The sequence below is a fragment of the Tetrao urogallus genome (assembly GCF_951394365.1).
Source record: "Tetrao urogallus genome assembly, chromosome: 20".
Classification (NCBI taxonomy): domain Eukaryota; kingdom Metazoa; phylum Chordata; class Aves; order Galliformes; family Phasianidae; genus Tetrao; species Tetrao urogallus.
The window spans coordinates 6,852,432-7,090,160 of record NC_136833.1 but is presented as its reverse complement, the minus strand read 5'-3'; the positions used below and the strand labels follow the sequence as shown (position 1 = coordinate 7,090,160).

Genomic DNA, 237,729 nt, shown 5'->3' with positions numbered 1-237,729 from the left:
TCGTGCTGCCATCCTGCTTCCTCCTTGCTGGGAGCACTTGTCCAAATCATTTGCTAATGGCAGAGGCCCAGACTGCCTGCTCACTGTGGTCCCTTGCACACCAGCACCTCAAGGTGTTGAAATCCACTGCTGTGCAAGGGCCACTGTGTTGGAAAAGGGCTGACTGCTCTGCCAGGGCACTGGGCGCCGGCCCTGCATGACAGGCACAGGGCCTAGAGCAACTCTTCTTTGCACTTTTGTAAGGTGGAATTTTGATACAATAAAAGTTTTCTGAGTAAATGTTGTGCTGTTAACAGGGTGTGAACATGACCCCGGTCATTGGCACAACCGAACTGGGTGAGGGGAGGCGTGTGCTGGTTTGTGTAGATGACCAAGCCTCATAGGAATAACCTTAAACATGGCCTCTAACTCCTGGCCTTAGGGTTGGAGGCTGCAGAAGCAGTCAGGGATCTGTGCACCTCAGCTGCTGCTGGTTCTCACTGGGGAGGGTGCTGTGGTGCTGCCAAGGGGATGCCACGTGTGCTAACAGCACTGCCTGCCCCCTGTACGAGCTCTCCTACCTCCAGCAGTGTGGCAGCAGTGATGCTGCAGGCTGTGTGCTCAGCCCTCAGACGCAATTATCACCTCCAGTGGTGCAAGGCATCTCCTGGCATGTAGCAATGGGTGCCTGTGGGTGAGATGGTTCCTACAGGAGCTAACAGCAGGCATTAAGCACAGCCCCAGCGGGCCGTCCCCAGGCGTGGGAGGACACGACAGGCTGTGCCCTGCTTGCAGTCACTGTTGTTTTGGCACCACAGCCCAGGAAGAGTAGGACAGGCATGGAGCCACTGTCTGCTCTGTGCAAAACAGGGGCTGCTCCCAGGGCAGCAGCTCCCAGCCGTTGCCAGCACCTTGTGCTGGGCCCAGGAGGGATGCTATATTTGGCCTGGCACAGCAGTGCTGCTGAAACCCGACGCGGCCGCGCTGTGCGGGGCAGACAGCTGGAGCCAATGGGGCTGGCTTGTGTTGGCCAACACCGCACTGAGATGAGAACGGCCCAGAACACTCACAGCCAGCTGCCAGCAGCAGACGGACCCACGGACGCTCCATCTCTGCTGGAAGAGGAGGACGACCTTCTTGCCCACCGGACACAGCAGAGCAGGGTATGAGGGCTCACAGGGACGATTTGGGAAGGCTCAGCTCCTCCATCACTTTGCGCTGAGCTCCTGGGCTCCTCTGCAGTGGGACGCAGGATCTGCGCCGCCCAAAACCCCGCTCCCTGCCCTGCCCATCGCTGCTGGCCGCACGCAGCCAAGACAGCCAGGCTGAAGTTCAGCCCCAGGTTACACATTGCTCACCCTATCGGGGCTGTGGCACCCGGCAGCTTTAACAGAGCGCGGAGAAAAGGGAACGTTTCACTCCTGGCAGAGCGGCAGAATGAAGCGGCCCGAGGAGAATGGCATCAGCGAGGGGGCAGCTGATGGCCGCAGCAAGAAACCTCGCTGGATGCAGCGCCTGATCCCAGACAGCTTCTGGGAGGATGCTAAGAAGCTGCTGGTGCTGGCAGGGCCGCTGGTAAGGACCCAGAGAGGGGAGCAACCAAGGGCTGCCAAACATGCTGCCCTCCTGTCCGAACCCGGAGGTGTCCCTCACACCCATCTCCAACCTCTGCATCTCCTCTCCTCATGCTCAGATCCTGATCCAGCTGCTGATTTTCCTGATACACCTGGTCAGCTCCATCTTCTGCGGCCACCTGGGCAAGGTCGAGCTGGCTTCTGTCACGCTGGCCATCGCGGTGAGCATGCTGTGGGGCTGGGATATGGGGATGGGTGGCTGAGACCTGCAGGCAGAGGGGACAGAGGAGACTTCAGCCTCCTTTGAACTGTTTTCACTTAAAAGCCTTAAGTACTCACTTCTCTCAGTTTGTATTCCCATTTCCAGGTTATAAATGTCACTGCCATCTCTGTAGGATACGGTCTGTCTTCAGCATGTGATACCTTGATATCGCAGGTGGGTGACATTGCCCTGGGGCCACCCACCAGGGTTTCAAGCATCACCCGGTGCTGCCGAGCTCCAGCAGCCATCCCATAACCAGGAGCACTAAAGTCCAGAGGAAACACCGAGCCCTCCCCAGGAGCAGAGCTCATGCCGTGCTCTCGCCCTCAGACTTACGGCAGCAGGAACCTGCTGCGCGTGGGGGTGATCCTGCAGCGTGCCATCATCATCCTCCTGCTCTGCTGCTTCCCCTGCTGCGCTGTGCTCATCAACATCGAGCAGCTCCTGCTGCTCATCCGCCAGGACCCCGAAGTCTCCAGGTTGGGTGGTCTGCTTTGGTGGGGTGCTGGTGGCCGTGTCCCTCGCTGACCGTGCCTCTCGTGTCCCCCAGGTTAACCCAGCTCTATGTGATGGCATTTGTCCCTGCTCTGCCGGTAAGCCCTGGCTGCTGGCCATGTGTTTTGCACCTTTCCGTCCCAGCACTGGCCCCAGCTCACGCACTTGTTTGCTTTCCAGGCGGTGTTTCTGTATAACTTGGAGACCAGGTACCTGCAGAACCAGGTGGGTCCCACACCCCATAACCACCCAGGCTCCTCTCAGCTCAGGGCTCCCCCAACCCCACACCCATACAACATCATGGAGAGCTCTTCCAGAGAGATAAATCCCTCTACCCAGTGGACTTCCATCCAATGTCCCCATCTCAGAGCTATACCTCCAATGCCAGAAGTTTCCTCTGTTGTTCTTAAAGCTGTGGGGAGGTGGGGGCTGGTGGGGTCTTCCCACGGCCATGGCAGATGGCAGCCCCCGTTCACCCCTTGTTGCAGATGATCATGTGGCCCGTGGTGCTGAGCGGGCTTATTGGCAACATTGTCAATGTGATCGCCAACTCCGTCTTCCTCTATGTGTTCCACCTGGGAATTGTGTGAGTAATGCCTGCAGAGGGAAAAATGAAACCCAAAAGTCATTTTTGGGGACACCACACCAGCAGCCACAGCCGGTGCTCCCAGGAACATCAGGTTCCAGCACCCCAAACCCGGGGAGATGTGAGCACGATGCCAACAGCCTTTCTCATTTCCTTTGCAGGGGTTCTGCCTGGGCCAACACCATTGCTCAGTATTCTCAAACCATTTTCTTGTTCCTGTACATTGTAGGCAAGAAGCTCCACGTGAAGACGTGGGGAGGTAAGGCATCTCCCTCCAGTTCCTGCTTGACGCATGCATTCGTCAATCTTCTACTGCTTCTTCTGAGTGAGCTCTGTTAGTGCTGGAGGGGAAACATTAACCCCAGCCTGGGGATGCTGTGCTGCTCCAGTGGCAGCCTGGCATGCAGGCGTTGGCAGAGCGCCGCGCAGTAACCATTAATTGGGGAGGAAGGAAGCCCTTTGTCAAGGCGTTTTAGGGTTTGGCCCCGAAGCCGGATGAGCGCAGGCGTAGGCATGAGGTTGTCCTCAGGTGCACTCATCTGGGAAGGATGAGCTGAGCGTTGCAGCTCAGCTTGTATGTGCATGCTTCGCAGCTAGAGGTCACATGGAGCCCATGAGAATTATGCCGGGGGCTCTGCTAATAGCTCCTGGGGTGATATTTGGCCAGTCTGGCTTCCATCAGGACGGACCATCTCCTCCATAGAATCATTAAGGTTGGAAAGACCAACAAGATCACATCCAACTACCAACCCATGCCTGTGACTGCTCTAGACCACGTCACTCAGTGTGACATCTTTTCTTGAACACCTCTACAGACAGTGACTCCATCACTTCCCTGGGCAGCCCGTTCCAAAGGCATCAACACACCTTCCAAGAAGAAACCTTTCCTAATATCCAACCTAATATCCAACCTCCAAACCCTCTCCTCTCTATAGGCTGGTCCAGAGAGTGCCTGCTGGAGTGGGACAGCTTCACCTCCCTAGCCATCCCCAGCATGCTCATGATGTGCATCGAGTGGTGGACCTATGAAATCGGCAGCTTCTTGATAGGTCAGCAGAAGGAGGGGGACTGCCAGGGTGAGATGGGGGCACTGTGGTTATCACAGGGGCTGAGCACCTGAACCTCCTGCCCCCAGGGCTGCTGAGTGTCGTGGAGCTGTCAGCACAGTCTGTGATCTATGAGGTGTCTGTCGTTGCCTTCATGGTAAGTGATGTGGGTTTTGGGTTCAGATCGGGCTCCCTAGAGTCAGTCCCAGCTCAGATACAGCCAAAGCTCAGCTTCACTCAGTTCCATTCTCTACATCTCCCCTCTCCGTGCTCAAGTCCTTCCTTGCTTCTCCCTCCCCTTCCTACGGAGTAGATGACCAAAATTAAGCTGATGCTCCATTGTCCCTCCTGCCACTGTCTTTACCCCCTGTTGCTGCAGATCCCCCTGGGGCTCGGCACAGCGGCCAGTGTGCAGGTGGGGAACGCTCTGGGCGCCGGTGACATCGAGGTGGCCAAGAGGTCCTCCTCCACCAGCATGCTCTGCACAGGTCAGCAGCAGTGCTCTGCCCCATTCTCTCTCTGCCCCAGGCCCCCCATTGCCATCAGGATGCACTCACCTCCTTGCTTTCCTTTCCAGGGGGTTTTTGCGTTGCTGTAGGGGCCATTTTAGCTGCCACAAAGGATGTGCTGGGATACATCTTCACCAATGAAAAGTGAGCGCCCCCAGCTCCCGCCATGGATGCTTGTTCCCAAAAAGAGACTGCTGGCTCTTTGTCTGCAGGGAGATCATCGACTTGGTGGCCTGGGTCATGCCTGTCTACGTCGTCTTCCACTTGTTTGAAGCCATGTGTGTAAGTCCCTGGGAGTGCTGCTACTTTTAGGAGGGGATCTTGGTGTTGAATGCACAAGAAGCGCTGAACCTGCAGGATGGGGCAAAGAGAAATGAGCACTGGGACATGATTTGGTGGGCATGGTGAATGGCTAACGGTTGGAGTGGATGACCTTAGAGGTGTATTCCAACCTTAATGATTCTATGAAGGGAGGCAGAGCAAGTCTTGTATTCAGAGCTGGTTCACAGCCCCAAATTCGGCCCCATCCTGCTCCCTCTCCCCGCAGTGTGCCTGTGGTGGGGTGCTCAGAGGCACAGGCAAGCAGAAATTCGGTGCCATCCTCAACGCTGTGAGCTACTATGGTGTGGGACTGCCCTTGGGAGCCGTGCTGCTCTTTGTGGCCAGGATTGGCGTCATAGGTACTGCCTCCCCCAGCCCCCATAGATGGATGCAGCTCCCTACTGCTTCTTCTGCCTGGCTCTGCAGTGCTGCTGGGGACTGCAAGCACTGGGGCACACTGGAACAGTCAGTGCACTGCTGAGTGCCCTAAATCACCCTGGGAAAGCCACTGCTGCAGCTCTGCTGGGCAGCCCCATTCCCACTTCCCTGCTGATGTCCCCATTCTTGGCTCGCTGGCCCTTCTCAGTTGGGTCTGCCTGGTGATGTTGCCCAGCTGACACCAGCACACCCCCGGCAGGGCTGTGGCTCAGCATGCTCGTCTGCGTCTCCATGCTCTGCACCTGCTTCCTCATCTACATCTGCCGCATGGACTGGAGGAAGGCAGCTGAGGAGGTAACCGTGTGTGCACCCATCCACTGGGATGGGATGGCAAAACCCAGGGCTCCGTGTTTGGGACCACGATGCTCCTTTGTGTTCTGCTTCCTCCCAGCACCTCGAGGTGCCCCTCCGTGCTAACAGCTCTGAGGTTCCCACTAGCTTTGGGGAACTGGGGGCATCCTTCACTGCGCCATTTCTGGACGCACAAAACACACATAGGCACTGCAGGTGGGGATCCCCCTCCCTGGCTGAGTCTCATTGCTCCCCCAGGCTCAGCGCCGCGCAGGAGTGACCCCGCAGCCGCCGGAGGAGGAACAGCAGCAGCAGAACGCCGCACCCCACAGCAAGGGGCCAACCCTGATGCCCCACACCGACCTCCCTGCTGCAGCGGTGCGGGGCTGCGTAGGTACGGCCGGGGCTGGGGATGACGGCTACGTGCCTGCAGCGCGCAGATCTCTGGCAGAGGCTCACGGCGACCTCTCCTCATCTCATTGCAGCGGGAGTGGATGCTCAGAACGGCGTGGTGCTCACGGGCATCACCAGGACGGATGGTGCCAACTTCCAGGAGGAGCCGCGCGGTGCGCTGCCGGGCGCTGCGCCCACCTGGGGGCTGATCCTGCGGCGGGGATTGGCGGCGGCCGCGGCCATCGCAGTGCTCGCACTCGGCGTTGTGATAAAGCTCGTGACCGGCAAACACTGACCTGCGGCGGGGCTCAGGGACTTGCTTTGGGGACCGAGGCCCCTCCTGGCGGATGGATGCGCAAAGTACAGACCGGGCTGCACCTGGACGTCCCGTAGAGTTCAAGCCTTTGGCAGCATCTCATCGGCTTCTGCTTGGGAACGGCCCCGCAGCTGCTCCGACTCCAGGAGCACGGTTCTGGGCTGCTGCACCGAGCAATGCAGGCGTCCCCTTCCTGCCCTGCTGCAGCTCTCAGCCGCCGATCGGAGCTGAGCTCACATCACTGCTCTGACAATGCCAAATAAAGAATGAACTCAACCGGGCTCGTCCTTTAGGCACTGCCCTTGGGACACCCAGATGGCTTCTGCGGTGAAACAAGGCTTTATCCAGCAAGGGTCAGGCTCCCCGTTCAGCACTATGAGGTGAAAGACGACCAGTGCACCAACAGAACATAGAAACCCCATTACAGGTGAGATTGCCAGCTGCTCAGCCCAGGCTCCCATCCATAGCACACGCTGTTGGGCTCACTGCTGGCATGAGGCAGCTTTATGCAGGGATCACGCGAGACGTGTTACACAGCCAGGCTCAGCAATGAGTGACCTTCCTCCAGCATGATTCCCCCAAGCCCAATAGCTGCTCCATGGGCTCCTCTCTGCAGTGTGGAGCAGGGACTGCTCCTTTCTGCCTGGGACGTGGCCAAAGGTTTGAGGCTGCAACAGCTCAGCAGCAGACTGAGTTTTCTGGGACTCCTTTGCTTTTACTGGGTCAGTCGGTAGAGAAGAAATTGTAGCAAAGAAGTTCAGCAATAGGAATTCAGGATGAAAATGATGGGTTATGGCTCTGCTGGGTGCAGGGAATCCTTATCATAGGGCCACTACCTGCAGAAGGACAGACAGGCTGGGTGTCCCCAGGGGGAGCAGAGCCCCACAAAGCAATGGGGTGATGGTGGGGAGTCAGGTGGGGCTCAGGAAACACAGAGCACCACTCAGCTGTATCACCACCGCCACCGCAACGCCCAACACAGCCAACACCATCAGCCCAGTGCAAAGCAAGTTACCTCAAGGCAGTTGTCTGCCAGCTGTCTCCCAGGCAGAGCAAGCAAGCACAAGCCCTGCTCCTACACAGCGCTCTCCTCCCACGAGAGGATGTTTGGCCCTGGCCCAATGCAACCTGCCCTTCACCCAGCCATTCCCTGGTGCTGTGAGCTCACAAGCATCAGATCCCAGCTTGCTGCTCTGTGTGACGGGAGGGAAGTGCTGCTCCTTCACTGCAGTGCTGCTCAGGCACTGGGGACCCTCCAACACCATTCACAGCCGAACCACTACTTGCTGCTGAAGGCGTGAAAGTGATCCCACTTGTCCCAGGAGGGCAGACCGAGTGCAGGTGGGACACACTTATGGGATGGATTGGCACAGAATAGGGGCAGAAGCAACCCAGCCACTCAGTGATCCTCCCCTGACAGCAGATCACCGCGCTGTGATCTGTGCTGCTGTGCTGGGGTGGAGGCACACGTGAAGCAGCTGCCACCTGCACACATGTGCCAAGTTCAGCCAGAGCTGGGGTGGCACAGGACAGGCAGGATTCCACAGGAGATTGCAGTGACTTACCACACCTGCTTTCTTATGTAAATTCTTAGTATTTATTTTATATTTGCAAAATAATTCATTACAAAGCCTTAGCATGTGGATTTTCACCAGACGCGAAGAAATCCCCGCTACTGCGTAGTGATCACAATTTGCTAAGAAATGCAGCCAGTCATCACTTCCAGATTTCCTTTGAAGAACATTTACAGGGCCCTCCCACCTTCAATTTCCCCACCACCATCTCCCCTGATTAGAACAGGTCCCATGTCATAACCCAGTGCAAGACCATAGCAGACCCAGAAGCTCGAACACATTGGGGTACACAGTCCCAGTAATTGCTTTCTCCTGTTCAGGGGTCTCTTGTCATTGTAAAATACAGACATGGCACTTATCTTCTTTGTAGTCTATCACATAACTGCTACAATGTGCCCCACTGCCCCCAAAAGGAGTCAGCCTGCACCACCCAACAGCTGTGGATGATTCTGGCTCACAGGGATCCAGGAATATTCCACCCCAAGTAGATGGCAAGTGGGAATCTCACCCCATTTATTCATAACCGACACTGTCAGAACAAAGCATGAGCCAGCACAGCAGCAGCACAGCCTGTCTCATACCTGTCACCAAGAATAATGCTGGCTGGAGCACAACAGAAGAGACTGACCCCAGAACTGCAGGGAAAACACTGCCAGGCCAATTACAGCCGAAACACGAGCTCCTGTTTATCAGTGGATGAAGCCAGGCAGTTTGGTGTAAGACGGGGTGTTCCTGTGTTCCTGGAAGCAGTGCTCTGGCAGGGCACAGGGTGGTGTCAGGTGCTGTATTTCTTGCTCTTCAGTTCTCCTTTTGAGAGCTCGTATCCACTGGTCCCTCTGTTTCAGTGTGGTTTGTTAGTAAGCAGGAGTCCAGGCCTCCTCATGATTAGTGCCTTCCCAAGGCTGCTCTGCGTGCTCAACAGCTCACAGAAATAACCCAGCTCAAAAGAAAAACAGGACTGAAGTAAAGAATCAGACATGAAGTGAGCGCCCAAAATATGACTTGCACACAGGTTATGGCACCTTCTCCTCTTTTCAGCAGAAAGCCATCTGTGAAAGCAAAACACAACACCACCCTCCTGTAAGGGTTTTGCTGAAATGAGACCAACTTCCTTCCTAGACCAATCTGAAGCAACTCTCCTTGCTTCCCTTGATGTCCCCAGGGTGCCACCACATCCAGCTCGTCTGCCTCCACCCCTGGGCATGCTGGTTATCTCAGACACTGTGTGAGCTGCAGGGGAAGGCGCTGCTTCCCAGTGCCAGGAGCCCCCCACGCCCCACGTCCACTGCTCTAACAATGCTTCACCCAACCTCAACCAGGTCTGCACACAGGAAAAGAGAAAGGCTCCTACCTCACTGTAACAGCAACAGCAGTGCTCTGAAACCTGCTCCTCCTTAACACACACTGAGCCAGCCCAGCCTCTGAACAGCCAGCACAACCAAGAGAGCTTTTCTCTTCAGCACAGACTGGTGATTCTGAGAAAACCCAAATGATTTCGAGATGCTGTGAGCTCCCCCCTTCACTCAGGTGTTCACCTAAACAGGGCTTGCTTCCCTAGCTGTTACTTCAAGGCCAGTCATTGGCTTTTCTACCTCCTCCTGGACTCAGCTATGCAGGCTGATTATTTCCTCCTGCTTGTTGGGCTCCTGTGCTTCTGATCACAGCTGTCTGAAAAAATGGACCACCCCCATCTGCCTCTGCAGGGAGCTTCACACAGGTGTCACCATCCAGGACAGAGAAAGAAACAGTACAGAAGGCAGGGAGATTTCTCTGAGGATATTTCTGTTCTAGGTGTCATTGGCAAGAGTGAGAAATAGATGCTGATCATTTGAGGTGGGCCAAGCATAAGTGTCAGGAGACAAAAAAAGCAGACCAGGCTCTAAGAAAGGTCTGAAATTGCAAAGAGAGGACGTGCAGAAGGTAAAACAAATTGCTCATGCACTCAAGTAGAAAGCAAAGAGCCACAGCTCACCTTTATCACCAATGCTGCCACAACACCCAACAGGGCCAACACGATCAGTCCCACACGGCCCTTGTTAAATCGCTTCAGAATAAAGAATTTGGCCCAATCCAACTTCTTCTGGCTGCTGGGAGGGTACCGGACCCTGTTTGTGCCCTCCATCTTCAGATCCTTGATCAAGCAGGAGCGGTGGTGGGAGAAGGTGTCAAAGCTGTGTTTGCCGTGGTAGGCGCCCATCCCGCTGTTCCCTGAGACACAGAGCATGGCCAGACCACACTGTGACCTCAGCTGGTCACACTTGTGGCCAACAGCAAACCAGCCACTGCTGTTCTAACAAGCAGCAAGTCAAAGTGCTTAAAGAGGAGCTCAGGTAACTTACCAACACCACCAAAGGGCAAGGTGGCGAGGAAGAAATGCATGATGACATCATTTCCAGTAACGCCCCCGCTGGAGGTTTCTGAGATAACTCTCTTGATTAACTGAAAGAAGAGAAAACAACAGCAAAAAATTACAAAGGCCCAGAAGAGACAAGCAGGACTGAGAGGGGAGCATGGGCTGCCAGGCCATAATATTAATCTTCTCTCGCTGACAACCAAGCCCTCTCCATGCAATGCTAACTGAAAAGTTGAAAAGACTAGAGCTCTTCTCTACAGCAAGATACTAAAAATACCAAAATCACGAACAGCTACATGACATGCTAATCACCAAACAGGAAATTCAGCTGTTATCCTTCTGCTTCATAATGTCATGCAAATCCAGAGCCCTTTGGCATGCACCAGGCAGCTCTGGGAACGTGAGACAAATATTGCAATCCACACAAAACAGGAGCCAATGCAGGTCCTGTGGGGAGCTGTGCCTGGGGCTGCTGCACAAAGAACCCAAGTGTGCAGAGCCAGCATTGCGGAGGAGCAGGGCCCCAATCCACCTTCTTGTCATTGGAGAAGACATAGAGGGCAAGCGGCTTCTCCCGACGGTTGATGAACTCAATGGCTTCGTCTACGTTCTTCACAGACACAATGGGCAGGACCGGCCCAAAGATCTCCTCTTCCATCACCTTGGACTCCGCAGAAACGTCCGTGAGGATGGTGGGTGCTGAGGAGGGCAGGAAATGTGCTGAGCACAGATGGGGCCAACACGGGACTGGGGGCTGCTGCCCGCTTGCCAGCCCCCCACCCTCCCCTGCCCAACACCTGGCACAGGTACCTATGAAGCAGGAGGCCTCATCGGTCTCTCCCCCATGAGCAATCTTCTGCCCTTCCAGCAGGCCCATGATCCTCTTGAAGTGATGCTTGTTGATGATCCTTTCATAATCTGGACACTTCTTCACATCCTCCCCATAGAACTCCTGCCATAGCACACAGCACAACCAGCTTAGCAGCAACATCGGGGCTGCCAGGATAGGAAATGACACCTCTGTGGTGAGAGGAACAACTGCCACAGCACGAGAGCTGCCACGCTCACCTGCAGCGTCGCCTTAATGTTCTCCACCACCTGGCTCTGGATGGACGGGTGGCACAGGATGTAGTCTGGGGCAATGCAGGTTTGCCCACAGTTCATGTACTTCCCCCACGTAATCCGCCTGCAAAAAAACAGAGAGGGGTTCTCTGCATCGTCTTTTCTACTCCCACCGCCCTGTCAGCAGCACCACTCGGGAACCTGCGGTCCCTCAGACCCCACACACATCCCTCCACCCCACTGCTCAGCCCCACAGCAGGCTGACCTGCAGGCGACGGCCAGGTCGCAGTCCGTGTCGATGTAGCAGGGGCTCTTCCCACCCAGCTCCAGGGTGACAGGTGTCAGGTGCTTGGCAGCCGCTGCCATCACGATTTTGCCCACAGCAGAGTTCCCGGTGTAAAGGATGTGATCAAACCTCTGTGTCAGCAGTTCTGTGGTCTCAGGCACTCCCCCGGTGACCACCGGGTACAGCTCCTGTACATACAAACAAGAGCCCTGCATGTACCTCGATTTAAAGCAATTAAATCAAGTGAGCAGCTGTCCATAAGGCCATGCCCTCCGCTTCTTCCAATTAAATGAAATTTTATTTACTACACTGTCCCAAAGAAACGAGAAAAAAAAAAACAGAGCTCAAGACCAGGGCTGAGTGAGGCTGAGGAGCTGCTTCCACACTTTAAGACTTGGAGCATAAATGACCAGCAGGCACTCCCTTTCCTCAGCTCTCACTCCCCACCTAGAGAAAACGCTCACTGCCTAGAAAAAACACACATGCTGGAGCTGTGCTGTCAAGAGGAAAACTCTGGGTGAAACAGTGCAACAGATACCAAACAAGAAGAAGGGAAAACACATCGGACTACCAGCACAGCAGGACATGAATGCTAAGTAAGCAGTCCGATTCACAGGAACAGCACAAACCCGTGCCTACAGGCCAGGTCCCAAAAAGAAGGTATTGCAGAGAGAAACACCTGCACAGCCCTTAATGCTATGATGAGCATCAAAAAGAGGGCCATATTGTAGCACGACTGTGAAGGCACAATAAGTTACATGAAAGCAGGAAGAATATAGCAGTGTGCTGCCTGCATCCTCTACAACCAGTTCAAATATTCCTCTCTCTCCTACCTATGTCCTTTTGGTGATAAGAGGCAAATAATTCAACTCTAACCCACAGCAGCCACATGAAACCAAGGCAGATATTTCCTCGAGGCATACAAACACCAGGCACCAAGTGTACTCACCGGGTCCAGGTACTGAGGGAGGATGTCGGCGATCAGCTGGGACGTGTGCTCACTGATCTCCGACGGCTTCACCACCACCGCATTGCCTAGGAGACACACACAGCCCTCGTGCTCCTCTCGTGCCCCCACGCAGACCCCCGTGAGGGATGCGGGCCGCGGCGGTTCCCACCTGCGGCGATGGCCCCGATCAGCGGCTGCATGATCAGCACGAAGGGGTAATTCCAGGCTCCGATCACCAGCACCACCCCCAGCGGCTCGGGGTTGACATACGCCTCGTCCCGGAGCGTCAGGAGGTTCTTTTTCACCGGTCGAGGAGCCGCCCACGACGGCAGCTTCTCCACAGTCAGGGCCAGCTCCCCCAGCACCCCCATGATCTCGTGGCTGTAGGCGTTGTGACCGCACTGCAACGGCACGGAACGGGGACGGCTGGAAAGGCGCCCAGCTCCCTCCCCCGATGGGGGAAACCTGGGTCGGAGGGAACCTTAAAGCCCGCCCGGCCCCAACCCTGCCCCCAGCACGAGCTCCGTGTCCCTCGGGGCTCGCACAGCTCTGGGCCTCCCCGCCCCGTGAGGGACAAGCGACGGTCCCGAACCCCAAACCTTGTGCAGATCCGCCCCGATGGCCGCCAGGATCTCCCGCTCCTTCTCCTGCACCATCCGCTGCAGGTTCCTCAGCTGCTGCAGCCTGAACTCCAGCGGCCGGCTCCGACCCGAGCTGAAGGCGGCTCTCGCCCGGCCCACGACCTCCGCCATCCTCCCCATCACCGCTCAGCGCTCAGTCAGGAGTCTTGGCGAAAGTTTAGAGAATTTGCCACGCTCGATATACGGAAAAGTTCCGAAGAGAAACGCGCGGCGCACAGCGGGGAGCAGCGGGCCGTGCAGGGCCCGGACGGCCCCTCAGGACCGGGGGGTTTCCCGCCCCACCGACCCCGGCCCGTCCGCGCCCCGCTCACCTCAGCGCGGCCGCTTCCGCCTTCCGGTCACGTGACAGCGCCACGCACCACCTCCCAGCTGATGGAGCGGGGGGCGCGCGGGGGAAAGGAGAAAGAAGAGCGAAAATAGGAACGAACCGGACCCGAAAAAGACGAACGGAGCAGAGCGATGCCGGCGCCGTACCTCGGGTCTCACCGTGAGGGTTTGCTGCCTTCGCTTCTGTCCGGCAGCAGCAGCGCAGCCGGCTGTGCTTGGGGTGCGGACTGAGCTCTCGGTGCGCCGGACCGGGGGGCAAATTCCAACCGCGCTCCCTTATCGGAGCAGGGCAGCGCCGCGGGGCGGCCTTCACCTCCCTGCTCTGCTGCCCTGGTGTAGAACAGCGCACGGTGACGCGGACAGCCAGGTTAAGCCCAGTACAGCACTCGTGTGGGAAACGCGAGGCAGAAAGGGAAGGGAATTGAGACGAGGCTGGGTTTATTCCAGTTAATTGGTCCTGCCTCAACTTGTTCCTCTGAGAAACGCAAGGGGATTTATTTGGAAATGATGTTCCCATTTCAGACCCAGCAGCTCCACAAGCCGCGTATCTGACACGCCTACAGGGGCCACAGTGCAAATGCTGCTCAGCCAAACCCATGCCCAGCTGAACCCGCAGCCGCTCCCTTCTGCAGCCTCCCCCGATGCCGGTTGGCTCCGCAAACAGCGCTGCTGTAGCCCATCCAGCACGGGGACGTTGCACAAGCTATTGCACAAATCTCAGCTGTAAACAGTCTGCCGGGGAAAGGAATGACAAGAGCATCTGGCAATACTTGCGTGCAGGAGGCATTATGTGGGAGAAAAACAGGCTGAGCTCCATGGAGCCCTCGCACTGATACATGTAAAGGAGCTGGGTTTGCACTCACAAGGACACAAGCAGGGAAAGTGGGAACTTTCCCTATAGGAGAATCACCTGATGGAAACATGCTTGCCTTGCTCCTGTTAGCATCCCTGCACAGAGGTGAGACAAACTCTGCCACATGCCACACTGTCTGAAAGTCCAACAAAAATGAGATAAGGAGTTAATGCTGCTGCAACTCGGGTAAAAGTCTTTGAACTCTCAGAGTGGGGTAATACATTGTGCCCTGGGAAGCACTGACGCAACTCACCCTCTGCAATCAGCACACCCCCAGGGGGATGCTTGCAAGATCAGGGAGGCTGTTACCTACCTCTCTTTTCCACCATGGCCGTATTCCAGTCTGCTCTTCTGCATGTAGAATTCTCACCCTCCAGCCTGAGCATTTCCATTCCACTTGGCATCAGCCGTAGCAGGCAAACGTCCCTCTTCTCATCTCATCCAGGTTTGTCTTGTGCCATGCTTTTGCAGAAACTTGGTCTTAAGGCTCCTCTGTATTGGCAGGAAAGAGCAGAAGTGTGATGCCATTCTTTAGTCCTTGCCAGGGCCATCATTTAGCCAGTTATGGTCAGAAGACAAGCTGAGAGCGTTCTCTCAGCGTTGCAAAATATCAGTCGAGCCTCCCTGGAGCAGCTGGGTGAGATGCATGGATTTCAGAGAAGCCTGAGGTCTGGAGCGAGATGGAAGAAACCCTGCAGGCAGCACCCAGCGCAACGCGTGGTCTGCAGCGCGCTCCTCACGCCTTGGAGCTGACAGCATCTTCTATTTTTATTCAGTCACTAAGAAACAATAAAGGAGGGAACTATTTATGGAGAAAGTAATTAACTCCAGAAGAATCAGAAGGTAAGCAGTGCTGGGGGCTGTCTAATCCGTAGGGCTTTATGTAAAGCAGCAGAAGACATTTTACTGAGAAACCGAAGCTTCAGACCCTCCCCCCCTCCCCTTCCTCCCTGCACTGCAGCAGCCTCCTGCTCCTTCTTCTCTCCTGGAGTCAATTATAGCAAGGCACCACGGTGATAGACTTCTACCCGCACTAGGCTTGGACAACATGTCTTTGTGCTGCTCCTTGCCCTGCTCACAAAGCACTCAGCGGAGCCTGGTGAAGAAGGAATTTCGTTTAGAAGATAAGCTATGCAGTATCTCGTTTCAAGAGTCCACAGAATGACACAGCTAATCAATAAACGTTTCATTAGCTCATGCAAGCGTGCTGACACAACCAAGCAAAGCTGGCAATGCTCAACTTCTGCTCAAATATCTGCCTAGTCCACGCACAGCTCCAAGTGTTGTACAGAAAGTGACAAAATCCTCAGCCAGAGGCACAAGACAGGCAGACATAGAAACCCAAACAGCACTCCATCAGAAAAAGCAGCTACAGAAGATTAACAACAGGGAGTAGCTTTAAGCAACCTACGAGAATAAACGCAGCTCAGTTCATTTATGGCATTGCTTGTTTGTGTAAGCTGTTGCTGATCTCACAGTTGCAAGAACAAGATACTTTCTAGTACAAAGCCATGGTCTGTGGGCTGCATTGTAGACATAGCTGGGGCGTGGAAAATGTGAAAGGGACACAAAGAAACAATGAAACTGATTGGCACAAAGACTGCAACAGGACTCAACACCACTGGCATTTAGTTTGCTTTCAGCCGGAGAGGAGGGGGGAGCCAGCAACATACAAAAGGCTTTTCAAAAGGTGTTTGTCCAAAGCAGCATTGCCAATAGTTCGTCAGACTGGGCTCCAAGTGATTCCAAGGTGTTACTAAGATATACTTCACTGATCTGCAGAAAGGAGGAGCTAAGAGTGCACCTATTAAAGAGCCAGAGTCAAGGCTGTGGCTCGAGTTGGGCAGGGAAGTGCAGGGCATCATGGGCAGTGAAAAAAGGCAGCAGCAAGCAGGGTTCAGAGCAGATGAAAGAAAAAGTCAAAGGATCACAGTTAAGAAAAAACAAACAAACAAACAAACAAAAACAGGAGAGGAAGCAGGAGTCAAAAAAGACAAGTCACAGGCCAGCCTGGCTGAATTTTAAAGCCACAGCATGATGCAAGCAGCTGCAATCAGCTTTCCTTGATCTACTTCTCCTTTCAGTGCAGTTGGGCTGCACACTGCACAGTGTTGTGACATCAGGATCACAACAATGACTGACTCTGGGCCCATAGGTGACAATGGAAATACCTTGATGATGCTGTACAAGAGCAGCAAGAGCAATGTGAGCCTCAGGACCAACAGCTCACATGAAAAACATTTCTTAAAGTAATGTATTAGCTGCAAGTTAAATTAACTGGATTTTATCCTCTCTCTCAGAAGAAGGGCTGAGAAATTCAACTGCTTCCATATGAAAAGCAGTAAATGTCAGAATCCAAATACATTTTAGATCCCTAAGTTGACATTATACACTATGGAGAAAGTGAATATGTGGAAGTACAGAAGAATATGGTGCTCCTGTGTAGATGCTAAGGTTGAACAAGGAAGGCACTGCACCAAGTATCTCCTTTCTAATTCTAGCTTCCAAGAGGCTGAAAGAAAAATACTTGGTAGAAAAAAAAGCACTTGCTGTTCAGTATGGAGAGCTGAAGACAGAGGGCAGCTTCAGGATCTTGGTGGAATGAGTTTATGCAGAAAGACAGGCTGTGAGCATTGGTCTCCCCATGAAGGCAGCAAGAGAACACAGCCCTTCTCATCCTGTAGTCTCATCCTGTGCACCTGTAGTCTTACTGGCAGGAATGGAAGAACGAAGCTTGAATCCTGAGGGTAGAAAGAACACCAACAGAAGACTGAGTTTTTGGGACAAGCAGCCTATCTCCCAGGCATGACTTTGCTTTGTTCCTCAATTCACGTTCAGACATATCATTAGCATTCCCTGCTGTTTTCCTAAAGCAACCGAAAACAGAACTGGGGACACCTTGTCCCAGAGCTCTCCAGACATAATGAAACACATTGCTCCATCCAGCCCCGATGGTACATCCAACTGCTGAGGCAAGAGAAGATTCAGTGATTGATTTAACACCACTGATCTTTGTCACAGAGAAACACAAACTCATTTTTACCATAGAAACACTTCTAGTGTCAGTATTTATTTTACCTTAATATACATTTATACAGGCCATAATAAAAAGGCTATTACACAACAGTTCAGTGAGTTATTACCTAATTTCAAGAATAATGCATGCAATTACAAAGGAGAGGTAGAAACACTGTATTAAAGACCTAAAAATACAAACATTATATAAACAAACACTTTCAAATTAACTGTTGGAATTTCATACAGATAAATAAGGTAAAAAGTACATTACTCTGTCAAAGAAAAGGAAACACATGGTTATCCGAACACTGAAAGAATATTTTGATGTGTAAGCCCTGTACAACTTTGTCAAATAGTTCAGACCACTGTATTTAAGAGGATTAAAATGATTTTGTCCTGGAGAATGGTTTATTCAAGTATTCGAGCAGTTGAGTAACAAAAAAGTCCCAGAAATGAATTACAGGAACCATTTCCAGAGAAGCTGATCTGCCTAAATGCTTTGCAAATCACTGTCCTGATAATCTCATGGGATGCTTGAAATGATAATGCCTATAAGGCTAAATGAAGCTTCCCACCTCTCCCTCAAAATGCACACAAAGTAATCCTGATTTTTCACACACACACACAATGTAGATACTCTACATCAATTAATCAGCATCTCAAACTCCAACATTACTTTGTTTTCGTGTGGTTCCTCGCAGAACCTCCCAGTTTACAGTATTTATTGTAATACTGCCCAAGAAACAAAACTAGAGAGTCGTTACACCCCTAGAGACTGCAGGCATTAATGCACATAATTGCATGCACAAAAGATGCAACCAAATCTATATAAAAAGCAAACAACCAGCAACTCAACATTGCTATTACTGTAAAAGTTCAGAGCAGTAGTTACTCAAGTATTAGACAAATAGGTATAAAATGGAAAGGTTCACATGAATACAAGTTTTTACAGTTTGTTTGAAAGTCTTCTAGAAGCTACATTTGAAATTCTGAAAAGAATTTTATGTACACGAAATTCAGCCAAGTCCATTGTGCCTTCTCTCTTTTATTTTTTTTTAGTATAGTTCTTCAAAAATGAATATACAGTTGCTTTAGTAAATTAGTGCAAAATAAAGTGTTTTGGAAGAAGATCTTCAAATCGTATCCACATCAGCTGAAAACCCACTGGGGATTTTGCACAGATGGAGCTCAGTTTCTTCCATTACCGTTTTCCCCCATGTAAAAGAGCTTTCTCATCATCCCTTCATATGACAAGCTGAGCCAACACGCCAGCTCAGCTACAAGCCAGCTCAGCCCCAAAAGCTTCAACCAGCTCTTGCACATGGTTAAGGTTTCCCAAATTCACTTGGCCACATCATACTGACAACTTAAAAACATTTTGACAAACGTTTGCTGGAGCCTTCTGAGGGAAACATCTGTATGTACCTGATGCAGAAGGATCCACTCTCTGCAGACCTCATGAGGAAAAAAAAACCCTGATCATTCAAGTCAAAGCACGTGTACAAGGATCAGTTTGAAATGTGAAGATGGATTCTTTTTCATCCTGTTGCTAGGAAGAAAAAAGGAGCTGCTGGATCTGTAAGGCAGGTTTTCTACAAATGTACTTTTGGAATTTCTCCTCTTTGAATAAGCTGCTGCTTCTTTGGTAGTCACCACAGAAATGTAAGAATCACTTTCCACGTGGGGCAGAACGAGGACAACAATTAAACCGTAGTGAAAAAAGTGCATTATCACTGATGTGGTCCCTTATGCTCACACCATCTGGTCCTTGGGATATTTCTACTGCTCGTATACAGCCACTGTGCTGTAGCAGAGAGCAGAAAGCCTTCGCTCAATGCTAGATTTATCTGAAAACAGAATGATAAAAAAAATAAATCACAAATTCAGTGTTATTTCATAATTCCATTTCATTTTCAATAATTCAGCTTAAACTTACACTTGTGCACATTTTCTATATCTGCAGGGTCTTGCAGTATTTTAGTCAGTCCTTCCAGCAGCAAGGCTGCCTTGTGGTATCGATATGTGATATCTTCAGTTTGCTGAAACATCTCATCTAGAGCTGCCGACTGAACCTAGAATCATTCAGAAGATTGTTACATAAATTGCTTTAGGCAAATACTGAAATGATAAATTCAAAACGGATCACATTACAGTGTCATCACAGACTATTTTTAAGCCTTAAATAAGATGATCTGCTTTTATGACAGTAAGACAACAAAACCTGAGAGAACAGAGCCCACATGCAGTATTAGCAAAGGAGATTCTGCAAAGTTGTGAAAGTACTTCTTGATCTTGTGGTTTATATGTTAGAACATACTTTGAAATTGTGACAGCATATGAATAGCTGTGCTTGTTGTATTACCTACATTCTCTTGTAAAGAAGACAAATTGTGCAAGATCACACCATTGTCAGGGTTAAGCACAACATTTGCCAGTACTTTTTGTGTGATGTCTGTATTAAAAAAAGACTTAACTCCTTTTTTAGATGAAGTATTCTCTAAACTCACTGCATCTGCTTCATGGCAGGTAGAAAGTTTCTTGATCACAAACACACACACACACACACACACACACACACACACACACAAATCCTTTTACATGTTTGCTACTGTTTTTGCTTTGTAGGGACAAGACAAACGTTCCTTAAACTGACTTGGTAGATTGAGGAAGCTACTCCTGTTGTTTCTGTGCTTCAGTAAGCCTCACTGGATGATGCATCCACAGAGGGTACGCTTTTAGGGACTGCGTGGCTTTGTTTCCTAGTGTTTATGTACCAAATGTGCTGATGTAGAGGAAAGGTCCCTGAGGAACAGAATCTGCCAGGAACTTTAGCCACAGTTAAGGGGAGGGCAAGAAGGAAAGTGAAAGACTAACAAAAATAACCACAAAGAGCAATCTGGAAACATGCATTCTATTTTCTGATTACGTCAGAGCAGCATGTGAGAAAAGGAAGCAATGCACTATTAATCTCAACATCCTATTCTTTAGGTAAAAGGAGTCACTTACCATTTCTACAGCACAACTGTAGATGAGTTTCTCTGCAGTTACACTGTTGATTTCATCAATGAACCTTTGCTTGTCCGAAAAGAAACGATTCAGCTTTTCAGTCAGTTTCTTGCACATACCAATACAGAATTTGTATCTCTCATTGAGGCTTTTCACAACTGGGAAAAAAAAATTGAAAGAAATTAATAAAAGAAATGCCCAAGCCAAAAGCATAGTTTGAGTTCAGCTCGTTTAAGCACTAGGCAAAGTTCATCTGTTTAAACTTATCACAATATTTATTTAGTCTGCCATTTCTATTAATGAAGAATATATCAAACCATTTCCTTTTCAAGTTAATAACTGTCCATTTCTTAACAGTTGCAAGCTGTGTCTTTGTTTACTACCAGAATTGTGCAACTGTACATATCCCACAGTTCTCTTGTATAGAAGAAAAACAGAAATGATGCAACTTAAGCTTTTTGAGTGATGTATCACTGAAGAAAATTCTCAAGCAAAGCACACGAGGTTATGCTGCACCAACCTTGCTTAACAGCAGTGGATGGGTTCAGTTTCCCCGATTTGACCTGTGCTTTGGCAAGATGCAGAGAAGATGCCAGTAACTGGGCTGCTTTCATATATAACACAAGCTGCTCTACTTGTCTGGAGGGAAATAAGAATAATTATGTATTAAAAAAACCCTTCCTTGAACACATTCAAACTTCAGGCAGTCTCCATTCTTTATCTTTATCCTACACAGGACTCAGCAGCAGCAGAAAAGGAAGACGTTGAAAATGCATCTCCACCTCTCCTTCCCCTCCACAAACCCCCTGTCACTGGTTGAGAGTACATCTGCTTTAATGTAGGCATTTTTAAAAGGAACACTTCTCTGCAGTGGCCGACTGCTTGAAGTCAATGCTGTACCACAAACAACTGGGTATATTTTTCTTGCAGTGTCATTTCCTATGCCCATGGAATTCTCACAGCTGTGAAAAGCAAACACACTTTGCAGGGTGTACATACTACATACCTTTTTTATTTTTCCAGGAAGAAGGCAGGAAGTGGAACTGCCCTTTCTGACCACTTCAAATTTCTCCTGTCTCTCCTTGTTTTTGAGTTTGCTTTAGGGCTGACTGGCTACACTGATTTAAGGTCAAGGTTGAACACGACTTTCCTCTTTTCAGCCTTCACTTCAGTGCAGCTGTTTCAGCCTGGTCAGCAGGACCACAGAGGGCTCAGATCTTCAAATGAGATGGTACTTGTATTTCCAGATTCAGAAGTGAACTACACTGCACCACAAACCTGCAAATCCTCATCACTTCCCCCAGCTTTGTGGTAGATCAGAAAACAGAGTTTTCTTAATTATATGCTAGCAAATGTATCCTTTGCTATATACTTCTAATGTGCTTTCAGTTGCTAAAAGTGCATTCCTACAAAATCAATAGCTCCAATGAAAAAGAAGGCACAGTTTGTCCAAATGCATTTTTTGTCTATCTGATATTCACTAATTCTTCTGCTACTTTTTGATCACACACTTACCCCCACTCTTTGCTTAGCTGGCTGATCTGATCAACAACTACGCTCTCTTGGATTTGGTACAGTGACACTGCAGAAGTACACAGGTCTGGGTTTCCTCCCCGTAACGCTGTCAGATCCAGAACACATTCTGTGAATGTCAGCATCATGTTTAGATGACGCAGGGTATCTGTATGTTCTCTCTGTCAAAAGGAAACAAGACAGCAGTTTAACCATTCTAAGTCATAAGGCAAGTAAGTACACTTAGAACTCTTTTTAACCACTTGTGGTTCTTTTGGTATGTTAATTCTATGCAGAAATAACAGTCAGCAGTAGAGATTTCAGAATCAAATGAGTCCAAAACAGATACTAATTTGTTCTTTCTTTGTTAATGATTTCAAGACACTGGAGCTTATACTTCAGAGTCTTTCAAAAAAAGCCAGAGAAACTGGGACGTGGAGTTCTGTGTTTCTTGAAACTTGAGCAACTAAGAAAATCACAAGTGGGATGTATTACTTGTTATTATATTATCAGCAGCCCAGAAGTATGCTCAGCATTTGTGTGAGAAGCCAGAAGGAACATTTGGCTTTTATTAAACAACAGACTTGATACCTATAAGAGAACTGAGCTGCAGCTTCTTACTTATCTGCTTCACTCTACAGTTAGATCTAGAATTATATTGTACTGAAAAGTGTCTGTTGCCAAATTTTCCACTTAAACCAAACAAATTGGAGCCAACAGCTCACTGTTTACTGACATCTAAAACAGAAACTACATTGTTTAAAAAAAAATCAACCTGCAAAACAAAACAAACGCATCTCGGCAATATTTATCATCTTTTCATGAGCAGTGCAGCTCTAAATACATTTTAAACTCAGTCTGTGGGAAGAATACAGTGCATTGTCAAACATTCATATTATAAAATACGGATGTGGTAAGAACCCAAACACTTTCCAGCAAGATGTGAATGAGAAAATAGAACAGCGACCTGCCCTAAGAAATTTATAGATCAAGGAGAGCATCCTGGTGAAACACCACACCAAAGTGTGTTTTCAAAGCAACATTCCACCACTCATAAAAAAAATAAAAATGAAAAACAGAACACTCTTCCCACAAGTAGGATGCAACGTCATCTACTGACTGTGAGGAAGCAGTTAGGAACAACGCCCAGAGGGACATTGCTTCTGTCAGCACCCACATCCAGAGACTTGGCATTAAAACAGAGCTCTGCCTCTTTGGAAGGCTCTGGTGAACAAAAGCAGTCATGTTCCTTTGGTTACCTATTAAAATACAAGAAATGTCAGGAATAACTACCAAAGAGAAATAGTCACAATTGACACAGGAGTATTTTCCAGATTTTAAAGAGGAGTATCTGAGATAGAGAAGCAGCAGCTACCAAGCACACTGAGCAGTCGTGTTTTTACCACGTCTCTGTTTTATCAGCATTTTATATTATAAAACATTAAATTGTTTTTCTATACCTCCATTAAAGTTTCCTCAGGCAATTCAGGAGCTTCAAAAGTGATAAAGCCCTCTAAGCTGGGAGGCGAAGTACCATAAGGCATGTACTTCAGACTTGGAGCTGCCTCGGCTCCCGGAGGAGAAGAACCCATATAAATACCAGGAGGCGAGCCCATATATACACGGCCACTAGTAGAGCAGAGAGACCCTCCAGAACTGTTTGATCCAACTACAAGGAAAAATAACACACACACATTCAGTCCAATAGGTTGCTCCACCTTGCAGCTCTGAGGCTGCAGATGATAGCAAATGACAAATCAGTAGGCATCACAGATTCGCTCTTCGGAGGCTCTCTTCGTTGTTCCTCGCATCACTCTGTAGAGAATGCAAGGGCTACGCTTTATAACGTACAGCGATGATTTATAAAATGGATTCTGGAATATCAGCTGTCAAGGATTCCAAGGCAGGCAGTCCGATAGTACAAAGGTTTTCTTACAATTTATGAAAGCACACTGCTGCAAATATAGAGTCCTGCTCATCCTGAGCGGATTCTGGCCTCTACCTTGAGATCTTTGCTATTTGACAATATAGCCAACATGCTGAGATGAAGTCAGCTCACACATCTTTCACCTTGCTTCTACTATAACATACTGCAGCAGGCAAAATGCAGAATCAGAAGTCTAATAATTTCTCTCCACTTTTGCCATAAATGCGGTTAAAACCCCTATAGGGGAGCAAAACAGCGCACTCAAGACGTTACGCACTGCTGCATGGTAAACTGGTGCCTCTGGCCCTCTTTTTAGGAGACAAAAGGCAGAAGAAATCTAAGGTGCATCTCAGCTTTTGCAGAGTGCTTTTTGTTTTTTTGCCTGGCCCAGAGGACCCACTGCACAAGGCAGTAAGCAGGTTACTGCCCCCAGGGGATGGGCAAGTCTGAACACTGTTTGACAACAGCCATCAGCAGGAGGACTTACCTGAGGTGGTTCTTGTTCTGAGGACCATATGGGTGCAGGTAGGAGGGGTGGCACTGCTTGGAGGGGACCCAACAGTAAACATGACAGCCCGAGAACTTGCCCCACTTCCCATGGAAGGAGGTGCCACTGCGATGCCATAGGCCCCTGCTGGGGCTGGAAGAGAAAATTTCCAGAAATTAGCCCCTATTGTATGCAATCACATAGGTTAGCAATTATATACAGAAAACTGGAGTTCTGCAAGACAACATATGTTGATGTACCAAGACTTGTACTAGTAAGGAGTTCTGACAGCAAATAAAACAAGCTGAGTGACATCAGTCCTGCAGCAAAAGCTGCAACAGAAAAATTCTAAAGACAGGTTTGGCTGGCCTAAAGACTAGCCCTGTCCGCAGAACTTCTCACATCAAACCCAGATCTCCTGTTGGCCATTTGTGACAAGGTATTAGCTGTTTGTGGGGAGAAAGAAGAAGGTAAAAAAAGTAAAGAAAAAAGAACCAGAATTACATAAGCTGACTTTCAGATGAAAACAAGTTGGAATTAGGAAGTGAAACAGCCACAAATGTACTGAAAAAACAAAACCTCTAGCCACTCCAGGAAGCAGCAGTATTTCTTATTTATCACAGAAATTGATGCTTTTTTGTCTTACTTATTTTAAAAGTTATATTAAAGAACATATCTCCTTAAGGAAAATAATAATAAAAAAAGCTTAAGTGTCTCAACCAACAACTGAAGTTGGAAGCAGAACTCTATCTGGTTGGCTGAAAAAAGCTATAGTATATATGGACCACTTAAACACATCCATCTGTTCCTTACCTGTATCCATTGGTCGCTCTGTATTCAGGCTGTCTGTACTGCCTTGGTATAACTGGCCACCGAGGGCAGTCTTTACCTGTTGATCTGAGAGCTTCCCAGTACTAACAGATCTAGACAGAAAAAAAACACACACATTCAATAAAAATTTAGGGTAAAATGTTCCTAATTTGCAGCAGATTCTTAATATTTGTTACAGAGAAGCTTTCAACACAAGTACAAAATGACTGGAAACCTCACTGTTCATCATGGACATATTGAGACAGAGCTAACTATAGATGAACCCTTTCATCTTAAAAATGAATACTGCCAATTTTGCCATCTAGATGTTCGAAGCAAAATCAAACAGGCTTCAGAGAGTCAGTGAGACTGCACAGTCAGATAATCAAAACAAAAAGGAACTAGATAACAACACCAGACAACAACACAAAGTGCTTCAGGAAGTCTCTGCAACGTTTATACGCAGTACAAAAAGCTTGTTGTATATACTAAACATCAGCATCTCCTCACAGCTCATTTTTTGCATGCTCCACCCCTCCAAATGGCTGTGTGCAACATACATTCTTCTATCATATTATTTACTCAACTTTCCAGGTCATAAATACTGCAATGCCTACCTGCCAAACGTAGCTTTACTGTGCTGCTCTCCTGCATGCTTGTCACTTCCTTGTGTCGAGTGAAAGTGTGCAAAGTCCCTTGGTTCAGTGATGTCTTTAGGCTGCAAAGGAGCATCTACAGATCCCTGGCGATTTGCCAGGGCCAGCAAATTTGAGGATGCTTGTGTTTTAGGTATTTTGAAGGGAGCTGTTGCCTTAAAGAATAAAAAAAAAAAAAAAAAAAGAAAAGAATATATTAGAAATAAACAAAACCAACAACAAGAAACACAAGATTCGCACCTCAAGATATTCTTGGGAATGGTTTCAGACAACGTGTTACCACTTCATATTTTGCAAACAGTGGTAAACTCAACCTACCTTAGTAGGAGAACCAATGATTGTTGGTAAAGGAGTTTTGAACAGCCAGTCTGAACTCCTCGGTGATGACCCCATGTGCTTGGTGGGTGATGTTCCCAGGCTACCTGGCCTACTTGGTTGTGGAGAATGACTGTATCCATACCCAGCATAGGATGGGCACACTGGGTCTGAATGTTGCTTTCTGAGCTTCTGCTTGTTCTGGTAAATATCCGTGAGAGTAGGTGCACTTTGCAACCTAGCTCCCATCAGAAGTGACTGTGGAGACTGAGATGGTGGTATTGGAGAACCTGTAGGGATGAAAAGCAGTGAAAAAGATTTCTACGTGCAGTGCTTGGAAATGTATCAACGAAACTCAAAACACTAGAGAGCATCATTAATCTGAAAGGAGATAAGGATGCACTACTGAGATACGTGTTTGATTATCAGCTCACTAAATGGCAAACAGGATGGATTTATCCTGTTGACTATACGGGCTGAGGCTACATACACTTGATGAGATGACACTCACATTCAAGCTGCCAAAGAGGCAAGATTGCAGGGTGACAGCTGTACTGGCAGCTGCATTACTTCTGGCAACCTACTCCAAGACATATAAAGTGGTTGGATTCAGCAGGAATGGCATAACCAATGCTAAAATTTCAAGCACAGCCACCAGGACTCTAAACTGAAAAGAGGTTTCCAAGTATTGGAATTGCATTCTTGTAAACAGCACGTGAATACAAAGTTGTGTGTTAATGACTTTTTTTGTTTGTAATAATTTCATCTGCAGACACAAAAGGCTGCTCCCCTCACATTTTCTGTGAGAAAAGTAGGTATTAAAAAACAAAAACCTTAATAAACAAGTTATTCAAATGAAACATTTTAGGATCATTATTAGGGCAGCCATTTATTTTTAGGTTGTCAGATGTTTTTCAAAAGCTCACCATGTACAAAGAAAGTCCACACTTCAGTATGAATGCAAAGTTTCTCGTAAAGCAAATTGAAATGGAAGAGCTGTAATCTGCAAGCAGAGGACTGTAAGGAAACACTCCTATGAACATCTCACCTACCCAAAAGGTTCTCTTCCACTTTCAATATAAAAAAATCCAATATTTGATTAAAATTGCATCTTCCATGTGGTATTTTTAAGCTTCAAGAAGAGGAACGGTGCAGTTTCAAACAATACATAAGACTTCAGCCCTGTGGCCACAGCTTTCCAGATAAAATGTATACCACTGTAACCCCAAAGAACAAAGTGATAAAAATCCCATTTGCCTTAAAAAGAAATGGCAAAGCTTACACTATTCTAACTATTTGTTCCTAGGCTGTACCATGTCTTAGTATGCAAAATTCTCAGCAGCTGGCCAAGGCAATTTTCCAAGATTGTTCTTCAAGCATATATTTGTGAAGTGGAGCCAATGTCCAGCTTCTTGCAGTTTGCTCAGTAAAGTGCCCAGCTGCTAAGCCACATTCTGCAACCTTCTTAAGCTTATGCTCTTGGTAGTTAGATTTTGAATATAAGCCATTTCATTTTGATTCCATTCCTCTCCATTTAAACAATGTGCTTTAGAACAGACCTTCTGCCTGAAGCTCCAGCAGAGTATTCCAGTCTACTCCTCACTAAATCCCCTAAATTCTATACTCATGAAATTTCAACTCCATTGAAATCAGCCTGCTTGTCTGTCCCACAGCACTAAATTCAGCTTTATCTCAAAAAGCAGCCTTAAATTTCCCTGGTTGCTGTTCTAGTGTCATTCCCACCACTGGGCAGGCTTCTGAATTCAAACTCTCCTCTGCTGCCACTGGCAGCAGCAAAGGGTAACTCAATTAGTTCAGAAGCTGCATTAAGACAGACATCTTCAGTCCCTAGAAAATCTCTGTACAGATGATCTCACTTCACCCTGAAGCAAAGTCAATTTACCCATTTAAATGCTGAAAAGCAGACATGCTGCCATTTGTGGTATTTTACAAGCAGAAATAACACTGCAGTCACTGGAAATTAAGAAACAATAAAATCAAATAGGAATAGATTGCAGGAAACAGACAGAGAAATGAAACATTAAATACTCCTAGAGCCACAAAACAGTGCTATCCCAAAAAGATGGAACAAAAGAGGAGCTCACACAGCTTTGTTTTCCCTTCATTTTCTCCTCAGCTTTTTTATTTTTCTTTTAAAATACAAGAGACTATTTCAAATCTGAGGCTTTACTCATTCCTAGTCTTTTGTTGAGATTGCCAGCAGCGTAACACTTATGAGGGACATTTTTAAGACCTCATAAAACTTATTTAATGTCCAGATATCTGAAATATAAACTCCAAGAAATGAAGGTTATTACCTCCAGAGAATTTTGGGAAGCATTAAAGCAGGAAAAATAACACACATTGTAGTTTAAACACTTCCCTAAAAGGTCAAAATAAAGAGTGTAGCTGGTATTCTGGACAAAGAAGAGCTTGCATCTAAGTTGTGTGTACAGTAAAAAACACTCTCCCACCCCTGCTGCCGCCTCCTGGTGCACTGGAACAATTTATGACTTGCAAAGCTTACTGAAAGCTTAGCAATATTAACATCAGATTCCTGGCAATTCCCTAAGAGAGTGATGAGAACATGCCACACACTGCACACTGGTAGTTCTTCCCTTTTTTGAGTGCTGGCATGAAAATGCTGGTCTGTCAAAGTCAGATTCTGAGAAACGTGTTCAGACCATTCATTATAATCTCATCTATCCCATTTCATCCCTTGTTAAAGACAGGTGTTAGAGTTGCTGTTCAACTTGGGTAAAAAACAAAACAACAAACTTCTGATTGTGTAGGCAATTAAATACAGAGAAACGAGTCCTGACACAGCCAAACCCAGGCTAAGTTTCTACAGAATTTCAGTGCACAGCTTACCAAATGCTTCCCATTAACCCACACTAATGTAATGCTGCCCCTCCTCTTTCATGAAACTCTGTGGAAGGTTTAATCAAAACTGTACTGGTTGTGTTATTGTCCAAAGTCTCTCACCTGAGAAGTTTCTGCTCCTGGACTCATGACCTTGAAGCTGTCCGCAACAACAGTGGCTGAGCTGCTCAGGTATAGTTCCAACTAAGTAAATAAAATCAAAATGTGAATTTATGCTTTACTCTTCACCTACTTATTTCTTCAAGGAGTGGGTGATCAAACATGGGAATGGGCTGCATAGGGAAGTGGCAGAGCCCCAGCCGTGGAGATGTTTAAGAGACGTGGATGTGAACGTAAGGGATGTGATCTGGTAGGTCAGGCCGATGTTGGATTCTACTATCATGAAAGTCTTTCCCAATCTACGTGATTCTATGATCTATTTGGACAAATTTCAGTTGAAGTTTTAAACAGGAATTTGTTTTCTGAATTACTGCTTCAGCTAAATCCTTGCTAATTACTGAGAATGAGTAAGAATTAGAACTGGAGCTTACCTAGTGGTGAAGGAGAATATGGCCTCGAAGATCCCGTGGATAACCTGCGCCCAACACCCTGCACAGCATCAGCTGGTATTGGAGAACAGGAGCCCATCTTCATGAAGCCCATTGGGCTGGTATTTGAGCGTCTGACAACCCCAGCTCTGGAAAAAGAAAAAGAAAAAAAAAGAGAAAGAAAAGAAAATAGTTGTTTAACACACTACAGTTACCAGTTACAGTAACCATGCAACTGTGGTTTCTTGAGTTAAGATTCTGAATTCCCATAGGAGTACAATGATCAATTAAAAAAAACAAAAACCAACAAACAACTCTGATATTTAAACAGAATTGTGAAGTTGAGGCTTATTAAACTAAAAAGTCTCTCATTTTGAAAACAAGATACAATTCCCTTTGTCCACACTGAGGGTTTTGGAACCTAAGGAAACTTAAGTCACAGCAGCCTGTCTGTTAACTGTAGAAATTTTAAATAGTTCTTAGTAAATGGATTCCTGCTGTTCAGACATTACATGAATTTTACTACTGAGTGAAACACATTGACATACACGTTTGTTTTTATGGTAGGAAAAGGAAGGAATTTAGAATAAAAATTACCATAATGTTTAAGTATTAGACTTGGAATAAAGCTCAGCCACTGACAACAAATATTTTACAGAAAGGCACTTTTTCAAGTGCAGAAACAACTGCAAAATCAGATCTTGAAGACAAAAATTAATAAAAGGAAGGAACTGTGTTTTTGTAAAGAACTCCAGAGTTCTAAGCAGTCTGTTTCTGAGTCTTTGACCTTTACCACCCCAATCCTGTTGATTGCAAGGCACAGAATAAATCCAGCACACTGGAGCTTTGTATTAAGACAAGCTAGTTAATTAGCATGCAAAAAAAATTGATTCCTTGATATTTGACAAAACAATGCATCCAACTCATCACTGCATGTGTGAAAACAGAACCTAACTTATTACTGACTTTCTAGTTTATGATGTAACACTGCATATTACACAAAGAGAAATCAAAAAGAGCAAAGCTTCATCTTTTTATTCTCCTGCATTGCATTTGAGCAAAGGAACAAGATCATCTTGTTTTACTGAAAAATGTCAACTGCCCATTCAACAATCTTGAGATTGTGAAGGACTATTATTTCTCATTAAAATGCCTCTCTATTATGGGGCTGTGTCAAAAAAGTAAAAAGACATCAATAAGAAAGCACAGATATCTGTTAGGGTACAAATACTACCAGAACCAAGAAAAAGGAGTCTGAAAACTCACCTTGGTGATCCGTGGGGGTTTGACACGGGGCTGGCAGTAGAGGAGAGGTTCTGTTCTATACGCTGGTAATTCCGTAGCTGAGTAGGAACTGGGATAGGTGCTGTTTCGCTGCGAGGGGATACAGAAGGCTGGCAATGCCTGAAGTTGGAAGGTGCAAAGAGAGGAGATGAACAGAGGTAGGCAGATCTTTCACTGAATTGTACCATCCTCAAAATTTCAAGAAAATCTGGGAAGTGGAAAATCTGAGCCCATGCTCCGTGCACGCAGCATATCTTCGCCTGTCCTGGTCTAGCTCTGGCACTCTGCAGAAGGCTGAGATCTGTTTGTTACTAACTGCCTCTCTTACACAGGCTGAAGTGCTGTACACTTCGTTATGCATCACAGCAATCTACAGATCCCTTCACCTTCCTGCCAATCCTCCTGCTCTGTTTACAACGCTTCAAAATAGCGTTCTAGGAAAACCCACTGCACTAAGAACAGGAAGTTCAGCAGCAGGGCTGGAATGTGTATAAAAGCCACTAAAGCGCCGAGATATCCCATGAGACAGAGTGAACTTGCAAAAGGAAAACATGTTATGTAACCAACCCCTGACAAAACGACCAAAACCACACACCTGAACATTAATCCACAGACGCAAACTGCAGATTAGCATTACCCAAGTTCAACTATGTGTCAGTGACCTGGCTCACCTCAGTGTACTGCCAGATAAGGGAATGAAACCACCACAGTGTAATCAGTTACCAACACTTTTAAAAGAGCTAGACAAAAAGGATTTCAAACTCAAGGACTTTTTGGAAGATAATCAGCTTGGTGTCTGGCCCTTTATTGATCAACACTTCAGAGAAGAGAAAGGCAAAGATTAGAGATTCTCAGAGGAGATGTGAAAAAAGTTCTACCACGAGCTTTAGAAAACAAGCAGTTACACCACTACATGGATACAGCTGAACAGAACTGTGGATTTATGACTCCGTCACACTCCCTTTGCAACCTCTGAAAATGAAATACAACTTCCTCATACACACAGCTCTCCCTTAGCAAAAGAACACAATTTGTCCTTTTATTGCCACCCAGTTCCCAGGTATTGAGTTATCTGAAAGTCAGATCTGAATAAATCTGTACCAACATTTTTTGCAGCCTCACAAGTATCACTGATTTTAAATCCATGCTCACTGAGTGTCTCAGCATAGAGAATAAAAGTAGGAATTAACCACAGAGGAATGAACAGCCTCCACTTATCCTGCCTGGAGCCTGAGAAGCATCACAGCTTCCTCCACTTGCCACAAAGCAGCTTAATTATGGGTGCAATTCATATAGTTTGATCAGCTAATCAGAAAAATTCACTGTTTCACAGGGCATAACAACATTCTGAAAACAATGACACACTAAGAAAGAACGTTTCACAGCAAAAAATAACCAAAACCCAAAGCATCTGGTAGATACAAGATGCACACACTGCTGCCTTGAGATGACGCCCCAAGCAGTCAGTCTGCATTTATTCAACCAATAACTCAATCAAACTGTTGTAGTACAACCACTGAAAATGTGACCAGTAGGCACCTGTTCTCTAACCACAAACCATTTAGCTCTTTACTTAGTAACATACAGAAAATAAAACTTGCATATTTTCATAAAAGCTGTAATTCTAGAAACTGTGATGAGTAACAACTTAAAATAAAAAATTACAATGCATTTTTTGTAAACGGTCAATCCAGAGCAAACAGATCTTCACAACCAAACAGTTCAGACTTTTTGCCCTTAAACACACAACGCAAGACCACAGCTTCATTGACAACCCCTGTCAGCAGCTTTTTCACAAACTGCAAAAAGATCAGCACAAAGTAGCAAACTTTTCTTGTGACAAGCATTTCTAAACAAATAATGCTGACTTGCAGCTCCGTAGTTCCAGTGTAAGCCAAAAATACACCCAGCATAAGAGCTTTATTCCCCATTTAGTCACTCACTCTCTATTTTATACTGAAAACATGAAATTTATTACCTGGTCAAATGACAAATCTACACCTTCAGTTTATTGTTTACCTTTACGTAAATAGCTAAAGATCAGAATCAAGTTTCCAATATAATCCATGAAAGATATCAAGCACTACTGATAAAATTCATTTTGAACTATTAGAAACTTGGTCTGCAGTGAGGCAGAAAAGGCCCTTGTTAATAGCCCTGCTGATTAAAAAGCTGCAATACATGTTACATGTAGCTTCTTTGGTATCTTGCAAGCCACAAATGTGAAATTCACAATAACTGCTTTCACAGAAGCCATATCTCTGTAAGCAATTAGAAGACACAAGACAGTCTATGCAGGAGACACAAACCCATTGCAAAATGGGCTTTAAATTCCTCTTTTCTCACAACTACTTCTCGAAAAGGAAACTACATTGAACATCGTGACTCAGTAAACAAGGAACATGTCGTGCTTCATCACACAAAAAGAACAAATTAATTCTGTTTCTGAAGTTTCTCTTTAGACAGTTCAAGCTACAATCAGCCAGAATAAAGCTCACTTTCCTCAAGGAAATCTTTTTGGGGTGAATCTGAACCAGAAGTCAGCTTTGCAGCCATCAGCCACTACATTGCATTAAGTGTAGCCATTTCAATTCAGTTTCCTATAGTAATCCACAATAAAAACAAACTAATCAAACAAAAATACAACAAAGAACCTTTTTTTTAAAAAAGGAAATACTAAGCCTCCATCACACACCTGTTAGTTGTACCAGAAGCAGTACTTCGAGAAGAGGTTGAGGATGGTTTCTGTACAGTTCCTGAGCTTCCAGAAATAGTTAATGGTGACTGCCTGTGAAAACAAGAAACGCTGTCAAACAGGCTGTTCTTCACATCAGAGAAACTACCTGCTTTGCAGCAAAGCTTTCTGGATTTAAGCTGTTGACACATTCATATTAAATTCAACTTGCTGTATTAATCTTCAAGAAAGTTCACTCACAGCTATGTAAATCCATCAAATGCCAAAAAGCCCAGCAACATCTTCTACAGCTACAGTACCCGTTTTAGAACATGAGACTTTTTTTGGATGAAGCTCAGCACACCTACCCTCCACACATCAAGAACTCGCTCGAAGCCCGCCTGCCAGCTGCTCCCAATGGCATATCATCTACAGCAAAAAGAAGAACACACTGAAAACCCACATCATGAGGCAGAATCTTAAAAAAAAAAAACCAACAAAACTCTCCAGTATTACTGATATAAGAATAAAAACCTCTGACAAACTTCTGTGAACACATACAAGTTTTCTACAAGTTGCTTTGCATAAGAAAATGCCTCAGATGTGACCTATAACAAATGCTCTACTGCCGAAGTCCAACACTGCCCATGACTTAAAACGGCCACAACTTAAAATCTTGGCATATCTGGTCACTCAGTTGCAGATAAAAATGTCCCATATGGACATGGACAAATACCAAATAGCCTTCCTTCAAAAAGTAAACAAAAGTGAATAAATTAGATCCAATGTGAACTGAGACATATTTAGAGAAAAGAGAGACAAACAATAGCAAGACGAAGATATGTTATCAGTGAAAAACGTTTTAAAATGTAAAAATAGGGAAGGTTCTTACATGAGTGGTCTGAAGAGATGTTGTGTGGGACAAGAACAAAGTCATCTGTGTCACAGGAAGAGTTCTTGCTACTGGTACTGGCAGAGTCCTTAGACACTTGAAGGTAGTTTGGAGGACCCAATGGAGGGGAAGACAAGTTTTCTTCTTGAATATGCTGCATGTCTGGAAGAGACTGAAGCAGGGAGGGAGGAGTAAGAAACCTCTGCTACAAATCTATTGATTCATAAGGTAAAATTGCTCTTTTCGGAATAAAGCCTCTGAAGTAGGAATTATCACCACCATAGGCCAAATAAACAAAAGAAGTTCACATTCTGGATCACGTTTTAAGTCTTTAGAACAACAAACAACAAAAAAAACCCACCCATAAAGTACAACACAAGAAACAAGACAGAACCAAAACATTAACAATTTTTCTAGAAAAAGGTAGTGGCTTACTTGAGAGCTATTCTGTGTCCAAGAATTTACAGAGCTAATTCTTGGCCAAACATTACAGAAAATATTTTCTAGAGATTGTTTTGTAAAAGGGGGAACTTACTGGAGGAGAAGCAAAACGGCAGGAAGGTGAGCTGCCACAGGAACTGCCGGAGACTGAGCCTGCATATGTGGGCACTGGTACGGGACAGGCTAAAAGAGGAAAACCCAAACAAAAATGTGGGTTTAGCATTCTGAAAGCCTGAATTGCAAACAAACTCATTTCCTCACTACTTTTCATCCATAAACTTTTATATGAATGTATAAACACCACGTATCCTTAAACACACATGGGCTTTAAGTTAAGTTGAAATGTGAAAGGAATGAGAGTCGTGTGTCAGCACAGCACAGTACTGAAAAAGATTCAACTCTGAGGCTCACAGTAGAACGTAAAAGTCAGACTTGAGAAAACATCTCAGGAATATGGCAGATTTTAACTCCCCTCTAGGCCCCAACATTCATTTACAAAAATAAATGAAAAACCAAAACTACTTACATTTTTTGACTGTTGAAATCTGATCTAGGAAAGGGTGGTTGAAAAATGCTTCTGTAGAACAAGAAACAACCACCATTGAGAATTCATGTACAAATGACACAATTTTTAGACTGTAATGCGGATAGTGGTAAATGGTTGCCTTCCCAGAATCAATATTTCATAGCCAGAGGATGAAAAGCTTGCAACAGATTAAAGCCTTCCATGTTACATGTTGGTATAGCATTTGGAAAGGAAATGAAATTAATTTAATAACTTCCAATAACAGCCAGCAGGACAAATCAGATACAATCACTAAAGGACATTTTGTAACTGAACGTAAGGTTCATGTACACAAGAGGAATTCCAACACTCATAACAAATTATGTTTGCTATGTACAATATGGCACAAATTTGGTTTTGATTTGCTCTTCAAAATGAAGACCATCTTTCACATCAAACATTGAAAGTATTTTCACTTCTGCCTTTCCCAAAAAATGATGCTTATTTTTGAAATTATTTAATGCTACTCCTTCAATGGCTGAAGATCACAACAGACCAGCAGCCATTCTCCTTCCAAATTCCCTATGGAAGAACAGAAACCTGTGCAGTTGGCTCATTTTAAAGCAGAGGTAAACACCATTTTCTTGAACAATTTCATTAGCTAACTTGTTATTGTTCTAACAATAGAAATGCTTGCTTTTGCTGTAAATGGATACTCTGAGATGGATGAGTTAGCATAACCAGTTGACCAACAGTTCACACGGAAACTTCTAAAACATGAGACCTTAGTGAGGGAGAATTGATGGTGAGCGGAACCTAACTGCTGATCTTTGTGAGCTTTAATGTTCTAAAAGCTGAGGAAAAACAACACTGTTCATTAGACCTAAGCAAATAACAAGGGAGAGAAAGAAAGAAAGAAAAAAAACAAGCCAACACCTCAAAGAAAACCCTTTGGTCTGCACTCTCCTCCCTTCAGCAACACTTTCTTCCACAAACTGATAGAGGAGAGAGGCTAGCAGTAACACCAGAACAGTGTAATGATTAACACGAGGATCAGGTGTTCTGAGCTTTTCTACAACACCTGCTGTTCTTCTTGATATCACTAAAAGATAAGCAAGATTTCCAATGCTATTTTTCACTTGAACAAGAGGCAACAGGGCTCAGTTATACGCTCTCCCTTTCACTCCCCTTGCTAAGCACATTCCAGAGCAGCCCCTTTGAGGCCCTTCAAGCGACTCAGCCAAGGGAAACACGACTTTCCTCACTACCATTCTGCTTTCTGTTTTTCTTTCTTAGCACAAACACGTTCTCATACTGCCATAATGTTACAGTGAATTTCCCAGGTTTGAAGAAACTGTGGAGATCAGCACGCCGAGAGCGCAGGTGGAATCCATCACTCAAAATCCACATTTGTGACATATTAATTCTTCTTTCCAAATTTAAAAGTTGACATCTGAATACTGTCAGAGTCATCCGGGATATCTTGACCAAATACTCTTGAGTTTTTTTCCTATACCTAATTTCTAACATACAGCATTTATATCATGTTACTTAAGTTACATCTACACAAAAAACCACGCCTGATTATCAAAAAGCAGCAACATCTTCATTACTCCAGAATCGGTGCTTTTAATTTCAAATTATTTGTCAAAGTTTGACATTTTTAGAGCAAAACATATCAGCAATTGGCAAGTTTAAAACAATGCAATCAGGAAAGGCTTGAAGTAGACATCCCAGATACCTTTCAAACCCTCCTTTCTCCTCAGCCTATTGAACATAGTCTTCTCACAACTACACAAGGATCACGAGTGAACGAGACACTTTGTGCATTTCAGCACTGCAACAAAACTAAGCTTGCATGCTTAACTAAACAGCAATGTGAACCTCTGTGAGCAGAAATGAAACTGAGCACGTCTCAGGGTTGTAATTCACCCAAGGATCTCAGCATCATGAGACCTAATAGTAAAGGGAAGGAGAGAAGTCTGCCTCATCTACAAAGAGCCTGAAGAGATTTGAAGTTTAGGCTCCCTCTCACCATCCCACGGATTAAATGTGAAGCATCTTCTACCTTGTTGCTAAAACAAATCTTCATACAAAACACATTGTTTTATATCAAGTTAATTTTATTCAGCTAAATGTTTAAGATTAACATTTCCTGGGATTTGGGATAAAACTGCAATTAAAAAGTTGTGCAAATTAAACAATTACCATGAAAAACATAACATATAGCACCTGTCTGATTTTGGATAAAATAATAAAAGCAGCAAAAATGACTGACACCAAAATTTAAGATATATCAGTAAACGGAAGGAAGGGAGGCCACAACTGTAATTCACTTCTCAACAACAAAGTAATAATTTATATGCTTCATTTAATACTGACAGTCGTTAACTAACAATGTTTATTTGTTGTTGTTGAGGCTTTTTATTTGTTTCTTTTATTACAGCCCCCTTTTACGGTAACACGGAAGAAAAATACACTTCATTTTTTCATGTTACAGCCTGTAGACAAAAGGTGAGGACAATTGCTTTGGTCACATGTATACAACTAACATGTCAAAACAAGAGGGCAAAAGGAAAAGTTACATACCAAAGTCCATCCTGTCTTTTTGGTTTCTCTGAAGCAAACCCAACAGCAGGTCAGCCAAGTAAGTTGATGTTTCTCGAGGTATGCTGCATACAAAAGGAATTTAACCATGCATTAACTTTCACACATATATTACATAATGTATAATGCATTAAAAACGTCTGGAAGCATTCTACCACGTCCCCAAATTTTCACTACATAACCTTAGTACAGGATACTCAACTCAGCAATGTAGTGAAGGTAAGACACAATGAGAGTCACTGCTATCATACTGCTTCCTTATCAAGACAGCAACACAGCATATTTGTATGCATCCCAGGCATTCTCAAAGAGGAAAAAGTGTTCAATCAACAAACATAAGCGACAGGAAAGATCAGGGTGACATACCTAGGAATCAAATTCCTGTTCTTTTCATAAAACATTCTCAGATCTTGAGGACTATTGGCCTGTCAAATAAAAATGCATATTAGTTATAGTTCAGTTTAGCAGAGAAAGTAGCTTCTGTACCTATGCACACATACACCAAGCACAGCACTGACTTCAGTACTGAGTGTCCTGCATTTGCCCTAGATTGAACACAAAATACAAGTACAAGCAATTTCTCCCTTTGGTATCCTCAGGCTATCTGGCCTTTCAAGCATCAGCATTCAAACATCCCTATTTAACTCTGTTTTCCTTTCATGCCTGGAAGGAAAAGCTCTGGGAATTTCCATGATACTGTAAAGAGTAATAGAAAGAGGGAAACAGAAATAAAAGTGTTACCTGAAAAGGTGGTTTTCCAACAAGACACTGATAAATCACAGTCCCTATACTCCACAGATCTGCTTTAGCATCGTAGTGTTGAGACATAATCACTTCAGGGGCCTGGAAAGTACAGGAAGATCTCAGAAGGCAAAGCAAAAGACAAAACCACAATATGAATTACACAATACTTCTGTCAGAGTGGTATTAAGAGATCAGCTTTTTGTAAAGAGTAAAATATTTAATTTAAAATATTTAATAGGAAATGAAAGGATTTTAGTCTGCATCATTACTTGAAAGGTAATTATATTACACTACCTAAGATGAAAGTTACGTATCAGAAACATAAAACTAGGAACGCTGATGTTCTAAAGAAAGAAGCTAATGATCTGCATGTATGGGAACACAAAGTAAGCAGTATTTACTTGGTTGATGCAGTCCTTCTTGTAGATAAATAAGCAAGGATTTCACAAGGAATACCATCATCACCATTTCACACATAAAAAACAAGACAAGCGAAAACAAAGTGATTTTCCCGTGACCACATAATATAGGAGTGGCAGTGCAAAGACAGATATCTTAGTGCTGAAATAAATACCACCACTTAGCAAAAAATAATGGCAAGCAACTCCAAATTGTTTATTAGAAAGGAAAAAGGGGGTGGGAGAAGCATAGAGAACACATTAAGAGAAAAGGGAACAGCACTAAAAACACTCAGTGTCTCCCTCATTTCTTTTCATTTTAACAATCATGATCTCTAAACCACAGGAAAAAGGGGAACTAGTAAAAGTATGGAATGGAAAGCTACAATGCTGTCCTTAACGATTCCAAGTAACCTCAGGCATTTGCCAATCTGCCAGCAGTCAACTATTTTGTTCTGGTAGTAGAAGGCTTAAGCTTCAAATTGAGAAATGCAGTCGCTCACCATATACATTGGGGAACCACACAGAGTTGCAGCCATCATGTTGCTGTGCAGATAACGAGCAAAACCAAAGTCAGCTGTGGAAAGAAACACATTTGTCAACAAAAAGAAAGACAATTTTCAAATTTTTGTAATCTAGAGATCATCTTTTATTGAAATCTGCTACAATTATCAGTGAGAGGGCTAAAAACAGGTACAATCCATCTTCATGGAACAGCAAAAGCTATGTTAAACACTGAAAGAATAACGTACTATCTTCCAAATAGCAAGAGAAGAAAGCAGCAGTGGCATCATTTGTAGAAATTACTGCTCAGCCATCTCCCCAGCTGCAGAACATGCTGTCTGGCATCAGTAAGAAAGGATTAAAGTCAGTTTCTAAAGATAAATGGTTCATTAAGACTGATGAGCATACTGTATGCTTCAGTGACATCACAGCAGGAAGAAGTTCTAGAAATTAAGCTTCAGATGCCTGAATTTTCTACATAGAGAACAGTATCTGAAGTTATTAAGTAAGAGCAGTAAAATAAATTCTGTTTCTTTTGTGGTGTTCAGAAGATGGACTGAGTTGGAACAGACCTCAGACTTTGGTTAAAAAAAAAAGAAGCATAAGAAGAAACATGCCAAAACCAAAGTCTTTTTATATGGACACATAACAGAGAGAGCAATGAGAGACTGAAACTCCCAAGTTCCTCATAAATTGCAGCTTGGCAGCATCTTTAAAACTAACAGCTCTCAGTTACAATGCTGAACCTCCTCCTGTCACAAAATAGTTTATAAGCTACATGTCTAAAACTTCTCAAAAACTCTTGGGAAGGTCTACAACAGGAAAGCCCAGGTAGAACTGTGCTTAGAGCCTTGCAAGCAGTTTTGAAATGGACTAAAGGCTACTCCTACTCAGCATTTCAAAGTTGACAAATGTGCCTAGTTAATACAGTTAGTACCAGAAACATCAGCTTTTCAGCAACAGCCTTTTTCTGCTGATCCAGAAGGACTTTATGACTCAAGATTATTTTTTTTTTTTACACTGGAAATCCACATCACAGCATTAAGCTGATCGTTCTGGGCTATGTCCTGATTAACATCAATTTAACATACAACACAGCCAATACAGCCTCTGTGTTTTAAGCACAAAGAGGCTCTCTGAGCAAGGAAACCACCAAATAGTGATGATTTACCTTCACACCAGAGTAAAGTGTACTTACCTATTTTGATGCGTATGCCACTGACACTTGACTTCCTACGGCTGGCATAAGACAATAAAATGTTCTGTGGTTTAAGATCCCTGTGAATGATTCCTTTACTGTGCAGGATACGCATAGCAGCTGCAATCTGCTGGAGGAACACTCGGATGGTGTCTTCACTGAGAGTTCCTTTAGCTGAAAAGAGCAGAAACAAGAGCAAATGACAAAAGAAGTATTTGGTCAATAAAAAAACAAACTTCATAGTGATCAGCTGTGAAAACAATTCAGATGATCACATTACAGTGGATTTTATTCAAAATAATCCAATTTCCAGTATTTTTCTACAAAGACTTGTGTTCTACATAACACATCCATCTCCATAGTTTCACATCAGTTACTGTACTCTGGATTACCTGCTTTTACAGTAGTTTATTCAACCCAGTAGCATAATAGTTCTACAATATCTTCACCACTATTAAATCCTAAACTCTCTAGAAGGCAAAGAACCAAAGGAGTCAGGAACATTAAAGAACTCTTCCAGTTTGCAACATTAAGTTTATCTGAAATCACATCACAGCCTGAAGCTGAAAACCCAGTTTTTCCTTCAACAAATTGTTATGGGGATGCAGAAAGCAGTCCACTCACAAATTTAATCCATGACAAAATTTGTTTTGAGGGGAAAAGCTAGGATGCACTTTTCAAAGTAAGTCTCTTCAGAAGGTTTTAGCTCAAGCTGCAGTATGAGAAAGCACTGGATGCAGGAGCTGGATGAGTCTTTCCAAGGATTTTAATGGGAAGTGAATTAAGCTTTTAATATACACAGTTACCATAACAATGGCTGTTCACAAAAAGATTCCTTCACCATACTGCAGATATGAGGCAAGCAGAAGAATATTTTTGTCAGAAAAAAATCTGGAGATTAACATAGCTGCTTAAAATTTTCTTTGTAATAAGGATTAGTTTGAAGGGTGAGAAAGAAAGCAGGTGGAACCAAACGCAGGGACCAGTCTCCAAAATGTGATTCCAGAAACAGACTCGTCACATTTTCTCAGCATGTTGCTTATATGGATCTCTCTCATTTACAAATATGGGAATGTCACATTCAGTTCATAAATAGCAGCAAGAAGCATTTTTTGTTTGTGCATTATTTTACTCGCTTTCATTGCAAGTTTAATGGTGTTTATTTTAAATTATGAGTGACAAAAAGGACAAAGCAACCGCAGTTTGCAATTCTGGTTTAACACGCATGATTGGAGCTTTGCTATTCTGAAGCACTTGTCTTCCTACCTCCATAAGAGCTAAGACCAAGCAGGCATCACAAAATGCGTTCAAGTACCTTGAAGATCAACCAGAAAGTTGTAATATACAGGAGCTGTACTTTCTTTCCAATTATGTTTCTGAGGAGAGAGGAAAAGCAGGAAGGACAGCCCCAAAATTTCTAGAAATCCACATTCTATCTTAAAAAAAAATAATCTCTGAATGCAACATTCCCAGCATTGGTTCCAAACCAGTCCTACAAGCAGCTAATATGGAACTGATTAGTGCATTCAGTTAATCTAATAAAGAGGGTACTCTAAAAAAAATAATAAATCACAGTAGGGAGAACAGGCATTGTGGAATTACAGACATTTCATAAACAGGAAAATATTGAAATCACAAGCAAAGAACTCAGAGAAGTATCAGCAGATCACACAAATACAGAATGTAAACACGTAATGCAAGAGCTTCCTAATAAGGTAACACAGAAAACAATTACCTTGTAAGTAATCTGCCAGATCCCCACCATTGCAGTACTGTTAAAAAGAAAGATTTTTACTCAAAACACAAGCTCTGAAATCCTCTGTGTTAATTTCTACTTTGTAATCTTTCCTCTGCAGTTAGAAGACCCTTCCCAGCCATTTAATTTTGTTTTCTCAACTATTTGTAATTACCAGTTTGAGGCGTAAGCCTTCATCAATGCTTACAGTATCATAGAACATAAAAGAATAATTTATGGTACAAACACTGCTGATAAGCTCAGCACTGCCCAGAAAATTAATAAGCTTGTTTTCAGAATTACCTGTTATTTTGAAGCTGTGCAAAGGATTATTATTTTTTCTTCCCCCCAAAAATATTTAAAAATTAACCAGAAAGAACCACGTATACAAACACATACCTCCATTACCAAAAAGACAGAGCTGGGCATTTCCTAAAACAGAAGAAAGGCCATTTAAGAACGTGACAAGACAGAGCCCTCAATGCCTGCATTAACCAAGCATAAGAGCATCATAAAGTAAAATAACCTTTCACATTTCCCTTCGATTTCATCTGCTTTGTGCTTTCTCTATCAAGGCGTCTTCTATATGAAAAGCCCCAACAAGTGAGTATACCTTTATTGTCATACATCACTGAAACCAATCCGTAACGGGGCAGTAATATTTCTGAATATGTTTGTGATGCAGTGTGAGCAAGACAAACAGCTGCAAAAACCGCTTTTCTACAGGAGGACTTCCAGGGTTACGTCCCCTCCTTCTGGGTAAAACAAGCTCTGCCATCTGAACAGCTGAAGGTCATGCAGAAATCACAGCACAGTTGTGCCTGGCATAGAGTGATTCCCAATTGCTATTCTGTAGGATGCTTCTACCAGGATTCATGCATGCTCTGTAAAATATCTCCCTCGATGAGTCACAGGCAGAAGCATGCCCATGTCACAGACCTAAATGCTTTATGGAAAGCTGTGATTTGATATAGCAGTCCTATTGAGATTTTCCAAAGCACTGACCTCCTTTGACCCATCTGCAACCTGAATTCCCTCTCATAACTGAGGAAGAGTTACTAAAAGACAAAGGAACTAACTTCTATTGCAAATTACACACTCCACAGAACGCAGTAAGATTCTCTGTATCGAGGTCTGACTGTAACTAGAATAATCCTTTTCTTAAACAAGCATTATTTTGTGTGAAAAGCTTTTGTCAATAATAAACATGATGGTTTCCAGTTTCTCATGTCATTTCGTTGTGCCTACAAAGCTGGAGACGTTCAGAGATCTTAGATAAAGTAAAACCATTTCTCCCCTCTTCGGAGCTAACGAGTTTAAGCAGTTTGAGATGAATCAGACATTTTAAGGTTAATTTGAGATTATAGGAGACTGCCTCATTTCTGGAAGCATTTAGTTCAGCCATTCTCATCTGCGTTGGAGAAAGCCTCTGGAGGATTTTCCCAGCTCAGAACATTCAAGCACTTTGCAGATTTGTTTACATTTTGAAATTAGCTTCAAAGAAAGCAAGTTTCTAGGAATGTTAGGCAAATCTGGTGGGAATGAAGGGTGAGCTCCAACTAATATAGAATACTAAAGCAGCAGCAGATCACATTTCATCAATTCCTAATTTTTCAATGTTTCTCTAACAGCCGTGGCCAACATGAACTATAATTTGAAATCCTATAAAAGCCTCAAAACCTAAGTGCATTTTGTCAGGAAGGTCATATTTTAGTGGGAAAAAAAAAACCAAAAGCCAACACCCACCACAAAAAACCCTACCCACCCTGTAAATTACTGAAAATACATTCATCCTATGCAACAATTTCTTCCAAGACAGAAGCCCACAATCTTTCAGGAACTCCAAGGATTCCAAAAAGCAATCCACATCTGGAATCGCAGCTTCCAAATTGTCTGCTAGCATTACTAGCATTATTTAAACCAATTCCAAATGATTTTCATTACTTTGTCCAGCAAAGGCTGGTCTTGAGTTGAAGAAAAAAGGAAGAAGCCAGGACACCTGCATGCACTGCCATCTCCAACATACTGCTACTGCTCTAAGCTTGACACACAGACATCATGAGAAGAAATTCACCATTTGCAGATGCTCTGAAATCTCTGACACAGAGCTGATACCAAGAAAACAGAAGGCCATCACCACTCATTAACCTCCCTCCTAACTGATCACTGCTGATACTCTGAGATCCTAATTCACCAAACCAAAAATTCTGGCAAGCTGAGGACCACTTCACTTAAAGGGCAACTGTGATGTGTAAAAGAATAACACGGCTAAGAAGCATGGAAATTGTCTGCTCTCCAGTGACAAGAAGAAAGCTCAGCTATTGGATTTCCACCCAAACATAGCAATGCCATGAATCAGAAATAGATGTTCCACAGCGTCAGTGCTTCAGCTACACAACACACTGCACAAAACCAACAGCTTAAAGCAGTATGTAATGCTCAGCTCATGACAGACGTTTATTCATCTCAGAACTAAGAGAATGTGTTTTCTGGACTCTCTTGGAAACAAAGTCCTTTCAGACAAAGCTGCTCCCTTAAGAAACAAGGAGCTGATGAGCTGTCACAGCAGCCCTCACCTCCCCTTCCTCTCCAGCACTAACTCTTACCCACACATACTTTTCAATATCCCACCAATGAAGCTTTTGTTCAAAATGGCTGAAGTTGTTTATCCCTTCACAGTTGCTCCCATTTCAGATTACTGCTGCTGGCCAGCCTGACTGGGAACGTGGTCTCCATTCTCACAGGGCAATTCTGCAGATGCATTTTTCTCCTCTGAATTACTTTGCTGAAAAATAAAGCTCACACTATCATCATTCTCCAGAAGAACAATTTCTGTTGACTTGCTAAGCAAAGAAAAGTGCTCAAAAAGGAAAAGATTTGCAAACCACCACATTTCAGATGTAACATTCAGGAATAGAGCTGACCTAGCAAGCTATTTTAAACTGTTTCTTGAAACAGATAGCAAAGCTTTCAAAAATTTACATTTATATACAGATCATAAAATTACTGCAACTGGAGCTGCTCTGGCCAATACTTCTACCTAGAAAAATAATCAAGTAAAACAAACGTATGTTGTGTTGAAACAATGATGGAACATTTTTTTCCTCAGCATATCTTGCTTTATTTATTTAAATTTTTCATGACAAAAAACTACTTTTGCTCCCTCTTATTCTGAATCCAGATTTTATTTCAACTTGCAAGTAAAAGATAGAGAAGCTTAATAGGAAACAACAGGTAAGCCTACTAGAAAAAAAATGAAGAGGCAACATATTTGCCAAAAGTTGCTGTGTTTTAATCCCACACTTCCCACAGTTCTCTCAGGGGATGTGAAGTTCCAACCCAAATCACAGGTTCAGTGCAGTAGTTCCACTTAAAAGACATTAATTGAAAGAGAAGTCAAAACATTCATGGTTACTTGTGACAGCTGCTGCTAGAACTCCAGCACACTGGCAGAAACATACCCTCAATTGCTTTTTGGTTAGAAAGCCCTCCTCTAGAAGAAGATAAAAGTCTGCAATGAGCGTTTAGTGAGCTGCAGGAGGAGCTGTGCTAGGACAGTTACTGTGGTTTTGCTCCAAGGTTGTGGATTCCATTTAATTGCAGTTTATGATCCCAGTCCCAAGGGAGCGAGAGTTCACCTGACAGCTCGTGCACTGCTGCTACCTGATTTCCTGACATTATCTTGTGCTGTAGTTGCTTTATTTATTTATTGGTCAGGGAGACACTCCTCATTTTTTGGAGCATTAGATACAATTGGCAAAGGTTCTAATGATTTAGTGAAAATGGACTGGTCCAGATCCTTAAGACTATTTCACTGTGTTACAGATACTCTCATGCTGCTCTGCAAGTACGCTGCAGCAGCAGCTTCTAACATGTTCTGCTCCTACAACTGAACATGTTGTTGCTTCTGACTAAATGTGTAATCTCAGACTACATGACGTGCACCTGTAGGATTCACACAGTTTGCATGCTGCCAATTGTTCACATAAAAGAGCAATCAGCCACAGGAAATGTACCACAATGGCAGTGTCACTCATTTCCTGGTATGTGAAATGCTGTACCTCACTAACAAGTAAGGGAGATGGTGAAAGTAAATCGTGTTTGGTCAAAGCAAATGCTGATGGCTATCCCTAACCTTCAGCACCCGTGCTACTGTTGTTCCTGGCCACCCAATGATCTTATTGTCAGCCTATCACTTTGCACCACTTGCTAAGTGAAAGGTATGGAAAAGTATTTCAAAACCTTTACATTTTCTAAAGGACATATTTGGCCTTTAAGTCTGAAAACATTTGTCACCTGGCAGGGAAGAATAAACACAGAAAAATGGTTGGGATAACATTTTGTATTTTTTTTTCATATGCAGTTAAGGATGGATACTGATAAATAAAAAAAAAACTAAGAAAAAAAAATAAAATTGAGGCATAAGTAATGATAGTTCAGAACCAGCTCTGCTGACAGGCAATACGAGTTGTGGCACACCAAGATCAAGAAGATGCTCCACAACATTTGAAGCAGCTGCCTCAGGAACCACGCAATGATACCACCAGATCAGCTGGAGCCGTTGAGCAAACAGGAGTCCTTAACAACACCGATAAAGAGCAGGTGGAGATCGGCACCGTTCCATCCACCAGCATCCCTGGTAAGAAATTGTGGGCACCTGTATGTGGGGAAAGGCTGAGCTATAGGTACCAAGGCATTGCTGGCTTGGCTCCCACTTGCTTTCACTGCCTTCAGAGACAGAAGCAGCTGCAGCTGTTTTGTCCGCTCTGCGCCAACAAACTGAGACAAGAAACAATCTCTGTTCAGACACTGTTTCCAATAACAAACCAGAAATTAGCTCTTGCTACACTACTGTTCAAATAGCAAACTTCAGACTCCATACAGTGAAGATTAATTCATTCTTCTAAAAAACTATCCCTGAGATACATCACAGGCTTTCACTCTGATGGCTGACATTCTAAAGAGTTCTGAATTAAATTATTTGCTAAAACAGGCACTGTCTGGCACCATGTGAGATTAGCTCTACTCAGCATGCACTCGGGATCATGAACTGCAAAAAAAGCCCATAAATTCATGGCTAAATATAGCACATTCCAAATAACTTACTGACACCTTCCTGCTGCTGTATAATACTTTATCCATGGATCTCAATGCACTTCATACCGGTGAGTTAAAGGTTATTTTAGACTCTTTTTGTTTTTGAGAAACAGGGCTCCATTTCCCCAATTAATATGATCCAATGTTCTTTGTTCTTCTTCTGCAGGATGAATGAATTTCTCATAGGAAAAAGAACTTCATTTTAATGCCATTTTTATACCACTTCAGCAATTCTGGAGGTTTTTTCTTCAAAGAAAGAATACCAACTCTTGCCCAAAAAGATAAGTAAAAAATGTCTCAAGAGCTTCTGTCTTGCAATGCATTTACTGCATGAGCACTGCGCTTCACAAAAGAAGTAATTCCACCTTTAGCGGTGAGCTGCATGTGTTTATTTTTCAAAGATCTACTACAGCAACATATCTGCCTCTCATAAGTGGAAAGCTCATACTTAAGTATCTGCACCAACACTCTCAGCCTTAGAACCACGCATCTCCAGACTGCCTCGTGCAGATCCCCAGATTTCTGCCATGGCACGAACTGCAATATGCTCTGCTTACATAAAATGCTTAACTGCAGGTCAAACCTATCAGCACTGCATGTACCCACCTTAGGGAAATCAAGGACAATTACTGTGCTGGCACCAGAACAAAAGATTTTAATGCTGACCAATATATATACAACACTAATGGTGTACTAATTCATCTGGGGGTGGCTCCAGATGAATGGTTATTTCCAGTAATGGAAATGGCTCCATACATACTAAGGGATGTATCAGAGTGGTGTTCATACCTAGGATGAAGCAACAGCAGCATAAAATGTTCACGTGCTGTTGTCTGAAAGACTGTAACAGTTGCCTGAATACCTCAAGTCTTACCTTATTGTATTTTGTCCACGTTCACAACACTACGACAAACAAAAAGGGCAGCACATGCTAGGACATGGAACACTGAGGAAAATTTGTAGGTGTAACAACCCACCAGCCATGTGAATGCCTTGCACAGTGCTCGTTCTTGCTGTGTTATAAGTCAATGTAATCATATAAGTTAACGATGTATAATATTTCACAAACCAAGCCTCGTGCAGAAAGACTTATTTGTGCAAGCGTCACACTCTCTTGACCATGTTTTGCAAAGTAATTTCTTCTATAGAAGTAGCATCATACTGCTTTATGTTTGCCATGAATCTATTCAAAATATATCCAAGATACGAGAGTTCTTCCTTTCATTTTGCTGTAACTGTTGTTTTTATTGAAGTGCAATGGTCAGTGACAAGCAGGAACATCCCCTTCTCAACAGGAGAATGCAGGGCCAAACACTCACAAGGGAGTGTCACTCTGAGGGCATCGTTTCCTGTGGCAGAGCAGTAGAAGCATGAAAGTTGTTTCTAAAACACTTTTAGGTAAATAAACAAAAACATAGATTTATCTTCTCTTCCCTTGTGGGTGTCGTGTATGGAAATCAAAATTAGCAAGAGCTTCTGCAGAGCTAGAAGATGAACAATGTTAAATCATCAAAACACAATGTATCTAACCAACTACCTTCAGATTGAGCTGCAAAGCTTAATAAGCATTCTTCACATATAAACAACCATAAATGATAAATCCAAAATTCAGCTGCTTACTCACACACCACCACTCTCAGTCAACAATTCCAGTTTCTTTGAAGATGTTCAGATGTACTAAATTTAGGGTGCTGAGACACTGTTTCCATTTAGCATTACTCAGGAAGGCCGGGTCTCTTCAAGAGCCACTTTCCCCTCAGCTGTGTCATTCCAAAGGCAGAGTTCTGAAGTCAAGACTCAGAAAAGAGTCCAAATGGGAAGTTCTGAAGCAGTCTGCAACCACGTGAATCCACTTCTTTGAATCACAGGTCAGCAGAAGTTAATTCATGTCCTACAGCACTGTGCACAGTAAAACCTGACAATGCCAAGCATATATCCCACAAACACAGTTTTCTGCAGCTACACAAGACACTTATCTACATATAAGCTGAAAATCTTTTAGGATGCAAACATGTAAGGACAGAAAATGGTGAAGAATATGGAAGTGTCTATTTTGCATTGCTTTAACTGTGCAGTGCCCCGAGGGTGGTTCTTAATAATTTTATTCATAAATGTATTTCTGTATTTAAGATGAGAATCAAGCCCAGGAGATAAACGTATGGTTCAAACAGAACAAAGAGCTGCACACCTCACATCATCTCATATTTAGCTTTACTCAGCGCTCGCAAGCCTCACAATATGAGAAATGTACTTCCTGCTAATAGAATACACTGCCCTGTGCAGGCTAGAAAAGTAACTCCTTCACCTCGTCAGACAGAACCTGGGAATAAAAAGATGGTGCAAAGTCATAGAATCATAGAATCACCAAGGTTGGAAAAGACCTAAAAGATCATCCAGTCCAACCATTCACCTATTCCCAATAGCTCCCACTAAACCATGTCCCTCAACACAACATCCAGCAGTCACCTCATTCTTATTTCACCTACTTGAAAAGATTCAAATATCTGCTTGACTTTTACACTTTGTGCCATCCATTTGAACACAGTTTCAGTAACAGCAATGTATACGTGCATAGTAATGATCTCCTGCTTCCTTAAGCTTCCCCTCACCATGACAAAGGGCTATAAAATACATCTCTTTATCTTTGAGACATCTCCACAGCAGTAGAGATGGTTTTCTACAACAGTCTCATAAGCTATGTTGACTTCTCAATGTCACTTGCCTCATCTTTTCAGATCAGCTCCTACTAGCACACTTTCCTTCGGGTGCGTTCAGTCGCCAGCCATGAACACCTCCTTCCCAGTTAAGTTATAGAACCAAGCAAACAATGCTAATTCAGGAGAACAGCCACAGCCACTGATCCAGCTCCCTGCCCAGGCAGCTGATGCTTTTTCTCTGCACACAGGACCAGACTACACAAACAGCCCTCTGCAGAGATAAGCAGGCTCCCACTTGCCCCTGCTGCCTGGAAGCAAACCAGATTTCTCACAGCTATCCCAATGGATAAGCAGAGTCAATATAAAACAAGCATGTAATGTGCCCAATACGACAGAGCCCCCCCTGCCACTGCTAGGGAACTGGATTTCCTTTTCTAAATATCAAAGTGACAACAGTCACAAGAAAATACATGACCACTTAAAAATATCTTACTATATACATGCTTTGTATTTGCATAAATAAAATTAATGAAGAAAAAAACATCAAGACGTATTTTACCTGGACATCATAGAGAGCTACAATGTTCTCGTGCTGAAGTTCCTGTAGAAAAAAGTATTTGTATTATGGAAATAGCCTGCTCTTGTTTTAAACGTAAGATGCCAGGTAATGCTCAAAGACTTTTACATCTGATGATCGAAATCTTTAGACTGTACTCACAGCAATAGGAAGTCACACTATATATTCACAGGTCAAATACCATTTTCTTTACCAAATTCATTTTCTCTGTGTTGTTATAGAAAGTAATACAGCACTAAATCCTTCAATGACTGCTGAATTTATAGTCTAACACATTTCTTCCCTATGGGAGTAACCAACTATGTTATTTTCAAGCCAACCTCTTATTTTACAATAAAATGAAATTCAAGCCCAATAACACTGAATACAACTTGCATGTGATTATTTGAAACTGCTTAAAACAAAAGTATGTCTCCTTGCTAAGCACTTGCAGCATATGAATACACCCAACTACTATTTCTAGCATATAACATATGAACTAGAACATACATACTAGCATATAGAACAGAATGAACCTCAAGAAGCTTAGAAACAGCACAAACGTTGAAATCAGCACTGATTATTGCTGCAAAGCTATGTAAAATGAGATGTAGTGAAGTTCAGAGAATGAAAAATGACAGAAGAACACCTAAGGAGATGTTTCCATGAAACAGAATTTTAGAACTAAGTGATGTTCTGTTTTATTTTCTTCATTAGTGCCACACTGAACTTTTAAGTCAGTTAACTCAGAATGGGAAGGCTGCCCCAGGAATCACATTCAGTACACCGCTTTCAGTTCTCAAGGCATCTCTAATTGTAAATAAAAGATAAAGAATGATAGAAGACCTCAGCTATAACGTTTGTTACAGGGAAAGATGTGACACTACCCATCCTGAAGGACAAACCTTTCTGTATGTGCAATAAGTGGAGCACAGATGCTGATTGTACAGCAATCTTCCCCTTGTAATAAAAACATGCCCTCAACGTGAGGCCATTTCCAAAACTAAAGAACTTTTTTTCTTGGCCCTTTTAATTCTGGATTTTGTCTGAAGCAAATAAAAGATGCAAAAGGTAAAGCAGCAATTACAGTGATACCACTCCTGACCCAAAATGAACTGCATCAGAAGTCTCTTTTCCTTTTCAAGCAAAGCGGCTTTAAAAATCACTGCAATTAACATACCTTTAAGATTTTAATTTCTTTTCCAAGTAGGATTTGTGATTTTGACAAGTTCTTTTTGTTAATGCTCTTTATGGCTACTTCCCAATCAGTTTTCTGCAAGTAAACAAACAGAAAAGTATTATCAGCTTTCATTTTTTACTTTATCCACTAACAAGAAGCTAGCAAAGCACTCAAGAAACAGCAAGATCATCCCTACCCTACCCACCACTGATCACTCCATCACATGACATCACCAAGAACTATTTCATTCCACAGTAGTTCAGGCAGCTATTAAGATCCAGCTGCTGCCAGACTGCATTTTCATGAGTTCAAAAGCACTTATAAAAAAAAAAAAGATTACAATATAAATAATCACATCCCGTTTGTCCTTCAGTCCCCTCCCAATGACGAAGTTTCTTCTATTCTTTAAGGACTTCCCAGCTTCATCCTTCTTGATCTCCACAGCTGAAAACTACACAAGCACTTGGTTTTTGAGCAGAAATACTGCCTGCTTACTGCCTATTAACAGAATCATTAAGGTTAGAAAAGACCTCTAAGATCCACTCCAACTGTCAGGGCACCAAAATTGTGCCCTGAACCATGCTGCCATGTACCACATCTACACATCTCATGACCACCCGCAGGGACAGCGAGTTCTCCACCTCTCTGGGCAGCACATTCCAGTGCCTGACCACTCTTTCTAAGTAGAAATGTTTCCTAATATCCAACCTGAACTTATTTGTAATGCTTATTTATGTGTAAGGTATAACCATCTCTGTTAAGCTTCGAAGTTTCTCATGTTTTCTGTTCATGCTGTGTCCATAGGAGCTGCAAGCACTCTCCCAATGCTCCCAAAGGCTCCAAGTGGAGGTTTGCTTTGTGGAAGCACAGCGTTTGAGGCGCCAAGCCCAGCGTAAACTCACACAGCACCAAGAAACCACCACCTATCTATGAATATCCAGCAGGAAACCGGACCCATCTGAATTCCAGGGATCCTCAGCCCAACCCAAAGGAGACACTTTCCCATCAGATCCCTTCCTTATATAAACACGACCTCCTGACAAACAAAGGGCTCAGCCTCCCCGCAGCTGCACCTCTCTGCTCGTCCGAGGAGCGGCCCAACAGCTGAGCACACAGCCAGGCTGCCCTATCTCCTTATGAATACACATAACCGTGCTCACAGAGCAGCTCTCCGCAGGCCCGGCCCCACCGCATCCCCCAGCAGCACACCGAGGCCCGTGACTGCTCCCACAGGGTTGTGTAACCGCCCCATCGCCGTTTACCTTACGGTGGCGACCTTTGAAGACCACAGCGAAGGCTCCGTGTCCTATCAGGTCCTTCTTGCTGTACTCAAAATCCCCCACCACCTCCATCCTCCCTCGGGGGTGGGCATGAAGCCCCGGGATGGGAAGGGGAAACAAAAGGGATCGGCTTTTTCCTCCGGCAGAGGCACTACGGCCGCCTCCTCAGGGCAGCGGGCGAAGCGGTGGGAGCCCGCCCGGCTCCTGGCGGCCCCCGGACAGCGGGGCAGCTCCTCTCATCGCGCGGGGGCGGCCGCGCACCCCCGTGCCGAAGGGGCCGCTGCGGGGCGTCTCCGAGGCGAGGGGCTCCGTCTGGCATGGGGAGGGCGGAGATGAAGGGAGGGAGGCTCTCGGGGCCGCGAGGTGAGGCACGCCTGCCGTCTCAGGGCCCGCTCAGCCGCCCCGCGCCCTGCCGCCGCCCGCCCCCATCGCCCCGATCAGGGCTGCGGGTCCCCTCAGGGAGCGAGCCCGGCAGCATGCAGCGGGGCGGGGGCAGGCGCGGCTCGCGGCTCCGGGGCTGTCGCCGCCTCGCCCCCGCGGAAGGGAAGCTGCCGATCGGAGTCTCTCAGGCCGCCGTCTCCTTCTCGCGGCGCCTAGAGGCCCCGACTCCGACTGCCCGCACCTCCGCGCCGCCGCGCGCCTTTTCTAGACCGCATCGCGCAGGCTCGGGCGCTTGGCTCCTTCCGCCGACGGCAAAGAGTGCCTCACCCCGCGTAACCCGGCGGGAAGCTTTCCGCCGCCATCGCCTCACGGCTCCGGGGGATCGCGCACCTCTATCCTTACACCGGCTCCTGCGGTAGCCCGGGTGGAGGCCAAACTCGAGTTCCAACCCCCTCCCCGAGCACGGAAACGGCTTTTAATACCGCTTACGTTTTCCTTCGGCCGCTTCAGCCCCACCTGCGGCAGGATGAAGCTGAGGGGCCGGCGGGAGAGGAGCGGGGTTCTGTGAGGGAGGACAGCAGTTAGGAGCACGGCCCTGCTGCCTCGGGCCAGGCCTAACCCAGGGAGCTTAAACGGAGAGGGAACGTGCAGGAAAAATGCTAATAAACGTAAATGCTGTCAGGCAGAGATACTCCTCAGGTTGCTTGCTCCTTTTACAGCCGCAGGTTTTCCTCACAGCACTTTTAGCCTTGGGCCGCTTAGAGAAACACGTTCAAATATTAAAAACCACCACCAGCACACACCAGTCACACGGAACCTTTGACCTTCACCTCCATCTCCATGTAACTATGCTCCTTTGCTTCCATTCCTCTCTGCTTTCACTTCCTTTCCCTCTGTTGTCCTCTGTGCCACCTCAGCATCCAGCTTTCACAAGTATGAGCCGTTTCAGGCCTCCCAGATATCCCCACCTGCCCCGATCCTGCTGGCACTCTGGTCTCTATGCAATGATTAACCCTCCTGGCCACATGCAGTGCCTTGGGTTTTGCTGTGGTACATTTGGCTGCACTCGGTTACAGGCACCGCACAGTGCACTTTGTGATCCTGCAGGGTCAGAGCTCAGCATTCCCATGACATAAAGTCCATGCTCAGTGCTGCTAGATGGAAATAGTGACCGAGCAGAGTTATGCAGTTATTTCATAGAATCATAGAATGGCCTATTTTGAAAAGGACCGCAGTGATCATCTGGTTTCAACCCCCTGCTATGTGCAGGATTGCCGACCACCAGACCAGGCTGCCCAGAGCCACATCCAGCCTGGCCTTGAATGCCTCCAGGGATGGGGCATCCATTTCTCTCATTATTCTTTGTATCTGACTTTGCTTACTGTAACTCAAAACCAAGAACTATGGGAGTGGTGTCAAAATCTCCACAGTTAAAGACTTCTTTAGACGCAACGGACCTGAATAAAAAAAATATTGAGCAAAAGATACTTAAGGGAATATTGACAGCTTTATGAAGGACATTTTGAGCTCTAAATGTTATATAGAGGCATCAGAGGGATCATAAGACTCTATTTTTGCCATAGAGAAGTAAAGGGCTTTAACAAACCCTCAAGACCAAATCCCACTTTAATTTTCTGAAGTTCTCAGCAAGATTCCTTTGTGGCACTAACCTAACAAACAAATAAACAAAAAGTGAAGCTGACCAAGTAATTTCAGCTGCTCAGAACATCACTGTGGAAGGAATAAATGAGATGTAAAAATATTCCAAGTTAATCATAAATTAAGTTGTTGGTAGTAACACAAACGCTTTCTAGCATGTATTCACAATTCCCCTTTAAAACCAGTAAAAAAAACCCCCACAAGTCTCAATGTGTTAAATATCCTGACTCAGAAAATGATTTCCTTCAGAACTGGCTGTTCTCTGCCATTCACTGATTCTCACATTCAGTATCAGTTCTCCCAGTATCAGCACACGTCTTCACCTGCGTTTTTTATGAAATATTACAAAAATTTTAGAAAGACCCCTTTTGACCTGAGAAAGCCACTGTAGGAATTTCTAAGCCACCCACTCTGCATTACATTTCAAAAATGAGGCACATCTCCCTTTGATAGCAGCATGTCTGCCATCCTTTTGTCCTCATAATCAGGCTGGAGCCCTGGAGCAGGTTTGTTTTAGCACAGCAAGGACAAAACAGCGAGGAGCAGCAAGGAGGTTTGACTGGAATAACTAACTACATTGGCGTAGCATTGAGATTTGAACAGGATCTGAAGGGCTGTGAGATTTGCATACAGGTCACTCATTTGAACTGGATCTTCGATTAGTCTCTGGGAGAGTTTCTAGGTGTCAACATCTCTGGTGCTATCAGACTACAGCAAACCTATTTACAAACAGCACCTTCACTTGCTTTTGCTGCTGAAAGAGGACGTGGAGCCAACTGTAGTTGCTCACCTCTCCTAAAGGGAGCTTAATTACTGGAGATGCTGGGAGAGCAGTGCACAATAACCCGCAGGGATCGCACTGCTCCTCCCTCCCCCATGGAATACACACAGATATTCACCATTTAGCACTAACAGGCGGCAGCAGCCCTGCAGCACTCAGAGGGATGCACTGTTCTGCTCTGACAAGCCATGCAGCAGGACAATAAATTATCCGCTGCGCTCAAAAAGCATGGCCAGGCAATGGGCACCAGCACTGTGGTCAGACAGACCACAGCGATTCTTCAAAAGCACAAAGAGCTGCATGCTGAGTTTATTTCTTTAATATCGTACTGTGTGATAGCAGGAGCACAATTATACAGCCCACCAGCTTGCTGCAGCTCAGCAAGGACAACCAGCTTACAGGGTCAAGGAAAAGAAAATATTAAATAACATTGCTGGACATGCATTTGCAGCTCTTCCCTGGCTGCAATACATTGATTTGACCAAATTAGCCCCTCAGATGTGGGCTGGGACTTCACAAGTGGCAAAGATCTGGGAGGGAGATAGCACCTTCCAAGTTGCTTGCCTGAATACACAAGGGAAACGTGAGGAACTCCTGCCAGATGAAAGCACTATCCAGAAATCACTGTTCTGAGTTTCCATACCTCCTTTTACCTTTAAAAGCACTTATGATCTTTACTGTAAGCCCTTTTCTGACACACATCAAAAACAGCCATTTCTGAGAGAGAAACACTACCTGAATGGTGCCCAGGCTGTCCCAACAAGAAGCAGAGGACTGCCTTTCCTAACATATGATAAAGATGATGCTGATTTTCTTCCTGTTCAAAAGATTATTTATTTATTTTGCATCTCTCCCCAGGCAATCATTATGCACATGATGCCACATGGAAATTAAATTACTGATCTGGAACAATAATCAAGATATCAGCTGAGTCGAGGAGAACATGAACATGTAGTCGGGAGGAACCAGGAACTGAGGAGCACAACTTGCACACCAGCGTTCCTGCCTGGGTAAGCAGAACACACTGCCCTGAAAACAACTTTCAGAAGGATGTTCAAGGCCCCACTTATCTAAATCTACATCCAAGAGATAGGATCCCATTGCCCATCCTGCTCCACACAGCTCTAACCCAGGCAGCCTACTTCACTCCAGGTGCCTCGCTGTTTTCTTCTCTCCTTCCTTCCCTCCAACACACGTAGGACGTCAATCAAAACAGGTAAATCTTTCTCAGAGGACTGGCATGCTTCCCACTCCTTATCACCACTGTCCTCCTGTTGGGGATTTCAAACAATATTAACGGTGGCATAAGCTGAGCTATCACAGCTTTTAAAGGAGAAAGTGTCAGAGGGCTCTGTGGGAAGAAGCACTGTGTCAGCTAGATGTGCTTGAAACTATTCTTACAGTATCAGTGAAAAATAATGTCCTTCTGGTAAGCACATGTGGGTGGTACAATTAACAAGAAACCTGGGCAAAACTGCAGCGAAGTACAGGAAATTCAGTATGTGCCACTATCATACGGTGTTTGAAAGCTTCAGGTATTACAGTATGTTTTTTCTAAGTGTAACGAGGTGGATCTCTGAGCAGATACAAAGCAAAGAGCTCAAGCCTACATTCTAGATTTGTCCTTCAACAAAAAGTAACGTCTTCCCCATTAACAACACTGCCAACACAAACCTGCAACTGCAATTCTAAAAATTAGCTAATTAAAGCTCTAGTCATCAAAGGAGCAAGAGTGACCAAGTGCTACTTTGTGACCTGCCAGAAAGGAGCTGCCCTGAAGGGAAAGGCAGCAGCTGTTTCCCAGCACGTAAGAGAAGTCAGTAAACTGCAGAGCAAAGGCCAGGAAATCTTGCTTTCAAACAAAACTGGGAGGAGTGTTATGGGATTGCTTGGGAATGCAGCTGGAAATGGGCCAGCACTTAGAATGCATGAAGGCTGGTACTGTATAAATGATAGAAATAGGAGCAGCTGCTTAGATAGGAAAATACCGTTTGGTCTACATGTGAATTCATCACATGGTATTATTCAAAATCTACCCACTATTAGGTCAAAAAACAGTTTAGATATAGCATATTTTGGTGTAAACTTGCAGGCCCTCTCTTTTTTCAAGAGTTCTCATTTTGCTTTGGAAAAGCTTTTTGCGGTACCACTGAGGAGGTGAATTTTAGTCAGGCTCTGTTTTGTGCCAAATATCATAGAACTGGACTCTGAAAGGATGGCAGGAACTAACCTAGGTCAGGAGCATGGCCAGGGGGCAAAGCAATGGCTTTGGTTTGGAAGGGAGGACAAGGGAGCAGTCAAACACAACCAAGCCTCTCCCTGCAGGCAGAAACATCTTCCCCAAGTTGGATAAATCACCACTTCTAACACAAAACACATTGTGGATCTGTGGGGCATAGCAACCTTGTACAGCTCCTTGCAAGAGGAGGCAGAGAACAATGCTCTTTCCACAGAATGAGTAGCAGAAGGTACCACTTTCAGCAAGTCAACACAGGGGACAAAGACAGAGCTGACCTCAAAAAGAAGAGTTGTTTCCCCTATGAAACTGCATAACAGACTTCTTGGCAGTGATAGGAGCTCTGCCAGCCACAAGCATGCTCCCCTCCTTCCAAAGGGCACATTAGGTCCGGATGGGGCAGAGTTGTCAGCTACAGTTTTACATCACCCTCTGCCTTAACCTTTACCTTAGCAAGTTCTGAAGGGTTTTGTTTACACAGATGGACACAACATGGCCTTCATTTCCAGTGAGAATCTGCTAGAGGAAGCATGAGTGAAAGAACAGGTACAGAATATTGAGTTCTTCCATAAGATAGAGCCAAATGATACAACAAAAGGAACCACAACTCATGTTTTCACTCATACTAAAGATGTAGCATTTTGTTCCAGCCTTTTGCTGACCTGAACACTTGCAGAGATGTAAACAGTCATGACTGCAAAATCCTCTCTTAATTATCCAAAGCAATCCTGTCAGCAGGAATAAAGTTCTAAAATGCATTTTCTACAACTGGGAAACAAACTCCTGAGCCGCATAATCGCTGGGTATCAACCACAGTATGAGAGCTATGCAGAATGTTTTGGTCTTCACGCTAACTTGCTGCAATGAAATCTGACAGTATATTCTCTAATATATTCTCTACTCTCTATTAATCATATCCCAATTTTCACTGAATTGACTTATAAAAAGGCTCACAAACAAGCTTACAAATATATTACCGATAGTGTGAATTCCTTTCACCCATTGGGCAAATAAATACACTTGAGAAATTCCAGAGAGCCAACTCCGTGCAACATAAGTTTTGTCATTTACTGAGACAGCCCCAGCCCTGCCATCAAGCTCGTATCCAGGACAAGGGCCATACAAAACTCAACATGCTGCTCCACCTTTCCCACTCCCCTCCCCTTCTTTACTTCCTCAAATCAGAAGTGGAAGGGAAATGAGCGCCCTATTCAAAAGCACAAGCGATTCATTTTTGCATTTTCAGGAGCCATTGAGACCTGAAAACTCTATGCAGCTCTTGTAGCAGTTTGAAGCTGATGCCTGTTGCACTCAGGCCTGAACGGATGGGCAAATGAGTTAGCTGCAGTGGATGTGGAGAATCACTGTCAGATAATGCTTGGCACAGCTCACGAGTAAATGGGCCGTGTGAAAAGGCAAAACCTTACTGGAATAACGAGAAGCCCTGAGACCATGTTCTCAGCAGATCTTTGTCCCAGGCATGCAGCCGAGCACAATTCTGCACTGTAATGATGTGGTGTATTTTTCTCCTCTTCTCCCTCTCCAAAGGTCACACAAGGACAACTCTTTCTGTTCCCACTAAAAGCCTTCTTGCATGCAGGATTCTTCACATGGGAAGGAAGAGCGTGACAAGTCCCCACCCCTATGCTTTTCCTTTTCAAAGGGTGAGGCCACTACAAGGCTGAAATTTCAATAAAAAGGAGGCTGAGATGGAGGCAGATGAGATTTCCTTCTTGTAATGCTCAGAGGAAAAGGATCCTGCAAAGCACAGCTCTTACTAAGAACAGAAATTAAAATTTCCTTAAATAAATATAAGGAAAGAATCCATGAGGGATAGCAGCTGACAGGAACAATCAGACATGCCCAGGTCAGCCCCCAGCGTCCATCGCCTTGCAGATCTCCCAGGCAGATTGAGTGGATGGGCAGGCCAGCTTAGGACAGGACTGGTGGCTTCATGTCGCTGCTATCTGCGCCATCTGCAGACAGAAAGAGTTGTCAAGTCTCTGCAGCTTTGAAGAACACATGGAGTGGCTGTGAGTTCCTCTATAGAGGGACCAAAGGTTACTTACATCCGTAAACACTTATCCTTCCCTCCACTCGCTACCCTCTGTCCGTCTGGGCTCCAATCTGTTGCAAAAACCTAGCGTAAAGAGACACCCAGTTAGTCCTGCTTCCTGGAAAGAACAGCCATCCCCACTTCCAATACCACAGCTTGACTGAACACTCACCTCATCTGCATGGCCGGGAAGATCAATGGCCAGTTTCTTTGTCTCAGCATTCCAGACCTTCAGCGTGCTGTCGCTGCTCCCACTCACCAGCAAGCGGCTGTCGGCTGACCAGGCGATCTGATACACGGCTGAGACGTGTCCTCTCAGTGATGTCAGGTACCTGAGGCAGAGGTGGCACGACCAGGCAGTCAGAGGAGCAGGCACCCACGTTTGTCTCAAACCCACTCTTGTGCTGCCTTTGTGCTTTTTCATCATAGATTCATCGTTTTGTACCTGCAGTCCAGCCCTGCCATAGGATATCTAGCACGCTCCATTCCTGCACACACACAGCAGCCAATACAGAATCCACTCAGTATGTCTTAAATCCCTCCCAGATTGGTTCAGACCCTTCTAGGGGACAGGCTCTTCACTTCAGTTCCTTCACCACCAGCAGGCAATGCTGCAGCCTCACTGTACAGGTGTGTCCTTCCTCTCTCAAGCTCAACAGGAACATGTCTAGGCTTAGAAAGACCACTAAATCACTGACACAAAACCAGAGATCACAGGTACAAAGACAGAACGATGGAAGGACTGCCGCCCCATAAAGCTAACCAATACTCCATCAGGAGCTTAAAAGCTGGATTGCAGGGGCATCCAAACACCAACAGCATCACTCATAGCTACACAAATTTCCATCATCCAGAACAAGCTGTTCCCTGGCACAGGCACTGTTTAAACTGGGTCACTCTACAGTGTGCAATGTGCACATGTCTTCAGGAGAGCAGTCAAGTGGAACATCCCACCCCAATACAGCCATGCCTGCCCCAGAGAACCATCCCTGCAGTACCCTGTGCCACTTGGGTGCAGTGCTGTGGCTGGGTAAAAGCAGCGCCACATACATCCAGCAAGCAAGACCGTGCAAAACATGAGGAGGCAGACAAGGGATCTATCAAAGGCAGAGAGTGATAGCAGTAGAGCAAAGAGGCAGAATATCTTTGACATGCTGAATACACCAGGGAGCTGCTGACAGTGACAATGGGGTGCTGCTGATCTCTGCATAACCTGTGCATCACACACAGACCCAAACACCACCTTTGTAACAGAACAAAAAAAAAACTCACTTTCCTGTCCTGCCCTCCCAGAGCTTTATTGATTTGTCAAAGGAAGCACTGGCTATTATCCGGGTGTCTGGTGAGAAGAGGACTTGGTTAATCAATGCCTGGTGACCTGTCATTCTCTCCAGTGGCTTCTTATCTTCTGCTGGCCTCCAAAGAAACAGTGTGAAATCATCTGAACCTGAGACGAGCCTTTCTGGTCCCTGGCCCTGAGAAAGGGATGAAAGAACTCAAATTTTGTACAAGCCAGCTGTGGAATGTTTAGAAACACACCCAGTGTTGGGGTCAACAGCCAACTGTGCATGTTTACTGCTTCCACCAGCACCAGTGTTATAAACCACAGCAAGGATAAACTTTGTAATGGGACTTACCCTGACTTTATCATACCTCTGCTGTGCCTTGTCCTTCAGTTCTGCCACTGGAAAAGGAAAAGGGAGGAGGGTAAGAAGAGAGACTGGAAACTGTTGGAGGAAAAGCAACTTCAGCTTTCAGGAAAAGCAAGTTCAGCTCATGGCAGCACTAAGAAGAGACATCAGGTTTCCCCGTCATCTCCTCCACATTCCAACACATTCCAAGTAAGGCTGCACTTACAGGAGCCACTCATATCCTGTGGGTTAATGGTGGCTTCAGCAGGTTCAAAGGCACCAGTGCGAAGAACATAATCAGTGCTAAGGGCCATGGTGTTCACCCAATGAGCGTGGCCTTGCAAGGTGCGGCACAGGATGCCCTAGAAACAAAACCACCCCACTTAGAGAGGGAAAGGCAAGACAGACAGACAGACAACTATAAACAGGAAGAGCAGGCAAAGTTGCATCCAGCCCCCTTTGTTGGCAGGTTGTCGGGCTACCTGCCCCACTTACATCCTGGCTTCTCCACACTTTGATAGTTCTGTCCTGGGAGGAGGAATAGAGCAAGCCATCGCCGCCCCACTTCACACAAGTCACCGACTGCGTGTGGCCCGTGAGGATTTTGTCACATCTGCCCATCTGCGTGTCCCAGATGCGGATGCTGCCATCCTTGGAAGCACTGGCCAGGTAGCGGCACTCTGGGTTTCTGAGCAAAAAGAAGACAAAACGCATTCGCACAGTGCACGTATCTCCTCCACAAGATCCCCAGCATCAGCCCCAGAAGTCAATAAAAGACAACTTTCTCTTTTGGGTTAAAACCAGAGGGAGGCCAGGAAGTGGGCTACAGACAGCCAGATTCCACAGGTAGAGGAACAGCAGGCAGATGCATTCTTCCAAACCAACTGTTGGGCTGCACTCAGGAAGCACTGATCCAGTATAAACCCAGCTCCTGTGTCTTGAGTAATTGCTCTGTTATTACAGGAGGCAGCTTTAGCCCATTGACTTATGAGGGAACCACAAACTGGTACCCTTCCTGCGCAAGGAGACTTCCTTCAGCAGCACAGACCACCAGAAACAAAGCCATGTATAACATCCCCTGTCTACCCCATACTTTGTGTCTGGCAGGAGATGTGCTGGCCTGCAATCCAAGTGATGCAGAGCTGAAAAGACCATCCTCACAGTTCAGGAAGAGCAAGCTGGACACTGCTGGGAGCTGCTGGCCAGCACCCAGTGAGAACAGGGGAACAAATGGTCCCCAGTCCTTTGCACAGCATTTTTATCAACACCTTTTTAACGACTCGCTCCAAAACCAGCAACAGTTCCCACACCTCCTTGGGGCAGTGACTCCTATAATCACCGGCACTTTGGCCCCAGTAGGAAAAAGACACTCACTGCCTCCTGCTGCATCACAGCCTCAGGAGTGGGAGCTGCCAGAGCACCAGCTTTGTTTTTCCTTAGCTGGCTGCTGACAACAAACTGTCCCCAAAGCAGAAGCAAAACTGAACAGCACAGCACTATGCCAAGCAGTCAGGAGATGCAGTAACAAGTGATAGCACCACTGCATCAATGGCATGAGGGGCTGAGGAAGGACACAACCCATCCTTTTGTGCAGGAACTGAGCACAGAGTACAGCCAGCTGGAGACAGGGAAGTCAAGCCCCGGCAGGGGCATCTCCTTCATTTCCATTTCCTGATCCTCCTTCATAATCAGTTTTTGCAAATCCAATTGTTTGCTGGAATTTCCTACTGGCAAATTCAATTTACAGGACTCTGCTCTACCAGGACCCTTCTCCCCTTCCTCCCCACCCTTTTTTTTTCCCCCTTCATTGCTATAATTTCTTGGATTATTGGCTACAACTATCCCCCTCCACTCATCCCTCCCAGACAAAGCTTTAGCTGATTGGGATAAGGAGCTTGCACAGTTAATCAGCACCCATGACAAACAGATGAATCAGGATGCAGGACGTCAGAAAGAGAACGCTTTGCAAAAGCTTAGCTCAGGCTCCACGTCCACAGGCTTTCCTGCTTCCAGTGGGCAGTTTCTGTAGCACCATGAAAACATCAAGCAGTTTCCATCAACAGGTCTCACTTTTATAGGAGGGTGAGGAAATCCAAAGCACAACTCAACAGCAAGCAGCAGCTGGGACTCCAGAGCTGGATGCATTTTTCCTGCCCCACCTTGTGAGCCACTTCTTCTGAACACACTCTCTCTGCACACCAAACAGGACAAAGAGGAATGCCCTAAAGATCAAGCTCATCTTTGCCTTAAAAGTAAAGGGGAAGGAAGGAAGGCCGGGCTGGCCCCTCACTTACATGTGGAGCGGCTCCCAGCACAGACACGTGATCCATTTGGAATGGCCAGTGAGAACGCGGCCAATCTGACTGCCTGTGGCTGGGTCCCAGAGAAATATCTGCCCAAGAGAGGAAGCAAGAGGGTTGTGTCAGGCCACGCGTCACGTGAATCCCAGGGATGGTCTGGGCTCCATTTAGAAACGATAGGTATCCTCAGTCTTGTGGGGGTTTACAGAGCAGAAAGGGCGGCGAGCAGGAGAGCTGGATGCCATTGCTGATCCCAGCTGCAATCAGCTGACATCTCAAAGCACGAGACCTGGTTGCCTTCCTCTTCACTTCAGATGCTGCCGCTGCAAAAATATCTGCCCCAGCCCAAAAGCAATCCAGCTCTCCAGAAAGCCAGCCTGAGCCTTACAGCCTGTGCCAGAGAGTCGGTGAATGTTTGCAGAGCATGATGAAAGCCAGAGCGGGCTAAATGCTACTTATTATCGGATTCTGTGGGTGGGACACATGCTGGTTTTCTGGTGCTTTTTCGCTCTCTCTGTAAATGCTCATCAAAAGAGCCAAGGCATTAGTCATATGCTGCAAGAAACTTGGAGAAACAATGAAAACAGAACAAGCAGCTCCCTGGGTTAGATTAAAGCCAGAACCTGCTTGTTTCTTTGGGCTCATATCACAGCGGCCTCACAGGGCAGCTGCTCAGACACGGAGCCCAGGTCAGCAGCACTCAGCAGCTCTGCGGCCGCTGTCCTCGCTCCCAGGCTGTTCAGAAGTCAGAGCAAGCCAACGTCCTGCTGCAGATTAGCAAGTTACTGACTTGCTTTTAATTGTGCCCTCTTGCTCCTGCTTCCCAAGACATTTCTGGAAGCATGTCTAGCACACAAGTTTTGCCCAATAACTGGGGCAGGGCTCCCCCAGCATTCCTGTAAGAGGGAATTTGGCTGTGTCTGAACAGGAGTACTGTGAAACAAGCTGCTGCTGCCTGTCTGGGTCACACACAAAACCATACTGGCTTGACCAAGCGATACCCCTTCTTGCTCCAGACATCTCCCTCGTGATGGAACTGTCTGCCAAGGTCTAGATCCTGGATGCTTTCCTATACAGAGGGAAAAGTGTCTGCCACAAGACAGCAGGGCTCTTGCAGCGAGACTTCTGCAAAGGCAACAGAGTGCTGCCTGGCACAGCTGAGTCACAGGCCAGTTCAAAGACACCACATGCTACCACTGTGACGTGCCAACATGCAAAGCTTCTCCAGGACACTGGGAATCCTGCCCTGAACAACTAGACACCTGCTTGTCCCAGCTGCTAGAGAAAACAAGTCTTCATTGCTAATACCCTGGAGCCCACTTAATAGGTTGTATAGCTGTGGAGGGTCTCCTGAGCTGACCAATCCAGACCCTCTGCCAGGGTACTAACGGACCTACCTGGCTGTTTTTGCAGCCTGAGGCCAGCTTCTTGCCATCAGGTGACCAGGCGATGCTGAGCACCCAGTGCCTGTGACCTGGGAGAAAGAGCACAAGCAAGTGTGAGCAGACAGCTGCACCCACCTGTCCCCAACATCCCGGGATGCAGCAGCCACAGCAGTGGGACGAGAGCGGGGCAAACCCTTTACGTTGCTCCTGGCCAGACCTTCTTCCTCTTTTTCCTCAACTCAGTGCAAAAGAGCTGCTCCATTCCCCAGAAGGCAGTCCCAGCCCACACAGCACATGAGGCCTGTGTTCGAGTGGGATGGGGGGAAGCTGCCCTCCCAGGACACCCTGCACCCACCTTTGGCTGTGAACTGCGGCGTCTCTGTGCTGAGGTCCCAGAAGCGGACTGTTGTATCCCCAGAGCCGCTCGCCAGGTACCTGGGACAGGAGGGACAGCAGGATCAGCACGGGGCCCCGATGGCTGCTCCATGGAGACGTGTCCCACCCACAGCCGGAGCCTCGTACTTTCCCGTGGGGCTGAAGGCGACGGAGATGACGGCCTCGGTGTGTCCCTCCAGGGAGCTGGTGCAGCGTGTCACCGCCCGCACCCTGAACACGGCCTGCGGCTGGTAGATGATGTCGAGAACCTTCTCTGTCTCCACTGCTTGCCCTGCCAAGGTCTTCTCCAGCGAAACGACGATCTCGGCATCGTGGAAGAAGAAAGCCAAAGGCACCGGCTCATCCTGGAGGTGAAATTGCAGGAGAGTGGCAGGGGGCGGCTCCGGGCACCAGGAGCAAAGTTCGCCCCGGACCCGGCAGCCTCACCTGCTGCAGGAGGGCGTTGCACACCAGCTGCAGCTTATCCGGGGTGATGCTGACGGGCACGTCGAATGGGGAGCCCAGCGGCTCGCCGGCCTCATCGCGGAACTGGATCAGGAGCCGCTCCACGTCCTCTGTAGGCTCCATGCTCTGCGGGACAGCGGATTCAGGGCCGGTACGGGGTAGGAGCGGCCCCGCAGCGCTCAGCCCCAGGCAGTGACGGCCCCCGGCGGGGAGGTGAGCCGCTGCGGGGGAGCCTCGCGGTGGAGGCACCGGCAGAGACCCACGCAGGAGGCCGGAGGAGCCCCGCAGGAGACTCCATAGCAGTCAGGAGACCGCGGGACGCCTCAGCCCCTGCCATCCCGTACAGCCCCGCCCCACTCCAGGCTCTGCGCGCGGACGCAGCCCCTCCGACCCAGCTCCGGTCCCGTCCCTCCCCCCGCCGGGTACCGCTGCCGGCCCCGCTCACCGCGGCCATGTGCCCGTGCGACCCACGTGGCCGGAAGCGGCCGCTCTGCGCGGGGCGGGGAGTGCGGGAGGCGCTGGGCGCGGCGCTGCTGCCCCCTCGTGGCTGGCGGTGGGAACCGCGAGTTCGGGACTGCCGGGAGCGTTCCACCGAAATGCTGTTTAGCTGGGCTGGAGAAAGACTCAACCCTGCTATGCAAACCCGTCATGAAGCGAGCAATAAATTCCGCGTTGCTCGTCTCGTCTGCAGTGCAGCTGCTGAAAGAATGCGTGATCAGGGCCCAAACTTGGGGCCTGTAACCTGCTCTGCTAGGAAAGCAAAGTAGCTGCTGAGGTCTGAATGTGGCCAAAGTAGGAAAAAGAAATAACGGTGGTGAACACAAAGCAGGTCGCTGTTCAGGTTTCTGCACAAGCCAGAGCTATGCACGTGTAGTTCAGCGCTGCACGATGTCCATCTGCACCTTTCCCTACATCTGTGATCACACAGCCCAGCCTTGTGAGCAACCTCAGTTCCCGTTGCACAAATCGCACCTTAAGCTAAGGAAGGAATCCTTCAGTACTTCACACTACAGCGGGTGCAGAGCTACCAGTGCTCCCTAAGGCACAGAGCAGCCAGAACTCGGCCTTCCCAGACTTGGGTTTTCTCCATCAGCTCTCCATACATCAGAGATATCAGGCATGGCAGCAGTGAGACACCCAACACAGCCCTCCTCCCCCCTCCTCAATTCAGAAACTTGTTTAAGATTTATAGGCATCATCCCTAATTCGGTGCCATCCATTACAAGATTAAGAAATGTTTGCAAACGTAAAGGGCAAACATGACAACATTTTACCCCTTTGATGAACCTCCACGACCTACATTAAAAAAAAAACAACATCTAAATTCAAATCCCATCAAAACAGAAAATTGACACAAATTTCAATATTTATATATTTTAAATCAAAACACAATTAAATAGAGTATGCTTTAAGTACATGAATACTTGGGCATGAGAGAAATAAGTGGTGGTACATAGTACCAAAAACCTATACACAGCCTTTTTGCCTTTTTTTTTTTTTATATAGACAATACAGTGTCTCTCTATACAATCAAATATTGCAACAGAATAACACTTGCTAGTCAATCAAAATATTTGGAACACTGGAGATGATTTGAGTTCTTTTGCAAAGTGATTTTTTGCACAAGTTCAAAGCAATCATGAGTAAAATAAGAAACCCAAAGTAGAAGTGTTGTATGCTAAAAGTGCAGCGATGTAACAGAGTTACACACAGTGCCTTTGATACTCTGTAAAAATCAATTCGCTGGGAGAAATGGAGGTGCTGCCTCAAGCTGTGGCTTTACTTAAAGGTTTTGTATGTTGCAAGTATTGACAGTGTGAGGAAAAAGGCAGTCGGAGGTCATTGAAGTTATTTTCCTTTGTAAACCAAACATCTGGAATTAGATACTATGTTGTTTGAGGACAACAAGCTATGCAGAATGGCAGTAACACATGGCAGCAATTACTTTTTTCCTCGCTCAGGGGATGGAAAGAAAAAAAAAAAGGAGCAGTCTAGCGGGTAGAATCTCCTCAAAACATGGTGTGCATTCACAGCCGAGGCTCAGAGCAGAAGGGTGCGCAAGCAGGAGATTTAAGTCTGCTCGAGTCTGCTGTGTTAGAAGCAGGAGATGAATGTAAGTGTGCCATTGTCAGAGCTTGACAAGAAGAGTTACACCGTCCAGGCTTTGCTCCTCCTCATTCTACGCTGCCTTCAAAGTTAATGCAGTTATGAAGTAAAATACATTTATCTTACAGTTGAATACTCATCTATTTCAAGTAAGGAAAATTAAAAACTTAGAGATTTTTAGGTCATTCACTGCCAAATGAATTCACCATTTCAGGTTTGCTCCTCCAATGGCCAACGTCAGGGACACTTTCCATGGCCTCTGCAGTTACGTGTCACAAAATCACTGGCTGCAGAACCAGAAACTACAGCAAAACTCTCCCCTCCTTGTTGCGGCTTGTGTCCCCTTCCAGATATTTTGCTTAGGAGTCTTTTTGAGACAGGGTCAAGTAGTTGTGAAGCTGATCACAGTTTTTCAGTGACACGTTCAGCAATGATCTCTTCATCTCTAAAAACCATCATGCTAAATGCCACATACAACAGGAAAAAGTGTTTCTTCACGCTCTACAGTGGAGGTATGGGATTGCTTCTTTTTAATTCTTCCTTATAAACGAGGGAGTTATCAGCAGTTGGAGTAACAGTGCTTTGTTTTTATTGGCTGTGTTAAAGAATCCACCAAATGGGAAAGTTCACTCATTCTCAAAGCAGAAAACCAGATTTCCTGTTCTGGCATTCCTAAAATCATAGCTGGAAAAGGAAGAGCAGGGTTAGAGTTCATCATACCCTAAAACACACACAGCAGTCACTCAATAGAGAGACATTTCGTGCTCACAGATGTTAAAGCCAGGTATGCTTACGAGTTTGGGAAAGAAAGAAAAGCTACTCTCAGTCTTCAGCTTACAGAAACATGCTTAACTGAATCGAGAACATGTGCAGCCACTTGACATTTCCCAGTATTGTGCTGAGTGACCTTTTCATCTGGTCAGACTGGAATTACGTGATTTGTAGCCAAGCTGTCAGGTGAAATTACTGTGGCAAGTCATTTAAACAGAACTGCTGCAGAAAAATCAAAAGTCACATAGTAAAACTATGGGCCAGCGATTGGAGCCCAGTCTGTAGGCACCAACATGCATCAAACACCAACATGCAACACTAAACTGCTTATCAACATGGCTGCACTCACACAGAGCCGCTGAAGATATGTTACAAAACTCCTACAGCACTGTACGCAGGCTGAAAGGAGTCCAGCACTCGGTTCTTCACACCATACAAGTCTGAACTGCTGGCAGCGTGCATTCAGAGGCACCAGGAAAGCAAGCAAGAGCTCTGCTCCTCCCACACCTTGGCTCAGGCCAGTCGGAGGCGTGCATCCTTCCACCTCTTACCTTCGTGCCCTTCTCTGAGCGCTGCTCGCAGTGTGCCTGCTGCATGACATCATTGACTATCATCTTCGCTATCCGCCAGGCCATCTCTTCTTGAGCCTGCCGTGGGAAAAACATCCCCAACACATGGAATTGTTAAATGAGAACGCAGCATTCTCAGCATCATTCCCATTCTCAGCCTCAGACACGCAGTTAACATTCACAACACAGTGACTTGTAAGCAGATCTTCCCTTGATGCAAATGGACTTGGCTTCCACACACTGCATTCAATCCAACTAATAGGAATATTTACTGCTTAATACAATTTGGTGAATTTTTTATACTTCTCCAAACCCCTCCAGAGGGGAGAAATGCAGCCTGTAACCCATGTACAGCGATCACAGCAAAAAGCATAAAACATGAGCGCTGCCACTCTTCATAAAGATACTGTAATAAAACCCTGTTGACTGTAAGCACATTGTTGATGTTATCAGTTAAACCATCAAGCACTGGTGGGGGGGACAAAAAGAACCCCACACCATCTCACAGGTGTGAGGTATTTGGTACACAGCCTGAGAGTTCTGACTGCTGTTATCAGAGACAGAGAAACAGCCAGGATTAAGAACCTGAACACTTCACTTCCCTAATCTGGACTGTGAAGTGTGCCACGAGGAGCAGATAGAAGAGGACACACCTCATCCGTGTTTCCTTGAACCCACTTCTTCATTGCTTGTGAAAACATGGACCCTAGTTGAGACAAAAAAAAGAGCTGTATTAGCAAGCTCTGTGGCACATCCTTATTGGAGCTACTTCCCCCTACATTTCTGAACGGCCTGCGCTGCTGGTGGCAGAGAACACCAGAGAGGCATGAAAGACAGGGGAACAGAGGGAGCCATGGTTCTCTTGGCAGCAAGTCCAAATCATTCCTTTTTACCAGAAAGCAGAGTTGAAAAGCAGAATTAACAGCAGATCCTAAAGTGGAAGGGAAGCACGCGGTGAGCTGAGGCTCTTTTTCATTTTGAGACCAAACCTCTGAAGGTTTGATCAGCTCAGCTGCAAGAGGCTTTCAGCCCTGCCACGTTCCATGGAGAGCTCCAGCTCCACCGGGCTGCTCTACTCCCAGCTGGACGAGAGAAGCAGCACTTGGCTAGAGAACATAGCTGGAGATGGGCTTTGCCTCAGAACAGGACAATTCCCTAAGCATCTCCGTTTGGCACTAAACAGAGCTGGACAGAGTCGAGAATCATCTTGACTGAAGTAAGGAAAAGTTCTGTGGATGTTTACTGACACTGAAAGCAAACCTTTTGATTTTTTGACATCAGGCTCCGGCTCAGATTCTCTGATAAACTGCCCCAGGTCACTGACTCGTCCAAATGTCATCTTCCTGAAGAGAGAAGGAAGAATGGAACCACAGAGTTTCCAAGACAACTTCAGCACAGGGAAAGTCACCCATCAGGAAAACAAGAGATCAGTACTATACAGACCCGTGTCAGAAAATTTGGCATTTTACCAGTTACCATTTCCACCTAAAATTGATACACTGGGGGAAAAAAAAATCTCCCTTCCTGTATATCTGAACATAAGAGTTTATATTTAAAATTATTCTAGAAACTTGAAGTAGGCAAATACTTCTGTGACTCAATCCTATCAGCAGGCAGCACCAGCAAGTGCTCTACAGAATTATAAACCATTACTAAGGAGAAAACAGCTTACAGTACTTAAGGGAACAGAAGAGTGGTAAGGAATAGAAAAGCAAAGTAGCTACAGAAACAAATTTCTGCATGAGACCCACAGGGCAAAAGAGATTTATAATGACAGCTTAAACAGAAAAACAGCAGCGCAACCTACTAATGAAGCACAAGCCTTTCTCCTTTATGGAAGCAGGGAGAAATCAAAGCTCTACATTACAGCATCAAATGCATTTTTTTTTTCTGTTGAAATCCAAATAGGAGCTGCTTTGCTGTATTTTGACTCCAAGAGGAGTAACAGCTGGAGGAAATCCTAATGCAAGTATTTCTGGCTGCCATTCTGGCCAGAGCAATGTTCACTACAACACTGGTGTTCGAACACACTAACTACAGAAATTTACTTTCAGACACTAAGATACACTAAGACTGCAACATTTTGTATCTTTGTGCATTCTCAGTGCAGAAGGACATGGCAAAAATGAGAACAACATGAAACACGTGCTAGGAAGAACGAGACACTGAACCTTACCCTGCATACGTGCGTTGATATAAAGATTCTGGATCCAGACTCGCAGCATCTACAATTATTGCTTCATCAAAATTTTTCAGGATTTTAACATTAGCCTTTTTGACATTGGACTAGAAACAAGAATTCTCAGTATTAGTGCCCAGTGCAAACAACTAGTAGCTTCTTAACACTTAATTACTACTTCAGAGCTTTTACACTGAGGTAAACCTCCAGACATCTCTATACAAGCACAAGAGAATTAGAGAGCATCTCCACTAAGGTGAGCTCCTCATGCAGCACAACACTGTTTATAAACAGAGGATGATAGTTACACAAACAGAGCCACCAGGCACAACGTGCAGGTCAGCACACACATACAGATAGCAGGCTGCTAGCTAAGCATTATCAGCCCAACAGATCTGCGTGTGCATGGCCATTATTTGTTTGCCTCACTCATCCCTCACACGTCCTTGGTGAGCAACTCCCCAACACTGTGCTTCCCCCAGAAACAGAGAACAATATTTATCTTTTGGTCTGGAGCACTTATATGAGATTATGAAAAAAAAAATAAGGAAACATTTGAGCACCAGCAGGGAGAACACAAATGCACAGCAATCTACAAGCACCTCAGCTCAGAACAAACACTACAGCAGCTGCCTGGCAATCTCCTTTCCTGCTGGTCTGTGTAAGTGCTGTTCGTTATGCAGAAACATGCAGAGCACTGGAGATTCTCCTACTCAGATAAGTAAGAACGTACAGCACAAAGCACAGCATTTCCTAAATCCTCCAAGCAAGTCAGTTGCAAGCAGTTTCTCCTCCTCTTTCTATCAGGCAGCAGGATAATTCAAGATGGTCAGAACACAGATTTTGCTCCCATTTCACCAGGAAGGACAAAATTAGTGAAAGCAGAAGTGCTGCTTCCAGGTTGCTGGAAACACAGCATGTCAGGATTGCTGGTCCACATACCAGATTAAGCCCCCTGGTAGCACTGCAGCATTCACTAAAAGCAATTCAGCAGAAGCAGATCCTGCTTGGCTTTTCTGCTCTCAGCTGGGCCTGCACTTGCAAGCTGGCCTGGTTACAGATAAACTAGAATCTGCTCATCTTTTCCCTTGCCCACATTTGAATTACAAAAAGCTAGAATTTTTGGAACAGACAACCCTTGGTTGAAGGGTTTCCCTGATGTTATTTGGATGGTTGCAGAATGGGATGTGCTCCACTGCCTGTGTCTTAAGTCAGGCCCATGGAGGAACATGGTTCTCAGGAAGCAGCACCCAAAAAGGTAATACCAAAAGATGCTGACCCACAACCAGGGCACTGCACAGGGCAGATACCTTTCCTGTGTCACTGAGATGTGCACTGCGTAAAGCCAACAGAAACCAAGTCACATTCTTGTTTCTACACAGTGCTGCAAAGGGAGAAGCACACAGCTCCAGTTAGGGCTGATCAACTATCAGGGTGCCCTGCCCAGCAATGCCAACATGACTGCAGCATTCACCAGAAAGGAATCAAAACAGCTCCTACCTGGGAGGCAGAGCCATCCGAGCCCCCTATGGAATCACTGTCCGGAGAGCCACCAGGCCCTTGAATACTCAGTGCAATGTTTCCTCCTGGAAATTCATCTCCTCGAACTGAATGGATAAGATCATTCAAGTATTTGTAATAAAGGTTGCTGGACAAGAAACCAGGCAAAAAAACCTGAGAGACAGAAGAAGTCCTCTTTAATCAAGGCTGTCCTGCACAATTCCCATAGGTCTCTTGTAGAACAGAAGGGACACACGAACACCTCAGCCCTTGTGTGGGTGGCACACGCGTTCCCACAAGGAATTAAGCTGGATTAGCTATGCATTACTTTCAGTTCTGCTGCAAAATGAAACAAATTGCTAGACAGTAACCAGAGCCCCACAACCAGGAACTGAAACTCAGACTTTTTTTTCCCCCTCAGGAAAGGCCTGAGCACCCAGCAGGCTCACAGCCATTTTGCTACAATGCTCAAAACCACACCATGCCATCTTTTCAAGTCAGGCTGGGGAAAACATGCTAGCGAACTTCACTAATACTGCTGTATTACCTATGCAAACAGGAAGTCATTAAAACAACAGGACGAGGCAAAGATGCTAAAAGAAATGCCTGACACTGCAGAAATCTCCCCATCATCTCTACTAACTGCCAAAACCTGTCTGAAGGAGGTGTCTCACCGTCTCCATGGTAGTCCAGGCCTGCCGTAGGGGAGTAGTGAAACAGTTAGGGAGAGGCCCACCTTCCCTGCAGATGTTGGATTCAATCTCTAACCTCACAGAGTCATCAAACCCAAGAGGATGCGTGGCTTGAAGGGAGAAGTACCTGCAGCACCAGACAGGAGAAGACAACACGAAAGGTTTTGCAAAGTTTTGCCACTGCTGAATACCTGCCCCTTTTCCACCAGAGGCCTTTAACGCCACTGCAGCCACTAGATGGTGCTGGCTTCAAAACGCATGCACAGCTCCTATCAACTAAGGGCAAGGAGGAAAAAAGTCTCCAGTTCATAGAAACAGCTTTGATAAAGCCTTTCCCTGAAGGTAGGGATAGAACAAACAAAGCACAGTGTGATCATCAGTGAGCAGAGCCTGACACACAGCTCTGTAACAGAGAAACAGGAATGAAGCAGAAAATATCCATAACTGTGAAGCAGCATTTGCTCATTAAAAACTGAGTTTGTTAATGAAGGGGGGAGGGGGAAGGGGTGGAACCAACACAAGCAAGTTCTTTCCTTCTTCAACTTTTACTTCATATTAGAATAGGTTGCCAGCAAGCTTCTGATAACAAGCCTCACAATTAGGCTTCCAGAAGCAGTTCTTATGTCCATCCTCCAGCAGCACTAAGCTGAAACCCAAAATAAAGAAGTAACACTACTGAAGTCTGGACATTTCCTTAAAAAAAAAATCTTTTGAAACATTAAAAACAAGCTCTGTGTTGCTTTTACTATGTATGGTGAAAGCACTCGTAGTCCACGTGTAATGGCTAAGAGAATCGGAAAGTTAGATTCTTCTGCACTTACACATCTGCTTTAGCAATCAAGTCCTTAGAATTCTGGTTTTTTGTTTAAAGAACAAAGTCTTTATAAGGATTTTCTCCTTACATGTGAGGAAAACTCTGTGTTTTTGTGCACACGCACAGAGGCCATCTAAATAACATTTCAGCAAAGCAGTGCACAGCTGCAGAGCACCGTCTGCAAATTAAAAGCTCCTCTCTCACTGTGCAACACAGAAGTATAAGGACAAAATCAGAGCTTCAGAAAGGTAACTGTTGAACTCCCTCACTTGTCATATAAAATCATGGCGTCATTCTGTGCTTCTTGCCCATCATACTGGCCTTTTTTGGCAGCAAGTTGAGACTGGAAGTTATCTGCTGCCAACCAGAACTGCAATACATTGACTGCATCTTCCTTCTCCATGTACTAGAAGGGAAAATTAAAAAAACAAAGTTTCAGCAAGCAACTACAATTAACACAAACCCATCCCATCCCACTGCTTATTTGCACTGCATGACAGACAGACAAGAATCTGTTTTCATGCTATGCTGGTGCAGGACCACACAACAATCATTCAACCTACCACTTCAGCCCAGTCTGTATTGGAGCTTTCAAGGAACAAGTTATTCTCTATCAAATAGAAAGGGACAAGAAATACAAGCCCAAAACCTAACACCCACCTCAGAGAAGTAGAACAGAGCTGATTCACAGAAAAGTATGTCAGCCAGATAAACAGTCCCACTGGTCAGCACCTCGATCTGGTATTTACAGAAATGATGACTTCGCAGGAACTCACTAAAGTGCCTGCAGGCAGAGCAACAATTTGTTATTAAGGGTCAACAGCATTAAATGCACTTTGTGAACCAGTTCCCTCTTGCCCCAGAAGCCTTCAGTCAGACAGAAACAGCACAGGGTACACAAACAACGTGAGAACAACACACAGAGTGCAGTAATATCACACAAACACAACTTCAGCAAGCAATCCCAAGAGCAGATTTGCAGGCAGAGATCTGAACACAGTTACAAGTGCAGAAGACACCATACAATGTTTTAAGTCTTCATAAGCATTTTTAATGGGACCACCTTTTGCAAAGGACAACGCACACCACTTACTCTTGTTCCATTGCATTAAACACTATGGACTGTGCTGTAACAAAGCAGTTAGGATCCACTTGTCCATCTTCCCCACAGATTTTTGCTGTAAAGAAAGAACAGCTTAGTTGTAACGCACAGTTGGTTTACTGGCTTGAAAGATGAGCAATGGCTAGTTCATGAAATACTGCACTTCAAACCTGCTGGAATCAGCTGGCCCTGACCATGCAAAAAGGCCTTTCAAGAGACACTGGCTCTACTTTCTGAAGATTCCAGAAATAGATCATTACGTGGAAGCTCTAAAATTAATAAGCAGAATGCAGTCTTACCAACTATGTCATTTCTCATCGCTTCTGTAACAGGTATTGGTTTAGCAGCATCTGGAGAAATATATTTGGTAAAAGTACTAACTGCATCCCGTTCTATACCTACAAGAAAGAAACACAGGATCAAACTCTGCATTACCAGCACACGTCTAAAAAGGAGTGAACGACAAACAAACACCTGCTCTTCAGAAAAGCGAGCATCTGACCAGCAGTGACAGCCTCCTTCCCACGAAGCTTTCAGCTCCTTACTCCACACTTTGCTATCAGCAAGCTGCTGTGGCTGTGCTGTCTCCAGCCAGGCCACAACAAAGCTAGCACAGACTTTCTAGTGAGGAGGACCGCAGCAGCGTAGCTCCAAATTCCCTACCACCAAACAGAAGAGGGCCCTTATCCTCAGCTGCTCCCCTCAGCCCCAGCAGTCACACCTCTGCTTTCTAGAGCATCACTGTTTGCTTAAGATGCTTTGGGGCTGAGGTTATGTATTCTGAAGGGATATGACAAATAACTACGTGAGAATGGCAAACAGTAAGAGAAAGGGATGCAACACAAGGAAACAGTTGAGCAAACAAAAGGAACCACTATGAAGAAAGGAGTGTTTCCTTTTTGACTGCAGACTTGCATAAAATGAAGGAGGACTGAGTAGATGCAGAGTAAAGAAACAGGTTATTGTGCATGTAGCTTACTATGAAAAACAAGTATTTCAAGGGCATCCTTACTTCCAGTAGCCTCTGAAGAGGTGGACTCCAAATGAGAATAATCAGTTACAAGGGAAGGAACTCTATCAAATAAATCCAAGAATAAGAACAGTACGTTCCATACAACATTCCTACAAGTCTTTTCTAACGAACACGTAGGTACTAATGCTTTTGTAACCAATTTTATGTTACACAGGATATTTACCTTCCATGGAAAGTTCATCATCAGTTCTCAGCCCCACTCTCCCAAATTTCCTACAATTCTCTTAAGTCGTGGAGTGGGATGAGTGAGGAAACACCAGACAGTGCAACGTTCATCTTTGTTTCTTATGGCCACACGCAGAGGATCAGAGTATGTAATGACTTTTCATCAGCAGCACATTTATTTTTAAACAACCAGTAAAAATACACAGCGCTTACATTGACTATCAGCTTACACAGCGACTTACTGACATACAAAATGATTTCCCTCCTCACAGCATCACACCACGCTTATTAAGACGAGATGAGCACCCAGACAGCTCATCTTGCACATTCCCCACCTTTTTCAAAACAGAGAACACACACCACTTACTTTTCATTAGTTTTCCTGACAAGTCTTTCAGTGCAGATGAGGGACTGTTTCTATTTGATACTGTAAGCTTGGAAGATTCTTGATGGTCAGCTGGAACAGAATGTGTCCCTGTCTCGGATTTTCTTAGACAAAGGACGCTGGTATCGTCGCTCTCCTGACCTGAGAGCACGTGGTTCCGGCTGTTGCGAGTTCTGTCGTTCTTGTCTGGAGTCACTGATCTGGTCCTGAGCAGATGGACAGTGCTAGCATCCTCCAGTCTCTCCTCAAGCAACCCAGGGGGAGAAGAAGATGCAATTTCCTGCTGCTTTGAGGGCGACACCGGCTCTGCCAGCGAACTCTGCTTAACTGTGTTCAGGCTGTGTGCTCTTATACGGGACCACGTCGTGGAGTGAAAGCTCTCAGCCTCTAACCAAAACTTAACCAAGTGTTCCATCCTGCGCAGTTCCATAAACTGGATAAAATAAGGGAGGGCTACACTGTCCTGCAGAACTTGTTCAAGGGTCTTCGAAAGGCTTGATTTGGTCTCTTGGGCCTGATAATTCAGACACGATCTGCCTAAAGAAAAACAGCACAGGAATGACTCCATACTGTGCCACAGACGTTTGTATTCAATAGAAAAACACAGGCAGCAAAGAGATGATTCTATCTGATGGTCCACAAGGCAAAGGCATCTCTTGTAAGAGAAACCAAACAGTCAATGAACTTACTGCCTGCTCAAAATCCTTCCAGGCTAACACAGACACCACTGAAATGGCAGAGAAATGTTTCAGTTACCTACTCTGCTTGACCAAGAGATAAGGAGCACACCAGTAACGTGCAAAAGGAAAAAGAAAAGAAATTGCTGACAGTCCTGCAGAACAGATGAAGCCTTACCTAAGTCTCCGAAATGAGCAGCTTCCATGTGACTTGGCTGCTTCTTAAGGGCAGCTGTCCGACTGCTAGAAAAAGAGTCCATGTTGGCAGAGATGGCATTGATTGCCACATGGCTTGGTCCTGCAGCCTCCAGCAAGGCATGATTTCTAGTGCTTCTTTGAGGGGAATGTACAGGTACTGGAGCTGGAATTAAGACAGCAGTGATTAAAAGAAAAGGACCCTACCACCATTTCTATGCATCATCCAATGTGAAGCACTCCTGGAACAAACCAGAGGGGCTGCAGGAGTATAGCATCCCTTGGTTCTTTTAAAACATGGCTGCCTACTTGAGCCAAAAGAGCACAAAGAATTCCCTCATACAAAACTCAAACACATTAAAAGCATCAACTAATTATTGCTTGGTGACAGAGATGGAAAAAAGCAGCGTGGCACAGCGAGGCCAGTTTCAAAAGCTCATGGGAAGCTGCATTTCATTAGCATGTCAGGCAAGGACATCTCACACCTCTCCTGTTAAAAATAAGCGAGTCAGATGACACGCTATCTCAGCACTACTTCATCGTGATGCACCTCATCAAGGTGTCAGGGAAGTTGGTGTTCTTGACTTTCATGCTGCATCACTTTATTTTTATTCCCCATTTGGTGACGTGAGATGAGAGGAGCTGACGATTTCACACTTATACAGCACTGTGACAGATCACTTGAAGCAGCAGAACAGGAGGACTAAAACATCCATTACAAACACTTTAGGAGAGGTTGTTCAAAATCTAAGCATCAAAATTGCAAAGGACACAACAAATAAGCAGGGAACTTCACAAGGAATTCAGCTTAGACAAGGAGCAGCCACTCCTTGCAAGGTGACTGAGTTTTGTGATTACTCTGCATTGAAGCTCACATCTGACATAATTTCATATTGCTAGATTCAGCAGATTGGCTGGGAAAGAGTGGAGCTACGAGCACTGAAGAACAGAATCAAGTAGGGTCCATTCTGTGTTTAAGGCTTAGGCCACGTTTTGCTCAGTTGTAAGGAAGTCCTCCCAGCAGTAAAACAAAAGTGGCAAATGACAGTACAGATCTGATGCTATAAATGAAATAAATATTGATCTTACTTTTAATTGCTTTCACATCTGTGGTCTTTTCTTGTTCTTTGCCTTTCACTGTAAAACATGAAGGGAAACGTTACTGCTATTTTGAGTGATAAAAGGCATCCACCAGAGAACGAACGTGACATTTCTAACTTCAGCAAGTATCAAAGGAAGATGCAAGCCATCACCTAGTTCAAACGGATCTTAAATCTGCACATCTCAGAACTGATGGCTTTCCAAAGCTGTTGTGCTGCTTTAATTTCCAAAGCAAACCCTTCTCATTCATAAACTAAGTCTAACGAAACACACGACATTAGGATGATGATCTGGAAAGGTGCTGCCCAAGTGATTGAAGCAAGGCTAGGTTCAAGGTTACTTCAATAAACAGCACTGATGGAAAAGGATGGGACAGATGTGTTTTAAGAGCAGGGCACCAGCAGGTGCTCTCTGAGCCACAAGTCATGCCTGGAAAGAAAAGGAGAGCAGCAGTGTGTGCAGAGCCGGGAAAGGCCAAGTTAACACCCAGCTCATCCCGGAGCACTGATTCTGGACACCTCCCAAACAGATCTGTGAGTACTAACTGACTCCAATCAAACATTTACATTATAAAACATGAGGAGACATTTAAAAAAATGCTTCCAACTTCGACTGAAGTGTTTTAAATATTTTAAAGGGAACCATCAGCTCTGGTTACATAACGGGCCGCACGGCCGCACCACCACTGCCAGCCTGCATGGGGGGCGGGCAGGGCAGGATGGAGCCCTCAGGGAGATTTAAGTCGGTGGTTTCCACATTCCCAGACACAAAAAGGTTTCAGCTGCAGCCTCAAGAGATGGATTCCTTTAAACTGACCTCCTGCAGCCAAATCCAACCTGGACACGAGCAGTGACAACAACCAGCTTTTACATAACCCCGTGTGTACTGATGTGAGGGAGAGACATCACTAAGAAATCCACATTTCACATGTCTGAAATAACACTGAGCCACAACACAGACAAGGCAACCCGCATGCAGCGTTACCAACTTCCTCTCTCTTTAAGGACACAAAGAGTTCACTCATCAAACTGAACCTTAACTTCTGACAATGATTCCCACATTTCAGCAGAGGAGTCCTCCACGTGCCCACCTTCCTCTGCTCATTCCTTCCCACCAGGCACTCGGCTCCTCCCTCATTCCCCACACACTGCTGCTAATACAAAACTCCTGGGTCACACTGCCAACCTCTCTGTGCACACGCTGCTATCATTTCATTCAGAAAAAAAACCACCTGTTTTCATTTATACCCCACACTGTATCCTCTTAAAGAACAGGAGTCCAACACAACGACAGCGGAGCTTTTGTCCAGTTTTGGCCTGCGGGTCTGCAGTTTTATCATAAGCATTTATTTGCTGCTGCTCCCCCAGCTGCAGTTTGAGCTCTTATCTAAAGTACCTTTAATGCAGATAAACAAAACAATATTAATCCACATACAACCTGGATGAAAGCTCAATCATCTCCTGCCTTTAACAGTGCCTCCCTGGGTCATTCAGCTCCTGTTGTGCCTCTGAGGCCAGAGATTCTTCCACTAAAGCACGGCGCAGACACTGTTATGCACTGCAGCGCTTCTTTGGTGAGAAAGTTCTCATGGAAACCGAGGCTGTTTGATGGTTCAGCACAGGAGGAACCTTCAGTCCCTCACATCAGCTCCCCCCACACGGCAGGCGCAGCAGAAGCAGCTTGGAGCAGTTTGCTTACGGACAACACAGACGTTTAGATCTGCAGCTCCACTTCAATACGCAGACAGCCCCAAAAGGATGACGGCACTCACAAAACCCGCAGCGATTCACAACTGCTAAAATGACCCGAAGCGCGTTACTGCAGCCCCGCATTTCTGGAGCCCTGCTCGACCTGCACCGTGTAACACCCGCAAAACGACTCACGGGACCCTCCGGCGCCGATTCCCGTCGTCGTTACAAAGACCTCAGCACAGCTCGGTTCCTCTTTCCGCCGGAGCTTCGGCCGCAACGCGCAGCGCCGCGTCCCCAACAGCGCCGCACGGAGCAGCGAGGCGCCAGCGGCGCTCCGCCCGGCAGCGCCGGGAATGGCGAAGCCGCACCTCGGGGAGCCCCGCGCGGCCCGACCCAACCCCGGCCGCTCCCTCAGCTGTGCGCAGTGCCCGGGCCGCGGCCAGGAGAGCGGCACTCGGGGTTGCCCGCCCGCCTGCCCCCCCGCGGCCCTCCCCTACCTTTCCGCCTGAAGAAGGACATGGTGCCGGGGAGGGGGCAAAGCGGCCGCCGGGAGGGAGGGAGGAAGGGGCGGGGGGACGCGGGCAGCGAGCCGGGCTCCCTATGAATGAGGCGCCTTCCCCCGCCCGCCGCCGCCTCTCCCTCCGCCTCTTCCTCCCGCGGAGGCGCCAGCGGCCGCCATGTTGTCAACAACCGCCCCGCTCCCTCTTCCGGCCGGCGGTGCGCGGAGCCTGTCGGGATGCGGCCGCTCCCCCCGCCCTCGGGCGGCCCGCCAATCCGCGGCGCGGGGCGGCCATCTTAGAAGAGGGCACGGAGCGGGGCGGCCATCTTGGAAGAGGGCAAGGCGCGGGGCGTCGAAGCGCAGCGCCATCTTGGGAGAGGGCGGAGCGCGGCCCGGCCGGGCGGGGAATGCAACCGGGCGACTCGGAAAGGCGGGATCGCCGAAGTGCGGCTTCAGAATGCCCTCTTTGGCCGCGGGGAACGGGGCGGAGGAGCCCGCGTCCTTCATAGAAATCCCGAGTTGTCCGCCATGCGCTGAGCTGAAGGGCTCCGTCTGTGCTCAGCTGCACCGGCGGTTCTAACGCTGGGGGGCGCTGTGCGGCGCTGTGCGGCGCTGCGCTGTGGGTCACGTGGGTCCTGCGGTGCCGCCAGCCCGGCTCTCGCTAATTAACGCTCATTAATTGCATAAGAGCTGTGCGGGGACCTGCGCGGCGCTGCCGGCTCTCAGGCGGGAGGCACAGCTCAGCAGCGCTCTGCAGCTTGTTTGCTTTGAATGTTATTTCTGCTAACTGGTGCTCTTTGATACGGCTCTGTGCGTGCCCAGAGGCCAGCTCGAGGAAGGTGATTTGCATAATGAGCCGAATTATTTAATTGGTGCGTAACCGGAGAGGTTGGTAATAAAGTCAAATATCCAGCAGGTGAACAATCAGAAGGAACGGGGTGAATCGCAGAGGGGAGGTGAGATGAACATCTGTCAGCATTGGAACCCAGAGCTGCGCCCCAGCCTGACCTCCAGCATCCCCAGGGCAACGCACAGCTGCCGGCTCTGCCTGCGCTGCAGTGCTGAGGGGCTCCAGGCCTGCGGGTCACCAGGAGGTTTTCACTGTGTTTGCTGGGGTTGAGGCAGGATGTGCTGCATTGCAGAGTCACGAGATGGCTGAGCTGCCGCTGCTGGTGAACATCCTATGGAAGCCTGATCCTTTTTTTGACACGTCTTCCTCCTATTGCCGGGCCCGTGGGTCACCACTAACACAGCTGAGCGGTGGTGGAAGCGAGCAAGCTTTCTAACAAACAGCTTTGGTTTGGATGTTTCTGTTCAGTCAGCCCGGACCCTTCCATGCTGGGACACGCAGTCCCAGGAGGCTGCGCTGCCAGCTGTGAGGTGGCTGTTTTGCCATCAGGAAGGCAGGGCTGGCAGGGACCCGGCCAGCTGGCACCGTGCTGTTGGGAGGGTAAACTGTAGGCATCCCCCATCACACCTGATGAAGAAGACCTTTTATTTTGCAATTAACTTTCAAGCGGCGGCTCCTTTTCCAACAGACTAATCCAAAATCTGTCAAAGGCCTCGGGATAATTCAATTATCTTTTTATCAGATCCTAGATAATTGATGAAACCTCGAGCTACAAGCATGTTTGGCATGAATTACATTTACTGGACTGAAATTATCTCCCCCTTTTGGGAATGTGCAGAAAGGCTGAAGCTCCAATCCACGGTTCATCTTTCAGCCTCAGACCCTGGAGATTGGAACGGGGAACATGAGAAGCATCAGGTTGTGGAGTTTGTAACAGAACATGACAGATTAATTAACGGAATAATCAGTTGAAATATGACTTCAGGACATAGGTTGGCCAACATCAGAGCGGTTCGAGGACACCTCCCTAAATTAAAGTATTCAAAGGAAAATAGAAAGGTATCGTTGCTTGGTAATTTTTCCCTCTCTATAGCTTGCAAACTAAACAAGCTTTTGTACATGAAAAGATTTACGTGGGATGTGCTTGTTTGGACAGAATTAATAAAGCAGAACAAGACTTTGTTGATAGCTTGGTGTCTTTGACTCACAGATAATTAATCACAGGGAACTGCCCAGCTCAATTACAGCACTCGAAAACCACATGTATAACAAACCGTGTTTTGGGCTTTTTCCAGTTCTCACAAGAGAACAGAATGAATGAGAACCAAACGAACAGAACAGGCACTCGTTTACTTGCACGCATTTACGTGGTGTTGGGATTCCATCTCATACGTCCATTTCTCACTACTTTGGGAACACTGTAACAGAAATGGATATGAATGGATTTCAAAGGAAGGCAATTATCCCACGTAGGAAACCAAAGTGATTCCATTCAAACATTGCAGTCCCTCCTCGTCTCCTGCCGCTGAGCGTGTGGCTGAGCAGGAAGGCCTGCTGCAGGTGGGGGACTGGCACAAGTGAGGGCTGGGGGGCGGCTGTCTGACACGTCAGGGGCAAAACGTGAACGTGGGAGCGCAGTGCAGAACTGTGTGAAACACAACACGGCAGTCCCAGCAGGATGGCTGCACCTGGGGCATCTGAGCTCCGTGTGTTTCTGCCAACCTGGGAACCTGGGAAAAGAACACTTGGTGTGATTTTGTCCCTTGTGAACTTTCCTCGAAGTTACAGGCTTACAAGCGCGCACAGCGCTTTTCAATGCGAGGAAAGGACACATCCCCGTGCAGCAAGACATCCCCAGAAGCAGCGCAGCGCTGCATCCCCGGTGCTCCGTCCAAGGGCTCGGCAGCGAAGCGCGGCTCGTTCCGCGCTCCTCTTCGGGGCGCTGCCAGCGCGCACCGCTAGAGGGAGCGCGGCCCTCGGCTGCTGCGTGCGGTACCGGAGCGCTGCGGGCTGCCCGGCGGGCACCGAACCTACGAGCCCAGATCTGAAGGGAAAGATCTTCTTTTCCTTTTCTTCTCCCTTCCCTTCCCTTCCCTTCCCTTCCCTTCCCTTCCCTTCCCTTCCCTTCCCTTCCCTTCCCTTCCCTTCCCTTCCCTTCCCTTCCCTTCCCTTCCCTTCCCTTCCCTTCCCTTCCCTTCCCTTCCCTTCCCTTCCCTTCCCTTCCCTTCCCATTTCCACAAAAATCTGTCCTGGTACCCTCATCTCTGCTTCATCTCTGTGGGCAATAACTGCCTGAAGCATGTTTGAAGATACTGGGGCAGAATAAACGATTTTATGCCGTGTTTACAAAGGGCTCTGCCCGCTTTGGGGGCAGCTGGGGGCTCCTTTGGGGCGATGAGAGCAGTCAGACCTGCGGGACGCGAGCACTGATGCTCAGCGCGTACTGCGGGGCAGAACCAAACCTGCCCGATCCGTGAAGTTTCAGGTGACTGCTAAAACCAACCCGTCAGCGCTGGGAGGCGCACCGTTTGGATTCAAAGCCCCAATTCCCGGCGATCATTCTGCGTTTCACGCGCTGTAGGGAAAGCCACACGATGCAATGGTAACGCTGTCCCTGCTCCGGGACCCGGACCCGTGCTGGGGACGTCCGGAAGGCTCATCGGGTGTGCGCACCGTGCGTGCGTTCCAGAATCCCTTCACGATGCGCCCCCAGATGAGCTGTGCAGGGTCACGGAGCAGGGACCCCCCCTCCCGCCCCCCGGGAAGGCGCAGCCCAGGAGCCGCAGCGCTTTCGGCGCTGAAAAGAACGCCACAAACGGCAACTCTTTGCGGAGCCGTTCCGCACGCGGAGAGCCGCGAGCTGCGGCGACGAAACGCCGTAACCCCTCCGAACGTGCGCGCAGGTGACGGGGCGCCGCTCCCCCCGCGGGACTCCCCTCCCCACCCCGCCCGCCGCGGGTGTCGCAACCGCGCCCGGCCTCAGCCGCGCCCCGTTCGGGGGGGGGAGCGACGCGCAGACGGCGCGCAGGGGGCGCGGGCAGCGCTGCCGGCCCCGCGCCCGGCCCCGGCGGCCGCTCCGCGCCGCGGCGGCTGCGCGGCCGCGCTGCGGCGCCGCCGATGCTGTCGGTGCCGGTGCCGGTGGCGGGCGCGGGGGCGGCGCGGGGCACGGGCTCCCTGCCCCGCCGACGCACCATGTGCAGCGGCGTCGGCTGCTTCTGGGCGCTGCTCTCCGCGGGGCTCCTGGCCGCCTGCGCCGCCGCCTTCCTCTCCCCGGCCTGGCTGCTGCCGCCCGGGAGAGCCGCCGCCGGCTTCGGCTTGCTGTGGCGGTGCTCCGGCCCGCCCCGCGGCTGCCACGGCTCCGCCGGTCCCGGCGGCTTCGGAGACATCCCCTCCGGCTCCTGGCAGGTGAGCGCCTCCGCCCCGCCGCACCCCGCCGTCCTTCCCCGGGCTCCCCGGTGTTCTCCCGTCACCTCCCCGACACGCTCCCGCCCAACCCCGGGTTCTCCAGCGTCCTCTCCGTCATCCTTTCTGCGTCCCCCCAGACTTGCCCCAGGCTCCCCGGTATCTCTCTTTCCTTCTCCTCGCCGCTTTAATTTCCCCCCCGTCATCATCTGATCATCCTCTGTTCTGACCCAGACTCCCCAGCATCCTGTCCCCCGGACCTGCCTTAGCATCCCAGTGCTGCCACTAGCATCCCGGCATCACCTTCAGACCCTTTGCTTCCCCTGTGCATCCCTGCATCTCCCGTGCTGCTCCCAACCACCCCTCCATCCCCCGCATCCCCGTCTCCTGTCCCCAAGCACGCTCAGGATGCTCTCCGTGGTGGGGATGCTGGGCTGCGCTCGGGGCAGCGCACGGAAATCTGCGGGCGCCTCGGTGCGGGTTGGGGGCAGTGCCGGCGCGGTGCACATCTCGGCCGCGGTCCCGGCGTATCCTGGCTGCCGCGTCCCTCATCTCCCGACCTGCCCGGGTGAGCTGCTGCATCTCGTATGGGAGGGAGTCAGGACACAACAACAGGGTTTGGTGCTTCCAGGGTTTGATGCTTCCTGCTGAGGCTCTGAGCATTGCTTGTTGCTCGAGGTTGCTAACCACAACACGCGGATCCACCAACCAGTTCTGGATGTGGGGACTGCTGCTGTTCCTCTGCCTGTCCAACCCCTTCTGCTGGGTTTGGGAGAAGGAGGCCAAGGTCCCTCCGCTTGCCCCGTTGGCTGTAGGGTCGTGTGGTGTCCTGGTGTGACAAAGAGCTGCCTGCCCCTTTCTGTGTGCACAGGGACCATCAGCACACAAAGCTCAGCGCTGCTGATACAGGCTGCTTGCCCCTCTGCCCTTTCATCCTCTTTTCCCTTCCTTTTATTCCAACCTTCTCACTCAGACGTTTTTGCTGCTGCTGCCCCAAGCACACAACTTTGGTTCACCCCAGTTTGCAGTGCTGTGGAAATCCCACAGTGGGGGTGAAATCCCCATGGTTGTGGCACAATGTGTGTCAGTAGCTGAATTCCTCAGCTGTTGTGAAGCTGTGCTGTTCTGCCTCCAAGGACTCCAGGTCTGCGTGCGATGCTTAAATCCTGTCACAGTCCTTAAAATTGTCATTAAAAACAAATGTTATGAATTGTGAAGAGAAGAACCGGCTGCTTACAATCCCTCCTACTTATATAAAAACATGCAAAAATGCCATTGTTTCCATAAGTTGGCCTTTGTTCAGATGTTTTTGCAAACGTCATTCAGATAAACACTTCCGAGCAATAACAAACTTTCAAGATAAAGGACGGAGCTCAGCAGTGACTCATTGGAATAAGCATCAGCTCCATGCAGCCTCAGCCATCACACGGCCTCACAGCCAGGCTGTGATGGAGCACAGGGCCCCGAGCACCCCAGGTTGGGGCGAGCAATGCTGTGGTACCGAGTGGAATTTGTAGGGGATTTTGGTGATGCATCTTTGTCGCCTTTTATTAATGCCTCCCAAATATCGATGAACTACAAGCAGTGCCGTCTGTTGCAGGGAAAAGTGCTCCCCCTCCAGCTTTGTGGCACGGTGAGGGTGAGAATACCTCCAGTGGTGGCTGCTTGGTGGTGCGTGGTGTAACAAAACATCCCTGGCAGTTTGGCTCAGGCAGGCTGTGGCATTGGCTCCCTCGTGTGAGCGCCTGCGTGTCGGTGCCCAGCAGAGCTGCGAGCTCTGGCTGTGAGATCAAGCAGGAGATTCTTCTTCGGGGAATCTGTGGCTCTCTTTTTCTTTGCTTTCAGAACTTGTGACATCCATTTCCATCCTTTTAAGCAATCCTGCGGGCAGCTCCTTTAAGTGAAAGCCAAGATCCTCATGCGGAGGAGAATCTAGGAGCTTTTGATAGCAACCACCAGCCCTTTGATGGAGTGGCAGAGCCTGGCAGGAAGGGTTTGAAGCTGCGGCTATGGGGAGTGAAGCAAGCAAAGCTGACAGTGGGTTCAGGAGCTTCCAGTGCAGAGCTGGTGGCACGCCTGGGGGGATGCTGAGAGCACACCTGGGAGCATGGCCACCTGCAGTGCATAGGGTGGCAGCAACTCACAGCTGGGATGTGATTCGGTGATGTCCATCTCTGGGCGGTGAGATTCTTTTTGTCTCCTGTGTCACACCATCCCCTGCTCAAATGTGCTGATGTGATGAAGGGGTGGGGGACCGTTCAGCCCTGTGACTGATGGTTGATGCCAGTTGTGTGTTTGCACTTGGGGGATTATGGTAATCATGCTACAAATGATGCTTTGAATCATGTCTAGAGGTTAATTAACATGCCTTTTTTCTCTTAAGAGGGCCTTCATGTCTGCTTAGGGTTGCTGGCTTTTTTCTGCTGCCTTTTATAATTACTTTGCAGCTTTCTAACGTCTTGGGCACCTTTAATTAACCCTCTCAGCGCTCAGGCTGCAGGGCTGTTGCGCCCACTCCAACACCAGAGATGCTGCTGATGACACCGGGGCAGCTCACACAGGATGAGACCTTTCAGGGGCTGATGGAAACCAGAAGGGGGGCCGGTGGGAGCCAGGCAAGGAGGTGGCACAGCGCAGGGACCAATGCTGATGTGCACAAACCATTGATGGAAAGGAGGATCTGTTGTGGGAGCACTCTGAGCTGTTGGACGCTGTGAGGTTCAGCGCTGACTGCTCTCTGCAGCCCAACTGGTAGAGCCAGGGAAAACAGGCAAGCTTTGGAGCCCTGGGCTGCTTCCCCAAATCTCACTGTGTTTCTTTTTTTGTGCCAGATCTGCGCCTGCAGATGTGAGTGTGCAGAGTAGCTTTTTTTTTTTTCTTTCAGTGGGAGCATTTGGCTCATGTGCTCCTTTGTCAGTGCTGCACTTTAGAAGCCAGTGCTGCTTCCTTTCAAATTTCTATTTTTATTTTTCCAGATAGTCTCCAATTATTTTCAGGCTTTGCCAAGCACATAATCTAAAATAACAGGAGCTGATCAGCCCATGATATTCAAGTTGAAAACACATTGACCATTTGTTTATGAAGCCAGCGAGCGCCCTGCTGGAGCACAGTACAAAATAACCCACTTAGGATGAGGTGAAGGCTTTGCACAGCCCAGTGAGTTCTCAGGGTGGGTGTTTCCTGGGTTTTCATCCATAGCAGGGTCCAAAAGATTCAGGGAAGCCCATTGAAAATGCACAGAACAACTGCTTTCCCTTCTATTAGAAGATGCTGAAAGGCTGAACGTGCATTCACATTCTTGTTCAGCTCAGGCACTGGATTCCTCATGTGCTCTTAGGTTGTAGTCAGCTGAAAAATGGCTTCTCATGACAATGATGAGCAGCTCATCTTGGCTCACCTGCCTACAGCCCTTGGGACAAACAAACCCAGGGGGCCCAGGGCCTCACACTTAGGGAAGGGCTTCACCCGGGCACACTGGGTGTGTTTGGGCCAAACATTGCTCTTGGCCTTTGTGAGACACAGAGCAGAGTCAGGTACAGGATGGCAGTGACATGGCAGGACACCGTTGGCATGGCATTCCCTCCATCGCCCTTGAGGCTGCAGTGCCTCTGCCTTTGGGCTCCTCTCCCACAACTTCGTAGGGAGAAGCAGATGGGAGAGCTGGGAGACCTGCAGGGCGTTCCTGGCCCCAGAAAAGGAGCTTGGCTTTGCTGCCAGTGCTGGAAAAGAGCTTATCCCGAGGAAAGATAATGACTGAGTGAGAGTGAGAAGGTCTGATTCAGTACCCAGCAACAGTGCACCGCTTGCTGCCTAATTAAAATTTCATTAAGTTGGTTCACATCCCTTGATAGAGGTCACAGGCACACCATTGATGTGCTAATGTCTTACTTTTCCCCTTTTTTTCCCCTCTTTCACTACTATCCATCATCCTCTTAGATAAAGCAGTGCCATTAGGAGCTACTTTCCAGTGTCCCCAGATGCAATGGCACTGGAAGAGAGAGACAGCCACAATTCATCAGACTTACTATCTGTCTCTTACTCTCTCTAATTAAAATAACGTGCTTTTTTTTTTTTTCTTTTTCCTTTTCGTTTTTCTTCAGTCAGCTTGAGCATTAAACTTTCTGGTGCTTGTGTTGAAAACTCTGGTTAATTTACAAGTGAGAAGGTTACCTGAAAGGCCAGGACTGGCTTAGCTGTAGCTGTCAGGGGTTATTGCTGAATTTTGAGTGCGAGCAGCTGAGTCAGGGTTGGTGAGCAGAATCCCGTGTTCAGACAGCTCCCATCCACCAAATCCTTCAGTCAAAGAGAAAGAAAAGAGGAATGGAGACTCATTGCTTCCTCTGTCCCCGTGCCTCAGCACACCCCCCAGCACAGACCACTCTTAGACACCAGCCACCCCCAGCAGCATTCTGCCCCGAGCCCCATGCGAATGCAGGGCCGGTTTGGGGAGGTTGGACCGGCTCCCACACCCCCATTGGATGACAGCAGGCACTGCCAGTGCTGCTGGGAAGGGAACAGCATCCGCATAGGAGCGGGATGGAGACGGAATATCAAATAGGAAGGAGAAAGCTCTCAGATGGTGCTAAAAGGAAGGTAATTGCTGGGGAGGAGAAGATGAGGACGTGTGGGATCCTCTTCCTGGCCGCCACTTTAATGCCGACCAGATGGCGGATGTTTGTTTCTGTGACTCGTGTGGGGGAAATATGAACAAGCTGTGAGCCTCGATCCTCCCACCTCTGGGCACGCAGCTTCCTGCAGTGACAGATGTCTCTTCCTTGTGCCCAGGTGGACATTCGTGGTTCCCTACCAAGATCTCCTCTCACACCTTTGCCCAAGGTAAAGGCACTGCTGTTTCAGGACAGGGCAGCCTCACCTGCTTTGGTTTGGCTGGAGAGTGGGGATTTCACAGCAAAACTCACAGAAACTTCTGGGAGAAGTGACAAACCTCGTGGCCACGTGGTGCTGATGGCAGTGACTCTTACAGGATGCAGGAGCATGCAGATCCCTCCAGGATGGAGAGAAGGCTGCTTTGCTGCCCCATTGCTGCTGCTGCCCTGCAGAGAGACACCAGCCTGAGCATTTGCAGTGGATTCCCCCAACCTCCTTCCTTTGCTCTCCAACAGCAGTGGTGATGCCTCCTCCACCCAGCAGCACCTCAAGCCCCAGAGTAGAGCTGGGCCCAGCTGCCAACATTTGCAACCACCGCCCAGCATCCTTCTTTCCTTTCCTTGGTTAGCCCCTGCCTTCCTTTCCTAATTATTATCTGTACTTACATTCTGCCCTCCTTTCAAAGATGCTTGAGCACTTCAACAGGACTGTGACCTTACCTTCAGCCTGCTGCTGCAAACTGTGGCCCCATTGGAGATGACAGCTCTCAGGATGGTCAAGCTGCAATTAATAAATAGCATTAATGAACAAACACATGGCACTGCATATCCCAGCACACAGGGCGTGATGGCAGGAGCTCTGCCCAGCTTCCCTCTCAGCAGGAAAGATCCAATGCAAAGGACAGAGCCGTTTATCTCTGTCAAGCCAAAGACTGGATCCCATTTCTCAGCACCAACACACTGGAATTTGTTCTCTCCTTTTGCCCTTTTCACTTTAAGATGCAAAGATCACGGATGCTGGTTTCACAAGATGAGCTAACTGTATTTTAAACTTTTCATTAAGGACATTAAGTGATTCTCCCAGGGTGGCTGTTGTGTGACATTTTAATTTTGACTTTTTTTGGTGAATGAAATGGCGTCCTCAGCAGATTTATCGCTCAGTGAACGGCACAGCTACAGCACGCGTCAGATCTGTAAAATATTAAAATAACGGGTAGGGGATCGCTGTTAATCAGAATTTACTATGCTACATAATGACATATTTACAGTCCCACCAGGGGCCTATTCATTTGTTTGGGGATAAACAATTAATCTCCCTGGGAGTGGGAGCAGAACATCCGACGTGGCTTTATGTATCCCGGCACGGCGCAGGCAGGGCTGCCCTCAGCCCAGGGTGAGGCAGCCGCAGAGCACGAGGCCCTGCTCCTCCACGGCCAGCCCTGTGGTGGGAGCTGAGATTTCTGCTGTGACAAATAGGCTTTTCCTGCTGCTGCCTGCGCTGGCCCTGGTGCACGGTGTTTGTTTTCCCTGCTTCCCATCTATTTTTGGTTTTCAGCCTTCACGTCCTGTTTCCTGCATCCTCTCCTTTCCTCTCAAAACACAGCAGACACGGAGAGCAGAGAGGGCGTGCTGTGCAGCAGGGGGGAGAGGCATTTTAGCTGCTATGCTTTGGTACCTTTGCTCCATGAACTCTTTCCGGCTTAGGGCTGAATTTCCTTAGGAAGCAGCTGTTGATCTGCAGGTGTGATTCCAGCACCACGCAGGAGCACTTGGGTTCCTTTCCCAGACAAGCACCTGCAAAGGGAACAACAAAAGCAGAAATTCTATTTTACAAGAACATATCCGGAATTATGGGTGATAACACCAGCACGTTGGAGAAAGAAGCTCACAGCCTGTGTTTCAGCAGCTCTGAATATCACACACCAGCAACTTGCAGCGGGGCTGCTCACAACCTGCCCTGAAACTCCCTCTGCCTTTCCCTTTTGCCACCCGTTTCGGGCAGCTGCAGCGCTGTGATCACTTGAACCACACTGCAAAACCACTCTGTTCTTTTACACCCTCTGCCCCAAGGAGGTCAGCATCCCTCACCCTTCAGTGTCAGACTGCTCACCATTTACCCGTGCCTCCTGCCCTCTTGAGTTTCAACATGCTCGTTCAAAGCATGACCTTAATCCCTTTTGCAAAGGGATTGGATGGATCGGGTGATTTTTCGGCCACTCACTGGATACACAGGTGATCAACCTGTACAAACCCCAGTGGCAGCACCTGAACCAGACCTGGCTCCTGTTTCAGTACAGCACACCTGCACCGACCCAATTTGTGCCTTTTCTGCCGGCACAGGAAAATACTTTGTGCCTTTGCACCTTTCTGTGCGGATTAGCAGCCACAGCAGCTCGTAGATTGCTTCCAGCAGGAGCTGCAAGTTTTTAGGGGAGCTGTGCCAACATAATTATGAACCTAGATCATTAAAAACAACGTGCTTCACACAGGAGAGAAGCAGGCCTGCTTCACAAGACCCCTTTCTGCTGAAAAATTCATCGCTCTAAATAATTAATGGTCCCTGCAAAGGAGGGTGGTTTGCATGTTATTGGGTGAAGGATGAAATTCAGGCACCGGTCAGAACAGTCCTATTTTGTTGAGTCTGCATTCCCTCACAGCTCTGCTGCCCTCTGGGTGCTCCTGGGGTGAGCGCAGGGCCAGCAGCCAGCTATGGCCACATGTCCCCAAAGCAGCACTTTGTCACTGTGGGTCTCCAAAGGCTCTGGAGAGGAGCAGGTTGCACCGCCGCTGCCTAAACACCCTCCCCATTTCTTTTAGTAGCTCTATCTTGCACTGCTGTGTCATGTGATGGAAATGACAGGAATTAATTTATTGCTGGGACAGCATTTGCATTGCATTTGTGATGTAAAAATAGCTCATAAAGATGATGCTGATTTTTAATCACCACACAGCACCGGGGGAAGTGCGCTCAGTGGGGTGATGCCTGGCAGCATCCTTACCAGAGCCTCCTTGCCTGTGTGGCATGGCACAGCTGATCTAGGCTGTGAAATAACAGGACTTGGTGTCCCAGCAGCAGTGCTAGGAGCCAGTACTACCAGGAGCTGAATGCTGGAGGCACCTGCCATGGATCCTCTCACCCCAACCACACCATGCTGGCACATGTGTCCTTGATGCTACAGGAGCCACCTTGCTGCCAGCACCATCCTGGTGACAGAGGCAGAGATGCCACCTGCAGTGGGGGCAGAAAATGCAGCAGTGCTGCTATCAAGCAACTGTATGCAAGGTTTTTTTTTTTTGTTTGTTTGTTTTTTTGCTGCAATTTAGTGCTTTTCCTAGTTTTAGGTCCTGATGCCACTTGCACGTAACAACCAGAATATGAAATAGCAGAACTGGGCAGTGGCTGGGACAGGCTGTGGGCCATGCTGCCTCCCCTTTCCCATCCAGAGAACACTGCTAACCAGGCGCTCCCCTGGCCATCAGCAACACCACACAGCACAAATGGGGTTGGATACCAGCCCTAAAGATCCAAGTTCTGTTGCAGAAGCAGCTAAATCAAAGTCCATAGAATGTTCTGGTGGGGCCAGCTGCCATTAAACCTTTGCAACAATGGGTTCCCCACTAAGGAGCATCAGCTGGCAAAACACCTTCTCATTGCTGGGCTCACAGGGGCAGGCACCATCATGAGATTTGTTTCAGCTCTCAGTGGAGGCACTGACATGCATTGCAGGCACCTAGTGGCACTTCTGTTAGTGACGTAGCCCTTCATGCATGTAACACAGTTGCCGTTATCACCATCATCTGAATGCTAATAACCACTGGGACCAGGTGATGAGTGAACCACGGGCTCACAATTCAGTGGTGAATTTGAGCAGCAGGAAGGAGGAGAACTGGGAGAAGCACCCACACAGAGCCTCCACTTCTTACTCCGAGATAGGAGAAAGGGAATTGGTGGGGAGGTGTTGTGGGGATGGCAGGGAACCCCCTTGCTGACTGTCCTGTGTGTCCTTCCAGACGAGCGCCGTGCTGTGTGCGGGAGGCTGTGCCCTGCTGGCCCTCAGCTCGCTGCTGGCCATCGTCGCCATCCTGCTGCCCAGTGGAGCCTGTGAGAGGAAAGTCTGCACTCTGGCCGGCTACATGCAGACAGCAGCAGGCAAGTGATGGAGGCTTTGCTCTTTGGGGTGGAAGGACAGGGTTTCCCCAACAGCAAGAGGTGCCTGCAAACACTAGTCAGTGCTGGGAGGGAAGCAAACGGACCTTCTCTTTACCAACTGCCTACTGCATGCGTGCTTATAAAGTCTATTAGAAATTGCCTCTGTGTAAGAGAACCTGGGCTGCAGGTCCTGCTCACTGCCCTCTGTACAGACTCCTGTGTAGGAGTCCATGATGAGCAGCAGAGAGCAGGCTGCCACTGCACCTCCTAGGGTCCCATCGGTGCCTCCTGGGACATCTGCCATCCCACTTGTGCAAATCTTCGTGGTTAAAACTCTGAACAAACTCCTTCCATAAGCCCTTCACCCAAGATGGGCCATGTCCTGCACTACTCACGCCTGCTGAACTGGATGTGACCCGTGCTGGGAATACAAAGCACCCGCCTTATGTCTGTGCCTGAGAATAACTCCTTTCCTTGGAGAATCCTTGGGCCTGCCAGGCTTCGTTATCAGCCCCACAACATTCAAGCTGCTTTTGGAGGAAATCCTGTTAGGCGCCGTCTCTGCCGCGACTCATCCCCCAGCAGCCGATTGGGGAACAGATGGAGGGGCCTTCAGTGATGGCTGCTGGAGCTCAGCCACACTGTGGGCAAGCAGAGGCAGCTGCTCACACCCCTCCCCATCATCCCATCACTGGTGACCAACACATCCCTTAGAGGCCACAGTGTAGGGGTTCCCATCACCTCCCCCTGTCCCCTGGGTGTAGGATGGGGGAGGTCTCAGCCCCAGCCACGATACTGATCGCCTGGCAGCTGGCTCAAGAGGCCCTGCAGGTGATCTCCATGTGGGACAGAGAAGGGGTCATCCTACACCACTTTTGCCCAAAGGAATTGGATCTGCAATGGGAGAGACAAGCAGGGGCAAAACAAGGGATGAGGAAGCAACCCTGAAAAGGAAGCTGACTGTGTCAGATAAATACAGATAAGGCACTCTGGGGGGGGTTTGGTTGTATTGAACAGGCTGTAAATAAATTGTAGGCTCTAAGCATTATTGACAAATGAAAATTTACTGGGTACGTTCGAGCAAGCTAATGGGCTACTTTAAGCCCTGGTGGTGCCTTGCTAAGCATTTTGTATTGTGCTTTTTAATTTTGGTTCACTGCGGATTAATTCCTATTCAGAGTGAGGCAGCCCTGAGTCAACAGAATTAAGTGGTTTAATGTATTTGGATTCAGAAACGCCGTCCCCTTCTCTGCTGTAATTTTTCTCCCTGTTCCCCCCACCTCTCTCCAGGAGGAAGCTCTTCATTAGAAATCAGCTGCAGCCCAGCAAGCAGTTGGGTGACAAGCAAGGGAAGCTCCTCCCCAAAAATCACATTATCTCAGAGCACAGCAGTTATTTGGAGATATATGAATTTGCATGGCAGAGAAGGAAAGCAGAATAAGAGCAGTTTTCTGGTAGCGCTGGCTCTGCTGGAGTAAAATCCCTGTGAGATGCCAAGAGCAGCGGGACTGAGAATGGGGCCATGTTTCTCCCAACTCCCCAGATTTCCCTTCAGCACAATAGGCCCCACAGGTGCCATCCTGTCTGCCTTTAGTTATTCCCCCTGAAATCAGAATTTTGCTCCCGTATCCCCTTCTCAGAGAATTCTGCAGAGCACTAACGGCACAAGCTCCATCCAATTTCCTAAATGCATTGGGCCAGGAACACAGAATCTGCCACAGAGTGCTTGAGCAGAGGCACCAGCAGAGCCAAATCAGTCCCACAGCCTCTGCACTGCATCACACAGAACCCTGAGCCACGCTCACATCAACCCAACTGCAGAGAGCAGCACAAAGCACATCTTGAGAGCAGCCCACAGCACAGGGCAGTGGGGCTCAGGCTTCATTTTCAGTGCTTTCCTGCTAGTTTTAGAGAGCCACGTTTGCCAGCCCCAGATGGAAGGAAGATAGAAACTTCACGCACACAGAGCAGAGCATTAACTGCAGACACAGGCACGCCATCAAGGGTCAAAGTGAGGCTAATTGCCACCATTCACTGAACACATGACTCCTGATGCTTGGTACGCACTCCATGAAAACAAAACAAAATAGAACAACAACAAAAAAATCCACATCCTTGCAAATATTAAGAGGATGAACCTTAATGAAAAAGCAAACGAGGAGCAGAACAACAGAAAGAGGAATATTTGCTCAGCTCTCATCCTTCATGCAAAGACAAAGCTGCCTATGTGAGATTAGAGACATGGCTTACTCACCAAGCATAGTGCCATCTCACTAAAATTAAATTTCTGTTGTAGCACTTCATCTCCAGCCCACATTGCAGCATCCTTAGCAGCTGGGTAGCTACCTGGCCCCATTTATATATGAGGTCAGCAGGGTGGTTCCAACTCCCCAGCTGCAGCCCATCATTGCTGGTAGAGAGGGAGAGCAAATGAGTGCACAGCTGAAATCCTGTCCTGGTCCCTTATCAGCAAAAGCCTCTTTGCTGGTATTTTAAAAGTAGAGGTTAATTCCAGGGGGAAGTGTCTCTTAAGATGAAGTTGTAAGGGAAGGACTGGGGGCTGCCAGCTTCTTTCATCAGCCATGTCCTGGGGAGCTCCCAGTCTGAGAATCCACACAGTTCCCAGCAGCGTTGCCACATCAGGGTTGAAGATTAGAGCCCTGTGCCACTGCACATTGGCTGTGGTTCTCCATTTCTATCTACACCACAAGCAGGTTTTTGCTCTGCTGAACACAGCCCGTTGTCAGTGCCAAAAGTTCAGGTCCTTGAGCTGCAGAGTGGTTCAAGACCCCCTCAGAAATATTCCTACATCATTGCTGGGGGAAAATCCCAAAGCACACCTCCCCAGTGCTGTGGGGAATGAAGCTGGGCCAAATAAACCCTATGAAACAGCAAATCCATCACCTTTCTGCATTTGGGGCTTGTGGGACTAAGGAAAGGATTATGGGTCTGCTGCTGGATTAAGTTCCTGGCAGTCTGCTCTGGGACCAAAGCAGATAGCATCTGCTGCTTAGGAAAAGCAACAGGTTGTTGTAGATGAATGTGGGGACCAGTAGCCTCTACCCAGATCTCATTCTGCTACTCTCTGCCCTAAAAGCTTGATGAGAGCCCGACTGCTGCTGCTTGGGAACTCTTCATCCCATGCTTTCCAAGCAAAGATCTCCTGCTTTGCTAGTGAGCAGAGGCTGATCTGCTGGGGGTTGGTGCCTGGCTGCACCCCCACCTGCTCACCTCTAATATTGCCTGCTGTCACGGGTTGGCCTGGTTTCCATGATGAAGAGCCAAAGGGACCCATGGATCCATGCCCCGGGAAGCAGAGGGGAGCAAAAAAGGGAAAAGGTAGGAAGATGGGCCTCAAACAAGCTAAAGGAAAAAAAGCTTACTGAATGTAGTAGCAGAATGTGAGATAATACAATATAATACAGTAAGATTGAAATAGAAGCAAATCAAATAGAATGTGAAACAGAGAGTTTCTGAAACTGAAGTCCTTACTCTAATGCTGTAGGCTGAGCAGCCAGGGAGCAGAGAGGGCAGTCTTGTGACTCCCAGCCTGTTTTATCTTTCCCTCCAAATGGAAAATGGGAACAGAAAAATGAAGTCTTCTGGGAGCTGTACTTCATTCTTCTCTTCTGAGAACAGGTGACCAGAAATCATTAAGTTCGACAATTAATGCTGCAGTTCCTTGGATTATTGACAATCTATGGAACTGCAGCACGAACTCTTTAACTCCCAGCACACTACAAGATGTTATGATGTGGAGTACTGATGTAAACCCCTGAAGCCACGACACCTGCCCAGCATGGCAGGAGGGGGCTGTAGAGCTCCACACCTCAGTGAGGGCACAGGCATGATTGAGCACGAGCAAAGCCTTTGGGGAGAGTTTTGCTTTCACCCCACGCTGCTCTCTGCCTAATCCCACCACCATCAGCTAACTGCTCAAGACAAGCCAAACGCTGAGGGCAGATGATCCTGACCTGCCTGCGCCTTTCTAAGGCTCTTGTAGTTTCAAAGAGCCATTTCCCAGCATCGCTACGACAGAATCAGGACAGTCATGAGACTCACAAGACAGGCAAAAGCCCCTACTTATGCAATTCCCTTACTTAACCTCATTTAAATCCCAAGTTTTATGGCAGTGCTGAGAGCTTCTTCCTGCAAAATCTGATTGCATTTGCAGCTGAAGTCCCTCTTGCTGATGGAAGCAGAGCAGTGGCACCTTTGGGATCGATGATGCCCTGTTTTTCCCAGCTTGTGCAGAATGGCAAACAGCACCGACCTCCACATCCCTATTGATTTCTCAGATTAGTATCGATCAGCCTGGTGACATATAGGTAATGTGTAATTAGTGACTTAGATAACAATAGCACCAAGGTCCTGTATGGGTACTCCAACCTCTGCTAGCATCTCCAGGGTGGCAGCAAATAGAGAGACATGGCTGCCTGCTAATTGCTGACCTACTATTAAAACCAAAGATCCTTCGTTCCCTGCTGCCCTCAATACCACACAAAGTGTTTTTGGAGCACTGCCTGATGGGGCTACTGGACAGTGGGAACATGCCCACTGCTTCCAGGGTGCCAGCAATGTCACAGCAGCACCTCTTTGAGGAGATATCAAGGGAGCAAGCAGCTGTCCAGGCAGGGGATGGGTTGGGACTGGGGGATCAAAGCGGCAAGCAATGCTAAAAATGCTCAGGGCTAAAAATATTCAAGAAGACAAGAGTCACCAACCACACAGACTTTCCCACCCTGCTCCCACGCAGCCCAGCCCGGGCCTGACGCCTCTGGTTTCCTGATGGACATTTTGGCATCCGTGGCAGCCTGGGAGCCCCATCCTGTTGACACTGAGGGTTGTGTATCAACAGACAGCCCTGGGATTAGGAGGAGGAACTTGGTGGTGGCAGCATAGGGGAGCAGCACCCCAGTGTCCTGGCATCGTCCAGGCAGCAGTTTCAAATCTGAACTGAGAGATCCAGCTCCTGCGTCCCAAGGACAGCACTTCTGTTTTCCCTTGTCTTTCTCTGGAAAGAGCAGTGCTCCCATGACACTGGAAGTAATTAATGGCAGGGTTCTTGCCATTGCTCAGGTCCCCGTTGCCAGTTTCACCCTCTCCACATTTCACATTTTGTCCTTGCGATAGTGACAGTAACCAAAAACACTGGACATGCTGGTTCCTTCCCTGCACAAGGCTTTTCCCCCTGCTTGCTTTAATTACATTAGTGAGGTTGAAGAAATGCCTGTGGCACATTATTATTCAGCCAGCAAGCTCCTGCTGATTCCTGACACAACTGATAAAACCTGTGGGCAGGGCCCCATGCTACTGTGCTGAGCCCCAGTACTGCAATGCAGCCATGTGCTGCTTCACTCTGGTTCCAGTGTCACTCACACCTGACATAGCCCTGCTCATCTATTTTCATTCACACTGATGCAATTCTTCAGTTTACTGTTTTTTGGTGGGTTTTTTTTGCCAAGTCGCTCCAGCATTCAGTTAGCTAAAAGCAGACTATGAAGCCCAGGAACCCCCTGCACAGCAGCGCAGTTGGAACAAGGTGATCCTTGAGGTCCCTTCCAACCCAAGCCATTCTGTCAGCCTAAGACTCCACCTTCTTGCTCATATTCCCACCATCATGGGCCTGAGGATGGCAGGTCCTGGAGCAAGATCAGCACTGAGCCCTGCAGCAGTGCTGGGCACTGGTGCCAAAGCATGGATGATGTAGGTTCATGAATCTGTGTTTTTAAAGATGGGGTGAAGTGCCACATTATAAACTATTGGCTTTTCTTCCATCTCCATTCCAACTGGTGCCACCCAGGAGGACAACCTTGCCAGGTCTCCAGTTCGATGAGCAATGAAAGTGGGACCACAAACATTGACTTGCCTTCGGCTTTTCACTGAAGGAAATTTGTGTCTGCTGTGAGTCCTTTCTCCACGCTCTCTTCGGTGCGTGCACTCAAGTGACAGATCATTTTGGTTTGAGAGCTGTTTCATTATTTTACTTTCAAAACTTGAAATTTCCAGCACAGAGCCAGGCCATTAAACTTGGCAGTAAAAGAGAGAGGGCCCGGCAGCTTTCCTTATGGCCAGGCTCCCTGCCACAGGGTAAGGCTGGGTTGGCCTTCCCCAGGGTGTATGCTCAATTCACACAAGGTGCTGAGCTGCTGAAGGAGAAGGGATCAGATCCTGGCTGTGCTGTACAGCAGTTGGTTCCTATCCCAGCCTTGTGAGGTAAGACAGGGCTTCATTTCCATCTGATGCCTGGACAGCTTCTTTGCTTAGATCTCAAACTCTGGTTTGGTTTTCTGCAAGGTATAGTTTTGCCATTTGGCACACAGATGCTCACACGGTGCCTCTGCCCTCCCTTAGGGTTGGGATACAGCAGCAGCAGTGTGCATGGGCTGGTGCTGGGAGCAGCGTATTTCTCAATAGCCTCATTTAGAGAATAAACCAGCCATGTCCTTTCATTGGTTTCTTGGAGAGGAGCAATACATTTCCAGTGGCATCAGTGACAGAAGCAATATCCTTTCATTGCTATCATTGGAAAAGAGCAGTTTCATGCTGTAAGAAAGACTAGTTCACTTGTACAAGATGTATTTTCTATTCCCATAAACCTGGGGAAATGCTTGTCATATTAATATGTGGTAGAATAGCTTCTCTTTCAATAGATCTCCTAGGGATTTGAGCTTAGACCAGTTATTGCACTTGAATGCAGTAACTGTACTTAAAGTGTATGTTTTGTTAAAAATAACAGTGCTTTGTAATAAATGGAAACAACAAATAACCAGCCCGACGGGCTCCAAAAGTGCTTCTGTGAGCACCGTGCCAGACATGTTTCAGGTGGGAAAATCCATGCTTCAGCTTCTGAGGGAATTTGACTTTTGCTTTTCCCACTGGGTTTGGCTCACATCTGTATCTCCTGTTGCTGGGAAGATGGACACAGACCCTCAGGGCCACCCTAATATCCTTGCTGAATGAATGGAGGTCCTAGCTGAGTTTCCTGCATCTCAAACCAATTGTGTAGAGGCCACATCATTTTTCTTGACTCATTTGCTGGACTGAACATCAAGTGTAAAACAGGAAAAAACCATTCTCATCCTCTCTGAGGCTAACAGGATGCTTGAGAACAGCATGGGCTGTTTGCAGTTTGGTTTGCTCAGGAGAAGAATGCATTAATTTTAGGGAGCCTTTGTCAACCTGGGCATCCAACTCTCCTTTTCTATCCATGTTGAAGTGTTTGGCCTTTCAGTGTGGTGTTCTAAACTGATATTAGCACCACAGAAGACAGTCTCTAGTCTTCGTGTCAGACAAATGTTTGCTGGGCTGGTGGGATTCTGGCTGTAATTTAACAGGAGGGCAGAGATCAGTGTACAGAAGAACAGCGTGTAGCAATGAGAGCAGCACGTACGTGCATTTACCAGCAGCAACATGCTGCCCCAAAACATGAAGGCTGATATCAGATTAGAGTGAAGGCCTCAAATGCTTCAAAATCTGTTTTCCTGAGATTAGATGAAACTCATGCTATCTGTAGATCTGTCTGGGAAGTCATTACCAGCCCTGGTAGCTCTTACTGTACAGCGGAGAAGTGCTGGCTAGACTTGGTGAGAAAGGTGATAAATCTGAGCTGCAGCTGCTCCATGTGCTTTGTATCACAAATTGCCCAGGCAGTTCGAAATGGCCGCGTTAATGCATCAGTCAGTCCTGCTTTGAGAGGAGGCATGCACAGAGATAGGATTTCCCTAAGAAAGGAGCTGGGGAGTACTGGCAAATGGGTATGTCTAATAGCTACAGACCTATCTGGCCTGCAGCACAGTTCTGGCTGTGTGGGTCAGACCCTTTGGTGGGACAAGAGATGTTTCAGTGCTGCCTCGCTTGCTCTAGATGAGCATTTGGCTGCAGCATCCTGAGCTCCGTGACCTGGGCTGCTGGGTGACTGGGCAGCCAGCTCTGAGAGCAAATGTGTGAGTGGTGGCTGTGGGCCAGGTCCAGCTTCCTTTTTGCACAGTGTGATAATGCAGGTAGGTCTGGCAGACGTCTCCATCTGTGCTGGGCACGTAGCGCAGCTCCCAAGTGAGTGATGTTTGGAAGCATTTTGCTCTGCCTTCCAGTCTGAAATGCATAAGCTGTAGGATAGCAGAAGTGTCTGTAGTGGGGGAATTACACAGAAGGCTCCAGCAAGATTACTCTTTTGTATCTTTTAAAGTCTCCTTTATTTTTTTGTGCCCCTCACGAGTTATATACTGGGCATTTTAGATGGAACAAGTCGGTAGATTTTTGCCCTGAACTAATCTCATCTGATCTTCCTAAGGCAGCACGTAAGGGATGCAAGCCTGCAACTCCCCCAGTGGCTGGGATAAGCAGGATTTTGCTCCCAGTTGGGCAGCAATCGCTGAACTGCAGAAGCTGTTATGCGCATTGCCCTGGAGGGGCAAGATTGGCACGCCTGTGCCACTGAGGATCAGCTTCATGTTGATGGTTTAGTCTTGTTTCTTTGATTTTCACCTCCCACCCTGATAACGCCAACTGGAGAGCCAGGCTCTGGCTAGCGATTGGAAAGCGATTGGACTGGCTGTGCTGGTCAGCTCTTCTCATCCCAGCCAGAACATTTGTGATGCTCTGTAGGAAGATTGCTCCTGGACCACAGCCCTGCTCCAGCAAGGCTTTGTTCGTTTGCCTAACCAGAAAGTTAAAACATAAATAAGCCTTGGGGTTTGGGAACTGCAGTTGGCCCAGGGGATGCACAGGACACAGCAGCAGGAGCTGGCCCTTACTGGTGGCTGAGGAAATGTGACATTGTGTTTCCCCACCCAGCCGTGACCTTGGCAGAGCCTGTAAAATGAACAGCCCCTGTTGCCTCCTGATAGGGGCATAAAAATATAATTACTTGAAGAGTGACTTACAATTCAGTGAAACAAGGACCTTCTCCTTTTTGATTGAATTACGCAGCAGTATTCCTAGAAGACTGGGAGCAGATGGTGAGCTCTGGCCAGGCATTTAACAGCCTGAGTTACTGCTGTGTGGAGCGGATGGAGCCGAGCATGGCTGCACTGTGCTGCTCCTGCCTTTCCGCTTGCCTTGGGCCACTGTCATGGTGCATTCCACGTGAAGAGAGAGGTTGGAGGATGGGGCAGGATGGTTTGCAGCAATGGGTGGAGATGTGGAGCGAGTCTTGTAGCAGAAGGCCTCATTTTGCAGCAGTGATATACGGCTCACGTAGCAGCAAAGAGGCAAAAACTCCATTTCTGTAAACTCAGTCTAAGTGTGAGCTGCTGTGGTCCCAGGCAGGCACATTTTGAGCAAGACACTAAAATCAGACCAACTATCAGCAGCTTGTTGTGTCATCAGCTGTGTGTGCTGTGCATTTTATGAGGCAACCTCCTCATCCCACTGTTGAGGTTGCAGCAATCGTGCATCCCCACACAGCTGGGGCAAACCGCAGCTTTTATGAGCTCCCCAAAATCAAAGACTGTTTAAAGAGAAATTAACCATTCTCTCCCTTCCTTATTCTTCTTTTAAATGGCATAACAGCCAGCTGACTGCTAGGTGAGATGCAAACCTTGTTGCTGAGTTGCACCTACCTCATTGTCTTTTTTGATTATTTTTACCAAATAAGCAAATGTTCTTTTGGAGCTCTGTAGTCCTTATTGAGGAAGACTCATTTTCTGCTGCCGTGATCTCTTTGTTGCAGGTGGGTGATGTATGAAAAGGAATTGCAAATAGCTGTTTACAGCAAGCAAAGTCACGGAACAGCCCACTTTAATTTCTGCTATCTGTCGGAAACCATTGTTGGCGGTGGTCAAAATTAATTAAGCAGGAAGGAAGAGAGCTGGGAGGCACTGTGCATCCAGTTCTGACATTGAAATATTAATGGTGAGCTAATCAAGAAAGACTATGAATAGCTAATCAGCTTACAGTTTGCATTTTTAGTGATGCGGTGAACTTCTGGGCAACAAACAGCCCTTCACAGGAGCGCTGGAGCGGAGTCAGCCTGCCTGCTGCCTGATCACTCAATTTGGAAACGAACAAAGAGCTCGTGCCTTTTGCATCTCATGCCTTTTGCATCTTGCTGCCCTGCTGCTGCTGGGTGGTGATGCCTGCATTCCTCCCTGGGTCAGGGAGTCCAGCCGCAGTGCTCCCAGTGCTGCATTCCTTCCTCCCAAGTGCCAGGGGGTTCAGCTCCTCCTGGACAGCATCTGGCTCCTGGCTGCAGCATCTGTCCACCAACAGATCCTGTGCAAAATACCTCAGCCTTGAGTGTGGGAGCTCGTCCTCTCACTCTGTGCCCTGTGTTGAATGCATGTGGGAGAAGCAGCCTGTGTTCCTGCATCTCCTGCCTGTGTGACTTGACTGCCATTTCTAAGTTGCTTCCAGGCTGGTTGGGGGATACAGAAGGTGATGATTGTGAAGAAAACAATGAGGAAATGATTCTACGACAAATTTGAGCTGACTCTGACCAAAGTCAGAACAGTAAATGTCACCCTTGTGTGCCAGGAGGCATCAAGCAGCATTTCTCCCTTCAACATCAGCATAACGAGGGCCATGGCTTTGGAGATCTGTACTGCCATGTTTCTGCAAACACTTCCCTCCTCTGTCCGCTTGGAAATTGGATTTTGTGGGCTGAGCAGTTTGTGTGCAGAAGATAGCAGCAAGACTGATAAGCAGGAACCTGTTTACACGCTCACAGCTAATGCTGCAAGGGGACTGCTGGGATTATTTTTTTAGCACTCTCTCAAATGTAATCCTTGGGGCTGAAGGTCCCATTGCTGCTTAACGGGGAAATCTGAACAGGGCAGTTTTAAGGGGTAACAAATACGGGATTGGCTTCATGTGAAGCAGAAGGACAAAGGCAATAAGTGAATGGCAAATGATAAGGCTTTAGAATCGAGCAGCAAGTGATAAGGAACAACATACCTACATTCCCTTGTGTGAGGCAGTATTTCACATGTTGCCAAATTAATAGGAATGACCCCAAGTGTAGAAAGGAGTCTTGGCACGTCTCTCTCACAACAGAGGGGACGTTCTGGGAAAGGAAAATAGAGAGCAGATGGTGTCAGTTAAGCACAGCATGAAGATCCCAGCGATGTCCAGGGGTGTGCTGGAGCCTGGCTCCCACAGGACACAGGGAATTCCCCTGCTGCAGTGGGTGGGTGCCACAATACTCAGCTGCAGCTCCTGGGGACTGGCAGCTGGGTGAGAGGATGGGATGGCTTCATCTGGAACACGCTTCTCTGTTGCTCCAATGTAGCCCAAATCTGTCAGCCTTTAGGCTTCTTGTGAAGGTTCTTGCAAGCCCAACGTTAATTACCTCAAGCAAAGCAGCAGGCCTGTGCCATGAACCTTCTCCCACGAACCAAGCTCTGCCTTGTGCTTTGGCTGCATAGCTGCACATGAGCTACAGCAAATTATGGGTGCGTGAAGGCATACATTAAATCTGCAGATATAAACAGGTCCTACTGGCATGTACCTGAAGCACGGAGTGGGAAACACATTTTTTACAGATGATTCATTCAGTTATCATGAAAATACTCTTCCAGCCAAAAGGTGGTAGTATCTCTTCTTTCCGCTGTTTAATTTTCTTTAATCTGCCCTTGACATTTATTGAAAAGAGTGTTTTGCACACAGCAAAGCCAAAGATTCCAAGATCTGCTGTGCCAGGAGGCAGAGCTGCCGGTCCCAGCCCTGTGGTGAGGCTGAGCCATCCTTGGCATGCAACTCCCCATAAGAGAACGTTGCAGCTTCTCACGTGATCCAAAGAGTCCAAACACGACGAGCCAAACCAGCTGCTGAAAGCAAATCCAGTGGAGGCTGCGACCCTGTGAGACACCTCCCCGTGTGCTGAGTGGCCCCAAACGGCAAAACTGAAGAAGTGTAAGAGAACCCACGAAAACTTATGGGCTCATTTTGCATAGGCAGAGGTAACAAACTGACACAGGTTAATTTATAGCTCGGTTGTATGCTGATTGCAAAGCACACATTTCCAGCTAGGAGCCATTAGTAAATCACTTTCCCATCAGTTCTCTTGGCATACAAAAGAAATTTCTCTCTCCATGACATTTAAAAAAATAATCCTAGTAAGTTATACTCTCTGTGACTTTATAGCATAAAAGAAGACTAAAATCTATAGCCTCAACCTTTAACAAATGTACAGTAATGCGATAACAAATTTGCTTCGAACAGCTGCTATCTTGGTACCAACCGGCACGAAGGAGGGAAGTAATTGGCTTGTTTTCAGATAATTACCATAATTGTTGTGACACCATTTGGATCACATCTAACTGCATTCCTGCTGCAAGTTATAATTTAATAACTGGCAGAATTTAGACTGACAGTAAAGGTAAAGTCAGCATATGGTGAGGAAATGGGCACACACCTCTCAGCTCCCCGCTAGTGCAGGCTCTGCTGCTCTTGCTGTGATCTCACTGCTTTTCTTTAGCCCTTGACTGGCTCGTGTCTTTGTTCCATTTCTGATGCTTGACCTGATGAGACCATCTTTTGGCCCTTTTGCACCTTTTGATTGGAGATAAATCACTTGGATTCGGTCCTACCCAAATGACTATTTTCTTCAGGCACTGAGTATTTTTAGCTGTCCTAGTTCTGCTGGGGGCCTATCAGAGCTTTGCTCTAAAAGTGGATTAAGCCACGGTCAGGTGCTTACAGACAGCAGCCAAATGCCTTTCTCGAGGTTGAACCCAGACCCTGCAGAGCAGGACTTGCTCCCTCAGTCCCAGCAGCAGCGGCAAGGGGCAGCAGAGCGTGCTGAGCTCAGCATGATGCGATGGATAGACCTTGCCCCCTTTGTGTCTTCTTGTTCTTGCTGCTTGTGGCCAGTGTGAAGGGAACTCAGCATCTCCTGTATTTCCAGTCCTGACAGCTGCCCGGCCAGTCCCAGGAGCAGGGGGCTGCAAGGTAAGGCTGGGAGGTGGTTGAGACAACCACAGAATGGCAAGAGAAATGAGCTAGGCATTTTTTGCCAGGCAGCTACAAAATAGAGCAGAGCACTGAGCCAGTGCCTTGCAGGGTTTGCATGGGTACCAGGAGCTTTCCTGCAGAACCTGCCTTGCTTTGAGCATATCCATGGCCTTGCCCACCTCTATTTCCACTTTGCAGAGCAGAGGCTAAGACACCTGAAAGCAATATTGACTGAACCCAAAGAGAGGTGTCTCTGGAGCTTTTCCAGTCCCAAATGAGAGCAACTCTTCAAGTGCATTTACTTATTTTGTTTTACACCCTTTCTGCTCCTTGTGGCTCTTCAGCTTTCCCCAGGCTGAACCCAGGCGACTCTGTCAGACAGCACAGAGAGAGGGGATATGCAGGCCTGCAGGGTGAGCAGGGTTAATGTCCATCACCAGGGCAAAGCAGCATTCCCATCTTTCCACTTGCACCAGGGCTGTGCTCTGCTATGGCCTGGGCAGAACCAGGACCTCCATCTTCCAGGTTTGGTTTTTTTTTTTTGTCAGTCCCAGTGGGTGAGATGATTTTTGATGCACTAGCTGTAGGTCTGAGATGCAGCCTCAGCCTGGGGAGTGCCCAGCTCATCACATGCTGGAGAGAACTTTGGCACAGAGCAGACAAAGTGCTCATCATCTCTAATAAACCCATCTGCCAAGCTGAGGTTGTCCCAGCCTCCAGTGTCTTGGCACACGTGCTGCGCTCACGCAGAGGGAAAGGAAGGTGGATGACTGGAAAGCAAATCCCTTCTCTGTTTCCCTGGCTCAGGGAGGTGCTCTCTGTGGTGGTTGTTTGGAAGGAGAAGGAGCACACACTGGACCAGATTTGTGAGATAGGGGCTATGTGCCTGGGAGCAGCTGGCTGGCCCCGCACATCCCATCTCCCAGCCCCTCACAGAAACTGCAGGGTAACTGTTTCCTCGCTGCTTTCCCTTCCCCTCTGTGATTTATTGCTGCCAGGAGGCTGTGCGTGTGGAGGTGGCATAAATCTCACCAAAAAGAGAGAAGGAAATTTGCATTCATTCCCTTTCTGGCTTATTGAATGCAGCTTTCCAGTTCACTGCTGAAATCCTGAGCAGGCTTGGGGCAGGAGGGCCAGACACTTGCTTTGGTATTAAGCATGGCTAAAGCTGGGCTTGCTGCCCTGCCAGAGGAAGCTCCCATGACCAGCAACTCCCACATTCAACAGTTCTACCTACATTGATTGAAATCCACTGCTATTTTCAAAAAACAGAGGATGAACAAAGAGAACATTGGCAATTATTGTCTCTGGGATTACATTTTCACTGGAAGCCCATCAGTGTTTTCTTTAGCCGAGAACAAACTGGCTACAAGGCAAACCAAGAAGTGTAAGAGAGGAAGGAGGAAGAACAGTGGACATAACATATTAATCAGCAGCAAAAGTTGGAGGCTGTCTGCACACCTCTGCTTCTGCACGGGCTGATGGCTGCAAATAGCACACTGAAGCAATGGAGGAAGTAAAGAATTAATTACAGTTCCGAGACCCAATCTCACTTCCAGCCACAGACAGCATTTATTAAGATCTCACTGAGGCAGGAAAGATTGAACAAGGGACTCAGGGGACTGTGAAGGGGAAAAGAATTAATCAGTTTGTCTCAGGAGACTGGAGAAGTCAGATTAAATGAAAACTAGAAGAGAAATGAAGGGTGGAAAAAGATGTTTGGAAACCTGGACCTATTTGAAGAAGAAACTGGAGGCACAGCTGGGAGGACCCTCAGGCTCTGTTCCTCCACCATGGAAGCTGGGGAGTTTTGAGGAGAAAGGCTGAAAATTTGTCTCAAATCCTTGAATAGGTATGGAAATCTCACTTTTAGGGCTCTTGCTATTTCCGCCTGGCAGAAGGAAGCCATGTAACATGGCTTTAGTTTTCCCACTTCTGATCCTTGCTCCAGTGCAACACAAAAGTGCTGGGTCCCCCATGCCCTAACACCACTGGGACTGGGAATCATTCCCCATCCTGACTGAAGTTCCACAGTAGTGAAGTGGGGTCAGGAAGGGGAACTGAACCCGGATATTTGTCCAAACCCCGACGTGTACCAAACCAACACTCTATAAGGAAAATCTTTGTATCTGACTATTGTCAGCCCAGTGTTTTCCATCATGATAACATTCAATTATTTCTCTTCTAAAGCATACGACTCCTTTCCTCCTCTTTTGTGTCATGGCTTTTCTGCCTGTCCTCCTGGGAAAGGTCACTGGGCTTCTGCATGCCTGCTGTGTAATGAGCTGTGACAAACACTGCCGATGGTGACCAGTGCTGAGGTCAAAGAGTTCTAGTGAGTGTTGAAATAAACGTCCCACGGAGGGACCCTGCTTCTGATGGAGAACGGGCATCCATTGCCAAGCTCCTTCTGCTCATCTCAGTGGCAGAAACTTCATGTGAGCTAGAGGAGATGCCTTTGGCTTATTCTTCCCCCTTGAAAATCCCAAGTCTGATGTAGAGCCATAAATAAAAGCCTCTTGTGCAATTAAGCAGTGAACAGGGGAGCACATTTCCTTCAGTTTCTGTATACAGAAAAGCATTCCTAGTTCTGTGACATATCCAGAAATATGCTCTTTTGAGAAAGTCCTTATGGAACGCTAAGTGCATTACACAGAGGATGGCTTTTTTGAACCCCAGAAGCACCGAATCAGAAGAGAGGCACCAAAGCCCTTCTTGGTTACTGGCTGCAACCAGAACGCTTTCCCAATATGACTGCTATTTAGAAAGTTTCTGACTTGCATCCATTTCTTTAGCAGAAGGCTGCTGGAAGCATGGCTCTGTGCCCATTTCTCTTTAGTAAGCCTCCAAGTTACAGGAATTTACTGGTTATAGTAAAGCACAGAACTTTTTAGTCTCTTTTCCTTACAACCTGCTATCTAAACAGCTGAACTGACCCTTAAAACACAAGAAAGCTTCAGAGCAGAATGTTTTATTTTTGTGTTATGGCAAAGAGAAGTCAGAAGAGGTACGTTATGCTGATTCTGTAATGGCATTTCCTAGCAAAACCACTAAATACTGTTTGGGTTGTTAGCAAGAGCTTAACATGTGAGAATCGTAAGGGGGAGGGATGTACACTGTGTTTATCCTAGACCTTCAAAACCAGAAATACCTACAAAAATCTCTCTCATCCACCTATCAGGAAACATGACGTTTGGCAGCAGTTTTTTCATTTGTCCAGCCTAGTTTTAAGTCTATCAGTAAGCCAAAGGACAGAGTGTTTATCACAAGGTAAGGTTATGTGGCACATATGCCATTTTAAAGCCTGTGGGACAGTAAAAACTTCATCAGGAAAAACCCCAGAAACTGCTGCGTTATGATTTTCATTAAAATCACCGTAAATTGTGTTGTGTTTCTCATGTTTTGGCTGTTTCAAGCAAGAAAGATAGGGAAGAGCAGCCATCAATTAAAGAAATAAGACTGCACGAGCAGGAACAACTTTAACAAATTGTTTAAGGTCACTGACTCATCTCACAGATGCAAAATAACGAAAGCATCCAAAAGATGTTTTGACAAGATGTGAATCACCATATTATAGCTAATGGGTTTTGAAACCTGGCACTCGTGCACTGCGTACGCATCTTAGTGCAAATAATCTATCTGTGCCATCCGAGCTCCGCGGTGCCCAGCAGGGGCACAGCAGTGACTCTGAGCACTGCTGCTCAGCTGAGCAGTGTTAGCTCCTGCCCTTCCCAGCAGAACTGACCTCAGTTTTCAGGTGAACAAAACAGCAGGGCGCAGCTGCAGGCAAGGCTTTGAGGGGGAAGGAAAAAAAAAAAGAAGAGTTTGTTTCCCAGTGCACACGTTATTTTTCAAACAGGAATGAGAACTGCAAGGGGAAAGCAGTCAGTCTCCTTCAGAAAACGAATGGAAAGGATGTTCACAAAGAAGCCCAGACATTGCTTATATTTTCTTTACCATGAGATTTGAAAGCCAGGGCTGGAAGAGCCTCCCTCAGCCACCTCTGCCTCCCAGAGACGGCCCAGTTCCAATCATACAGAGCCAATCGCACCCATCAGGTTTTTTTTCTCCAGTCAATGCTTTCCAGCAGTGCCTCCCATGAACCAAGATGTCCATGACCATTAACCAGCCCAGAAAAGACAAATAAAAGTCTTCCCATAGCTTCCCAGTTGGGTTTTTCAGTCATGGTGGTGAAAAACCCAGTGCATCTCTCTTGATTCCCCCTGAGTTATTGATGAATCTCCAAATTAGATGAACAGACTCAGGCAGGCTCAGAAGTCTAGCTAGGCTCGTTACTTTAAAGAAACACTAATTGCTGCTTCTACAGTCTAAAAAAGTGCCTTTGCTCTGCAGCAGCTTCAGTTAAGCAGTGCTAATTGCTAAAGCTAATTAAATTGCCGTTGCTCCTAGAAACTGGTTCAGGGCAAGTTGCAAACATGAAGAGCAGCAGCCAAGCTGCTACAGCCTGGCTGGTGTGAGCTGTGGGGGCATGAGGAAGCTAAAGGCACTGCCCTGTGCTTGGTGCTGCCTGTGCTCTGCATCCCAGCCGTAGCCACTCACTTGACAGGACGTGGCCAGAGAGATGGCAGATTTCTAGACGAGACTTGAAGACAAGTTACAGAAGATGTGGCATTTCGCCCCAGAGAAAGAAACTTCCAATGCCTTTTTGACTGTACGTCCCACATCTGTTTTTATCTCCACAATTCCCAGCTGAAAAGTGGTACTACGCTAATTAAACCACCAGAACTTTCTAATCTCTTTCTGAAAAACAGGGTCACTGTTAGCTCGAAGCACTCGGAGGTTAGAGCAGCCCCAGCAGCCTGGTGTAATTGCTCCAAAGGGATTACATGTTGCCAGGCTCCTTGGGAACCACTGCTTTGGGACTGGAGGCAGGAACAGCCCTGCTGCAAAAAAACAGCCCCAAAACGGCACCAAAGCACCAGTGGCCCAAAAAGGCATCCCAGGAGAGCTGCAGGAGAAGAAATTGGTCTTCAGCTTGGCTGTGCTCCTCACTGCTCTCTTCCTTGAGACAGAAGAAGAAAACAAAGAGGGCCACGCTATAGGTTATTGCTCTGGAGAGGACCTTCCAGGATCCTGCTTAGGGATCATGCAGTGAAATATCTCAAATCCAATTAACATCTGAGTTAAGGGACTAGAGTGAAATAAAGGGCAGCGAGTCTCTGAGACTCTATTTACATGATTTATTAGAGTATAGCTGTCTGCAGGAGCAGGAGACAGCCGTTATGTTTAATTTATGAGGACACAAAGGGGGAAAGGGCTCAGCTACAAAGCTGTTGGGGGTTCCTACCCCAGCAGTGCAAAAACTGCTGCTCACAGGACTAAGCTGCAGGGTCGGGTTTGGCAGATCTGTGAATGGAAAAGCACCACTCATTTCCTCTGACTGGTTTCAAGGTTTGTGCAGAGGGAAGAGCCAAAGCTCGGAGATCGAAAAGGGAAAAAGATAGATGAATTCTCACTCTTTCAACAGAACTACCAGCAAGGGGCAATGCACATAGTGGAAGTTTTCACAGCAAGAGTGAAGGTGGTGAAACGTGAGTCCTCTCATCTGTTTCTCACTGAAGCTCCCCGTTTTGAGCATCTTCCAGGCCAGAAAAGCTCTGTGAGCTGACAGCCTTGGAACAGCTCCACCATTTGATGTTTGTGTGTTGGTAGAGAAAGCACAGAAGGATTTGCAGTGACGGATGAAATCTGCAGTCCTTCTAACACACCAGTTAAAGTGATTTTGCCTCTTGAAAGCCAAACTATAAGGTTTCTATCAAAGAGATGTTTGATACCAGGAAACTAAGGATTGTGAGAAAAATAAGGCATCCATAGTTTTCTCACATTGCAATCAGTATTCACATGAAATAGCTGCCTTCCCTGTCCTGCATAGCAATGCACCATGATCAGACCAGCTGCTGTTTAATACAATAGCAGGGAAACAGAACCACAAATAACCCAACTGCCTACAACCGGCTGTTCTCAAGAAGACCATGGGGTTATTTTGCTTTGTTTTGTGTTGTTCTTCGTTTTTACACTTCAGTGCTGTTCTCAATATCTATTACGAGAGGTGCCAACGTCCTGTTGTATCACTGCTGCTAAACTGGATGCTCCAGAGCCTAATTAGGTTTACTATTTATTGCTAGAGCAGCCTTGGATTTGGCAAATCTCCTCCCAGCAAGACTGTGTTCAGTTCTAGCATATGTTGTTTGGATCCATAATATGAACTTGAAAGCTAAAAGTACTTTTTCTAATAGGTAGATGTGAGCCTTCTTCCAAATCTCGACAGGAGGTAGCAGCTCTCCAAGAGGGTCTCCTTTTTCTGTTAAGCGTTTCTCTTAAGGGTTCAGTGAGAAGCAATACTGACAGAGCAAAAGGATCAGAAATCAGCCCTACAGTCACAGTTCGTAGCCTCTGCTCCCAAAAACCTCTGTAGCCACTCTTTGTGCCTTATTCACGCAGTCTGATCTCTCACAAAAAAAAAAGGGGCATCCCTTACTTCTTTCCAAAAACTGAGTTAGATAACTTTTTTTAAATTCTCTAAGTATAGTTCAAGTATAACTTGCAGAGTAAGAGCCACCCATTCCAAATCAGGTTGCTCCAGTTTTTTTCCTGCCAGTTTGAGAGCCAGTGGCATTGACAGACTGCTTGTAAAGTGAACTGTAAGTGGGACCAATTTTAACAGAGTCATTTGTGCACCTTTCTACCTGAAGCGCAGTCAGACGGGCTCATCCAAGCTCTGTTGCTCCCAAGTGACTTCTAACACGGCCCAGAGGGACCTGAAACAACGCAAGAAGAAAACGAAGCTGTATGAGGAGCTCTTGGCAATTGCTCTTGCTGTCAGAAATGCTGTGATTTCTCATGTCCCAGTTTAGCGAGCACAAGAGAAATGGCAGAAAACGTGGTTTGAAATGAAAGGCAAGAAAAATGCTGCATAAATGCATCAGTAGTTAAGCCTTTGCCACAGAAAGCCTATGTGTTATTTTCCTAGCCATATTTCATCCAGTACCCAGGTTCAAGACAATAAGCTACTGTTCATATCATGCACGCTCTTTTTAATAAGAGGCCCATGCCTTCCTTGATGGAGCTTTGGCATAGACCCCACTTACAGCTCCACCATCTGAAGTATTGCACCTTTTTTGCTTTTGAGAAGACAGCAGCACACAGTGCTAGCCCTAAAACAGAGCAGAGCTGGGCATGGTCAGCTCGTGCAAGAGTGGTAATGTTGCAGAAGGGAGAATTCAGCCTCTCAGAACACAGGGCTGTGCTTGGAATTAATCCCATATCTCCTGAGCCACAGACGGTGCTGTGCTGACCACTCCTTATTAGAAAGGGTCATTTTTCTCATTTCCTTCATTCATATTCACAGTGGCAAGGGAGATGATGCATGCAAATGTACTTAAGAGCTTTCAATGACATTCCCATGAGCACTACTTTAGTGGCTGTTGCAAACAGGTGCCAAATCTCCCCCCTCCCCCCCAAAAAAGGGCACAACTTGAAATACAGAATACAGCACAGAAAGCAATTCATTCGAATTCCTCCACAGCTCCCTCCCCTTTACTGGCCCTTTCAGTGCAGTTCCTGTAGGCTTTGATGGACCCATATGGGGTGCTGCTCTCTAAGCATGGCTCCTGGGGTGCAGGGTAGCAGTGCTCCTGTCCTACGTGAGGAGCTGCCCAACCAACCTATGTGAGTAATTCTGCCAAGCAAGGAAGCATTAGAGGCAAGAAGGCTCCACTGGCTCCTTTTTAAGAGCTTAATTTAGGTACGGATACCATTTTTATCATTCTACTTTAGGACAAACTCAGTGGTTGGCACTGCTGGGTGACTTGCAGTCATGCCTCCGTACCTCTATGGCCGTGCACAGCACTGGAAACCTGTATCAGCTTCTCTCAGTGGCTTCACACCCCCAGCACTCACAGCTTGCTCCTGGGGGGCTCCAAGGGGTGCCTGCATGGCCCCTGGCTCTCATCCTTTATTAAAAACTCCCCTTCACCCTACCAACAAACTCATTTTTAAAAACTGTGTCAGCTGCAGGGATGCAGATGGTCGCATTTGCATCAAACAACTTTTAAATTATCATTCAAATTAAATTAAATCGAAAATGCAATGAGCTGTTCCTGTAGATCTAGGCACACGAAGATGAGTTAATGAAGGTCACATTTGTAACCAGTGAAGAGCATTTAAACTGTATCATGCCTAGCATGGTACACCATTAGAGTAAGGTGCTTTTCTAAATAAGGACAATTTGTTCTTGAAGGCCTTGTGCAGAATGGCTCCCTGCCCCCCAGGAAGGATTGGTCTTTGGGACCTTTGTGGTTAAGACAGGGAGGAGCGGTGCCTGGCTCTGGGGAGCACTGGCAAAACGTGTTGGCCAAGTGGTGCAAGGCCTGCAGCATCAGTCAATGCAGTCCCACCTCCTGGTCTGAATGCAAAGCCAGGCATGTCTGGAAAACCCTGTGTAACACAGCTGAGGGGTGCATCTTCAAACAGGAGAGCTGTAATTTTGCAGCCATACAACCAGAGGCACACAGGGCGCAATTGCCTCATTTACACACACATTTTGCCTTGTGCTGCGTTTGTAGTCATCTGTGACAAACTGCCCTGTAAGGGCTTTTGTGACATCCGTCATCTTCACAGCTCTCTGTTGTCACAACCATGTCATACAAATTAACCATACCATTTCCATGCGCTGAGATGAAAAATGAAACCTGTTTGGCTTGTAAGTGGCAGAGTCTCCCTGCTGAGGCTTCCCCCGTTCTGCTGCTGCTCTGGCACTGGTTTTGGCCTTGAAAAGACACTGTGCAAGCACAGGAACTGGGCATCAGACCAAGTGACCCAAGTCCAGGCAGCCATAACCCAATTAAGTCAATGCCAAACAGAAAATTATAGTCACTGCTCTTTCCCTCTCCTTTCCGTGACCACTGCACATCACCTACAACTGCCTCAGGCCACATCACGCATTTTTTCCTGTGAAACAAATTTTTTCTTAGTACAAGGGGAAAAAAAAGTAGTAAAATCACATACCAAATGCTCCTTAGCAACAAAGCTCTTGTTCTCACACATTCTCTGTTCCAAACTCAGGTGTGAAGTCAGACGCTGGGAGATCAGAGAAACCCGTGAAACGGAGAGTAATAACTGGCAAGGTTTTTGGCACGTGGAGACAGTTTTTGCAAGCAAAGGCTTAAAAGCTGCAGGTCTGCATCAGTGGTAGCCTGCTCTCTCACAAGAAAAAACAAAAAAGAAAAGCTAACACCTGCCATCAAAAGGGCCTAATGTACTTGCTTTAATTAGTTGCTGAGGTTTTAGTATATCCAACACAGCTGCTTGAAAATGGCTGAGTGCATCTGAAAGCTTGGAAAGCGAATGTTAGAAAATCCACCCAGCTCAAAGGGCTGCGTTGCTGACATGTTGCGGCTGAAGCAGCCCAACCACAGCTGAATGCACTCGATAATCCCTTGCAACAAGAAGCACCAGGTTCAGTTGCTGAGCTGAGGCAACAGGATAAGTGGGTTAACCCCATCCCTTAAGTATGCTGCTGGGGGATAGTGATGTGCCTTGGCATGCTCAGTGTAAAGTATTGCTCAGATGTTTTCCTAAACGCTCGTAACAGTTGTAAATCTGAGGAACGCCCTTTTGATCTCAGTGGGTGATGGTGGAATTTGTATCAGCATGACTGAGAACAAAATTTATACCTGAATGTTCTACTTGGAGAAAGCACCTCCAAGGGCATCCAAGAAATTGCAACAGCTAGACTTAAAATCTTTTATGCAATCCATTCCTGAGGTACAGATGATAGTAGGAAAACAAAACAAGACAAGACAAACTGATTAAAAAGCAAGCCTGAAAGCTACCTTACAAATGATAGGCTCAGTGGTGAATGGTGATTTGCTCTCTGATTTGTAAACTAATTTATCAATAGTTGAAATTAAGAGATTTTGTAGAAATCACAAGGTTATAGATAAATAACCAGAAGGAAAAGATTAATGCTGCTGCCTGGATCCAACAAAGGAATTTTAGCCTTTGTCTTGTTTTTGGTCACTGCAGAACAACTCTCCATCTAACACCAGCCACCCTCTCAGAACGGCTGCAGACTTCCAGCTTCAGTTTCTGCAATCCCTCCTCACCGGCCACAGGGGGCTGAGTCAAATGGCCCTGATCAAGGAGCTCAGGGCTCTGTGGGGTTTTGTGGTGCTGTGGTACCTGACGAGCCTATGGCACGGTCATGGCTCAGTCACTAACCCCTGAAAATTCAGTGGCTTCTCCAAAGGCTTTAGGTCTTGTCATGGAGTTCTTTTGCACAGCAACAAAGTGCCGTTCACTTTCTCCCAGGAATCTCTATGGGGAGGAAATTTTTCCTCTTTAGATGTTCCATTAGAAACTGCTGATGCAGAATCCATCAAATCCATTAAAAGTCCATTAAGTCTGTAATGCTGCTTTTTGTTTCGCTGTGCTATCTGAAGAATTTGGAAGGCCACAAGCTGCATGTTGCCTGTGGCAAATTAACCTGTGCTGGCTGGATATGCCTTATGGCCACAATATCCTGTGTGCAATATGAGCGTATGGCTTTAAAAGCTGAGAGAGCACAGGGCACTGTTACTGTACCTGGATTGCTAGGCCAGTGCCTTTGGGTTCTGTTACACAAAAATGACAGCAGTGCAAGACAGACAAGGATTGAAGAGCAAAATACACCGTGCCATTGTGCATCTGAGCAGTTTTGAGTGTGAAGCATTTGCTCTTCAGTGAGTTGTGAACTGTTTGTTCTCCCATTCCCTGTTTTCGACAAAGAACACTTGATTCATAACCATAGATATAATAAAATATATTGAGCATCAATATATAATGAGCATCAATGGTACTGGATGCAATAACTTCCTTGTACATTAGTCCAAATAAAAAATTACATAGGATTAATGTCCCAGACCATTTTATAAACTTGTATTAACACATCAATTTCAAGAGATACGCAAAGGATAATTTCAGCTAAAATCATGAAATAGCTATTTCTAAAATAAAACAAGGCACAGTGATCCTGTGCGACCTAGAATGACCGGGGGCAGAGCAAATTTTGGTCAGGACGCAGGAACAATGTTTGTAAAGTAGCATCAAACCAAATGAAGGGTCTCAGCCAAGGCTGTCCAAGCCAGCAACGGGTAGTGATGATATTTCAGTGAAACCTCATGGCACCTTGCTGGGAATTGGTGGTGGTGTATAAACACACAGCAACTCGGAAACTTGCAGCAGCAGGCAGATACACCTGCTGTGACGCAGAGGTCAGACGGAGCGGGTGAGATGCTTGTCTGAATTTACAGCCTCCTGGGAAATTTGTTTGGGTTTGGTTAACTTGACTTTTAAATGCAGGCATCTGATGGAAGGAAACTTCCTTGAATGACAAGTCTGATGTAGTTGAACAAAACCATTTTTGAAATGCGGAGCTCCAAACATGATTCAAATGCAGGTTTTCCAATGTATATTTCATCAAGGCCAGCCATAAGCAATCCTTTTAGAACATTTCCTTTGAAGGCTGGCTGTTTATCTGGATTCAGTGAATGGAGGTTTGGTGAAAGAGGGTGTCAAACAGGTCAAGAGGCGAGACAGACACTGTGCCCTGGAAATCCAAGCCTTTATTATCTGGTCTCCCTGGGATTTCCTTTCCTACATAGAAAAATGTGTGGTAATGCCATAGCAACAACAAAGGAACAAACATAGCAGGACACGTCTCTGCTGTTTAAGGCTTAGCAGGTTGGATTTTGTAAATGACTGCATTTCCACAACGGTTATTTTGCTGAGAGTGGTATAAACAATGAAAATCTGAACCAAAGGCACAAGAAATAAGGACAAACAGCTTTCCATCTTCTCTTTAAGGATCTGTCTGTGAAGCAAAACAAGCCCTATAAATATTAAAGACAAGCTGAAAAATTTGTGTTTTACTTCTAAACTGATTCCTCACCCTCATCTCACATCAAACTTATGAAAGAAGCATCCTTAATGCTCGTGATGAACCCCTCACCCTGCATGTGCCAGCAAAGCTGCCTGCAGCCCCATCTGTTCTCCACTGGCCAGTTCCCATAGACAAAATCAACGGCCTGACTGCTATGTGAAGGGGCATTGCTTAATGGTTCAGGAGGACATCTGGAGTGCCAGTGGAGGGTCACAAAACTGGAAGAGGCTCTGCCTCTATGGAAATGGAGGAAAACCTCCCAGTGCATAACTTGCAGGTTGGGCAGCTGGGAGCAAAGCCCCTCTCTCAGATGGTTCTATAGATGCCAGTGGGACACATGGGAATTGTGAGCTGCTTTTTTATTCCTATGGATTTGGATCTCTCATTTCACAAGAATGCATGACTCACACTTCTGAAGCCTCTGCCAATGGTAGATCAGCATGATTAATCAAAACCAGGTTATGATCGTGACACAGGTCTGTCAGTTAGCAGCCCCAGAGGAAAATTTTTGCAGCCCTCCGCTAACCTCGAAGATCCTTGACACGAAACACGAGGCTTCTGGAGTTCTTTCATGACCGTGTTTGTAACCTTCCTTTCACAAGCCATTATTCTTCACACAGTGAGCCCAGATAACAGGGCCCAGCAGCACCTGTCACACAAGAGGTCTTGGCTTAAAACTTCCAGTTTAGCTGTCTTATTTCAAGATAGCCCTTTATCAGAGGAGACCAAAGTCATGCCAAGATAAGACATAAGACGAGTGTGTGGAAGAAGGAAAAAAATCTCTGCAATTTTCAGAAAAAAGAGCGAACTACATTTCATAGTTGCCCAGTTTTTGATGGAGTAAATTCAAGATTACATCCCAGTGCTTTCATTTGCAAACCTGCTTTACATGCTTGTCACGAATTCTGCGGAACAGTACCTCTGACTTCAACCTCTGCCCACTTGCTCTGATCTGCCCGAGAACCTCAGTTAGTCATCAGATACAGTGTTGTAATAACTGCTTTGTAGTTTCTCTTGGCTCACCCCCTAAGGGAGGGCAACGAGCATCTACAATTCTCTGTTGTGCAGAGGGGACGAGTGCTTGGTGTCCTCCCTGCACCAGGCCCTTCAATCATCTTCTTTGAAGCCTAAATCTCAGTTCATTCGGGCTCTCATCGTGGAAGAATGCCAGTGTTTAATCTGTGCTTACCTAGTGTCACACTGCCTCTGACTTTGCTTGAAAAAGGTTCCCTTGAAAAGGGTAGCTGAAGTTGGATGGTAGCCAGAGCCCATCAGAATGCTAATGGCAAGAGGTCCTAACACGGCTCGATAATTAATGGGAACAAATGACTGACAAACTCACAGAAAGGGTTTCCTTCAGATTCTCCTTTACAGAAAGCAATAACTGCAGTAATCGTACAGATTCTCTAACAGCTCAGTGCATGATAAAATGGTTTCATAGGCATAAAAAGAAATATCATGAGATTAAGACTTAACAGATTGAAAACATCTGGGTTTTGAAAATGGATTGGTGAGATGGCCAGCTTTTGCAGCTCTGTGGGGTTATTTCCCCCTTCAGAGTAATCTACTCGACTACAGAGCAAGTATTTTTCTGACCTGCCAGCAGAGACAATATTAACAGATTCTAATTCTTTAGTCAGCAGAACAATAAGGCGAATGCGTCCCGGGATTGAGTAGAAGGGAGCCTTTATGATCCTCCAGCATCCCTTTAAATTCTCCTTCTGTCACTTGTAACAAAACAGGCACTTTTTGGTATGGAAAACACATGGCACACAAAGAAAAGGGAAAAATAAGCCTGCCACCTTTAAATGCAAAGCCGCATTCAGATTTATGGGGTTATGGCTAAGAAACAGAATAACAGCAGATATCTTTTTATGGGTGATTGGGAGAAAGTAAATGCATTTCATGCTATAACACAATGGTTTGCGATCGCAAAGAGATAATAGACGGCCTTTTTTTTTTTTTCATTTAAATGTCATTTTCAAATGGAATACATGGGAGGAGCCACCGACTTGATGGTGGTAAATGATCTGATCACAGATGAATAATAATAATTGTGCATTGGCGATGATCAGTGCCAACTTGATAGATAGCTCAGATTTGACCTGTAATATTTGGCATCAGACCTCATTTCTATGCATCCAGCTTCGTGCCTTCTATCTTTATTACCCAGTGCATTTTCTTTTCTGAGAGCAGTCTGATTGCTACTAATCTTCTAGCCTGTAACCTAATGCTCTCTCCCTAAATGAAGTCCCCATATTGTTGATAAAGAGTCATTGTGTTCGCTTATCTCCCTCCTCTCCAGAAGTGATAGCAGGAAATCTGACTTCTCAATTAACCTGTGCTGAATTAGAATCTTTATGATCGAATTGGTTACGTGATTTTTTTCTAATCTGTGCTGCCTGAAACTCGGTAAGAATTAGGGCTTGTGTGTCTCACCAGAGCCTCCCTCTGTGTCAGACTGCTGTGGGGTACACAAATGAGAAGCCATTTTTCTGTCATTCTTACAAATTGCTTCTCCATCAGAAATTTTATAAGGAGGAATGAACACAGCGCTGCACTGCAGGTAGAGTGACAGAAACAAGATCATCCACACCGTGGAAAAACGGTGGATGTTTTACAGATAAAGCAAACAAAGGTGAATATAGCATGGATCTATCTATGAGACAGACCCTCCACAAATGAATTAAAATGATTATTTTAAATTCATTTTTCGGGGATGAAATAGTACACCCTGGTGTGCAAGAATGAAGACACTGAGACCTGAGCTTGGAGAAGGGAAGGCTCCGGGGAGACCTTGTTGCAGCCTTCCAGTACTTGAATCTTACAAGCAGGAGCAGGACTGACTTTTTACATGGTCTAATAGCAATAGGACAGGGAGGAAAAGCTTTAAACTAAAAAAGGGGAGTTCAGGTTAGGTGTTGGGAAGAAACTGTTTACTCACAGGGTGGTGAGGCACTGGCACAGCCTGCCTGCCCAGAGAGGTCGTGGGTGCTCCATCTCTGGAGGTATTTGAGATGGTTTAGATGGAGCCCTGGGCAGCCTGATCTGGTGGCTGGCAGCCCTGCTCGTGGCAGGGGAGCTGGAACTGGTGCAAATGTGGGAGCTCTCCTGAGCTCTGCCCCACTGCAGCTGCATGGGCTCCCTGGTGTACAGGCATCCTTCTGCTCCCAGGACTGCCTTATCAGATGAGATCTGCTGTTGGACACCATCTTCCTGCTGTCTTTGAGTTCAAGTAGGGCTTAAGCTGGAGGCATTAGGCTTGATCTAATTCCTCGGCAAGAAGTTTAATTACAGAATGTGTAATTAGAGACTGTATTTAAGATCATCAAAATGTCTCCTACATTAAAAAGCATATCAATTTCATTAAAATATGGATACCTAAGAAAAAAAGATTTGGAGGCTAAATGGAACCTCTCATTACGGCTTCATTTCCTTGATGCTGTTTGAGTTTTGACAGGAAGGGTAACAGCAGAAGATAAATACATTTTCATTTAAGATTCCACCTGTAATCATCCACTGCAGGAAGATTCGGGCTGAATAATAACATTGCTTTGTGATGTTTTGTAGGCAGTTTTGATTGTAGGGGAAAATTCAAACTAATCTTTACGTGTAGCACACAGATCTCTCCATCAGGAATTCATTCACCCTGAATCCCACATGGAAGATGTCCTGTAAAACCCCAGCTCAGAAGCGCTTATTTTTATAAAAATATTCCTCTGCTGAAGATTTGAGAAAATTTCAGTAAATGCTTTCTCTTCCATCCAGTATTTGCGCTTCCCTTGTTAGATTCTGTTGAAATTCACATTGTTTCAGGGCCATCTTGTAATGTTTGCACAGTATTTCAAAGCCTCTCCCAGTAAAAAGGCATTAAGGTAATCTATGACCCTATAAATACAGGGCTTTTTTAAGAAAGTCTGTGAGTCATTTTGCTGTAATGACAGCAGGCCTCATTAAACAGCTGCATGATTGGGGACACCTGAAATGCTGGCATGCCTGCATTTTGTAACAGCCCCAAATGTCACCCCTGGGAACACAGCAGCAACAGAGATGCGGGATTCAAATTTGACTTTGCAGAAAGGAGCAAGGAGTGGTTTGTGTGCTCAGCCATCCTGCTGTGAAGTTGTCCAAAAAAAGTAGCAAGTGCAATTCAGTGGTGGTGGATTTACTGATAGTGGTGTGCTCCAGATACTCAGCAAAATAACTCGCTAGGAAAAAAGTGGTAGGAATGTAAGAACAGGAGACAACGATGTTGAAATGGAGCTTGTTGTATATATAGTTGAGAAATCAAGCGCGAGAGGATCATGTAAGAGGCTGATGGAACGCAATCGAGCACTTGTTCAATCAGGAAACGTTCAGCTCTTCAGTTGTATGAAGGCAATGCATTCGAGTCAGGGCCTCCAGGTGGGAGGTTAACTTTGTAATTTGGCACTGGGCAATCTGGACCATGAATTTGTCTGCAATGCATGGCACAAGGGCTGAGGGCTTTGATCCTCCATGGGTCACTGAACGCAGGTAAGGGTAAAATATCATTCCCGCAGCCCTTCACTAAGTGTGTGCAGAATACCAGGCTTCCAGAACGTTGAATTAAAGCTGTAAATTTCAACTGTCAAAGCCGAAAGATGTTGGACCAGGCAGCGTGTACCTTTATGACATTTTCTTATTACAAGCACTGAGATGCAATTGCTCACATGGGGCCTTAAATCAAATCGTGGGTGGAAGTTGTGACAGAAACACCCCAGCTCCCTGCCTTACCGCAGGCACCGGCAAAATATGTGCAATTAACTGCATGGCCAAGGAGTAGAAAATGGCTATGCTTTGCTTTTGGATGGATTTCACCATCCCAAGTTTAACAAAGCACTCGTGTCTGACCAGTTGCAATATGGTCATTGATTTGTATTTTCCACAGTGCACAGCAGTCCTCGATAGCTGTTTCCCAGTCAAAGGAGTTTTCTTGGGTTTTGTTGTTAATTGCTCCGCTCTTTCCTTCTTTGTAGTCAATCAAACGTACTTCTGTCTGTAGTTCTAGTAATTGTATGTTCTCGTTTTTATGCGGGGCTAATAGACCACCCAAGGCTTTGTGTAAATTAGTTAATGCTTTTTTCCTGCAAAGCTGGTGCTTTTCCTGTATGATGGTGACAGGTGCAAAATGTTCCTTGCAAAAAGCATATGGCAAATTATTGAAGAATAGCAAATACTTATGGGTTTTTGAAAGATGGGATTAAAGAAGCATGTTCTAAATGGCATCTATGGGCACACTGATGATTCTGTAGTTCTTCAGGAGCCAGAAATGCCTTAAAATTGCTGCTGCAAAAGCAGATACCTCAGTGGGAAAAAATGTTATAGGGAACATAGAGGGAAAATAATAATAATTTTGAAAGGTGCTTAAGCCAAAGTGGGCATGGCTGCGTTAGGCAAACAGGCTGAAAAGCAGCACAGATCAGTGTCTGTCTTGCATTAAAAAGCAAAACTGTGGAGCAGAGCTTGTAGGCCAGCCAAAGAAAAACAGAGGATTGTGCAGGGGAAGATAAGCTGTTAGTACTTTGTCTCTGTGGTTTCTAAAATGCCTCTGCTGTTGTTGAATGTTAATCTGCTCGTCACATTGCAAGAGAATCGTGGCTCTCTCTGTAGATATCTGGGGGCAAAACCGGCCTAACGAGGTCAGTGGCAACACTTCTGACGGCTGGGTATGGCCAGGGTTTCATTCCAACCCTTAAACTGCTTTTATTTCCTGTAAATAATCCCTGCTAGAGCTGAAAAACATTTTAAAATGAGGTTTTATTTCTGAGTGCGTGGCTACAAGGCATTAATAAATCGGTAGCCAAACTAAATAACTGCTGTTTTCCACTCAGGTTTCAGCCTTTCCATTTATTTCTGTTTTTCCACTTTCTGACGCTGTTTTGAAAACAGCTCAAAAATCCACATTTTCTGGCAGTTCTGAGATGCTCTCAGGAGGGGAACACGTGCTCCTCTCCCCACCGAAGGATCCCTGCTGTGTGCCCAGGCAGTGCTGAAGCCACAAGCAAAGCTTTTCTTGTTGTTGTTGTTTTTCTGTTCAGCTTTGCTTCCCTCCACTTTCTGCTGATCCCACAGAATCGAAAAAGCGAGTGGAAAAAAGCTGAAAGATCCCATCCCATTTTCTCCAATTTAAAGTACTAACTGTCATCTTATGTAAAAGCCTGAGGTAAGCCTCAAAGTTGGATCTCTTACACGCCAATTTCCTTGAAGAGTTATTGGATCACATTTTCATAGGGGCTTCTTCTGCGTACAAGTATTTCATTGCATCTATTTTTCCCAGTGACCTGGAATTCATCTATCTGAGAAAGATATTTCCATGATTGAGCTTCCAAATGTTCAGATGAAAGCACAATGCATCTGCTTTTAGTTTGTTCTTTCTGTAGTTGATTTGCAAATGAACACAAGAGAAATACAGAGAGGTGCACAGAGGTGGCATGGAGTTACCAGCAAATACCAGGTAGCAAACTTCTAGGTGGCAAAACCTGTGCCAGACCACAACATCAATAAGACTGAAAGAGTGTAGAAAGGGCTGCAGTCAGCGGGCATGGAGGATTTCCTGAGTACTGAAAATCTGATGAAAAGTCCTTCAAATCTTCTGACTTGTTCCCAAATCCCTCACACTGCAATCAGATTCTGCAGCGGGGACCTTATGTCATCCCCTGAACAGTATCTCTAAGCAAGCAGCAGTGATTTCTTACTTTGGAAGCTGACTCTCATGCATTTATAGTTTCTGAAATGAATGTGAGGCCTCTTTATGCCTTAACGAGACAAAACCCTAAAGGAATTCGGATGGAGAACAAGTGCTGTTATGTCCCAGTGCTGTGCTGAAGCTTCTCTTCTTTGCGGGGAAAACAGTTAAATGAATGGAAACTTTTGGCCCCCGATGGCTGCAGTGTGCACTTAGGATTCATCATTTGCCCTTCCTCGATGCACATCACTCCTGGCAGAACAGATGAGTATTGCCCTGATTAATCAGTAGTCCTCAGGGAACTGCTCTTTCTGCACATACATTATGATCATTAAGAAGCCGTACTGTCCTGTGCTTCCCGCATCACATGCTTGCTTGCATATGGAAAATGCAAAATAAATTGTGCAAAATTTACTGTCTTTATTAGAAACATTTCTCTATTTCTCATTCAGTTACAGTGTTATTTGGTCTCCTGAGATGACAAACGATGTAGTTACTTTTTCTGTGCTTCCCCATAAATGTTATTAACTCAAACATTTACATGCAGGAAGATGGAGATGCAGTGGAGTTATTTTTGTCATCCCTGCAGGAAGTGCCTTCCTGGGGTGTCTCTCCCTGCAGTGTAGGGTGGCTGGCAGTGTCACTGCAGATGCCTGCAGCAAAGTGGGCTCCCAGCTCTCAGCAGGGTGGCAGGGAGCTGAGCAGGAACAGCTGCCTGAGGCTAAGATCTGCTCACCAACTAGAGTCGGGAAAACCCAGCTGCATCTCAGGTGATCGTCCCAGCAGCATCTCTACTCCCCCACTGACACACTGCAACCTGCCAAACTCCAGCACAGATTCACAGGAGGGTTTCCCAAACTCCCACTGTTCTTGGCTCAGCTAGTCCTGTCCACCTGAAATCTAACACAGGACAGTTTAGGTTGGCAACATCCTTGGCAAGACAAGCATAGCTTGAGCCTAGCCCAGGCAGAAGAGCAGGATACAGGCCGGAGCCCTTGCTATATCACAAAGAATAGCTTTCACTTTGCAAGCAAATTACTGGCTGAATCACATTTGGCAGACTCCAGAGTAATTGCTGTATGAGAAGCACTTGGGTTTAGAAGGCACGTCTGCATGCTTGGCTGACAATTAGATGGCTGACAATTAGATGGCTCATCCCATCCAAGGAAGCATCTCACCCTTGCATGGTACTGGGTACATAATTAAACAGCAAATGAGAAAGATCCACCTTCTAGTAGTGAAACTGCCTGATTGTGGTACTGCAAGATGGCTTGTGCTACTGCAAGATAGATTATTTGCTTTAGAAAAACAGCATATATCACCCTTCTGCCAAGAACCTGATCGCTTCTGAAGAGGAGCTGTTGTGCCACAGAGTGCACAGAGCATTCTTTCTTTCTCTTCCTCCACTTTCAAGCTCTGGTTTGAATGGAAAGGACTCAGACCTGCAGGGTGGACATGCACATTTCAGCAGGCTCTAATGGGGAAGCCAGTGCAAATCTGTCTTCTCTGTCCTGAACTAAGACAGGTGGAGGGAGAGGGGGCAAAGGACTGGCTAGAAGCTGGGCCTTTGCTTTGCTGTGTCTAACATGTGAGCATCACTGTTTTGTGCTGCCAACAGTTATTACTCGCTGAGACAGAGCTGGGATGGGGCTGCACAGGAAAGCAGATTAAATGCTGCCTGCATCTCCTCTGCAATCACAGAGCTCGAGTGGCCCAGCCACCCTGAGCTCTGTGGGGCACTTGGAGACAAAATGAAAGGAAATGGGAAACCACAGCTCCATTATTTCAAAGCAGATTGCACAGAAGTTCGTCTGCTGCTAGAGGAAGAGCTCTGCTCCTTCCCAGCTGACCTGAGACCTCTGCTCATCTGCAATCATTTTCTGTTTCAGGAAAATGAACAGAACCAAATCCGCTGACTGAGAGAAACTTCCACAAATTTCATCTCATGGAAGTCTTTCCATTAATGTCTTTCTCACATGAAAGAGAATTTGGCTGTCAGATATCCTTCCCTGCTGGGCTGATATTGATTTCTTTTTTTAAAGATAAAAATACGTGATGCAGTGCTATTGAAAAATTAGAAAAACCAATCAACCTGGAACTCAGCATAATAGGCCATTTTATAAATGCTAACTAAAGGCTGTGTGTAAGGGATGAGGAATAAGGCTTTTTTATTGCAAGCTTAAGATTGAGCTTAAAAACTGGCTTCACTTCCCTGACCTCCCAGCCTGGAGGGCACTGCATCTCTGGCACTCCACATGTTAACAGGGTCATCTGCTCTCCCAGGAGAAACTCAGAATTCATACCTGGAGTTGCAGCAGATAAAAAAGAAGAAAGAGACTGATTTGCTGCTTCTTTGCATATAAATGTATTCAGACAGATTTCCAATGCACATGGCCCTCTGTGATCAGGGTCTTAAGTAGTTTATTTATTAAGAAAGAATAGTGCTTGTTTATTGAAGAGTTTCATCTCTCTTTAAAAAACAAAGTCTAGAAAACAAATACATTTCAGTGTCAGAAGATCCATGGCAGCGCCATTCCCTGTATTAAGAAAACAAAGGTAATAATACAGATGTCCTTGAGAGCAACTGTTTCTAACAGAGATAAGATGGTGATTAATGGGAAGTTTGTTCTTGCCAGGGGTGGCTATCAAGTATGAGTAAATAAATGGGATGGTTCCATTCTTGCAGTCTACCCACCATAAATATTATTACTCTGGTAATAGGAAGATGCAATACTGCTGGCCATTCAGAGGTTCAAGATTCTGAAAGCATCCTTGCCCCTTAGGTTATTCTCTTGATGCCATCATTTACTATGATGCCACAGGAGAAATAAATGGTGTGGCAACCAATTTAATTTAGTTTTCAAACGATTTCTAGAATATGATATTATTATCTGATGGTGTCACTGCACCTTATAAACGTTGTCTGAAGATCTTAACCTTAAGAAATGGAACAGCCTTTATGAGGCTGGATTTTAAACATGATAAAGTGTTAAAAATAAATAAATACAGGTTATGTCCCCTCTGATTTTAAGAGATCTGCTTGTAGGCAGTGGTACGAGTTCTGCAGCAGCTCACCTCCTTCCTAAGCACTCGGTGGGATGCAGAGTGCTGCCAGGAGCCTCCTGCAGTCCTCCTTTGCACATGCCTGAAGTCACTTGCAAAAGAGAGAGGATTTTCAATGCTGTCTTAAGTGGAGATAGAAAAAACCTCCCTCCACAAAGACGTTCAGTCGTCCCCATGGTTTATTTATGGATTTTGCATTTCACGGTCCAAATACATGAACTAAGTTATTCCGTCAAAAAATGTAAATGGTGATCATTTGTTAGCTGCACCACTTGAATAATTGCATCCAACTGTAATAAAGTTATTGAAGGGATTTATTAACCTGATGAAGTAACTCATTAAATCCTTCAAACACACTAATGAAGGAGGAAGCATGGGTCCTTTTGTTACAACTGAAGATGGGAAATTGTGGAACAGAGCCTACTTGATAAAGATGATCAGATATCCCAAATCAGCTTTATTTAGCTAGTCATTTTCAGGCTTTCTATCACTACTGTGGATTTTCCCATTAATTTTCTAACCTAATGGCCCACTGACTGAAGGGAGGACAGGTCAGAGTGCAACACGCTGCCAGGCTTGTCTGAGGATCAGGCTGGCAGCTTTCAGTGAATTAGCAGTTGTGCTCTCATTTCCCACCTCCAGAGTACCTAGGGTTAAGCTACGGCTGCTTGTTTTTACAACATTTGAAAGGTTAGCAAAACCACTGCTTGGGTACAAGTGGCACTTTTCCAGTTGGCAGAATTAAAAACCTTCCAAGCACACAGGTAGCGTTCAAAGTTGGAGGTGCAGCTATAACCAACTTCAGTAGCATGTATCCAACCATACGGCTGTGTGACACCTGGGCTGTAAAAAGAGGGGAGCTCTGGAGAAGACAGCTATACCCAGCATTACTGGTGGCACTGCTGGTTGGTGGTGCGTTGGAATCAGTAGCGTGAAATGGGGGCTGTCACAGAACTGTTCTTTATGATCAGGTGGCAGTACGTGTCTATCTGCTGAGTGATGACATCCACAGGACTAGAGTGTCTGAGAAACAGGGAACTCTGCTTTCAACCCCCTGTCAAAGAGTTTTTGTTAGAAGATATGAAAACATGTAATTTGCGTCTCCCTGGTAATTCTTGTGTCCTGGGGAAATGGAAGCTGGTCATTGTTGCATAAATCAATTAGAAGAAGCATGTAGGATGCCTTTTTTGTTTTAAGCATGTATTTTTCATGGTTGCATCCCAGATAAAATGCTGTTCTGTCAGGGATTCTAATCACCTTTCAGCCATTTATGTAAAATGCCTGTCTCTGAAAGAGGTAATGAATGCAATATCCCTGAGGCTTGAAGACTGCTGGGATGCCAAGTGTGCCTGTAAGGATGTGAGGATGTGAGACGTGGGCATTGCTCTCAGGCATGAGCCTGACTCAGCTCTGCACAGCACATCTCAGCAGTGCAGGAGACAAGATACAGAATGTGCAAAGCTAAAATAAATTCACTGTAAAACGCCTTTAAAATAAGGTCACCTCTGATGTAAGGCTAGTATTTAACAGCTAGCAGCTTCATTAGAGATCTGTTTTCATGAGTGTCTGAGAGTCCTGGAAGGGGTGAAAAACGTGATTTAAAACAGACACGTGAGGGGAGCAGGTTGGGAAGAGAAGGGAGCAAATGTGTCATGTCAAATCGTGACATCTCAGGTGATCTACACATCACTGCCTGTCTTTTGGACCTCAGCCCCTGCTCTAAATAGCTATTTAAGAACTTGGAATTGACAGCCAGAGCAAGAGCAAAGACCTACTGTAGGCTGGGCAGAATCTCCCCTTTCCAAGTAGGCTGGCTCCTCTGCAGAGACAATAATGCTGCATGGAGACATGTCAGCTCCTTCACTCAGGCTAATACTGCTCTTGCTAGGGAACATATTGCATGGGGAATTGAAGCTGCATTTGTTCTTAGCCAAAGGATCACAACAAGAAGCATTAATTAAATTTTCAGTTATCAATTTCATTCCCTATCTGTGCTGGAGAGCATGCTAGTTCTGGCAGGGATAGGTTAATTAAGAAAAGAAGCAAGGCATTTGCCACCTTTATTTCTATTAGTAGAACAGGAACCGAGCAGCTAAGCAATGTGCATTGCTTAGAAAATGTGTACCATATTATGTTTACCTAAAATAGAGCAATTGAAATCTGCATTTTTATTAGCACTTTTTAATTGTTGAATAAAATGTAACGGAGAGAAGGGAATACAGGCACACTGAAGTACAAAACATTCTGAATGTGCTGCTGTCATCTAAAGGCTCCCGCACTGATTTAATATTATTTTACTGCTCTGCTTCTATGTTTGGTGTTCTGAAAGAGATGGAGTGAGCATGACTTACATGATTTCCAATAAAATAAATAGAAAATATATACAAGTATTGAAGAAATAAAATAGTGAAAAATTGTAATGGCTTCCAAACAAGAGTGCATCTGATGGCCCCCACTTCCTCAATCCCTGAGTCTTTTAAAATTTTGTTTAACAGTCTGCTATCCTGAGAAACATTTGCTCTTGTCTCCCCCTTTTACAGTCCACTAAATAGGCTGTATATCTTCTAACCTTGCAGGTGACAAAATGCACTCCTACACTGTAGTCCACACAGCGCCAGATCATTTCAGCCTTTCTGAGTAAATGACATGCAACTCTATAACTGCATGATTAGGCCCATAGATTACCAGATTACAACCATAAATCTTCCCCATAGCTACCACTCGCTTGGCAGAAATAGTGAAGTACCATCATTTGTTCTCATGTAGAAAACATGCTGTGAAATGCAACCTCAAAGGTCACCAGGATGGCATTTCCTTTTGTGGCCCTCAATAAACTTGTAGCTAATGCAGCAATTACCAAGCCCAATTACCCCTGTGCAGCCTTCAGAGGATTTCTTTTCTGAAGTCTGGGTAGCTGGATTCCACTTCTTTCAGTTATAATGTGGGGTAGATTCAGCTGTCTGCACAATTGCTAGACATTTCTGGAATAGGCTATTTGTGCACTGAGGGCCGGGCTGAATGAGGAGGCTGTGCCAATAAAATGGGAGCAGGGTGTTTGAGCAATACTAATGAGATGTGTGCAAAAAGGTGTGCGGGCACTCATTTCAGGTTTAGTTTTATTTAAATAACCTCTTCCTTCCTATTCCACCTCGGCTGAACCCAGATAAACTGTAGTAACATTGAGCATCTTTTTCTACATGCGTGTCTCCCAGTAGTGTTGTGTATATATATATATATATATAGAAACACAAGTTACTGGACCTAATGCACTACCTTGGCAGTTGTAGTCACATACTCAGCATTTAATTAAACAGTCTGAGGCACTGTACAAACTGGCACATCTCCTTTGTTAGCTAAGACAGGGTTTTGACAAGCTACATAGCTTTCTTTATATCCACACTCATTTTATAGCCACTAAGTGCTAACCTGTGAGTTGTACCATTTAGGAAAAAAAAAACACCAGAAAAGGAAGTGATACAATCTTCTGCATATCTGGCAACAGTCTGGGACTGATGGGTGTTCTTTACAACATGTTTGACCGAAAGGAAGCCGATGGAATAGTTCTTATAAGAGGAGAAGAGCTGAACTGCAGTATGTTAAGGTGGTTGCATCCTTGTTACCACTTCCAGCTCTTTGTTCGGGGAAAGATAGCTGGATTTTCATACCACGTGTATGAATGCTATTATCCCTTTTCCCAGCTCTCCATTTTGCTTTCTTTGGGGGGAATAATTGCTAGGGCTGCTTTCAAGAGTTTGAATTATGGGAACCTCACCTGCACCTGCTAGTTCCATAAAGGAGAAGGCTCTGTAATGAGGGCCCCTGTTTGTCTCACTGCCCAGAATGATTCGTTTCCATACCAGTAGGATTTTATCTGCTTCAGTTTTATCTTTGACAAGTCACCTCCCTCGCCATGTTATCTGTACTTAAATGACATTTAAAATGGTGCCTGCTGATTTTAGACATATATCAGTTCTTTATCAAATCTACTCCTCCTTGCCCTGATTCTGTTTGCACACTTAGGTGCAGCTATTATCACAGAGAACAACAGCTGTGACCTTGGATCTTATTTAGCATTGTCTTTAGGCTTCCAGCTGTTGGAAGAGACTTACATGTATCTCCTTTTCATAGGGGGGAACTTGCAAAATATCCTATATGTAGTGGCCCTTCAGGCATGCTACAAAAATACTTGCTTGGGAAGAATGATGGAAATTATGAAGTGCAGTCTAGCCAGTGCAGTAGGAAAAGAGATGATGCTTTTGAAGATCTCTGGCTGAGTTCTGGTTAAAGGGTTTTCTCAGCACTGCTCAGATATTAGCTGTATTTCTGGCTCTGTGTTTAGGGTGTCTGTGGCTTTGAATCAGCATCTGCTTTCTCATTTAAAATCATATTAGTAAAATCAAATAAATGTAAGGAAAAGCTTAAGAGGAGCTAATAAAATGATTAGAGAACATTGTATAAGCTCAAGGAAATGTTATTCAAAGTCAATTGAGTGTGTGTAAGAAGAACTGCCAGCTTTAAGGAGAGAGAAAATGGATTATATGTGAGAGGAAACTTCTTGATGAGATGAGTGAGAAAACTGCTTTGGTAGATTAAACTTTGTCAATAAAAATGTTCCAAGAATAGATAAGACTGTAAAGTAATCTGTAATTGGTCTGGAAGAACACTTGCTGGCCTACAATTCAGCCTTAATTCTCATGATTGCCTGAGATATCCCACACTCCTGCAATTAATCCCTCATAGCCACAAGAGTCAGGAATATAATGTGCTCCTAAAATACGCAATTTAAATTTCTAAAACCAAATAATCTTCTTACAGCAGGTAATTTCAGCAAGATAATTCAAGCACAGCATATTTTACTACTGGTAACCATTACTACTATTACACATCATTTAAGCACATTAACAAACACAATAAAACAAACCAATCTCCCCTCCATCGCTCTTTTTTGGTCTCTGTAATATTTGTGGATCATCTCAAGGTTTTGATCCCAAGCTGTTTTCAGTTTAAACATAAGAATGGTAGGATACACCTCAGTTTAACCAAGTTTTCACGCTCCTGCCTCACAGTACAGAAAATGGTTCAGCTGTTTGTTTCCTACGCTGAAAACTCAGCAGTGCTGGGGAAAGAAGTGGAAATGGAAATAGCCATTTTCTGTGCATGGTATTTGAGATGGTTGTACATTGGTGCCCTCTGCACATACTTGAGAGAACTGCATCACTTTGGTTTGGGTTAAAACGAACAGGAAAGTGCATCGTGATTGGTTTAAATACTTGAACAGTATTTCAAGAGCTCAATGGAATAAATAAACCTGAGCAATGATAGAAGGTTGTAATTAATTATATTTTTAAATAGTAGCAAATGCTGCTTTCCCCTGAGTACCGGTGACCAATTATTACCATCACCAATTTGCAACTTTTTAGAGTAAATGCTCTGTTTTCCATACAAAGAGGAGCCCTCCTTCCTAATAATAACTCTTTCCTGATAATTAAAGTTACTCTATTTAGAAATTGACAAATTCAGGTATCAGCTTTTTTAAAAAGGTGGGAAACAACATTGTGTTTACCTTTGGGTCTGCAGGGGAGCAAGAGCACAGCCCAGGGGTACTGTGTGGGCTGGCAAACCTGCCAGAGGAGAACTGCCAGTTGCCATCTGACTGTAGGACACCAGTGAAGTAAAGATGAGAGAAGAAGGGGGTGAGACTGGAACTCTTTGTCAGGGCAGAAGATAAAAAAGTAGAGTTTAGAAGTGACTTACGGTTGAATTGATGCACGTGGACTTGACTGTGAACTGCCCTGCATTCAGCAATGGCTGTGAGTTAACAGGTGAGATCACAGCTGATGGTGTCCTAGCAATAACAAATCCCACATATCAGATACTAAAGCAACAATTAAAAGTGCATGTTTTTAGCACGACCCAGTAGGTCATGGGACATGAGTGTCAGCAGTCTGAGGAGCCCAATGACCAGTTGTATAATCAAGATGCTATAATTGCAATATAGTTGTTTAATCAACAGATATCAAGATGTTGTAATCACAATATAATCGAGAGAATCAAGCAAGGTAGACAATGATCACAAAGAGAATAAGCGGAAGAGCTTACCCTTCGGCTGAGCTCACCAGAAGACACCAAGAGAAGGGATCTCCAGAAGAGATCCTTCCCCTCTGGTAGCCAGCTCTTAAATAGGTCTAGGAGGGGTGGAGCCTGGCTCCACCCCTTCTGGCAGCACAGGTGAATTGCCTTCACCTGTGCTCCTCTGGCTGACTCATGGCTCGCCTCAGGTGATTAATCAGAGGTTCAGGCCGTGACTCAGCAGTTCCCATACACTCCACCCCTTCACGGCGTGAACCACTGATCAGGTTAACAAAAGGGTGAGCTTTCCCTAATACAGAGATCCGGTATATCGCGACGCTTATACAATTTTATCGCGACGTGTGTTGGTACAGTTCAAGACAAGTGACGATTAGTGAATGTCCATGTTCTTCCATGGGCCAGTGCTCGATGATGTGACTGGAGGCATGAGGTCCTGAGGTGCAGGTCCGTTCTATGTTCCATCAGTCCCATGCAGACCATCACCGGGTGTTGTACGTGATCTGACAGCAACACTGGAACACTTGATGGCGTTTTGTTCCTTCCGGTGGTCCTGAAGGCTCACAGACTCACGGGGAGTAATACAGATGTTTTACAGGTACCAGGAGGGGAAGGTCTGCTCTCCAGGGCAAGATACAGGCCGTATTTCTGTCTTGGGTCAACACTTCCGCTTGTACGGGGGCACGTCCTGGCCGCCTGTACCACACCTTTTGGCCGGATATCTGCGGCTGCATAACGATATCAGGCACCAAAGGAGGTGTCCTGATCTGCCACAGGGACATGATGGGGGTCCCTTTAGCAATAAAGATCGGAGTGTTGACCACAATATCAGTAGGCCATGTACCTATTACTGGAGGGACTACTGAGCCTCCCACCTCCAATAGTCTCCCCCAAGGCGCAAGTAGGCCACACCACTTGGGTCCTACTTGCACCTTCCAGGGCCATTTCATTTTATGGGTACCTGGCTCTAAATTTTCAGGGGCAGGGAGCAGAAGATTATTTTCATTACCAATCTGGGGTCTTACCTGATGATCAGTGCCCGTAATTTGGATCCTAAGCGGGGTGGCCCATGTCGTCTGCAACATTCTCAGGGCACTGGGTCTGCCGTCTCGAGGTCTTTCATTCAGGTCCCGCAGGGTTTCATACAGTCTTTTTGTCCACCCCTGCAGGGACTGGGAGTCTGTCTTCAGGGCAGCCTTAAGAATACCATTATAACGTTCGATGAGGCCTGCCCCCGTTGGATTATATGGCAGGTGGAATCGCCATTCGATGTTATTTTCTTCTGCCCAGCGCTGTATCGTTGCACCAGTAAAATGAGTCCCTTGGTCGCTCTCGATGACTTGCGGTGTCCCGTAGGCAGACATCAGTTTAGTGAGTGCCTTGATGGTATATGCCTGGTTTGCTTTTGGTACTGGATAGGCCTGCAGTAGCCCACTTGCAGTATCGACACAGGTCAGGGCGTATCTTGCCCCTTCGGAACGAGGAAGGGGCCCGATGTAATCGACCTGCCATCGCTGGAGAGGATTGTGTCCCCTAGCAAGATGGGCTGTTGTTTCAGGCAACGATCTCGGTCTCATCTTGGAGCAAGCGTCGCAATCCTGGCATGCCTGGATGATATCAGATAGTTGTATGGGCAGTCCCCATGCTTTAGCAGCTGCCCACATTGTCTTTTGTCCAGCATGCCGTAGCTTCTGATGTAACCAGCGGGCGATGTTCTCAGATGGTGAATTCTCAATCCATCGAACTCGGGCCAGTGTGTCGGCTTCATCGTTTCCCGGTGACTGTAGGGGCTGATGACCAGAAACATGGTAGACACGTACAGTCCTGTGTTTGACCGTATTCCATATATCTAACCACATGTCTTTGCCCCAGATCGGTCGGGCATGGATAGTCCATTCCTGGGTGGCCCACTGTGCAATCCAAAGAGTGAGCCCCCGGTACACAGCCCAACTATCTGTGCAGATGTTCAGGATACCATCACCGGGTTCTTTGGTTATAACCATCCACACGGCTCGCAGTTCTGCCCATTGGCTGCTCTGACCATCCCCCTCATCGAACCAGATTGTCTCGGTGGAAGGATGATATGCTATTGCTCTCCACTTGCTCGGGTTGCCCTTGCTGGACCCATCTGTGTACCAGGCATCTTCAGGGATAGGATATTTTCCCTCCTGAACGGGACTCTTCTCTGGTGGAGCGACCAGTATTTCTTTTGGTGCATCACTGTGATACGTCACTGGGCCTAGGATCTTCTGGAGTTCTTCTTTCAAGGGTGATGAAGACAGACTGCTCCTTTGGCTGAGATAGGCGACCCATCGTGCCACTGTTTGTGCTTGGGCCACCCCTGTCTTAGGAAGGTGGGTCAGATCTTTCACCCACCCCTGAATTGGCAGAGTGGTCTTGACTATAACTGCAGCTGTTTGAGTTATTGGCTCTACTGCCTGTAATGCCGAATAGGCAGCCAATAACTGTTTTTCAATCATACTGTATCTTTCTTCTGCTCCGTGCCAAACCTGAGACCAGAAACCAATGGGGGTCCGAACAGAGCTCTGGCGTTGCCACAGGCCCCAACCGAAGCCGTCTTGGGTAACATGAACGTCCAACTCGGCTGGGAGGGTAGGATCGAATATACCCAATGCCTGAGCTTGTTTAACTGCCAATTTCGCTTGTTGGAAAGCATCCTGTTCGGTTTTCCCCCAGTCCCATAGCTGCCCCTTTTTTGTGAGTCTGTATAGTGGCCGTAGCAGCTGCGCCAGGTGAGGTATAAAGGAACGCCAATAACCCAATATACCTAGAAACTCTTGCAGCTGCTTTGATGTTGTAGGGACTGGGAAGGCCTGAACCTTATCTATGACAGCACTGGGTAGCACTTTGGTCTTTCCTGACCAAACCACCCCCAGGAATTTTACGGACAGGCCTGGACCTTGCACCTTTTGGGGATTTATAGCCCATCCCCTCTGTTGTAAATAGGCAGTTAATGAATCTGCTGCCTGTCCTACTGCCTCCAGTGAGTCGGATGTCAACAGGAGATCATCAATATAATGATATAGGTTAACACCATCAGGTTTTCTCCAATCAGCCAGGTCACGCGCCACTAGATTGTGACAATACGTTGGTGAATGCACGTACCCCTGTGGCAGGACCTGAAAGGTCCACTGCCTGCCTTCCCACGTAAACGCAAACTGATCTTGCGATTCCTCAGCAATTGGAATACTGAAGAACGCATTTGCTAGATCTAGGACACAATGATAGGTTTTTATCTCCCTACTCAATGTGTCCATTAGGGAGGCAATATTGGGTACAGCCGCATGAATAGGCGGCGTGACCTTATTTAATTCTCTGTAATCTACTGTCATCCTCCATGTGCCATCCGACTTTCGCACTGGCCATATGGGGGAGTTATACGGGCTGTGTGCAGGTCTTATAATACCCACTTTTTCTAATTCCTGCACCGTTCTCGATATTTCATCTTGCCCACCCGGGAGTCTATACTGTCTAACGTTAGTAATCCGGCGCGGTTTCGGCAGGCAAACAGGCTCATGTTTCGCATGGCCTCTTAATATTGCCTGCACCGCCCGGATACTGATACATCTTTGTCGAAGCCTGAACTCTCCCACAGTTGTTTGGAGAGCCAGACCCCATAGAATATCTATGCCCAGGATGTATTCTTGGACTGGGGCGATAGACACCTTGTACTCCCGGGGTGGGAGACGCCCAACCCCCAATTTTAACCATGTTTGGGTGACAGGAATAGTCTGTCCCCCAAAACCACCAATCATCACTCTGTCACCATCAAATTTTCCCGGATCTCCATAGATAATTGATGTTTCTGCTCCTGTGTCTACCAATGCCATTACTCTCTGAATATTTTTTCGGGACCAATAAATTGTTAATTCTACATAGGGCCTCCGGTCCCGTCTGGAGGCCCTACGGGGACTAACATCCCTTGTCACTCCATGAATTGGGCTAGGGCCAATTCTTTTGCTTCTGATGGCTCAGGCATTGTGGCCCGAGACACCTGAGGTGGCTTCTTTTTTCTGTTTGGAATAATAAAATCTTCTAGGTTCCATGTTGTTGTTGGAACCCTCTCTATAGCTCTTACCCTTGATTTCTTAGGGTAGCTCTGGAATTTTTGATTGTCCTTTAGTTGTCTCCAGAGCTGGAGAAGGACATGGTTGGGCTGGCGGTCAATCTTAGCAAATTGGACCCCAGCCCGAATTAAATCATTAAACATTTGTTTTCGGGATACCCTTATGGGTCCCGATGGAGGAGCTCGAGTAGCCGGCATTTTGGTTTTATTTACCGGCAGGACCTCTGCTTCCTCCAGAAACCGAATATTGCGCCTAGTCCGCAGGCGTTCTGTTTCTCCCAGGTCGGCAACTAACTGGGCAGCCTGCTGGACTACGGCTTCTGATGCTACAAGGGGATTCAATATGGAGACTAAGGTGCCATACAGATGGGAGGGAGCTTGTTGTAAAATTAAATCTCTCATCCCTGCTGAAAATTTAACCATATCAGGGCCATCAAATGTATCTTCATAGATGGCCTCTCTTACACCCAGTTCGCGGATATAGTTTTGAAGGTCCTCCATGGAGGACCACATGCCTGTATGTAAAGGTATGTCTGATTTATTTGGCCATACCATACGGCAGGCTGCCATTAACCATTCTAGTATGGAATGGTTTTCATCACGATATTGATTACCTACATATAACCTCTGTCTGAGAGCAGGATGGATGGTCATGGTGGCCAACTTGGCTATTTCTGGGCCATTCACCAAGACACTTTCTGCCCCAGAATCCCACAGTCTTAATAACCAAGCTGGCACACTTTCTCTAGGCTTCTGCCGAAATCGTTGTACTAAGTCCATTAATTCTGTTGCCGTGTATGGCCGTGCCGTTACATGTAAATGAGTCTGGGCAGGGGGCCATTGATCAGGCGGCACCCCTGCCGGTCTGTCCTGTACTTTTTTTGTTTTCTGGGTTACAACAGGACGGATTTCCAGGGGATCAGTCAGAATAGGACATTCAAGGTCTGATTTGGATTTCTTGTTCTCCTGATCAACGAAGTCTGTTGATTCAGGAGTCTGGTCATCATTTATTGAAATACTACGAATTTGGCCTATGGGAAGATGTAGAATTGGCTTCTTCCCTGTTAAAACGCCAAGTTCGTGCTCTAGCTTTTCAACGCGGTCTTTCAAAAGCTGATTTTCCGTTTCTAAAGTATTATTTCTTAAGTCCGCATGATTTAAGGCAGTTAATAATGGCCATGCCACCATGGAGGCAGCCAGTTGTCTTTCTTTAGTAATGAGGACATCCTTGCCAAGTCCTTGAAAATAGTCCGCCATGCGATATGGGGAGATATTGCCCATAACGCGTAAGGGACCCCATTTTTCAATGATAGTAGCTAACTCATAATAGGGCGATCCCTCAAATCCTGGGATCTGCCCTGGAATCATTTTCTCTAGAGGAGTATTGTTCTCCCCCTTGACCCATTTATAGAAATTCCATAAAAAAGACATGATGTTAATTTCAGTATATTTGGCCTGCCTGGCTCGCCAAGTGTATAATCAAGATGCTATAATTGCAATATAGTTGTTTAATCAACAGATATCAAGATGTTGTAATCACAATATAATCGAGAGAATCAAGCAAGGTAGACAATGATCACAAAGAGAATAAGCGGAAGAGCTTACCCTTCGGCTGAGCTCACCAGAAGACACCAAGAGAAGGGATCTCCAGAAGAGATCCTTCCCCTCTGGTAGCCAGCTCTTAAATAGGTCTAGGAGGGGTGGAGCCTGGCTCCACCCCTTCTGGCAGCACAGGTGAATTGCCTTCACCTGTGCTCCTCTGGCTGACTCATGGCTCGCCTCAGGTGATTAATCAGAGGTTCAGGCCGTGACTCAGCAGTTCCCATACACCAGTCAAGCCACGTTAAAAAAAGCAATCCAACTATCCATTTTAGCAGCAAGGCCGCTCCAAACTGCTTCTTACTGCAGAAAAGGCCCCAGTCTGTTGTCTTGCTTTCTCATCATCTTTTGTGACAGCGAGGTTACACTACACATCACAGTAATACAAACTCACTGCTGTATTCTGACACCTTCTGAAGGGTTGTTTGTTGCTGGAAAATCGTGCAGAGGTGTAAGTGCTGGATGAGTAGCCTAAATGGAGCCCCACTGCTTCTTTGTGTGTTCTCCCAGCTAACTGCACTGCTGATGGACAGCACTATTAAGCCGTCATTAGCACCACGTCTGAAAGCTTGGCTTCTGCTGATAATAACAGGCTATTCAATATCTGGAGCCTTTGTAAGAAAGAGGGCACCTAAATGAGAATAATGAGGTCATTCTGTGACATGCCTGAGGATATGAAACCATGGGTAACTTCTTAGCCCGTTTGATATGTGAACACATTACATTCAACTGTGACAGATTATTTCTAGCATTCAAAACAAAACAACAACAAAAAAGCTTCTTCCATTAAATCAGACTAAATAAAACATGAGCACCAAGTGGTAATCAAAACACTGGCATCGCTGTAAAGCACAACCTTCAAAATATTCATTCTGTGTAACCCAACCAAAAAGAAAACATTCATGTGGACAGATACAAGAAGTAGAGCAAGGGGTTGAGATACTATCAGAAAAACAGCTAAGCTTAACAGCACAGTTTGAAGGGATTTCATGGTAAAACGATTGCTTACAATTGTGCATAATGACTTGGAGCTGAACGAGATGTGTGGACCATTTTGACTTTGAAAAGATGAATCAACTGAAATAACTGAAATGTTATTTTCAGACCTGCTTCTTGCTTAGAGCATGGAGCTACAGACCACGTAGGTCTGAGGACTGACTGGTTTAGTCTGTAGCTCTGTTCAGAGGTTTAACACTCAAACTTTACAATGCCAGGAGGAACATTCTAACCTTTCTGTTTATTCTCCAAGGTGACTTTTTCCATTTCTGTCCATAGAAGTGGTGCTCTCAGAGTTTTCCTGGGTGTGCAAGAGTCACACAAATGTCAGGCTGTGCTGCTGAGCAAAGGAAGCGTGCTGGCCCTTAGCTCTTCTTTTGGGAAAGCCCAGTAATCTTTGCTAGACAAAATGTTCCTGCATGACTAGTTTAGTCTAACACATATGCAGTTAAGGTAGATCTGGATCATACAATATAGTTTTTAGCATTTAGCTTCAGTTTCTGTATGCAGAGAAACACAGCTGCTGGGAATTGTGCTGTGCTCCACATCTTGTGCTCCCTGGTGTGCTCAAGGTGCTGCGTGTGCTGGGGAGGACCTTGCATGTAGAATTGTCAACATCTGCACCTTAAGCCTGGAAAGAGGGGAAGGCCACAGTGTTCTTTCCTTGTGAACCTCTGAGAAGTTAAAGTTCACAAAGAGCTTAAAGGGAAAGAACGGAGATGGGAAGGAGTGTGGGTGAACACCTTGCTCTCAGAGAGCTCCTCTGACCAGCAGGCCGTTTCTCTTTGTACCCTTCCCTGAGTTGCCCTGGAGGAAAACAGACATGCAAGTTTGCTTCTGTTCCAGTTTCTCTCCTTTGAATTTCTGTTTTCTTGGTCTTATTATTTCTTGTGTTTTTTGTTTGTTTTATTTTTTTACAAGGGATTAACTGTTAACTCAGTCATTACCATCATTCTCGAGTTACTAACAGTTCACCCAGGATTTGAATAAATGTGGGAATAAGGACTGCCTCGTAATATCCGATGCATAAAACAAACCTTTCTAAAAGTAGGCTATAGATTATAAATATAGCACTAGTTCAATAGCAAAAGCAAAACAAACCAAACCCCCATAAAATGAACAATATATCTATTTCTCAGTGTTCTTTCCAACAAGAGCTACATACAGGGGCTGGGGTGACACAGCTCTTCGGATCAGCCTTCCTCAGCACCTCTTGACTGGCAAGGTGGACAAAGACAGACTGAGCACTGTGCCTGGTGCACTTTAGTGTATCTGCATCACCTGGGCCTTGGGCAGTCCTATTTTCAAAGCAGGAAAAATAGTTCTGCTCTTTATTAATTGCACAACATACATTTAAACAACAGACATTCATTAAAGACTAAAATCTGTGAAGCTCTATTAAAAGCTAACAGATAATCCAGACAGAGTAATTGCAGGAGGCAAGCCTGGCTTTCAAACTTCGGGAAGCAGCTTAAGTTTTCATTGTATTTTAGATATATTTCCTCATTATACCTGGATTAATCTGCTGGTGTGTTTGGCTTGAAAGAGATTTCCTCCAACTCTGTGCCTTTCTACTGAAACTTCACATTCCTACAGCATATCTTTATCCCCTGTTTTATCCCCTGAGCTGTCAAATGAGATAATAAGGCAGCCTTCAGCCTTAATTTGTTAAAAAATCAAAAGCCAAATAAAAAGATTATGTTGCATTATGTTGCATTGTATATTGAGTTCGCAGTGCTGAGCATGACAAAGTGTTACATTATCAGAACATCATCAGCAGAATCTGCAAAACTACATTTAATCTCTTTAACTGAATGTTGTTACTTGGCAGAACAAAGTCATTGTTTGTCTCACGCCCCAAAAATGCTATTGAGAAGAAAATGAAGCAGCTCTGCAGTCTGCAAGTTTAGGAACTCTTCTCCTTTACATCTGAATCATCTCACTTTTTAAACGGCTGTATGATGTGCACCACAGCATTCCAGACATTATGTAATGAGCAACAGTTCTCATGCAAAAAAATCCCAGCGCTAACTTGCTGCCACGTTATGACACTACTGTTCATCAGAGATAATTATGAAAAATGCTCTGACAATCAGGAGTATTTTTAAGCTATAACTTTTCCCACTGCTTTAAATGTTACGCATTTGCCTTTCTAAAACAAAGAATTCTTTCAAAGGAATTAAAAGCTCTGTAGTAACAGTGGTTTCTTTTCTCCTCTCCAGTGTTCATTATGGCTTCTGGGCTTTTGGTTTACCCTTTTGGTTTCAACTCTGCTACTGTGAAGAGATTCTGTGAGAATTCAGACATCTACTATGCAGGAGACTGCCAGATTGGATGGGGGTATATGCTGGCAATTGTGGGGGTCATGTTGTCTGTCTTTTTACCATTCTTTGCAAAATATGCACCAAAAGAGCACATATCTCCAACTCCAATACCTACTATTTTATAGTATTTTATTACTGTTTAAGAACAGAACATTCCTGTCTACGGGCAATGGGCAGCAGTTATTATAGCACTTCCATTTAGCTGTATTGCTAAAGAGAAAAAGAGAAAAAAAGAAAAAAAAAAAAGGAGATGGGGAGAGAAGGTCAGATTCAAAGACCAAAAGTGCATTGATAGTCTTCCGTACACACGAGTAGCGAACGCTCTGGAATTAAACTAAGATGAATCAGCAGCCTTTGTGCTGCTCCGAACACAGCCTTAGCAAAAGTTGGTATCAGTTTATCCTCAGAACATCTGTCTACCTCCCAGGCTGTTTCTTTTGTGTCTCAAAACCTTAAGACTTTTAAAAAGTTTCAATCCACTTTTTATATATTATTAAATGTGAAAGCTTTTATGAACCCACTAATTTTAAAACCAATAACAATATTTTGTTATAATTATTTTGGTTAATTAAAAAAAAAAAAAAAAGCCTACTAGTAGCCATGGCCTACAATTAAGCCTGATAACTAAAAGTGTATACCAGAACAATTTTCTTTTTAATCTCTATGTATTAGTAGTACCTCCATATTGTCAGTTGTCAGGACACATTCATCCTGATCTAATCCTCCAGATTTACAGTCGTGTTCATGAAGATAACAGAGAGAGATGTAACTGCTTCCAAAGGCTCATGATGATGTAACAGGTTAAGAAAGTATTTTTTCCCCATGTTTCTTCAATTCTTATTTTAAGTGGAATCTTGCAGAATGATTTGAACTATGACAACTGCAGATTTGCTGTTGCTGCTCTTTAAGGCAGTAAACAACAATCTGTGCTTACAAGTGTGTGCCCTGTGGCCCTTATGTGTAGTGGCAACGCAAGCCAGAATTGACCAGATTCTAGCATATCCCATCCTTTTAAGATCCTGCTATTGTAATACGTTTAGATGGGAAGTGTTACTGCATACTATGAAGAAGAAGAATCTGATTCCACGTCAGAAGTAGCACATGGCCGTAGTTCGTGGACTTGTGTGTGCAATTCATCTGATCTCTCAGTAGCACTGGATTCATTACTATCAAAGACTGAAATAAGTGCACTTGATTCCTTAAGGAAGGGAAACATTGGGTTCTAAGCTCCCCCCACTGTTCTGTGTTTCATTTAAAATAATTTGAATTCTAATATTTTATTTTCTATTATTTATTAACAGGCACATAGATTATATTTAATTCAGAGCCGTATGTCTCAGTTTGCATTTTGGCACAACCTAAGTGATCAAGGCCATTACTCTTCATTTATCTGAGCCCAACTAATTCCAGAAGTTAGTGCTGCTTTTATGTTGTTTTTTTATGGAACGTGTACATGAAGGAACAGACAGAGACATGTTGAGGATGTATAACAAATGCAAACAGACAGAACAATCACTGTGTAATTTTAATACGTCAGAGACTCCTACAGTCTGGTTTACATTCCTCACGCTTCTGAACATCAATGGACTGTGGCATTGTTTTCCAAAATAATGATCTGTTGTTACGTTTTCACGCACTCCAAAAGCAAATTCTGCACACTAAGTTTCATCACTGACCTTTGGAAACACAGATTTCGCAGTAGAATTAAGGACACTGAGAATTAGAGAAAGAGCATTGTGTGTTTTTGCTCTCAGTGAATAAGAGATGACATCCTCCAGATACCTAACAAAGTAGCTTAAAGGAATGTCAAAATTAAGCAGAATTGATTTCCATCATTTCTGTATAGTAGCACGCTTCCCAGTAACATCCTTTAAACTCATAGCTAAAATTGACAATTTTTGTATGAAAGTCAGAAAAGTGAGGAATAACGACCAACAAGTAAAAAGAAAACGATAACCACAAAGTAGAGAGAGAGAGACAGAGATGCAGGCTTTTCTTTCCTAACCAACCTGTGCCTTTACTCTAGAACCATTAGACAAGACAGGATCAATATGGTTAAAAAGAATCAACAACTGAAACGTGTAATGTGTATAAACTGTATTATGTAGGGTTTTTTCTGTTTTGTGTAACGTTTAAGACTGTCACTTAATGTTCCACTAGAAAAGTGATTTGTTAGTGTGCAAAAAAAAAAAATAATAATTGCAAGTACATAAAATCTACAAGCAAAGTTTTGTGTTTTTCTTAATATCCACACCATACCTGCTGAGCACAGCCAATCAGTTCCTGTCATTGCTTGTTAACTTTCACATGTGCAGAACTAGAACCTTCATTCAACCACAATCTGAGGACTGCAGCACTGTGTGGTGTTGAACACACACACACACACACACACACACACACACACACAGTCTCCTGCAATTCTGGCCCCACAGCTCAAACCTCCCTTGTAATTTCAACGTACTGTTTTAATGGAGTTCTACAATTCACAACGCTGCTGTACCAAATCTTTTACTTCTTTAAACTCAGCCTCTTTTGTTGTGAGGGCTGTCAGGCTCTGTTTCCTTCCATGAACCCAACTACTGCCTCCATTTGGAAATTTTGTTGATGTTTTACCATACATTAAGGAAATGAAGCATAAGTACAGGACTCCTACAACTGGACAGGCAAAACTTTCCTTGAAACATCCATGCTCAGAACCAGCTTAGCACAGAAGACAGAGATAAGGCAAGGGATTCTTAGCACAGTTAGGAAAGCATATGCTTTAGCTCCTCAACTGACAGCTTCAGTAGGGTGTTGCTAACAATCCATATGCTAACACTGACAGATCACTTTTTAAAATAAAGACTGTCTGCGAGTTGAACTGTGTAAAGCGTTTTCTTGTTAAAAGTCAAACAATTTATGGGATCAGGTTCAAGTTTTATTCTAAATATATAATTTTCTAAGTGTAACTAAAAGCTGTATTTTCCATTAATGTGTTTCTGCATTGACTAGCTGGCTCCTTTTTAGAATATTAACTGTTTTCCGTATTTGACTTGTTGGATACAATACTTCAATTATTTTAAATGTGAAATTTCCAATTGCCAACACTGTATAATAAAAAAATTTGAAAAAAAAAAAATCACCGTTTACTGTTTTCTTAACATCTCTCTTTTATTATTAAAAAAAAATTCCAACAAATTTGGTACACGGTGTTGAAGTAAGGGGAGAAGGAAATAGAAACAACAGGAATAAGTGTGAGAGTAGATGTTTGAAGGCAAAGACACAAACATGCGTGTGGACCGTCCCTCACAGGATGTTCCTATGGCAAAGGCAAGGAAGTTCTGTGTTCAAGTAATTATTTTCCAACTTCCTGCATGTCCTTGAACAAAGTTCCCACAGCTACAGGGCGTGCTGCTCATTTAAACAAGTGTCTTAATGATCCGCTGTTTTTAAAGAGAAGTACAACTAGTGGTGTAGCAAAGGGAACCATGTGAATACCTACTGTGTACAGCTGTATCCTGTGAAATCCTTCTGCAGTGACTGTTATGTGCCTTTCTGGAAGAGCTCTTACACATGCTGTTGCTATTCAAAGGAAACTGAAGCAGGATACACCATCTTACTTTCTAGCAGAGAGCAATTTTAATGAAATCACACAAAGAACTTTGTTGATGTTTGATCACTACTGAACTTTGACCAAACACTCACCACAGTCAACATTCTGAAACAGGTACTGAAGGTATTTCTAATAGCTGAAGGTAAGAAGCAATGGCAGCGTGAATTAGTTTTGACAGTATCCTTTTTCTGAGACACCTGAACTACTGTCAGAGTCAAATTTGTGTGGCCAAGTATTACAGAACTCAGAAACATAAAATTTCACTCTCAGCAACTTGTTTGTAAAGGTCTAAACTGATTGCTTGTGGGCATAGAAACAAACAAAAACCCACCACACCAAAAGGGGAAAATAAAATGTACAGTAGGTAGCACGTATAGGCAGTATGTCATTGAGGTGAGAAGGTAAGAGAAGGGTTTGATCCCCTTAGGGATGCTCAAAACATTTTTGAGAATTCCTCAGGCTTAGGCCACCTCTAAAAAGGAGGCACCGTTTTCATTCTCGTTAGCCACCTGTGGCTTGGCCTCATTTCTCCTCCTCATGCCTCAATGGAAAGAAGTTTCACTATTAAGTCTTTTCTTCAGTGACTGGGAGAGATAAGAGGCCACTAATCAGCCTGGTCTGCTGTTAAGGATGCATACACTGGGGTAACAGACAAAAGGGATACGAGTGGGGCACTCCCTGCAGTTTTCACCTATCCATGGATTTTTTTGTTTGTTTTTAAATAAAACTCATTGAACAGTCCATTCCAAAAAATAGAATTTACCTCACTCTAGTTAAGCAGGAACAGTTCATATAAATAAATTACGTTCATATGAACAACTTCAACATTTTAATTCAGAATTTCTCCAGTAAAATCCAATGAACTACATAACAAATGCTGTTATCACACAGATAGCCAGAGAAAATAAACTGTGAGAGTAATAGTGGAAACAAAATGCCGTCCTTAGCATCTGTTGGATAACAGAGTATATTTTCAATTATTTAATCACATTTTTCAGCATTAGTTTGAGTAAATGAATTTTATACAACCTTTACATTTAAATTTCATTCATTGTTTTTACGTAGGCTGTCATCTCAACGTCTGCAATTTTAACAAATTCTTGAAAAGTGTTTTGTTCTGGAACAGTTGCTGGTCTTACAGAGACACACTTGAAAATGTTCTTTTTTGTGTCATAGTTTCCCATGCATCTGAGCACACGACCTCTAATGAGTCTTGGAAGCTCGCGATCCTTCAACAAGAACGCAACAAATAAAGACATTCCATCACCTTTCTAACATGGAGGCTTTCCAAATGCCTGATTGCTGCTTATTAGTGCACTTCTGAAAGTTGTATCAAACACTGAAGGAATTTACATAATCTTTTTTTTTTTTTCCTTTTTGCTATTATCAACAACTTAGGAGCTGAACTGAAAGCCCAACCTGCATCTTCAATATTTTTGGTGAAACTGAAGTCTGAGGGTGCCCAAATAGCAGCTGCATTATTGCTCTACACCAGCCTGGGTACAATATTGTATAAGCACCCAGTCTTCCTTTTACAACACTATTTTCTGTTTTATCAGAACAACACATTATTAACTTCCTAAAGGCACTGCATGCAGTGGTGTCTGTCATGTACATACATGGAATACTTACAATTTCATAAAAAACACAAGGCAGGCTCTCCTTTCCATCTCTCAAAAGAAAATTCTTGGCTCCGTACGCTCCAGATGTGACTGCAGAATCAAGGGTGCCTACAGCGTGTAATAAAACCAAGGCACGATGTAAACATCAGAGCTGTACTAAATACGATATCAAGATGTCATGACAACATTTCCTTCACAAAAGCACAACGGTGTATCAATCAGCATCAGTTTCCTGTCACAACCTGCTGACAGCCCTGGAAGTTCCAGTATGTTATGGGCTTCTAATACTCTTCTAATAGTAAAACTGGATTTAAAATCTGCCTAACTGGAGTGACAAAATGTCATTGTCATAACAGTCACTGTAAAGGGGTTATTCCCTTGTTAACCAGGGCAGAACACAGTTCTCTTAAGTTATATTGATCCTCATGTGCCAATCAACATTAAACATTATGAATATCTTGGCTGTGTCACAATAATAGTTTGCTGAGATGTCATTACACTGTATTTTTATTCATCTTAATTTAATGGGCTTAGTCATTTCTGTTGTCTTTTACCACGTTCATTTCTCAGATAACATCAGTTAGCGTGCCAAGTGAAACCACACTAAGTCACTTTCCATGGGAAGCACCCCATGCTTACCTAAAACTTCAAATAATATTGGAGTTTTGTAAGTGTATTGGCTCCAGTGCTTCATGCTTTCAATGACTGCAGATACGATTCGCAAAGAATTCCTTTTTTCTTTAAGCTTTAATTGAAATGAAGAAATATCCTTTTGGAGGAAGACGAAAACTTGAGTTAGAGACACGCACTCGAAGACTTGCAAAAGCACGTAGGTGTTCAGTATTATTATATATCCCATATTTAAAGTATTTGTTCAGACTCTGCACATGACCCCCAGCCAATTTATATGATCATGCTGAGGACTGGAGGCCATTAAAATATGAAAATCTCAGCTCTACATTTTTAGAAACTTAAGGGTTTGTTAAGGCAGCTGGGACTGATAGAAACATCATCTGTCCACAGTTTTCTTTAAAGTTTTCTTCACTGTATCTTCCTTTTTTGACTTCATAAATTTACCTGACTTTTGGCTTCTGGAACGCAATCAAATTGCTTTTCATTCATGCTATTTTGCTGACTATTGCAGTTCAATTTATATGGCAGACCATAATCCTGCAGATTTCCTGACGCAGGGTTAGGTTTCACTGGCCACTGTCCTTTAGTGGAACGCGTTTGGCTGGTTCCTGTTGTTTTGATGTGCTGAGATGAATTGGAGCTATCAGGTACTTTCTGCTGCTGAACAGGTTTCCAATTATTTGAACGGTTCTCAAACTTTTGAGTAGTTCCACTACCAGATATTGAACCTGTTCTGTTACTTGCAGGGGTGCACTCATTTCTGTTCCAAATTTTAGTACTGGGAGTCTTCTCTTCTGCCCTGCAGTGTGATGCAAGATAAATTCAGTACCACAGTATCCACCCTGAACACTCAAATAAGCAACCACAGTGAACAAAAGCAGATTTGTTTTAGATTTAAAAATCTGATGCCTCTTCAGATTCAAAGAACATGCAATTAAATTTACCCATTACAGGGCAACCATTACACAGTTGCTTAAATCCTTCTGAATTAGGCTTAGGTACACTGGAATTGATGCCCCATTTCAGTTCTTTTTGGCTCATAAGCAGAACGTAATTATTAAGGACAGCAGTGAATACCTGGAAATTAAAAGGGTGTTCCTGAATGCTACTAGAATATACAGTGAGATGTACTCTCACATAAGAATAATGGTGGTTAAAAATAATAAAATTTAAAGTTTTTACTAACCTGTAGTCATACAAGTTTCTTCCAGCTTTGACTAAATTAGGCTTTATTGCATTTGGTGATTTCATAGGGGAAGGAGCCATGTGATCATCTGCTCTGTTTTCAAAGATAAGTTAAAAAAAATCAGTGACACAATAGCAGCTTTATTTTCAGGCAGGCGTACAGTTCACAGTTTGTAAAACAAATTGATAGTGCCCAAATAAGAACAGATCTAGAACAAGTGGTACAACATACACATACCCACTGTCTGCTGCTTTCTGTAGCTCATCGACTTCTGGGTTTGCAGCTCCCCAGCCTGATTCCCAAAAGACAAAAGATTGAGTATGGATACAAAGTGTAAAGATTGAAAGGTACCAAGTCTGCTTAGGGCTCCTGCCCTACCTAATGTTCCACAGATAGTCCCAGGAGGAGGGAGGAACAAACGGGAAAAAAAAGAAAGGAATGTGTTTTTTGGTATCTGTAATTATAAGACAACTTCTAGCAAGTAGACTGCTTTTCTAGATGGTGCTTTCTTACTAGCACAGACACGTTTTTGTCACAAGAAAAACAATGATTGAATACTGCATCATTCTTTCCAAGTACAATTTGAAGAACAGAAGTTCTCTTCTCAGTTACAAGAAAGACATCTTGTAAGTGTTTCTTCTTGTAATACTGGGCTTGAATTTTGATTGAAATCAACTGAAAACAAAAGGTCAGAAATCCAAGAGACTATTTAAATGCCAATGCTACTTCATTCTGTAGCACACAAAGCATCGACCTCCCTCCAGGCATGAAGGAAAAAAGCTCAATTGTATTGCGCAGAAAGAAACTTCCTGGAGGACATGTTTTAAACAATGGGCTTCTCATAAATAAATATAAAGGATGCATATAGTTCTTGATAAGGACAATATCTCGTTTAATACAAGAATAAAATTAACATTTAGTTGGATATAGAGCCATCAAAAATAGACACATCTTAATTACCCAGTGATGAGGAAGAAAAGTCATGAGTCACAGAACTGGAACCCGGCTCGTTCTTAAGGGGATTTGAGGTGAGGGGCTGCCTGGGTCTCTTTTTCTGATTGAAGAGAGGCACAGGCAAACAACCTAAAATTAAAATTCACACGATAGCACCACACCAGCACTAGGAGCACATGCAGCCTACACTTAACGTATGTAAATAGCGATTATCTGACAATTGTTTTACTTACATTACCCATGGGAATTGTAGTTCATAGGCACGTAGCATAGCGTAGCCCAGTCATTGCCTCACAGGGCTGAGCCCTTCATCCTGCAAACTAGTCTGTGAGCTATACGTATCATTACCAGCCCCATGCCTCCCAAACTTTACACTGTGCTGTAATAACATAGAAATCTGTACAAGTCTACTTGGGAAATGGGCTCCAGGATATGAGCGCAATGATGAATAAGCTGTAAGTGCAAAAGAATGGACAATACCTGCGGTGCTGCGGGTTGAAGCATCAGCTGAACTCCTTTTCATGGCTGTGCTGTGCTTCAATAGCCAACACTTTTTTGGTTCTCCGTATTCACTGTATGAAAGGTAGGTAAAGGGAAAGTGAGCTAATTAACGCTGTAAACACATTCAGATTACATGCAACTTTATGGCAGCTTGTCCCAGCGCTTTGTTTAACCTGTCGCATGCATCACTTCAGACAAACCTAAAACGTGTGAGGATCTGTGCTGAATTTAACGGGCTCACAGGGATCCCAAGCACTCAATTAGATCGATAGCCCACAACATTCATCATTGAAGCAAAAGTCACATGCCCTAAGTTCTTGGCGTGCAATAATAACACTGAATTTGCTGCTGAATTTAAAAGCACACTCAAATGCGAGGAATCAGTTTAGCCTTTAATTCTGCGGCGCACATTAACTGCACTGTGACAACTGCAGCAGCTCCCAGCTCCTCGCTGCCACCGGATTCATGGTTAAAATGCACTGCGAGTGCTATAAAGCCTCATGGATGTTAGCAAATAACACACTTGTAAAATGAAACCTCTCACACCTGACGCCGCAGCCCTTGAAGCCGATTTTCGCATGGCATAAGATCCCTTTTCTGCGTAGCTTTATTTTTCTTCCTCTTGAAGGTGAGCAGAGCACAGCCCCGAGCTAAAACACGCGAGGGAAAGTAAAGCAAAAAGTAAGCAACACGCGACACAAGGCTAAACCTGCGCACCGCTTCACATGCAACAGCACCCTCACCTACAAACCAGACCGCCTTCCTACACACTGAGGGAACAGGACCGAGCAGCAGCCCGCCAAAAATAACGGCTCAGCCCGCCCCACCCTCACTCAGGTGCGAGGTGAGAAAAGGGCGGGAAGGGCGGGACGCGCCCTGCGCTATAGCGCTGCAGCCGCCGGTGGCCGCTAGAGGGCGCCAGTGAGCAGCGCGGGCAGGAGCTCATCGCCCCCTGGGGAGCGGCTGCGGGGCTTCGTGAGGTGTTACGGCAGCGTCTGATGGGCTTCCATGTTGAATTGTAGCTTGGTTATTAACAATTAATTCCTAAATCGCTAGCTTTAGAAAACTCCTTCTGTGTTTTTAGGCCAGGTCACCTGAGCAGAAAGGAGAGAATAATAAAAAACTGTGCCCTGTGTGGTGCTGCCATTAACAAGCTTTACATTTTCCACTTCTCGGCGATAAACTAAGTCAGAGCGTTCACTGCAAATAAAGCAGGTCACAAAATCAGTGCTGAATTCTTAATAAACCAAATAAGTTCCTGCATAATTAAGCATTGGCTGAGCACAGGAAAACGGGAATGGTTCCCAGCGTGTAGAAAAGGGAGAACATTTCTGCATCTGTGCCACGTGCTCCCGTGATGCGCTGGCAGCCCAGGGGTTAAACGCTGTCCGCAAGTTACTTTGCTCCAAGGGTATAAAAGGAGCCTCCATCGCTTTGGTTCCAAACCTCGTGTTTGAAATGCGCTGTGTCTGCCCTAGCAGAGCGCTCAGGAGACAAACTGCTTGCATGCTAAGTGAGGTAAGTGCACGGCGCTGTCTCTGCTTTGGCTTTTTGTGAGGAACGACCAGCCATCCCTGCTGGCAGTGCAGGATAGCGATAGTTTACTCTTCAAACTGCTGCGGTGTTTGAATTCAACAGAGCACGACGCGGAGCACGGGCTGCTCCTTCTGAACGTTCTGCACATGGCACCGCTGCTGAAGGACTGGGGTCAGAGGACGGTGCAGACTGTCTGCTGCTGTACAGCGCAGCTCTGCTGCTTTCTTTAATACGTTACTTGCTGTGACTGAATAGCTGACAGCCTAAAGTACAACAGGAGCACAGCTGACTTAAGTGAATACTCCACCTGTTAACTCACTGTGAGCTTTAGCAAGTCCTGGGCATAGGTTGCAATGTAGAGAGCAGCATTTGTAGGAAAAGTGTTCCTGGCAGAACTTTGGTGGATGAAGCCTATGTCTGGCTCTGGTTTTATGCACATGGGATCTATCAGACTGGTTGTGAGGCCCTCCACAGACCCTCACCAAACACCGTCACTGGGGTATATTCTTATTGCTCAATAAATGTCCCTTATTCTCTTACAGTGTAACATTTTTATGTTAATGCTGTGTGCTGGATGCCAATTTGGAACTATTCTGTCATTAATATCAGTCAAACTATTTGTTTTTTTAATCTAAACATTTCAGTCCTCACAACAGAAGTTATGGCTGCTGTTTAGCTTGAGTTTCCATTCTGAAAACCCATCGGAACGCTTTGTGAAATGGCAGAAGTCCTCGGCTAAGTTTCTTTCAGGGAAGGACACAGCTTTTGTCCCACTGTGATCTGCTTTGATTTCCCTTGTTTCGTAAGGGGCTGCAGAAATGAGAAGGGTCCCCATTCAGTTGTTCCGATGTCACAGAGGTCTGTGTTAGCAGATCCCAAGACACGTCTAGAGCCAGGAACGCTAGGTAAATTGTAGCCATGCTGCACTTTAATTTCAGCTGTCGTTCCTTCCAAGCACCTTTCTGATAGTCTGAAACAAAGGTCATACAAGACAGCGTGCTTTGAGGAACTCAGCTGTTCGTGTTTTTTAGATGACAGCACTTCATGTCTCGGCATTATCAGCTGATCTCTGATCTAGAACAAAGATAGGATTCACATTTTGCTGTTTTCACTCACTTTAAATCATTCTGCTCATACGTACGGTAATGTTTTTGTGACTTAAAGTGTACACGAACAGACTTGTCACAGCGAGTTGGCAAGTTTTTTCAGACTTTCATTAGCAGAGTATTTACCTGTCTCTCATATATTAATAGAGAACGCCTGGAGAAGTTAATTTTTGAATTGTGTAACAGTACAGAAACAGAGCGGAAGGATTACTAAATATGGGAAATGAAGGGAGGGCTCCTGGGGAGGGAGGAGAGTCGGACCAGCAACGCCCCGCCTTGCAACCGGAATCTGAAACTTAGAGAAATGTTAATTCTCTTTCATTCCTGTCTGACCTAAGCAGACATAAAGAATTTCTTATTAAAAGAAATATATATTTCTTTTTCAGAGATACGAGCTTTACTTCCCTGTTGTTTTCTTTTGCTTTCAGCAATTCTTAAAGCTGCTGAAAAGCATGACTTCCTGTTGTGTTGTTCCAAAACCTCCAGTGAGAAGGGTTGCTATCTTTGGAGGAACTCATGGCAATGAGTTATCAGGGATATTTTTGGTCAAGCACTGGCAAGAGAATGGAGCTGAGATTCAAAGAGCAGGAATGGAAGTGAAACCATTTCTCACCAACCCAAGAGCTGTGAAGAAGTGTACTAGATACATTGACTGTGATCTGAACCGTGTTTTTGACCCTGATAATCTTGGGTAAGAATAGTTGTACTTTCTGTTGTTTTAATTTTCTGTTTTTTAAAACTGCCAGGAACTTCCTTTCCAGATTAAAACACTGATGCAGGTTCCACTTCTGTGTTATCCAGGCAGTCACATAACTGAAATTACTGACCTTTTACCCAAAAAGAACAAATTGCGTGTGCTGTTTCGTTTTAAAACTTGCTGGTAGAACGAGCCTCAAGCCAACACATAACACCTAAACTGAGTATTTTAAATCTGTGTGAGGATAGCTGTGCTTGTGTAAACCTAAGCTGCTGTTTGGAGTTGCAAAGTCACTATTTCTCATGCCTTCTTGTGCAATTCAGCCTTGGAGCTCTTCTGAATGCAGTTATGAAATATGAAAACACAAAGCAATTTAGAGGTAGACTTCAGTATATAAAAGGTGACAAGCAAGGTGGGAAGTGTATTTAATTATGGTCATATAGAATAGAAGGCAAACACTTGAAATTATAAGCTAGAAATAAAGCATTCTATGGCAAAATGGCAAAATTCAATAATTTATCTGTCTCCTTATTTTAGCAGAAATGAAATCTATAATTGCTGTACAGTGGTAATTGAGCTTACTTTATAATGGGATTTTCTGTTTCTCTGCTTTTGAGACATCTATGCCAGAGGTGTACTTTGTTGTGTGAAACGTTTTTTAATGACTGGTACAGCTGCAAGCTGAGAGGGTAATTAAGTATGAGAAAAGCCTTAATTGTAAAAGTGAATATTACTGAGAGAAGTAGGTGTCACATTTATTTTGTAATCACGGTTATTCTTACCCTGAATGCCTTCTCACCTGGCTTTTCATCTAACAGTTTTGTCCTTGGATATTATATGTAAGGTGGACAGACTTTAATGCAGAAGTGTTAAGGCCATTCTTTCATGGCTTACTTACGTGTTCCCTCTATGGACAGGAAGCCAATGATCTCAGACCATTTCTGACATGCCAGTACAGGCTGCTCTGGTGCCTGAGACTGGAAGCATTAAAACTTCAGAGGAAGGCATTTGAGGTGGCAAAATCTTCTCTGAGGTTCAAGAGAATCAATAGACTGTAAGAAAATCTCAGCAGAACATGAGAACATGTGTTATGAAAGAGCTTGTAAATGAGGTCCAAGGTAAAAGGGCACGAACCCGTATCAGAATACCGCTGAGCTCAGGCTTGGAGGTGGCTGAAGTTGTTGATAAATGCTGGGTTAGTTTTCTGCGCTGAGGGAAATGCTGAGATGCACGTACTAGAAGTAAATGCAAATAAATTAGAGAAGTACAAAGCCTACTGCAAAAATCGGGTTAAAAAAACGTAATGCCTTTCTGCACAAGATACATAGCTGTGAGACTGCTTCCCACTAACAATCATTTCTTTGTTCAAGCACAAGCATCACGTTTTAAGCCAGGTAATGTAATAGGCAGTGATGGAAATAAAGTGAAAGAAAAGGATGTCGATATTTTGTTGAATGTAAAGTCATGAAATGAGTTGATTGATTTGTTTGTACTAATATTAACAGACAGACAGTGGTGGAAGATATTCCATATGAAGTGAGAAGGGCTCAGGAAATCAACCATATATTTGGTCCAAAAGGTAGTGATGATGCCTATGACCTTATTTTTGACCTTCACAACACCACTGCTAACATGGGTGGTACCCTTATTCTTGAGAACTCCAGGGATGACTTTACAATTCAAATGTGTCATTATATCAAGGTAAAACTACTTTAAATGAACTATTAAACAGATTACTGTTTGCAGTGTATGACTATATAGTATGTCATTTCTTCAAATATTCTATTTTTTATTCAGCAAAACTGTTGCAAATATATAATCACCGATGCTTTTTTAAAATCAGAGGTAATTAATAATTTGATTATCACATCAGGTAATTCAGATTTCAACTCATCATAGTCTTCACGTATCAAAATGACTGTAGTAAGATTGATGGGCAGGGAACAATGCTTAGAATAACATCTGTGAAAATAAATGTAGTTTAATCTGCTTCCACACTGATCTGTCAGGAACTGGGATAAATTTGGGTCACGCATGCTAAATAGACATTAATTTTGTGAAATAAGGACATGGAAAAAGTAACGGAATTAAGTAATGACAAATGTTCCCTTCATCACTATTTATAGGAACAGCGAAGTGTCTTTGAATCCTGTTTGACTCTGCTGTTCCTGGAGCTGATAAATAATGGCAGAGTGAGGTTTGCAGAAAATGAGCAATTGGAAAAGAGATCTGCAATAGGATGCTCTGTCAAAAAAAAGAAAACAAAAAAGAGGCGGAAAAAGAAAAGGCTGAATTCACAATCTCTGTCCACACGAGATAATCTAAACATAGCAACAACAAGAAAAAAGATCTGCCTAGAAATCTGCTTTAAAGGATTTAGATTATAAATTCTGGAGCACCATTGAGTAGTTTCCTCTTCCTGTTAGCAATTTAGGAACAGAACTGGGTTCATTTATATTAGGAGACAGCAAAGCTCATTGGACCGTGCCTGGCAAGAGTTAATGGAAAGGAGACCAACAAACAGAGCTTTGTGCGTTTTCTAAAGATGTCCTACTTCTTTGAGCACCATGAAATAAAGGCAACATATTGAACACATTGTGTAAATCACTTCTGCATCAGTAGTCTTTTTGTGGCGCAACATTTTAAAATATTTGCATAACAAAACCATTTTAAAACAATCTCCACAGAATGCTTTGGCTCCAGAGCGCGTTCCTGTTCTGCTGATTGAACATCCCAACTTGAAATATGCAACAACCCGATCTGTAGCAAAACATCCTGTTGGTAAATATGAAAGATAAACAGCATTTCTGATCTATCAGCAATTATCTAAAAACACGTCTGTTTGCAGATCAGTTCATTACGTTTTACTGAGTGCTCTGATCACTAATTGCTGTTTGTTTGACAGTGCATTTCCAGAATCAGATGTTTATGATTTTCTCATCTAAAGAGCACTGATCTGTCATTTGGCACACAAAGCATTGGATGCTAGCCAGGAAGGGGAGTAGAAAATATGTTGGAAAGGAGAAAATGACGTTGTGCATGAAAGTTGTCAACGTTTACATTTGTAGAAACAAAACCATAATCACAGGCAGGGAGGAAAAAAAACCAAACATTTGCTTTTCATGAGTTCTCTAAAACACATCGTGGAAAGAAAAGATGAGAAAAGGAGTAAGGGAAAAGAGCATACAGAGTGACTCACGTCCTGGTAGCACGCTCAAAAATGGTTATGTGGTTCTTTGAACTGATCCTTACTCATGAGCCACATTTCTGTTTGCCTTCCAAATAACAGAACTGCAGATTAAAATCTGTCTGAACGATAACACTCAGACACAGTCAGACATGTATTTTTCCTGTGCAATCTAAGCGTGATGTATTACAGCTCTCTTAATAATCTCCCTCCATCTATGAACAGGTGTGGAGGTGGGGCCTCAGCCACAAGGTGTTGTTAGAGCTGATATTTTGGACAAAATGAGGAAGATTGTCAAACACGGCCTTGATTTTGTTCACCTCTTTAACGAAGGTACAGTAAGTACTGCAGGCTCCCTGCCTCACGTCAGGGCGTTATTTCGAGAGAGCGTTTCTTCCAGAGGCAGGTTGTTCTGCAGCTCTCTGCTGCTAGCCTGGTAGCACTGCGGGGATGAGGGGTGGGCAGCTCTCCAGATCACCCAGCTGTGGCGTGAGGAGGTCAGAACAATTCCTGCCATGGCTTCTGTAGGCAGCTCTGAGGACGTTACTCAAAAACTCCATCAGGACACTTGACTTTCAAATTGCTTCGAGAACCAGAAATAGCAGCTCACTGTTTCTGTAGTGGTATGTACACTGAGGACCCTGCACACACAGATTAGAAATACGCCTTATATGGCTGCAGTGCATTATTTCGAATTATAGTCAAGAAATTTTGTAAGACATCGATTTTATCTGCGCGGTATCAAAGGTGCAGATTGACAAAAATAGGTGCTGGAAATTCTTTAGGATTACATTTGCCAGTAAGTTCTGTTTGCATGTAGAAGGAAAAGAATTTTGCTGTGTGTGCCAGAATCTGTGCTGGAATGGTAAAGATTAAACAGCACCAGCACCATCCACGTTGCTCAGCAGTAGCAAACACAGCTGCTGCTGCCTTACTCATCTGCAGAATAAATCTTCCTAAGTGTACAGAGAAAAGCCACATCCAGCACCACTGATCTCATTGAGATCAGGGTTCCAAATGCAACAAAAGGCAATACATAACAAGATCACCTTTCTACAGCTGGGATTCTGGGAAAGAAAGATGTGCATCTACACATTTTAATGGTGTATGAGCTAATCACCAGCATGCAAATGTTGACAGCGTACAACCTAATAATTTAAGCTATTCTACAGTGAATTAGGAATGCGTTGTGCTTTCTAACAAGCAGTTGTTCATTCTGACATTAAATTGCATTTATTCTTTCTAGGAAAAGAATTTCCACCATGTACAATTGAGGTCTATAAAATAATGGAGAAAGTAGATTATCCCAGGAATAAAAATGATGAAGTTATTGCTATTATTCACCCTAAGCTGCAGGTAAATCTTATAGTAGCTTCCATCCACACCATTTTTAAGTGCTCCTGTGTTGCTTCTGCTACATTATAGTATATAGTGAATAAGATATTTACAATGAGGCTATTGCTAATGGGTTTACCAAATACTTCAGACCTTCCCCATAGGAAGCTCCATCACTGAGCTCATTCAGTATTTCAGGAACTGATTTGGGAATCACTGAACGTGAAATCATGTTTGAATCTAAAACTGGAGACAGCAGGATAGCTTATATTCTAAAATGTATTTCTAATTCTGAATTCTGTTGTGAAAGTCTGATTTCAATTAACTGTGAGCGTATGCATTTTCCTTTTAGTTCAACTTCACCAGTGAATTCTATGCAAGCCTGAAAATGAGTGCCAAAATCCTGAAATTATGTAATGAAAATTAAAAGCAATGATTTTAAAAGCTTTTGCCATAAACTACAGGGAAAATAATTATTGAGCATACATTTAGAAATCTCCTTTAGAAAGTTTTTGAGAAAAAATGAAAGTAAATGTGCTTATTTATTTTCTTTATCTAAGGATCAAGATTGGCAGCCACTGAACAATGGCGATCCTCTATTTTTGACTCTTGATGGAGAAGTAATTGCATATAAAGGGGACTGTACAGTCTATCCCACATTTATTAATGAAGCTGCGTATTATGGAAAGAAACAAGCCTTTGTAAACACAGTTACCGTGGAACTCACTGCAGAACTCATCAGATCCTCAGCCGTAGATCAGAACGCCTCTTAAAGCTCGCGACAGATTTTCCGTACAAGAAGTGATTTCTGTCTGTGAAATCCAGTATCACCCAGTGGTTGTTCGCAGGCTTAATAAATTCAGAATCTAATTTAAAAATGTAATTTAATTAACATTTTGAGAACTTGTAATGTGAAATATATTGTAACAGGACAGCATCATAATGCTAATTATGGCTTCTATTTACTTGTTTTAATAGACCACTATAGATACAAAGATTATTTTTATGAAGTTTGATAGTTCGTGCTATATAAAAGGATTAAACAACGTACCACATATGCTGATGAGTAGCAATAAAGCATCTATCCAGAATTACACGGAAAGTAAAACTTCATCACCCAGCTAAATGATATAAAAATGACAACATTTTAACTTGGTAAGCAGAAACATCCAGTAATCAATCATTCATAAATTAATTGTTCAGCTGAGCCGTATAAAATGTGAGACAAAGGAAACGAGAAGGAAAGAAACACAGAGAGGGGATGTGTATGTTATTAATGCCTGCTGCCCAGAAGTGGACGCCTTAGGGTTTGTTGTGGTTTTGTGCTTAAGAAGGATCATCTAAGAACATGATTTCCAAGGAAGAAGTACACTAAAATAAGTTATGTTTAAATTGAAATTATTACAAGATTAATTAAACTGTTCCTGATCTGTCTTTTAAAGACAAAAAGGGTTGAATTTAAGAAGTTTCCAGTAGTCTGAAAGATACTGAAGCCACATTCTGGGGAAAAAAAAAAAAAAGTGCATATCCAGTGAATAAATTCAGAAAGCACTCAGTAATTCGTTGTTTGCTGAAAGACTCATCGTCCACAGAACCCACCACAAATATCTACTTTGAAGAGTAATCTTCAAAGCCAAAATCTTTTCAGCTTCCTTTGTGTAACTCTATAGCAGTAAAGTAAAGATACAGAAGGATTAAAGATAAAGGACAGAAGGAGATGCTTATTGAATTACATGTTTTATTTCTTTATATTCAGATAAATATTGAATAAAAATTTGAAGATTGATCTGCTGCAGTCCTTATAGTGTTCTTGATAGAAGCCTTGAGATAAGAGATGCTTGGATTTGTGTTCTGGCAGGACTCCATGGCAGGAAGCAGGGTATTTTCTCACAGAACGACGTTCAGATAAAATGACCCCTGCCTCCTTCCTCCGTTTTATCACATAGCTTTGTACCTGAACGTGGTTAAGGAACATTCTTACATTTTTTGGTGCCTTCTCTGTTTATGGCTTTGCCTACAGAGCACCTCAGTACAGTGCAGAGACATCTGAACCTGTTCTCAGTGACAAGTCCATCCGTAGCAATATGGAATACAGTGCAGACCGGTTTTCTTCCTGGTTCCTGAGTAGATGTGATGAGGTATTTTTTTGGTACAAAAACTGGCACTTAAAGAGTCCAAGCAGAATGGTGTAGTCCTACAGCAATGTTCTTTGTTGGGAGTTCCAATGCAAACTTAACCAGCAGAGATGAAAGATTCCAGGAAGAAAGGAATTTTTCTTCTCATACTCACACATCCTACTAAGAAGGTCAAACTGTTGACACTCATGAACGTCCTTCCTCTATAATTCCTAAGCACTGTAAGAAAAGTAACTGAAGATTTCAGTTTGATCCCATCCATCCGGGCCATGCATGGTAGCAAACACAGGACAGGGCATCTGCAGAAGATGAGTTGGTAGAGAGAACCGTGTTCACCATCCCTGCAAACTGCTTTGCACTGTCCTTTCTGCTGCAGAGTTCACTCAGGCTCTCTTCTGTGTTAAGAAAGTCTTTGGGGTCAGTTTGCGCACTTCAGGCTTAGCTGTAAGAATTCAACGCAATTCACATTATCATTCAAACACAGAACTGAAGTTACCTGAGCGTTTCCTAAGTAGCACCTTTAAAACAGGCACCAGAGGAACACACACACGAAGAAAACCCAGGACAAGGAAGATGTATTAATTGAAATCTGAAGGTACACAGAGCAAAGTTTGTAATACATACAGAAATAAAACTGAAAACAACAACAACAAAATTTATGTTAGTAGGCCATCACAAGTAATGAAATAAGGAGCGCTACAGAAATGCATTACACAGTCCTCTGAATAAAAATAAATAAATAAAAGTCTGCAATTGCACTGTATTTCACTTATTTTCTTTCTGTGGGAAGAAATTCTGATTTCTAATTTTCCTGAAGTAGTTGAATGTAGAAATTAATTAAACCTGAAATATTCTAACACAGTACTTTTTACACAACAAGATGCACAAGTGTGGAAAAGCCACGTAGCAACTGGAAAAACAAAAACACTGACTTAGAAAAACCCTCAGAAATATTCTCCATCATGAATTATGTTCCTGCCCCATCATTTTATGGGAAGTCATTTGCATGAATAATGAATAAAAATCAGTGACGTGCACATTACACTGCAGGCATCACACACAGGAAGACAGATCACAAAGCTCAGGAGACCCAAAGAGGCCGTTTGACACAGAGGCTTTCTGCAGCTTGCAGGATAAGCCCCCAATAACACTGACAAGCAAAACAAAAAGTTGCAAATGTTCTCAGAACGTCGCTATTTCAAAATAACAGACTTCATTTTGCAGACCTATTGAAATGCCTTTCTTTTCTCTACCACAAGAGGTTTTTTCAGTATACAAAATATTGCCCAGGAGTTAAGGATTCCAAAACAACAGACAGCAGATCAGGATCCCACAGATCTCAATTTTCCACAGAAGGAAGAAGCATCTCACATTTGACACTTCTTCCAGCAGTCTAGAGTCACGTTTCAGCAGGCACACGAGCTTGGACAGCAGCAGTTTTCAAGCTTAAAACTGAACCAGAGCAATAATCCATTTTACTGTAGCTTAGCTGCCCTGATTAAATGGGTTCCAGTCACCAGACCACAGCACTGAACGTTTGTGCTCCAGCTGGCTACAGCTGTCCAAAATAACAAAAAACCTTCCAACATCAGCCGCTGATGCTCTTAACTTTCCAAACATCTACATATCAAACACAGAACAACTAAAGAGAAGTTTCAGGCAAATCATCCATTTCTTCAAACGTATTCAAGGTGTTTTTGCTATTAGTTCTTGAATTATCTTGAACTTTGCTTGGATCTGCAAGAAAATGCATTATAAACAAAACAGGATATGGTAGAAACTGTATTTGTGAGATGGAGCTTTTGCACACCTGGTTTATGTTAAAAAAGACACACATTTATTTAAACAGCAAGTTGTCAGTTTGCTACCATATCTGATACTGAACGTTTTCTTACTGCCTCTCTTCTTTATAGCCGAAACAATTCTACTCCACAGTACAAATGCTAATTGACTGAAGAGCAAACTTCAAAACACATCTCAGATCCTCACACGCCCCGTGTAAACTCTGACGCCTGCTGCTGGAAGGACATCTGACTCCTTTGAGTTCACTCAGGTCTCTATGACACTTCCAATACTCTCAGCAAATGGCTGTCTTGAATTTCCTGGTTAACATTCACGAGGGGCAATTTGTCATCCAACACACATCCCAAACAAACAGCAATGTTGTAGGGCTGAAATACAGCAAGCTACACTTCTGTTAGGTAGAATCGGTCTGATTTGTTGCCACACCTTGCAATGCCATATGTAACAACTCAAGGAGTAAATCAATGCACTTTGCAATACCTTTTCCAGAACAAAATATGCTGTCTGTTAAGAAGTTATTCAGCCTTATGCCAATCAAGTGCCATAAGAGAATGTAAAATTTAGATCAAGAATAACTGCTTAGAGAAAAATAAATCAGCTACACCCACCATGTTTCAGTGCTGAGGAATAAATAATGAGAATTGTGGCCAAACCTCTCTCCAGATGGTTTCAGACCCCTACCACGTTAGCCATGAGTTTCCCTAGCAGTAAGTAGAGCAGTTGTGTATCTAGGTTATGTGCATTCACATTCTTAAAGGCAGAAAATTACATCAAAGGATTTCTAAGGAAAAGGGGTTTCATAAATAAGGTGGTGTGAAGCTGAGCAGTACCTGCTGGCCCTGGATCTTCATTAATAAACGAAACGTGTGTTTTCCACTCAGTCCATCTCACTTCATTAATCCTGTTTACATTGCACATAAATTGAGTCATTAGTGTACCTTATCTCCCAGCTACACAGTTGCACTTCCCCTTTTATTTTCTCACTCCTTGGGATTGCCACAGTTTGCCATCAGCACCTGCCCTTCTAGTACTGAAAAGCACTGCAGTGAGTGCCTTGTGCAGCGTTACGTATCATATGCAGATGGGAACAGCACTCAGATCATTCTGCAGTTTCACACATTATGAGTACAGCCTCACATTACATATAAGATTATTTTTCATTAAACAACACAATAACATTATCTGCAATATGATAATCACGTCAATTAGCAGTCAATTCTAAACATAGTTTCTTTTAAGCTAACATTTGGAGGTGATTATGATAAAAATGACATCCCCTGCAATAAGAGCTTGTACTTATATCTCAAAATCTGTTTTCTTATTAAAAATTGTTAACACAAAAAACCTTTTCTGTTAAAAGCAGGAAATAATCTGCCAAAATATACAAAATATTTTAAAGAGTCTTTTGAGGAGAAATAACCTTGAAGAGGCACAAAGAACAGAACAGAATAGCACAGAATTCAGACTTTACCTTAGGCAGACCCTTGTGTCGTTTTCAGCCACTTTACACCGCTCTCCCAGTTGGAATTTTTTCCTCAAAGACTTTGGTAAGAATTTTTCAAATTCCAAAATGGTTCTGGCTCTCTATTAACAATGAATAGTAACAGGAAAGTGGTTAACCATACTGAGAATCTTCTGACTTTGTAGCATACACGGAGTTATGGCATATCCTTCATCCACCATCCACGATCAACAGAGACAGAAACAGAAGTAAATAACATGTTGCAGATTTCTCGGTCAGACTATGAAACACACCTTCCTGGTGACACATCCAGGAGAATTAAAGTCACAAAGGTACGTAGGGACAGTCCATGAGGTTGAAAATCTGACACATAAGATTGGCTTTAGGATAGCTGTTAATTGTGAAGTTATAGGATACTCTTACATTAAACCTACAGATTTTCATTATTCGTACATACATGCAAATAGAGATTCTCACTGTTAACACCCGTCCCCTTCTATCAATGTGATAAGTGACAAAAGCTGCAGCTTGGAAGACCTGACCAATGCTTCTATACTTCATTAAGCAAGCTAACCACAAACAAACCTGGAGTTTCCAGATGTGCTCACTCTCTTTAGAAATATCTTCCACTGTTTCTCCCATTAATGCAATCAGCATGTTCAAGAGAAGAACAAAAGTCAACACAACGTAAGTTATGAGGAGCAGAAGAAACAGCACAGGATACTTGGAATTTTGCTGGATCTCCAGATCACCCAGACCTAAGGTGAGCTTAAAAAGATCCATCAGAACAGGTCCCAGACTGCTGTTGGAATGGCATTCGCCACCATTTTGGCAAGTTTCAATCAATGCAGCAAGAGCTGAGAAAAAAGCACGAGACAATTTTTATCACAATAATGCTTCATGTATACATTGCATTTTAATCTAAAGAATTCAAGATGCACTACATAATAAAGAGCTACAGCTACCCAGCAACGTACACAGCAGCAGCAGGACGACAGGAAACCAAGAGGAAGCAGAAAGAGCCCACATCCAAATGAAACTGCAAGCAATTGAGCAAGAGCCAAATTACTTATCTGTTCAGATAGTCTCTAGGCAGAGTTTAAATCTCTAAACAGGGCTTTTTAATTTCCAGAAGAAACCCCAACATGAGCTCTCATCATGATAACAGGGTTCTTAGTCATAAGAATGCCAAAATTTTTACTCACACAGAGCATCAGTGCTTTTCTCCAGTGATATTTACCTACGCCAAATCCCAGCAAAAACACGATATAGACAACTAAAAATTTTATCACATCGTTCAGGATGACCTAAAAAGTAAATAGAATATTTATGAGGAATTAAAATTGAGAACTAGTTTTATGTTTATATATCTGCAGGGATACAGGTGTGATGCACACTGCAGCATCAGATCGTTCTCATTAAGCACAGTGATCGCAGCCTCCATGGGAAGCCCAGAGGAAACTTAGGTCTGAGGTTTTTTTCTAGCCTTGTGAATGAGAGCCTGATAAGTTGTGTACTTCCAACAGAGACAGTAAGTGCACAACACAGGTATTACAGTATGTGATGCAATTAAATAGAACTCTTTTAGCTGAAAAAAGCTGACAAACTACTCATATATTTGATAAAATAAAATCTTGACCTTTAAGATATAAGCTAATTTCTGCTATTGAAGTTATAGGGTAGATTTTATATATTATACTTCAGCAGAATTAAAAAAATAAGAAAATTCGATATGAATTATACACGTGAGTTGCTGCACATGCTTCATTAGGATTCTACAGATCAGCAAGCACCAGGTAAAAAAATAAAATTAAATACTTGCCTTTTGAATCATAACACTGTAAATTCCCATGGACTGGAAACCTCTGGTGAAATAGAGCATATTAGCCCATCCCAGGGCCATTGCCAAAACAAGACACACGAGGTGTTCTTTGTAGGAAAACAAGTACAAAAAGACAGAGAAGATCACAAGCATAGCTTGTATAAAACTGTTAAAAAAAACACATGTATGTAAAAGGGAAATTACTAGCACAAAACCAATAGCATCATGGAAAAATATGTAAACAACTCTACTTTCATACTGCTTTCCATTCTCCCCTATGAACATAACCAAAATAATTTAACAACAAAGTGAGTTAAAATCTAGGTATGTTAACATATAATGGCTATCCTTATTGAAGCTTACTTTGAATAAACTCTTCTCCCCTGGACAGCAGTTCAATGATTTTGCTAACAGAGATATTTGGAATCAATAGAGTTTCCATGAGCCTCTCTGCAAGGAGAACACAGAGAACATGCAGTGCATTCTCATAGGATGCAGACCAGACTCTGGCAGCACAAGACTGATATTAGAATGGCTGTAGAGTTAAGCTGCCTGTTTTTATTGATGCATGATCTTATTCTAGAAAGGAGAGGAAATCCCCAGCTGTACGCTGTGTTTTCTTCCAGGAACAGTTGAAAATTAGATTTAGTTTATTAACCAGGTTTCTTAAATGTATTTGTCTATACACAGCATGAAGAGATGAAGCATGTCAAAGAGATAAAAGACAGTACTGCACTTTGTGAAAAACAGTACACATCAACTCCCAGTATTATTATCGACCAGTGAAAGCATTCCCATGTGCTAAGGAAAAGTGCATGGAAGATTACATCCATCTCTCTGAAAACTGATAAAGAAAATTGTGCATCTGCTCAAGGAATCATTCCTGCAACCACGGATTAGATACATAGTGTATAAAATATATGCATGACAGACTTACAATGCAAAGTGGAACCACGCATCAGAAAGAATTGACTGCAGGTCTGAGGGCCTAAGCAGAAAGATGGCTACACTCTACATCATGAGATAAAGAAAAAACACAGAAATGGAAGTGAGAGAAAGCAGGGGTCAAGATCAGTCTTCCAAAATCATGCATCTGAAGTTAATCCTCTGTAGAAATCTCTCTTTGTATCTATTTATTATTTAAAAGTCTCACCTCTTTTATGGCTAAAAATATGGCTCCTAACATAACCATCACCTGTCCTGATAACTGCAGCCATCCCACACCACGTGTCAGAGCCAGTGGATAAGGTGGAGCCTGCAAGACAAAGCCAACATGAAAGACTGAGTTCCATATCTGAAGGGTAAAAGGCAAAGGAAGTGGAAGCCTCATGCATGTAGCTCTCTGGTAACCAATTTAACTTTCTGTCTTTGTGTTATGCAGCTTTTGCAAGTAACTTCTACAGCTCTTCCTTCTAGATAAGAAATCTTGATGTGCGAGAGCCTGGTCTCAGTACAGGCTGATGTTCTGATACATGTTGGGGCACTTTTTTATTTTTATTCGCCAGCATTTTAAAAATAAACCAGAAAATACTATTGCATTTTAAAGCAGTAAAACGTGTTAGAGTTAAATGACTGCACTCACTTCATTTTCATTAGGCCTGTGGTAGGAAACTAATGTCAGAGTTACGTTGTACAGAAAATAAAAGCAACATGACATAAAAAGCATGTGGCGTGCAAATTTCTTCCATTTCATTCGCAGGAGTGAATTAAGAGGCTCTAATGTCAGCATTTCGTGGCGATTCTGTAGAAAGAAGAAAACAATCTACTAAGATTTGAAATTTCCACTTGTAAGAAAACTGAGATAATGCGTGCATTTTATGAACAGGCAACTTACACCGATGTTCGTGTTGTAGACAATAATTTCCAGTACTGAATTGTCCGCAGTGGTATCGAGTTCTGTCAAATCATAAAGAGAAGACTGGACGGGACCATAAGCCCAGTCTGTGAATTTTCTTGACAGGCTTCTGTTGGGTTTATCTCTTATCTCTCTGCTGAGGATGTATTTCAGAACCTAAAACATGAGCAGAATCATTGGTTACCAAATGCATTCTTCAGGGAACTGAGAAAGTATACAAATACACTTGTCAAAACCAATACCTTTCAGTTCCCATCTCTGTTAGAGTAGTGTAATTTAATGCATTCATAACTCTGCCATTAAGTAAGTGCTGCTAGAGATCACAAACTTCTAATAAATAAATACAGTGTTCTTAATGTCTCTGGATTTTCTGTCAAAGAGAGATTTTTCTGAGGAATGAAAGCACAATTTCCCAGGTGTTCACATTTATAACTTGATCAATTACTCTCTAAATCATCACACTGTCATCTCATTACCACATACACACAGATGATCTATGAGGAACAAATGCAACAGCAGCGTAACAGAGCAGTTCTGGAAAGTCTTCTAAAATGACTTGAAGATTTTGTACTGTCTAAGAGTAGTTTTGTAATAAATGCAATATTTCTGAGTTTCTGTACAACAGAAAGGTTTGAAAGGCTGTTCTTAATAGTACATATATTTTTTTCCACAGAGAGAGGTTCTTAGAGGAAAACCTTGGAGGGTAGGAGAAGCATTGCTTACATTTTGAACCCTATTAGCTCAGTGGTATACTGGTATAATACTGGCATACAGTACAGCACAGCAAGCATGGAGAACTACATTCCAGAGCACTAACGTCTGAGGACATGGTTGGTCTTGATGCTTTCTCCATACTTAAATTCTCTTAGATGCTACTGAAATAATACCCACCTCTAACTTCCCAGTTTTTGCAGCTAATTGTAGTGGTGTCAAACCCTCCTTGTTCTTCACTTTTTCCAAATTTCTGTCTTTGCTTTTCAACAGAATGGTATCATACATTCTGATTACAAAGTCATTCTGAGTTTTAAAGTCCTCTGCAACAGTAACTAATGCGTGGAGGATATTGTTTCCTCTGGAATCCTGCGAAGCAATGTTGGTCCTGGTGTTGTCCATTAACAGCTCAATAATATCTGGTTGATTGGTACATGCAGCTAAAGCCAGTGCAGTTTCACCTACAAAATTGTAACATGCAACAGGTGTTCATGTATTATTACAAGCAATCAAACTGTTGTTATAGGAATGATTGTATTAAATATCTTCATATTTAAAAGCATGTATCAATATAGGTTATTTTTAGTTTAGCTCTTGGTTTAGAAAAACTGAATTTGCACAAAAACATTTGGAGAAAATCTTCAGATTCAAGTTTGTGTCACTTCATTTGCCATTCAGCATTTAACAGTTGTCTTACAAATATATCTGAGTGTTAATAATACATTGGACTCTAGCAAATCTCTTTATAAGAGGTACTGTGCCATTTTTCTGTCCTGTGATACAACTTTCTTAGTCTAGGTTCAGTGACAGCAATGATCCACACTTGCCTGCTTTCTATGCTGTCTTACTTGTCTGGGCATTCCTTCCTAACAGTTGCAGAAATCCCATTTCTACTTACCAAAATAAAAGCCTTCATGTTTATGTTTGGGATTAAAGAAAATACCCTGGGCGTGAGCATTGACATCAGCTCCTTTTTCTATAAGAGTCTGAGTGATTTCAAATTGTCTTCTTTCAATGGCAATATTTAGAGCAGTCTGGCCTGAAACAGCAGACACAGGTATTTAGTGTGAAATCTTACAGTGTTACGATTACTGATGGCATATTTAGCTACATGCCTCAAAATGGGACCAGATGGCAGTACCTTTATATGCCTCTTCTGTGTATGCTGCATTGATGAACCTCTCCAAAATACCATTTTCTTCTGCAAAGGATAGTAGTATGTTCACTATCTCGTTTGTGTTGTTGTTTATGTTCAGTAGAGCTTTCATCAGACAAGTTTTCCCAGTATCTGAAGCTGTGAATTTTTTCATTAGATAATCTGAAAGAATAAATTTTGGGATTAGATCACGGCAGCCATCATTAAGTTGATGGAAAACAGCTTGAATCTTTTATTTGGAGCAGAGCCTGAGGAATACATATGAAAAGAAATTGTTTGGTAAACAGTTATCCAGTCACTCTATATTTGAGCTATGTGTACTTTGTGAGATGACACAGAGATGTGGTAGTGGTTAATAAGACAGCCAGTCTGCTTGCTTTCTTTTCCAGCTATCCCACCAACACAGTAACTCCAGACAAATCCAAATTCTCTTCTTTTCTTCTCTGCCTGCTCTACCATGCTACACACATCACAGACAGTGACTATGCCACAACCAGACTGACTGTAGCAAGGACAGACATCAGCTTTGAGTCTTGTACTACAGAAGCTAGCTCAGGTATGGCTGTGGGAACACAGTGCACTAGATCCCCAGGGTAACATAAATAAGAGACAAATACTCCCCAGTGTTGCATCAGAGGCAGCAAGAAAGCAGCTGATTGAATATGCTTTCATTTAGAAATAAGAAATGATATCCATTTGATTGCAAACAAATGACTTCAGATTTACACACGACTGGCTGCTGCACTGAGGTATTTCCTAGCAGAATACACATGCACTGCCAGAAGAGGTAAGAGTCTTCCTTCAGACAAGTCCACAGCTCACCTGGCACAGTCATGTTTGTGCAAACATTTGATCTCTCCTTCAGCTCTGCGAGCAGACCTTGCAATTCTTCAATATTCCCCTCAGACACTGCCCGAAACAGGTATTTCTTCAGCTTCTTCCGGGCTCCTGTCTGCTCAGGTCCTTGTGCTATGTTAGCACTGAATGATCAAAAATAATAATGGAATTGCAGAGTCAGTTTACTTTATTTTCTACACACGAGGAAAAAGAAATACAATTACTTGCACCAGACTACAGTGACTTGCCCCGTTTCCATACAGGTGTCCCAGTATGGATCTCTCCATATGTTTCTGTACATTACTTATTTGCTAAGAAAATGCTATTGAAAAGCAAAACTTAGAGTTATTTCTGAGTTTAATTAGTGAGTATTCAGAAGGCATACACGCCTCATTTCTGGGCACAATTGGTAATATCTACCCTATTATAGCTTTCATGTGTAGAAAATGCTTTAAGAAAAACTTCCCATCTCCACTCACCAACAACAGTCTGCATTAGGGCTATATTCAGTCACATCATCCTGAAGAGACTGTGGGGAATCCATGTCTTCCCCATTTGCAGATGCACTGCAGAAATGAGAAAAGCACAACTGCTAAGACAGGAAGATATTGGAAGACATTTTGGCAAACTGCATGAAGAACCAGTCAGTACTAGGATTGTCTGTTTCCAAAGGAGTGACAAAAAGGAAGAGATTCACAGGATTTTATTCCATTTAAAAAATCCTGAGGAAAGCAGCCTGTTTTGTGTTTTTCTACATTATTTCATTTGAGATCTTGAACCTGCGGGAGTTTCTTCTTCAGTGTTTGTTTAACACTTTTTGTGCAACATCTTCAGTGTTGCACCATGAAACACACAGTCTGCCTTCTCACATACTTAATTTGTCATCTGCCACAAAACAAGTGTTAAAGCAGTAATCTTGCATGTATTGCACACAGTGAATGTGATTGAAAGATTTATTACACAGTACACTGTAGGCAACTCAAGAACATCTTGCAGCTGACTGGAATGGAAATTTCAGCTAAAAGAAAGTAAAGCCTGGGCCCTCCGTGCATATTTAGGTAATAAATTTAAAGGACTTCAGTGGCATTGGTATTTTGTAATTTCTGTATGCCATTTCTAGACACTTCTAAAAACAAATCTGACATAAGAGTTGATTGACAGTCATTTTTCTCACTTGTATTTTTGTTTTCTATGGGATTTGGATATGATGAACTCTCACAGGTTAATAACTTAGGGAGCCTGGACTATTAGTTATTGACAAGGTGGATGTATGGACAGACTGCAAGGATTCAACACTGCTCTGCAGATATTTATTTGAAACAAAGCTAGAAGTTCAGAGTACATTCTTATTCAGTCCATCACTTCTCTGCAGAAAATCCAGTGACAAAGTGCATGCGTGTCTCGTGCAGGTTTGTTCCTGAATGAGAAGGAAAAATCTGGGTACCTGTCCTCTGATACAACAATACAACTGTCAACAATTCCAGAAAGCTGACCAGTCACCTATTAGACATAAAAACATTTAGTAATTCTGAGCTTATTCTAGATTTGATTCCTATTCCCCTAATTCATAATTCTGGCTTTCAGTACCATTCCAGTTTTTAAATATCTGGTGCATTCTACCCACTCATAATTTTTCTCTACTCATTCAGCATAAATAACTGCTTTAAATATCTCAGACTCAACATTTTCATGTTGGTTTGTTGTTAATGAAAAACAGAGCTGGGAATATTGCTAAATTAAGCTGTTGTTTTCACATCAGAAAATTGGGTGCATGGAGTTTGTCCTCATCTGTCACAAATAGCATATGCTTAGAAAGGAAAAGATAGAATTGATTTAAAATTTATTCATATTTGAGGCCTGATTTATTCAGTGCAAATGACAGCAGTAGATACAGATAAATAATCCAGCAACAATTGACCTCCAACAGAGGTCTTTAAAGTGACCAAAATCTATGTAAAACCGTGTGAAACTTTAGCTCTAAGGAGGAAGAAGGAGTAGGTGCTGAAAATGAAATAGATACACTTGCAGTATGACTCTTGTATATGCACTGATAACTTACCATGGGCGAATATTTGAATCCATTGGTTTTGAAAACACAGGGGGAGATGTATTATTTGGAGTTGCATTGCCTTCAAAACCTTCAATCTCCAGAAAAAAATGTGAACTGTTGAACATATTGCATTGAAAAGTTATTAGTAAAAAAATCAAATTCAACCACAAGATACAGAATTCACTACATGTAAGTACCTGGAACAACACTGACAATTAATATTTTCTGGCATCATACCTGTCTAATAGGATGCTGTCTACTTTTCCCTGGAAGTATCCCAGCCTCTACCATCAGTTAAGCACTTCCATGTTGGCAGGTGGGCAAAAGATCCCAAGATATTTTTAGAAGGCACAACATCAGATCCTGACATGTCTGAACATCAACACCAGCACCTAAAAGCAGCCTCACATCGGACTTCTGTGCCCACAGCTGAACACAGCACCACCAGACACTTACAGACAGCCAGACACATATGCATAAGCACTCACACATACATGTGCTTCTTCATCTACTACATTTAGTCCCTCTTTCTCCAGCCAGTAGCTATCATTCCAAACTCATCAGCAGTGATGAACAGCGATCCAAGTGTTAATTTCACTGTGTGTAACTGTTCAAACTTCATGACCATTTAACATTTGAGACGTGTCAGCAGAGCATCCCTGAAATTACCTCGGCATGGGGCACTTGTCAGAGTACAGGAAAAGCCTGGACAGAAGGAGGGCCACTGCTATCATTTCTACCACACACGCCACACTCACAGCTGCTGTAATTCACCGTTGTTTCACTTAACTTGGATCTTAACTTGGCAGAAAGGCTATGGAGTGAAAATGCCAAGGATTCATGCTGCTTTGTGCATTCCCCCACTATGATGTGCAGGATCTGTCCCAACAGGTAAAAGCGGTCAGAGGCTACAGTGCATTTCCAGAAAGCCAGAAGTGCTGCTCTTCAGGCTTAGCTGGACTGCCTCAGCTGCTCACACCAGGAGCAGTGTGCCACGGGTTGATATCTCTGACAGCACTGCATTCATGTGGAAGATTCTGGCATGCGATAGCTGTACAGCAGCTATGAAGTGGTGCCTGTTTTGGAAGCCAACATACTTAGCCTATACCAACATGTGGGTTTTCTGGGAATACCATGGGGAAAAAACCAAAATCCATCATGCAAAGCAAGGGGACAACTGCCAGAAATACCCAGGTGCTTACGTGGCCATGGTGCACACTGTCAGCAGCACTGCCCACAAACATAATCAGGTTCTGACAACGCTGGCAGTGCTCCTCCCATCCTGTCTCTTGGTTTTCCTGTACACGTACTGTTAGCACGCTCACACACCGGGGCCTTCAGGAATGGGAAGTCGCACTGTCTTCAAGTACATATTGCCAATACATTTGTCAACGTGAGAAATGCTACCCATGGAGGTGCACCAGGTGCTCAGTGGCACCACATGCCAGAAGGAAACGTTCTGAACCTATAGAAGTACAGCAGCTTAGAAACATGTAATTAATAGAACACGTTAAACCACTGCATTAAAATTCATGTGATCTTCGCTCCTTATATTACAGGAATGTTGTTGGCCACACCCTGAGCTCTTGGTTGAGAGATGGCAAACCCCCAGGGTTACTGTTACTGATACCACAAAACAGAATAGGAGACAGGAGATTAAGTAATTAAGTGTAGTACTTGTCAGTATTTGTTTTAACTATAAAATCTTCCATGGAATTGCCCCTTTTTGGAGTACTGGCTGAGTTCCTCATACACCCCATCGAGCCCTTCTACAAGCAAAGTGTGATGATTTGAACACAGGGTTTCTCTTTTTGCATTTAATATTGGAAGGAGAAATTGGGCCAACCAGGCAGCGGGTTTCAAATAACTTGTGACAGCATTTCTGTAGAAAGTGATTCCTCGGATTATTAAGAAATCATAAATGTTAGAACAGCCACAATTGCCTGGGCCTTCACATGTTGCCATAATAGCTAGTAATTAGCCAGAGTGAAAAGTTTATGAATTAAATTCATCCTCGGTCTACAGTAACATAAGTGATTTCAATAACACACAGTATCAGGGATGAATTACTGCTCTTATTACAGTATTCACATTAAATTAAAACCCTCAATCTTTGTATTAATTCCTTACCATAAAATATGAATGAAAGGGAATATTTTATTTTATAAAATAAAATAGGTAAGAAATCTCATTAATCAGAATCATGAAAAATTTAATGAACGTGGGTTTCTGTTTGTAATAAGGATATCCCAAACCTCCTGCCCTACCAGCTCTCATTCTTTAATTCCACCTCTGCTTCCCCACAGTCTGCTATATTTCCTTCTGATGCTGTTTGCAATGTTCCTTTTTTCCAGGCCAGCATCTTTCCTACAAAGCCTGGTGCATCCTGCCAAGTCATGGCTTTAAAAAGACCACTTTACCTTCTCCAACTGAAATGCTGATCATCATCAGACCAAATTCTTGTAAGCTCATAAAGGTATATAAAGTGGATGTAGACCAGCTTTAACAGACCAGTGCTCACATCTGATGTCTCTAGGATAGAGTGTTTTTCCTATTAGGGTGAACACATCTGTCTATCTAAACAGAATACTCTTCCACCTACAAACAGCATAAGCCCTCCATTTTTTGAAAGCATCTTCTTTTATCTGGTCTATCTCATTCATATATACAGCATGAATAAAGATATTAGTGATACTGCATTCCAAATATCTATTGGAAGAGATTAAAAGGGAGATACAACATCCTACCTTTTCTTTGTGGGAGTGCCCTCAGTTGGTTTCTTCTCTTGCTGATTTGAAGGGGGTGCACCAGGTGGATTTGTTTTCTTGCCCATTAGTGGAACAGCTTCTTTGTTATCTTTAATCATGTTTCTGCAGTAAGCAGAATCGTGGTTACTTAACACTTCAACAAAGTATGGGGACCAAATTACCCACTTACAATCTCTTCACAAGTAATCATACAACTCTTGATCTTCTTATCAAAGTTTTTCAGTTTTCAGTTATTAGGCACATACATGTCATTTTATGTGTCAAGGCTGGAGGGTTATGCTCAAGATTGTCTAAATTCTAAGAAAGGGGTCATTAAGAGTGATACCATAAATCCAGCAGAACTGTAACTTCAGGTATGTGCCTAAGTTAAACTGAAGTGAGCTCAGCAATCACAAGAACAGTAGCTCTGAACAGTGTCCAGCCTGATCTCAGCTAAACAAATGATCACAGGGGTGACATCAAGGACCTTTGTGTGCTGGTGACACTTGTCAGCATTTCAGAAGGAAAAAAAAGAATAAGCCATGGCTCTGCTGTATGGAATCACCAACATCGTGCCACACAAAAAGATGTTAATGCATGTTATCTGCCTACAAACACTCACAACACAAATTCTTTCAGTAATAATAATATTCTTCTAATTTCTCAACATAATACTCGCAGGCGTGATTTTAAATCACAACAATAACCTGAAAGCAAGAAGGTGGATTTAGATTCCACCTAAATTAGGATCCACAATTAATGTGAAATCAATTGAATGTAGAAACAGTAAGTTTTACAAGGTCATGGATCCATTCCCAAGCAGACTGGGGAAGTGCCCTCCATACCCAAGGACAAACTAAACAGATCTGAACAACATGTACTGCACTTTTTTCCCCTCCTACATCCACTTTTCTTAATGTGACAAAAGTACATACAGATTTTCTACTCTGTCTCAACATATAGAAGGCAGATTGTGAAGCATGTCTGAAAAGACCTGACAACAGGGATGAAAAAGAGGGCAGGCATATCACAGCCTTCACTTGAATGTGTTGGGCGATGTGATACTTGACATAAATCACATCCAAGGGGACTAGAATGAGATGGAGATGGGCATCAAACAGCTTTACAAAGTAAGTGATTTTAGAGGAAGGGAGTTGTTGGAAACAGACCAATAGGTCAAAATATATGTCAGCAAAAGGAGTTTTGATTTGAGAAAAACACAGTTGGTACATGTGTGAAAGTTAGAGGGGCACAGAGTGGTCACAGAGCCGGAAAAAGCAAAGGCTAAGGTTAAAATCTGTAAAGCACACAATGGACGCAGGGAAGAGCTTTTAATTTGTGAGCAATGCTGGAGCTGTTGCACATTTCTGCATGGGACATCCACAGGGGGAGTATGTCAAAAGCCCCACCTGCAGGCAATTGTCACTGCAGACATTTTAGCACTGTCTTGAGAGCAGGAAACATTTAAGAGAGGTGAAAGTAATCAAAGATAACACTGAACTTTCAGTCTATGATGGAACACTATCGAACCACCAGTGATTTAAGGGAAGAGTTTGAAGAGGAACGGTTCACTTCTGTATATTTTTGTCATTTTATATACTGCTTTCACAGCCACATCTAAGATCTGACGGAGACTATTTCAGACAAGATGTCAGTCTGCACAAGTAAAAAACTGCAGGCATAACAGTAACCTCCTGCAGTGCTGAAGTAGTGTCTGCTCCTCATTTTTAATCACTATTAATTGCAAGCCCAGATGAAAATTAAGCCCAGGCTTTTGACTGTATCACTTACTGAACTCAGTTCTTATTTTAGGTACATTCATACAAATGTCATGACAATAAATGGAGCTTTTTTAGGCTTATCAGCTTCTTCCTCCCTCTGTCTTGTTAGTTTAATGACTAACTGCTTTCATCATCACCTTCCCGTGCACTATCATTTTATGTAATCTATGACATACAGAGAAAAATATTGGAACAGTCTGGAGAATGCAAAATCATAATTATTGCAGCCTATGTAACCCGATATGGAGTGTCATCTTTAGTTGTAACTATTTTTGAGTCTCATTATCTGTTTAATTGTTACTTACCTGCCATCAGAGAGGCCCCTTATTTGAAGAGGGCAGTGAGACAAAAATACTGTGTTGATTTATAGTATTAAGAGTTACTTTGGAGGAGATTCTGAGGACATTCTGTGGATGTAGTATCTCACCTCCAGTGTGACAGGGAGAAGAGGGACGTGCCTTTGTCTGTAATGGTGAATCGGACTTCACCACTTTTACAGAGTGAAGCATTTCACACAATATCACAGACCCACCTTTCACTTATCTGAGAAAAATCATACATACTCATACCTCAGCAGATCAATGACACCATAAACATTTATCTGGGGGACTGTCATGGGACAAAGGTCTTCTCTTCTCCCTTAGGGGCAGAGCAGAGGTGGTGACCACCGAGAGATGTTTCATTCACGGGATCCTTTGAACACCCACAGCTGATTCTTACCAACTCATAAAACAATCCTTTCCCCCAGAGGAAAGATGATAAAAATTCCATTTTACTTTTGTGCATTATTTATGGTACATATATCCAATCAGCAGAAAGCCACACTTGATAGGAAGAGTTTACTCCTCCTGTAAGATTTTCAATCTTTTGAGGGGCTGTGGTGGACATCAGACACTATGAAAATGTCATTTTTTTCTTGAGGAGAAGCTATATTATTTTACTACAAAAGTTTTTCCTACCCAAAATATTAAAAGTCTCTGTGAAAAGCAATGTTTTTCAGTGAGGAAAATGCTTTAAAATTATTCTCCTGCTTATCTCCAAATTGAATAAAAAGAGGATGTTTTAGAGAGTTGAAATAAAGGCTACTCTACCACGCCAGCTATTCTGCCTCTGACGGTTACTACAGTGAGTGAATCTCTCAGTAGAAGGTAAAAATATTTTTAACTTCAGCCTGTATGCCAGTATATTTTGGTTCGCCTCAGCACAGAAATCAGAAAGTGTCACAGTGCATTAAGCAGAGAAATATAAATGAAATAAGCTGTATCTTAGTTTCGGAATGCCTCTAAGTCAGTGTGGCACACCTTGGGAGAAAGACAGGTTAATAAATGAGAAAAATGGCAACAACCACAACAGCATTCTCCAGTTGAAAGCCAGGCTTAGTGAGGATAGTTTAGAAGATTTCATTCTCTGGAAAAGCATCACACCTACTCCAAACACCCACAGAGCTCTTACAGAACTTACCCTGTTTACAAAACCTGCATGGCAGAGTAGAGAAGGCGCCTCCGAGTTGTACGAATGAAGCTCAGATTTGGGGCCCACTGATGTTTCGACAACATCCAACAGAAGGAATCTTCCAAATGAGTAAAACTATATTCAGGGTCAAAATGATTCTAAAAATGCACAAACCCCCTTCTTCAGTCATCGGGTTTGCTTAGCTGTTGGAAAGCACAGATAAGTACGGCACTGGAGCGCTGAAGCCTTACAGGGTTTCTTACATCTGAAATTAGGAAGCAGAGAGAAACTTGCTAGACAACAAACTCTTTACTTCACAGCTGCCAAAGTGGGATGACACACACGCAATAATTATATACTAAATTATTACTAAAGCTGAGTCGCTCATGGATGACTTAATGGTAGCAGTAGAATATCTAAAATGATCACAGCACTCTGCAGTTTACATTCTGTATTCAAAAGAAAATGGTTATGCACACACATTTAGGTTGTAAATGACATCCCTTTATGTCGTGCTTAGTTTATTACATATTATGGAACTATTGAGAGAGCACAAAGCAAAAATGAGAAAGCAATCATGATAAGTGCTCCAGAAAGCAAATATTTTTGCTATTACTATGAAAAAAAATAGAAATGGGTTCAGAAAATCTGCTTTCATAGCAATAATGTCAGTGAAAACATGGTGGGTGTGCTTAGATCTTTCCCTATCTGCACGTTTTCTGATGAATGTGTATCCTCAGGGTCTGTGAGGATACAACACGCCTGTGTTTCACAGAAACAGCACTGATGTGACTTCTCACTATGGAGAATTCTCACTACAGGGAATGGTGTTTTCCAGCTCTGCTGGTTTGGAGCTGTTAAGCAATGGTTGCTGCACGCTTCTTTCTTGGGACATGCCAGAAAAGGAACCATAAGTTCTGCTCTCCTTACAGAGTCTTTCAGTTACCAGTGTTAAAGGTGCACTTAAAACCTGCATGTCCTTGCAATGAAACCCAAAAGACAAACTCAGAACTCGCCTTTCCTTCACTTGATTAATAAATGGGAGTTAAGGGGAATAATGCAAGTTGGAAAAACAAAAATATTTCTCCACTGCAAAAAAGGGAAGAAAGAGTAATGTTTGAGGAAGCTGGAAATGAAAACATAAAATACCTTCAGGATGTTCAGATTTAGAACAGGCAATCGAACCTGAACAGAATGACTCTAAAATACATCTGCAAACTGTAAGTGAACTCCACTTGTTCAAGCAGATCTCTTTAAAGAACAGGACTGCTGGGTTTTATCTTTACATCACATCAAGGTCAGCCCTTTGGTGTGAAATACCAGGAATGTTACGTTGTTTCTGGTAATGAATCAGCTTCCACAGAACAGCACAGAGAAAAGGTTCATGCCTACACCAGTTCCATTTGGCATTAGGAGAGCGTGGTTGGATGAACCAAGCACACATCCAGCTCTGCCTGACACAAACTGATGATGATATATTCCAACCCGATGATGATATATTCCAAACCCTGCACTGGGCAAAGCTGTTCACGCCTTGTCAAATGACTGCCTAAGCTAATATGCTGCAGTCTAGAGTCAGTTGCTTTGATGGTCTCCTAGCTGCTGGTCCAACCACTCAAGAACTGAATAATGGCATTTAATCTTGCCTGGAAGAACACTGGCTTTGTTCTCCACACTAACTACAAGAAACTGTTTAATTGCAGTCACTCTGAGGCTGGAGTATTGCATGTGAAAATAGGCAAAGTTAGATTAAATCTGGGTGAAGGTGCATTTAAGGACTCTTGCTTTAACTCTCCTAAAAACAACAGTAGAAAAGCAATTAAATTCCTTTGCAAAGAAGGCAGAATAAGTTCAGCAGCAAGCTGTACTTTGAACTTAGAAAGCAGCTGTATCTGAAAGTACCCAGATCTGTGTGCTTAGCAGCACACAGGACCTATCAGTGTGGTCTATTTACAATGTTGTAGCAGTTAGCCAAAAAGAAAAACAGGGACAAGCAAGAGCCAGAGCCTTGTATCAAATCTGACTATGAAAAAAGAGAAGACTGTGAGAGCTCTAACAATTCACATGCCCAAGAATTACACTTCATCTTGCCTGATATGTGCTAACAGCTTCTCCCTCCATTATGAGGTCATTAAGTTGCCAGTGTGGCCTTTTCTGTGCAATTGTTTGAGAAGATTTAGATTTACAAGACATGTGGACAGATTATTCCTGGCTAGTTTTCCTGAAAATGGGTAAAAACACCACGTGCTGCACATGGGTGTTGTGAGCCTGAACAGAGCTGCTTTAAGGGCAGACCTAAGAGTCAGGAAATAAGAAGCAGAACTACAGTAAGTCACATCTGTGCAACCATCTTCTTATAGTTTTCATCATTAACGCACTCAGCCTTTAAGTTCCCAGACCTGTTCCACTCAGATTTCTTACAAGCCATGGAGGATTTTGCATCATGGCTGTGCAGACCACTTTACAGAGTTTCACATCAGCTACCAGCTGTCTCACTTACTTAAAGAAACTCCATAAAGACACTCTATTAAAAACCAGACATGCATCTCCTATGAAAAATGACTTGAAAACATTAGCTTTGGAAGGCGTGCACAGCACCAACAAGCAGCAGATGCCCTATCTGGCATTCATTATCTTGTTTTTCTAGCAACTGCTAGACTCTAGAATCTAAACTGAACAAGATGAAGGAAGCCCCAGATGGGAGGCATTGGGGATTTGGAGATTCGCCATCTGACATCAGCAAACTGCATTTTCTGTTCTGCTGACATGTGACATGATCTGAGTCAAACCTGCATTAAGAAATTGTTCTGATTTCACATTTAATTCTGTGAATCGCAGTACTCCACCTGGTAATCACTGGGAGGAAAAGCCATTATCTAAAAAACATTCTTAACATTAAGAGGCAACAGCATGGGTAATTGTAGATTACTTATTGTCAGTATTCCATTCCCCGATGTCCTCAGAAGTTTAAGTATTACAGCGCTGTGCACAGCAACTACCAGCAGCAGCCCAGTTCCCCGAGCACTGCATTTCATTGATTCACAAGGGTTCTCTCATGATTTTATGGAAAAAATGCACCTAAAATCCCTTTGTTTCTTGGAAAAGGATTCAGCACAATCGGTCTGTTGTGGGAAGGCTTCACAAGGTATCCCACAGAATATGCTTTTAGGAGAATGTATGTGCATTTAATGCTGAAGAACCACATGAAGAGCACTTCTGCAGCGTATGCTAAAAAGGGGAAGATGCTATCACTTTCCCATAGATTTTCCAGCTAACTTTTAACCAGATGAAGAGACAGAAACGAGTAATAGGAAAGACACAACAGCATGGTCACACTGCTACTCTAAACAGAACTCAGACCAACTCGAACCTACACGTAATACTTCACTGAGAACTTTCAAAGCAAAAACTTTACTTGGCTGCTCCGAACCTCAGAGTCCCAATTAGGTGAAGGTTGATCTCCAGCTATTTCAGAATGAGTTTGTACCCTCAGTCAATCTTAGCTGTGGTGCATGATTTCTGGTAACACTAAACAGCACTGGGAATTAAGCAATATGAAAATGCCTCAAGGAATACACTGTGAACAAAGCACGCCCCACCTATATGCTACAGTTTTTTTACTCCAGTCTGTTCTGCTGCTGCTTGACTCAAGTAGCCTTTAGGGGCTCACCACCAAAGCTGACGAGGAACAGAAATGTTATAATAATTTTAGGCTGAACTGTTGTTTGGCCGTTTGATGCTTCAGTCAAAGGAGCATCAAAACTCCTCATTGAAAAGAGAGTATTTTAATTGGTTTCACTCGTCTAAGTCTGGGGAACAGTTCTTTCCCGCTCCAAAGATCTAGTTAAAGCTGTATAACGATAATACGAAGGGGAACAAAAATTCACCCACTCTCAGGTCTTCCACTGAGAGCTAAACCTCACATCACCTGTAGCACTTCTATCAGATGCTCACTGACTACAACAAAACAAAGTCCCTGCAGGCCCCTTTCACTTACTGTCAAGCTGTTCCTGGGAAATAAGTGAAGAAGAATTCAAGGAGAACATTGAACAATTGAAATAAACTTCAAAAATAAGAGAGCTAAAACATGCATGTGCCATGTTGCTGCAATCAGGATGGCATAGCATGTATTTGTACACATGAGCTGAATTTTGAATCTTCTAGTGTTTCCAAAGGGAGTTATCTGAGCAGATACACATCACACGTGCCCCATGGATAGATCATCTTTCCAGGATACATTTTCCTGTCTCAATTTCAACCACTATTCTCATTAAAATATCTTTTATTATGCAGATTTTGTCCCCTTTGTCAGTGCTTCCATTTTCTGTCATACAGACCCTAGCTAAGATAGAGATGTTCCATTTGTCATTGCAAATCAGTCTCTTGAGAACCCTCTATCCATTTCCAGCCCTAAATTTCACTATTCTGAATCTTGCTGCTAATGAGGGACATTGGCATTCCTGTGTCTTTCTCTACGTCAATTAAACGTTCCTGACTTTCAAAAACTGAGGACACAATCCCTTTTCCCTGGGTGGTTCATTATCCACTCTCCTTTGGAATAAGAGGAATTGTCTCTGAGCTACACCTACTATACCACCTTGGAGAGAAATGACTTCCACTTGATGACACTGCTTAAAACTGCTCTTACTGGCTGAGTGAGTAGGACACACTTCTTCCCAGTTCCTGTCACTGGGAGTTGCTCTCCTGGGCTGCTCCACAGTCGGCTGACATGGCAATTCCTGTTGACATGACCTTTCATGTCAACATTCAGGTGACTAAACCGTTCAGGAAGGCTGATTAAAACAATGACAGACAAGTACAATTTTGGTTGATGATGGACTCTGAAAACCTCAGTGATTTTGCAAATATTCATGTCTCTTCATACCCTCTCATTGCCAGCATATTGAAACAGGAAGCATTACTAATAGTGATGTAGCTCTGCCACAGTATCACAAACACACCAGAAAGGCAGAAGTCTCATGAGATCATTTGGTTGATTTCCCTTCCTTCCCCAAAAAATAGTGTACTCTCCACCATCTATCCTGAAGCGTTTTGTACAGTTTAACATCTGATGAAATTGGGTCCATATTTTCTCCGTGGAAACTATTCCAGAGTCAGAAGTAATCCCAGTCTGCATGGTGTGGGTGATGGGAAGCACTTCAGAGCTCTGTAACCACATCATAAGACCCAGAGTGCTCACGCTGTCTATGGCAGCATTGATTAAGACATATTCCTTCCAGGCCTTAGTACATCTTTGCCTATTGCCTAGTGGAGCAAGAAAGACTCATAAGTACCTTCATTCTCACAGATGTTTGCCACAGAAGGACAGTGGCATTACCTGGCTTTTGGCAAAGAGAAATGCAATCCTGCATGATGAACGTGATTGGGGGCAGTAGAGTAGGACAGCGGTGTCAGAGGAAGAAGGGTTTTCCTGGGGCAAGCCAGCTATGGGACTGGGTAGGATCTCTGCACACAGCGTGGGGGCCCTCTGGTGGGCTGTGCAGGCTCCCATGGAGCCCACCAAAAACCGACAATGCGCTGCCTGAGAAGGGATTAACGTTGGTGTTTAATTAGGACAAGTGGGATGCGGGCTACAATGCCAGCTGCTGCAGAGGGCACAATAACTACATAATACAGGTTATGTGGCTCCACATTTTTCAGGTAATTTATATACTTTCCTCAAATAATTCAGAAATCATTGGAATTTGAAAGATGCAGCAGCTTATGTGACTGACTAAGCATAAGTTGCATCTCAGGTATGGCAGTGCTGTAGCATACTCAGATAGACGTTTGGCTTTTACACATGTTAATCAGCCCATTTTCAATTCCCAGTAAAGTGAAGCCCAACTCACCTTAGATGAACTCACTTCTTGCTGTCTCCCATCATATGCACATTTACACTCATTATTTACACTTACTGCTAATTACAGTCACTCACAGACAGATGAGGTGAGCACATCAACTCCATTTCCTTTGTTTTTGAGCCAGCATAGAGCTGAACCTCCACCCCAAAAATAGAAATAAAGACTAATTTATTGTAAAGCCATGCTTCTTGTCAGCCAGTGGAATTGTCTAGCAGTACCAACAGCAGTGTCTGGTCCTAGCAAAGCTGTTCTTAAAGTGCAAATACTTCCTGACGAGCCACCTCTCTTTCCTGGGGGTTAGTCACAGCCCTCCACTAAGGCTTTGTGCTCCTTGTCTCTTCAGAAGCAGCGCGTCCCCTGTAGGCATCCCATCCAGTCTGCCTTAACAGAGATGCACCTTCATTTTCAAAGCACTTCTGTGCATTTAGATGGAATGAAGATGAAGGAAGAAAATTGTGGCAGAGCCATGGTTAGCTTACTCTAAATAAATGTGCATGACACCAGGTTAGAGACCCTGCTAGGCTATATTGCCCCAGCTGTGGGAAACAAACTCTTGCCTGCAGCAGTAACTAAGTGGTGATATAGCTAGAAATTCTGATAGGTTAGTAATAACTTACTCGAGAAAAATGAAAATTTTCTTTTTTGCTTCCAAAAGAGGGCTAAGGGTTTAAAAAAAAAAAAAAAAAAAAAAAAGCAACCAAAAGACCACCAGCACCACTCTATCCCACAAACACATGACATACACATTTTCATTACATAGATGTGTGTTTTCACTCTGCATTTCAATTTCTTTTTTATTAAAAAGTCCCCTGCACTCCCTGTAATCTTGCTGGAGCAGAAAAGGACAGGAAGGCACAGACCAACCTTCTGTTTAGGTTACCCACGGAAGTGAATAAATCCTTCTGGTAGGCACTTGATATAAATCAAGGTGGAATTTAACCACTAAGAGTAGGTCTCCACACAGGCAGATAATTATGACAAATGGATCCCTCACAGAGAATACAGAAACTTCATAAATGCTTTCCAGCTACATTACGTTCCCTGTGTGCATTCAAGTATAAATTTGCTTTGGCACATAAAGGCATGGAGACAATGACCTCTGTTTTTCTGGTTGGCCCCTTTCTACATTTATTATTAATGGCTGGAGTTTCACTGCCTCAGCCTGTCTTGTTTACTTAGCTGCACTTGTTTCGCATACAGACGGTCCCTTACTATATTCAGTAAGGAACATAAGGAAGTCTTGACTGGAACCTCTAGAGACTGCTAACAGGAGTTCAGAGATACACCTTGAGAGTAGTATGACATTCAACATCCCTACTTTGAACACCTTTTGTAGTCTCCCTAATCATGAGATTCAAAGCTTGTTTACATTTTGATTTTTGTTAAATAATTATTTCAAATTCTTTGGCAAGTTTCTGTGGCTGTATTCTGAAAAACTCTATGAAAAAAATAGCATTTGTCCTGAGTGATTTGATTAACAGAAGGATCAAGAATTAACAGCCCTCTAGATGGTGCTACTATTTCAAATAAGCTGGATGCTTGCAAACTTCACTGAAGTCTATCTACAGTAACCTATGGGAAACCAGCACTGAGAAAAGTCCTGACCCCAGTAAAAGAACGAACAATAGGAACAACATAGAGTTCATCTGGCAGTGTGAGCAGCAGAGAAAAGTCTGTCAGTAAATACAATTGTTTCTTTTTAAGAGCAGTGAATGCCTCCATTTTGCACTGCTGCAAAAAAAAAAAAATTAATATGTATTGATGAAAATTACCTTTCAAGGGCTGGCACAATTTTCTCTCCTAATTCCAATGTTCTCAATAATTTGCTACTCATCTATCTAGCATATCACTTCAGAACAGATGCACTTTGAACACAGCCACAGAAACAACACACAAGCTCAAATTGAAACTTGTTGGCTTAAGGATACTTGTATATTCATACTGTATTTGCATATTACAGGCTGTTAGGTATATATATGTGCTTCAGTGATACACAGAAAGGAAAGAAGGTCATTTACCTTTTCTTGCCCATCGCAGCTGCACAGGTCCAGCACTGGGTCAGATCTTTATCACAGATTTTCTCATCGTTCCTTTCTGACCAGCTGCTTTCCTTTCATTGCTGTTAAAGTCAAGAACAAAAAAAACTTTGATTTCAAAATAATTACTGTTATTCATTATTATACATCTGACCTTTGAAACATACAGTCTATATAGCCACTCTCTCTTACTTTATGCAAAGTTCACCTGTTATCTAAATAAATGTCAATTTTGGGATGTTGTTAAGCCTTCAGCCTCAGTAACAGTAACTGTATATTCTGGAGTTTACTCAGACTCTGTAAGAGAAACATTTCGTTCATTTTGACTACCCAACCTTTACAATTTCAGAGTGTATTTGTTCTTGTGTTATGAGAAAGGCTAACCACATCTTTAGATGATTCATTACTTACCATTCTTTCACTGTGTCCCCATTTATCTCCTTTCCAGGAAACATTCTTCACAGCAACCTACCTTTGGTCTCTTGGTAATTTTTACTGCTCTTGTCCATTTCCATTATAACACAGCTAGTTGGTTTTCAAGGCTGGAAAGTCAGGAAATCAGGGCCTGTCGCTGCTCAGACAAACACTTGTGAAAAGAATCTAAAAGCAGACATAGGTGGCAAGTGACAACCTTTTCTCTATAGGCCTTTTTGTTATTTTCATATTATCAATGGAATATTCACCTTTATTGGCCACTTGCACCAATCTGCAAAACTTAGTGAAGGACCTGTAGGCTAAGGATGAGAATGTCAGCTCAGACCTCAAAAATGCATGAGAGCACTTACAAAGAGTGAAAGAAGTGAAGAATGGGAAAAAATCTGCAGCGAAAAAGAGCTCACTACCTTACTGACAGCTCTGAATTGTAGGAAATTCTCAGTGTGTTTAATGTAAAGCAAAGCAAAAGAAAGCAAACCCACACCACACTATAAGAATTGTCTAACTTTGTAAGTCAGTCTACATGCAAATATCTAGCCAAGTAAATAAAAACCAAGCAGTAAGTACCTACTTTCTTTCAGATTTGTATTAAAAATAACCATGAAGACATGAGTTTAAACAACAAGTAGTTTATTCAGGATACTTAATGAATCCTTGCTCACAGTCATTTCCTAACTTCTTTGGTCTTTTTCCATAAATCCCTATTCTTCTGAAGGAAGTGTTTTAATTGTCCTTGTAAGAACCAACACAAACAATTAGCCTTCTTCTTAAAAACAAAAGAAAATCAGACTGACTTTGGAAGCGATTCCTTCAACGTCTCACAATCCTCTGGCTCATAATAAGGTTCCAAAATAGGTTTTAGTTTGATTTCTTCTGGAAGTTTTTGTGTTTCCTCTCTCCTGCTTCCATCTCTTAAAAGTGGAACCAAAGTTTTCCAGTTTTTCCCTGAAACTAAAAAGGTAAAAAATGGTTAATTTCTTCTCCACACAAACAGAAATATACAAGTGGTTTGAACAGGGAGCTGATGGAAGAAAGAAGCAGGAAGAAAGGGCTTTGTGGAATTTTTTCCACATTCTGTTTTCCATACTTCAGCTGGCAAGCGCAGCAGATTGTCTTAAAGTTAAACAACTCTGTGCTGGATGCTGGACTTCCAAGGAAGCTTCCTGAAGAAGCCATACTGGTGGCCTCCAAAGTAGCTTTTTGGCTATGTGGTTGCCAGCATACACTGTCACAAGCCCTCAGGATTTGCACATATTATCTGCCTTATAAAATCAACAGTCAGAATGCTGTATCCATAGTGCTTTTCTTCCACAGAATAAAACTGCTATGCGAATAATAAGCCCACAGAGTCCTCTACATTTTGTTGTTGATTGAAAAAGACATAAACTTAGCTTCCATCATTATACTTAAATGTATAAACAGACTGCCCTCTAACAAACAATCTGTACTGCTTCTATCATGAGAATCTAGGTCCCTGAAACCCTCACCTCTACCAGGCTTAATAGAGTAACTGGGATTTCGTTTGAGGTCCCCAGAGCACCCAGGATCTTCGTTGATTATGCCCAAATTAGTATTCCACGTGGACCAGTTCACTTCATCAACTCTGGGGAAAGAACAACAAAAAGAATATCTATTCTAAGCATTAAGAGAGAACCCCAGGATGAGTTTACATCACCTACTGCCAACTCTCAAGCCAAAGGTCTGACCCAGAAAATAGATTAAACTGACTACTGTAGTATGGCACTTGTTGGAGGAGAGCTCCAAGGGGACAAGTCTTCTTCCCATTATCCATTATCAAATACTTAATGCTGTTTGTCTATAAAAGATTGCTCATTTAACATACAAGCAGGTTACCTAAAGCACCATCTGTAATCATCTTGGCCATCAGGTGTGATCCCCACTAAGACTTGCTTTCCAGATCGGAACGAGCGCCTCAAACAGTTCAAGTAGCTGTTTTCAATATCCAAGATTGTGATGGCTCTCTAACAGGGAAAACAAAGCAGACCACTAAGAACCTGCTGTTTCAGTCACGTAAATCCTGAATTCTGCTTTTAATTAGAAAAATAAATCTTGAACTTTTATTGTTATCACCACCTTAAAGCATGCATCAGACCCATCCATGAAACATCACCTCTGTTAGCATGACATTTAATTCTCCACAACCTCCATCTTGGATAGCCTCACAGAACCAAGATACCTGGAGTTTCCAGATGCTCTTGCTCTCCTGTGCAATTTTGCTCACAGTTTCTCCCATCAGTGCAATAAGCATATTGAGCAGGAGGATGTACGTAAGGATGACATAGAGAACCAGAAGGATGACAAACACAGACTTGAACCTGTAGTTCTCTGTAAACTCCAGGTCTCCCATCCCAATAGTGAACTTGAAAAGTTCCAAGCAGGTATAATACAGACTGTTATAGGATGTGCGGCCTCGCTTTGTATGGCTGCATCGGGCATATTCAGAGCTATTTGTGTCCTGCCCCTCATTGTCATCTTCAATTAAAGTCACCACAGCTGTAGCAAAAGAAGAATCACATAGAAGATGAAAATATAATTTGAGAACATAAATCTATTGCAAGCAATAAAAATGAGCATGAAAGTATCAGATAAGACAAAATATTTCCATGGCACCTCATCCCCAATGAAATTGCTCTATAAAATAGTCCCCATAACTGTCATGTTTCAGTAAGTGTTGTCTCAGGTTTGTCTACGTAGAACAGGATGACTGTTTATCCATTCAGCTTTGTTAAGCAGTCTGAGACCCAGGCATGAAAAGCAGTCATACACAGTTGTTATTCTGAAAAGACTTTTGTAACAAGATTGATTTGTTAGTTTTTCTTTGAAAACAAAAATTCTAAGTCAACTGAAAAATACAATTTTATGAGATTCTTTGAGATAACAAAAAAAAAACAAAACTCCAATTTTGATATTACCTGTGGAAAATCCCAAGAGGAATACTAGATAGACAAACATGAAGCGACATAAGTCTCTTAGGATCATCTGTAACATAGAAATGGAACATTTTTCTATTGCAAAACCTTGAACATAAACTGTAACAAAAGTTGGTCGAAAATATTCCTTCAGTTCCAGAAGGCAACTGCTGTGAAGTGGCTGCTCATGCATTAAACTGTTGTTCATCCTGCCAAGATGATCAACTTTAATACAGAAAACATTTTCCTCTGTTATTCATCATACAGAGGTTTAGTAGCAATCACTGCCTCCCACTTAATTGCTCTGTTTGGTAACATGTAAACTATTCTTAAGGAAATTTCCAGCTGGCAGAAAGTCCTGCTATTTCACACCAGATGAGCTCTCTACTGTTCTCAGTTAACTTACACCTATGTCTATCCAACTGTAGAGTTACGTAACAGAAGGTATTAAGACTGCTATAAAATGCATGGATGTGGAACAGGTGCTTTTTTCTATGACTTAAAAAGTCAATCTCTTTGCTCAGAAAATAAGTTGAGTGTGGTTGTCTGACGGGCTTTCCAATGGCATCACGAAAGCACCTGGTGACTCCACTCCTAGAAACCCAGGCACTGGTGGCAGTTTCCTCTTGTGAGCACTCTGCTGGCCTCACCACCCCCTCACTGTACTGACCTTTGCAATCATGACAGAGTAAATGCCCATCTGCTGGAAGCCACGGGTGTAGTATAGCATGTTAGCCCAGCCCAGAGCCAAGGAGAAGACCATGGAAGCCACATACAGTTCCTGGCCACAGAAGTACAGCACCACAGAGCTCAGGAGGAGCAAAGAGTGAACAAAGCTGAAAGACAAGTATGTTCTGAATCCAGAGTGCTGAGACAGTCATAGGTGGTATGAACAGAGGAGAAACATGAGATATACAGCATACTAAACGCACAGAAGCCTTGGCAGACCCTTCCTTTCTTTTCCATTCATTCCTTTCCTTCTCCAGTCCTACAGTTTCCTTTGCAAGCTCTTCAGTTTCCCCACATACAAACTTTCATATACTCTTGCTCTTCATTCTGACTGAAGGGAATAAAAGTCCTTGATGACATTCATTTCTTTAACACATCCTGTCCTTCCACAGACACATGAAATTGCCCATTTTAGCTGCACCTCCTCTAAGAAAACAAAGGGCCCAAATGAAAGTTTCCCTCGGGAATGGGAGGATGTCTGCACAACCAGTGCACATACTGCACTGCAAGTCCAACTTGGAGATCTATTCCTAACTCAGCTGCATGATGCAGTCACTACATTTCTAAATGCTTAATCTGCTTTACCTCCACATTACTGATCCAGTCACACTTGTTTAAGTGCTACAATAGCCACTGGCAAGTATTTTGTAAGGTGTCTACCAATTAGAAGTGGTTTAAGCCAAAGCAACAGATCTCACAGTCACCCGCTTCATGCTGAGATACAATCACAGACACAGGCACTTACAAAAGAACTTCACTGTAACTGTCAACTATCAGTGTCTTCAATGATGGGCGCCTCTGCACAAAATACTGTATCTGAAAGAAAAAAGGAAAAAACAGAGTGAAGACTAACTTTGTATCCAAGGAGACAGTAAATATCCCAAGTGAATACATCAGCTAAACATTGGTTTCTATACCAGGGAGCTGGTACCCATCCAACATCCAACAAGAACAGTTAAAAGAACACTGTTGCAAGGGGGACGCTTTGGTAACATAACATTCCCCTTACATCTTGGGCCTCACCTCTTTTGGTGACTCCAGTCTATTCAGCTACTGGTCTGAGGATCTGTGAATCACTGTGTATTCCCCATTGGTTGCCAAGAGGAAGGTGACTGACTTTAAACTAGGACAGCTAAACTTAAATGCAGGTTTGGCTACTTGCAATACTCCATTCTTACATTTTGGCCAACATAACTGTTTAGATGCTCATTGACTTCTTAGGTCTCTCTTTGCACAATAGATAAAACTGTACCTTAGACAAAGGGCTTGTTAGCAACCTGATATCTCCTAACCAGGGCAAAGAAAAAGCTTTGCAGCTCTAGATTAAAACATGGATTATTATTTGGGGGTTGGACACGATGATCCCTGGAGGTCCCTTCCAACCCCTACAATTCTGTGATTCTACAATTCTGTGATCTTGGCAATGAATTCAAAAGGCGGGTTTGGTTCTCACTTGCACTTACAGCAAAAAAAAAAGTTTCAAGTATCTTACCCCTCTGAAAAAAAAATACAGTCCTCCCAATACGCTCAGTATCTCTCCAGTCACTCGAAAATATTCCCCAGTGCTGTGACCGAAAGTGAAGGGAGGCTGTGTAAAACAGAACACAGAGATATTCAGCAGAACTAGAGATAGGAAAGACCTGTCCTTGCCAGTGGCTGAAAACAATTACATTTCTGAGATAACAAGTTAAATTTCAGAATGTGCTGCACCAAGGGTGCAAGTCTTGCCTGAAAAGCAAGTGAGATCAAAGTCTCCCTCCCACCTTCAGGAAAGGAAGAAAACTGACATTAGGAGCACACATGCAAATGGGAGGCTGCTCTGGGATATCATGCACTGAGAGTGACAACATACATTTTCCCCCTTCTGCACAGGTCTGTAGTAGGCAGCCGTGGTCAGGATGCTGATATGAATTGCATATACGAAGAAGTTGAAGTAAAATAAGTGCTTGACAAACCAGTCCCACTTGTCTTGCAGCAGCCTGTTAAGGGGTTCTACCAGCAGCATCTCGTGACGATTCTGAGTGGAAAGATAAAGAGGAGAACCTTGACAGGTTCCGTATGCACTGGGCTTTAAAAATAGCAAGTGATGCTCAAATTTAGCAAATGCTTCCTCTAATACAAGTTGCTGTTTTACAGAAATGACACAAAAGATGTACTGTGTAGAACACAGAGCTCTTCTCCAGCAGTCCCCAGTCTGCAAATAAACATCAAGGAAGTACATACTTACTGGTGTTTCACTACTGTAGGCAATAATTTCAAGCACTGAATTTTTCTCACATGTGTCTATGCAGGACAGGTCATAAAGAGATGAGTGGACAGGTCCATAAGCCCATTCAGTGAACTTCCTTGACAAGTGTCTGCACTCAGGATCTTTGATCTCTCGTCTGAGGATGTAAGCGAAAATCTAATTGAAAAGAACAACACAACCAGCATTTCAGTGCTGACAGTTCTAGGTCCTCAGTATCTTCATAACAGATGAATACTTTCATTTAGATTAACACAGTTTAACTATGCTGAAGTTAATTCACTGGACTGGACTGAAAGAGATTGAAGTCTGAATAAAAAAAATTTAATTTTCTCACTGTATGCTGGTGGATGGAAAATGCAGATGTAGAATGAAGTTCATTTCATTACTTTCTACTACATACAATTTGCAATTATCCATGTTTCAAACCTACCAGAGAAATACAGAGATATTTGTTATACATCTGAGTATACAGTCATGATGAATGGAGACTGTCAGATGGTGAGTTCCATCCATCAATCAAAAGTACAGGCCTCTTGTTCAGAAGACAGCAGAAACCCACTTTCTGTTTCCACCTGGGCTGTCTTATATACTGCTAGTATGCATGTAGTGCCACCTGGGCAGATGCATGCATGCACACACACTTCTCAAAGGCATTAAGCACTGTGCAGTTTTGCATGTTGGACTGCAATATTAATTCCTCTTAATAGAAAGGACTTAGCAATAAGCAGTGATAAAATCTATCCTGCGTAAATGTTCCACTTGTACTCTGTATCACATAACACAGTAAAGGACAGCTGGACACATTTGCTCACCTACCCCTATCTTCCCTGTTTTGGCTGCCAATGTTAATGGAGTCAGCCCTTTTTTGTTGGTGAGTTCTTCCAACTTCAGGATAGGATTTATTTTGGCACCAAGGATCAATATGTTATTGTACATCTTGGTAACAAACTTGGTATTATCCTTAGTGTTATCTGCAATCTCCACCAGAGTATGCAGGACCATATTGCCCATGGAGTCCTCAGCAGCAATTTCAGCAGCCTGGTACGGGTTCTCAAGGAGGAATTTCACAATGCAGAGCTGATTGGTGCAGGCAGCCAGAGATAGGGGCAGCTCTCCTATGGGTAAGAAATGAGCGGTCAGAATGCCTAGTACACATGCATAAACAGAAAAGAGACCATGTTATTTTCAGCTTTCACCGTGAGAAGAGGTGGATTTCTCTGTTTAACTCTTGGGATTCAAACAGCTATCACATTTTCTTCAGCTTAACTGCACTAGAGAAACATGGCTGCTTATAAAAACACAAAATAAAGAGTGGTGGAAGGTTACAATCTCTCAAAAAATAAAAGGATGGAGACAGCAAGCTGGCAATGAACATCATCAGCTACTGTGTTTCTTTATGCACTCATCTTTGGGAAGTAAATATCTGGAATAAGTCATGCATCAAACCATTTATGACTTTCAAGCCTCCAGTCTCACATAAACAGGATTATTTAACATCTTTCAGTTGGGATAATGCTAGGATAACTCATTCAATCAAGCTCATAATGTGCTTAATCCTACCAAAATAAAAACCAGGTTTTCCTTTGATTTTCCTGAAGAACTCCCCACATGCTCTTGCATGAACATCTGCTCCATTCTGGACCAAGAGTTTAACCAGGTACATGTTCCTTCTTTCAATGGCAATGTGGAGTGCAGTCTGGCCTACAGAGACAGAAAGAAATCTTCAACTTTTAACACAAATTGAGAGCAGCACAATTCATTCAGCTTCACATTAGATGGTGGAACCGAGAGCTTTGTAGACTTACAAAACTGTAGAATTAAACAAAAAAAGATGGCACAAACAGCAAATGGAAGCCCCTGGAACTTGCTGTTAAATCACTCTGTCACAAAGGGTGGAATATTGCACCTGTCTAACAAGACAGATCTAGCATGAATGCACTGGCTGTTAATCACACACTGCAACTTTGGGGCACTCCCTCCTCAAGCATAACACCTCACACAGAAGACTGAGAGCCCTGCCTAGCCCTATTTCCAGTCTTATCAGCAAGAATATTCACTATTTCAACTGTATTCTCTGTTTTCTTACCCTTGTAGTAGTTGTCAGTATATTCTGCATTCACAAACTCTTTCAGAGTTCCAGTTTTCTTTGCAATATCCAGCAGCAAGGGAATGGTATCATTTTTCCCATCATGTAGATTCAGCATGGCTTTCAGTAAGCAGGTTTTCCCAGTTTCTGGTTCTATAATGAACAAAATTACAGCTACACAGAAATGTCTAGGAACTCATCATCTACTCCCAAGCATGTAAGAATTAATGTGGTTCTTTTGAAAAGACAAGAAAATCCAGCCAAAATTCCACAGAAAACATCAATTTTCTGCATTCTCCTGTGCCTTTCAATCAATGGACTGCCTAATCAGTAGGAACTACAGACTATCAGAGGACCCTCTACAGCTGGTTTACATTTAACAATGCTGTTTTGTGCAGGAAGTTTTTATTCCCCCCACCCTGCTACCCATCTCAGGAGTAGTCTTGGAAGAGGACAAGGGCATCTTTAGGTATGTGACATTATGTGATACCTTTGAATTCATCATCTGTGAGATGCTTCAAGGTCCTATTAAGATAGAGCAGCAGATCATCCAGGTCCTTTGTGTTGCCTTGGGCTACAGCATCAAAGATCCTTCTGCGGTCATAAAATTTGAAAGCTTTTTCAGAGCAGCCTGTGATGGAATCTGTTGACAGGAGCCTAACAGGGTAAATTTTAGTTACTGAAACCAGGCATTTAGCAGGCTTTTTATAAACTACCACACAACTATTTTCCATTTACTTGTGTAAAACAGCAAGTATGCTGATGAGTACAGATGGATCTCCAAAATGTACAAGATCAATAACATCTGATAGCAACTGTTCTGATAAAATTAGGAGTTTGCTGCTGAAATGTTGAAAGCAAGACTTCACGTTGCATTGAAGTACAGCAGTCTAACTGCAGGTGTGGGATCCAGGCAGTACCAGGTTCTTATTCTGAGCAATGTCCATTTACTGAGCAGTTTCAAGCGTGCAAACTAAATCTTATCATTAAGATTCATGGGCTGGATTATTAGAGATGTGAAGTGATGAGAGCTAGTATCAATTTCAAGCAAAATACTCCTTTAGGCACCAAAAATAGCAAAACTGAGAAGACAGGCACGCAAATGTGCAGACAATAAATACTGCTCTAAGTAGCACAGCCTACGACTGCCAAAATGTACTCATTTCAACCACATTTTAAAAGGCAAACTTACTTGTGAAGTTTCCCCCTCTCCATATTGGCATGAAATTTGATGACAGAAGGTGCCATCAGGTGATCCATCTGGTAAAAGGAATCCATTGGAGCCATGTCTTTGTCACTATCCCCCATCACAAATCGTCCACGTCTCGCAAAGATATTGCTTCTGGATGGCTGCACCTTGCTGCTGAATGTACCCTGCAGGTTGTCAGGTGCTTCCAATGCAGAGTCTTCCCCATCCGTGTGTTCATCTGTCACTTCGGATTCTTCTATGTCAGAACTGCCAAATTTCTTCATCTTCTCAAGAATGGAAGACATGATGAACATGCAGCCTGCAACAAACCACACAAACACCTCAGGTCAGCATTTTAGAGTGCCACAAGTCCCCTTTTGCCTAGGATTGTGCTCCAGAAACAGCCAGGAATTAATTGATTTGTCTCATCTCAGAAATGAAACAGGACACATATTCACTATGCTTAGAGTTCAGGCAGTTTAGTAGATTGCTATCCCTATGCTGTTTTGTTTTTTTTTACTGTCTCCACTGCCCCATTCATTTCAGAATAGAGAAAGCAAACCAGAGCGTACCTGAGCTTGCCAGCCACCTCACTGCAAACTCAGTCACTTCTGCTTAAAATCCAATGTCTGTCAAGGCCTGAACTTCAGACCACAAATAATCTCTGCATTTATGTTCTGCTTTCTAACTGATTTGTGCCACAATATATTTTCAGGAGTACATCAAGCCTGTGATAGAAGCCTGACATCTTGTGCTGTAATCATATCTTAATGATCTTGAGCAGAGAGGGCTTCCTGTTTTTGGAAAGGTATCACTTAGTGGCTTTACCAGGGTTACAGCAGTGCTAGATGAAAACTGGGGCTTGTAGCTCTTGTGAGATTGGTGTCGCCTCAAACACAAGACTAGGAAATAGAAAAGTTTACCGCAGATAAAAGATGACTGTAAGACCACAGGTTTGATCTTGTCTGATTTACAACCACAAAGAGCTTGACACAAGTTAACAAATATGCCATACTAAAGGTAGAATAGGGATTTTGTCTTTCTTATCAAACTGCTTTGACCAATGAAATATTAGTGTTCACATCACTGAATGTGAAATATTCTGGAAATCCAGTGGAGACAGGAATACATCATACCAGAGCTACTACATAGCTGGCTTTAAGAGGGAATTGGATAGCTTTAGAATCAAATTCTACAATTCTAGATTGCTACAAAATCTTACAGCTACGAACATCAGCGTTACAAAATCTTCAAAAGGCTTTCAATTATACACCAATGCCAGTTATCAACAATTATCTCTGTACATTCAGTTTGAATTCAACATAAATAAGCTTCAAGGCTGTTTCTCTTCATAAAAATCTTCTGAGGGATCATCTGCAAACCTACAACGCACAGTAAAGCTGCACTGTAACTCATGCATGGCATGAGATAATATTCACACTAAGAATCACTTACTTTTTCCTTTCCAAGCAGGATGGGAAAGAGACTTGTCAGGCATTTGCACTTCCTACCATTTTCTATAACATACGTGGAAATAAAACATCAATTTGCACATTTAAGGTAACTGGAAGCAAAACAGCAAAATACAGATGAAACACTAAAGACTGCAATTTAAATTGCTGAGTCTTCTGGGCTCACCTTTCAAGTTTTCTGTGTCCCTGTGTCCAATCACCCTGAAAGAATAACCGTTTTTTGTTAACTGTTCTGTAAGTAAGAAGTTCTCTATAGAAAAACATTCTCCCTTGGAACATGATACCAGAAGTACAGAAGAACAAGCACAGTAAGTAAAAAGTTACAATCATACTTTTATAAAAAAAAAAAAAGGAAAAAAAATATAGTAGGAATACAGACATGTATGATTTTTAATTTTAGTCTCACTTAAATCAACGTGAATCAAGCCAAAAGCATCAGGGAGATGGCTATGCAAAATGGAATCATGTAATTTACACAGAATACCTATAATATTAGAATAAGCAGAACAGCCTTAATCTTGTCTTCCTGCCAATTTACTCAAACCTGTCTCATTTACTGCATGTGCTTCTATTTCTAATGCCCACTGTCAGTATCTCTGATAATGCAGACAAAGCTGCATTTCCTTTTAAGTTTGAATTTGGAAAAAAAAAAACCAACATTCAAATTCTATAGAAATATTCTTGAAAGAAATATACATCTCCTGGAAAAACACGTAACCCACCTAACTCTTGAAGCCCATGTAATTAAAGCTTGATCCGATAAACGAGGAAACACTTTTGTACAATGTCTAACTGAATCACAACTTAAGATAAATAATAGAGTGCTTACAAATAACTAGCAAGCATACTACTCAAATACATGTGCAGAACTTACAAATGTTGCAAAAAAATCCTGTCTTCTGCAAAATAGTCTCAGTAAACTCCCTCTGTTCTACAGGAATTTGGTGCCAGAGATTCCTCCTCCTAGGTGCCTGGGCTGCAAAGACTTCAGAGTTTGCTTCTCCACTCCATTTGTCTATGTTCGTTCTATCGTTCAATCATTCTGTGTGCAGATGATTTTATTTTTTTTTTAGAATCAAGGGAAGTTCAGTAGAAGAGGGAATAGAGTAATAAAACCATTAAGAACAGTTCTGGAACCAGAAGCATCAGTAGCTTCTATTCCCAGGAGTTCAGCAAAGCTCTTTACAAGAATCACAGCAAGTTGCTGTTGTTTTTCCCCCACTAATTGCATTTAGTAATGGATACTCTTCTACAGATTTCCTCTTCGTAAATACACTCAAGCTTGCAAAAAGCCCAAACCATCAAACAGCAATTGTTCCTGCAGGTCACAGCTTCATTTCACTTCACAAAACTTTGTAAAATATGCCACAGCTTTTCTCTGAGATTATTCATCTTTCTGGGCCCTCTTGAGTGGCTGCAGCAAAGCCCTATAGAGTATTTCACATACAAGCTGATTCTGAAGAGAGTGGAGGGAGAACCCAACTGAAAGTCCTACAGACATTCTACCATTCCACATTCCTATTATGCTTTATTTAAATAACACATATGGAACAGTAAGCTTTCAAATAGTGTTGTCATCAGGAAAACAGCAGCAATAGCAACAGAACAACTGAATCAAAAATGGATCTAATACCCTTAAAAATGAAGAACTGTGTCAAATATTGCTAAATATACCATTCATATAAGAACTTTCCATCAGACCAGCCTAGAGAGTTTTTCCAGAAGGTTAAGTCACTAGGCTGTAGCTGTCAGGCCAGAAAAAACCTCCAGTTCCAGCTCTGGAGCTATGGAGCTAGATAATTAAATTATTGAATGAAATTACAGAGCATAAGAGATCTTTCTAGTCCTACCATCTATCCATATATAAAAGAATAACATATTTGTCTATTCAACAGCAAACTAATTACACTACTTAAAATACCCTGTGGAATAATATACAAATAAAATATAATGCCTGTGCATTAATACATAAATACAGATTACCAATAAACCAGGTTCTTGGCTGGTCGTCCTGGAACTTCGCTGAGCTAAGCATCTGCTTCAGCATTATGATTAACTCCTTCATTATTTTCAGTGCAGGGCTTAGTAAGAAAACTACAAGGAGGTCTCCCTTACTCAGTCTCTAGCTTCTTGCTTTGGCTAAGTGTTCCTTCTCTCCTCCCACTTCCAGCATCAACTCTTCTCAGTTTTGCCATGTTCTGATGTGTGCACTTTGGGAGCTCTCTGGCATTTTCTGAGCATTGATGTCGCCCCCATCAGCCTACTTGATTTGTTTCCTGTGAAGATGTTACTTCTTTCTTACCAGCAGCCACTCCATTACGTTCTGCAATAGTTGTCAGTGACATATTCTACCTCCACAGGGACCTTCTTGTAGGTCTTTTCCAACCTTGGTGTTTCTGTGATTCTGCTCATCAGAATGTGCTAAAGCTGATCAAAAGCAGGAGTAACAAACAAGAAGGAATTTATTCCCTTTTCTTGGGTGTGCATCCCATAGCCCTGTATGGTGCCACCAAGCTTCTTAAATAAGATTGAGATCCTTCTCTGGTGTCATGCTGTATGTATACTATGAAAGACCTTGAGAATAAAAAGTCTCTAATGAAACATCATGTTAAGTTGCTGCTTGTTTCTCCCAGTCCTCCCAAACACACTTCCTACCAGAAAACAAGCCTTGCATGAAGTATCATTTTATGGAGAAAGTTAAGTGCTCTTTCCTAGTGACTCAGTCAAATTTAATGTGATTATTCCTTATTTCACAAGCAGGAATTACAGAACAAGGAAATGGAGGACCCTGTGCACACACAAACAGACATTAAATGCAAGCTGTTTCTTTTCAATGTAATGAGTGAGATGGCAGGCTGAACGCAACTCCAGAGAAAGCAAGGAAGTGAAAGGAAACACTGAACAGCCGAGAACAAAAATAATAATAATTAAACAAAGATGACGCATCTCAGGCCATTCCAAACAGTAATTTATTTTCCCTGGAACATCACCATGGCAGCCCCCACAGCAGCATCAACATCTTTCCCATAAACCACAGGGAACGGAAAAATCCTTTCCACTTCCTGCCTCAGCACCTCATTCCTGGCAAGAGCGCTCCCGCTCCCCAGAACTCTCCGCACTCCTGTCTCCAGCAGGCGCTGCACTGGCAGCATGGAACAGAGGTTTTCAACGAGGCCCCTGCACACAGCTCTGGTTACGTGGCCCAGGGAGAGCTCAGAGGCAGCAATGCTGGTCACTGAAGCCAACTGCTCAGGAGTGTGTCTCTCTCCAAATATGGTTGGGTGGACTGAGAGATGGCTGTCGTTTTGGTCCAAGGCTGCTTTGATTATCTTTGCATAGATGGCAGACTCTTGAATCTGAAATCCTGCAGATCAGAAATGTCACGTTATTATTCTGAAGAGGTTTAGTATATGTTACATGTGGAAACTTAAAATGAATATTGAGCTATTTGTTCAGAAAAATGCTGTATACCTTCTTCCTTTGCATCAAAGGTCATTGTTTTTCCAGGATTATGAACTCAGTTCTCTCAATCCAAACTTATCTACTATCTGTCATACCAGAAAACCTTTTCTGATGGAAGAAATGGCTGTTTCTAGTAATACACTATCTGTCTCTGCCTACACTGTGCAAAGTCACAGAAAACAGCACCTCTTAAAGGCAATAATGGCAGACTTCACACACAATTCAGCCACTGAAGCTGAATGCTGAGTTCACTTCAAGAACTCGCTGAAAGAATTATTTCAGAGCTTATTTCTGTATTGTGGAACCCAGGAGATTATAAAAAATAAACAACAACAATGAAAACCAAAACACCACAATCATAAACGCCACATTTAAAGCACTTAGATGATAAATATGAGTTTAAATCTTAAAATCCATCAGACTGCTCTAAAATACGCATTAAAAGCAACAGACAAAAATCAAGGGACTCTTTTGGACTGCAGCCACACAAACTCAGAGGCTGTTCTAGAATTTATTGACCTTTCCTTTAAAAAAATAACTTGCAAAAAACATTCTCTTCTGTTCTTAAAACAAAAGAAACCCCCAAATCTAGAGGCAGTGTGAATGTTGAGCCCAAAGATGACTGTCCAAACACGTTCACTAGCTTCCAAAGGAAATTCCAGACACTGAGGAAGCATGATCAGGCCTACATCCTTGTTCCTTATACAGCATGACAAAACAGCCCTGAGCTTGCTCCATTACCATAGCTTCCCTTTACCGTGATCAACCACAATTTTAAGTCTTAATTACCCTTAAATTAACTTACCTAGCTCTTCTGTCCACCGTGCTACCATGTTCACAAATGTTGCTAGCACATTGCCCCCATTAAGTGATGCTGCCACTGCCAAGTAGTCACCATCAAAGTAAGGAAAGTAAGTGACAGCTGAGGAAGGATCCGGTGTCTCCGGAGGCTGGAAACCCGAGGGCATTGAGATAGTCAGCTGAGCAGAGGTGCTGATATTGAGAACTAGAGAAAAAAAGAAAAAATTCAGTGTTTCCAGTCCTACTCTGAAGGAGGACAATGAGAAAACCAAGCAAGATATCAAAATGATCGTACCTGCATCAGTTCTTTCAGTCAGACAGGAATAAACGGAGCACTGAAAGTCTCCCAGAGCAATTCCCACTTTTGTTCCCTTGGGTATTCCATGCCATGCACTGATTGTCCTGCCTGCAATACTGCCAGGGTCTCCCACCTCTGGAAGCAAGTGAACAGGAAAGCCAGACTTTTTCAATCTGCAATCAGAACAATATCATTGCAGGAAAAAATACCATTGCTGGATTTGCAGATGCTTTCATCTGTTTAAAAAGCTCAGTCCAGTTCCAGTTCAACAGGTTGAGTGAAGAAGAATAGTCTGGAAGAACAAATAGCTTTTCTTTATATACAATCTGATTACCTGAGATGATGAAGCAATACCTGTATAAAAAGTCAGACAGACAAGCAGTTCCACAGTCAAGGGACAATTATAAATATTCAGCTTTAAATTCTCCAACAGAATTTTGAGCTGTCATGCAGTTAGTGGTTCAAAACCAAATCACAAAGAGTTAAGTCCAACAAACTCCTTACGTAAATAAACTGCAAGGCACACTATTTTGCTACAGCAAAAACAGGAGATTAGTGGGAGTTCAGCATGCCAAGTGCAAGTTTCTGACACTCTTTCAAGGTATTAGGCACTAATTTACCTTCATGAGAAGATCTTGGAATCCTGGCCTAACCTAAGCCCTGAAATACACACAGCCTTATGGCTTTGCCCTGAAAGAGCAAATCAGTAAAAATAAATAAATAAAACCAGCTTCCTGCAAGACTTCCCATAGCCTAGAAAATTGTAACTATTATCACTAATAAATCTTAACAGTTACAAGGGAGCTCTGTTGAAAGAAGTTGCCAGTATTAACAGTATTTTATCATCACAGCCTTAGATGCAGCATTAACTTCTTCATCCCATCCCACCATCACACAACAGAAAGAGAGAACAACTCTGATAAGTCTCCCAGCTATGCTGTCTTAGGTATTTCTAAAAATACAGTGCCATAAAATACATAATTTTATATAACACAGACACAGACACCACACAGAACAAGAGCAAACCCAACAGTCCTTCAGTACAAGCCACACCACAAGTAAGATCACTCTACTTGTAACACATTCATACTTAGGGCCCAAAATGGCATTCACTTTACCTGACACAAAGCACGAAACCCACTGACTGACCTTAGCACTTACATGTCAGTATTCCAGCTTTTGTTTCTGGAATTAAAATATCCCCAGCTGGCGGCATTCTGGACAGACATGAGTGGCTTCTTCAAGTCACACAACATGGCAACCACATAGTCATGGATAGTACCAGCTGCATCATAAGACTTCAGAAAGTCTGGACTTTTAAACAAAACATTTTAAAAAGAAAATCAGCAAAGGGAGCTTTTAGACCTTGGAAGCAAGGTTACGTCCAGTGCTACAGGAACTTCAGATGTATGCAGTCTCATCTCCTAAAAACAAAACAGTAATCTCAGTATCTCAGTGATTAAATTGGATTTGGTGGGCTGTTATTGTTTTCTGTTAGTTCATTTTTGCTTGTTTGCTGTTGTGCACGTTTTTAATTGGATTTGTTTTCCAAGCTCTTGCCACAGCAGCAACACTGCTGGTATTTCCTCATGGAAGATAGAGACAGTGGCACGAGCTGTCCAGGTTTGAAGGAACAATACAGCAAAACATACAAGGAAGATAATAATTATTTGTACAAGAATGTCACATTCCAGAGCATCCGAGAAAAACAAGCACATTCCTGCAGTTGCTATAAGATTCACAAACTACACAAATGAATATGTACCAAGTAGTGAAACAGAACGGGAACAAATCAAAGACTTTGGGCTAGTGAGTTGCACGGCTCTAAAGCAAGATCATGTCACATCCCAGGTATCTACTGAACACATGTTGACTGAAAACAACATCTAATAGATATGTCTCTATTTAGCCTCAACTTATGGATGAGGAAGACATCATCTCTGAGAAATGTAGCCTCCTGCAGATGAAACTGAAGACCAAATCCTTCTGGTGCAATGTTGTAAGTGAAAAACTGCATCCTCTGCAAAAATGCCACAATAAAGCAGAGCATCAGTAACACTTCATAAGAATCGTGGTGTCTAAATAAGGAAGGAACTGAAATTAATTTAGGGATTGTTTCTTTAACATCTGGCAGCAACCAGCCAAATCAAATCTGTTACTGTTTTAGGCATGTCTGTACTTTCCACAGTGTGCACAACCAAAGTTAGTGTTCAAGCTATTTCAGTAGACTTTCTTTGAGCAGTAGGCTGCACTATAATTATTTTATTTCTATGTAGTCAAAATTTTTTCCTTTCATTAAAAAGATCTGCAATATTCTTAATGAGGTCAGAAAGACTTACATGCTGAGTTGCACAGTTTATATTAAAATCTGCCATTACAAATACTCTCTGAGTACTTAATATTATGATTAGAAGCCCCTGAGCTCATAGTTGTATTAACATGCTATAGGAATACTAATTGTCATATAAATTCAAGATGAGAAACCCTAAGTGAAACAGCCTAACACAGATGCCCTTTTGAGAAACAATGTACCTTTTCTTTAAATACCAGTAGATGGTGGCACAGCCAAATCCTGTAGCCAAGCTGATATGTGACTGTGGCAGAGGAAGAGAAGAGAGGAAGGCAGGACTGCAGCGGCCATCTTGCCAAGTAACCAGATGACTGACTTCCTCTGGCTCAAAGATAGGGCCAGTACCTCCCTCCGTCCACTTGCAACCTGAAACACAGCAGTGTTTGAGAAGTCCAGTAATTACCAGCAGTGCATTCACTGCCTGGCATTCTTTACTTCCAGATCCTCTGAGTTTGTCAAATACAATGGGGGAAAAAAAAGCAGAAACAGTGAGGTCACCCCAATAGCGATTATAATCAAATTAATTAGTCACAGTTTCCGTCCTACATAACATCATAATTCCAGTCATCCTCAAATAATTTTGCATTTCTGCTGAGAGGTAAGAAGCAGATATGACAGCTCTCAGATACAAGAGCTGAACTGCCACATCGTGACTGAAGAGCACAGTATTTGTATGATGGACAGTGCATAGTTTCATCCATCTTTTGAGTCAGTGCAATTGCAAACCTAGTTCTACATGTATTAGGCAATGGACTGCAAAGTACCAAAGAACACCCCTATCCAGAGAAGGATTTAATTCAGTTTTATCAGTCTAGCACTTTTTAATTTTTCCAACAGAGATCACTACACCTTTTATTAAGCTGTCAGATGTTTCTATGCAAAGGCATCAGTTCAATTATGGCAACTTCTCATGGCTGCACAGAGCCTTCTCAGCAACGTCTGCATTGGTCCAGTGCAGTGTGCTGCTTCCTGCTCCCCATGAGCACTCCTAAAGCAGATTACAGACACCTCAGAGCAGCAAATCAAGCAGAGGTTGAGCTCCAGCACTGGCCTGTAATGTCTGCTAGTAGCATGCTCCACAGCACAGCTTCAGCCTCTGCCAACTACTGCTCTCCCAGATAATGCTGGGCTTCAACGTGGGGACAGGACAGGCCACATGCTGTATGCAGTTGGCCCTGTAACCAAAGCAGCTTTTTTGGTTTTGTTGTTGGTGTGGCAGGAGGCTTTCAAGTTGTGCTGTGCCACTTCTCCTTCAGGTCACAGAAGAGACCTGGCTGCTTAACTGACCAGCAAAATACGATTTAAAAGGTTTCTTGGGTTGGATATAGGGCTTTGAAAGTATACACACAGAGTAAAAAGCAGCCATGAAAGGTGGGAAATATTACAGGAAACATGACAAGCAAATGGATACCTTTTCTTGCTGTCTTAATTCCCTGCTCTATCAAATCTGTTTGAAACAATTTTCAAAATGCTCAGTTCTAAATGGATCCAAAGAAATATTATTAACCATAAATCTAACCCTAAAGGATGCTATTAAAAATCTAATTTGTATCCCAAAGTGCATGAATTCACTTAGTCTACTCAAACAAATGGGAGCAAACATCCTCTTTCACAAGATATAAATGAAACAAAAGTAGCATGTGGCTTTAGGAAATAAAATATTAACCAATATCACACAAAAATCTGTGCCTATCAGTCTATCACAAACCCAAGAGGTTTTGTTATACAGCCCTTGGGACAGCTGGAAAGCAAGCAACAGCTCCTTCAGTCCATCAGCCTTTGGATTTTTTTTCTTTGCAATCATTTTAGTATTTAAAGTAAAACTGCAACCAGTAATGAATAGCACTGTGTCTCCTTAAGCAATTAAAACTGGCAACTTCTGATAGGCAGTGACCAGTACTTTTGGAAAATTTCTTCTGCAATTTACAATAAATCTCTGCTTATCTCCTATTACTGTGCTGCCAAGCAGCATTTCAAATTAGCATAGCAATATTCCCTGTTGGATAGCTACTGCTGTGCATAACCTAACATACAGACCAAGTATAGCTTGCTTTCCAAGGCACACACAGAAGTGTTAATACTGCTTCTGCAGTAGAAGTATTGAGGTACTGAACAAGTAGGTAAGTGTTGCTCTTTTTAATGTCATTCTCCTCATAAAAAAAAAGTAATCCATGTGGTCCAGAAGTTCTTCCAAACAGCAGCAGATCATACAGGTAGCATATGATGGACAAACAATTAACAATTCACATATAGGCAATTCCACCTTCACATTTATAACTGCACTCGCTCCACAGGGATCTCACAAGACTAAACCCTCCAAACAATCTGTGTAAACAATGTGGTTATTTATAGTCAGCAGCTGAAATGACAGTAATTAAAGCAAAATCCCCACAGAAGATGATGAACATGCAGTAGTTTCTTACAGATCACTTCAGCGCTCAAAATTTGTTTTCTGCATCATAATACTCTACACAGGAATGCCAAAAAATTAATGTTACCTTGATCTCTTTTCCAAAACACAATCCCATGCATTTGCCCTGTAATGCCAATGTGACTGACTCTTTGAAGCTGCTGCTGAGGTAGAGCAGCAAGGCATTCATTCAGGGCTCTTATTATCCTCCGGCTGTCCTGCTCCATTCCCTGTAATCATGAAACATTACACTGAGCACAAAGCCATTAAGACTCACTCACTGTATTTATTAAACAAGGCTACTCTAGTCAGAAGCAAAGAACAGAATTCATTTAGCTTAATAGCACGCATTAGAATAATATTCACTACTAAATTGAAAGAAAGAATACAAAATAAACCACAAAACCCCAAAACCAATACTAGCGAATTGAGAATGAGATAACAGCATCTTACACTGAAAGCCAAATATTTCTTAATTTCTTAAGACATAATACTCAAATATACCTTTTTTTTAAAAAAAAAAGTCATGCTTTTGAACATTCAGATTACTTTGACAGATCAGAATGAAGATTGCAAGCCAAAGTGCTTAAATACAGCCTACATATACAGATGTGTGTTCTTGCATGTATATAAACTTCTAGCTGTGAAAACGTGAGTGTAGGGAAAAAGATTGGCCTGTTTGATATCTGCTTAGAAATGAGCCCTTGGAAGCACAATGCTAGCCTAGAGAATGCTGATACTTCATGTTCATGTTTGTGATTCATGCTTTATTTGATTGACCAACACAACAGAAATAAAGCCTTTTAACAGGTGTATATGCTTCTGGTTATTTCCATGGGGAATTTCCAGTCAGGATTCCATCTCACATTGAAGTGCAAAATACCCTCCCAGTTGGCAAGTGCTTGTTGTTTGCTGACTGGCATCAAAGACAAGGTGATGATTAACAGAACAGGTTTAGGTTGTCTTGTGACACCTGTGACTACAGCAAAAGCGGAATCAGACTTTCTGCAGGCCTGCAGAGTCTCCGTAGTGAAAACTGAGCTTGAGATACCATTTCAGATGTGTGAGAGGCTCAAGCAGAGGCAAATCATTTACCTCTATGGTGCTACTTAAGGAATGTTCTCAGCACCTGCCTCCATTTTGAACAAAAAGAGGGAATAAGTTCTTAAAGAATTACTATTCTCACCGAATGCACTATTCTCATTGTAACCTGACCACTTCAGTACTTAACCAGCAGTTTGTGTCCTTTTTAAAATAGCTTTACTCGGCTTTCTTGAAGACCAAGCAGAGAACATATTAATTCTAATTTCAGATACCCAAAAAACATGCAGCAACCATCTGTCACTCCAGGCATAATAATAATAATTAAAAAAAAAAAAAATCCAGGAAAGCCAGCAGAGTCCCCATAAACCAGTAACACAACCCAGCCACTACAAGGCAGCCATCCTGGAACCACCAGCAGCACTTCCAGCCCTTACCTGCAGTCCAGCTTCCACACTGCTGGTGTAGGCCTGCGTCTCTCTGGAGCAGCTCTCTGCCACCACCTGCCCTTGCTCTGTCCCCACCACCAGGGCAGCCTTCACAGAGGTTGTGCCCAGGTCTATACCCAGCACGCAGACAGAATCAGGCCCACCCTCCATGGCTGCTGGCAGACGGGACTGCGTTCACCTCGCCCACCACACACCAGCCTACACAGTTCCTGGGCACCACGCAGCGTGCTGAGCCCTCACACCGCTTCTCCTCGCCTCTGAGGGAGCTCCGAGGCCCCGCAGCGCGCAGCGAGCGGGAGCCCAGCGCTGAAGGAACAGCCTGGACCCTGCCCTCAGGACTCTGGCCAAACATGTCTCACCCTCACAGCTCCGGGGTGCTACCTCCATCTTGAGCGTGACAAAACGCCCCTTTCCTCAGCCCTCCCCAGCACCCTGCGCATCATTAAGCGAAGCACCAACACACAGCCCGAGCAGCCAGCGCACCCTTCGACCCGCCGCTCTCCCCCCCGCAGCCCGGCGCCCGCTTCGCTCGGACGCGCCCAAGATGGCGCCCGGGAGCGGCCACAGCGTGACACCGCGCGGCGGAGCGTGAGGCGAGGAGGCGATAGGCAGTCGCCTCACGTGAGGAGTTGAAAAGGGAAGAGCCAGGCTGTGTGGGACAGAGCTGCGGCGCTAGAAGGAGGTATGTGGGCTTTATCGGGTGCTGCTACCCAGGTATAATGCACCCTAAAGCGTGGGATGGCTCCTCTTCACCGCGCCCCTGAGGGGAGGGCGGCAAAAACTACAAAAAAAACTACAAGTCCCAGCGTGCGCCGCGCGGCCACGGGAGGGCGGGCTGCGGGGGTGCAGTGGCTGCTGAGATTTGTAGTTCCGGGAGGGAGGGGCGGCTGAGTGGCGGGAGCAAGGTGAGCGCTGTTTGGGGGGGGGGGGGCACCTCTAGGGCCGTCTGGCAGACGGGGACTGACAGAGTTACGCCTTTTTGGGCTGGGGTGGGGCTGTTTTAGAGCTGTGAATGGGCTGGTGCCCTCCCAGAGTTTGTGGGGTCTGAGCAGAGCCTTTTTTTTCTTTTTCTTTCTCGTGCAGTTCATCCACCATGAGGATGAGACAGCTCTTCCCTCCTGTTCTGCTCCTCGCACTTGTGCTGCTGGGGCACGGTCAGTGCTCGGCTGTCCCTGCTCGGACCCAGAGAGGTGGGTGAGGGGGCTCAGAGGCATCCCCCAGCTCACACATCAGGGGAGACCTCACCTCCCTCAGCTCTGCTTCCACACCAACCTTTGACTTTGCACGCTGTGCTGAGGCGGTGTTCTCACACACAGACCACTATCACAGGACACTTGCCATATACTTCAAGAGTCACGCTTGGATCTCGTTTGAACATCTGGTTATCTCGTGCACCTCAAGCAGTAATTTTAAACTAAATTTTAAACGCTATACCTACCAAGTTACCGAGATCACATCACAAGCAGTGTCATTTTAAAGTACCCTATTGCTTCCTCTTGTGAACTTTTGCTGCAATTCAAATATTTAGATTGCTTCTTTGTGACATGTTCGATGGTTATTTAGTTCCCCTTTTAAGTTGTTTAGTCTCCTTGAAGTACTGACTTATTTTTTTATTTATTCTAATATTACCCTGCAAATAGTAATGGACAATTTTCTTTTCCCCCCTCAGATGGAGTCATTGTACTTTCTGTCCCTGAAGTGGTTTTGTTAGAAAATGGGAGTTCAACAAATGTCACGATATCTCTGAGGTAAAATGATGAATTGAAACTTTGTTTTGTAGGTTTGTTTTTTTTTTAATGAAACTGGGAGGAGAAAGAAGGTAGAACTTCACCACAGATAGAAACTTCCCTACAGACTTAGTTAACTGTGCATAGAGAACCTGATCTGAGTGTGACTGGCCACTTCTAGACCATCACATCACTAAGTACCACTTTGGACCAAGATAGAGCCACAGCATCTGAAATATAGTTGGTCTCCAGCAATATCCTATGCCATTTGTATGGAAAATTGAGCAGAAGATATTACATACTGTCTACCTTGTATTAGCTGATTGAACTACCTTCCATATGTAAACTTAGAGTTCCTCCACTTCTTAAATGATGCTGAAGAGAAAGTTGCATTTCTTAGAAGGATCACAAAATTTCACCAAAAAAATTTCACCTTTTCAAAGAAATGCAATGACTCCAGATTAGGGACTGAGGCACTCAGTCTCATTGTTCAGTACAATGCGTTTTGTAGCTATCTTGGGCCTCTCCCAGGAAAGGGGTGTTAAATACTTACACTTAAAGATTCCAAAGGGCAGAGGTGTATGTGAAGGGAATAGCCAGGTGATAGTGTAGTAAGCGTGATGAAGAGAAAAGTAGCAAAACTGGGTGCAACAGATTGGAACTATTATTTCTGCAAAGAAGCATGTAGCAATTTTGTTCACAGACAGCTACAGGCATTTGAACTTTATGATACAGAGTGTACTGCTGTGCAGTCAGAACTCCTGGACAAATGCTTAGAGGAGTTCTTGGGTAAAGCTGTTCAGAACTATTTTACTTTTTTATCTTATATCACTACTGTAATTTCTGTTTATTATTACCTCAGTACTGTCTATCCTTTGTGCCTCTCATAGTCCCCAAAATCCTACCACTGAGCTTGTTATTCCCCTTCAGGTAATGGTTTTGCTATGCTATTTGTGTGGAACAGAGGCAAAATGTGGTCATGTAACTGTTCAGTGCCTGTCACTAGTTCAGATAAAAATCAGTACAGTGCTCACAGACGTGGTGTTGCTGTCCTTTTGAGTACTAAATAGGTACTGTTATGTACAGGCTTTGTTATGTTCATTGCAGCTCTGAGGAATTAACAGATACAAAGATTGCTTCAGGGCTGTGAGAGCGAACTCAGGCACCAGTCTAACTTGGCTCTTCCATCTTTACAGGGCTCCATTAAATGAGACATTGGTGATAACTCTCAATATTACACATTCATCAAAACACAGCACCATTGTTGAGCTACCAGATGAAGTAAGTGATAGAATGGACTTATGACTCTATGCAAAAGCCTGTTGCTGGTATGGTGCAACTTTCCTCATTCTTTCCTCCACTTTGCCTTGCAGATTCAGCTGCCTGCAGGTCACACTAAGGCAGGCTTTCAAGTGAAAGCAGATGATGTTGGACAAGTAACAGTTTATCTTTATACCAGTAATTCCAATTTAACTGGGTGAGAAACTGATTTTTAGTTCTGCTCACTATACTGCTTCGTAGAATCTGGGCTTCACAGAATCCTCTCCCTGTAGCTAACTGGACATGGACAATACATAGCTGAGAAGATGTAGTGACTCTCCAGCAACCCTCAAGGTAGTCAGACAAATATGAGCTATGGGAACTGGAGTGGTATAATATTGATGTTTTGGATTTTTACCAAGGTGACTGTGAGCACTTATGGCTTTTTAGTCTGCTTTTAATAACCTACCCCCAGAGTCTCAAAAATACATGTTCTGATCCAGGAAACGTTTGTCAATGCCTAGCAGGAAACCACACTTAGTGTGCAGAGCTTGTTCTGGAATGCTAATGCTGTATGTCCACATAATCGTAAGGAGATGCAGGTGTTCTGCTCCCTGGTTAGGGGAGCCCTCTGTTCACGGATTCTGGTCCTCTCTACCAGGAAAACAATCTAGCAAAAGGGAAGAAACTGGATTCTAGTTCCATGTTGCCCAGATGCTACTTATTAACAGGATAGTCCTGTGTTAGTTCCTCATTTTACTTCTCCTTTTAAGACTAGCAGTAAAAGCAGAGGTAACCACATTCAGAAAGCGATCAACAGGCCAGGCATGATCACGGGGCTTTGCTGGCAGAGCATGAAAAGTGAAACTGCTCTTGCATAACAGACCTTGTGCTTAGACTGTGGAAACCATAGGCACAAAATAGCCTTTTTGAAGATTTCTATGTAGAATAGAAAGAAAAAGGCTGAGGATAGGAGTAGGATGTACCCTAAATATAACAGGAACACTAAATAAAGGGGGAAAAACCTCAAGGAAACTATTTCTGAATCTTTGTTTTGTCTCAATGCCTGGACTCTGCTTGCTTTTCCTCTATGAGCAGAACAAGGCAAAAGACCATGAAATAAAGTATGAGCAGGCAAATTAACCTTTGTTTGTATTAACCTTCAGACCTAGGATTCAATTTCAAGTGATTCATAGCATCATAGTGAAATATGCTGATGAGGTGATTGGATGGATCTATTTCCTTGCTTGGTCTATCTCCTTCTATCCTCAACTGTTTGAGAACTGGCGACGAAAAAGGTAAGGAAACGTAAGATGCATTTCAGGTCCCTTAAGCACTTCTGAAAATCGTGTCCCGAGGTTCAGGGACAATCTTTGTTCTTGGGAATTATGCACGAAAAGATTGGAGGCAGGAAGAGAAGCAGAATAAAGTTTGGGCCTGAATTTATGCAGCACCAGTGAGCTTTTACAGATGTAGATCAGAAGAAATTCTGATTCTGAAGTTTGCCACCCAGTATTAACTCCTGATAGAGGAGGGCTTCCATGTATCCTGTGATGTCACGTTGCATGTATCATCTGGCCAAGGCACTTGTGCTGACACCCTTAAAATTTACTTCCCTTGTGAGCTGCTTACTAGACAGCAATTTGTGATGTTATCATTAGATTAGCTCCCTTTAAACAAAATGACTGCAAGTAGGAAAACTGTAGTATGAAAACTGAAGCAATCACTCTGGCAAAGACGCATTGCTGCTTCTGTGGATTTAGACTGGCATGATTTTTATCTGGCTGAGCCCACGAAGAGGTAAAGTTAGACAGCAACAAGCTTGGCAGTGAGAGCAGTTGTGAATGCTGGTATGTGGCATACAAAAGGATACTTCACCTTACTACTCAATGAACTCAGCGTCATGTCGTCACAACACCTACAGCTTTGGATTTCAACAAAAAGAATAAAAAAATTGCCTATCTGGCTGTATGTTCTAGGGATAAGTAATCCCTTAAGTTTAATCATATTTTTCTCCTTCTCTAGTGTTGTTGGACTAAGCTTTGACTATATAGCACTAAACCTTACTGGCTTCATAGCATACAGTGTGTTTAACGTTGGACTCTTCTGGATTCCCTTAATTAAGGTAATCATTATTCTCTTTACTATTTTTCAGGAGTGGAGGTATCTACATAAGGGACTTATGACACTTAGCTAGTTTTGGTTTCTCTTGCACTTAGGAAGAATTCTTACTCAGTTACCCCAGTGGAGTGAACCCTGTGGCTATCAATGATGTTTTCTTCAGTCTCCATGCAGTAGCTCTAACACTGCTCACCATTATCCAGTGCTGTATTTATGAGGTAAGACTCAACGCTGGACTGCTTGGGTCGCTCTGGCAGAGCTCCCTCTGCTGGACTCACCCTACCAGCCTACTGAAGTCATCTATCTTCCCTCCCTTTCAGTGGCCTTTACAGTCCAGCAGCCTTAACTTTTGAGTTAGCCACTCCTGCAAGCTTTGCTACTTCAGCCTCATGAACATTCTGAGCTTACAAGTAAACTCTTTAAAGACCCAAAATAACTAAAGCAAATAGGCAAGTTATAAAGTTTCCATGTCAATCTCTAGTCAGCACATAGATCATAGTTCTACACAGTACAAATACTCACACATTTTGATTCTTCACCTTTCAGAGTGTTCTTTGCACTAGGAAATTCCTTGCAATTGACCTCCCCCAGCTTCACCTAAAATAGCTGCAGAGGCCCATTTATAATTCTCACCCACTTCTCAGGTGAGACTGATCACTAACACTCAGGTGGCCATTGTAAAAGCTCTGATCTGAACAGGTGATTTGCTTTACCTAGTAACTGTGTTTTGAGGTGCTTCCTCTGGTGATGCTAAACCTGAAGCTGTAACAGCTGTTTATCATTGTTGTGGAGAGCAATATCACTTTATACTAAAGAATGGGGAGACAATGACTTTTACAGCAGTGGCTTTAGTGGCCTTCTGCATATACAGGAACTGTTGATGTCATCAGACTAAATACAAGAGCTTGTTATGGGTGGTGGCACTGAATCATAGGTATCGTAAATATTCAAAAATACTGCAGCAACATTTTTCTTATGAACGACAGCATTCTAAATAATGCTTTTGAATATTGCACAAAAGCTGCTGCAAACCTACAGCTGCTGGCTTAGAGTTCCCTCGTGGTATGAGCCTAACTGGTACAGCAGTGGGTTTTGAACTGGAACCTTCTGTAGTACTGAGCTTGTTTTTTATCTAACAAGTTTCTGGGCACGTAGGACCAAGGGCATTCTAAGTATATCTGCATTTCTCTTTCAGCGAGCAGGTCAGAAAGTATCCAAAACTGTTGTTGGACTACTGGCACTTGCATGGATTTTTACGTTTACAACGTTGTTTCTTGCTGCAGCTGAGGAGATGACATGGCTACAGTTCTTATTCTGCTTCTCTTACATTAAGTTAGCAGTGACACTGATAAAATATTTTCCACAGGTAAGCCTGAACTTTTCTGTTTTTATGTTAGGGTAATAGTAACATAAGTCTAAAGCACACGTTCTTGAAAGTCAGACTAAACTAAACCAGCAATTGTTGTTTGTTGGCCTTTTAGTGACAAAACAATGTAAAGCTCCTACATAGTATATGTCATAAATGCACTCTTTTATTGGGATTGCCCAGGGCCCAGCTACTAAAAAGCCCATATGAACAAAGATGCCTTAGTATATGAACTGTCTTACCAGGTAGGAACATCTTTAACTTATTTGAAGACTGGCATGAGATTTCCTCTAACACAACACCGCAGTAGACAGCAGAGTCCTGTCTGGTCTTAGTCTTGGCTGGGTGCAGAAAAACAAACAGGTGATTGGCACACCAAACTTCTTGTTACACATTCAGGCATACATGAATTTCCGTCGGAAGAGTACAGAAGGATGGAGCATTGGAAATGTATTATTAGATTTCATCGGTGGAAGCTTCAGCCTTCTGCAGATGTTTTTGCAGTCATACAACAATGGTAAGGCTGAATCTCAGCTGGTGGGGCCTCTGTAATGGGGTGGGAGAAACTTGCTACAACGCAAACAAAAACCTACAGGATTTTACCTTGGGAGCCTGTGCTACTGTAGCTGTCCTTGTACAAACAATTAAGAATGTCTCTATTCCTAGAAGATAGAAAATAACGTAGCTATTTTGAAGAAACAACAGGAGGAGTTACTTGCTTTGTACCAACTGTCTGTTAGTTAGTCTTAAAGTATTGAAGTAATGTAGGTAACAAATGTGAACTTCTTTACTTCGTATGGCATGGTCTTGCAGTCTTGAGATAAGATGAACTCATCAAGTTAGTCTTAACCTTTAATCTTGTGTTTGACAGATGAGTGGAAATTAATCTTTGGAGATCCAACCAAGTTTGGCCTGGGTGTCTTCTCCATCATCTTTGATATTGTTTTTATGGTTCAGCACTACTGCCTTTATAGGAGATGGGGGTATGAACCTTGTGAATGACAGCTCTGAACATTAAAAACTGAATTTGCCTCTTCCTGGCCAAGGGATTTGAAGATGCCTACTACCAGTTATCAGAAATACTGATTATTTATTCTGATCTGTTTATATTTTAATCTGCTTTGGTATGGAATACAAGCTGCCTTGCCAAATACTTTAAAGGATGTAAGGCTATCTAGCCTCCACTTGCAGATGGAAGACTCATGCCTGTGGAAGCTGCAAAGCCAGCTTTAGCTTGAGCTGGCCAAGCAGCACGTGGATCTTCTCAACTAACAACAGGAAAGAAACCAAAACTGCATTTTTTCAATTGTGTACCACTCCCAAAGTTCTGGCTTCCAAAAATGAGATCATATTAAACCACTTAAGATATTAATAACTAAAGGTGGTCTGTGGATTTAAGCTCTGCTGCTGCTGACTCTTTGCAGACCAAACCACAGTAGAACACCACTCCGGATGGCTGGCAACAGCAGCAGTGGTAACTGAAGGAGTAATAAAGTTGCTAGGGAAATAATTTAAAAAAAAAAAAAAAAAAACCACACACACAACTACAGCTGTTAGAACTTTTTCTCTAGGAGGAAAAAAAAAAAAAAAGCACTGATAATAATAAGAAACTGTATTCCTAGCTCACTTAAGCCTCTTTCAAAGGTGCTAAGACAAGTGCACTAACTTAACTCTGCTTGGTTCCACTGCCATGCCTTGAATTCTAAACTGTGGATGGTAATGAGTAGACTGTTAAAGGTGTTGTTTTGAAGTGGATCATGTCAATTAACAGCCCACTAATTAAAGGTATCAAACACATTTTTGTTCCTGTGCAACTTCCTAAGTATGTGTTGTGTGTTCCAGGAAGAAATTGCTACAAAAATCCAACAATGAAATCAGAACTTGCTAACCTTGACTGCAGTGTAATGATGTAGTCTAAAATCTGTCATTTGAAGGCAGAAATGATGTCTCAGCTGGAAGCAGTTGAGTGATACGGCATTATTAAATGTAAGGAGAAACAACTCAGGTAATCCAACTTTGTTTTATTGTGTGTAAAATCAAGTGAAATAGCAGTACAAATAGGAGCAGTTTTTACAGTAACAAAAATAACTCCAGCTTGAAAACCTTAAAATTTACCACTGAATTCTTAAGTTACAAAATCCAAAAGCAGTATTGGAGTAATTTAATAGATATAAAAATGGTAAATAAACATCTGCACACGTGTACAGAAGTCTGAGATCCAGTAATAAAACATACATACATGGCACAGCAGTAATGTACTGAATAAGTTAGACTACCACCTCAAGTTCTATTTACAAGCTTACCTGAAGATTGCTTAAGGAGAGTATCAATAAATGAATCAATGGAGGTGGGTTAGAAACTCCAGTTTGGGGATAACTGTAAAGCTAGCTCGTTAACAAACCACTAGTATGCCATGTAATTATTTGTGCAGAAATTTAAATTTGGTCAAGAGGCACTTGGACAATTTACTGGCATATTCATCTCTTCAATCAATAAGTCAGTCATTTGAACAATCTTCTAGATTGAAAGACAGACTAAAATCCACCCTTCCCACTTCAACAACAGAAGAAACTGGAGACTATAGATACAAGCAGCTCTTTTGGTAAGTCTAGCAACAGCATTTTCTTAATTTGCTCATCCTGGTTCATATTACTTTCATTTAAACTTGATTCATTTGTTACAAATTACTTAGGAACAAGGAGAATTAAGTTTTCTTCAATACCAAAGTTGAACTGTAGTGTCTCAAAACTTTTAATACCTGCTAAGTGTGCTAAATCTAACAGGCATTAATAACCTACTCAGTTGTTTGGCTGAAAAGGCTGCTCTGTACAGCAAGTCTTTGCAGTAAGCCATAATGCCCCCAAACCTTCAGCATACTCTGTCTAACCAGCACACAATGTGAGATGAGTACAGTGCTCCTTTCTACAGCAGCGTGCAACTCTTAGTCCAGGCATTTTAATTAGATAACATGGGAGGACAGGACAGCTCACTTCTAAAAGCTTAAGTACAGCAACCCCTCTTATCTTACTTGGCAGAAGCCAAATTCTTCTTGAATAGGAAACATTTGTGCTACAGAAGAATCCTGTTAGAATTGAAGCTTTTCTGAGCGCTTCCTTAGATAGTTAAGGGCTGGCCTGTCTTCCTGAAATCCATAATTATAATAAGGTTTTCTTCCCGTGTACCTGCAGGGAAAGCTTTATAGAAGCACTCTGAGGGGACTAAACTTTAACTACTGTTAATTACACCAGAGAAAGTAAAAATAGTGTTTACCACAGTTTGGAACATGTACTTTTTCCAGACAATCCTTCCTCACTTGATATCCAGTCTGTGCATCTCCCTCCCTAACCCTTCCCCAGCTTGATCACCGATTAGGACATCATGGATTGCTGCACAGCCTTCTGCAGAGATTGTCTGGTCACCAGCAGCCGGACCACTTCTTCATTTCTTTTTGTCAGCCTCTTCCTAGCTTGGTCATGGGTCACCATTGTCATATCCCAGCCATTCACCTAGGAAAGCAACGTGAGGCTTCAGTACGCAAAGAGGCTGTTGGCTGCCTGTGGATGACCTACACCTAGCAGCTCTTCTCAAAATCCAGTCTATGGAAACAAGCTGTGGACTCGTAAGTGTCCTGTAATTAACTGCTCTGCAAGTATATCTAGTACTTAGTTCTCAGAGCACAACTGTTTTTGTAAGCCTTACAAACTGCCCTGGAAAGTGCCTAGAAGAAAGAAATCTGCCTGTAGTGTGCACGTGGTACTGGATTAGCACTCGTCTTTGTGCTTACCTGCATGATCTTGTCCCCAATCTGTAGTCCTGCAATTTCTGCTGGGCCTCCTTCTGTCACCCTTGTTACATAAATACCCTGGGGAGAAAAAAAAACATTCACTTACTGTGAGTAGACTTTACAGAAAAGCCATTCTACCTAACAGTGCAAAAACACATGGTAGTATATTACAGCATTCTAGATAAAAACAGGTTTGTCCAGTGTTGAAGAACAGAAAAGTTGAGGAGAGCTAACTTAAACACAAGCTCAGTCTGCAAAAGATACCAACAAAATAACTTCAGCCAACAGTGTGAGAGGACAGAAACCAGATGCACTCCAGAAGTGCTTGCTGGCTGAATTTAACATGCTCTAACCTTGTCAGTCTTATCTTCAGAGAAAGGATTTTGAGTAGGGTCCTGATCAATGCCACCTCCGATGCTGAATCCCAGGATCAAGTTGTCACCTTGGCGAAGCTTATGTATTTCAATTCTTTGCTAAAAAGAGAATATGACAAAATAACTGCATTGTGATTACTGACAAATCTCAAGACCTCTTCAGACTGTTCTGTGTCTGCCGCAGGTACCATAAAGCTCAGGTAACTCTAGGAGAGAAGGCTGTACCACAGCCTCAGCAGGAGTTATTACTCACAATACCTGCAGGTTTGATGGATGATTAACAGATCTAAAAACTGCTGGCAACACAGAACTATCACACAGCATTTGCTATCTTTTGGTCACGTGCAGTCTTGAAGTGTCAATTGGCTCTAAGCCATTCTCAGCCCTACCCTATGACAGCAGAACAGGAAACCACCTGCAGGTAGGAGGGCACTCACACCTTTATACAGCTGTGCTCCAAGTCAGTCCTTCACCACCACCCTGAGAAACAAGGGGAAAGTAGTTTTCTAAACATGAGTCACATCTCGCTGACTGGTCATCACTCACATCTCACCAGTGCTGGTTTTTATCAGCTCCTGGCATTCCTCCTCACCCTGCCAGTCACAGTGCCGACCTATTAATAGGATGTTTTCCCTTACGAACGTTATCAGCATCTCTGTAACGCAGAGGTGGGCTCCTCGCTGCCTGTTGAATGCAGGCAACTGACAAACGCTGCCCACGAATATCGCGCAGCAGCCAGCTGCGATTCCCAGCTGACAGGGAAAGGCGCAGCCCCAGCTGCGACAGAGACAATCAAAGCTCCTTTGGAACTCGCAGCTGAAGGGCAGGGCGTGCCCAGAGCCACGCGGGCAGCGCTGCACGGCCCCGCTGCTCTACCTACGGGCAGACGCGCACAGGCTTCCCTCGCACCGCTCTAATTAAGGTCGCTCATAGTCTGTAAAAGCGCGTCCTGCGGCTACGGAACAAAGAAACGGCATCGCGAAGTGTCACACCGCGCTCAGAGGAGCGGTTCCTCCAGCACCGGATCACGACAGCTGAATTTCCCCTTCCTCAGCAGCACAACCGGGCGGGACGAAGCCGCTCGGAGCTCTCCTCTGTCCAGATCTCGCACCGAGAGAAGGAGCGATGCGGCTCAGCTCCAGCGAGCGAACAGCGGTACGGAGCCAGCGACCGCACCCTCCTCCCACTCTTGCGCCCGGGATGGTCCAGCACTGACCCGCTCCCTCCACCCGCACCGAATCCCGCCGCCCACCCGATCCCGATCCCGGCCCGCCTCGCCTCACCACCACGGCGGTGACAGGCTGTCCCGGCACGTACGACATGGCCCCACACACCCGGCCGCCGCCGCCGCCCGAACAAAAGCGCCTCCGCCGACCCCGCCCCCTGCTGCCCTCAGCCAGTCAGGCGCCGCCTCGCCCTCCGCCTCGCAGCTCCCGCCGGAAGTGAGCTCGCTTTCCCGGCGCCCCCCGCGCCAAGATGGCTGACAGGAGCTTCCGGTGGGGAGGCGCGCGGTGCCGCCGCGGGGGTAAGTTGGGCCCGCAGGCGACCTCGGCTATCCCAGCCGTGCGGGCGGGGCCGGCCTGTGGTGACGGGTGCCGTGTGCTGTCCCCTGGCAGGGCGCGAAGCGTAACGGTCGGGTCCGGCTGAGGGCTCTGCGGAGCAGTGTGCGGCTGTGGATGAGAGGTACGGGCCGGGGCGGGCGGTGCCGGGGGGACCCGCGGGAGGCGCCGCTTCAGCAGGCCCCGGGGAGGCGGCGGGCCGGGCACAGCGCGCGTCTGCTCTCCCCCAGCCCAGTTGGGAGCCAGGAGATCCCGGAGCCCGGCTGGGAGCCATGGCCGCGGTGGTGGCCAAGCGCGAGGGGCCGCAGTTCATCAGCGAGGCGGCCGTGCGCGGGAACGCGGCCATCCTGGACTACTGCCGGACGTCGGTGTCGGCCCTGTCGGGAGCCACGGCGGGGATCCTCGGGCTGACGGGCCTGCACGGCTTCATCTTCTACTTCCTGGCATCCGTCCTCCTCTCCGTGCTCCTGGTGCTGAAAGCCGGGCGGCGATGGAATAAGTACTTTAAATCCCGAAGGCCGCTTTTCACGGGGGGGCTCATAGGAGGGCTCTTCACCTACGTCCTGTTCTGGACTTTCCTGTACGGCATGGTTCACGTCTACTGAAACAACGGCTGTGGTAGCCACGGTGGTTTTTAATGAAGCAGGAGGACTGTTGCCAAACATCACACACACAACTAGGCCAGCTTACCTTTTAAACTTGTTTGTTGCTTGTATCCTTCATACTGTCAGTAAATTATGTCCAAGTACAAATGAATCAATAGTATTGTTCTAATTAAACTGAATGTGAAACCACAAGGATGCCTCCCATGAACGTTTGTTTGGTGGCAGAGGATTGACTTATTGTCCTTAACTGCAGTCACAGCTGCAGGTTTTGACTACCTTAGTTCCTTGCATCCTGTGCACTGTGGGTAAGAAATACCAATTACTGCCTGTGGCTGCCTGCCCCTACATGCAAACAGAGCACTATAAAAATAAGCCACTGACACAAGGAAGTATTTCACAGTAGCATGTAATTAAATGTACGCAAAGGTTTGGTACAGAAATGTATTTGAAATGCTAGTGCAAATGTTAACTTCCACAGTTGCTGTATGTTCACGCTATAAATAAATGACATTGTCACAGATACTCCTCACTGCATGTACAAAAGTCAATAAGTAATGCTCTTCCAAGTCAATCACTCTGTTTTAATACCATTGTGTGCAATGAAATACAGGCACCCAAATACACTCAGTGTCTAATTACCTGCAACTCAGTCTGTACTGAACCCACTTGTTACAGCCACTGGCATTTTCTGCAGCTGTTACAGTTGTTGTGGTACTGTGTCTGACAGAATCTGAAAGGAACTTTTGATTGCCCCCTAAAGCAGTGAAGTCTCTTTGCTCTGGAGCTGCTTGCGCAAATGCTGTTTAATGCCTTTCAGCTGAAAGCAGCAAGCAAACTCTTGTGCAGCGACGGGGTTTTGTCACATATTCTACAACCACACCTTGTGCCATCTGGCTGTCTGGTCTTTGGGTCGGTCATCACTTCACCAGAACACTATAAAATATTACCTGTTGGTTATACAAAGATTTTACAGCATTAGGTTCGGTGTTCAAAAATATTTTACAGAAAAACTGAGTTCTGGCTCACAAAAGACAGGGTTGTACAAAAATGGGGTTTGTCAGCATTGCCTAAGTTATGTTTCTTTTTGGGGAAGAAAAAACAGTCAAAGCTTTAACTCCCTCACTAGTATGCTTTTTCATGCCATCTGCTGCTTTTTGCACATTAATTAGTACGTTTAGACTTGTACTTTTGAAATACACTCTAAACTCTTAATTGAATTGTTTTGCATAAGCATGTATCACAAAGGATACTGGCATGTGCAACCTAAATAATACATTTTACAGCAGTCTTAACAGAGCACTGCCCCAAAGTGACAAACCTTATTGCTGTACTTCAAATACAAAAAAAAATATCAAACAAGATCCTGAGAGGAAAGCTGTTTATGTTTTATTAACTGCAATTGTTATTAACTGCAAATGAATGCTATAACTAAGGGAGATATTCTAGTGAGTTTTGGGGATGCTGAAGCCTGTGAAGACTTAAATTCAGGAAAAAGCTTTGGTTGTCTAAGAAGGACATAATTCTGTCAAGTTGAAGCATTGGCTTCAGTTGGGCACAGTCAGCTTCACATGTTATGGTGAACTATCTGGTCTCTGAGTTGCGCCTTGGCCTGATGTCACGTGTGGGGGTAAAACATGTAGTAAACATCTAGAAACTATTTAAATAGAACTAGGCCCTGATAGAAAAAGCTCTGTGTTTTTTTGTTGTCATGGTAGTTCCAGTAGGCCTGGCTAGTGTCATCTATCCATTATATGCAGGGTGCTGCATATCTGTCAAGAGTTCTGGGTCAAAGGGGAGGATTTCATTGTAAATACAGCACCAGGTGTATGTAGCTTATCCTAAACTATTGTCATTCCAGTGTTTAATTCCATTTTCTAGCTAAATGTTTGACTAGTTGATATTTACTCACATCTGCCCAGAAGCTGGAGCAGAGGGAGAAGACTGGACTGGGTGGGGTTTGCTATTAATGACTGAGTTGGAAGTTTGCCACTTCTAGCAAAGGTGAGTTTTCATTTAGACCAAAAAAACCAAAACAAAAAAAAAAATTGCTCAGAACAAACGCTTTTGAGAAATTGAAGTAGAGGTAGGTGTTGCATTCTGATTCCATCTGTGTGTAACAGCAGGTGACAGCAGCTACCTGCAATGCCATCCTCCCTACAACTGTCCTAGCAAGGACACTGCAGCAGGAGGCCTTTAAACCTTGTGAAAGGACTATTTCCAAGAGAGGAATATTCACCTACCACCTTAGTGAGTCAGTTCCTGTCAGCTCAAGCAAATCCAAACTTTAAAAGAAAATAACATTATTTTGTAATCATTTTCTTCCTCTTAGAGTAATTGCATCCCTACTTGAGCGTAAATTCACGAAGTGGGTTGCAGTGACTTAGTTTTCTCTTGAGAAACAACGAAGCACCTGTGGTTCTTGGAAGATACTGAAACGTTAGAATAGTGGACGTCTGTCTTCTACTTTTTCCTTCTGTTGTTGCATTTGGAAGAACCCAGCAAAGCCTGTTTGACCTGACAGTTTCACTTTTCAATCTCCACAGCACTACTAATATTACCAATACTCTCCCTGTCCATAAAATACTCCTCTGCGCGCTGTCATCCTTTCTGTCCTCTGAAATACTGGCTATTTGGGTATAACTATAGATGGAGAATCTATGTAGCAGATGAGGTAGCTGGTTCTCCACTCAGAGCTGTGGCAGGCACTGCTGCGGACGTTCCCAGGAGAGATGAGCAGAGCACCTTGTTGCAGCAGTTGTAAAGGCTTTCCCTGGAGGAGCACTGCTCCTAGCTGATGGTTACAACAAAAACAGGGCAATAAGAGTAATTGGGTAGTACAGGATGATGAACCACTTTCTTCTGGACACAGTTGCTACAATTCTGCAATGCTGCATTTCGTTGCACTTCCTGACAAGAGCAGTCCTGCTGCTTTATATCTAATCTTGCAAATAAGAAAAGCGAGAGTTGGGAGCTGTGGCTGCAAGCTGGCGGAGCAGGAGACGAGTTTATTGTTGGCCACGACCCTCCTGAAAATGTCAGTGGTGTTTCACAACACTTCTCTTTTGCACTTGGAAGCAAAGCACAGCCACAGAATAATGGTGGCACGGATAGATCTATCAATAGATATAAAAACATTCATTTGGTGCCTTCTTTTTCCTCTTACAAAATCCTTTTATAAATCCATAGTGATGAACACAGGTGTTGCAAGCTCAAGATATCAGAGAACGTCTCAGGAAAATAGGGTGTTCTTTAAAGGACATTTTTCCTCTGAAAGTCCCAATAATGGATGGTAGATCTGATCTGGGGTAGCTCCACCTCCCAGTCCCAGTGTCATTTCACACCTGTGTAGTTTTCCTGGAACATGATTCCAGTTGACAGACCCATCATCCTGTCTAGAGCCCACCGAGTTGGTCTGGGCTCTGATTCCCATTCAGAGTAGGGCTATTCAATGACTTCCTGGAACTGGACCTGAGGAAACAAGCAAAGATGACAGAAAAAGCAAGCAGGCTATTTCCATTTCAGGAGACAATGTGAGGAGGATGCTCCCAGCCAGCCTGTCCCCCCTTACCACAAAAGCCATCACAACTAAAGCTCCAGTTCTCAGTTTCATGAGGCTCTGGAGACCTTGAAGTCAGCCCAGTTCCATCTGCAGTCATTATGGACTGACAGTGCAAGGCCATTTATAGACCAACCGTGATTCTGCAGCTTCCCTTTTCCCCTAGCTAATTGCAGTGATGAATTGTGGAGTGAGGGAGTAACTTGGCTAAACTCATTTGGAGGAATGTAATTTCCTGGAATTACTCTCTGTTTGCCTCTAATGTTTATTGCATTCTACTATCTCCTATTTCTATTAGTCATAAAGCCATTACGTTTAAACACAAAAGCCAAGGGCACTTACTTTACTTCCTCATACTTTTTGCCTCGATAAAAGTTACTCTTTTTAATCAGATAGAGCAGCACCAGGTCACAAAAGAAAGCTCCCTGCAAAACAGAAAGAATTTGTCATGGCCACTAACAAGGAACAAATCTCCCTCTGCCAATGGCCACCACTGTCCCTGCCTCCAAATACTTCCAGCCTGTACATTTGACAAGCTCTCCTCCTGGTTATCATGCTCAGCCTGCAGTTATTCATCCTTGCTTGCTCCAAGTTCTCTTTCAGGTATTTTTTTCTCCATAGCTGCTTAGATGTTATGGTCTTTGCACTGCATTTGAGGAACACTTTTTAAGCAGGGACAGTTTAGATCTGCTGTTATACAAATGCTTTAATTCCTGCCTCAATCTTCTCTTCAATTGCTTGTGTTGAAATAGGCATCGCACAGCCAGAGCTTACAGGTGAACTACTAAATGCTGGAATATCTCAGAGATAATGCATAACTGGAACTGGAAGGCAGGCATGGAGAAAAACAGTGCCTGCAGTATTTCGGGGTCATCAGGGTGCAGTACTTGAGTACATCAGACTTAACTGTGTTTGCCTTCACCATGGTAGCACTGTAATCAACAAACACAGTTCAGGGTTCTTTTTTTCACTACCATGTTTCATCTTTAAAGTAGAAAAGGAAATGTTCAGATTTAATTTGTAATGAAAATTGAAGAAAAATAACTTGTAGGAGCTGCATTTTCTTTCACGTACCATGTAATATTAGGGATATTTAGACTACAAGGTACATTAACAGATGCCTTCAAGACAGGACACAGACACACACCTCACTGAGCAGCCAAAGTAGTGAAAATCCTGCTGGAGAAGATAATTAAACAAATTGTCCCTTTTTATCCTCAGAGCAGCTCTTGGTCCCAATATGTTACTTTGAGAAAATACCTCGACTTACCGCTCCCATGAGAGCTAGCCCTGAACCGATATTGATGACAGTGGGAATGATGTTAAATTTCCCTGCCTAAAAGAAAAACAAATCATGAAGTATTCACTGAAAACAATCCGAGAAACAAACGTAAGGGTTTGGTATTAGAGAGGGAAGCTACTGGTGCTTGTGGGTGTGTTTTGTTGGGAAGCTGCTGGTGCTTATGGGTGCGTTCTGTTAGCAAAAGGCAGCCATAACCATACAAGGATTTGCAGAGAACAGTCATCAGAGTTAAAAGTCTGTTCGTCTCAACTCCAACTGCTCATGGCTGCGTTTCTGAGCTTGCATCATCCCTGGATTAGGCTTCTTTGCTAGTGCAGACATGCTAAACAACTCTGTGGGGCATTTTTACATTTGCTGGACTTTACATGAGGCTGTTTTTAGGTATAAGAGGTGCAGACTGCTGACCTTTACCTCGTCCGCACTCCTGGTCATCTCCCTTATTATGCAGGGTGAATGACAAGCCATCTTTCCTACAACAAGCCGGACAGGCTGTTCTCATCCCAAAGCTGCTTTTTCACTGAGAAATGTCTCCCTGCTTCTTCTCCAGGCTAGCAAATATTCTGGCCTGAAACCTCACCTTGCCATTCACCATCACATCAAAACGGATTCCATATGCTTTAAAGAGTGTCCGGTACTCAATCCCTTCAGCATCCCGGTAATATTTAGCAAACCTGAAATGGAACAATACCAATTTTAACTCCATGATCTGCCCCCACACACTAGAACCCATCTGAGTTCACCCCTCTGTGACAATGGATCTATTCCTCCTATCAAAAACAGCTTTAGCTGTGAAGTGTGGCTCCGAGTGGCAGTCAAGTCAGGCCCTTCTCAGGATGGTGTTTCTTAGCTGATGGCAACAGAAAGACACTCAGATGGGGAAGTGTCTACCCATCGTTGTAGCAGTTACAACTTCTTTGGACATTCCTTTCTCATCACCACATGAAGTATGGAAAGAAAACGTACTGCTGCTGTAGGCAGATGAGCAGTGGGTAACACCAATTAAGAAGGGACTGCCAGAAGTCATAACTGATGTGCTTCTCCTTTCTACTTACCTGAAGTTGTACCCAGAAGAGACAGACTTTTCTGCAAACTTGTTATCCAGACGGCTAAAAGAATAGTGGGGATTACATTCAGAAGGGGCTTTATCAAGATCACAGTTCCATTCAATCTGAATTCCTATCACACCACCCTTAATGAAAGAGAGAGACAATGTGAGTTCAATTTTAGTTCAATTAGTCTGTTTCAGCTTTGCCCAATCCTTGAGCGAGATTTCCCCAGGGACAAGAACAGATGCATTTCTGGTCAAACGCTTCTGGATGGGCTAAGTTCATTTTTATAATAATAAGCACATTACTGAACACACAACCCTAGTCTGGAAGAGGCTTCTCACCCTGTTTTCATTAAGTAGCTGTAACAATTCAGGGGGTAAGCTCTAAATAACAGAAAACTACCCTTTCCAATTCTTCCAGAAAAGACACATTTTCTTGTCTCCCATTCCCCAGGGACAGGATAAATGGAACCAGCATGATTTTAAGAAACAGCATCTCCATTTTTCCCTGAGCCCGGATGGGAAGTCCTGGGCAGTCACCAGTGGCTCTCCTCAGCCACCCAGCAAGCAGTACAGCCAGCAGAAACACAAGCTCGAAGGGTACTCCTACCTCCAAAGCCATTTCCTGAAAGTCATTCCCAGCCCATCTGACGATGCTCCCCAGAAGGAAGATGGGGCAGTAGGGATGCTCCTTGCTGTAGCGGCAGGTCTTTAGGTAGGACTCATTGTTGGTGGCCAGCACATTCATCCTACATGTGGGGAAGAGGGGAAGGCATCTTGTCTCCCTCTTTGCTTGCCTACACAGCCTACAACCACAAGGCTGTGGAGATGAAAGATTTCTTCAGCACTCTTCAGTCTGTCTGAGCCTGTCAGAACAGCAAAGCCACACTTCTTTCTACTCTCCTTACTTCTGTCTTAATGGAGCAAGAGCTGCAGCAGCAAATGCAAACAACGCTTCAAATTTGTATTTTCCCAACTTTGATCACATCTTCATTTATACAGAAGAGGAATAGCTGGGAGCAGAAGCAGCTCAGAAACCTGACTGTGTGCTGGCTGTAGAACATACTCATTGCCTTAGAAGCTCTCCCCCAACTCAACTCATGCTGCAGGAGCTATCACAGACCACATTTGGTGACAGCCTTATCTGAGTTGTTCCCTGAGATGCTCCAGCCCAAGCCAAAGGCCTCCCTCTATGCTTTAGAAGAGGAAGCACTCATTTCCCCACCCCAGCCACAGGGAGGAGAAGGATAGTGGAGCAAAACAAGGTTATTGGCTCTGTGATGGAGAAGATACAGGGACCTCTGGGCACCTGCACTTACTTGGAGAATTTAAACTTGGGGAACCGGATCGAGTTCTTGATGAAAACAGTGAAGTTTTCTGCACTGGCGAGAAGTGGTTTCCTGGAACAGAAGGGTTTGTTCCATGTTTTACATTTGTACTCTGCTCACACGTTTAACTGAAAGTGCCATTTAAGAAACAGCTCAGTACTATCCTGTGCTGCTTCCAGGGGTGAATCTGCTGCTCAGAGCATAGGGCTTCAGCAGCCACACCTCCACGACTGGACCCAGCTCCCCCACACTGCCAGCAAGATGTTAGTGAGGAGCATGCAGGCGAGGGGGGACACTGCAGCTGGACACAGCCCTGGGATAGCCAGTGAGCCAAGCAGGTGAGCAGGGGGCCAGTCCTGTCGGGGGCCAAGCAGGGCTCCCTCCTGCTCTGAAACAGCCAATATTCAAGCAAGCAAACAAGCAGTGGGAACTCAGACACCACCCTGAATGACACACAAGCCAAGCAACTCAAGCTTGGAAACAGCATAGGACAGCCACGTACTTGGGCTTGGATCTTTTCTCCACTGGGCACCAGGCCAATACCTCACAAGAACCTCTGATGTTGTCCCTGTCTTTCAAACAACGGCCAGTCTTAACCCCTGTAGCACAGACAGCACAGAAAAGGTCACTCAAAGCAGCTGCTCCCTCTCCTTGCCTGCAGGGTAAATGAAAATCAGATGCTTTTCACTGCCACCCTAAGCCCTCCTCCCTGCTGTGAAAAGCCCCCTCAGCTGGAACAGCCCCTCTGTTGTTGCTGCTCTCAGCAGCCCGGGGTGCTTTTTGCCCAGCCATCAGAGAGCTGTAAACAAGGAATTGTCTTAAAGAAAAGGAAATGATTGTTGCTGTCTGAAGTCAAAGCTCTCCGGGGTTGTAGCCCGGCCGATCTCTGAAAGAACCTGCCTCTACCAGAAGGTGTACAGGAGGAGGGTCTCTTTCCTTACCATTACCAGCCACCACTGCTTGCCCTGCAGGGCAGTCTTCATCCTCATAACAGAAGGCATCAGGAATGTTTACACTCTGCAAAGCAGAAGAGGACAGGAGTGAGAACTGTGGCAGGACACGACACACAGCAGCAGAGCTACATGCATTTCACTGAACCCTCTACAGAATGGTGATCAGTGAAAACAGGCAGCTGGAGCACTAACAGTAGGCAGTGTGCAAATAACTTGGCTACGTCACATTACCAGCAACAACATGCTTCAGCTATGAAGTCTTGCTTTAGGTCTCTGCTCAATCTAAAGAAGGACAAGCTGTGGAAGAAGCCAAGCAAGCACCATCTTCCACTACTCAACAAAAATAAGCAGAAGGCCACCACATTTCTCGTTAAGAGATAATTGTATATTTGATTTAAGCTGCGAGTTGTGGTGAGCCCTCAAATTACTCTACTCCTGGCTGCATGCTGGGTTAACGCAGCCACTAGAGGACAGCCGTGTCCTTCACAATCAACCTGTGCTGACAGCCTGGATTACACCACCTTTCTGTGAAGGAAAATTAATCACTGCTATGTTGCCAATAATACTCCTTGGAATGCCAGCATCCTCGTCCCCCAGGCTTCAGCCCATTCTGAACCATGATTCCATGGAGGACATGTAAACAAATATTTACTTGTAATCATGTAAAAATGTAAGGCACATTCTGGAAAGCACTAAGCATTCTCACACATCCTGAAGGTAGCGAAAGCCTGAATGTTCAGCCCTTCCCACAGGGGGCCTCTTAGAATGTCTCCTTTGCCCATAACCGAACTGAATCACCTCCAGGCTGTTTTCCCATGACCTTTTCTGACCCTGACCAATCACTATTCAAGTCTCATCTCCAGCTAGGCAGACATCCAACACCTTTAGTTAAAGCCTCTACATGATCAGTGCCTCTGGAAATTAAGAGAGATGAGCCTTCCAGGTTTTAAGTAGTCAGTTCAATTTTCCTAACCGATGCATACTACAGACAAAAAGCGTTCGCCTTCTATCCTTCCCGTGTTCGCTGCTGTGTCCTCTGCCAGGTCTTACCCCCAGTTTTGTAGGGGTCTGGGAGCCAAAGGACTCAGTTCTTCCTACCTCAGGACACGTGGTTTGTCTCTGGTTTGGGGTCACAATCAAATTTGTCATGACAAAGAAGACGTTTTCACCCTAGAATAAACAAAGTAAGGCAGAAGTGTTAGAAAAACCTATTTTAAAGAACTTGTTACAAGTTCTCTGCAGAACAGTAACAATTCCTCCTCTTCTTGTGCTTTTCAAGGTAGGATACAGCAAAGCTGTTTGTTTCAGTGTTTGCTTGAATTTGGATATTGCCAGTCTCACACAGCTCTGACACAGAGAGGAGCAGTGATTTCATTAGTCACAAAAAAGCAGGTGAAGGCTGAAAGCAAAGCTAGTTGCAGCTCTCCCAGGTTAAGGTGTTATCATCCACTAGATTAAGTTGCTTCTGTTATACAGTTTTGTATACATGAAAAGTCTGATGAGACAACTTCCTCATGAGTGGAAGGACTTACATCTTAGTGGGTCTCTGTGGCGTAAGGCATTTTGCTTCAGAATCTGCCTTAATTTGGTGAGCAGGACTGCTGAGCTTGGCCTCACTGCCCACTCAGCAAGCACTTACCATCCTTCTCAGTAAGGGAAACAGTGCCTGACCAGGGATCACAGGCTCCATCCCACTGCAGAACTTTTCTCAGGCAGGGTCGGGCTGGCTGCCCCAGCTGTGCTGTTACAAGCCTGAGCTCATAGAACAAAGCTCCGTGACATATCTATATTTGCATTCACAGCCTATGGAAGTTCCCGTGTTTTACTGTGAGCCCAAGGTCTGACATCACTATCATTATGCTGGATTCAATATTGTAGCCTGATTGCCCAGTTACATCTGAATTCATGATGCCATAGTACAAATATCCACATTAGGGGGCTCAGAAGCAAAGCTAGCTATCTTTACCTAGTGTGCCACACTACAGAAACTCCCAGTAAGCCAACACATGATAAAGAGACCAGCACTTTGGTCACAGGAGAAACATCTGACAAGTTAAAATACCGATCAGCATCACCATTTCATTTTTGGGTATGCACAACCGGCCACCTGCGAAAGATCCCACGGCTCCCACACAGCTTCAGCACAAGCCTGCTGCCTGGCCTTCCTGCTGCACAGCCCACATTGGTTGGAGATCGACAGCTGACAGTGAGCTTTGCATCAAAACTAGTGGAGATGCAGCACACAAACCCACAGATCTGAGCGAACTGCAGAATGAAGGTGAAGTCTTACGTACAAATCATTCAGTTTGCAGTCTTCAGCCCAGAACCCTGAATTTACTCTCATGTCCCTTCATGCACGCGTGCCAGCTGCTAACAGGGAAGCACACAAACAAACAGCCCCTAGCAAGCACAGCTGAGAGATTGCCAACACAGTAGCAGGCCCATCTGCTGGCATCTTCCCCTTAAAGCATCAACTCTGCATCTCACTTTGCCTAAGCCAAGGAAGCAGCAAGGCAAGTTTAGACAGATCCATTTCAAGCAAGTCTCGTCACTCAAATTGCAACACATTTATTTCCATCGTCTCCCTCCTCTGGGCTGCCCCATGCACGCCTGCTCCAGCCCTCTAAAGGAGGTTCAGCTGAGCAGTCCCACTGAAATCCACCAGACTGCTGCTGAAGGGCTCTGTTTATCACATATCATCCTTTGTAAGAAAGAAAGGCTCTTTATATATTTGCTGAAAAGACATAAGAGGAGGCACAACACTGCTATCTTGTAGCCCACCTATAGTTTTCTCACAGGAAGACCTGGATACATCACTGTAGCCTTTCCATCAGCAGCCAGATTGAAACATGCGCTTCTACCTGAATGGCCGACACAACAGGAGCAGCATGATTCCCACCTGTGGAGGGATGACGTAGTCTGCAACATCCCACAGCCTCTCTCCCAGCTCCGAGGTGTTGGTGAACGCCACCCCTTTCAGCTTGGTGATGACAGAGCTCTGCAGGGATGTGTCTGTATCCTGATAGCCTTTCTTGACAACAAACACCCACCTGGGAAGAGCAGAGCAGGCAGCAATGTTAGTGAGTGGAATCGGGGAACAATCTAGCCAGAGATTTACACCAAGGCCGAGGAACCTTTAAGGACAAATCAAAACACGTGAATGACATCAAAGCCTCTGTTACTATTGGAGGACTCCTAAATTCGGAATGAACTGCTTGATACAGGCTGCGCTTACCTACAGCTCTGGAGGAAGAGTTTGGGAGAGGGACACAGGCTGCATTTGCTGGCACAGCTCCCCTTCACAGAGCTAGACTGCACTAAGGCATACAGAGAGCAAAGGCAGCCATCTCAGGAGCTGAGCAGCATTCACACACACTGCTCTTCCCCTTGTGCCAGACCTGAGCAATAACATTCTCCACTCCTATGAACTGTCCCACTTCCCTATTTTCCCAAGAACGCTGCATTTTCTCCCCAAGAAGGGCTCAAAAGCAGAGTCTTAAGTTTTCCTCAGTGAATCTGTGAGGAAAGGCAGCTATACAGAAGGAACAATCCAGAGGAATTTGATGATCGCAGGCTGGACAGCCTCTGAATAGGGAGCCGTGCACAGCCAGGCAGCACCAGGCTAATGCCAACCACTTCCATGACCAGCTGTACGTCCCCAGCCACAGAGGAGGCACTGCAGGCACTGTGCTGCAGGCAGTGCCTAAGCTCTGCTGATGTCCATGAATGCAAACTGTCAGTTTGGCTCGGATGTTCTCTAGACATTCACAGTAGCTGCTCCGCACTGTCCCTCTTGGATGCAGGATGTGGTCTCAGAAACATTATCTACAGAACTCCTCCTTTAGCAGCTAATACATACCAGAGCATTGAGACTGCATCACTGTCCCACTAACTGAAGCTCTGAAACCGTACACCTTTCTATAAATAAATCCAGAATGCCAAAGTAACTCTACTATATTTAAATCGGTGAAAGCACGAGGCAAAAGAAAAGTGAGAGGATCCCACAGCTCAGAGAGAGAGGGAAAAGACTTATCAGACACATTCTAGAAAGCTTCAGAAACTCAAGAAGCAAAGGCCCATCACACAGGCTGGATGACCCCACATCTCAGCCTGCATGCAGCAGGGAGTACGGCCATGTTTGTTTTATACCAGTGACTGCCTCCAGAACCTCTTCTGAGAGGTGCTCTGCCCATCTCCATGCCAACCGTGCTCAGAAATAAATGCAAGGCAGCTGACGTGCATGCTGCTGCACCCTGCGCAATCCCAGCAGCTGCAGCTCACTCCAGCAGATACATCTGTCACTTTCTGCTTGGTTCCCTCTCGTTCAGACTCAAACATTTCATGCAGACAAGCTTGGTTTGTCTCATGGCTCAGCAACCTTGGCCCTGCATGCCATTGTCTCTAATGAGTCAATTGTTAAGGCTTGGCACCTTTCCTACCAAATACAGAAATAAAGGAGTAAATAATGCAGTATAGAGCCATGGTGGCATTTGATCCATTTTTAATCATACATTAATCTGGAAGGTAGAGATGAATCCAGCAATCTCCAGCCAGTGAAAAATCAGATAAGCGTTTATTAGGTATTACAAAATCCCAGCATTATAAATAAACACAGTTATCTGTATTAAAGTCATGCACCATAGCAAGCAATTCCTGTAATGTAAGCTGAAGTATCTTACATTAATCTTCATCACAACACAGCAAGCAAATGCAACCACAGCAGTACGTTTAATAGAGGGTGATCCTTACCCCACCAGGTAAGCCAGGATGGAGAGCTGAACCACTCGATAGAGAATCCCAACCTTCTTGTTCTTCGCAATGACGTATTTCTCTGTTTTATAATCAAAAAGCGATAGAAATAACCCCTTCCAAGACACCTGCCCCATTCTCCCAGCTCTCTCTACTGGAGCTGGAGCAGAGAGCAGTGTTTGCAGCTCGGTTATCTGCACGTGCTCTGCAGGGAAACCTGACGCACCAACCCTTCAGAGTGAAAGGCTGATCTCCTCCCTCCTGTCAGCTGCTTGCCAGCAGCAGCATTCAGGCTGGAAGCCGGCAGCTGCAATAACACCACATCCTTGCTTTGCTGCTTTCCAGACTTGTCATTCTCTGGGGAAGCCCCCACCTCAGTTCAGCTCCTCTTTCTTCATTCTCTCTCCCCCAGTCACCAAATGTTTATAATGAAACACGTTATAGCACAAAATCATGTTGCAGAGCCATAGTGTCTCACGGCTAAGTATTACAGCCTGCACTCAGCCTTCGCATGATGGCAAAACAGCAGTTTAAATTTGTAATTACTTCAGCGTTCACATGAGCGACAAGAACTTGACCCCTTACCAGTCAAAATGCCCACCTAGCCACTCCATCATCCTGCCAAAAGAAAGCAATTTAAACTAGAAACTAAATTCTGTGTGTGGATGCAGTTAAGAGATCATTCAGTCATCCAAATGCACAGTGAGTGCCAAGCCAAGTGGATTTAGATACAGGACATGCCACCTGGTGCAGTACTGAAGGGAGAGGAGCAGATTTAACCCCACTGAGATGAGAGCTGTTTACTACCTGGTAGCACAGAGATGAGTCCTGGTGTAACAGAGACACCTGTGTCTGCAAGGACATGAAATAGCCATTACTGAATGGCCATTACAAGGATGGAGAACACTGTCCCCTGGCTAAGGAGAGAACAGAGTGAGCTCTGAGGTAAAAAATGAAGTAAGACAGGATCTCCCAGCAGCACAGCCAAAAGAGGTGTCCTTCCACACCAGGAGAAGCTCCAGCAGCAAGCTGAGACGTGAATCAGTGTGCCCTTTGCAAGGAGGATCCCATTCATGTGCACCATGCTCTTGAGATTACTCAGTACACACCTGTGATGCACACCTGAACACAGGACCAGCGAGCAGGTCACAGCCACACACTGCATATGCAGAGCACTGCCACATTACCAAGGCTGCTTTAGCACACATTCCTCCTCCCCATATCCTCAGAAAGCCTCATTTTGTCCCTTATCCCAGAGCCATCCCTAGAGTTTCTAATACAAAGTGAAATAACTCTTTGTCCAGCAATTGCAAAACTGGAACAGAAATCTGCTGGGGAGCTCTTTAACCCAGCAGCTGCTGCACTCCCTGCTTCCAGCCCCACAAACAAAGGGTTTCGCAGCACAGCTCTCCTCGAGGCAAACAACTAAGAAAT

At 44.4% G+C, this 237,729-nt stretch overlaps 15 protein-coding genes across 16 annotated transcripts; 5 read left to right on the top strand and 10 right to left on the bottom strand.

Annotated features, from left to right (window-relative positions):
- Nucleotides 1-1,416: 1,416 nt before the first annotated feature.
- LOC306954060 (multidrug and toxin extrusion protein 1-like) lies at nucleotides 1,417-6,189 on the top strand (the record flags this gene model as incomplete). The annotated part of the gene is made up of 17 exons (XM_079545116.1): nucleotides 1,417-1,554; nucleotides 1,673-1,774; nucleotides 1,921-1,989; nucleotides 2,146-2,294; nucleotides 2,366-2,408; nucleotides 2,491-2,535; nucleotides 2,799-2,896; nucleotides 3,058-3,155; nucleotides 3,832-3,945; nucleotides 4,032-4,099; nucleotides 4,322-4,430; nucleotides 4,520-4,595; nucleotides 4,664-4,733; nucleotides 4,999-5,131; nucleotides 5,410-5,504; nucleotides 5,760-5,895; nucleotides 5,987-6,189. The coding sequence occupies 17 exons, from the start codon at nucleotides 1,417-1,419 to the stop codon at nucleotides 6,187-6,189; spliced, it is 1,746 nt and encodes a 581-aa protein (XP_079401242.1).
- A 2,989-nt stretch (nucleotides 6,190-9,178) lies between these two features.
- ALDH3A2 (aldehyde dehydrogenase 3 family member A2) lies at nucleotides 9,179-13,195 on the bottom strand (the record flags this gene model as incomplete). Its single annotated transcript, XM_079545188.1, has 10 exons — nucleotides 9,179-9,259; nucleotides 9,757-9,992; nucleotides 10,124-10,223; nucleotides 10,670-10,836; nucleotides 10,948-11,089; nucleotides 11,206-11,323; nucleotides 11,465-11,673; nucleotides 12,435-12,520; nucleotides 12,604-12,835; nucleotides 13,034-13,195. 10 exons carry the CDS (start codon nucleotides 13,193-13,195, stop codon nucleotides 9,179-9,181), a joined length of 1,533 nt encoding a protein of 510 aa, XP_079401314.1.
- A 5,857-nt stretch (nucleotides 13,196-19,052) lies between these two features.
- ULK2 (unc-51 like autophagy activating kinase 2) lies at nucleotides 19,053-53,220 on the bottom strand (the record flags this gene model as incomplete). Its single annotated transcript, XM_079544994.1, has 27 exons — nucleotides 19,053-19,120; nucleotides 19,210-19,345; nucleotides 20,280-20,437; nucleotides 20,800-20,918; nucleotides 21,795-21,973; nucleotides 23,252-23,460; nucleotides 24,206-24,358; nucleotides 25,019-25,128; nucleotides 25,633-25,826; nucleotides 25,990-26,276; nucleotides 28,972-29,052; nucleotides 29,400-29,545; nucleotides 30,663-30,800; nucleotides 33,723-33,783; nucleotides 34,247-34,418; nucleotides 34,782-34,870; nucleotides 35,214-35,264; nucleotides 37,782-37,864; nucleotides 38,166-38,224; nucleotides 38,541-38,642; nucleotides 39,445-39,518; nucleotides 40,644-40,817; nucleotides 42,379-42,415; nucleotides 42,778-42,810; nucleotides 50,692-50,733; nucleotides 51,869-51,961; nucleotides 53,131-53,220. 27 exons carry the CDS (start codon nucleotides 53,218-53,220, stop codon nucleotides 19,053-19,055), a joined length of 3,138 nt encoding a protein of 1,045 aa, XP_079401120.1.
- A 93-nt stretch (nucleotides 53,221-53,313) lies between these two features.
- On the bottom strand, nucleotides 53,314-66,540 carry NLE1 (notchless homolog 1; the record flags this gene model as incomplete). The annotated part of the gene is made up of 13 exons (XM_079545315.1): nucleotides 53,314-53,460; nucleotides 54,019-54,091; nucleotides 60,275-60,345; nucleotides 60,434-60,593; nucleotides 61,534-61,736; nucleotides 61,899-61,945; nucleotides 62,119-62,254; nucleotides 62,388-62,580; nucleotides 64,187-64,284; nucleotides 65,590-65,666; nucleotides 65,933-66,012; nucleotides 66,100-66,317; nucleotides 66,400-66,540. The coding sequence occupies 13 exons, from the start codon at nucleotides 66,538-66,540 to the stop codon at nucleotides 53,314-53,316; spliced, it is 1,644 nt and encodes a 547-aa protein (XP_079401441.1).
- Nucleotides 66,541-66,740: 200 nt separating this feature from the next.
- AKAP10 (A-kinase anchoring protein 10) lies at nucleotides 66,741-81,916 on the bottom strand (the record flags this gene model as incomplete). The annotated part of the gene is made up of 15 exons (XM_079545314.1): nucleotides 66,741-67,113; nucleotides 69,802-69,941; nucleotides 70,517-70,569; nucleotides 71,124-71,206; nucleotides 72,040-72,149; nucleotides 73,543-73,716; nucleotides 74,217-74,361; nucleotides 75,318-75,454; nucleotides 75,709-75,832; nucleotides 76,142-76,226; nucleotides 76,450-76,548; nucleotides 77,716-78,270; nucleotides 78,589-78,771; nucleotides 79,695-79,742; nucleotides 81,895-81,916. The coding sequence occupies 15 exons, from the start codon at nucleotides 81,914-81,916 to the stop codon at nucleotides 66,741-66,743; spliced, it is 2,331 nt and encodes a 776-aa protein (XP_079401440.1).
- Nucleotides 81,917-85,863: 3,947 nt separating this feature from the next.
- Nucleotides 85,864-144,764, top strand: LHFPL7 (LHFPL tetraspan subfamily member 7; the record flags this gene model as incomplete). Its single annotated transcript, XM_079545160.1, has 3 exons — nucleotides 85,864-86,151; nucleotides 94,767-94,905; nucleotides 144,501-144,764. The coding sequence occupies 3 exons, from the start codon at nucleotides 85,864-85,866 to the stop codon at nucleotides 144,725-144,727; spliced, it is 654 nt and encodes a 217-aa protein (XP_079401286.1). The 3' UTR covers nucleotides 144,728-144,764.
- A 4,467-nt stretch (nucleotides 144,765-149,231) lies between these two features.
- SPATA22 (spermatogenesis associated 22) lies at nucleotides 149,232-153,112 on the bottom strand (the record flags this gene model as incomplete). Its single annotated transcript, XM_079545005.1, has 8 exons — nucleotides 149,232-149,423; nucleotides 149,827-149,924; nucleotides 150,456-150,585; nucleotides 150,894-151,248; nucleotides 151,636-151,728; nucleotides 151,867-151,927; nucleotides 152,596-152,718; nucleotides 153,070-153,112. 8 exons carry the CDS (start codon nucleotides 153,110-153,112, stop codon nucleotides 149,232-149,234), a joined length of 1,095 nt encoding a protein of 364 aa, XP_079401131.1.
- Nucleotides 153,113-154,548: 1,436 nt separating this feature from the next.
- On the top strand, nucleotides 154,549-161,724 carry ASPA (aspartoacylase; the record flags this gene model as incomplete). The annotated part of the gene is made up of 7 exons (XM_079545180.1): nucleotides 154,549-154,608; nucleotides 156,161-156,423; nucleotides 157,935-158,130; nucleotides 159,117-159,210; nucleotides 159,842-159,949; nucleotides 160,863-160,972; nucleotides 161,512-161,724. 7 exons carry the CDS (start codon nucleotides 154,549-154,551, stop codon nucleotides 161,722-161,724), a joined length of 1,044 nt encoding a protein of 347 aa, XP_079401306.1.
- Nucleotides 161,725-164,728: 3,004 nt separating this feature from the next.
- On the bottom strand, nucleotides 164,729-177,648 carry TRPV3 (transient receptor potential cation channel subfamily V member 3; the record flags this gene model as incomplete). Its single annotated transcript, XM_079545106.1, has 17 exons — nucleotides 164,729-164,823; nucleotides 165,720-165,790; nucleotides 166,361-166,473; nucleotides 166,937-167,208; nucleotides 167,592-167,658; nucleotides 168,174-168,339; nucleotides 169,111-169,184; nucleotides 169,327-169,428; nucleotides 169,756-169,914; nucleotides 170,008-170,184; nucleotides 170,920-171,200; nucleotides 171,638-171,778; nucleotides 171,881-172,057; nucleotides 172,718-172,875; nucleotides 173,212-173,298; nucleotides 174,792-174,896; nucleotides 177,530-177,648. The coding sequence occupies 17 exons, from the start codon at nucleotides 177,646-177,648 to the stop codon at nucleotides 164,729-164,731; spliced, it is 2,364 nt and encodes a 787-aa protein (XP_079401232.1).
- Nucleotides 177,649-189,881: 12,233 nt separating this feature from the next.
- LOC306954277 (transient receptor potential cation channel subfamily V member 1-like) lies at nucleotides 189,882-198,584 on the bottom strand (the record flags this gene model as incomplete). The annotated part of the gene is made up of 15 exons (XM_079545338.1): nucleotides 189,882-190,048; nucleotides 190,585-190,700; nucleotides 190,952-191,079; nucleotides 191,295-191,611; nucleotides 192,031-192,097; nucleotides 192,698-192,863; nucleotides 193,502-193,572; nucleotides 194,249-194,344; nucleotides 194,609-194,773; nucleotides 194,984-195,160; nucleotides 195,821-196,119; nucleotides 196,565-196,705; nucleotides 197,091-197,243; nucleotides 197,581-197,747; nucleotides 198,283-198,584. The coding sequence occupies 15 exons, from the start codon at nucleotides 198,582-198,584 to the stop codon at nucleotides 189,882-189,884; spliced, it is 2,532 nt and encodes an 843-aa protein (XP_079401464.1).
- A 4,136-nt stretch (nucleotides 198,585-202,720) lies between these two features.
- On the bottom strand, nucleotides 202,721-210,712 carry SHPK (sedoheptulokinase; the record flags this gene model as incomplete). The annotated part of the gene is made up of 6 exons (XM_079545313.1): nucleotides 202,721-203,115; nucleotides 204,019-204,219; nucleotides 204,310-204,485; nucleotides 205,474-205,621; nucleotides 209,161-209,302; nucleotides 210,551-210,712. 6 exons carry the CDS (start codon nucleotides 210,710-210,712, stop codon nucleotides 202,721-202,723), a joined length of 1,224 nt encoding a protein of 407 aa, XP_079401439.1.
- A 949-nt stretch (nucleotides 210,713-211,661) lies between these two features.
- On the top strand, nucleotides 211,662-218,038 carry CTNS (cystinosin, lysosomal cystine transporter; the record flags this gene model as incomplete). Its single annotated transcript, XM_079545354.1, has 10 exons — nucleotides 211,662-211,752; nucleotides 212,232-212,310; nucleotides 213,486-213,570; nucleotides 213,663-213,766; nucleotides 214,716-214,847; nucleotides 215,575-215,674; nucleotides 215,769-215,888; nucleotides 216,866-217,036; nucleotides 217,436-217,553; nucleotides 217,908-218,038. The coding sequence occupies 10 exons, from the start codon at nucleotides 211,662-211,664 to the stop codon at nucleotides 218,036-218,038; spliced, it is 1,131 nt and encodes a 376-aa protein (XP_079401480.1).
- Nucleotides 218,039-220,404: 2,366 nt separating this feature from the next.
- Nucleotides 220,405-222,516, bottom strand: TAX1BP3 (Tax1 binding protein 3; the record flags this gene model as incomplete). Of its 2 annotated transcripts, XM_079545339.1 has the most annotated exons (4): nucleotides 220,405-220,542; nucleotides 220,821-220,898; nucleotides 221,174-221,293; nucleotides 222,478-222,516. In XM_079545339.1, 4 exons carry the CDS (start codon nucleotides 222,514-222,516, stop codon nucleotides 220,405-220,407), a joined length of 375 nt encoding a protein of 124 aa, XP_079401465.1. The 2 variants fall into 2 exon arrangements, with proteins under 2 accessions (XP_079401465.1, XP_079401466.1); XM_079545340.1 differs by lacking the exon at nucleotides 220,821-220,898.
- Nucleotides 222,517-223,025: 509 nt separating this feature from the next.
- Nucleotides 223,026-223,358, top strand: EMC6 (ER membrane protein complex subunit 6; the record flags this gene model as incomplete). Its single annotated transcript, XM_079545072.1, has 1 exon — nucleotides 223,026-223,358. The coding sequence occupies one exon, from the start codon at nucleotides 223,026-223,028 to the stop codon at nucleotides 223,356-223,358; it is 333 nt and encodes a 110-aa protein (XP_079401198.1).
- A 3,392-nt stretch (nucleotides 223,359-226,750) lies between these two features.
- On the bottom strand, nucleotides 226,751-236,432 carry P2RX5 (purinergic receptor P2X 5; the record flags this gene model as incomplete). The annotated part of the gene is made up of 12 exons (XM_079545075.1): nucleotides 226,751-226,826; nucleotides 227,257-227,339; nucleotides 228,185-228,250; nucleotides 228,795-228,888; nucleotides 229,270-229,406; nucleotides 229,876-230,014; nucleotides 230,585-230,665; nucleotides 231,096-231,192; nucleotides 231,535-231,610; nucleotides 232,645-232,716; nucleotides 234,446-234,596; nucleotides 236,296-236,432. 12 exons carry the CDS (start codon nucleotides 236,430-236,432, stop codon nucleotides 226,751-226,753), a joined length of 1,209 nt encoding a protein of 402 aa, XP_079401201.1.
- Between the last annotated feature and the right edge of the window lie 1,297 nt (nucleotides 236,433-237,729).